At 39.4% G+C, this 269,286-nt stretch overlaps 4 protein-coding genes across 4 annotated transcripts; 2 read left to right on the top strand and 2 right to left on the bottom strand.

The window, feature by feature from the left end:
• Positions 1-8,153: 8,153 nt before the first annotated feature.
• LOC136865973 (xaa-Pro aminopeptidase 3) lies at positions 8,154-34,165 on the bottom strand. Its single transcript, XM_067142551.2, has 6 exons — positions 33,648-34,165; positions 33,236-33,393; positions 32,635-33,129; positions 27,090-27,635; positions 10,228-10,348; positions 8,154-9,693 (listed from the first exon to the last, which is right to left on the bottom strand). The coding sequence occupies exons 1-6, from the start codon at positions 33,694-33,696 to the stop codon at positions 9,533-9,535; spliced, it is 1,530 nt and encodes a 509-aa protein (XP_066998652.2). The 5' UTR covers positions 33,697-34,165; the 3' UTR covers positions 8,154-9,532.
• Positions 34,166-104,568: 70,403 nt separating this feature from the next.
• Positions 104,569-107,295, top strand: LOC136866657 (putative nuclease HARBI1). The gene is made up of 2 exons (XM_067143775.2): positions 104,569-104,993; positions 106,297-107,295. Exons 1-2 carry the CDS (start codon positions 104,635-104,637, stop codon positions 107,216-107,218), a joined length of 1,281 nt encoding a protein of 426 aa, XP_066999876.2. The 5' UTR covers positions 104,569-104,634; the 3' UTR covers positions 107,219-107,295.
• On the bottom strand, positions 105,157-107,605 carry LOC137498994 (uncharacterized). The gene is made up of 2 exons (XM_068226996.1): positions 107,353-107,605; positions 105,157-105,844 (listed from the first exon to the last, which is right to left on the bottom strand). The coding sequence occupies exons 1-2, from the start codon at positions 107,495-107,497 to the stop codon at positions 105,174-105,176; spliced, it is 816 nt and encodes a 271-aa protein (XP_068083097.1). The 5' UTR covers positions 107,498-107,605; the 3' UTR covers positions 105,157-105,173.
• Positions 107,606-117,541: 9,936 nt separating this feature from the next.
• Positions 117,542-257,724, top strand: Nup54 (nuclear pore complex protein Nup54). Its single transcript, XM_067144108.2, has 9 exons — positions 117,542-117,754; positions 141,377-141,637; positions 152,213-152,305; positions 177,762-177,932; positions 208,415-208,565; positions 239,837-239,979; positions 242,932-243,464; positions 255,640-255,750; positions 257,468-257,724. The coding sequence occupies exons 1-9, from the start codon at positions 117,661-117,663 to the stop codon at positions 257,588-257,590; spliced, it is 1,680 nt and encodes a 559-aa protein (XP_067000209.2). The 5' UTR covers positions 117,542-117,660; the 3' UTR covers positions 257,591-257,724.
• Positions 257,725-269,286: the final 11,562 nt, after the last annotated feature.

The following is a 269,286-nucleotide window of genomic DNA, read 5'->3' as shown; positions in this document are numbered from 1 at the left end:
GAGTGTGATGTCATATTATTGACTTGCAAATAATCCATTTGTTTCAGAATAATTCATATGATGAATTTTACTCATATTAAGAGGAACAGTAGGTGTTAAGACAAAGAAAGAAATTGACAATTTGTTTTCTCCACTTTAAATGTTCTGTGTTCTTGCATATATTTTAATCTCTGTATGTACAGTATATATTTTTGGATTGGAATTTTTTAATCTATGATGATGTTGTTTGAGTCTTTAGTCCATAGACTGGTTTTATGCAACTTCCACGGCACCTTATCCTGTGCCAACCTTTTCATTTCTACGTAACTACTGCATCCTACATCTGCTCTATTCTGCTCGTCATATTCATAGCTTGGTCTACCCCTACTGTTCTTACTGCCTACACTTCCCTCAAAAACCAACTGAACAAGTCCTGAGTGTCTTAAGATGTGTCCTATTCTCTTCTTCTGGTCAGATTTAGCCAAATCGATCTCCTCTCACCAATTCGATTCAGTATCACTTCATTCGTGATTCGATCTATCCATCTCACCTTGTGTTGCGTCAGACTTTGCTGTCGACACTGTCAGCCATTTGCCAGCAGTTCCATCTGCTGGACACTTAAGAAAAACAAAAACAGTTGAATGTAGTAATGGCTGCTATGTTTTGTAAAGTATGATGTGATGTAAGCTGTATAAAGAAGTGTTTTAACATTAAATTCAGTGCAGATCCATTGTAAGACTTCCTTAAAATATAATCCTGCTTTTGCGTGTAATGGTATTACACAACATTCAGCATTCTTCTGTAACACCACATTTCAAGAGCTTCTATCCCCTCTCTTTCTGAGCTCGTTACCGTCCATGTTTCTCTTCCATACAATGCCACACTCCAGACAAAAGCCTTCAAAAACATCTAATTCCTATATCATTGTTCGAAGTGAGCAAATTTCTTTTCTTAAGAAAGGCCTTCTTTGTTTGTGCTAGTCTGCATTTTATATCTTTCTTACTTCTACCATCGTTAGTTATTTTACTACCCAAGTAACAATATTCATCTGCTTCCTTCAACACTTCATTTCCTAATCTAGTATTTCCTGCATCATTTGACTTTGTTGGACTGCACTCCATTACTTTTGTTTTAGACTTATTCATTTCCACCTTGTACTCTTTACCCAAGACTATGTCCATATCATTCAGCAAATCTCAGGGTATTGATTTCCTCTCCTTGGATTGTGATTCCCTTCCCAAATTTCTTTTTGATTTCTTTTACCGCCTGCTCTATATAAACATTGAAAAGGAGGGGGGACAAACTACAACCTTGCCTCACTTCTTTCTGGATTACGGCTTCTTTTACAAAGCCCTTGAGTCATATCACTGCAGACTGATTTTTATACAGATTTTGGATAATTCTTTGTTCTCGGTACCTGATCCTGATCGTTTTCAGAATCCCAAATAGCTTGGTCCAATCAACATTATCAAATGCCTTTTCAAGATCTACAGACTTGTCCTTCTTAATTCAATCCTCTAAGATCAGACAAAGTCAGAATTGCTTCACTCGTTTCAACTTGTCTTTCCATTCTTCTGTAAATAATATGTGTTAACATTTTTCAGGCACGAGATACTAAACTAATGGTGCGGTAGTTTCCACACTTGTCAGCACTGGCTCTCTTGGGAATAGGGATAACAACATTCTGCTGAAAATCGGATGGCACTTCTCCTGTCTCATATATCTTACACACTAAATGGAATAACCTCACCATGTTGGTGTCTCCTAAGGCAGTCAGTAATTCAGAGGGAATGTCATCAATTCCAGGTGCCTTGTTCCTATTTAGGTCTCTCAAAGTTCTGTCAAATTCTGACCTCAAAATTGGGTCTCCCATTTCATCAGTATCAACTGCCTCTTCTTGTTTCAGAACCATATCACCTACTTCTTTACCTTAATACAATTGTTGGATATCTTTCTGCCTTGTCTTCTTTCCCTAGAAGTGGTTTTCCATCTGAGCTCTTAATATTCATACACCTAGTTTTCCTTTCTCCAAAAGCTTCCTTGATGTTCCTGTATGCAGCATCTACCTTTCCTAAGACCATACAACCTTCAACTCTCCTTCAGCCATTCTTCCTTAGCTGTCCTGCACTTCCTATCCACTTCATTCTTTAATTGCCTGTATTTCTTTCTGCCCTCTTCATTTTTGCATTTTTGTACTTTCATTGTTCATCAATCAGGTCTAGTATCTCCTGAGTTATCCATTGATTCTTAGTTGATCTTTCGTTTTTTTCCTAACATTTCTTCAGCAGCTCTAGAGACCTCATTCTTCATCTATTGTTTCCTTCAGCTTTTTCATTTAGACCTTGTGCAACATGTTCCTTGAAACAGTCCCTCACACTCTTTTCTTTCAATTTGTTTAGATCCCAGCTCCTATTATTCTTTCCCTTCTCCAATTTCTTCAACAGACAACATTTCATGATCAACAAGTTGTGGTCAGAGTCCACGTCTGCTCCTGGGAAAGTTATGCAATCCAGCACCTGGTTTCTGAATCTCTGCCTAATCATAATGAAGTCTATTTGATACCTACCAGTGTCTCCAGGTCTCGTCCACATATACAGCCGTTGTTTGTGGTGTTTGAACCAAGTATTAGCAAGGACTAAATTATGATCGGTGCAGAATTCAACCAGCCAACTTACTCTTTTATTCCTTTGTCCCCATTTAAATTCTCCTACTGTATTGCTTTCTCTTCCTTGGCCTACCACTGCATTCCAGTCTTCCATCACAATTAGATTCTAGTCACCTTTTACATATTGTATTAAATCTTCTATCTATTCATATATTCTTTCGATTTCTTCATCATCTGCTGTATATGTATACTAGTATAGTAACTCTAACCATATTCAGAGGCAAAATAATACTACACTTCCCACCGCAACTCAGGTCAGATTTTAAAAAGTTGCAGAATAACTGCTATAGAAATGTGTATACAATTTTTCAGACTCCTCTATCTACAAGCATGAGGACTACCTCCGTCATCTTGAGTAGTCCAACTTACTGCTGTACGGACCTTTGCTAGGTTTCTAATAAAGATCTAGGCTCTTCTTTTAATACAAGCATATGTACAATTGAGGAGCTATCTGACTGTGAGGTGGCGTCTCCAGTCTAGAAAGCCAAGAATAACGGCTGTGAGGATACGTCGTACTGACCACATGACATCTCGTAATCTGCAGGCCTTCAGGTTGAGCAGCGGTCGCTTGGTTGGTCTTGGCCCTTCGGGGCTGTTGTTCCACGGTTTTATTTTATTTTATATGTACTATTGCCAAGTCACTTGTGTTTCAATTTACCTCTTGCCTAGAAGTAAAGAGAAGTCAGCTAAATACTGAAACAGTTGTTTGATACCAAATCTAATAATATCTTTGAAGAGTTATATTGGCTCTGTCTGAGACATGACTCTAGAATAGGTATAACACTTTTCATATCTCATGAGTGTCTTGTCTGAACAATGCATCTCAGAATAGGATATGAATAACAGACGGCGCTTCCCACTTGGCATTTGGTCGACTATCCCACCATGTCTTCTGGAATAAAAACTTAATACATACCATACTCATGGTGTATAAAGCAGTCAACAGCTCATTACTCTATGGATGTGAAACCTAAACCCTGTACTACCGCAAAATAAAGAAACTTGAGCGTTTTCATCAGCATAACCTTTGTTCCATCTTAAATATCAAATGGGAGAACCATGTTCACAATCTTGCAGTTCTTGAGAAAGCATGTATGAACAGTGTACAGGGTCTTTCTTAGAAACCCAGACCACCCAGCGGCACTTCTACTTTCTGGGACTTAAGCAGCTGTACGTAAGGTGCGTGCTTGTATTCGACCTAGCATCAGTAGCCAGTCCGAATTTCAGCTGTTAACATGGTGAGACAGTTATCATTGCAACACCGTATTTTTGTATGTAAAAGTTATTTTAATTATGAGTTGGTTCGACTGGTGCACAATGCATTTGTTCAGCAATTTCCTGGTGAAGTGCCACCTTCATGAACACAGATTCACGTAATTGTAAATAAATTTGAAACTACTGGCTCAGTGCTCAATAAAAAACATGTGCGCACACGAACAGTTTTAACAAAGGAAAAGCTAGATGACACTGGTGCGAATCTTGAATGGTCACCGAATAATTCACTCACAAAATTAGCACAACAAGAAGGGGTTTTGGTTTTTTCTGCACACAGAGCTACAACGCTGTTACACATAAAATCGTACAGGTTTACATGGGTCCATTGTTTAAAACCTGCTGATCCAGGCACAAGAGTGAGATACTGAGAGTGGTATCTTACATCATTCAATGATCGTTTATTTGTCCCACAGCTTGTGTTCTTTTCAGATGAGGCCTGGTTTTGTCTTAATGGTCATGTGAACAGTCATAACTTTCGCTATTGATGTGCAGAAAATCCCAATGGTATTTATGAAGTCCCTCATTATGAAGGATGACACTTCCAGCATATTTTATAAGGTAAGATTTCATATAAGATTGTATACACACTTAAAGCAAGGCAGCTGTGCACGACAGAAGTTGGGTCGAGGCAGCTGCTGCAGCGGGGAGTACAAACACCGTGCGCTCAGTTTGGGTTTATAAGAGAGACCCTATAGAAGCCTCCATCATTGGCTATCAGCTTCAGTGGACTTGGCATTTCTCCATAGGAGCAACTCCAGGCTTCCTCACCAATTCTTGTATGGTGAACTTCCCTCAGGCCCAACACCCTGTCGTGTACCTTTGAAGACCAGCTTAAACAAAACTCTGAAGGTCACAAAAATCAACCCTCAAACGTGGCATACACTTGCAATAAAAACATGCCCTGGTGCCAACCACCTCTACTGGTGTTGAGCTGTTTATGTAAGAGCGTTTTCAGACATGAGGAGTCTAAAGAACAGAAAGGCACCTTCCATCTGAGAGAGCGAGGTTCTCTCACAGCCATAAAGTGCAGTCTCTCTAGGCCTGTGGATGCATGTTTCATGCTAGAATTGGTTTGTTCAGACATGAAGTACAAGCACAAAAAGCATTGAGTACAAATGAATGGATGAGTTGTGCACTAACATGTTTCACCTGAGATCAACATTACACTGCTTATCTAATATCTGAAAAGCACTAAGATGTAAACACAAGAGGTGTGTTGGCACCTTCTCAGACAACCTAGTAATTTGTAGCGGAGATAATCTTTTCCACAACACTGCCACATGAACGGAAAAAAAACTCAAAAGCTCCGAAAGTAAATGGACAGCAGACATCTAGTTGTTGACTCTCCCGATATCTGGAATAATATCATTAAAAAGAATGACAGTCATTGTGGTAAGGATGACGTTTGCCTGACTGATTTTTACTGCTTAATGCTGTAAGCACTGAATTTGCCAAAGTTAACGACCAATCACCTTACAGGAACAGAGTAAGAAAAAGTCACTCTCAACAGAAACTAATTGCCTGATTACGAATGGGAGATGGTTACTCTGTATGTTTCATTCAGAAATGAACTAGTTTAACTGCAACAAGTTTCTACAAATTATGACATAAGGGAATAGTACATTTTGAACAAGCATGACAAGCACGAGTCTGAGCACAAACCAGTCTCTGGATCTGACATCACAGGATGAAGGGAATGTAGTGGAGGGACTATGTACAAGAACGTCAATCTTACCCACTAGTTGTTCCAACCAATGGCCTCATACACAGTTCTTTGCAGATATGAACACCCATTGGTTAGATTTCTGCTTGCTTCTGTTGACATTCAACCTAACATGCCTATCAACTCCAAGACCTAGCTATATTGTTTTGCTGTGTATTACTGAGAGCTGGATCAAACATACAAGTCTCCACAATATCTAGGAGATTTCAATACAGAACCATAACTAGTCAAAACTCTTCATAAACAGTTCAAAACAAGCCATGCATATATGCTGCCTGGTTCTTTCTTGGATGTAGTCTTCAGTTTCTTTTCATACTGACTTATATTAATCGTACATATTACACCTATCCCTGTTATTTAAGTATCCTCATTTTTCAGCCTTTTGAAATGCAATAGCAGGTTGTCTACAGAGAGGTCACAATGGGAATCTTTACATGTGAATTTTGGGTCAACTTCTTCCTTGTGTATCCAGCACAAAACAAAATGACTGGAGTTCCCCCTCATGTGAATGCCGACTGGGTGGTCGTAGTTTGCTTCTGTTATAGGGCCTTTGCTAGTTAGTTCTAATAATGTTATGTTAAAGGTAAGGCCCTTTGACGTTCACTTCACTCGATTGTTCTGTGTTTCTCGTCGCTATGTACTTGTGAGTACTGTCCACATCACAAGACGAAATAAGCACTCAACTGAAGAGAAGTCTTGTGCTTTGACGTTGTTAGAGCAAGGCATATCTACCATTTGTAAAGCCATACATTTAAAAGTGTCAAGGCACGCTATTTAAGACCCCCCCCTCAAAAAAAAAAAAAAAAGAGGCAGCAGCATCACTGACACCTGGAGGGGGTGACACCAAAGCAAAAAGAAAACAATAATGCAGACACATAGCTTTTTAAATGTAAAGTAATTGTAAATCCATGGGGTACAGCTGAAGAAAAAAACAAAACATCAATCTCCTTTAGGAATGCATCGATCTGGAAAATTCAGCATCAGCTCCAGAAAAATTTAGAACTTCCAGTTTGGATTGCTGCCAAGAAACTGCTTCTCACTGAGGCAATGAAGGAAAACACAAGGCGATACTTCTGCACGACATATCGGTACAGATCAAATGTGGGTGTAGGTAATGTTTTCTGATGAAAGCATTTTCAGGCTGGTCAGGAAACAGGCCAGAATGGTAAGAAGGTCAAGTAGATCCAAGATATATCGTTAAGACTGTTAAATATCTTGATAGTGTGATTGTGTGGGGTACATTTAGTGGCATTTATTAAGGGAGGACTATTTCCTTCCAATGACTGTCGCCATGAATAAGGCTTAAAAATGTCAGGGAAGGCTTTGTTCTGGAAGATCATTTCCTGAATTTTTGGCATAGGCCCCTGTTTATCAATGTCGCCACTTAATGCGTGCTGATGCATCTGCTGACAGAACAAAGGTGGTTCAGAAGTGGTTAATTACAGTCATATACCTGCACTTGAATGGCCAAGTAACTTACCTGACCTAAACTCCATAGAGAATGTTTGGAATCTCATGAAGTACAGCCATCAACTTGAAGGAGCTACTAGAAGTTCTGAAGAATTTGTGGGTGCACCTGGAAGAACTGCCAGATCCAATGCCTAGAAGTATTTGTTGTTTATGTGGGATTCTTATTCATATAAATATTTCACTGCAACCTCTGTCCTTAAACTGGGCATTATTTTCCCCTCTAGTAGTATTAAAAATGGGAATGCATTTACCAATATTAAAAAATGATAGTGGGCGATATTAGGGGACATAGTTCCATACCCCTCCACTTCAGTTCTCAAACATCATACCATATATGGGTGAATAATTGCCACACCCCAATTTTGGAAGGGAAATTTTCAATAAGAAAAAACATTTTTTTTGTATTTGTATAGTTTTGTTAAATATTTGTATTGAAAACAGTATATATTACAGTAAGTTATAAAATGATAAGTAACTTGTCATATCAAAATGTTAGCGTAGTCCAGCGGGATTTCAAAATATACTAGCATCTGGTCTACATTAACAATATGCGGGAGTAAATATTAATTTCTCTGGAGCAAACCCAATTACAAATCTGTGAAAATTCACAATCTTTTCTTAATAACCGACAGGGAGGTGTTGCATAGTGCTAACTTTTTGCTACGAAAACGGGGGTTATTTTGTTCAAAAACACATGTGAGCCTTACAACCCAAAATTTTGAACACCCTTGTTAACTGCTATAGCTTTCAACGCACACACATTTCACTTGTGACCGTTCATCCAAACTGTGTCCGGCTCCATGGCTCAATGGTTAGCGTGCTGGTCTTTGGTCACAGGGGTCCCGGGTTCGATTCCTGGCAGGGTCGGGAATTTTAACCATCATTGGTTAATTTCCCTGGCACGGGGGCTGGTTGTATGTGTTGTCTTCATCATCATTTCATTCTCATCACAATGCGCAGGTCGCCTATGGATGTCAAATCGAAAGATCTGCACCTGATTGAAATTATTACATGTAAGATCTGTACCTGGCGAGCCAAACCCGTCCTGGGATCTCCCGGCAACTAAAAGCCATATGCCATTTAATTTTATCCAAACTGTCTCTTCAGTCATGTATTCGCATATCCTATTTTTGATTTCTAGAAACTTTGCCTTTTGTCTGCAAAATGCCTGGCAGATACTGTTTATCCGTTCAAAACAAGCTTTATTTTTTCTCCAGTTCTGTATTGCAACTCTTGTCCCAATTGTACTTTCTACTTGCAATGCGATTACCAAAACTGGTCTGCCTCTTCATTAATGTAAAACTTTCTTTAGCTGTGAACAACCTAAAACGAGAGCTCACACTATCCATTCTAAAGACGTCCTACTACTCCCACTTATGCTAAGCAAATGACACAATATGTACGCAACATGTTTCTCACTTGAGGCAGGAATAGAGCTGCCAACAAAGTGGGCAGAAAAACTCCAACTTCCAGATTTCTGTATGTCAGGAGCACAGTACTAACCTTCATACAAATAATACCTGCACCTCCCCAACTTTTTGCTGCCAAATTTTTGAATAATATGCAGTGATTATTTAAGTATCTATAGCATATTCTTTTGCAAGTCATTTAATGTCGCACTAATATATCGAAGGCTTTTGATGATGCAAGGACAGGAAAGGTCTAGGATAGGGAAGGCAGCAGCTGTGTCCTTAATTAAGGTACAGCTCCAGCATGTGATTGATGTAAAAATGGCGAAAACATCTTCAGGGCTGCCGACAGTGGGATTTGCACCCACCATCTCCCAAATGCAAGCTCACAGTTACACGGCCCAAACCATGCGGATGTAAATATTACACATATATTGAACAATGTCTTTGCTCACTACACACTCAATTAACATATCTGCCAATAGCTTCATAGAGCGGCAGGGCTTCTGTTGACAAGGGATACTGATACCGTGAGGCTAACAATATCTCCACCCTGCGAAAACGTGTACATAGGGGAGAAAATAAAGAATGTAATCAGAAGAGGCTGATATTTTATTATGATATCTGCACTAATATCATTGGTTGTGAAAATCAATATTAAAATTCACCCTTATATCAGCATCTGACATTGAAAACATTTGGCAGATGTATGTGGTTCTATTTTACAAATCACGGCTTATTATTATTATTATTATTATTATTATTATTATTATTATTATTATTATTATAGTAAATCTTCAAAAAATGTAATAAGGGCATGTCAGTTGGTGAGGCTCACACCCTCATATGGCATCAAAAGATAAACAAAATATATATATGGCATTCATCACTTCCATTCATACGCATTAAAAAAAAATGAATATCAAAAACCCTACTGCCAATAGCTTCAATTATCAGTTCATTTGTTTGTACTGACTGTGACACATGAGCAATAATGAGGATAATATCACATTAGGACTGACATAGGTTCTCTAAATCAGCGACCTCTTTTGGACAGCCCTCAGTAAGAACCACAGGTCCACTGGCCGTAAGAAGAACATCATCTTCTATTCTGACGCCCATCCCCCGGAACTCAGGAGCAGCCAACTTGTTCTTAGGGTTCACATAGATTCCTATAAACATAATTTAACATTAATAAAGTCATGTTCTCTGTGTTGCCAGAATACAATACACAAATAATTGGAAAGGTCAGAAAGGAAAAATAAGTTACTGCTTCAATTTGGAGACTATAAACCTCATAGTCTAGAAAACAGGAACTTTGAAAGTAACACATATTAGGATAACGATAATAACAGGTCAGTGTGACAATAGGGAGAAATATAAAGAAAACACAAAGCACAAGGACAACCTATTTAAAGACAGCAGTGTATGGAGATGTGAAGATTGTCCTAGTTCTTTTGTGTTTTCATTCTATTTCTCTCCCCCCTCCCCCCCACTATTTTAACACTGACCTGTCACTGTAATTATTTGAAAGGGAAGTTTATCCTATGATGTGCACCTACCTTTCTCTATATGGCTTGATTTGCACTTGTTTGTTCCTTTCCATCACTCATAGCCTACATTACATTACTTCTCTCAGTCCCACTATTTAAACATCCTCTTATTCATTCCCTTCTAACTTGACTCAATGTAAAGTATTAGTTTACCTGGTTCCACAGTAATAACCATCCCTGGTTCCAAATTGATGCTGCGAGGTATGAGAGCTGTGTCGTGGACATCCATTCCCAAGTAATGGCTCACGTGATGTGGACAAAAACTGTAGGCAGCCTGGAACACCATGTACATGTCAGCCACTGTCTCACTAGGACAATTTAGTTAATCATTTAACATGCGGTAGCACATAACTGTCTCTGCCTTAATATTATAACGAGAGAAAGTTTGAGAGTTTGTATATGGTGGGTAATCTTAGGAACCACTGGACCAATTTCAGTATTTTTTTACCGTTAGAAAACTTATTTCTTCCAAATTATTATAGGCTGTATGTTGATGAGCAATTGATTTAGGGATACCCAGCTAGAAGAGTGTAGCACCCACTTCCGCCTCACGATGGCAGGGGTGTGGCGTTGCACAGACTCCACAAAACCACTGAAGGTGTTGTGGAGTTATACTGATTCATGACTGTTGCATACCATCCTATAATGAACAGAGATTGGTCAGAATAAGGTCCAGGTCACACACATCGCTCATGACAGAATCCGTGATATGCTCAATCGGATTGAAGTTGGGTAATCTTTGGGGCCAGGCAAGCATCCTCAGATACTGAGCAAGTGGCTGTGTGGTTTGGATCACTTAGTTATCAACTTGCATTCGGGAGATAGTGGGTTCGAACCCCACTGTCGGCAGCCCTGAAGATGGTTTTCCATGGTTTCCCATTTTCACACAGGTAAATGCTGGGGTTGTACCTTAATTAAGGCCTAGTCATTTCCTATCCTATTGTCACCAAGATATATCTGTGTTGGTGCAACGTTTAAAAAAAAAAAAAAAAAAAAGCATCCTCATACCAGTGGAGTGTTGATCAAACCAATCAGCCACTATCTGAATGGTGCATTGTCTTGCTGTAGGTACAGATCTAGTGCAGAATAGTGGAGTCAAAAGAATGGATGGACATTACCTGGCAGCTGGTTCCTGTATTTTTTTTTTTTTTTTTCTGCTAGGGGCTTTACGTCGCACCGACACAGATAGGTCTTATGGCGACAATGGGATAGGAAAGGCCTAGGAGTTGGAAGGAAGCGGCCGTGGCCTTAATTAAGGTACAGCCCCAGCATTTGCCTGGTGTGAAAATGGGAAACCACGGAAAACCATTTTCAGGGCTGCTGATAGTGGGATTCGAACCTACTATCTCCCGGATGCAAGCTCACAGCCGCACGCCTCTACGTGCACGGCCAACTCGCCCGGTGCTTCCTGTATCATTCACTGGTGAGGGATATTGGCAAATGTTCCAGGGGTTCCATTTTATCCTACATGAATGATCCCCATTAAGAGGACACCACTGCCATTGGCCTGAAATATATCCAGCTGACAAGAGGAATCCATTGCCTCCTTTACTTAGTGATGCACCAACTTAACTCATCTGTCCAGGTGACCTTCTTCCATGCTTTGAGAAGCCAATGGTGATGATCCTTTGTACATGTCACTGTCTTGTGGCATACGGTGAGAGGAGCTACCCTACTGTGATGTTTGTTTCTATAACTCATTGTGAGAAATTGGTCCTGGATGGCATGGTTGTTCGATCATCAGCATCGAGGCCTCCATCATCCACGCTGCATACAATGCCAGAATGTGTATCCTTTATAATTATGTTATACTGCATTCTTGGCCATCTCGGATGCTAAAAGGGGATAGGTAGGCCTCGATGCTGCGTCAAAATAGACCTCAGTAGAAATGAACGCCCTAGTCACTTGTTGACACATATTTACGAAATGTAGAAGGCCCGTGGTTGGCTATTTGCATACACGGCACAACTCCATCTACCTGTAGGCCTATGACACACTGCTTGCTACACAATGCAGGAACAATGCTCTTATCAAGATCTCTCAAAATTTGTCGCGAGAAATAGCGCCTGCGCTAGTCTCGAGAAATATTGAGAAATCTTGAGACCTCATCTCAGACAACCCATCTCTACATTCAACAATGAAAGCTTCACTTAAACGTTGACGATTTGCCCTCCAGACATGAATACTTTTCGTAATTTATGAGCTTCATATCCGTATTGATGATTCACACAAATGCAAAGAGGAGAAGAATTCCATCTAATCTCTTGATATTTCTCGAGACTAGCGCAGGCACTAATTCTCGCAACAAATTTTGAGAGATCTCGAGATTAGGTGGAATCATCCTCCTCTTTGCATTTGTATGAATACTTTTGTCGTCTGGATGCAACAAAATGCGTACCCCATTTGTAAATAATGTTTGGGCCCATTGTTCCCGGCTCCAATTTTCACATCTTCTTGCCCATTCTACACGCTGATGTCTGTGGCGATATTCAAGGCCTGAATAGCCTTTGAGAATGTAGTCCTACATTGTGGCGTCGATTTTGAACAGTTTGTGTAGACACATTGACTCCTGTAGACGCTCGAAGCTCCCTTCACAAGGTGGTCGCTGTGCTCCTCAGTTGTCCTCTAGCGAAAATACGGATGTATCGGTCTTGAGCAACGGTTGCTTTGTGTGGTCGACCTGTCCTAGGCTTATCAGCTATGGATTGTGTCTGTTGGAATTTCTGCCACAGTCTGGAAACGTCACTTTGATTGCATAGCACCACTTGAGCTACTAAGGCTTGTGTCATTTGACCATACTGTATTTAAGTCTCTATTCAAACTCTATCTGCTGCTGAAATTGTTTGTCGTGGCATTGCTGTTACTGTGGTGCAGTAGATTACACAGTAAAACTGTATTTACTACTTCCTTTTCAACTGCACTCTATCAGCTCAACTTCTCAAATGATCAGAATCTCTACAAGTAGTGAATGTATGAGCACACTGTCAGGAAAACAAATGTAATGTATTTCAAAGATCATACAAAACAAAGATATGTAACATAATTTACCGGATGTGTTCAGAAATACAAAATCTTTCAATATGAAAAATCAGCTGAAATCACCAAAAGAGTTTGGAAAGAAGCCCATTTTTACCACCAACCTTCTTTGGCACACTCAAGAGCCTTTGATATCTAAGAAGACTCTGTATCAGACCTACTTTGTACCAAGCCCTAATATGCTTTTGTTTACCACTGTTAAATGTAATAATGGAATTTAGACTCTTGCGATGCTTATTACAGTTATTTCGTAATTGGGTTCATTGTATTTATATCATGATAACCTATTTGGTAATTAACCTGGTTCACATTCCACAGTAGACTGAGGTTATCACACTGTTTAAGCTTCCGTTATATTTTAAAGACTTTAAAGATTATCTACTTGATGTTTCCATGCAGTTAATAACTTTGTATTCTATTCAAGATATTTTTTAACTGTAAGCAGGTGTAAGTAGCTTAATAGGTATTTTAAACACACAATTTCTGAGAAGGTACAGTCGCTCAAGAAAAAATGAGCACACTCTTGATAACTGTTCTGGCAAAGTCCCAGCAGTGTCAGGGATTATATGAATATATCACGAGGTTACTCTATTAATTCCTTTCAGTTTTGGCTCTGGGCTCGAGAACTAAACAAGAAAGAAAGTAAAAATGAGCCCTGAGACTTAACTTCAGTTTCTACAATATAAAAACAAATGGGAATGCGCCAGAAAGAAGTGAAGTAAGTCAGACAGCCAAGTGTTAGTTGTGCAGTTAGAGGCATTGGTTTGAACCGACAGTGTGGCAATTGAGAGCTGGTGTAGGTTCAAATCCTTCTATCAAGCAGTAAAGGAAATCAAAGAGAAATTTGGAAAGGGAATCACAGTCCAAGGAGAGGAAATCAAAACCTTGAGATTTGCCGATTAAATTGTTATTTTATCTGAGACTGCAGAAGATCTCGAGAAGTTGCTGAATGGTATGGATGAAGTCTTGGGTAAGGAGTACCAGATGAAAATAAATAAGTCCAAAACAAAAGTAATGGAGTGCAGTCGAACGAAGGCAGGTGATGTAGGAAACATTAGACTAGGAAATGAAGTCTTAAAGGAAGTAGATGAATATTGTTACTTGGGTAGTAAGATAACTAACGATGGCAGAAGTAAGGAGGACATAAAATGCAGACTAGCACAAGCAAGGAAGAGCTTTCTTAAGAAAAGAAATTTGCTCACTTCAAACATTGATATCGGAATCAGAAAGATGTTTTTGAAGACTTTCGTGTGGAGCGTGGCATTGTATGAAAGTGAAACATGGACGATAACTAGCTCAGAAAGAAAGAGAATAGAAGCTTTTGAAATGTGGTGTTACAGAAGAATGCTGAAGGTGAGATGGATAGATCGAATCACGAATGAAGAGATAATCGAATTGGTGAGAGGAGATCGATTTGGCTAAATTTGACGACAAGAAGAGAGAGAATGATAGGACACATCTTAAGACACCCAGGACTTGTTCAGTTGGTTTTTGAAGGAAGTGTAGGTGGTAAGAACGGTAGGGGTAGACCAAGGTATGAATATGACAAGCAGATTAGAGCAGATGTAGGATGTAATAGTTACGTAGAAATGAAAAGGTCAGCAGAGGATAGGGTGGCATGGAGGGCTGCATCAAACCAGTCTATGGACTGATGACTCGAACAACATTATTTTAAAACTCTGCTCAACATTGTTCATACGCACTCCAATCATTTGTGACCTGGATCCTAGGACGTTCTTTATATTTTAACGTGTTTTTATGACATACAACCCATGTCAAACACTAGGTGGGTTTAAAGGCATATCTCATGTTGAATGTGTGTTAATACCCTTTTGATTTATTTATCTGCTTTAAACTGATGATGATTCCAAGGGAACAGAAACCAGTATTCATTTAATAAATGTTATATGTTATATAAAGCGTTGAATGGTGGACCATCCCTCGATTGATTCCTATTTTATAAGTCAAATGTCAACACGGAAATGAAAGTTATACATTATGACATCCTGTTGGAAACGAACATGCTGTTCTTTGGGATAAATTACATCAAAAGTCGTCCATAAATCTCAACGGTGAGAGTTCCTGAACTTTCCAACAGCATCCCAGTACTGTGTGAGGTAAACCAATCCCAGCAATGAATGCTAAAATGATCACTATATGAGAGCTGGCAATGTATTTAGCATCATACCTGGCTTTGGGTTCACGCTATATGCAGACATGTCCTGCATCTATACTGGAAAACGTGATTTCATTGCTGAAGACTATGGGTGCTATTTATAAATATCCACAAGTCATGACCCGTAGGCTAATGTTAAACTCAACTCAGGCGAGATTAACTACAGACTAAGAAAATGTTATTCATAGACCTGTATTAATATCAGTGTACTAAGATAGTCTACAGATCATCCTTGTACATTGCTGCCAAGCATTGTGGTACGCATGTCAGCACGTGCAAAAAACAGATCATAGCATGTTGGAGACATCTGCAACAACAAGTGTTTATTTCCTACTGACATGTGATTCACAAGCACTGACAATGGCTGGCCATGTAAAGATTCGGGAAGCTAACTGGATCACTAAGTTTACACAAGGAGTATTTTATTAAAATAAAATACAGTACTTCTTGTGTAAACTTAAGCCCGCCTGGTGGCCATGATCGTTAAGGCGCTGAAGTCTAAAACGGTCTAACACCGAGGTTAGCCGGTTCGAGTCCCGTTGGTCGAAAAAATTTTCACCATCAGAATGTTGGCCGGCAGGGTAGGGGAGGTGGTGGTATACAATTTCTAATCACTAGATTGCGTGCCAAAAGCCTGGATTAAATTCCAAACCTCTCCGCAGTGCTCATATGGAGTGAGGGCATATGACGCTGTTGATGGTGATTCGTCCGTCGGATGGGGACGTTAAGCCTTGAGCAGACCCCTTAGTGCTATTCGACAGGAGTAGGCTATGTGCCGGCACCGGGTTTCACCCTCTCCCTACTATCATATATCACGTCATTCATTTCATCTCTCATTAACTCCTCTGATGAGGTTGACGTCAGGAAGGGCATCCGGTCATAAAAAACCGCCACGACAAATTCATCTCACCTCATACCCGACCCCGTAGGGAAACGGGACAAGGGCTGGACAAACAAACTTCTTGTGTAAACTTAGTGATATAGCTGTTTTCAATACGGAACAATGACGAGAATAATGGTTTGTAAAGCTAACTGGAACCGATCAGTATTTATAGCGTTTTGTGAACACTTCTCCTTCAACATGCTACAATGTCTAACATTTGACAATCAGCATTACACATGACCTAGAACCCAGAATAATACTAAATTATCAGTATGAGATGCTGACACTGCATGTACAGTTTATTATGAGTAAGTTATTACTTTTGTTACCTGAATATTCAGGGAAATTATCCTTTTATGTTAATATCAATTTGTACGTCTTCCCCTCCAGGATTTTTAATGCAAATGCCTGTCCCATGTATGACTTCAATGACGTAGAATGGGTTTATAGTGGTGACTTTACGGTCACATGCCTTTCCCGTCTGTAATGTGATTTGTTGTACATACATGAAGATGTGTATTAAAACAACCACAAACACCCAGCCCCCAGGTAGGGGAATTAACCAGGTAAAACTAAAATCCCCGACCCGGCTGGGAAACAAACCGGGGGGGTCCTCTGAATCAAAGGCTAGTATACTGACCAGTCAGCCAAGGAGCTGAACTAGGTTGCACATGGTATATAGGCCATTAATACAAACAATATACTGATACGCCAGCCCCGTGGTGTAGGGGTAGCGTGCCTACCTTTTATCCAGAAGCCCCGAGTTTGATTCCTGGCCAGATCAGGGATTTTTACTTGGAGGGTGGTTCGAGGTTCGCTCAGCCTGCGTGATTACAATTGAGAAGCTATCTGCCGGTGAGATGGTGGCCCCGGTCTAGGAAGCCAATAATAATGGCCGAGAGGATATGACCACACGACACCTCATAATCTGCAGGCCTTTGAGCTGAGCAGCGGTCGCTCGGTAGGCCACACCCTTCTGGGCTGTTGCGCTATGGGAGGATGCTGATACAACTCAGAGAGTATAATGAAGCTTTCTCATTGTCAGTAATCTGCCACCTTTGAGAAAAAACATTACACATGGAGAAAATGGCAACTTGGACATTGTAAATAACTTAATTTGGCTGGCCGAGGGATGATAAATTCCGTGCAAATCTGTGTTATCATTTTGGATTTCTCCTCTTATGTAATTATGCAGGGCAGTGATATTTCTGTTCTCTAAAACAACAGGTAGCCCTCTATTAGAAGTACGCTTGTAAAGGTTAGGCATACAAGTTCTAACAGACCTCTTATATTGGTCTTGGTAAAACTATATCCATTCTCAAAATTAATACCGTTGTGCTTCAGGAAGGTAATTGGTCTTATTCTATACATCTTCTTGTCTCTTATATTTTGTGTGCTAATGTGATTTCAAGTACAATCTCCATGTTAAAAGATAGTCCTCGGCCAGGCTGAGTGGCTCAGACGGCTGAGGTGCACCCAACTTGGCAGGTTCGATCCTGGCTCAGTCCGGTGATATTTGAAGGTGCTCAAATACATCAGCCTCGTGTTGGTAGATTTACTGGCACATAAAAGAACTCCTGCGGGACTAAATTCCGGCACCTAGGCGTCTCCGAAAACCATAGAAGTAGTTAGTTGGGCGTAAAGCCAATAAGTTATTAAGATAGTCCTCAGGTCAACTACCTCTGGACCAGAAGTAAAGTTAGTCCACACTAAAGCCAGGTCATCTTCGGACTAACAGAATAGAAGTCTATGAATAAGAAAAATGTTTGTCCACGGTAGGTAACTGGCTTAGTCCGGACTAAACACAACTATGAATAGCACCCTACATCTTTCTACGCAAAGTTCTGCATTTTTGTCACATTACATCAGGCGATCAATTATTTAGTCCTCTGTGAAATGGACCTTCCTACCAGTGACTATTTTGGAAGGTCCACATCCCTAATTTGGTTACGTGCAGTCCCCAAGAAAAGAGAAAACTCTCAGTGAAACAGCTGAGAGGAAGGGGTTCTACTCTTGTGCAGTAGAGGGCCTAATCTTGTTCTCTAGTAGATGTGAGGATGGCCTGCTTCTGGAGCATGTTTCTAATAAAGCTTAGACCATTGCCTAGCAGGAGAGTTGGGAACATCTTCCCTATGGCCAATTTCTTTTGCTAAAAAATCATCTTCACCAGTGCAAAAAAGGCTGACGTAGGCTACACAAGTTCCACCATCATAGGAATGATGACTGTACATACAGTGCGGAGGCCATGTACTAACATGTAAGGATATCAGACAGAAGACAGTAAAGTATATCACGAAATTTTCTTGGACATAACATACAATGAACAAACAATGAACAATGGAATGACAGATTGAACTATAAGCAATTTAAATAGCAACAACATCTATGAGGTGAATGGCAAAATGTATCTTTAAAATGCACAAATAAAATATATGTCCCAGAAGGAAATCAAACTTGCAATGTTTGGATCTATCTATGTCTGCTAAGGTGCTCTTTATTTTTCACATACCGAATTTCTTTGCGCAAACACTCTAGTTTCTTTCCTTTGGTTTTAAGAGGAATTTTAATACCTATTTTATTGAAATCAAAGATGAGGAACCCATGCTGCAGTGGTCAGGAAGTTGCATGATGTTGGCTTATTCCTGCACGTGTGTGCTCAACTGTTGTTTACGTTCAGCTGAGCGTCAGCTTCCATTCGGTAAGGTTGTGAATGTTTATTAACATCATGGCAAGTAGTTTAAGAAGTAGTGACATGGTTATTTATTTAATTGGTGAAAAACACCACATCAATGGACATAAGTTACCATGTCATCAACAGGTTATGTCAGCCTTGTTTTATAACATACGTGAAGTGAAATTGCCTATCAGCGAAAGTGCTAATTTAGCTGCGTGTGAATGTGTAATATTCTGGAAGAAGGCCAGGATTCCCACCTCACTGTACAAAATAATTCTAGACCTATACCAGAGTGGTGCAATCTGTAAAAAAGTGCCTATAGAAGGACAAATACTCAAAGAACAAGAGTGTGTTGCAAATCTAAATAATCTCTTCAATGCTGTCCATGCTAATGCTTTGAACATTATAAAAATAGAAGAGGATAAACATTTTTATTATCTTGGAGTGGTTTGACCAGAAGTTGTCGGCAAAAGAGCAAAGGGCAAGGATTAGAGTTAAAAAGAGGAGGAAAAGAAGATGAAGATTGATAACAGTTTATAGTTTCTGGAGATTACTATGATTCATCTCACTCTGACGGTAATCCCATGTTTACAGAACCCTCCACGAGCTCAGCTTCAATTTCTGGTTGTGATGAAAGGAAGGCAAATTCAGAAAAGGAAAAGAAACATGGAAGAAAGTGTTTTAGGACATAAAACTACAACTGATCTAAAAATCTTGTAGGTTCCACCTTTTAAATACAAATACAATGTTATTAGATGGTATTACAACATATATTTTATTGCAGAACTAGTTTCAGCGCTGCAATAAAATATAAGTTGTAATACCATCTAATAACATTGTATTTGTATTTTAAAGGTGGAACCTACAAGATTTTTAGTTCAATTGTGATCTCAGTTCAATATGGGCAAATAAGATGAAGTTCCTTACGTTTAACATTAAAACTAGTAGATACATGCCAAGTTACGTCAGAGAGACACTGTGTTCGTCCTTGAAGCTACAAATGAGACCTTGGGACATAACGTTGATGAAATAGCACAATCATAGTTCAACTCAAAGATATCGAGAACAATTCTGAAAGAAAGAGGTAGAAAATATTACATATGTTGTGATGTTTTGAACATCAAATCAAAAATCAAAATCTCTTTATTTGCAAATGAGGTGTCTACCTCAGTGGCAAATGGTACACTAAAATGTATTATTGTCAAGCACTAAATTTTAAATGAACAAAAGAAGAAAATTTTTCTAGAATACAATATTATACAATAACACCATGTACAAAATTATTGAACTATGTAATTAATTGGAAAGATGTATACATTTAATTTGTGGTAGGTCATTTTAAATTATTATGTTTATATATAGGGTTTATAGTCATCCATTTCACATCATCTCATTTCTTTGGATCATGGCTATAACATTCTGAACGAAAGACTTCTTGAGTAAGGTAATACAACATCACTCGTATTAAAAGCTTGCAGTAAATTTCCAGTAGTCGAGTTCAGGTGACCGGACTCACCATGCTAATTTTAGCCCATTACCAGAAAAAGTACGTCATCAAGCTTGCAAGATTCCTTACCCCTTCCAGATTCTGAAGAGACAGTTAAAGCCTGTTAACGCCTACTTTTTAAAATTCGCTACATGATGCTTTGATTGCCCATGAAAGTTCAACCTATGTGAATGGACGTTATGGAACAAGATGATGGATCATCAACGATGGATAGGAGAAGGGATAGTACATCAGATCCTACTGGACCATGTGATATGGTTGATGGAGGGAGACTTTGGAGCCTATATACATCGACGACAAGAGCTGGAGGGCGTCTATCGATGCTGGTCTAATCTATTTTATCATTAACATCGGAGGAGGGCTGTACATCTTGACATCGGAGAAGGTCTTAACTTAGTTCATTTCGCATCTTAGTAGAGCACTACTGAAAATTACTCTCAGGAGAAATTTTGTTGTGTATTTAGTTACGCTACAATTCTGTAATAAGGAAGAATACAAGTGTATTCTCTCCATGAATATAACCCAAGGTGGTTTTGCTATTGAAATTAGGGTTCATTACAACTTTATGTACGGAGTACTGTAGGAAGTGTTAAAGTCAGGAAAGTCATTGTTCAATTAGTGGGCTATGCACGAATCAGAAATAGAACTGGTACCTACAATGAGAGATGACGACACTAGCACGAGAGGTCCATCAAACATCCGTTGCTACATAGATCATGTCCAGATAACAAAGTCTACAAATGGTGAGCTAATGGAATAAATTACTGCAAGTATCCATGCAACAGTTCAGTTTTATTGAATTTTATTTCATTCAATTTTTCTTTTGCTTCCGTAAGTTCAGAGTTCGTAAATACGCCGTCATGTTTTTCATCCTAATAAATGTCCGACTCATTGGCTGAATGGTCAGCGTACTGGCCTTCGGTTCAGAGGGTCCTGGGTTCGATTCCCGGCTGGGTCAGGAATTTTAACCTTAATTGGTTAATTCCAATGGCTCGGGGGCTGGGTGTGTGTGGCGTATTCAACATTAGAAATCATCCTAGGTAGGGCCCTCATCTTCACAGACATGCAGGTCGCCTAATAGGCCGTCTACTAGAAAAAGACCTGCACCAGGCCTCTTCGGAGGCCATACGCCATATTAATATTATTAATTATCAACTATCGTCTTCAAGCCATAAGTTTGAAGGCTGGTGCCCATGGGATATTGTTTCTGGAGAAGTAAAGGAGTGTGTATTTATTTGTATTAAAATTAAGATGACCCGGCATGTCGCACATCCGTGGTGTGAGAGTGGGTACGTCACAACGTATTTAAAGAGAAGAATCCAACTTTTGTGACTGTTCACTGGGACAGTAAACTGGTAACGGCGTTAAATGTCAGGGATTTTTATTGTTAATGTCTTTATTAATGGCGAAGATAGGGCTCCTAGCACTGTCTTGTACTTAAAAAAATATGACCGTGATATATTACAAACAAAAAAATTTAAAACTAACTACAGTGCACTCCTGATAATTCGCGTGCAGATAATTCGCTTTGCGGTTAATTTGCGGGTCGCAGAGAGTTATTTTTTAAAGTATTAATTCTTACACCCACTAATCATCATGCTGGGTAAAATTATCTCTGCCTAGTTTAAAAGAATTTTAATGTGATGCGTGGAGACGAAATCATTGATATTTGAGGAGACTGGACTTCGTTTCTCTACGATGTAGCAGTAGGCCTATATGCACACTGCTGCCAGAATGCTGCAAACTTGGAAACATTCAAGCAAGTTGCTGCGCGTGGCACAGCACAGATTACCATAATCTTGGAAGCAGAGACAATGAAAGAGGAATGCACTCAGAATTTACCCTACCTTTCCCCACAGCCCAAGGTCGCTAAACTGTAAGCCAAGTGAAGGGTAGGTGTGCCGGCAGCGAGTGTATTGTAGGCTACTGTACAGTACTTGAGAAGTGCGAGTGGAGTGCGGAAGTCTTTTTGAAGTTTCGAATAAGTCAGTAGTAAGAGTTTTCAATACGAGTGGTTGAAAAATGAAATTAAAAGGTTAACCGTCAGTGAAAAACTGAAAATTATAGAAAGACTTGAGAAAGGCGAGGCGTCATCAAAGTTAGCCTGCGAGTTTGGTGTGGGTGAAACAACAGTAAGAGACATGAAGAAGCAAAAGGAAACCCTCTCCAAATTTTCTGCTAATTGTGATCGTTCATCGTCCCGGAAATCAATGAAAACACCAGACTATGCAAATCTAGACGAAGCCATGATATGGTGGTTCAATAAAAAACAAGTGGACAGTATTCCTGTGTCCGGCCCAATGTGTGCTAAGCAAGCAAAACATTTTCATGATGCTCTTGGCTTAGAAAGGCAATTTTAAAGCATCTTCTGGCTGGCTTACACGGTTTAAGAAACGCTACGGAATACGAGAAATTGCTATTCACGGAGACCGTCTCGGAGCAGACACGGATGCTGCTGAAAAGTTCGCACAGGAATTTCAATCATTCATTGAAAAAGAACAGCTTGACCTTCGACAACTTTACAATGCAGACTAAACAGGGTTGTATTGGAAATGTTTACCGTCCCGAACATTAGTGATGCAACAAGAACAGCAAGCCCCAGGCCGCAAAACATCCAAGGGAAGAATAACCATTATGGCGTGTGCTAACGCAAGTGGTGATCATAAATTAAAATTACTAGTGATAGGGAAATCCAGAAAACTCCGTGGTTTTAAATGAGAGAATGTACCTTCGCAGTACTACCATCAAAAGGCAGCGTGGATGAACACACAGATATTTAAGGACTGGTTTACAATCATTTTGTGAAACAAGTGACGGCCTACCTAATTAAGCAGTCATTGCCAATCAAAGCAGTGCTCTTGATTGACAATGCGCCTTCTCATCCACACGAAAGTGAACTTAAGGTGATATTTACATGAAATAGCTTCCCCCTAATGTAACTTCTATTCTCCAACCTATGGACCAAGGCGTTATTGCTGCTTTAACGAAAAACTACAGGTCATCTCTGTTACAGCAATTGGTTGAGGAAGGCATCGATATTCCAACATTTTGGAAGGACTTCAGTTTGTTGGATGCTCTTCAACCAGTCAATATGTCATGGGACAAAATTATCGCTACTACACTTGCACGGTCATGGAAATCTGTTCTAGGTGAAGAGCAAGCATTTGCCGGCTTCAGTGACAATGATATTTCGAATGGGCAACGTAGTCTTGCTACAATGATATCATTACTGAAAAACCTGGATAAATGCCAAGATGTAGAAGAAAACAATATCTGAAAATGAAAATTCATCTCTATTTTCTATGTAAGAGATAAGTGTGTCTATAGAGACACTAGGAAACTTTCGGAATTTCCTTTGCATCAGTGTCGCACTCGATATCATCTGAATCTCCATCTTCCTCACCAATCGTCAAATTCCGTACAATATCCTCCTCACTTTCATGTCTGACACCATAATCGTCATTATCGACGTCTAAACATAGGGAACATGAAATATTTGTCCTGAATGACTAAATTTATAATACCAATATAATGGTCCATTATTGGACATTATAAATTTTCCAGCTAACTCATTCTTGGTTGCTTGCGTTTTGCCCTTGTGTGCTAAGTTGGGCTCATCAGTTGGTACTTAGCACACCTACCAAGACGCAAGGCTAGTGCATACCGTGGAGGCCACTGCATAGGCCAACCAACCAACTGATGATGAGCCCAACCTAGCACACAGGGGCGAAACGCTGGCAACCAGGAATGAGTCAGCTGGAAAATTTAGCCTATAATGTCCAATAACAGACCATTTATATTGGTATTATAAACTTACTCATTCGGGACAAATATTTCAGATTCCCTATGGGAATCAACATCTATATTATCTGATGGCCAAGCAGGCATCAATTTTTGATAATGAGACAAAGTCTCTCATAGTGCATTGGCACTGCCTGTGGCTACAATTAGCCTACGCAGTGGCCTCCACGGTATGCACTAGCCAGTGTCTTGGTAGGTGTGCTGGGTACCAACTGATGAGCCCAGCCTAGCACACGGGGGCAAAACACTGGCAACCAGGAATGAGTTAGCTGGAAAATTTATAATGTCCAATAACGGACCATTTATATTGGTATTATAAATTTACTCATTCGGAACAAATATTTTAGATTCCCTACGGGAATCAACATCTATATCATCATAGGTAATATGATGTCGGTAGAGGAGATTTACGTAGTGTTATGGTCATGTGGCTGCATTTTTGTGGATTGGGGATAAGTTTCCAAGTACGGCACCAGTTCGAGAGGGCATTAAGTGAGGACTGTAGCAGAGCTGCATCTGTTGGATTCCTGATCACCCTAAATATCTTGCAGTCGTCAGCAAAGAGTAGGGTATTCGCTGTTTCATTGAGTTTGGAAGGCAGATCGTCCATAAACAAAGAAAACAGCAAGGGCCCAAGAGTACTGCCTTGTAGGACACCGGAGGTGACTGGTAACCACGAGGATGAAGTGCCTGATATTACCACTCTCTGTCAACGGTTATGTAGGAAGCCAGCAAGAAGGGTCAGAAGACTGCCATGTATATTAAATCGTTCAGAGAGTTTATGGAACAGAGTACGGTCTACAGAATCGAAAGCTTTCGAAATGTCTACGTAGCAGATATCCAGCTGTCATTTAGCTGCAATGGCATGTGATGCAAAGCTATGCAGAGTGGCCAGGTTTGTTAGACACGAGCCACCTGGTAGAAAACCATGCTGCTTGGTTGAGATATATGGCAAAGTGAATGCGAGGAGACGCTGGTGTATAATTTTTTCAAAGATAAAGGATAGTGTGGGGAGAATAGAAATTGGTCGGCAAGATGAAACATTAAATTTGTTGCCTGATTTGAGAAGTGGAACAATATTTGACTGTTTCCAGGTAATAGGAAAATAGCCTGCAGCAAAACATCGGTTATATAATTTAGAGAGAGGGACGCAAAGAGTGCTGGCAGTATTTTTTAGGAACGTAACGGTACCACTTGACTGGTCGATGTCGGAGCTAACGTCGTGCATCATAGGTAACTTCCCCATCATCCATGTAGTGCTTCCTACAGAGTGCATCCTTCATTGGGCCAAACAGATGGAAGTCAGAAGGCACGAGATCCGGGCTGTAGGGTGGATGAGGAAGAACAGTCCACTGAAGTTTCGTGAGCTCCTGTTGGGTGCGCAGACTTGTGTGAGGTCTTGCATTGCCATGGAGAAGAAGTTGGTTAGCATTTTTTTTGGCTACGAACATGCTGAAATCATTTCTTCAATTTCCTTAGGGTAGCACAATACACTTTAGAGTTGATCGTTTGACCAAGACGGAGGACATCAAACAGAATAACCCCTTCAGAGACCCAGAAGAACGTAGCCACGACTTTACCAACTGAGGGCATAGATTTGAACGTTTTGTTCATGGGAGAGTTGGTGTGGTGCCACTCCATGGATTGTCATTTTGTTTCAGTTTGAAGTGATGAATTCATGTTTCATCACCTGTGACAATGTCTGACAAGAAATTGTCACCTTCAGCCTCATAACGAGCAAGCAATTCCGCACAGATGTTTCATCTTTGCTCTTCATGGTCTCCCGTTAGGTTGCAGGTTATAAATTTCATTTCTTGTCCGTATTGAAGATCTACTTGTGATACAAAATTATTATAATTTGATTATAGACCACCTATTCAATACATCATAAGCTAATATGGAATTACATTCTTATTAAATTGTTAACATGGTACATGTTTCGCTCCTTTTAGTGATCATCATCAGCCAAATAACATTTACTTAAGGTTTAATAAGATCACGAACATATTCTATTGAGTTAAAATATGCTTTACAAACATGAGTGACAAGTCTTACGATATTTTACTGATCATGTAAAAAAAAAAAAGTTATGTCTTAAGCTTAAACACAATTGTCTAAAATCTTGGAATTAACATTGTCATTAAAACTTATAGGCAAAACTCAACTATTAACCATCTAATTTAAAACCTTTTTATAAGATCTGGCTAACTGTATTGATTCAATATTCCTGAATTGTATAATTGTCCTTGAACTTTCATTGTATGTTTAATGATTTTATGAAGCTAATAATATCCTGTATTGTAGACCTTTGTCTTATTCCCAATAATTGTATGGCCCAGTATTTCAATTTCAACCTCATTTTCTAACAGACTTGCATTGGTACCAGAGTTTTCGTGCTATCATTTCATTTCCTATGAAGTTATGAAACTCTTCAAGTGGTATTTGTTATTAAAAGCTCAGTTTTGATTGGTTAATTGGAGTAATGCGAATCATAGAACAACATGATAAGATTTATCTTGATATTGGCACAAGTTTAGTGCCAAAACTAGTACCTCATGTGAACGACATGTAATTAATTCACATTATAATGTCTTTGTACTGAATAGGAGGACCCCTATTCATTTCAGTTATTGTAATCCCACTTCAATACGGATCATGGCATTTCTAAATATCAATATTTGTTTTATGTTGCACCGGCACAGACGGGTCTTAAGCCAATGTTGGGATAGGACAGGGCTAGGATTGGGAAGGAAGTGACTGTGGCCAGCAATGCCTGGTGTGAAAGTGGGAAACTATATAAAACCATCTTCAGGGCTGACAATATTGGATTTTGAACCTACCATCTTCCAAATGCAAGCTCACTGCTACTTTAACCAAACTGCATAACCAACTTGCTCGATATACCGAGATCTCAGAATACATTTAGAAGTTCACTCACCTTGGAAAGCTCATTTTCACTGATATGCATAGACAACATCCCCAGCTCCTTGAGACGTTTGCCTAGTAACTTGCACATAGAGTTGAACAAGCTGTCGAGTGTTGGGAAGGCCGAACACAAGTTGATCAGATCTTTCTGTACAGAGAGTACAGCCTCATAGAGGGCCTTCTGAGTGGAGGTGAAAGAGCCAGATATGGGCCACGTGCGGGTGATATCGCTGCAGTAGCCATGGTACTCACAACCGGCATCCATCAGCACCATGTCTCCACGATGAACCACCTGATTATTGTTGATGTAGTGAATGATGTTCGCTCTTTCTCCGCCAGCCACCACAGGAGGGTATGCCAAATATTCTGCACCTCTCATTCTGCACTCATAGTCTACTCGGGCAAACAACTGATGCTCTGTTATACCTTCATGAGCAGAACTAATGGTAGACGAAATAGCATCAGATCCAATCTTGCAAGTTGCTTGCATAAGAGCCACTTCGGCTGGAGATTTGTACAATCTAAGTTGCTGAATAAATGGTCGTGGAGATTCCCATTTCTGCAAGAAAAAAATAACACAGTAAATGACCAACAGCAACCAACATTTTTTCTTAAAAGTCCACAAAATCAAGTGACAAAGGTAATTCAAATGGAAGCCAAAAATTGTACATAATATTTAAGCTATGAAAGTGTCCAAGTTGTTGAAGTGAATTGCTAGCATTTAAAGCAGCAGGTTTCCCTGAGCTGAGCTACTAAGATGTGGTGAGAATGCAGCACATAGAAGGGTGTGTGGACCTAAATTGAAACACAGAGAAGTATCTTTAGCCTTGGAATACTAACCTACATAAATCTTACACATACTCTTCATAAATTGGCACGTAAAAGTCATATAATGGAAAGTGGAGTTCTCGTATGCTAATACATTTAGTTGGCTTCCAGACACCACCGTTGGCAGTCGACTTAGTGGCTTTCTGTGTGGCTGAAAGGAATGATTCAAGAATACAGTGAGTAAATTTCACGTATAGTTTACAATACCAGAATATTTTCAATATGTTCGGTGAATTCATATACTGTATGTTGTTTGTTGTTTGGATACATGAAGTTATTAGATATCTAAAATGGTTAAAGAAAAAAAAAAAAAAAAAACAGTTCTGATATCAAAATACAGCGAGTATCTACGAAGATGTTTGTGAATAGGCCTAACTTGAATCTAATGAAAACTGAAAACTTTCAACTCCAAAAGTAAGAAACCTGAAGATGTTCAAGAACTAACAATCAGTAATATTAGGGATACTGAATGCGAGGACGAGTCACCGGTGACAAGCAAGAGGATAAAAACTGAGCAAGCACCTAAACGGAGGTAGGAAAACAAAAGAAGAACCAGGGAAAAACTACTGCCGTAACAATCTAAATTAAAGGAAACACCTGTTTGGTTTTATGTGGAAAATGTCCTCACTGGTGCTCAGAAAAGGTTCTTGACAAATTACTTCAATAAACATTTCATGAGTACTATTTTACAACACATCAATAAAGAAATAGATACACACTGCACAAATGCAAAATACAGAGTATCTAATTTTGATTTATTGTTCAAATCTTGTTAGATTTGGCAATAAGGGAAATTATACTGGTATTTTCTAACCAATAGTCTCTCATTTCCTATTGAAGATACAAGAACATTAGTTTCTGAGATTACAGCAATGATGATAATAATATTAAGTTTAATGTTCCACTAACTATTATCCGGCATGGTTTTTGGAGACACCAATGTACCAGAAATTTTGTCCTGAAGTTTTTTTACATGACAGTTAATCTACCTACACGAGGCTGGCAGATCTGAGCACTTTCAAATACCCCTGGCTAGAGCAGGGATTGATACAGCCAACTTGCACTCAGAAAAACAGCACTCTTCCGTGTCAGCTACTCGGCCTCGCAAATTTTAGATACTAATGAATACCTGTAGAACATTCAGACCGTGTACTGCAGAGCAAGTCATGGTATTTACTGGATTGTCCTTTTCTTTTTTTGCTAGTGGCTTTACATTGCACCGACACAGATAGGTCTTATGGCGACGAAGGGATAGGAAAGGCCTAGGAGTTGGAAAGAAGCGGCCGTGGCCTTAATTAAGGTACAGCCCCAACACTTGCCTGATGTGAAAATGGGTAACCACGGAAAACCATCTTCAGGGCTGCTGACAGTGGGATTCAAACCCATTATCTCTCGAGTGCAAGCTCACAGCCGCGCGCACCTAACCGCACGGCCAACTCACCCCGTGGATTGTCCTTATAGGATGTATGTCTCATAAAAATCTGATAAAATAATAACTTACAGAATCAAGATTGTCATGATTTGTAATAAACATGTGTGAGAAAGCTTAAGTATCTTGAGTCTATGTTTGCTGATGACTGTCAAATTATTAAAGAGGTATGATAATAATAATAATAATAATAATAATAATAATAATAATAATAATAATAATAATAATAATTGTATAGCTTCAACTACTGTGGTGCAGACTTTCTGAAGTGGTACCATCTCCACAGCCTGCCTACCAATTTCAACATTCTGAGTGGTGGTGGTGGTGGTGTTTACTTTTCTTAAGAGGAAGTACAACTGGGTAACCATCCTCTAAAATTTCAACATTCTGACTGTGCTGCTAGCTAACACCAAAATTGGAATTCTACTGGAACAGATACTATGGCTGAGTTAATTTTTCACTGGGTAAAGCATCAAATCTTTAACATGCCACTGACAACATGGAGTGCCAAGATTTTTTATCTTCCTTCAAAAATTGTCTTCCTGAGTTCGGAGAGAGATATGAAAACGCTGAAATGAGTGTCTCAGATGACAGAGACTGCACCTAAATCGCTGGGTTCGATCGCAGCTCAGTCCAGTAGTATTTGCTCAAATATGTCAACCTTGAGAAGGTAAATTTACTGACACAACACCTGTGGGACAAAATCTTGGCACCTTGGCATCTCCAAAAACTGTAAGCGAAGTTGTGCAACATAAAAACAATGACATTAAGATATAAAAACAATTTGTTGTACCAATTCAGAAGAAATTGTATGGTGCCTCAATGAATTTTTAAGCCCTTCTTACTGATGAAATTGAGAACAAGAAATGAGTTTATTGGGGCTGAGAAGGAATGGATGTAGAAGAGGTGGTGATTATTGTTTTAACAGGAAGTACAATTAGGCAGCTATCCTCTATTAACACCAATCAGAAGGAAAATGGAAGACGTTTGACACTTCAAAAAATGAAGGTATTGACAAAAGAAAGGACAAGCCCTTGAAAACCTAATACTGTCAGAGTCAAAAAGGAACAAGAGTTGACCAAGGAAAATTGAATAGGAAAGATGAAGGTGAGGAGCCTGACACAAGTCGAAGGTTCGGGAACTAAGGTCACCAACCCATGCTCCCAAGTTTTGAGTTCATGATCTGGATGGATGGATGGACGGATGTTTTCAGGTCAGTCCTTATATCACCTCTCTCTCTTCCCACAATGACCTACCATATTATGTGTTCTTTTTCAGGTTGCTTTCTTTCTATACAGGCTATTGCTTGATTTGTCACTTTTTGTTCCTTTCCATTATTGTCATTTTAACATGTGTTTAAGGAGTTTAAGGGTGAAGAGCTAAGTTTAAGAGCCGTGACTTGGACTTTGGCTAGTGTGTGGTCTTCTTTTTATAAAAAGACACTAATATTTCAACAAAAGCTACGAGTATCACTAACAAACAGCCATATATCCTCACTCTGAACACACGTAGACAGATTTGTATTATACAATGTAGCCTAGTGAATTTTTTTTTTCCAATTGCTTTACGTCGCACCGACACAGATAGGTCTTATAGTGACGATGGGACAGGGAAGGCCTAGGAGTGGGAAGGAAACGGCCGTGGCCTTAATTAAGGTACAGCCCCAGCATTTGCCTGGTGTGAAAATGGGAAACCACGGAAAACCATCTTCAGGGCTGCCGACAGTGGGATTTAAACCCACTATCTCCTGGATGCAAGCTCACAGCTGCGCGACTCTAACCGCACGGCCAACTTGCCCGGTACCTAGTGTCAACCTATTCTAAACAGCACTGGTAGAGCATCTAGGCTATCATAATGTATTTACTTGACTGGTTGTCATTCCAGTGACTTTGCCGCAATGCGTTCAGTGTATAATGTACCTCAATCTGTACACAATCTATCCACTAGTATCTGAAATTGCTCAAATATACCAGCTTTGTGTTGGTAAATTTACTGCCACATAAAATACCGTACTCCTGTGGGGCAAAATCCCAGTACCTTGGGCAGAGGGCAGAGTAAACCAAATCTCTGTCGTGCAATCTATGATTGAGTTCCTAATCAATTTTGTTGGGTTAACACCAAATGTGTCACCATATCAAGGAATTTCTAAAATGGACCAACACAGATCACAGCTATTAACCTCTTGCGTCTACTCTCTCACAATTTGTTCTTTTCTTTCTGACTGATGCACAAGCCCTATTATTGGATTGACAAAATATGTTGCTATGAATAATGAAAGAGCACTGACATATATGTGTCTGAGTGAGAAATTCCAATTTCTCAATCAGAATAATACTAGTAGTAGGTGAACCCAGGGTAATTAGAACATTATCATATAAATACCATAACAATTCTGCATTCCCACACATTATAGTGTGTTACTCAATTTGTGCAAGAGTTTTTTCCTAATTACCCTATCAATTTCATATTTTATTTTCCTACGTATTGTATTTATATGATAATGTTCTAATTACCCTGGGTTCGCCTATGGCCTCAGCTAAACAAAGTGTAGGCATTTTAATCTGATGCCATCTAGTCTGCCTATGTATTAACTTTGATGTTCTGTTTTATTCTATGGCTATCTATAGCTGAGTTTTTAATTCATTTTGTCAGGTTAACACCAAATGTGTCACCAGACATGACTGGTATACAGGATACCTCTGCAAGGTATGAAGCTGCGATCTTGGCATCCGGAGGTCAACACTCCACCACTGATCCACAGAGGGAGCTTTCAATCACAAGCACACACATTACAGGTTATCTGACAAGCCACTACCCAGATCCCTAATAATCATCATACTTAAAAAAATGTCCAATTCAAAACCAAGGTTATCACATGTAAGTTTTGAGTAAAGATCAATCAAGACCAGCAGTAAGTCACAATGAAAACCCTGTCAGAAATTGAAATGTAAATCTGAGAATGATAAGTGCCCTAAGTATTATTTTAGTTATAATCATAGAAGAGACCCTTAAAAACAATAATTAACCTACAAGTAATTTTTATTGCGAAATGTCTGATGTAGAAAAGAAATACTAGAAAGCTTTTGTATAACTCTGTCATACATAACAAGACCACAAAATAACACATCACAACACAATTTACCCATGCAGCAAGTTAGTAGTTAATTGGGATAAAAACTCATCAACAGGACAAAGCTTTGAAAGAGAAGCAACCAACCTTCCTTGGCTGGGAATCAACAAAGACAGAGATTATGCACAATAACTGCCTGCACATTTTCATGCTAAACTAAAAGATAATCACCTTACTCCACGTTTCAGTTAAGAACTCTCGTAAAACTTTGTGAATATCAGGCTGTATTGCTTGCATGTAGTCATACCAAAGTAGGAAACTACGATGACTGCGAGCAAAAGAAAACAGATAGGATGGTAATTCTCCAACTGGCAGGGCTTGGTCAACACCAAACATGCTGGGAGCCTCATCCATGTCGGTGCGTGGTCCATCCCACAATTCAGAGTGAGAATCATTTTTGCGCAAAAATAAAGTAGATTTGAATGAATCTCCTTCTCCCGTCAGAATCAGTGCACTATCAGGTTCCATACAACCACTTAAGTAAAGGAAGTCAGAATTTTGACGAAACACGTAAGGAATCTTCTCTGTCATGTACACTTTAGTAGCAGAAGGAATCACTACCAACTGTTTCTCACTGTAATCATGTTTCAGGGCATATTTTTGTATTTTTGACATAAACCGATGTCGTCTTTCTTGGAACTCTTCTAGTCTTATGCCAGGCATTACCTGAAATAAGTCAAGAAAAACCAATAAATCAAAAATATTTAATTTCCTTCCTTAGACAAATACTAAAAATGATATACTCCGAATTGTTACATTAAAATATACATACTTCGCCATTCTGAAGGAGGTGAGGATGAGTGTGTGCAGTAGGTTGGCCCTGAACCTTCGCAGCTCCTGGACTTTCGTGCCATTGCTGACTTTTGGGAGCTTTAATTGTTGTCGCCTTGGTTGAACAAGCACAGCAACCAACCCATGAAGAAGACAGTCCTGGAGGGCATTAAAAAAAATTCTATCACTTCTTAAGAGAAAAAAGGTACCAGTGAGTTTCGAACTAAACAATGATGTATTTTCCTAACGCATTACACAGCCCTATTAAGCCAAACGTAAACATAATTAAAATGTCAAACGACTAACAACAAAATACACTGTACATATTAATAAGGTGGAGGACTATTACTACACATATGCAAGCAATTCTCTAACTTATACAGAAGCAGGCTTTAAGGAGTAAGAACTTGTACCTTTCCGAAAAACCGGTGAATTAACAAATTCGTGAAATACTGACATCATTTTGCCGCATTTCTTCTATATTAAGAACAGCTGATTTTCGTAAATGCTAAGTGACGTAGGAAGCCTAGTCAGGCTAAAGGTTAATGATCCATCAGCAGCCCTGTCGATTTCGCAATGATTAAAGATCATTGTAAGGCCATTATACAAAAAAACTCCCCAAAACACCCTTGCGTACAATTAGGACGAACATTTAAACGTAAACTCTTACATTCATTCCCTTCCATATCTTGCGAGAGCTAAAATATGTCACTAAATGGAGGTCCCGACCAGGGTATGGTTCAATAGACCATGCACAAACACAATCTTGATGGCTATATAAATTGAAAGGAACCATTCTTGATTCTAGCAATCTACGACTGATTTTCAAAACTACATAAATTTAAGTGACATACAATAGGATCTTGATTTGACATTATGTAAGAAAAAGTATAAAGGGAAGAAATAAATGAAAACGTAAACACCCTCGTAAGAGCAGAAAAAAAAAAAGTCAATGTTGCCAGTACGCAGTTGGTACTTACAAAGAAAGAGATCATAATGAAACAAGATAAACGATCATAAACTCCACATACTTGGCAATATGGTCGGTAGTTATACGGTTGCTATTGTATCAGGCGGCAACACGAAGTGAATTCTTTTTATCAAAAACACATTTTGGGGGGAATATTTCACAGCATTTTTCATCTTATGAAGTGCTTGGAACATTTAAACAAAGTCTATAGGTCTGTGTGTATAGCAATGTGCTGCTGCGGGTGGAAATTAATTGAACTACTCACAGACATCTTCATCAACAGATGCCCATAAGAAGCTGGAATATATTATGTAATAGAGGGTCGATAGATGCAGAGTGGGTCTCGGCCCGGCTGGTCCATGGCCCAACAGCTCTGCACTCTGACCGGTCAACCGAGCAGAGGAGGGGTGGCCACGGCTCTACCGTGGCTCTACACCTTTGCATTCGGGCGACGGAACAGGGCTGGAATTCACGGCTGGCCCCAACCGTCGGCTGTCCTGAGAATCGTTTTCCGTGGATTTCCATTCTCATGCACTAAGGCGAATGCCGGGACAGTTCCTAGTATAGGCCACGGCCGCCAACCCTCTCACTTTCTCCGAGCATCTCCTTCACAGCAACAAATCTTCCGGCCTGAGAGACGGCGTCACCGCCTAAGAGGCCCGTCTCCCCCTTCCGGGGAGGAATTAAAACATTTTACTAGTAGTAATAGAGATGGGTAAGAGTAGTTCATCGCAAGGACTAGTGTCAGTACTGCTTAGTCCCTGAAATGAGTAGTTCTTTGGGAGTAATTCTTTTAGTTTACTACTCTTCTCCCTCAGTAACTTCGCTCGCAAGAGTCCCAGGCGGCTGGACTGCCGACAATGGCCCATTACCAGCAAGTGGGTATGTTGAGTTTTTGAGCGCGAACATTATTTGTGATATATGCAGTGTTGTGGATTGTTAGGTGTATATTTTTGAGGCGTCTTGACATATTACTAATATTTCCTCCTTTCACACTAATTTCCGCTTTACAGTATCGACATTTTCCTTTATTTTCTGCATAGTTGAAATGAAGCCACACGGCACTTCTTCGTTTGGACATCTTCACCTGTGATAAGGAATAAAGATCTAAGCTTTGGAACATATGAGAAGGTTAGGCCCCTACGTATTTATTTTTCGTGATAACCAGCGAGAAAAATTGGAAATCTATTTGTAGAGTCCGCTCAACCTTAATGGTATTTTTTTCCCTATGTGGGGTTTGGAAAAGGATTTGGAAGGAATCAGCCATGGCTTTTGAAGAAGGTACTCTTCTAGAATATTTCTGGAGGGAAAATGGCAAATTACGGATAACCCTTTAAAGAACAGCTGATGGAGAGATTCGAACCCACAGCACCTCCTGAGTCCGGGTTACAAGCAAGCAGTGCTTTCCACCTGCCTTTTTAGATCCTCACAAAGACTCTCTTAGCGGTTTTTCCAACTGAAATGAACATAGGTCATTACACTGACATCAGTAGGAATGGCACTATTAAAACAATGCTTTCATATGAAATACTCGATCAAATGGAAAACCACACATTGTCTCACTTTTAACGAGAAGTACAACGCTGCCAATTTAACAGTGCAATGTTCCAGAGTTGAAATGACCAGGCCGCAGACATCGGTGATCCGTGAACACACTTCGTTTCTTATCGACGAGGGTGGGGGCTTCGAATAGTGGGAGTACCTGATGAGTCGGAAAATCTCAATTCACTACACTGGCGGGGAAATTTCTTTTCCTCCAAGCCAAGCCGCCGGTGATAAACTATGAGTTCGGTGATTCCACATTATTAATATTTTGATTATACAATTTGGGATCACGAACATCACGAACACAAAAATGTAAAAAATTTGTGTCGATACTTACATAAATTTAAGCCGATTTTTATGGTTTTTCTACTGCTGTTTCGTATTGCAGTCAGTCTAAACAAGAAAGTTCTCTCCGCACATAATACAATCGATCTACACAAGTAAATTTACATTTCACTAACCACTGGCCAACCTTTTGTTCTGATTAGTCTTACTCCTACGGTACTCTTAGTTCCACCATGTCCCGCTCATATCGCATTCAAGCGTCTCATTGGTCGGTTGGGACTTAAAGAACTACAAAAATGAAATAGCGTATGGCTTTTAGTGCCGGGTGTGTCAGAGGACATGTCCGGCTCGCCAGCTGCAGATCTTTTGATTTGACTCCCGTAGGCGACCTACGCGTCGTGATGAGGATGAAGACGACACATAACACCAAGACCCCGAGCCAGCGAAATTAATCAATGATGGTTAAAATTCCAGACCCTGCCGGGAATCGAACCCGGAGACACTGTGACCAAAGGCGAGCACACTAACCATATAGCCATGGAGCCGGACAAAGAACTACAACTCCGTAGCTAGCCCTTCCTTGAAGAGTTACTCATCCCAAGGAGCAGTCCTTTACGAGTTGGTCAGTCAGGAACGACACATCTCTAATATGTAATACTAGCTGATGTACCCGTACTTCGCTATGGAATTCCATATTGTGTACAGCATTCTAGGTTAGTGTACACGTTGTGAGCAAGATTGTATTAAATTGCATAGCTGTTAACGTTACCCAAAGAACGCGACGGGAAAGTCATCAAACGTCTTCTCTCATATGAAGACTGGGTTAGGGAATTGTCATTGTAATGGTAGGCCCACTTGCCTACCATCAGTCACAATCAGGTTGGGGAGTTTTCATTATAATGACAGACACTCACTTTCCACCTGCCTTTTTAGATCCTCACAAAGACTCTCTTAGCGGTTTTTCCAACTGAAATGAACATAGGTCATTACACTGACATCAGTAGGAATGGCACTATTAAAACAATGCTTTCATATGAAATACTCGATCAAATGGAAAACCACACATTGTCTCACTTTTAACGAGAAGTACAACGCTGCCAATTTAACAGTGCAATGTTCCAGAGTTGAAATGACCAGGCCGCAGACATCGGTGATCCGTGAACACACTTCGTTTCTTATCGACGAGGGTGGGGGCTTCGAATAGTGGGAGAGTCCCGAGGCAAAAACTATGCCCGTTTACTTATCTATTTCCTAGGAGTACCTGATGAGTCGGAAAATCTCAATTCACTACACTGGCGGGGAAATTTCTTTTCCTCCAAGCCAGAGGAGAAATCCCATCTTCGCTGCTAATTTGAAATAAAATGAATATAGACTTAAAATATAAGTGAAGAGGAAGAAGGCGTTCTTAAGAAACGGCTCTTTTCAGGGTTGAATTTTGAGTTATTTGTTGAATTGTAGTGCTATAATTTGAAATAGGCCTAAATTGTAATTCTAGACCAGTTCATACTACTACTAAGAGAGCCTCTGTCTTAAGTGAGCACATTGCTCATTCAAAACAGTGCGTCAGAGTAGCTGGAATAGCTGGAATACTACGATGAACCAGTGTGTTACGTACCAGCAGATCAGAAAATGTATGAACCAGGGGAATGACATGCTAAAGAAGAAAGTTATCTAACTCCCCAGCTATTTCCCACCAATATTCAGTCAGGCTGTTATACTCTGTACGCAGCAGTAATCCCATCTATCGGAGTTCATTGTCAGCATAAGAGACAAAGAACATCACAACAAACAACGGTCAATATAATGTTATTGCTGATGAATGTAATGGGTCGTTCACACGCTCAGGCTTTACTTCGCGCTTACTTACGCAAACCGGTTTGCTGCGGAAAGCTTGTACGCATGGACGGGAAGACGGTAGCTCGTGCAAGCGCGGCCTGCGTAATCGTTGCAGCCTCAAAGATTTTATTTGCGCAAACTAAGTTCGTGCAGTGGAGTTTGTGCGTGTTGACACGTTATTTCAGGCCGCGCCTTAAAACTCGAAATACTTTCCAGTGCGGGTAGGTGTAAACAAAATGTCAGATATAAGAAATTGTTCAAAAAAGTTTGTTGCGGAATTTTTTCGAGCTCGACAAGTCCCTGCCATGTCTTTGGAAAGTAAAATCCAAGGAGTAATCTGATTAGGAATAAAACGAATGCTGCATACGACAAAATGATGAAAAACTATAAGAGGTACCGGTAACTAGGATTCTTTTCATGTTATATCTTCAGAATGACCAGTCAAACTTGTTTTTGTAATATTGAGTTATAGAAATGGTGTACATAAAATATAAATTAACTTTAGTTTTGTTACCGGTACACATTTCCAGTTGTATCAAATGTGCGGCACATATTGAAGTAAAATACTACAAGGAAGAAATAGTTTTTATAAGATCTATCTATCTATCTGTGAATTAATTATAGAACGTTCTTCTAATCAGTTCACTTCTGTGAAATGTTTACAGTAGGCTGGCGGTCACTGCTAACATTTCTTCCCCATTTTATCTTTACAGATAGAACCAAGCGCCGACAGAAATTCAGTAACAAAGAAAGTCAATTCATTGCGTAGTTCCTACCGCAAAGAAAAGAAGAATGTCAAAGACTCACTGAAGTCAGGTAGCAGAACAGAAGACGTTCATATAGATGACCAAGAAACCCCTCGAATACCGATCTCCAATTTTGAAGAAATACTTTTTAAGGTACTTGTTGTAACAAAGTACTTTTTTGAATAAGTTGATTAATGCATTTCACATAGTTCACTCGTCGGTAAACACTGCCTTCACTCTTCAAAATATTCATCTGTTATTAACATTACACATTCTGTTCCGCCAGGGGACACTGCCTTCATTATTGAAATATGGTAAAAGTCTTCTCTAGTCTCCTTGGCATCCCTGGAACTGCTGTTGTAATGTCCTCTTTCTATATCAGCTAGATTAGAGTCACTTGTCTTAACCCTAATGACAGTGAGCCTAAATAGTGTCTTCTGAGTCCAAACTTCCGATTGGTGTGTATTTGGTAGAAAATATCTTCTTAAAAAGTTATGAAGCACATAACTACAATTTCTAGATTTTAAAGTTTCAAATTAATACTACCATGAACAATTCTAAATTTAGATACCAATATGCCAAACGCATTTTCTGCAGTGCGCCTTGCTCTTGATAAACGATAATTGAATATTCTACGCTCATTTGATTAAAAGGCCTTAGAAAAATTTAAGTCAAGGCAAATGCTTCGTCATCAGTGTCACTGCATAATCCACATAATATGCCTTCGTATACCGCGATAAACTATTCGCCAGAAATGCCGTGTCATACTCAATCTTTCAGTACAACCACCATGAACAGTAACGATTTAGAGAGTGCTCTGTGAAACAGCGTTGCCGATTTTTTGAAAATTTACAAACATGTTTAATTATTAGTCTTTCGCAAGGTTATTGTTAACTGCAATTATTGTAATAATTTTCTTTAATAAACATTGATTTAAACTTACCTTCATGAATTCTTTGCTTAAAACATTGTAAATGGGCCGAAATGTGTGCGGATTTATTATAGACAAAGCTTGATAAGAAATTGCCGTCGTAAATCTCAAGTCTCTATACGATCTTCCTGTAGCTAGGATCCTTAAAGTTCAACTCAGTGATATAGATACGCGCATCACAGTATTTTGACGTTCAATTAGAGGCGTTATTAAACGAAGCAATTCTTTCTATGCGTTTTTATACATTCTTAAATACTTACGCCAGTCATCTGGATCTTCTCTTAAGTCGTTCATTAAATTTACATGTGACTATACAGTACATCTCCTTTTTAATAGCCATCGTTTGCTCCATTTCGATCTACAGCGCTTACTTCTCTTCGTCTTCAGCAGCAAACAGTAAAAAAAAAAAAAAAAAAAAAAAAATTAACTGTAGCAAATAAATCGCTACTTGGCCACACTGCTGTGATAGCCCCTCATCCGAAGGCGACGCAAGATTTACTTCGAGCATACTTGCGCGGTATAGTTTGCGGAAAACCGATTGTCGACTGTGCAGCGTCCACACAGCACGAGCAAATTTGCGCAAACTTCGACTTCGGAGTAGGTCCTATCACAGCAATGTGGCCAAGTGACGATTTACTTTTGCTACAGTTATTTGTTTACTGTTTGCTGCTAAAGAAGAAGAGACGGAAGCGTTGTTGATCGAAATGGAGCAAAAATGGCTATTAAAAAGATATATATTCACATGTAAATTTAATGTCTGACTCGTTGGCTGAATTTTCAGCGTACTGGCCTTCGGTTCAGAGGGTCTCGGGATGGATTCCCGGCCTGGTCGGAGATTTTAACTTGCATTGGTTAATTCCAATGGCTCGGGGGCTGGGTGTTTGTGCTGTACCCAATATCCCTGCAACACACACACCACACATAACTCTCCACCACAATAACACGCGTTTACCTACACGTGGCAGATGGCGCCCACCCTCATCAGAGGGTCTGCCTTACAAGGGCTGCACCCGGCTAGAAATAGACACACGAAATTATTATTATTATTATTATTATTATTATTATTATTATTATTATTATTATTATTATTATTATTATTATTATTATTATTATTATATAAATTTAATGAAGGACTTAAGAGAAAATCCAGATGACTGGCGTAATCAGTCTATCAATCACTACTGATCTGTATTTAGGGCAGTCACCCAAGTGACAGATTGCTTATCTGTTGTTTTCCTAGCCTTTTCTTAAATGTTTGCAAAGAAATTGGAAATTTATTGGACATCTCCCTTGGTAAGTTATTCCAATCCCTAACCCCCCTTCCTATAAACGAATATTTGCCCCACTTTTATTTATTTTATTTACTTTATTAATTCCAACGAGCCAAAAGCTCATATACAGGAATTGTACAATACAACTTGTTTAGCGTCTAAATTAATAAATACATATACATTGGTTGCAGATAAAGACATACATTTGTTATAATGAACGTTACTCGAAATATTTCCTTTACGTTACCATTACACAAAGTCTTATCAAGAAAGTCGTCTACTTACTTAGGTACTGATTCCATAGCATTTTTTAAAATTTAATTTTGAAATATGGCAGATTTGAAACTGATTTTAAGTCTCTTGGAAGATGATTATATGATTGAATGGCTGAGAACGTAAAGCTACAGTTGCCATACTTATATGAGTGTATTTGAAAGAGAGCTACGCCACCTGTTTGTCGTGTGTTATAATTATGAATGTCTGAATTCAGTGTGTAGTTACTATCGTGCAGGACACTGTTTAGTTTAATTTTGTGAATTGATATTAATGATCTAAAAGCAGTGCATATAGATAAGGGCATAATTTTACTATTAGTGTATAGAACTCGAGTCGGTGTGTCAAAAGGAAGACTATAGATATTTTTGATTGCTCTACTTTGTATTATCATAAGTTCATGAAGGACTGTCTTTCTGCAACGAGAGCAAATTACGTTTAGGTATTATAAGTGACTGTGAATGAGTGAGTAATATACTGTGAATAGTACTTTCCTAAGGACAATATATCTTGATCTTCTCAATAGCCCTGATACTGAAGCTATCTTTTTTGCAATGTAATCAACATGCTCTACCAAGCTTAAATGTTTATCTATTATTAGACCACCGAGATCGATAGCTGCAGTCGCTTAACTGCGGCCAGTACCCAGTAATCGGGAGATAGTGGGTTCGAACCCCACTGTCGGCAGCCCTGAAGATGGTTTTCCGTGGTTTCCCATTTTATCACCAGGCAAATGCTGGGGCTGTACATTAATTAAGGCCACGGCCGCTTCCTTCCCATTCCTAGGCCTATCCTATCCCATCGTCGCCATAAGACCTATCTGTGTCAGTGCGACGTAAAACAAATAGCAAGAAAACCTATTATTAGACCCAGATATTTGAAGTGTTCCACCTCACCTATTTCCGTGTGGTTAACATATATCTTTGAATGATTAATATTTTTATACTCGGCTTGGTTATTATCATATATTTAGTTTTATTGACGTTCATGGTTAATTTATTGATACTGAGCCACTTGTTTATTGCGATTATGTATTCTTGCATGTTATTGATCACCGAGTCCACTTTGTCACCAATGTAGAATACATTTGTATCATCTGCGTAAAGCATAACTTTACCTTTTAAATTTAGAATATTTATATCATTTATGTATATCAGAAACAATGTAGGGTCCAAGATAGACCCTTGTGGAATCCCACAATTCACCCCTTTGTCCGTGCTCTGATAAACATTGACGGAAACAAATTTCTTTCTTCCACTAAGGTAGCTGCGGAAGCACTCTAATGCAACACCACGAATTCCAGCATCTTCTAATTTAGATAACAGATTGTCGTGATTTACCGTGTCAAAAGCTTTAGCGAGATCAATAAACAATACGGCCGCAATCTGATTACCGTCAACGGTTTCCTGAAGCATCAATACAAGATCAGTAACTGCAAGTTCTGTGCTGGAATTCTCCCTGAAACCATACTGGGATCGATAAAAATCTGTTTTTTTTTAGAAAAGCCATTAGTCTTACCTTTATAATGCTTTCTAATATTTTGGAAATGGGTAGTATGGATATAGGTCTATAGTCTCCTGCGTTACTAGTGTTCCCTCCTTTGAAAATCGGGATAATTTTAGCAATTTTTAGAGCCTGCGGTGCGACCCCAGTTCCCATGGATTCATTAATTAATATAACAAGCTTAGTTATTAGCTGTTCATCAAAAATTTTGACCATAGTAGCTGCAATCCCATCTACTCCACAACTTTTTTACTTTTTAAATTCTTAATTATACATTTGACCTCCATGTTATCTGTTGGATGTAAAAAAGGGATTCAAGCTGGCGGTTACTATTCAGATCTGTGATATGATGTGTGGTTATCTGAGATGCAAGATTATTGGCTTTGCATGTAAAATACTTATTGAATTCATTAACAATGTATTGTTTATCATTAATTACCGCATTCCCTATTAACAGAGTTTTGCAAGTTCCTGAGCTGTGCTTATTGTTATATATAATTTCATTCAAAATTTCCCACGTTTTCTTAGGATTTTTATCATACACGTTTAATTTTCCGAGTAATAATTTCTCTTTTCTTTTTAGGAATGTTACTGAATATCTACATTTAATGTACTCCTCTCTCAAGGGAATATTGTCTTTGTGTTGCCCAATCTTAAGTTTAGAGTGAAGAGTGTTCCGTCGCTTAACGAGCTTTATCAATTCAGATGTTATCCAGGGAGTTGCAACATCTGTTTTGAATGCGTTTTTCTGCTTTATGGTATGGAGATTACCTCTATTTGTGTTTTTATTTGAGTAGTAAGGGAGTTGTACATGTGGCTCATCTTAATTTCGTGAGCAGAATGTCTTGCATTCTCTGGCAGGAAATTTGTGTTAAATTCATTTTATCCATGCATTTTGAGGGTAAAGTCAAAGTTTTGTTTTGGATATAGGTTCTCTGATGTAGCCATGCAGTATCTGTGATAGGGATGTTATGATCACTTATGTCATTATCAACATTCGGAACTATGGAATATATTTTATCTGTGTTAACTGCTACATTATCCAGAAGAGTTGATGTTTTGTCAGTCGTGCGTGTTGCATAAATTTCGTTTCACAGTGTGAACCCATAGCTTGAAAGTATATTTATATACTGATTTTTTAAATGAACTTCAGTAAAAGTGTCAATATTTGTATCACCAATAAAAAACAAGTACAGTAGTATTATTAGTCTGAGAAAGGAAATTTTCCAAAGAGGTTAAAAATGACGTTGCATTGCCCCTCACAGGATTGTATCATAAAATTATATGCAAACTATCTGAATTGTAATTACCAGCTGAGATGTCTCCCCAAATCTCAACCCAGGTTAAGCTATGTTTCACTTCACATTTATTAAGTATTTTAAACATTTTATGGAAAAATATCCCTGACACACCACCCCTTCGTGTATCTCTGTGAGCAAACAAACATGAGTAGTACTTAAATTGTAATATTTGGCTTCGTTACATTTAACCCAGGTTTCGGATATAACAAAGACATCGACTGAGAAAAGAAATTTCCCAAAGAGATTAAAATGACGTTGCCATACCCCTCACAGGATTGTATCCTCCAATTATATGTAGACTATCTGAATTGTAATTACCAGCTAAGATGTCTCCCCAAATCTAATTCGTCTAGCTTACTTTTAACACTTCTGTTGTTAATATGCAGTATTCGTAGCTTATTACAATCAGGAAGAATGTTATTACTATGAATAGTAGTCATGCACACTCACAAATTGTAATTCCCTACAGTCGTAGGGATTAGTGTAGGTAGTTCTTCTTCTTCTTCTTCTTCTTCTCCTTCATGAAATTTTGTGTTGGGCTCCTTGTGATTTTCGCCCAGTCAATATTCTTACGGGATTTATAAAACACCATATAGATATCTGTATAAATATAACTAAATAAATAAACAAATGGGAGCACTGTATTATACACACGACAGAAAACACAAGGTGTTTGAAAAAAGAGTGCGCATGATAGACGTGATTAACTCATAGAGCGGTAACGGTATAGTATGGAAGGGATAAGCTTCATAGCTCCAGTAAAAAAATAGAACAAAAACTGAGAATGAAGAAAGTCACCAAAAAGCAAACGATCACGTTTTATACACAAAGGAAGCCAGGAGCATACCGACAAAAAGAAGTGAAAGAGTAATATGATATCAAGTTATCAAGTGAGGTTGGAGTCATCAAGAAAAGTAGTAATATTATTGAAATTGCAGTGGGTGTCAGATTATAGAGTAAACAAGAAATACTGGTAGGCAATGAAAATTTGTGCTAGATAAGGTGGTGTGAAAACGTTGGCGAGCTGAATGATATAAAGGACACTGGAAAAAGATATGATTAGCATCTCGTCGGGGTAACCACATTCACAAAATGGGTGAGTTGTAAGATGAAAACGATGTTTATAGAGCTGAGTAAGGACATGATTAAATCTTAGACGGATGATAGTAGTTATATGTCGTCTAGAGTACTGGCCTGTTTTGAAACACGGTTGTAGGGGAATAATAGGTTGCAGCTGTTAGTACGATCTGCCTTTGAACTTGGCTGTATCATGCCATTCTGATTGCCATTCAGAATGAGCCTTATTTTGACATGTATAAAATATTCTGTGGGGGAATAGCTATAGTAGAGGCGGGAAGCGGGAGACGTGCTGCTTGCTTTGCATAAGTATCGGCGCGTTCATTTCCAAAAATTCCAATATGCGCTGGCACCCAGACGAAAGTGAGGTAGACGTTTGAGTGATCGAGTGTAGAGAGAGAGATTTATTAAAGAAATAAATCATCCGTCCTCCAATGAGGGTGACCATTTGGATCCGGAATACAGTTTCAATTTCAATGGTTTAAAAATATCAAAAGATGAACATTTAATCGTTAATGCTGTTATCTTTTTTCCAGGGTTAGTGGGGGAGGAATGTAACTCACGTTCTCAGGTATGGGTGGACATGAATGATTTGCAGCGAATCCCTCAGTATCTGTATTACTATTTTTTCTAACTCGCAGAATGGAACTTTCAAATTTTGTAGGAAGTTATATAGGTACCAATTGTATGAGAAGGAGGTGGAGGAGAGTGATTTTAATACGCTCATAGAATAGGTGTAGATGGTTGCTTTTGCATAATTATGTTGTTTAACATAAAGGAGAGCTTGGTGTACGGCAAAACGTTCAGCAGAATAAATGGATACATGATTAGGCAATCTAAATTGTTGGGCTAACTGAGGTTAAACAACAAAAACGGCCGCTTCAACGCCGGACACTGACTTAGAGCCATCTGTGTATATATCAACAGTACTTGTAAAGGGGGAGACACGTAACTTTTTTGAAGCTGTGCCTGTGTGCACTTCTGATTTGCATCGCGGCAATAGTTAGAAGCAGTAGGGAGAATAATGTAAGGACGATAAATGAAACATTCATAAGAAAAAGAGTAATACGGCAGTGTAGGCATACGCAGAAGAGAATCTCGATATCCATGTAAATAACTATATGCATGATATAGTGCCGGCATTTTTTGAAGACGGTGACGGGGAAGAGCGTATATTTCGAACAATAGTTGTAATTTTGGTATGAGGGGAGTAGCGAAGATGGCAAATTTTTTGAAGAGGTATTTTGTTGTTAACATAAGTCGTCGTATTTTTAGAGGGGGATCGCCAGCTTCTACAAGTAATGCGTATGTAGGCGTTGTGTGAAGAGCACCGAGACAAATGCGGAGAGCACTGAATTGTTACGTATTTAGATGTGCTAAAGTAGTATTAGAAGCCATATCTAGGACATGGGCACCATAGTCCATATAGGAACGTAGAACGGCCTTATATAAAGAAAGAGCGGTGGTCGGGTCCGCTCCCCAATTTCTGCGTGTAACAGTTCGGAGGACATTTATATAAGAAGTAGCTTTGTTACGTAAATGTTTAATATGGTGAGTCCAGGTTAATTTATGGTCTAAATGTAGTCCAAGGTATTTATAAAAGTTACAGAAAGGGATAGAATACGTATCGAATAGAAGATGTTTTCCGGTCATATTTACGGCGATGGGTGAAGATCATCGTTGAGCATTTGGATATTGCAAGCTGAAGGCCATGGGAATCCAACCACGAGTTAGCCTCACTCATAAGTTGCGACATTCGCTCGTGGCATGTATCTATGTTGATGTGAGACAGGTAAAGAACGATATCGTCAGCGTACGCTATTATGCGGGCGGAGCGTGTTACTAACCTGTCAAAATCGCTCATATAAAGAGCAAAAAGTATCCAGCTGAAAATGTCCCCCTGGGTAAGCCATTTGACATCTGCCGACTAAAAATAGTATGTTGAGACGATTTGATTATAAGATTACGGTATGTAAATAATTGCTGTAAAAGGGATATAGAACCAGGTGGGAAGTTCTTAGCAGAAAGACAATCCCATAACATATGTAACGGAATAGAGTCATAGGCGCCTTGAATATCAAGAAATGTAGCTATGGTACTGTGGCGACGTGCCTCAGTCAATATTAGGTCGATTACAAAGGTGTTTATAGCATCGTGACTGCTACCGCCCTTAAGAAACGCACATTGATTTTTTGGGACCGGGTTATAATATTCGAGTACCCAAAAAATCTCTGGAGTAGTATTTTAAGAAATGATTTGCTCATACACGAACTGAGAACAATCCCACGGTAACTGTGAAAATCTTATTCGGTTTAAAGATTGGCACAAGGAAGAAGTCATTCCATTGACAAGGCACTTTAAGTGTAGAGAATAAGGTATTATAGTATTTAAGAATGACTTGCTTAGCTCATGAGACAACAAGTGCAGCATACTGTAGGTAATGTAATCAGGGCCAGGTGCTGACTGAGACGATGCAGGGATAACTGCTTCGAATTCGTATAGTGTAATAGGTTGTAATAAAACGGAAGAGTAACGACTGGAATCGGCTTTTGAAAAGGTACTGGCAGGGACGACATAGTCCGGAGTGAGAGAATGAAGAAATTGCTCAAGCACATCAGTCGGGATCATCGCACTTGTGGCATGTTGAGAAACACGAGTCAGTGTTCGAACAGCATTGCAGAGTTGCGTAACCGGTGTGGATGTTGTAAGTGATGAAATAAATTTCGTCCACGCTTCCCGGCGCTTGGCATAAAAACTCGGCGGGAATAAGCAATATGATATTTTAAAGCGAAATAGTTGTGAGGCGATAAGTTTTTTCGATAAAGACGAAATAATCTTTTACGTTTTTGTATAATGTTGTGTCACTCATCATCCCACCAACGCAGACGACAAGGTTGCCGTGATTGAGGAGTTTGAACGATTTTAAAAGGGTGATAGATATTGATGTAGCGAAAGACGATCTGCAGGAGTGAGTCATATGTCAGCATATGAGAAAGCATAACAGAAAATTGAATCGCGATAAAGTGGCAGAATGTGTTCGCGTTAAAGTTCTTAAGCGATCGTACAGTAGGAATACGTCTGCTGTCAGACAGAGACGGGTTCGGTCTACTGAGGCCGTACGTAATAATGATGGGAAAGTGATCGCTTGTAAAGGTATCCACCAAAGTATGCCAAGTTGTGAGTGGTGCCATAGAACTACGACATAGAGTAAGATCTACCGCGCTGGGTGGGGAGCCTGGGGGAGTCAGTCTTGTAGGAGAGCCATCGTTGAGTATTATGATATTATGTTGATATGACGCATCTAATAGATGGGTACCTTTTATCGAGTCAGAGTCACTACCCCACAATGTATGGTGACAATTCATATATCCTAGGATGAGAATCTTTGAGGCATGATCAAATTGAGCGAAATAGTTCGACCATTGTTCTTCTGAAAGATAAATATCCGGGGGGCAATATATATTGATAATGTATATATCACGATAAAGTATGCCGATACTGAAGGTGGAAGGAAGTTGAGTAGTAATGTGTAAGGGTTGATATGACATATTATTTTGAACGAGGAGTGCCACGCCACCAAATCCTCGCCCATCATATCGTTCAATATTATAACCTGGGACAGAAAAAAGTTACTAGGCAAAAACCATGTTTCTTGTAAAGCTACAATCTGAGGTTGTGTTTGTTGGATAAGTACTTTTAGTTCATGTTGTTTAGTTAGGATGCTCTTGACGTTCCATTGCGTGAGACTGATCAAAAAAAGAAAACATAGAGTATACACTATTCTTTAACATGTGAAGAGCAAGAGGTACTTGATGATTATCTCCCAGAAGTTCGATTAATTGTGCTAGTTTATTGGTACTATCATGTCGTAGATGTATACGTTGGCGTTGGATAACGTCTACCAGCGGTGGGTGTGGCACACCTCGGGATACAGGGTAAGCTACGAAAGCGGGGGTACAGCTGGGGCGGTTGCAGTGGATGGCAATGAAAGGGGTTGAGAAACTGGTGTCGGAGGAGCACGTATGAGATTTAAATAATCTTCTCTATATCCTGGTACAGGTACAGGCCGAGGTTGATGAGTAATAATTTGGGTGAATTTGCGTTTTTTAGTTGTTTGGTAGGCATAGGAGATGTAGCCTGAGGTAGAGGGGGAAATTGTTGCTGATTCCGATCAGGAGAATAATTTGGGGGATGTAGTTTAGACAAGGCGTCATTAAAGGATATATTTTCAGTGCTCATGATTTCCTTAATTTTGAGCTGGTGTTGTTGTTCGGGACATGAGGCAGAACCAGTCAGATGGGGGTCCTTGACAGTGAAAACATTTACAGCATGTTTCTAGAAATTCTTCAGTAGAATGGGAAATGAACAGCAACCACATCTGGTATTATTTTCCCCACAATTCTTGTCTCTATGACCATACCTTTGGCACTTGCGGCAAAGAATAGGAACAAAGATAAGCGGTTCAACCTCCATATAAACACTGTATAGGGAAACATGTTGAGGAAGCGCCTGACCACGAAAGACTACTTTAACAGAGCCCGTGGGTGGATATTCTGTACTACCTTGTTGCGTGACTCGACGGTTAAGGCGTTTAACAGATTTAACTGGGATCGTGGATTTTTTTTTATGAATCTCAGTTTCAGTAAGTGATTTTTCAACATCACGGATGATACCCACACGCATAATATTGGAACTGGGTATGAATGCTTTAACTTGGAGAGTAGTGAGAAGAATAGTTAAGACAGCATTGGCTTGCACTACATATGAAAATTCAATTTGAAGGCGATTACGTCCTTTGCGAGTAATTGATTTGGTACGTGAATTATTTTAATGAAATTTGCGCCCCAAAGCCATCGGGTGCAAATGACTGATATTCTGTGGATTGATAGATTCCACATATACAATATATGGTCCATAGTGATTATAAGGATAGGTTCAGTTACAACAGGCTGAGTAGAATCAGAGTGGGCTGGATCATTAGATCCTTCCATATTTTGAGAAGAAGAATTGGGTAATTGAGCGTAATTAAGTACTGAGTTATCATCTTCCATACGGAGTTCTATTTCCCGTTCAACCTGTAGCTGTGATGGATCAGGCGATTCGTCACCTCCACTATGCTCTGCCATATCACACACACTACACGAAGAGGTAAAAGATAGTAATACGCTATGTAGCACACACTGCGCTACACTACACTCGACCGTACACTATACAAGGCAACCGTTCAGGAAAAAGCCCGGATATGAACTAAGACACGTAATAACGCAAATTAGTGATCACGGTTTTCCTATTCCAGACACAACTTCGCTCCAAACCACCAAATCCGAACAGCTTTAATTGCACCTTGCTCCTAGTTTACGTATTTCACAACACTGAATGACACGTAGGTAAGGTTCACTTTCCGTAGTGTAGATAGTGTGGTCTGTCGATATCGTCCCTGTCGTCATCGGCGTTTTACCGCCAAGGCCGTCAAGAATGTCCACGGAGTTGTTGTTTCTAGTTGCTGCTAATACGACTTCAATTGTCTTGGTAAGATGTCTTGTTCGTTATTTCCGATTGAATTTTGCAGATGGCATCTATGCTGGTAATACGCGTAGTCCTTCCAGTGTCGTCCTTTTTAACATAAATTTTAAGTCCTTCGTCCAAACATACTTAAATCCGTCCTGTCGAAGATCCCTTGCGTTTTGGTGCAGATATTTATTCTGGGAAGTCAGGTGTTCGTTGATATATACACTCCGTAACTTTAGTTTGAATCCGGGCATCAGTGGGGTCTATCTTGTTTTTTCTCTTTGCTGTTAGTACTTCTTCTTTCTTCAAGCGACTGCAAAATTTTACCAACACAGGGGGCTGTGGCACGCGTCAATGTCATTGGTGTTTATGTCTACTCATAGACACTTGGCAACATCTTTCACCATTTGGACAGGCTTCTCATTCATAACCACAGGCAGCCAATTAATTTCGAGGTTATTTATGCGAACATATTGCTGGAGCTCATTATTTTCAGATCTGAGCCGCTGTATATCGTTGTTAGTTACATCACGCTCGTTTTGAAGTGTTTGAACATGGTTTCGCAGAACAGTGATTTCCGTCATAGCTTTGTTGAAATTATCGCTTGTTTTGATTAGTTCAGCTTTCATTTCGTCAAAACCAGCGGCACAAAACGATACAGACTTATGAATATCTTTCTGTTCACACTCGATAGATTCAATTTTAGTGAGTCTATTGTTGCATTGGTTAATCACACTAGCTAGGTCAACACACACACACTGTCGTCACAATCACAACAATACCACTTTAGAGGAAATAAGTTTTTTAAAATCTATTCTGTTAAGTTCGACACAACTTCTATGATAAGACTTACCACAGCCGTCACATTTGATAAAGTCCTCTCTAAGTTGAATATTTTCATTGCAGCTCCCACACACCGACATCTGTTTACACGCCATCACTTGAACGCCAACTTGTAAAGACACCATTCAAACTTATTCGTCTATTGATGTCCTCCCACGCCATCTCCCCACTGACAGCTCGGAACATACCACTTAGTAGAGCAGCTTGTCTCCTTTCTCCCAAGTCTTCCCAGCCCAAACTTTGCAACATTTTTGTAACGCTACTCTTTTTTCGGAAATCGCCCAGAACAAAACGAGCTGCTTCTTTTTGTGGATTTTCTTGAATCAACTAATCCTGGTGAGGTTCCCATACACTGGAACGATACTCTAGTTGGGGTCTTGCCAGAGACTTATATACCCTCTACTTTACATCCTTACTACAACCATTAAATACCCTTATATCCATGTGCAAAGATCTGTACCCTTTATTTACAAGCATGTTTATGTGATTACCCCAATGAAGATCTTTTCTTATATTAATACCTAGGTGTTTACAATGATCCCAAAGGGAACTTTGATACCATCAATGAAGTAATTAAAATTGAGAGGACTTTTCCTATTTGTTAAACTCATAACCTGATCTGTCCATCTCACAACATTATCGAGGTCATTTTGCAGTTGCTCACAATCTTGTAACTTATTTATTACTCAGTACAGAATATCATCATCTGCAATAAGCCTTATCTCTGATTCCACTTCTTTACACATATCATTGATATATATATATATATATATATATAAGAAAACATAAAGGTCCAATAATACTGCCTTGAGGCCCTCTTAGTTATTACACGGACAGATAAAGCTTCGCCTACTCTAATTCTGTGAGTTCTATTTTCTAGAAAGAGATCCACCCATTCAGTCACTCTTTTGTCAAGTCCAATTACACTCGTTCTTGCCAGTAGTCTCCCATGGTCTACCATATGAAAGGCCTTAGACAGGTCAATCGCAATACAATCCAATTGACCACCTCTATCAAGGATATCTGCTATATCTTGCTGGAATCCTACAGGTTGAGCTTCCATGGAATAAAGTTTCCTCAACTCCAAATGCCTTCAATCAAACCAGTTATTAATTTTGCAAACATATCTTATATATTACATGTTATAATTCTCATATTTTGGCCCGTATTGAAATGTTCAATGAAGTCAAATAAATAATAAAGTTTAATTATTCCACCTATTCAATACATAAAGGATGTTAATAAATAATTCAATCTGTAAGTAAAACAATAGGGACATGTTTCGCCCTTTAATTAAGGGCATCTTCAGCCTAATCTCAATCTGAAATTTAATTAATCAGGTACCTGATTGCAATTAAATTACATATGAATATGAAGATGATGTTGGAAATATGTTTCAAATGGTGAGCGAAATGGTTGACAATAGTTTTGATATTCTTAAAATGAAACCATGATAACGTTTTATATACAAATAATCGTAAATTTATGAATATCTTTGTTTAAAAATTGGTAACAAATTGTGTACCGTACTGGTAGTTTTTTATGAACGTAAATTTTGTAAAGAGATGTTTCCGTTGCTCACTTCAAGTGAGGTTTGAAATAAATTGTTACCTTGAAACAATTAAAGCGGGGCCTTTTGATGGTTGAGGGTGTTAGAGGAAATTTATCGGGTACTAAGCAGTTCAAACGTCAGCATAAAAATTGTTAGACTGTTGAAACTCTCATGTTAAGAGGTGAAACTGCCGTCTTCTAGAAGCACGAGTGAAGGAGAGTGCATGATGGTAAGTAGCTGTGTTAAATATGAAGTCTGTAACAATAGGAGAATTTACGTGTTAATGAATGAAATTGAATGAAAGGAGAGTTTAAAGGGAAATCGAAGTGTGTAAAAACACTTACCTCTTTATTAATGTTGAAATTGGTTGACGTCAACACTAATCAAATAAGTACTTCAGATATGGTACTATATTCCAACCCATTGTCTTTAGTGTATACCCCGAAACCTTATCAGTTCCAGCTCCTTTTCTAGTTTTCAACTTTTGTATCTGACTGTGAATGTCATTGTTGTCATAGGTACATTTTAATACTTCTTTAGGATTAGTCACCTCCTCTATCTGGACATTATCCTTGTAACCAACAATCTTTACATACTGCTGTCTGAATACTTCTGCCTTTTGAAGATCCTCGCATACACACTCCCCTTGTTCATTAATGATTCCTGGAATATCCTTCTAAGAACCTGTTTCTGCCTTAATGTAGCTATACATGCTCTTCCATTTTTCGCTAAAATTTGTACGGCCGCCAATTATGCTTGCCATCATGTTATCCTTAGCTGACTACTTTGATAGATTCAATTTTCTAGTAAGTTCCTTCAATTTCTCCTTACACCACAGCCATTACTAAATCTATTTCTTTCCAACCTGCACCTCCTTCTTAACCTCTTTACTTCTCTGTTATAATGTAGTGGATCTTTACCATTCCTTACCACCTTTAAAGGTACAAACCTTTTTCAAATTCCTCAACAAATTCTTTAAACCTATCCCAGAGTCCGTTTATATTTTTATTCACAATTTTCCACCGATCATAGTTACTTATTAACAACTCCCTCATGCCTGTTTTATCAGCCATATGGTACCGCCTAGAAGTTCTGATTTTAATATCTTCCTTTCCTTCACATTTATTTTTATATAACACAAAAACTGCTTCGTGATCACTAATACTAACTGTTACTTCGGTTTCTCTATGGAGCTCATCTGGTTTTACCACCACCGCGTCCAGTATATTGTTTCCTCTAGTTGGTTCCATCACTTTATGAATCAGATGCCCTTCCCATATTAACTTATTTGCCATTTGTTGGTCATGCTTCATGTCGTTCGCATTACCTTCCCAATTGACAATTGGTAAATTGAGATAAACCGCTACAATTACGTTCCTTTTCTGTCGTTTCCCACATAGCTGATTATCTTATCAAATAATTCTGAATCAGCGTCTGCGCAACCCTTTCCTGATCTGTACAATCCAAATGCATCAATTTGCCTATTATCTTTAGAGATGAGTCTTACCCCTGGAAATTCCTGTTTGTCATCTTTAACTTTTTCGTAGCTTACAAATTCTTCTTTCACCAGAATGAATACTCCCCCTCCTACCGTTCCTATCCTATCTCTACGGTACACCCTCCAGTTCCGTGTGAAAAGTTCTGCATCCATTATATCGTTTCTCAGCCATGATTCAACTCCTATTACAATATCTGGTAAGTATACAGAGTGTTAGAGGTATACGCGCAGATATTTTGCTAGTCGGCAAAGAAAAATACATCTCACAATGTATGCTATATACTTTTTACTTTGTCCTATTAGTTTTCCCATAACTGAGCCAAATATTTCAGGATCTAATGTGTTTTGAACCGCCGTAGCAGGATACGCTGGTAATGTCATTATGTTCACGTGTCATGGACACTGTTTTTTCTACATTCAGTTTGAGCTCATTTTTCTTTATCCAGCCTACTATTTGGTTGAAAAAGCATTTTAAATACTTGGGTGTAATTTTTCAAACCCAAGGTAATGTTTTCACCCTCCATCTCATAGACCGTCTAAATGCATCTATGAAAGCAATATCTGACATTAAGCACCTGAGAAACTTGTCTTTAGAAACGGCCATAAAACTCTTTCATCTAAAAATCAGCCCTATAGCAACATGTGGCTTGGAAAACATTTGGGAACATTTGAGTATGAAACAGTTAGATAAAATCGAGAAGTTGAAGGCAATCTACTTGAAACGGGCTCTGTGCCTCTCCAAATATTCTCCTTCCCGGCTCGTGTATGAGCTATCCAGGGAGGGATTTTATGTGGAAGAGCTAAGGTTACAGTTGTTACTTCCAGCAACAACACCCTATATACATCTGCTTCGAGACCTACGATCGAAAAAGGCTGACATCTGGGAAGATTTCTACTCTACCGATGCCATGCTAAATCGCGAGTGGGTTCAAGGTGGATATGAACTGCGACACCTGCTGACAAGGTTCTCCGTTCATGGGTAACATTATAAACTGTGTAATATAAAGCGTTATCATGAACCAGGTTTGAACTGTGTATGTTTAAGATGTGGTGCACACTGTACTAGGTACCATGTTTTAAATTGTAAACAGCGATCAGAATCACTGGTGAAATTTTGCAACGAAAACTAATGTTTTATATAGTAATTCTTTGCACATTGTGTGCGTTAAATAAATTATTATTGTGTCCACGTGTAGTGGAAAAACGGTAGCAGAGTATAGGGCTTGTTGAACATGTTTCTTATCGCAGGCAAACACATGTTGTTGTGCGCTTCCCCTAAAGGCTTCGCAAGTAGGAGAGGTTGACTCAAGTGCCAGCCACTTGCTGTACTCGAAAAACTGTCTAGGGTACACTGTGTGAAATGTACACAGAATCTTTACAGTGACGTCGAAAATCCGTACCAGCACTTACATGCGAATCAAGTGTTGTGTAGTTGTGTGTGATTTAAAATACGTCAATGGCATTAATCAGTGATCAAAGCTGACAAAATGAAAGGAAATAGTTAATAAGTAAACGAAAAATGCTGTTATTGTGACAGTCTAAGATGAATTTCTGACAATAGACAATGCGAGTTGTCTATGCTTATTCATAAACTTTTCAGGTGAATGAAAAGGCGATGGACACTGAAAGAAAAAGCTATAAGTATTCAGTTAAATTTCTATTAATGAGACAAAATTCAAAAACCGTAGTTGCATACATACGTGAACATTGCTCTAAGGAAAAAGACCTACTGTGGAATTGCCGCCGGGCATTTGTAATAGAAGGCATATTCTTCTTTTTCCTAATCTGTTCAACCCTCCAGCGTTTGTTTTTCCCTCGGACTCAGTGAGGGATCCCACCTCTACCGCCTCAAGGGCAGCGTCCTGGAGCGTGAGACATTGGGTCGGGGGTATAAATGGGGAGAATGACCAGTACCTCGCCCAGGCTGCCTCACCTGCTATTCTGAACAGGGGCTTGCGGGGGAATGGGAAAATTGGAAGGTATGGACAGGAAAGACGGTAGAAATCGGCCGTGGCCTTAAGTTAGGTACCATTCCGGCATTCGCCTGGAGAAGTGGAAAACCACGGGAAACCTCTTCCAGGATGGCTGGGGTGGGAATAGAACCACCGTGACTCATTTGACCTCCCGAGGCTAAGTGGACCCCGTTCCAGCCCTCGTACCACTTTTCAAATTTCGTGATGGAGCTTGGAATCGAACCCGGGCCTCCAGGGCCTGGCATCTAATCATACTAACCACTACAGCAAAGAGGCGGACAGAAGGCTTATTACTGGTCAGTAAGTGCCGATAGGTACGGTAAAATGATGTCTGTAATGGACTCGTTTAATTAGAATGTTCGTAATAATAATGTTACTACTACTACTATTACTAATAATAATAATAACTAGCAGTTTCCCGCTGGCTCCGCCCGCAATGTACAAAGCATTGTTTTGTTCGTTACTATCCTCACGGATGGGAGAAAAAAAGGATATAAGTGGGAAGGAAGCGTTCGAGGTCTTAATAAAGGTACAGTCCCAGCATTTCTCATTGAAGCAATCGTATCCTTCCTTTTAATTGAGGTACGCAGTTTGTTTTGGACTAAAAACACTCAGTGGATCAAGCTCTTTCTTTTGAGGTAATAAATACTTAAATTGATAGATTCTGAGAAAAGTTATGAGGATATTTGTCTCCAGATGTTGAGAAAAGTGCTTATAATGTAACGTTAACACAATTTAACACAAATGCTCCAATTTATTTACATAAAACAAGTTTACAATTCACTGCACTGACCAAGAGATACATTGTACGCCATGATCTACACCACAACCAAAGATTACACAAACAAGATAAACAGTGTTGTGTCACTTGTAATGTTCATAGATATGCCAGTAAGATATGACACGGCAGTCCATGGAATAAATGTGGTTCCGTAACAGATAGCTTATTTATCCTGACACGGAGTTTGTTGGAATTTACATTCTTTCAGTGAGTAATGGTTAGGGAAATAATAGGCTAGGAGCCAGATTTAACAGGCACTAGGGAGAAATGCCTTAGTCCGTAAGTCGTTACCCATGCGCAACATAGAAGAAAGATCAAATAAATGAGTTCAGATTTATAATTTGCAACGTATAATTCAAATATAATTTATAATTCAAATATAATTGAGATATATAGTTCGAAATTATAATTTAGATTTATAATTCAGAATTATTTTCAAGCTTATATCTATTTTTTGATCTTACATTCACTTCAGATTAACTGTACGTCTATTCAGATCTATTTAGCCTGGGTTTTTAATGAAACTGAGCAATCTTAACAACGTAATGATATTGGTGTCATCTCAAGGACTTGATTTCAAGGAGTACCGTAGATGTCCAATGATTAATGGTAAATATTAGTATCCGATTTTGAATTCATGACGGAACTGATGTACATAACATTATATTTATTTCCTTTTTCTATGAGCCAGCGCTGACTCTGAACTTTTACCTGTAAATAATACCAGAGTAACTACTACCCCAAATCAGATTACATTTTCATAGGGCATCTGTTTATTCAATAAATACTATTATTATGCTTTTCTATAATTTGGTGTGTTATGAATTCTTTCATCTTGACATAGTTGATAAGTCACTTGGTAAGGTAAGCGAACTAACGACTGGGTAGATGCCTGATTTGAATATATTGAGTTCTCACGTCGTTGGTACCTTAGTTAGGAGAAATAATTGATTGATATTATGTCTATATCAAACGACCGCACATAAGTTTACCGTGGACCGGCATTCTCTTCGACCTCACGTAAAGCGAAACCTGATGTAAGATCTCCAGATTTTACTCAACAATCGGATACCCTGAGAAGAAATTGAGCCGCTGGGAAAAATGTCCGGTCAACGACCGTGTCCAACTGTTATAATAATATTGGTAGTGGCTTTACGACACGCTGACACTGATAGGTCTTATGGTGACGATGGGATAGGAAAGGCCTAGGAGTTGGAAGGAACCGGCCATTGAATTAAAGTACAGTCCCACAATTTTCCTCATGTGAACACGGGAAAACACGGAAAACCATCTTCAGGGCTGCCGACAGTGGGATTCGAACCCACTATCTCCTGGATGCAAGCTCACGCCCGCGCATTCCTAATCGCACGGCCAAATCGCTCAATAATAATAATAATAATAATAATAATAATAATAATAATAATAATAATAATAATAATAATAATAATAATAATAATAATAATAATAATAATAATAATAATAATAATAATTGTACCGGCTGGTACAGCTCTACGCCGCACATTTGAATTTCTGCCTTAAAGTACTCCTCTACAGGAGAAACTCTGAACTTTAACAACTGTATCAACTCATAAGTTTTCTCAGAAGATGTCACTACCGTAAATTTTGTGATTACAAAGTTGTCAGTACTGTGTGGAGTTCAACTTGTTTTGTTTTTATTGATCAATAAGTGTGGAAATGTCTCTTATACATGTCTCTACTAAAAACCTACGACCACGCACCCTGGTGCGAAGTGGAATAACTTTATTTGAATACATTTTGTATTCATAAGTTTGTTCTTTACTAAATTTCGTTCTTTCATTTGTGGGTTGGCAATATTAAGCTTTTCTTTCCGCCAGTTTTGAATTGAGCCAATCCAGATTTTCTGTAATTAATTTTTGACCAATCATGTATTTATTCTCCGACTTTGAGTGTATTTTCAAGACGGACCAATAAAGAAAGGTGGTGTGGCTTGATTATTCATGAAAGGTCTCGAATCTTCCACGAGGGTATAAAAACTGCTGATTTTCTTGTCTCTCGGCCACTCGATCTACATCTAGCATAGTGTATGGAAGTGTAGTAGGAGGCGGGAAGAGCCTCTTTCATCCGGCAGCAGCTCTTCAACAAGGTAACGGCCGCTTAACATCTTTATTTCTTGCTAGCTCAGCAGTTTAATCCGCGGGGAAGGTCCGAAACCTTTATTATGTAACCTATCTTCAAACATGTAAATTGCCGTATCTTTTGTAAAACTTCATATATTTTTAACTCTAAATCGGTGATAGAAAGTGCTTTGCCCTCTCGAGCTCCCCTTCATTTTGAATTTGAGGTGACTACGTTTTCGTAACCGTTCTTCTACTCTTCCTTAATGTGTTAAATTTATTCTGTATACGATTCACCTCCATAGTTTGGGAATAGCCCCTGTTTCATCGGCCTATTGCCTCTTAGGTTTTAAGAAATTCCATGTAGGAGTGCAGATCCACGCCTCCATTCAGTTTTGCATTTTGGGCCATTAACTTAACCTATTATTTTTCTACTAAGGCCATTAGGTTGGGTACAAGATACCCCTGTTTCTTTGTAAGTGTGCTTTGAGGGCAGTGAATAGTAAAGTCCGTTGTGGCCTTTGATATGCTCAGAACATTGAGAGCGAGTCAGCTATTTCTTGGATATGTGCCTCTAGGAGGCTTGACATTGCTAGGTGGAAGCAAGTGCTCCATGTAATTAGGGGTTTCTTGCCCTTTGGTAATATGTGGTTGTGAGCTGAGAGCTCAGAAATTGTAAAAATTAGGGCTTGTTTCCCAGATTGTTTAATTGTCTCTAAATCTTGACTTTCCTGGTCTTGTACCTGATTTAACTTGTTGTTATTGGTTAAAATCTGAAGTTTTATGTGAAACTTGTTAAGTTTTGCTGTTGTTGAAAATATAACTTTTAATGCAGTTTTAATCAAAATCTCTGCTTTGTAATTAGACCCATTCCAGCCCGCACCTTCTTTCACTTCTGCATTCCACGGGTAACCCCGTAATAATAATAATAATAATAATAATAATAATAATAATAATAATAATAATAATAATAATAATAATAATAATAATAATAATAATAATAATGTTGTGGCGTTATTAAAATAGAAACTCTTATTGAATCATATACCTTCGACCATCTACGGATATTGGACATTTATTTAAATTGTGTCTATTTTTGACACTTGTAATTCTTATTCTCTGCTAATGACCTTGGGTTCCCAGCCTAGTAACTGAGTTGAACTATTATTTTACCACGTTCATATGAGGCTGGAGTTCGACTATATTTGAAGTATAAATTAAGAAAGACTTCGTATCTCGTGAACTTGGATTATATCTGCCCTAGCACCTTGGACGTTTGGCTACTAAGTACCTGCTCTGCCTATACGAGGAGAGATGAACTTTCCGTTGTATGGTTACTCTATGTGTGTAGTTTCTAAACGTGTAATTGCACGGTAGGCCAGTTACGGGGACTGCTACGCTATCTATCAGATTGAATGTAGTACCAAAGAGTGTGATGTGACTGTTGCTCGCCAGGGCGCGTATCGAGTCTGCCAGGTGTCACGCCTAGCGGCGAACTTGGTAGCGCGACATTTTTGCGCAGGATGTCTTGGAGGCTGGTTGTAGCAATGATGGCTGCGGAGACTGTTACCAGAACGATGTGTAATCCAACTGGTGTTGGATGATAAACAAAAAAGGCCACATCGAGTGATGGGAGTTTAAGTATTTTGTTTTGGTGTATAATATGTGTGTTAATTTGTAAATATGTAATTATATAGGTAGTTTATTTATACTTGTGGAGTGATATTGTTAGGTCGAACTACGAGGTGAGTTATCTTGGCATAAGGCTTGCTTGTAAGTATTTTAAAGTATCATTGCTATTAATATTATTTTACTGCGTGTGTGTAATATTTGAATTTGTGGTGGAATATGAACATTGTGGACATCTAAGTTTTAGTGATGCCGTGTTTTGCTTCTAGTGTACGTGATGTACATAACGGTGAGCTATCCTTGTGCTAAGATAACATTTGAAAATTTTTATCGTGTCCTTGTTCTAAATTTGTCATTCTCTTCGCTCGGGCTTTACCTTTTGGTGTTTTTGCTTGTGATTTTCCTTGTAATGCCCGTATGCGTGTGCCGCCTTCCTTTTATACTGTGGTATTTTATCGTTTTCTTACGTGTTGTATTTTTGGCGTATATTCGTGTTTCTGCTTGTCTCCTTGTGCGAATTGTGTTGGTTGTCGCATGTTTTGGCTATCCTGTGCCCGTATTTTGGCCTAACAATGCACTTACATTTCTCTCCATAATTTTCTTTAATCTTTTTTTTCATTATTATTATTATTATTATTAGTCACCTTTGGTAAGTTGAATTATGCTTAATTTTCTTGGTGAATAATTGAATGGATGAAAACCATAACGGTATAAGTGACATTTTTTTAAAAAATGAGTTAAGTGCAGGATGTAACTCCGGGAGGATGTATCCTTTCACCAGCAAAGAGATACAAGTGATAACGGTAATATTCTGCGCTCTAGTGATGGGTGGTATAACTACAAATACCATACTTTATATGAGTATTGAAGATGTTTAAACGCCTTTTTCTCTGAATGAACAAAATGCTACTTATACCGTTATGGTTTTCATCCATTCAATTGAGTTGAGTCTGTTTTAGTTATATTCCTTCCCTTTGAGGGCTTTAAATTAAATATCATTCCATTGTTGGTGTAATATCGTATAAATGTTATCAGTTTCAACAATACAAGTAACGTTTAGTAGGTCGAGGGCTGGACACCCCTGGAGAATGGGATGGTTCCTTATCTTATCCTTTTGTGTGGGTATTGTTGTTATTATCACTTCGGGCCTGACAGTTATGTAACTTTGTTAGTGTGTGATGTGTGTGTGCATTGTGTCTGCCCCGATGACTGTATCGTGTATTAAACTCCATAAATTATTCGTTGTATTGAGTTTTTTCTTCTGAATCTGTTGGTTCTATATTGTGTTCTGGGTTATGCTAAGTGATCTGTTCGTGCTTTTCTTGATGTTACTGTGGCTCATGTTTACGTTTGTTCACCTAGGTTTGGTGATTGAAAATTTATTGTAACTTGGGATATTTCTTTTAATCGGTGCCGCGTGAGCTTGTGATTGTAACATGTTCGTAATCGTGGCTTGATTTGACTGTCACGTTCCGTGGTGATGCCTTCGTATCCGGGTTTGGTGCGGGCCATTTACTTCTACCGGGTGCTGTCTCAGTCCTCGATTTGCTAACCCCCTTCTCCCCTTTCGGGCTTAAATGTTAAAATTTCATTTAATTTTAGAATACGTCAAACATGTGCGTACCATGGTACCTACGTAGTTTTCCTGATGCATCAGTATATAGGTATATAAATATGGTTGTTCTTAAAGAAATGAATGATTTTATTTATTAGCAATGAATTTCTTTCTACTTATATAATTCTGTGATTTTCGGTATATTTATTTTACCCTAAATGTTGGGTGCTAATTGTAAGCTTAATACCTTTTTCAGTTTATCTATATTTTATCCAAGGGTTTAAATTGTAGTGTAAAAGATTTATTTATTATATTTTATTTTAAATTTTTGAATTTTTCTGGTGTCATTTCTTGGTGTGTTTGCTAAGCAATTTCCGGATCCCGTCCTCTCTCATTAAGTGGGTAGGCTCCTGGTCCCTACATGCTTCCTCTTGTCTATTTCCTTGGGTATGTTTTACTGTCTTATATTATTTTTGCTCTGTTGAAAATTTATTTGTAAGCGCTCGTCCCTATGACCATCGTCATTTACTCATACTTATTAGGGGCGTTGCATGAACATCACAGGACAAGGCAATGGCCACGGACAATAGTTCAGAAATTTCTTGGCGATGGAAAGGATTAAGTTCTAAAGTAAGCAGATCCTTGATTCGATTTAAATAGTGATCTACCCTAACTTTAATTCTTTTCAGTTGTGCCTTAGAAGGCGTAACGTCAGTAAAAGAAGAACATAATTCTCTCAATTCATCAATGTTATCATGAATAAGGGTAATCGACTCACCAACCGCCTGCCGGTCCAATTCGGGTACCATGATGGGAAAGTGGGCGGATTCCCTCAGTCTTTGAACTTTGACAGCATTGGTTCCACTGGACTCGCATCCACGAATGTTCAGTTCGTAAGACAGCTCCTCGCTTCTCAGCATGCTCGGATCCATTATCGACCGTCCAGCCATCATGGGGGTGTACATGAAACAAAAGCCAAAATAATCAGTGGGGTTCACCTCAGCTTACAAAGACATACATAAATATTTACTTATTTCTTGGTGTCATTCAGGCTGCCTGCGTGGCAATTTCATAACTAGCTGTACTGCGTAGCTTCAACACAGAAAACCACGCGACAACGCTACCACAACTGCGCTCGTCCCTATGACCATCGTCATTTACTCATACTTATTAGGGGCGTTGCAATGTTTACGTGCCAATGGAGACGCGTGATGTCGGAATTTGTCCCACAGGTATTCTTTAACGTTCCTGTTAATCTACCGATCAGAAGCGGACGTATTTGAACACCTTCAAATACCACGGGACTGAGCCAGGATCGAGCATGCTAAGTTCATGAAAACAGTGCTTGAACCGTCTGAGACACTCAGGTGGTCAACGTTTATTTTGATACGTTTAATAGGCACTGCAAAAGCAGCAGTATGCTAGAATGCTTTAATTTACCTTTAAACATGTTCTTTTCGTTTGGAAGCACGAAAGGAAGGTTCGTTAAGTTTATTTATTTTTATAACATGTCCCTTATTGAATGAAGCAAAACGTTCGATGTGCTTTAACAATTCAATTCCGATATTACTCACTCGGAATTCCTATCCCGTGCATTCTTTCGTTGACGTAAGAAACTTTATTTACGTACACGTCAACACGGTGTTTTTCTGCATACGGCGAGTTGGTCTCCCAAAAATCCATAATATTGTAATCACACTGTGAGAGAATATTCAACGTAAGCAGTCCGACAAAAGCACTAAACCTCTCACGTGCTGGTTCGGTTGTCTGCTGTTCCTAGTGAGGGATGTGGTTGGACGGGTTCCCGCCCCTACATGAAACCGGTTTAGAGGTATGAGCTGCCTGTCTGACCTTCACCTGAATAACAGCTGTCAGAGAGGCGAATCATCGTCCGTACTAGTACGCGAGTTACTTCGTAGTAGTAGCATGAGTAGTAGTAGTAGTAGTAGTAGTAGTTTTTGAATAACGCCAGTGTATGATTACCACGAATACCATGATATGATGCTAGTGTATCGTGCGGCAGAACGGAACACGGGTCGCCCTCCATGAATCTATCGGGAAAGGTTTCCCAACAGACGGGTGCAGAATCCAGCAACGATACTTGCTGTACTGCAGCGTATTCGCGATACAGGTTGTGTTACATCACGCTTTGAAAAGCGAGGGCCTGAACGGCCACGTGCAATCCTAGATGCGGAAGAAGACATCCTGACAATGGTACACGATGATCCCGGGCGCCGCGCCGTACGCGTAGTATAACACGTGCCGTTGGTATACCAATCTGAACCAAACGAAGGGCACTGCATGAAGAGCGAGTGCACCCTGACCACATTCAACGTGTGCAGTGTCTTTCACCAGCTGATTACAATTTTTTTTACAAGTTGATTTACGTCCCCACGACACAGATAGGTCTAATGGCGACAGATATACCCTGACTGACAGAGAAAATGCAACACCAAGAAGGAGTGGTTCGAAAGGGATGAAAGTTGGGGAAAAAACAGAGACGGCACGGACGAATAATTGATGTTTATTTCAAACCGATATGCAGATTACACAATGCGCACGGCATCGACTCAGTAGGATGTAGGACCACCGCGAGCGGCGATGCACGCAGAAACACGTCGAGGTACAGAGTCAATAAGAGTGCGGATGGTGTCCCGAGGGATGGTTCTCCATTCTCTGTCAACCATTTGCCACAGTTGGTCGTCCGTACGAGGCTGGGGCAGAGTTTGCAAACGGCGTCCAATGAGATCCCACACGTGTTCGATTGGTGAGAGATCCGGAGAGTACGCTGGCCACGGAAGCATCTGTACACCTCGTAGAGCCTGTTGGGAGATGCGAGCAGTGTGTGGGCGGGCATTATCCTGCTGAAACAGAGCATTGGGCAGCCCCTGAAGGTACGGGGGTGCCACCGGCCGCAGCACATGCTGCACGTAGCGGTGGGCATTTAACGTGCCTTGAATACGCACTAGAGGTGACGTGGAATCTTACGCAATAGCGCCCTAAACCATGATGCCGCGTTGTCTAGCGGTAGGGCGCTCCACAGTTACTGCCGGATTTGACCTTTCTCCACGCCGACGCCACACTCGTCTGCGGTGACTATCACTGACAGAACAGAAGCGTGACTCATCGGAGAACACGACGTTCCACCATTCCCTCATCCAAGTCGCTCTAGCCCGGCACCATGCCAGGTGTGCACGTCTATGCTGTGGAGTCAATGGTAGTCTTCTGAGCGGACGCCGGGAGTGCAGGCCTCCTTCAACCAATCGACGGGAAATTGTTCTGGTCGATATTGGAACAGCCAGGGTGTCTTGCACATGCTGAAGAATGGCGGTTGACGTGGCGTGCGGGGCTGCCACCGCTTGGCGGCGGATGCGCCGATCCTCGCGTGCTGACGTCACTCGGGCTGCGTCTGGACCCCTCGCACGTGCCACATGTCCCTGCGCCAACCATCTTCGCCACAGGCGCTGCACCGTGGACACATCCCTATGGGTATCGGCTGCGATTTGACGAAGCGACCAACCTGCCCTTCTCAGCCCGATCACCATACCCCTCGTAAAGTCGTCTGTCTGCTGGAAATGCCTCCGTTGACGGCGGCCTGGCATTCTTAGCTATACACGTGTCCTGTGGCACACGACAACACGTTCTACAATGACTGTCGGCTGAGAAATTACGGTACGAAGTGGGCCATTCGCCAACGCCGTGTCCCATTTATCGTTCGCTACGTGCGCAGCACAGCGGCGCATTTCACATCATGAGCATACCTCAGTGACGTCAGTCTACCCTGCAATTGGCATAAAGTTCTGACCACTCCTTCTTGGTGTTGCATTTGCTCTGTCAGTCAGTGTAGTTGTATAACATGTCCATTTTTCATTTGAAACAAAACGTTCGATATGCTTCAGTAATTCAATTCCGATGCTACTCATTTGGACATCCTATACCATGCATGCGTTCGTTGGCGTAAGGTACTGTCTTCCTTCTTCTACCTATACACATTGCACAACGGGGATCGTACCGTATTTCACGTCCAGGCGCGCCTATCCCAAGCAATAATTATACCACACGCTCGTACAGGTCCCGCACCGACATAGGTTTTCAGGTCATTTCCATACTCATTAGACCACGGGGCTGACGACCACAGATATCCCAATCCCCTAAAAGACGTAAGAACAAATGAACCAGTATTAACGCTGACAGTTCGATACACCTCCAGAGTCCGAAACCGATGACTAGTGTTGTCTGAAGCCCCTAAGACGGAAAATAAATACTAACAACAAGAAAACCAGTCTGGCGAGAATGTAACGTAACATGTCATACAATGTTAGCAGCCTTCAGCTCTTATTATAGGTCAGTTGCTCGTAAACATAAAACCAATTTGGCAAGTACATTACATAACGTCTCGTGGCATTGCATAGGTAGCGTAAACATAAACAGAAACCAGTTTGGCAGGGATGGCGCGTGACTTGCCTTTTATCAAAGGAAAGCTATTCATTCACAAGAACAAGGCATACTACCTATTCTAGAAACATCCTATCCCATTGCTCTCAAAAGTAACTTCCGAGGATTACTAAAAGTTTTATATATAGTGGTTCGTCACATCGTTCTCTATTGCTACAAGGAATATCTGCATTTATACCCCTAACATCCTGTATATCTATTCCTTATTTTGCAATTCTTCTACAGTTGAGCACTAACATTTTTATGTCATCTCTACTTGAATTCCAGTCCCCTAGTTCCTTAACACCGCTCCCAAGGCCACCCCGTTTCCCTGAATGTACCTTCCTATAACCCTTCTTAACAAATTTGCTAACTTATGCGTACCACTGCTGTTTAAGTGGAGGCGATCTGAGCGCAGATCCCTATCTCCTACCCACCAATTTTCTAATAATCTACTCCCAATTTCCCACATAGCCACTCCATATTCTCATTTAAATCCCTAATCACCTTCCTGTCAGTAACCCTCCAAACCAGTATTACACTGATAACTCTCTCAGCTTCCTTAAACCACACCCGTGCTGCATTTAACAGGTCCCACATCCCCAACTATGTTGGTACTTACTCCTGCTTGCCTTGCGTTGTTAGTACCAACGTGAAACACTACCACGATCTCCTTTCCCTCCTCCTTCTCTTCTACTTTCCTCAACATCTGTCTTAACCGAATTCCTGGATAACACTTTGCCCTGGTTCCCTTTCTTCCACACACTTTCTCCACATGTCTAACGATGGAGTCCCCCATGACCAGAGTCTCAACCCTACCCAACTCATTTGATCCCCTTCCCTCCTGGTTAGCCCTATCTTTCCTGACAGGTGCAGAAGCTACTTCCTCCTCCCTTTCTCCATCCCATGACCCTGTTCCACCTGCCTTTTCCTATCCACTACTCCACATTTCCCTTTCCTACCTCTTCCCTTTCTCCTACTTACACACTTCTCAGCAAAAGTTCCCTGTTCCTCATCATCCTTCGGTTGTTCTACCTGCAGTGACTCGTACCGATTTCTCACAGACACCTGTCCCGAATTCTGATCCTGAATGGAGCCCTTAACCTGCAGTCTCCTTCCCCTTAAAGCATTAGTCCCCTGTCTTCTACAATTTCCCCCTCTTCTTCCCATGCCTCTCTTACACCTATGTATCCTGTACATTGTTTGAGGGAGGCCTACTTTCCTTCCTGTCCTCTGAGAGAATCCTAATTATCTCCCTCAAGCTCTCCAACTCCTCCCTCATACTCCTTAATGCCTGGCCACACCCAGAGTTCCTACACTTGCTCTCCTTAGCCATTCATTTCTGAATAATGGAGAGAAAAGGAAAAACGAGATAACTTATTATGTGCGAAATAAAAATCGAAGAAAAGAAATATTGTCTAGGATAGTTCACAAAGATCACACGACAACAAGTTAATTAATATAGGCTACTACTACACTACAATGCTTCTTAATTGTACGATTTTTTATTTGAACAACACCCTAACAGGATGAAAATTGCTGTTAATTACTGGAAACAGATAATAATACATAAGAATTACACAATTCTTAACTGCAGTTATATCTACCCTAATTACTACAACAGAATTCTAGTATGAGAGTTACTACAGATACCACATATACCGTAATATACTACACAACAATTTCACAGTAATAGAATAAACACACTATTTTCTAATATTATAATACGCTACAATGATTTTAAACTACTTTCAGACGTATTCTAACTACAACAGGTTATTACAAACCACAAACAGGAAATAAAATTACCATTAAAGTTCGAAATTCGCAAAACAACTCAAAAGTATAGACTAGGCACTCTAATTTCTAATAAGTTACTATATTACACTACAATAATGTTTAAACTACGTTTAGACGTGTCCTAGGTTATTACTAAGTACAAATAGAAGTGAAAATTCCAATTAGGCCTAAATTAGATATTCGCAAGAACTACTGGTAGATACTCAAAAATTACCAACAAATTTAAACACGTAGACAGATTAATATTAGTACTACTATATCCTATTATGCTGTAATAGAAAATATACCTACCGTTTGCATAAAAATACACACGAATATAACAGGCAAGGTACTATCTAATATATCGTATCTACACTACAATTCACAACTGAAATGTGGTTATGTGATTATTACACATGTTGGATTGCTATTATTTTCCCTACACCGCAGGACGGAGAATAAATGTGTCCTTAAATGCTGAAAAATATGAGGTTGTTTGCTATAATTTCTAAAAAGTATTTCTGTCCAAACTACGCCAGGGACTTGAATTGCAATATATTATTGAAATGTAGGAACTTGATTATTAGCTAACCGCTCATAAATATTGAAATATCGAGGGTGTGAAATATAAATTACGGATACTTTAAATGCCTGCTCAGAACTACAAATGATCAGAATACAAGAATCTGCTGATTTTTATTTATATTTTCGGGATACACAACACACTTTGTTCACGACTGTAGCCAACAATGCCAATACTTGAATAAGAAGAGCGACAATAATCAATAACAATTACGACTGTTAACTATTTCGCCAGTGAAATATTGTCTATTCTGTTGAAAACCTTTCCTTAAACAAAATTTACAACAGTATCGCGTAATTTAAAGAAGTTACTTATCACCTTCGTGACAGGTGGAACCGTTGAACTGCTACTTGAAATACCCTGTCAAATGCCTGTACTAACAGACTATAACCGCTGCCGAAGTTACGACTCCTTTTAATATCCCGTCTTTGTAAGTATTTTATCAACAAACCTACTGATATAATAATAATAATAATAATAATAATAATAATAATAATAATAATAATAATAATAATAATAATAATAATAATAATAATAATAACAAGAAAGAGGTATTTCTTTAACGCAGTCCTAATTTACCGGTTGTAATCTAGCGAACGCCTACGGAACAACTCAGTGTGAACATTGTAAATAAATACCACTAATCGCAATTACGACGAACAAACACTAAACACCAATATTTGTGGAACTAAATGTAAACAAACACACACACACAAAATTTCCTAAATTTCTACAGTTATTAACTACTTTATCACAAGATAATACAGAGCTCTTGGAACAGCCAACCACTCGCTAGCCTGTCCAACAATGAATTATTTAAGAATGGATAAAAACGCATATACCGAATTGCTCCGTTTGGTAACTCCTCTAATTGAACGTCAAAATACTGTGATGCGCGTATCTATATCTCCACACGAAAGACTGAGTCGCACTTTAAGGTTCCTAGCCACACGAAGATCGTACAGGGACTTGGGATTTACGAGGCAATTTCTTATCAATTGTCTATAGTAAATCCGCACACATGGCGGGCCATTTACAAGTTTTTAAGCAAACAATTCATTAAGGCAAGTTTAAATCAAAGTTTATTAAAGACAAAATTATTACAATTATTGCAGTTAACAATAACCTTGCGAAATATTAATAAATAAACTGGTTTGTAACTTTTCACAAAATCGGCAATGCTGTTTCGCACAGCACTATCTGAATGCATGCTTTGAAGATCGTTACTTTTGATAGTGGTTGTACTAGAAAACTGAGTATAACACGGCATTTCTGGTGAATAGTTTATCGCAGTGTACGAAGGCATATTATGTGGATTATGCAGTGACACTGGCGAGATAGATGGCAGAGAAATATTGTTATAAGCAGGCACATTTGGAGGGATCTGTCTCGTAGGTAGATGTACTGAACAATCTCTGTTTAGTTTCCCTAATAGTGCTTCAAACACAGCCTAATTAATTATTTTTCACATAAATGCTTTGATCATTCGGTACATGCCGAAGCTTATGAGCAATATTTCGGTCATAAATGTCGTGTTGATCTTAAGCTATTCTTTTCGTCGATTGTTTTCCAATACAAGTTAGTATGCTGTCTACTTCTGCTTCTCTCTTCCTCTCGAGCGGTATGGGCGGTAAGGGTGTGCTCGGGGTAGGAGATAACACGCCTAGGTCAGAAAGTGGACGATCCGGTACAGAATTGTTTGCTGATGATTGTAATGGTGGGCGAGGCTCTGGGGTAGAGTTATTCGTTATTGAATCTGTGTCACTCTCATCCTGATTTTTTTAAGGTTTCAAGGTCGCAAGAGGAATGAAGACAAATAGCACTAGAATTTGAGAATAGATGGAATTTCTTTTTCTTTGCGGTAGGAACTACGCATTGAATTGACTTTCTTCGTTTCTGAATGTTTGTCGGCGCTTGGTTCTATTTGTAAAGGTAAAATGGGGAAGAAATGTTAGTAGTAACCACCAGCCTACGTTCCACAATACGGTGCCAGGCGATCCAGGTGAACAACCATCATCTTCCTCGGGGAGGCCGTCGGACCCGGTAGACGACGTCAGTGATCCTGGTGACGATTTCGCTCATACACACTCTTACACAGTTAACGCTCTCTCTCTCTCTCTCTCTCTCTCTCTCTCTCTCTCTCTTAGTTTCTAACTTGTTCTCACGCTACACAGATTTAAATTTACACACAAGGTAAACAGTTATATCACGAACCTACACGTCACACGGCCATTCTCTCCATCCTCCACCGTCAGTCCGCACTGTAGCACGCTAGTCCGACCATCACGGCATTTCACACACTTCACAGTACTGACAGTCACTCGCTGACTAAGCTCACGACTGAACTACACCATTCGCCTAGGCATTTTTTTACGGCGGGCCCCCGTATCCCGCTCCCCCGCCGTGACCATCCACTCAATCTACATGGCCTCCGATTTGCTATTAATTACTAAGAAGAAAGAGATAGCAGGGAAGAGTGGGAAGTGATACAAGGAGTATCGGCCGGTTTCCGAGTTAGACTCGCTACCACGGCAAGGGTTTGTATTGGTCAGGTGGTGTTAAGGTGTGGTGTTGAAGGGTCACGGGAAAACACCATAGGCAGAAAGAGAAATAGCCTACATGTAAAACCTGACATCTTGTGATAGCACATGCAAGGATGTGGGCTGGAAAAAGGTCCAATGGTAGTGTTAGTTGAGAAGAGGTATCATGCACCAGCTAGCCAAAACCATAGTTTCGCCTTTCCATCTGCTAGAAGATCAGTCCGTCTGGGCACTGCCATGACTAGCGCGGGCCTTGTCGGCTGCGGAGCCATGCGTCGAGTACCACTAGGGCCGCCGCACAGCACGACCTCCTTGGGGTCCCTCGTACCCAGTCCCCGATTCCGGAGAATGAGGCCAAGCCCGCCGAGGCGGGGCATCCTGGAAGGGGGTGGGTCATGACGCCGGGCCCCCTTCCTCTCTGCACGCGCCATGGCCCGGTAGACTGGGCAACTGCGATGGGAGGCCGGGTGGCCCCCGCGCAGTTGGCGCACACCGGCTCTTCCTTAAGTGTTACACAGGCCGTGTATTGGCGATCAACCCCACAACGGTTGCACTTCACTTGGAGACCACACCTCTCCTCCCGGTGGCCCAACCTGAGACAGCGGAAACACTGCAAGGGCTGCTGAGGGGGACGTTTCAATCTCACCTGACTGCCGCTACCCGCTGAGGTCCTCTCCTGATTTGCTCCCCAGTAGACTGCTCTCATGGGAGCAGTTCTGAGTTGCGGCTGGGCGGCCCTCTCTTGGTGGGCCGGCATCTGCTTCCTCCTGGTCCTGGGGCGTCTTCTTCTTCTTCTTCTTCTTCTTCTTCTTCTTCCCGGGATCTCTTCTCATCAGTGGAAGGGGCCTCTTCCTGGTGGCCCTTCTCCCGGCCTAGCAACCCCGGGGTAGCTGGTGGCTCCCCTGTGTCGCCGTCTTCTTCCTTCCCCTGGCTGGTGGTGGTGGCATCGGTCGGTGCTAAACTCGACTGCGTTCCCTGTCCTGTGGGGCCCGCATCGAGGTCTGCAGCTCGACAGACATGCTGGCAGACTGGGCCTGGGCAGCAGCCTCAGAACGCCAGGGGGCGTCCTTCTCCACTGCTGTGCTGTCGTCCACCGTCACGGGCGCTTTCCTGGTTTGCGCCCGGGTTACCGGCCCCTCCTGGTGGGCCTGGGTCTGCGTCCACTTTGCCTTGGCCGGTTGTTGACGTTCCTGGTTGGCGGCTTTGTTGGTCTGCGTGTACTTCGTGGAGTACAGCGGTCCAGCTGCGGTCGCGCCGTCGCGGCGCTTGGGGGCGCTGTCGTCGTCCTCGGTCCTCGGCTCCGTCTGGGTGGCTGCCTCCTCGTAGCCTGAGGCGTCCAGGTGTTCCTCGAGTCCTGGTAGCCGGACAACCTGAAAAAATTTGGACGCCAGCTTCTCGTAGATCATGAAGCGGTTCGCGTCCCTAGGGCGGATGGTGACCGCCCAGCCAGGGATCACCTCGCCGATGAGCTCCATGATCGACTCCTGTCCGATGGACTCGTGATCGTAGTTAGAACATCGAGTATGTGGAGCGTTTCTCGGCAGGTCTCCTGGCCCCATAGGCAGTACACCATCAGCGCCGGGAATCTAACATCTGGGGCGGGGACGACCTTCGAGCTCAGCACCTCTTGTAGTCCCTCGATGGCTCCCTCGCAGTCGCAGTCCACCGTTCTCTCCGGCATGAATGGCTTCTCTATCTTGGTCCCCCCCTGAAATAAAATCCTGAAAGAGAAAAGCGACTACTGAGAAGTGCTCAGCTTAGACAGATGCTTCTTCGCATAAGTACTAATAAGTACAGTTGCCTGGCTTGCACTTAAGAAGTACAGTTCGCCTGGCGAGGAGAGGGACAGCGGAGCGAGTGACACGTACGTGTTCTCGCAAGCAAAATCAAGCTCGTCCTCCCCGCCCAGACATTTTTTCGGGGGCCCCCGAATCTCGCTCCCCCCGCGTGGCCATCGACTCAATCTACATGGCCTCAGACATGCTATTATTTCTAAGAAGAAGAAAGAGATAGCAGGGAGGAGTGGGAAGTTATACAAGGAGTATCTGCCGGTTTCCGAGTCAGACTCGCTACCAAGGCGAGAGTTTGTGTTAGGTAAGGTGATGTTGATGTATGGAATTGAAGGGTCAGGGAAAAACCACATAGGCAGAAAGAAGAAAGAGCCCATATATAAAACCTGACATCTTTTGATAGTACATGCAAGGATGTGGGCTGGAAAAAAGACCAGAGTTTGTGTTAGTTAGGAACAGGTAACATGCACAAGTCATACACAAGTCATAAACCTCTTCCTCGCCATTCCGTCTGCCAGGGGATCAGTCCGTCTGGGCACTGCTGTGGCTAACGCGGTCCTTGCCGGCTGCGGAGCCATACGTCGAGTACCACTAGGGCCTGCCGCACAGCTCCACCTCCTGGAAGGGGGTGGGTTATGCCGCCGGGCCTCCTTCCTCTCTCCCCGCGCCATGATCCGGTAGACTGGGCAACTGCGATGGGAGGCCGGTTGGCCCCCGCGCAATTGGCGCACACGGGCGCCCCCCTAAGTGTTGCGCAGGCCGTGTACTGGCGATCACCATCACAGGGGTTGCACCTCACTTGGAGCCCACAGCTGACCTGACGGTGGCCCCACCTCAGACAGCGGAAACACTGCAAGAGCTGCTGAGGGGGACGTTTCAATCTCACCTGACTGCCGCTACCCGCTGAGGTCCTCTGCTGGTTTGCTCCTCGGTCGGCTGCTGTCCGGGGAGCAGTCCTGGGTTGCGGCTGGGCAGCCCCATCCTGATGGGCCAGCGTCGTCTTCTGCTTCATGGTCTGACATCTTCTTCTTCTTCCTCTTCTTCTTCTTCCTCTTATTATTATTATTCCTCCCGGGGGTCACTTCCCGGCTGGGGAAGAGGCCTCGTCCTGGTGGCCCTCCTCCCGGCCTGGTAACCCCGGGGTAGCTGGTGGCTCCGCTGCCTCGCCGTCTTCTTCCTTCTCCTGGCTGGCGGCGGCGGCGGCGTCGGTCGGTGCTAACACTCGTCTGCGTTCCCTGTCCTGAAAGGCGCACATCGAGGTCTGGAGCTCGACACACATACAGGCAAGCTGGACCTGGGCAGCAGTCTCAGAACGCCAGGGGGCGTCCTTCTCCACTGCTGTGCTGCTGTCCACCGTCACGGGCGCGTTCCTGTTTTGAACCCGGGTAAAAGGCCCTTCCTGGTAGGCCTGCGTCTGCGACCACTTCGCCCTGGTAGGTGGTCGACGATCCTGGTTGGCGGTTTTTTGGTCTGCGTGTACTTCGCAAAGTACAACGGTCCAACTGGGGTCGCACCTTCGCGGCGCTCGAGAGCACCGGCGTCGTCCTCGGTCCTCGGCTCCGTCCGCGTGGCTGCCTCCTGGAAGCCTGAGACGTCCGGGTGCTCCCTGAGTCCTGGTAGCCGGGCGACATGGAAGCGCTGGGTCAACATCGTCTCGTAGTGTCGGAGGCGGCTTGCGTCCTTGGGGTAGATCACGACTGCCCAGCCGGGGATCACCTCGCCGATGAGTTGGTCGACGGGCCCCTCTCCGTCGAGCTCCGCGATCGATGTTAGGAGATCGACTATAAAAATCGTCTCCAGATACAAGTTGTACACCAACAGCGACGGGAGCCTGAAGTCGGAGGCGGGCGCCAAGCTCAGCCTAGCTTGAAGTTCTCGTGTGGCTTCCTTGCAGTCGAAGTCGGCCGGACTCGTGTGGACGGTTATCATCGCCATCCTGAGCCTCCTGAAAAGAAATCCTGAAACAGAAGAAAACAAAGAGCGATCACTGAAAAGTGCTACAGCTCAGACAATGCTCCTTCGAAGATGTACTAATAAGTATAAGTGCCTGGCTGATACTTGAAAAGTACAGAGCGCCTCCTCTGCGAACCATGTGACCTTGCCGCGGTGGGGAGGCTTGCGTGTCCCAATGATGGAGATAGACCGAGCCGCAGGTGCAACCATATCGGATGGGTATCTGTTGAGAGAATAGACTAACGAATGGTTCATCGAAAGGGGGGTAGCAGCCTTTCGGTAGTTGCAAGGGCGGCAGTCTAGATGATTGACTGATACGGCCTTGTAATAATACTCAACATGGCTTAGCTGTGTTGATACTGCTACACGGCTGAACGCAACGGGAAACTACAGCCGTAATTACCTCCCGAGGACATGCAGCTCTCTCTGTATGAATGTTGTACTGATGATGGCTTCCTCCAGGGTAAAATATTCCGGAGTTAAACTAGTCCCCCATTTTGATTTTTCGGGTGAGGACTACACGAGAGGGGGCGATCATCAGGAAGATGGATACTGACATTCTGCAAGTCGGAGCGTGGAATATTAGAAGTTTGAATCTTTGTGGTAGGTTAGAGAATCTGAAAATGGAAATGGATAGAGTAAAGTTAGATGTAGTTGGTATAAGTGAAGTACGTTGGCAGGAAGAACAGGATTTTTCGTCAGGTGACTACCGAATTATCAACACAAAATCAAACAAGGGAAATGCAGGAGTTGGTTTAATAATGAATAAGAAAATAGGGCAGCGGGTAAGCTACTACGACCAGCATAGTGAAAGAATTATTGTCGTCAAGGTAGACACCAAACCAATGCCCACCACAATAGTGGAGGTCTATATGCCTACTAGTTCAGCGGATGATGAAGAAATCGAAAGAATATATGAGGAGATAGAGGATGTAATACAATATGTAAAAGGTGACGAGAATCTAATTGTGATGGGAGACTGGAATGCAGTGGTAGGCCAAGGAAGAGAAGGTAGTACAGTAGGAGAATTTGGATTGGGACAAAGGAACAAAAGAGGAAGTCGGCTGGTTGATTTCTGCACTGATCATAATTTAGTCCTTGCCAATACTTGGTTCAAACACCACAAACGACGGCTGTATACGTGGATGAGACCTGGAGACACTGGCAGATATCAAATAGACTTCATTATGATTAGGCAGAGATTCAGAAACCAGGTGTGGGATTGCAAAACTTTCCCAGGAGCAGACGTGGACTCTGACCACAACTTGTTGGTCATGAAATGCCATCTGAAGTTGAAGAAATTGAAGAAAGGAAAGAATGGAAAAAGATGGGATCTAGACAAGTTGAAAGAAAAGAGTGTGAGGGATTGTTTCAAGGAACATGTTGCACAAGGACTAAATGAAAATGCTGAAGGAAACACTATAGAGGAAGAGTGGAGAGTCATGAAAAATGAAGTCAGTAGGGCTGCTGAAGAAATGTTAGGAAGGAAGAAAAGATCAACTAAAAATCAGTGGATAACTCAGGAGATACTAGACCTGATTGATGAACGACGAAAATACAAGAATGCTAGAAATGAAGAGGGCAGAAAAGAATACACGCGATTAAAGAATGAAGCGGATAGAAAGTGCAAGGTAGCTAAGGAAGAATGGCTGAAGGAGAAGTGCAAGGATGTCGAAGGCTGTATGGTCTTGGGAAAGGTAGATGCTGCGTACAGGAAAATCAAGGAAACCTTTGGAGAAAGGAAATCTAGGTGTATGAATATTAAGAGCTCAGATGGAAAGCCACTTCTAGCGAAAGAAGACAAAGCAGAAAGATGGCAGGAGCATATCCAACAGTTGTATCAAGGTAAAGATGTAGATAATTTGGTTCTGGAACATGAAGAGGCTGTTGATGCTGATGAAATGGGAGACCAAATTTTGAGGTCAGAGTTTGACAGAGCTGTGATTGATCTAAATAGGAACAAGGCACCTGGAATTAATGACATTCCCTCTGAATTACTGACTGCCTTAGGAGAAACCAGCATGGCAAGGTTATTTCATTTAGTGTGCAAGATGTATGAGACAGGAGAAGTCCCATCCGATTTCCGGCAGAATGTTGTTATACCTATTCCCAAGAAAGCCGGTGCTGACAGGTGTGAAAACTACCGCACCATTAGTTTAGTATCTCATGCCTGCAAAATTTTAACACGTATTATTTACAGAAGAATGGAAAAACAAATTGAAGCTGAGTTGGGAGAAGATCAATTTGGCTTCAGAAGAAATGTAGGAACACGTGAAGCAATCCTGACTTTGCGTCTGATCTTAAAGGATCGAATCAAAAAGGACAAGCCCACGTACATGGCATTCGTAGATCTAGAAAACGCATTCGATAATGTTGATTCGACCAAGCTATTTATGATTCTGAAGATGATAGGGATCAGATACCGAGAACGAAGAATTATCTACAATCTGTATAAAAACCAGTCTGCAGTGATAAGAATCGAGGGCTTTGAAAAAGAAGCAGCAATCCAGAAAGGAGTGAGGCGAGGCTGCAGTTTGTCCCCTCTCCTTTTCAATGTTTACATAGAACAGGCAGTAAAGGAAATCAAAGAGAAATTTGGAAAGGGAATCACAGTCCAAGGAGAGGAAATCAAAACTTCGAGATTTGCCGATAATATTGTTATTTTATCTGAGACTGCAGAACATCTCTAGAAATTGCTGAATGGTATGGATGAAGTCTTGGGTAAGGAGTACAAGATGAAAATAAATAAGTCCAAAACAAAAGTAATGGAGTGCAGTCGAACAAAGGCAGGTGATGTAGGAAATATTAGGTTAGGAAACGAAGTCTTAAAGGAAGTAGATGAATATTGTTACTTGGGTAGTAAAATAACTAACGATGGCAGAAGTAAGGAGGACATAAAATGCAGACTAGCACAAGCAAGGAAGAGCTTTCTTAAGAAAATAAATTTGCTCACTTCAAACATTGATATCGGAATTAGAAAGATGTTTTTGAAGAGTTTCGTGTGGAGCGTGGCATTGTATGGAAGTGAAACATGGACGATAACCAGCTCGGAAATAAAGAGAATAGAAGCTTTTGAAATGTGTTGTTACAGAAGAATGCTGAAGGTGAGATGGATAGATCGAATCACGAATGAAGAGATACTGAATCGAATTGGTGAGAGGAGATCGATTTGGCTAAATTTGACGAGAAGAAGTGATAGAATGATAGGACATATCTTAGGACACCCAGGACTTGTTCAGTTGGTTTTTGAAGGAAGTGTAGGTGGTAAGAACGGTAGGGGTAGACCAAGGTATGAATATGACAAGCAGATTAGAACAGATGTAGGATGCAATAGTTACGTAGAAATGAAAAGTTAGCACAGGATAGTGTGGCATGGAGAGCTGCATCAAACCAGTTTATGGACTGATGACTCAAAAAACAAAAATTTCCATAGTCCTCTGCCGCGCTACGGCGGACGGAAGCTTTCCATAGTCCTCTGCCGCGGTTCCGCGAACGGAAGCGAGAGGGAGCCGGCCTAGCACTGAAGTCTTTTTCGTGATTGGCGTGGTCGAAGCCTAAGGGGGTGGGCCGATACGGTGACACCCTCGGCCCGTAGAAAGTTGTCATGGCGGACGCTATAACCATTACAATACTGTATTACAGAACTTTCTTTCATGACATAACGTACTGGATTTGAAAATACATTGGAACTTCGCAGTAAATTGCAAGATATAATTCGGGGTTTATACATTTTATTTAACACAAAACAACTCTCTCTCAAACGAATCCCCTTCTCGGGATGCTTCACATTAACAATCATCCACCACTTCTTGATAATTTGCAACCACTCTTTCGTACCCTCTGTACGGCAGTAAACAACCTTGAAAATAAAGATGTTACAATTAAGGATTAAATTAGACACATCCAGGTTGTTCTTAAAGGGTTTAATGATGTTTATGAGGAAAGCGTAATAAAAGCTGCTCTGGATTTCATTAGCGAACAGCTTGCACTTTTATTTTCCAGTCAGACGAGGTATTCTTTTGATACCAGTACTTTAGTTTTTGCCTGTAGCTTTTTTTTATTCATTTCCCGCTGCTTACAGATTTCTTAGGAATTTGGAAATTCTTGTGTTGCCACATCCTTCTTACGTCAAAACATTCACTTTATCTGGCATTAGTTCTGATGTTAATGATTCACTTAAGAAATATCTGAAAGTAAAATATGATGCCCTGGAAGCGCATGAAAAACTGGTATGTCTGCTGTTAGATGAGATATGTGTTAAACCAAAAATTACATACAAAGGCAACAAAATTGTTGGCATGGCAACTACTGTTCAGAATTTTATGATTAAATCTATTTTGTCAAAACAGAAAGATGTAGTAGGTTTACTGCCAGTTAAAAATATGGATTCTGATTTTTCACTATCAGTCCGTAATGAATGTAAATCGTGGAGGGTTAAAGTATCCATCTAGTTTCTCACTTGAAATTGGAATTCATATGTATAAAATTTTTGAAGTTCTTGTTTCTGATAGTTACAAAGGCTCAACATGCAAGTAGACTTGGAATAAAGACACTTGTGCCGGCAACTTTTGGGCTCGAAAAGTAATTTTAATTGACCCAGTGGGGACATATCCAACAACATCATTGGAAACAATGCGACGGTTGAGACGTTTTACTGCTTTAACTGGCACGGTTCAAGTAAGATGTAGTCGAATGTCGTCCTCAGAAATGTTCTTATCCACTTCTCGAATAATCCCCACACGACAAATATTAGAAGACGGGATATATGCTTTAAGATATAGAGACGTGAGCAGAGGGTGGCACAGAAAAGTGTTGGCTTGCTCCGCATTATTAAAAATTATTTGTAGACGATTACGACATTCACGGGAGATAGAATGGACGGAAATATCACGTTCGTAAAAATGTCTCCCAAAGGCCATAGGATGTATTTGCCCTAAACTTTTGTTTTCCAAAGATTCAACGTATAAAGTATAAGGTCCACGGTGTGAATAAGAATACTGTTCACGTTCCACATGCGGCTGTACATTGTCACCCTTAGAATTAGAACTTTGTGATAACTGTGAGTCTGTCAAATTTGATTGAGCTGCCGTGTTTCCAGGCGATTCGTCTTGCATCCGAACTTCTTCCTCCTGAGCGACAACTAACTTACCTCCTAACAAAAGACTGTCACCTCCACTGAAGGCAGCCATCATAACACACGGCACTAGCACTAAAACAAGAAAAAAGTATCCTCACAACCAAGCACTGAAAACACGAAGCACACAACTAAGCGTACCGCACTGTGTAAGTACTAGGAAGCGACTGGAAGCACAAAGTTCTTAAAAATATGCCAGTAAATAAACTTCAAACTATTTGCCGAAGTTCAAACATCACCTCTCTATGGTTGCAAAGGAAAACAATGAGATTCGTTTCGATTACTATAAATTTAGAAATAATCCGTGCAAGTTTCATGCAAAACAATCGCGAAGCGGAAATCGCATACCATTTATTGCTAATACGCAGCCTATCGGACAATTTTTGCGTGATACATCGATATCACAGACATACAGATTTAGACTGGCAATGAACATCAGTATTCTGAAGCCGGTAGCGTGCGGCGGTGGCCATCTTCCGCCACTGCACTACCCCGATGAATTAATGTAAAATAGTACCCGGAACAGGAATACTGGACAGGAGATAATTAAAATAATCAAAAGCCCATCGAAATAATAACAACACTGATTAATTAAATCTATTAGGTCCTTCATTTTACTGTTAAAATGAAACACTGTATATCAATTTAAAGATGCTTAAAATAGCCAAGCTGTTTTAGACCTATCTATGATGAAAACTTTTTGCATTCAACTCCCCTACAGGACGATTCACACGTATTTTAAAATTTGTTTTTTGTTCAACCCATTTCCCGTTTCTGAACTGGGTCTGGTATGAAGTGAGATGAACCTGTCGTGGCGGGTTGTTTTGACCGGATGTTTTTCCTGACGTCAACCTCAACAGATGAGTTATTGTGATGAAATGAATAACGTGATATCTTCTTAATCTCCTTCTCCTTCTGGAAAGGTGTGGTTGGACTCGTGTGTTATCGTCCAGTAGTAGGAAGCGAGAGGGTGAATACGATGCCGGCATATAGCCTTGTCATGTCGAATAGCACCAAGTGGTCTGCTGAAGGCTTAACGTCTTCATCCGACGGACGAATCACTTTCAACAGCATTATATGCCCTCACTCCATATGATCACTGCGGAGAGTTTCAGAATTTAATCCAGGCTTTTGGCACGCAATCTAGTGATTAGAAATTGTAAACCACCACCTCCCCTGCCTTACCGGCCAATATTCTGATAGTGAATTTTTTCGACCTATGGGACTCGAACCGATTATCCACGGTGTCAGACTGTTTAGACTTCAACGCCAGAAGGCGGGCTCTCACACATATTTTCAAGTACAGTAATGAAACTACATTATAAGGCGATAAACATGAATGTCCTTTGAGTTTAGTTGTAAAGTATGTTTCATGATTCATATCACTGAGCTGTGACTTGATTAGGTACGTTCCCTTTCATGGCTGAGCTTAAACAATTACGTATTATATTCTCTCCGAAATACATCTCAGTAAGTTTGCACACATGAACATCATCCTTCGTAGGACATGCAGGTTACCTCCATTCTTGAAAGAGATGAATGAATAGGGATTTTACAATAGCAATGTTTAATGTTATTTATTTTACGTCCCACTAATTATTTTTACGGTTTTCGGAGACGCCGATGTGCCGTAGTTTTTACGTGCCAGTAAATCTACCGACACGATGCCTTCAAATAATACCGGACAGAACCAGGATCGAACCTGCCAAGTTGGGGTCAGAAAGCCAATACCTCAACCGTCTAAGCCACTCCGGCCAGGTAAGAATTTTCTTTTTGTACACCAGCTTCCTTGCAAGTATCACACTGTTAAATAATTGACTAACATCTTTACCACAAATCCTAAGATATATTCAATAATATTCTGTGATAATAAACCAGAAACCTATTTCGATTGATGCAAGCTTACCAATCCTTCCACACTAATTTTAACAGTAAATATGACATCCTTACAATATATCTTTAAAGAAGAGTAAGATCGAGACCACTATTATTCAATTACTAATACCACCGAAACAAAAACTTAATTTATAAACAAATGTTGTATTATTAAGTTCAGTAGCCGCACTCCATCCCACCTCCATTGCAAAATGGTAAGCCTTAAGCCTTCGGTGACTGAGGTCCCGGGTTCGATTCCCGGCAGAGTCTGGAATTTTAACCATGATTGGGTAATTTCGCTGCCACGGGGCTCGGTGTATCTGTCGTCTTCATCATTTCATCCTAATCACGACGCGCAGGTCGCGTCATATCGAAAGACCTGCATCTGGCTAACCGAACTTTTCCTCGGACACTCCTGGCACTAAAAGCCATACAACATTTCATTTTGCCGTACTTCATCATAAGGTAGCTAACGCCGACACATATACGCCGGAAGGAAGTGAATTAGGCATCTGTAATAGTAAATTTAATATCATTAATAAGTAGGCTACATGAGTACTTGTCCCCCACTTACCGATGTATTGAAACTCCTATTCCTTCCTTACTCTCTCTTCGTAAATAGGTCCACCCAAATACTACGGGTATTCACCATTCTGTCACACAGTAGTCTGCCGAAGCATTAATGTGAAATGTGCATGAAAACAACATAAAACAAAACTGCACGTAACACAGTAACATGCATGTTTACAGGGGCTCTGTAGTGACGTAGGATGGCGGCGGCCGCAAGTTTCAGGCTTCATTAGCACCAATTCTACGAGATAGGGCGCTGCCAGCCTATTTACACTATGTCTATGATCCCTATTTTATTTTGCTGCAAATGTTAGCTATGTATGAGAACTCTTCATAGCCGACTACAGTTGCAAGCCAGAGTCATGAAAGATTGGCAACGTGCAGCGCAGGCCAACGTAAAAGCGCGGGAGCTATCCGTGTATGCTGATGTCAAATGAACTTCGTCTTGTGTTTTGTTTTATTTTTCGCGGATATGTTCTATATGATTATAACAATATAAGTGACTGAAAAATATCACGTAGAGCCTATTATTGAAATAATGTGGAGGTGCAGCAGGGATGAGTAGTTTAGACGGCAGAGGCCAACTCAGTCCTGTGGTATTTGAAGGTGCTCAAATACTTCAGCCTCGTGTCGGTAGATTTAATGGCTCGTTAAAAAATTCCTACGGGACAAAATTCCAGCAACAAGGCGTCTCCCAAAATCATAAAAGTAATTAGTGGAACATTAAATCAATAAAATTATTATTTGTGAAATTTCGGACTGAATTTGGGTTTCTAATAAAACGTTTCGTGTAATTGCAAATGCCCAGAAAATGTTGTGTTCCCATGTATCGTAGCAACTATAGCATAAAAAAAAGAAGTTTGTTGCCTCTTTTAGGATTCCTTCAGACGAGGAACTAAAACAAAAAAATTGATTAGTCACTTTAAACGGGATAATTGGGAACCTGGGGAGGATTCAGTCGTGTACATAAAGCATTTCACACACGAAAGTTTTTCAAAAGGGTATAAAATTTGTGATAGTAAAGGCAACGCAATTATACTATCACCTGAACCTAATGAGCTTCTTCCTGATGTATGTCCAATTTTCTTTTCCCCAATTTTCCAAAATATTTGTCGTATCATGAAGTTATGTGACTGTAAATGAAGAGTAAGGAAAGCAAAAAGATGGATTATTTTCAAAATATAAACCATTTACTCAAAATTCACCAAATATTGATCCCATTAAGGTCCTTCGTAGGATACCAGCCTTCCTTACCAATTAGCAAATCGACATGAGAACTCTCTCTCGGGTCGTCTACGGGTTCTTCGTCACTTGCTTAGGTACGAGGCGGGTTTCAGTAATTTAAACTATCTAGTAAATGAGAGGAGTCGAGTCGTAATAAACTGATATTTATTCACTATTGACGATGAGGTCGAAGAGACTTGTGACATTATTATCATCCCTAAACAATGGACTCAGTCTTGTCCATTGAAGAAAACAATAAAAACGATGATAGGAGACACTGGCTTTTGAGACCTTAATTCAACTGCCTGAGGGGCATCCTTACTAGAAACCATGGTGTTATTTTAAGAATGAAATAAAGAAAGTCTGAAGATTCCTAAGATCTGTTTCCATGTGAGACTGCATGTACCACCATAATGATTCGTGATGATACAACCACCGTAGCACGAGCTCTGACTCTTGGTATAATTAAGGCAGTCCAATTGGTATGTGCCACAGAGTGGTTGTACGTCATGCACCATTAATTGAATCGATGTGACCTGCGACTATGTCATGGACCGATATTTAACTTTGTGATTTACGTTAAAGTCATTGTGGATGATGACCGCCAGGAAAATGAAGCTATAATGGCAGATGGCCCAAATCTTAGTCACTGAGGTTGATGACCCCATGACCATCCAAATTTCTAAGCTGAAGCCTGAACACATTTAAGTTATACTAGTTGATGAGCAAGGTATCCAAATTAATAAATCCCCAAACACATCTGATGCTCAACAAATCAAAATAAAAAATAATAACAACAACAAACGCTCACAACACTTCTGGCAGGAAAGCCCCTTTGGCATCGGACATGTCCCATTAATCGTTACGTTAATAAGTTGAAATTTCCCAGCGAATAAAACTAAGATTTTCAGAATACATTTACAAGTTAGTCTCTTGGTTTTAAGCTAATTCTCAAATACGATGTCATTGAATTCAATAAATTAATAAATGAAGTAATCTTCTAATCAAAATTAACAACAAACTTTATCTAGACCACCCCTAACGAATGGTTTCTTTAAAATCCCTAATTATTTAATTACATTTTTGTGTTACTCGGACCTGTTTATCAGAAACGAAATCTTGATCTAACATTGTTTTATGCTCATACTTATCTTCACCGCTACTGGAAACGTTATACATTGTCATGATTACCAGTGAAATGAAATGAAATGGCGTATGGCTTTTAGTGCTGGGAGTGCCCGAGGACATGTTCGGCTCTCTAGGTGCAGTTCTTTTGAGTTCACGCTTGTAGGCAACTTGCGCATAGTGATGAGGATGAAATGATGATGAGAACAACACATATACACAACCCTCGTGCCATCGAAATTAACCAATGATAATTACCAGTACTATTTATTTAAATCGTGACGTCCCTCAACAAGCTTACATTATAACACTAACAATTTTTAAGAAACTAACTTGGATAATCCTAATATTAATTTCTATAATCTGCATAAATTTACACACAACGCAAAATAAACAACCCAGGTCACATCACTTATAACGCCTACGGTTATCACCTGGACTAATTCCGGCACTTCCTTCGATATGGTTTTAGGTCGATGAGACTGAAGTGTCGTAGCACACCTCACTCAACTCCCGGGTGGATGGACTACTGCACCTCAATGTGCTCCACAAGCATGACCTAAAATCACAAGAACCTACATTTGCGCCTTGAGAATCAACAACAACATAACACAATCATCCATAACGAACTCCATGGATTGACAGCTATCGTGACATCCAAATAAAACTATGTACAACCTTCAGTAACATCAAACAACATCACTACCGATTCTCAAATTTTGACATCCCTGAAAATGATAATTTCCAAAATATCGTACCATCGTCTCATTCCCGTCGCTTCGATAATGAATTCAATTTTCCACTAAAACGAGTCTCTTCTGAAAATGAAATGTATTCGAAACATATCACTACAAGTGAGAAATCTCAGTTACAGTTTATTCCAGCAGTAAGTCCGGCTCCATGGCTAAATGGTTAGCGTGTTGGCCTTTGCTCATAGGGGCCCCGGGTTCGATTCCCGGCAGGGTCGGTAATTTTAAACCTCATTAGTTAATTTCGGTGGCACGGGGCTGGGTGTATGTGTCGTCTTCATTATCATTTCATATTCAGCACGACGTGCAGGTCGCCTAGGGAGTCAAATTAAAAGACCTGCACCTGGCGTGCTGAACATATCCTCGGTCTCTTCCGGCACTCTAAGCCATACGCCATTTCATTTCTAGCAGTAAGCTTGCTCGACCACATAACAGCTGGCTGGAATAACGGAAACACGAACTCTCCCTCGATATCTCTAAACAAAACATACATGTTACCTTAACTTGCATCAAATAAAAACCTCGCCTCGCTTGCAATTCACATGAAATATAATTCTTGACCCATATAGATTATGCGAAGGGATTTAATTTAAACGTCACTCAAATATTCTTATCCATCATGGTTCTACGGTTTCACGTGGAATCCTAACTATGTACTGACCCTATTCCCACCTCATTATATTACACAAAATAACTCCTCAGGTTTCCTATACTGAAAATCCCGTCACCAGTACTACAGGATTTCAACAACCTGGTCGATATTCCTTCCCATTTTCGCAAGACTTGAAACACTCACTATCACGAATTCTCTAGACGACAATAATATGGAATGTCTCTCTTGGGTGACGCACAATGCTGTTACATAAAACACTCTGTGACAACTAACCACCTCTCGTCGCATACCTGAGCTAATATTTCCAAACCGAAACTTACAACTTACAAAATTTTTACTATTATTTTCCTCTCATCAATTCTACACAGATTTCAACAGAGTTTAGAATAGCAATTCCCTGTAACAAATTTTACCGATCCCACCTCGTAACTTCCCTTGACAAAATTTACATCGCCAAACACAACGGCATGCCTTCTGCGCCAGCTGACACTCCACCATTACCGCGCACTCGCTCTAAATGAAAACCACGGATTACGCTTACATGAATTTCATCTTTACACTAAATAGAATTTTATGATAAATTAATGCCTTAACTTTGGCAAACCACAAATATGGAAAATAAACGTACGGAAATGATTGTAATACGGGGATACCCGTGGAGCAGAAAGAGGTGAAAGAAGGTGCCGGGGTGAATGGGTCTATCTACAATACAATAGAGTTAATTTAAAAAAATTTAAAAATTAAACAAAGGTTATATTTATTTAGAAATTCAAACTTAACAATTTTAAAAACAATATTACAGGTACAAGTAGCAATCATTAAACATGACTGGGAAGTATCCAAGTTACAGAACCTTAACACTTTGAGCTTAAATCCCCTAACTCAAGAGCACTTGCTCCCTAACTCACCATATCTAGCCTCCCCAGAGGCACACTTTACAGTTACAAAACTTGGAAAAGATCTGACAGGCTCTTAGTTTCTTCTAGCCTATCCGAGGCAATATCCGAAAATTACAATCACTCGCCCATCAAGACACAACTTACGAATTGCAAGGTAATGTTATACAGGGGTATCTAGTACCCAACCTACAGGGCCTTTGGGGGAAATAACAGGTTAATAAATGGCCCGAAACACAAACTGAATGGAAGCGTATACTTGCACTCCTAGATATGAACACGAAACCAACCTAAGGGGCTCTAGGCGATGTAACAGGGACTATTCCCAAACTACTGAGATGACTCGTATTGAAATTACTTTAACACATTACAGAAGGAAAACAGTTTTAAAACGTAGTCACATCAAACCCAGATGAAGGTGAGCTCGAGAGGGTACGTCACTCTCTATCCCCGAATTACAGTTAAAGATTTTATGCATTTTTTACATTACCTGGAAGGAAGATACATTTTGGAAGAGTTTGTTACATAACTAAATATTCGGTCCTTTCCCTCGGATTAAACTGCGGAGGTAGCAAGAAAGAATGAAGTTAAGTAGCCGTTACCTTATAGATGTTCTAGCTGCCGACGAAAGAGACCGCCCGCCTCCTGCTTAACCACGCACACTCTCAGAAAGACGACGATCAATTGGCCAAGAGGCGAGAAAAGCCGCAGTTTATAAACCCTCAGGGAAGGTTCGAGATCATTCAAGATGAATCAGGACATGCCCTCTTGATTTTATTGGTTAAACACATGGTGAAGAAGAAATACGGGATTGCTTGGAAATTAAGCACAAAAATTAGGGATTGGATGGATTCAAAACTGGCGGAAATTAAAGGAAGAATTGCCAACCCAAAAATAAATGAGCATCATTCAGTTACAAAACCTAGAAATACAAAACTTCTTTAAATCATAATATCTTTCACTTCGCACCTGGGAGCATGATCATAGTTTTTAGTGGTGTGATCTGTGGAAGAATGTTCACACTTCTTGATGAATGTCAAACAAAACAAGTAGAAATTCAATGATTAGGAAACTGCACAATAAAAAAATTACTCAATATTTAGGTGGTGACATCTTCTGATGAAAGTTCCAAGTTGGTGTAGTTTCAGTTTCACTGTTTCACCAATAGAGGAGTTCATTTAGGCGCTGAATTTGAATGCGCGGCGTTGGGGCGTACCTCGCGGTACACTTTCCTTTTGTCATTATATCCGTTTTTCAACCATCAAATCTACTACTATACAACACTTCACACGCTAGTTTCACGACTTTTCCCGATTATGCTAGAAATATAAAAAAATGACCGTTTTTCATATTCCTCTGACATTTTCAAGAATTAAAAGGGTGACCAAAATTTGTCACAGATACACACGAAAATGGTGTCATGAAATAAATAAAAGCACTTTATAAAGGTGGTAATTCGTATTCCTGGGGCCTGTTTCATAAAGCTACAGGTCTAGAAGTGAGTAGTAATTACAAGTGCATGTTCCTACACTTGCAGGAAATTTTTGTTTCATAAACAAAATTTCTACAATTGTAGGGTTGGTACTTTTCACTACAAGTCTTACAAGTCAGCTGATTTCTGTGAGATACCCAAGTGGTGTCAAAGGAGTCAGAGATTAGTAGTAAACAGCAACAAATTGCCAAAAACTTTTGATCCTCAATAAAATCAGGGATGCAAAGGAAATTTTGTTTGGAGATTTCTCTTCTTCACTCATAAAGGAAGATAAAGAGAGTGGAGGAATATCCATAATATCGCCTTATCTGTGGGGCTTATCCCTGGAACTAAAGATTTTACCTATCAGAGATGCCTTGTGGCAGAATCTAAAGAAGACCACTGTTGTATTAAAACATATATCGTCACATACGCCTATATTCTTTTCTCTTAAATTTTAAGGTTAGGTTATCATTGTATACAACTTTGTACATAATAATTGTATAATAATCTGAATTTCAGTAAAAGAGTATTCATATTTACCACACAGTCAGAATATGAATTTGTTATAAATGTAGATTTTCATGATTTCCTTTATTTCACAGGTAAAATTGGACAATGCCAAAAAACAGGTTCTGCTGGTGGCAAAACATCAAACCTGACAGGTATTGATAATATAGTAATTGATATAATTGGCAAAGAATCCCTCATTGTAACAAGTTTATGCGTAAATGAAACACGGGAGAAACCTTTAGAAGAGACTACCGCTTGTGAAAACGGTGCAGAAAGAGCATCGGTAGTACTTGGTGATAAAGCACTATGTCCAAGCAAAGGCAAGTCAATGTTTCTTATTCGTCAGTACAACTTGAGCAACCGACCGCAGTGGATGTGTGGTAAGGTGAATGCGGTATAACATGATTGGCATTGAGGAATATGGTGCGACGATCGGTAGCTGGCAGTCCAGGCAGAAGGCGACAGGGCATGAGGTGAACAAGGCAGATCTGGGGAAGACCGGCTTGGTTATCTTCGCAGCGACAGTGATAACTATGCTATTAATTATAGGGGGCGTGGAGATGAATCCACGCCCTGACATGAGCTGAGAGGACTGGGAGAGAATCAGGGGCTGATAGGAGACGCTGTAAAAACATATACGGGATATGCATTGGTAAAGGAAATGAGAAAGGAACAAGCCAAGTGATTAGAAAATATGAAGGCATGGTTCAAGGAACAGTAAGTAGTTACGGAAAAAGGAATAGAGGAGAATTGAGAGAGCAACGAGAGTGCTAAAAGAGCAGGTAAAAATCTGGAAAAAGAAGTGGCGTCTTTGAAGAATGAGATCGTTCTCGTCAACCAAGAAAGAATGCAGAAAGTTAAATATATCTGCTCGGTCTCGTTTTCGAGTTGTTTACTCATGTTGAACGAGGCCTAGCTCTTCCCACAGTCCACGAAATGCACTTCATCATTAAGTGCAAAGGGAAGGCCAACATAATGTACATTACATACTTAATTTATTAAAACTAATTACACTGTACAAAATATACATTAGGACGTTGTGGTCCATGATGTAGGGCACCTAACACAATGCCGTTACCCACGCTAGTCCAAGTCTCGGAACGCACTGACGCTGGTGAGGCGCGTGACTCTGTTCCTCTTCCACTGGGGCTGTAGCAGTCTGATTGTGCTGACCTCAGACGAAAAAACACATGGCGTTCAACATACCGCCCACCTAATTTATATATAAATTACAAACACAAATGTTATTAAGAACAATAAAAATTAGCACTCACATTGAAAAGTCAAATGAAAAAAACAAAAGGTTTGGCACATGAAAGATTACACCTTTTTACTAATTACACTTTTTCACTATATACAGTTTCAACCTCTTCTGGGAAGACACAAAGTTTTGCAATTGGGCGTTTGAAGGTCCCCTTGGGAGTGCGAATAGTGGCAACTCGCACCAAACCGTCAGCACCTGCGTGCTTATCTACCACGATCCCTGTCTGCCACACGAGAGGTGGCAAGTTGTCTTCCTTGAGAAGAACCAAAGTTCCGGATTGAAGGTTGACCCTTCCTGCTGACCACTTATTTCGCTGCTGGAGTTGACATAGATAGCCCCTTGACCACCGCTTCCAGAAGTACTGCCTGCAACGGTGATGTAGTTGCCACCTGGACAGACGAGAACCTGAAACTGTAAGTCAATCTGGCTTTGGGGTGGTTGTGAGAGGTTCTCCAATCAGGAAGTGACCGAGAGTCAGGAATGAATAGTCATCAGGATTATCAGACAATTTGGTTATTGGTCTCGAATTCAGGCATGCCTCAATCTGGACTAACAACGTGGACATTTCTTCAAATGTCAGTACAAGATTTCCTGCAACCTTCTTCAAATGAGACTTAGTAGATTTTATGCCAGCCTCCCACAGCCCACCAAAATGGGGGCATGCGGTGGAATAAAATGTCACTGTATGCCATATTGAGATGCGAAGTCATCCACCTTCCTCTGATGTACTTGAGATCTGAAGAGGGTGTGAAGCTCCCGTAGCTCGTTTCTTGCTCCCACGAATGTACTTCCATTGTCGCTGTAGATATTCTGGGTGATACCCCGACGCGATGTAAATCTACGCAGAACAGCTAAGAACGCATCAGTAGACAGGTCAGAGACAAGTTCAAGATGGATTACCTTGGTAGTCCTGCAGATGAATAGAGCAATATAACATTTTACCTTTGTTTTGCTCTTACGGGTCCCTTGCTTAATGTAAAGTGGACCCCCATTGTCAACTCCGCAGTTCAAAAATGGTGTTTTGGGTTCTACCCTGTGGTGTGGGAGCTGGCCCATGAGTTGAGTTGAGTTGAGTTGAGTTGAGTTGATGTACTTGCCTTCAACTTGTAGCAAGGGAGACACTTATGTTTTATGTGCCTAATGACAGATTTACCATTAGGTATCCAATATTGTTGTCTAATAGTTGCAAGCAAAAGTTGGGGTCCAGCATGCAGAAGTCGCATGTGCTCGCACATTACTAACAACCTGGTCACATGATGATTAGGTGGTAGGATGATGGGATGTTTCTGGCTGTACGGAGCTTGAGATTGTTCCAATCTGCCGCCCACCCTAAGCATCTGGTTTGCATCTACAAAGGGATGAAGAGACTTCAACTTGCTGTCCTTTGCGATCGGTCTTCCAAGTCGCAGATCTTGAAGCTCCTTACCATATTCTCGTTCTTGGGCAGTACGAATGATCCTGTGCGATGCGTTTTGAAGTTATACTACAGTCAGACTTCCCACCTGCCTCCTTGAAGCAGCAAGCCTGAGGTTGTTCATGTATCTCAGTATGAAGGCAATGACTCTCACAAGCCGTGACCAAGAAGAAAAGAATTGGACTAAGTCTTCAAGCAAATGACTAACAACAAGTAAGCAAACAGCTGGTTTCCGTTGCTCTGGTACATCAGTGAGTTCGGAAGTTTTCTTCATGTCACTGACAGGCCAGGTTGACGGTGACTGGTAGAGCCAGGATGGTCCCGCCCACCATAACAGATTGTCTTGAAGGAGATGTGGTTCAATCCCTCTCGAAATGATGTCAGCTGGATTATCCTGTGACGTCACATGGTTCCATTGTTCTACAGATGAAAGTTGTTGTATCTCAGACACTCGGTTACCAACAAACGTTTTCCACGATGCGGGCTCTCTTGCAAGCCAAGCTGGTACTATAGCAGAATCCGTCCAATAGTAGTTTTGTTCAATTTTTAGGTTAAGTGCAGTTCTAACCTTATCCATTAATTTTACAAGGAGTAATGCACCACACAGTTCAAGTCTAGGGAGGGAAATCTGTTTCAGTGGTGCTACTCTGGATTTTGAGCTTAACAGCACTACCGTTACATTATCCTTGACATCTATACTCCGCAGGTAAACAGATGCTCCAAAGGCCCTTTCTGAAGCATCAGAGAATCCGTGTAACTCCTATCGTTTAATTTCTCCGTCTCCCGTCACTCTTCGAGGGATGCGAATGTCATTGAGTGATGGCAAATGTGCGTGAAACTGTTCCCAAGTGGTTAATAGCTCAGGAGGCAAACTCTGATCCCAGTCCAATTTCGCCTGCCATAAGTGTTGCAAGAAAAGTTTACATTTTATTATTACTGGACCTAAGAGTCCCAAAGGATCAAAAATGGATGAAATGCAGGATAACACGCTACGTTTTGTCCAGGTTGTGGTCTTCTGGGTGTGACTGGTAACTGCAAACTGGAAGATATCCTTTAGAGGATGCCACAGTAGTCCCAAAGCCTTCATGGTACTCTCTTCCTTTTCATCCAGACTCCAAGGTAGTTGTGATTCTTGGTGCTCAAGAGGTATGTGCTCTAAAAGAGTGGGATGGTTAGCACACCATTTATGAAGAGGGAAGCCTGCGCTACTGAGTAGTTCGATCAGCTCTTGTTGCAGACTGAGTGCATCGTCAATGGTATCTGCTCCACTCAGAACATCATCAACATAGAACTCTCTTCGTAATGTCTCCGACGCTCTTGGGTATTGCAGTGCACCATCGTTGGCAAGTTGTACCAGACATCTCGTGGCTAAAAAAGGCGCTGCTGAGGTACCATAAGTTACAGTGGAAAGTCGATAAATCTGGATAGGTTCATTCGGAGATGAACGCCATACAATACGTTGCAGATCTTGCTCATCAGGATGAACTAGAATTTGCCTGTACATTTTTGTAACATCTGCAGTGAAGGCATACTTATGTGTTTTAAATCTCAAGATGATAGAATACAAGTCTTCTTGCACCGTAGGTCCAACCATCAAGATATCGTTCAGTGAGTAGTTACTAGTAGTTTTAGCAGAGGCGTTGAAGGCGACTCTGACCTTAGTGGTAGTGTGGACTGCTTAATTTCAGCATGATGCGGCAGGTAATATGTTGGCTTATTGGTTTGCGTTGTCACAAGTTCCATGTGATGAAGATCAGCATATTCTGTCATGAACTCAACATAGTCCTTCTTCAAGTCTGGTTGGCGATGTAACCGCTGTTCAATTTGACTGAGACAACGAGTCTGTTAGGTTATCAGCCCAGAGGCTGTTGGATCCTCAAATAGCACCACCAAAGGTTATGCGGTTATGAGGAAACCCCAAAAACCAATGGCAGCACCAAAATGAGGCGTACTAGGCAAGATGAGGAGTGAGGTAGTTTGCCATTGCTTTCCTCACTGGGTCAGAAAGTATTATTGCACGACTGACCCTATGAGCAGCACCTTTCATAACACTCAGATGCACTAGTCATGCTCTGAATGTCATTACTCAGCACTACCCATACCCCACCAACTTCCATATTGTCACAGCCATGGATGTTGACTGGGACTTCGGTGGAAACTACACTTTACTCTGGCCTGTGCCAAGAGATGGATGCAAAAGTGCTGTATCCATCAAGAAATGACAGCAGGCAGTGGCGTATATAAATGAATCCCCAAGTTCTTCATGGTGTGATTTAATAGGCAGTCTTACAACATATCTTTCGGTGCTATCCATAGTAGTGTTGTTCACAAAATTTTCTTCGCACTGACTTTCTTCCTTAGACCGTGGGAGAGACATCTTTACTTCCTCTTGTTGCCAAAACCATTCGACCTGTATGTGCAGTTCATTGCCGCGCACAAGACATTACTTTCTTGCTGGTAGACTTTAGAGAGTGTGGTGGTATCCTGCCTGATAAGATCCAGCCAAATTCAGTGTCCTGTAGTATAGGATGATTTTCTCTCGTGAGTTGACCACGACGCAGTATGTCAAAAAACACAGAAGCCCCCAGTAGTAAATCAACTTCGCCTGGTGTACTAAATTGAGGATCCGCCAAGGGAATGTCCTGTGGTAGCTGCCAGTCAGATGTGTCAAGCTGTACTGTAGGGAGTTGACCAGTTATGCGAGGAAGTACAGCACAAACAATAGGGGTAGTGTAGTCTGTGACCCTGGATGTAACTTGGATTTGACAAATATGTGATGATTCAGTTGCCTTAGTATCACTAATTCCCCTTATAGGCATTGAGTGCCGACTCAATTCAATCCCTAAGCTATCTGCCAAACGCCTGGACATGAAATGCATTTGAGGCGCTCTATCAAGTAGCGCTCGACACCGATGTGCATTCCCACGTTTGTCTGTAACCACCACGAGAGCTGTTGACAATAGAACTTCTACACGAGTATAGTTGCTCTTCACAGCAGAGTAGGTTTGCTGCTGAATCTGGTTGGTTTCTGATGTAGTAGAAGCATTGCAGGAAGTACTCTGCTCCTTGTGCAACAGAGTATGATGTCTATTATTGCAGATTCGACAATTTCCTGAACTACACTCCTTTAAAGTACAATTAGCACCCAGACAGTTAAAACAAAGTTTACACTTCTTGGTGAAATCTATTCTATTTCCAACGCTGGCTTCACGAAATTTAGGGCATTTTGTTCGGGTGTGAGAAGCCTTTCAAAACTAACAATGAGTTGCTGTTGTGACAAAGGACTTCTTACTGCCCTTATCACCACCATGTTTGGATACGACCTGTCGCTTGTCGCTTTGGTGTTTTTCGGGGTTGATTAGCTCCAAGAATGCTACTAAAACCTTGAAGCGAGGGAACTTCTTATCTGAGGATTTAACTTCCCACTGTTTTCTTAGAGCGAGTCTGATTCGATCTAGCAGTAAGCGAGATAACAAAATTTCATGCAGAGGCACATCTATTTCCATTACTTCAATAGCGCTCAGGTTGCTCAGCAGTTGATTTAGCAACACTCTTAAATCCTTAGCTGATTCTGTTTTAACTGACGGAAGATCTAGCAGTTGCTTAACGCGTAGGTCTACAATCAATTTGGGGTTATTATATCTCTGAAAGATTAATTTCCAAGCTACCTTGAAATTGCTTTCAGTGACAGGCAAGCTATCAATTAATTTATGAGGTTCTCCCGATAAGCATAATAGTAGGTAATAGTACCTCTGTATGTCTGTTAAGGCATATTTATTAATTACTAGGCTCTGGAAGGTATCTCGAAAATGAATAAATTCAGAAATAATTCCTGTAAATTTTAGCAGTGAAATTGTAGGGAGTCTTATTTCATGCATGCTACTGGTATTTGAAGAACTAGATGTTGCGGGGGAAGTTGCACTCGAATTTGCATTCAACAGAGTTTCCATCTTAGATTCTATTTCTAGGATGAGTTCTTCAGTGGATTCCCTATCTGCATCATGAACTTCTTCGGTATCGCTAATTTCTAACTGGGTTTGAACATCGTTGTATTCCTCCTTACTTGAACACAGCAGCCTTTGCCTAACTCGAATATCATTCAGATTTGAGCCTTCATTAAATGTACTGACAAAACTAGCTATACGCTTTATACGAGACTTAATAACTGCTCTCTTCTTTATGAGACCTTTTCGCTGGACTAGATCCATGGTGAAGGATAACAAGAAATAATGGATATATTATAAAGGACTGGGAATGCCAGACTACTTATAGATCAGGAGGATGTATCCATCCACAACAGGGCTGAAAACCAAAGAGCACTGCGCGTCTGGGCTGCAATCTTGTGGTCACTTCTGGAACTACTGCTACGAATCTGGATTACTACTCCTTGGAATCTCCACCAATTGGATTGGCAAGACTGTATTCGTCCGCGCAAGATGGCGGCAACACAAGCTTCAATCTCGAAGTTCAAAATGAATGAGAACTGTATTAGAACTCAGTTAATCACATCACAAGTCACAGTGTTTCTTGTAGAAAATGGCTGTGAATCACATACACGGCACGTTAGTTGAAGTCACTCATTTGTACCTTACTGCGCAGTACTTAGCACGTGGGTGGTTGTAAGTTTGGCGGTAAAACGAACACATTCGTACTTACACAAATGTAAACACTTTTCAATAAACTGTAATCACTAATAGGCCTAAATGCGCAGATTATGAGATGTAATATCGTCACTGAATCACATCGGGCACCGGAAGACCAAAATGTTCGGTCTCGTTTTCGAGTTGTTTACTCATGTTGAACGAGGCCTAGCTCTTCCCACAGTCCACGAAATGTACTTCATCATTAAGTGCAAAGTTAAGGCCAACATAATGTGCATTATATACTTAATTTATTAAAACTAATTACACTGTACAAAATATACATTAGGACGCTGTGGTCCATGATGTAGCGCACCTAACACAATACCGTTACTCACGCTAGTCCAAGTCTCAGAACGCACTGACGCCAGTGAGGCGCGTGACTCTGTCCCTCTTCCACTGGGGCTGTAGCAGTCTGATTGTGCTGACCTCAGCCGAAAATAAAACCACATGGCGTTCAACAATATCTATGGATTACAGGAAGAGCGGAGTGAAGATAAAGTGAAGCTTATATATAAAGTGGTGGACCTCGTCCAAAACAAGCCGAAACCTAACTTCAGTGACGTGGATATGGACGATGTCGAAAGAGTAGGAAAAGTGAAAGGTAGGAGCCCAGTGAAAGTGAAGTTGATGTCAACCATAATGGCGTATATAGTGTTAAAAAACTCAAGGAACTTACAATGTGAAAGGATTTGGATAAACAAAGACTTGGGAAGAGAAGGGATTGAGAATATGAAAATCTTACGAAAACATTTAGGTAGAGCTAGACACCAAGGCCTCAAAGCATTTATTGAGGATCAAAGGTTGGTGGTAACAAATGGTATCTGGTGGCGTGTTTGGTCTGTAACAAAACTAAAAGGTATGGAGGAAGAGCTGAAACAGGAAGAGGAACGATCGAAGCGGCCAAGAGATAGACAAGAGTACACCCAAAAGGAGGGAGGAAACGTGGTAACGATGGCTGAAGAGCCGAGACAAGAAAACAGTGCAGTGCAAGATAGTGTGAGTGAAATATCAAATGTGCAGTTTCAGGAAATGTTAACACATAGTGTTCCGAAAGAAAAAGAGGATCTGATTGCCGACCTGGGGACGGGGGGGGGGGGGAAGAAAGAGAGAGACCTTATGACCAAGGGGAGAAGCAGGAGCCTGAAAGACCATTGGGGAGAAATAAAGGTTTAGAAGATAAAGAGAGGAAGGATGACAATAAAGCGTCAAAGTATGATGGGAGGTGGGTAGAGACTGAGAACGAGAGGGCGACGAGAAGTAAGAATAAAGATGGTGATTTGGGAGGTAGGGAAACAAGCTGTAACTAGGCTGGAAGATAGGCTTTGTTAATCTTGAATGTGTATTGAGTAAGATAGGCAATATGAAAGTGGAAAATTTAATAGAAAGTTTTGCTATTGCAGCGCTTTTGGAAACATGGCTATAAGTAGGCAGGGAGATAACTCGGTTGAGATTCACGGTGAGGCACAAGTCAAGGAAGAGACTAAGTGAAATAAGCCGCGCGCCCGGAGGAATCGCGGTGCTAGTCATAGAAGAGTTGAACAAATGTATAGAGCCTATTAAGAGTGACATTGAAGGGGTTATGTTGGTAAGATTTAACATGGGGAGAGAGGCAGGGAGAGAGAAACATGTGTTCTTGGCGTTTGTCTACTGTCACCCCAAGGAATCTCCATATGCAAATGATAACTTCTTTGGGGAATTATTATTAGAAGCTAGTATCATTAAAGGGAGGTATGAGGAGGACGGAATATTGTTACTTGGAGACTGGAATGTCAGAATAGGCGAGCGACGTCCGAGGTATAGTAAAGAAGAAGAGTTGATCAAATCATTTAGGAAAAGGCTAGGAATACAACAGATAGAGAATCTGCCACCTGGGCGACTGCCCTAAATGCAGATCAGTATTTATTTATTTATTTATTTATTTATTTATTTATTAATTTATTTATTTATTTATTTATTTATTGATTGATTGATTGATTGATTGATTGATTGATTGATTGATTGATTGATTGATTGATTGATTGATTGATTGATTGATTGATTGATTGATTGATTGATTAATAGTAGGATCAGGAAGAAGTAGTAATGATAAGGTAATTAATAACTGCGATATAAAACTTTTAGAATTATGCGAAGTCGGGAATTTCTGCATTCTGAATGGCTATTGGCAGGGGGACAGAGAAGGTAAAATGACCTATATTACTGAACAAGAGGGAGAGAATTATTGATTTAGTAATGAGTTCAGAGGACTTGTTAGATAACATCAAAGGCATAGTGGTGGAGGACTGGATACAATCGCACCACGCTCCGGTATGGGTTAGTTTGGTGAGGAGAGAGGAAAGCAAAGAGGAAGAGAGAAAAAGTACGATAGTGTGGGGTAGTGGTTTCATTAAATATATATGGACAGCGAACTCACAGGGAGAGCTGGATGCACTTATGGATAAAGAAATACAATTAATTAGAATTGGCTGGGAAAGGGCGCTGAAGGAAAATATATATATATAGAGCGCTGGAGTTATTAGAATACCCTGTAAGGAGAGTGACACGGGCAGTTGAGCACACCAGAAGGAAAGAAATAGACGTGGATGGTTGGTATGACAGGGAATGTGAGATGCGCAGAAAAGCAGCGTTAGGAGCATTAAAATAGTATAGAGCAAACGGAGGCAGCAATTCCGTGAAGCACTTTTCAGGCTGAGGAAAGAGCATAAAAGTAAGATTGCGGAGAAGAAGAAGCAGTGGTTGAAGCACCAATCAGAGCTAATAAACAGGGAATGAAGAATGAATCGATCTAAAATATGTCGGAGAGAATAAATATGATCAATAAAGGAGGGAAGGGACTGAAGAAAATGAATATTGTCTATGTAAAGTGGGTGACATATTTCAGCGAGCTTTTAGGAGGAAGTGACAATTGGGAGCATAAGGATAGAAAGCAGGCCTTGTGGTCTAATATGGAAGTAAGTATACACAAACTAGATAGGTAATTCACGATAGAAGATGTACAGAGTGTGATTGGGAAACTGAAGATGAAATCAGCGGGGGGGGGGAGAGGGGGATGGTATTAGTAATGCATGCTGGAAACAAATAAGTAAATACAGCCAGATAGTAGAAGGAATTATAAAGCAATGTTTCTTGTTTGATTATTTAAGTGTTACAAATTTGAGATACATTCTAATATTTTAACCATATGTATCCATTTTAACAATATTTTAACCTTTAACCATAATATTCTAACCATTTATTAACATTTCAGGTCAGAGAATTTCCTCTGAGCCTTCACTTCACCGCTCAGATTACATGAAAATTCAGAGGAGAAAGAAGATAGGCCTTCAAAATGAACTATTAGAAATACAAATATATAAATCAAAATTGGAGGCTTTGAAACTTGAGAGAGCCGTGGGCTTACCCAAGTCGCAATACACAAAGGAAATTTCAAATTGTGATGATAATGTAGAAGAGGGTGTTTATTAATTATTAACAAATTAAGTGGCTGAAGAAGCTAATATATTATTTTGCATCTATATTTGATTATTTTTCTCATTTAAATTAAACATTAACATTAAAAGATTGTCTGTGTAAATAACTGCATTTTATCATATTATTTCACTATATATTTTAACTTTATAAGACATTATTTCACTGAATACATTAGGTAAGCCTTAATCTCAAGCAAAATGTTTAATGAGTTGTTGTAGGAGCCTATGTGCTGCTGGAAGCTGTACATAATCAAAATCTGGTTCATCATTTTTTTTACCCGGAGATATCCGCGGAGCAGAAAGAGGTGAAAGAAGGTGCGGGTGTTGATTGGTCTATCTACAATATCAGAAATTGAATTAAAATTTTAACAAATGTTATATTTCTCTTTATATCACAAACTTAACAAATCTTTCACTCAGGGAAATAATGAGGTTACAGGTACAAATAGCAATCTTGAAACAAGACTTGGTAAATCCAATATTAGTGAATTTTTACAGATTTTGGGCTTCAAGCCCTTTGTTCACAAATTTGGAGATACCGGATCCAGTTTACAAACTTGCGAAATCTCAATGTTTATACAAGGACGGAAATATCCCCTTTGAAGACCACTTGCTCCAATATTTACAATAGTTAGCATTCCAGAGGCACTCCTCAATGTAACAAAAACCCTAGAAAAGAGCTTACATGCTCTCAATTTCAAACAGACTACTCAAGGCAATATTACATCAAAAGGTTACAATCTCTGGCCTCTCATGGCACGATTTATAAGGGAAATAGTTTTACACATGGACATTTAGTTCCCAACCTACTGGGCCATCATGGAAGAAAGAACAGGTTAGATTACTGGCCCGAACACAAAATGAATGGAGGCGTATACTTGCACTCCTAAATGAAGAGTAAAATCCTAACGGGGCTCTCGATCGAGTGATACAGGGGCTAATCGCAAGCTACTGAGGTGACTCGAATGAAAGTTACTTTAAGGCATTATGGAAAAGAAGGAAAAGTAGAAATTTCCTAAAGTCACTGACATCCATTCATATAAGACAAGGCAAAAAAATAAATTACATGTTCATCAAAATTATACAACAAGGTTTGCACTAAGGGAGTGCAACACTTACTAATATCTGAATATAACAGCATTCCTGACAACATAGCAATCATCTCTAAAACCGTGCCATTTCGTAATAAGCTTAAGAAATACCTGTTAGGCACTATAATTGTGTAACAGTTACTTCTCTGATATTTATATTTCCAAATCTTAAAAGTCAAAAAGTTGTTCCTCCTGTATTGTTACTCTTATAATAATCCATTTAATAAAATCCTATCCATTAGGTAAATTGTGATACTTAAAGTATATGTAAAACCACTATAATTACTCTTTCACGTTTAGACCTTATGCGTTAATCCGCCATTGTTGTGATTATCTATGTATTGTTCCTCTTGACAGAGCTCTTGCTCTCTGGAACCCTATTTATCAATAAATCAAAAAAATCGTAGTCACTTCGAACGAAGTTGAAGGGGAACTCGAGAATGTAATGCACTCTTTATCCCCGAATTACAGTTAAAGATTTTATGAAATTTTACATTAGTTGATCGAAAATTTACATTTTAGAAAAGGCTGGTTACACAGTTAGAAATTCGGACCTTCCCCTCGGATAAGTTTGCGGAGACAGCAAGAAAGATAGTATTTATGTGACCATTACCTGGCTGATGTTCTGCCTGCCGAAGAATGAGTCGCCCCTTCTCCTACCTTAACACACACACACACACACACACACACACACACACACACACACACACACACACACACACACACACACACACACACACACACACACACACACACACACACACACACACACACACACACACACACACACACACACACACTCAGAAATACGACGGTCAATAGACAAGATAACTAAAAAGCCTCAGCTTATATACCCGAAGGGGAGGTTCGAGAGGATTATGGACTAGTCTGGACACACCCTCTCCGTTTTATTGGACAATTCAAACAGCAACAAGAAGCCTGTGATATGCTGAAAAACAATTACAGAAATTTTTAATTGGCCAGATTCAAAACTGGCGGAAAGAAAAAGAAGGGTTGCCAACCCGAAAATAAATTAACATTGATTAAGTTATGAAAACATGGAAACACAAAACTTCTTTAAATTATAAGTTCTTACACCTTGCACTAGAGTGCATGACCAGAGGTTATGAAATTACATTTATGGAGGAAAGTTTACACTTCTTGAAGTAAATAAACACAAAGCAAACAAATCCAGTCAGTTAAGGCAACTTCACAATTACACAGTTGCTTAATACTTCAGTAGTGACATCTTCTGATTAAAGTTCCAACTTCGTGTAGTAGCAGTTTCTCGTTTCGTTAGATATACAGCGTACTTTAAGGCGCATCTTTTGAATGTGCGGAGTTGAGGTGTACTACCCGGTACAGTTTTCACTTTCTTTTTCAACAGGTTGTATGTTAAGCACATTCTGACTTTGAAGTACTCTTGAAATATTACAGAGTGCAACACAACAAATAAAAATATTAGCTGCGAAAGTAGGGTTAACTGTAAGTGAGACATGGAAATTTCTCTTTTACGATAACAATAGCATTTTCAATTATCCGTCTTGTTGACTTATGAGCTTTTTTAAAACGCATAACTGAATGGTCATTTAAATTATCCAAGACAGGTGTATTGAGCCATTCCTTAAGTGGTACCCTGAATCACCAAGAATAGCATCTGGAAATGGACGGTAACCAGCATCAAAACGTTGAGAAGAGTGCTGTTTCTTAGTACGCGTGCGTCATGCACACTTCCAGGCCAGTTAGCTCTTGCATAGTAAAACTTAAGATTTGGTACACACACTGTCATGCAATTTATGGAATGGTTTCCATGCCTATAAATGAAGTCGTTCTCAAGTCCTACCGCAGGAGCATCAATGTTTATTAGTGTTCCATCAATACATTCACATACTTGAGGCATACTAGCAATAGCATGGAACTCTCGAATAATGTGGTCAGCTTCCTCTGGTCAGGTAACAACTGTGGGAAACTTGACAATATTCACTGCATTCGCAACTGAATGAACTGCTCTGCACATACTAGATTTTGATACACCGTGCATATCACCTACTGCAGGATATTGCCCTCCATTTCCTAACCAGTGTAATGCTATAAATAACTGTTGTTTAAGGGATAGGGCACAGTTTCTGTTAGTTGCATGTTGAATTTGATTACCTATATCTTGAAGGAGTTACTCCAGTTTTACTGAACTCATTCTAAATCTTTCAATTTATTCAAAAAAGGTTGTGAAAGCCAAGTTAACCCTACTTCTGAGAGTTCTTTTACGTCTTTTGCATATCTACTATTATATCTTCATCACTATCGCTACTACTATATAACAAATCCATGTTCCACACAAAAATAAAACACAAATCTTGAAAACTAAATTATTATTGAGTATTTAACGGCAAATTACACAGACTTGTAATCAACCTTAATGTCTCAAACAACTTGTAAGAAAAACTGTATTTTCTACAAGTTCTTGTACTCTACAACTATCTTTATGAAAAAAATATGAATTTTGACTTGTTGACAAATCTTGTAGCTTGTATTAATTCACTTGTACTCCAAGTGCTTTTATAAAACAGGAATTCTTTTTTCCTAGAACTTGTATGAAAAATTACTTGAAGCTTTATGAAACAAGCCCCTGTAGTCGTACGTCGTCTCCCATCATTACAGGCTCACCACCCTCTCTCATTCTTTATTTAGCCATCCCGACAAACATATTTTTCCCTTCTCCACCTTTGTTATCTTCACCTGAAAATAATGACATGAACATAAAAATGCCGTTCACACGTTCTCTTCCTCGCGAAGCGAACACGTTAATCAAAACACCGATCGGCACACGCCAACGAAGTTAAATAAATATTGTTTAATTTAATTGCAGGACTGCGGCATTACAATTACCGTTTGTTGCCTTGATATGAATTTACATTATGGTTCCATATGGGAATACCGTTAACTTGATTGACAATCTTTCCCTACTTGGAGATGCTATTATATAGCCACCCTTGGCCAAACTGCCCTTCCGGTGGGGACTAAGTGAGGCCGCACACCGGACGCGTCAACATCTGCAACGCAACATGAAAAACGACTCGCTTGTTTGTCGCACTCGTGATGCAGACTTGTAGCCGCACACCGGAGAAGCATGTGTCTGCATCAATACGCTACGCATTATCAGCTGTTAACATGGCCTCCTCGAGTGAAGATGATGTTTTGCTGTACATGTGGTTGAAATTGCGTAACAAGAGGAAAAGAAAATGGATTCATGATTTTAATATGTCGTGTGCTCAACATGGTGCTTATACCTTAGCGCATGATTTACTAAAAGATCCGGTAAAATTCCAGTCATACTACCGAATGTACCCCGAAAGCTACACAGAACTTCTTCAGAAAATTTCTCCATTATTAAGAAAACAAGACACAAACTACAGGAAGGCTATAAGTCCTGATGAAAAGCTACTTATAACACTAAGGTAAGTTCAAAGCTTAGAATAATAATTTGTTGTTAAAATAATTAAATTATTTATTAGATGATGAACACAGCTGCGAAATTGTTCATATTGACAAAATATATAAATAATATGTGTGCAATGTTTTGGTTTTTTCACTTATAACTTCATACCATACAGTGCTGTCTTTGTAACTACGTCTTATCAGTATGAGTGATCACGTTCTTCCTCGTTTTCTTCTGGTAAATTCTCTGCATACGAGAATGGTGAGATAGTATATGAGGAGCCCGTCTGACCACCGTAATGCAATACGGAAGTTGATGGATGGGAATGAGTATCACTACACTGAACATTCCTGGCTGATCCGTACAGCATGTCATTTAATTTTTGCTGCACAAACAACTTAAATGAGCTTTTAGCTGCAGGTGATAATTTAGCCACATCTGGTAGCAGGCTTTTGAAAAACAACTCATCAGGGTTATTACACTCCGCTTCAGCCGTACGCTTTGTTTTCATCTGAATATATGAAGAGAAAACTTCGTCAATATCCATTTTAATGGCGCTTCTTTTTGTATCTCTTCTACGTGTTCGAGGTAGCGGCTGCATAATTTCTTGAGCACTATTCTCCTCGTCGTTTTCTTTTGTCATGGCCACTGATGATGGTTGTTCCTCTGTAGCAGATTTCTCCTCTTCATACGGATTTTCTACGTTTCCCACTTGTCTTCTTGATTTCGTAAATGGTGTCAAAAACGCCAAGTAGTCTGCAAGAGAGTAGGGCTTTTTGGTTCCTGCTGCTGAACCACTGGTAGGAGCTTGCCTTAAATATCTGGGCCAACAGTTCCTACAGTTTCTCCATTTGTCTTTACAGGTGGCCACTGCAATGAGAAAATACACTTATTATTATTATTATTATTATTATTATTATTATTATTATTATTATTATTATTATTATTATTATTATTATTATTATTATTATTATTATTATTATTTATTTATTTATTTATTTATTTATTTATTTATTTATTTATTTATTTATTTATTTATTTATTTATTTATTTTATTTCATATAAAGGATGTCCTTGAGGCCAGAGCCCTATAGTAGGACTATACATACAATAGCTATACCAATGAATGCTTATTAACACATAAAAAATAAATTCACAACAAACAATTTATAACAAAAACAGTGCAGTTCAATGATATTAAATTTATAGAATGTGTGTATATGAGTGCAATTGTCAATAGTTTAATTTGGCTAAAATAATTTTTTACAAGCTTTTTAAAATTTAATTTAGCAGTAATAGTATTCATGGTCCTTTATTTCCAGGTACTTAGCTACTGGCAACAGCTTCAGATGCTTGAGCTTTCAGTTTAAAAGAGGAGAAACAACAATCGGCAAAATTGTGGATGAAGTGTGTTCGGCAGTATGGACAACACTTCAACCTGAGTTTATGCCTGCACCCTCAAAGGAGTTATGGGAGAATATTTCCGAAAGATATTTGGAACTCTGGAATATGCCTAACTGCATTGGTGCCATAGACGGGAAACACGTTCGTATCCAGTGTCCGAGAAACAGTGGCTCATCCTTCTATAACTACAAGGGCTATTTTTCTATTGTTCTATTAGCTTTGGTTGATGCAGATGGACTTTTCATTGTTATAGAAGCTGGTGACTATGGCAGAAACAGTGATGGTGGCGTGTTGCGAAACTCAGCTTTAGGAAGAAACCTTCAGCAGGGCACACTGAATATACCTGATCCCAAGAGGCTACCGAAAGATGATGATCACTGTTCACCATTTCCTTATTTTTTCGTTGGTGATGAAGCTTTCCCATTACAGAAGCATATCATGAGACCCTATCCGCGAAGAGAACTTACAAATGAAAGGCGGATTTTTAATTATAGGCTTAGCAGAGCTAGAAAGAGTGTAGAATGTGGTTTTGGAATGCTTGCTTCTAAATTTAGAGTTCTCGGTACAGCTATAGCCTGCAAACCTGATAAAATAGACAACATAATACGAGCAATTTGTGTTCTGCATAACTTCATTAGACTAAAAGACGGCGTTTTTAGTGAACCGAGTGTAACAGATAAGGATGAAAATACTGACAATACGATGCGTGTGTTGCAGAGATTGCAACCCTGCAACAGAAGAGCAACAGTTGAGGCTGCTGAATTAAGAAATCACTTGTGTTCTTACTTTATGAAACCAAACGTAGCCCTTTCTTGGCAGAATAAGTACGCTATAGAATAAATATAAATATAGCTGCACTATACATTATCAGTAATTCTGGTTGCGCAAGAAATGTTTATTCTTACATAATTAAACATGTAATTACTGTACATGGACCTAATTAATAAATATGTTACTGAATGTAAGTTACTTACCATTTAAATTTAATTCTTTGGACACTGCATGCCACGCTTTATCCACCTCGTTCTTATTCGAATGTCCTGGTAGCGAATAATCATATATTATTCGATATTTCTCCACGGATTGCACTAATTTAATGTTGATTTGTTCTTCATTCATGCTGGCACTTGTGTTCACTGGCACTGCTCAGAAAAAGCAGGAACAGAACTATACGAGAAGGTGTTTGCTTAAGACATGACGCATAGAAATGGAACATGCAGTGTCTTATCGCTCGTGTCTGCAGCAGGATGCTGATGATATCATCAAGACGCAGACCGGTGTGCGGCGATTTGTGTTTTTCCATTGCTTATCACTGTGCTCCTTTCTGATGCGTCATGTCTCTGTGTCGCTGACGTGACTTGACGCGTCCGGTGTGTGGCCTGCCTTAGTCTACACAACCAATTTTTACTATTCTTTTTGAGTAGCGTGCCGTAACTTCAAATTCTCTGAACACAATGCGGGATTGCAAAATGGCGCACCGTTCTTTTATAACATTTACTCCCACTCTCATGCATCTACATTTACGGCCAAAAGTTTACAGACACTTTTTCTACGCCATAAAAATGTACTTATGGCAGATCATGACGTAACACATAGTTGTTTAGTTTAGTAGCGGTGTTGATGATAAGCATTTTAGAGTTTTTCTTAACCAACTGAATTGTTAAATCACCTCATAAGCTAGGCCCTATACGTGGTCGATGTAACAGAGTTCGAACGAACAGGCGCTTCTTTCAACAAATTTCCCTCTGGAGCTATTTAATGGTCTAAAATCTTTACCATTAATGATCAAATTATTTCACTTACAATTTCCTGACGTTTACTACGACAGTTTCGTCACCAACTCTTCTTACAATGTACTTTTATCAGAAAATAGTCCCGACATATCCCTGCACATTCTACACTGCGGCTGACATGATTTCTCTAGCGTGAGAATGAGAATCACCACTTCTTTCTCCACGTGCCGTCTTCGGTCAGAGATAAAAATGTGGCTAGAAGTCATGACTTGTAATATACTGCATATGGGACCTCGTGTAATGACTTTATCACTCTGGCTCCTTCTGACTCAAAGGTCATAGGTTCAATATGAATGTCACTACGTATGTTAGTAGTTATCAGGTGTCGGTAAAAGAAATGACATGTGTAGCTGATGGTAAAATATACAATGCTCTCAACAAAACGAATATTTATTAAATTATACAGGAGCCAGTCCAAGTAGTGTTAGTGTAGTATGCGTACGAGGAAATGTATTGAAATGCTCGACGGGCTCATAGAGTTTCGTGGGGTAATCAGTGAAATGACGGACTCTCTGTCTTACCTCATATTTTTAAGGGAACACTTCGAACTTTGCGCTAAAAGGAAGACGAGTTACTCAAAAATTTTCGTTTGGAACTGTGAAAGCAAATTATTTATTGTTAGAGAAAATTCAAAGTGGTAACTTAGAAATAAGTACCGATAGCTTAGTGGTTATAACTATAATGTTACTACACTTCAAGTCCTAGAAAGTGAGATAAAAATTAGAATTAAGGGTGTTATAGGCATGCGGTGATGGTATGGAAAATTTCAGTTTGTTTGTAGTCAATTAGAAAAATCCGATTCCATCTTCACAGGTGTTGTTGGGCCCAATATGGAAGAAATAAACATGTTAGATTCACTTTTATAACGTGAAGATTTTGGTGGGCATATTGAAATGTCAGAGTCATATACAATTCATGGTTACAGTAAAAACAATATCCAGAAGGATAAGCTGTGTCACATGTTTAGCTCTCCTGCAGAGTAATGAAACAGATGACCCCTATTCTGAAAAACTTCAGATTTGTGTTAGTGGACCCATCAGATTGTGTTGTATGTGTCTGCAATACAGTGACATGAATAATTACCTTGTTGTTATCTGAATACTACCTGAATTGTGAAAATCATATAGAATTTCTCTTCTCTCTCTCTCTCCAGAGCTGCTTTAGGAAAAGATGGAAATTAATAGTTCTGGTTTGAACGCCCTCATTGTTGGCGTGACAATAACGGTCTGATAGATTGTTTATTGTCTACATTTTCCAATGTCGTGTAAATAATTATAGAAAGCAGACGAATGGCACGAGTTATGTCAGCTGTGTGGATAGAAACATTAAGTGGAGGAAGCTGTCAACGCTCCACAATAATTGAACTTGTGAGTACTGTTCATAAAGTGATTTGTTTTTACTGATGTTTACTGTGTATTTCTAACCTCAGTGAATGCATTTACTGATGTATGCGTTTCTTAGTATCATTTTACGAAGAGTGTGCATTTATTATAATCATCGTGTTGGTTTAAATGTGTTGAATATGTGGGAAGTCATTCAAAGTCGGACACGCCTCCTTTTCTCTGGGCCTCCACTTGACGGATAAGTTCAGCGTTGCCAAGCGTTCCTTCCGCCTTTAACTGTAGATGGCTCCGGAACTCGTCGATTTTCAGGTGATGATATGAATATAGATAGTGATGGGTTGCGACTGGAATTTTCTTTTTTTTTAACATTTTTATTCACAATCAATATCTTACATATACATACAGAGGTAGGAAAAGATACAGTATGAATCCTACATAAGGTAAACTTGTGTGTGGGCTTCAAAAATGCAATAGCTAGATTATGTACACCATGGCATCTAGTGAATATCATTTACTCCATTATCATTTTAGTTATATTTGACTACAGTCATTTTTTGAACTGTTTTCTGCATTTGGTGTAATAAACCGGAAGCTGGAAAGGAGGGACATGGGTTAAGGTGCTTGCTTGATGCTTGTTGTTTTAAGGGGCCTAACATCGAAGGTCATCGGCCCGAATGGGTTAAGGAGAAGGTTGGTTTCTTAGTAGAGAGGAATAGTGTGCTAGTTGATTTAAATATTATAATGGAAATTTGCAAGTTGATCTACTTTGTAATAATTGTTAATGAGGGTATTCAGATTGCCACTGATCACGTCCACAGGTAGTGCTTTGTATATCTGTGGCCCTAGACAACTTAGATTTCTTTGTCTAAGTAAAGTGTTCCAGCGTGGTATACGTCTTATTCCAGCTCTGTCTTGCAGCCCAGTGAACATTTTTGACTTGTGTTCTTTGCAGAAGAGCTGTAAATTTTTATATGTGTCGATTCCAAATGCCTGAGGAATCGGGTACCCTATTCCGGAATCGTTTCCTTGGAACTAGTAGCTTCATTTATGGTGCAGATACGTAAACATGTGCTGCACGAATGTGTTCTGTAATGTGAGTTCGTGTTGGTTTAAAACCAGGTCACTTTACAAGCCATGCCTGCTCTCATTGTAGTGTCCTGGTGTTATATACTTTAATGCGACTGTAATTTATCCGAAAATATGATTCTCTGTTTGAAACTAATCAAATTGTATGGATTGTAAACAAATCAACACGTGTACGGGGATTAAGACATAATATAACACTACTATTTCAACAAAATAAAATTGTACTAAAGATGCAATCTTAACTATATTAAGCAGTGTTGAAAAAATAGTAATTCTGACAGTTTCTCATAATAATATTTAGAAGTAGTATGAAATGTTCTTCTTCTTCTTTTTCTACTTCTTTTCCCACACCTGTGTGGTCGTGAGTGTGAAAAGTCTAACGCATGTTGATTTGGCCCTGTTTTACAATCGGATGCCCTTCCTGACTCCAACCCTATGTGGAGGGGTGTAATCACTATTATGTGTTCCTGTAGTAGTTTGTAGCGTAGTGTGTTATCTGAATATGTAGAGGAACATTTTGGGACAAGCACAAATACGCAATCCCCGGGCGAAAAGTTCTAATCAGAGGTGATTAAAATACCCCACCCGGCTGGGAATCGAATCCAGCTCCCTCTGAACCGAAGGGCTCAACGCTGACCATTAAGCCAATGAGTCTGACAGGAACACGAAATGTCCATTGCAAATTAAATAGGTATGTTACAAAACAAGTTGTGTACTTATTAAAATGTGCCTTATTTCCACAGACTTTATACGTTTATACTAGCGATATTTTTGAATACCACATTAGAAAATACAGTATAAGCATAAATAACAATGTAGTTTGCTACACTCAGTGTTGAAATGTATAATGTGATTTCGAGACAACCAGGATAAATTGTTATTTCATTATTATATGACATAATGCATTCATGGCAACCAATAAGACATTTCACTGTATACAAAGGAAATAATATATATATTTCACGTTCGAATTCGCCCCACTTATAATTATACGGATAATACAGTAGAGACAATACGCGACACATCCGGATTTTGCCTTGTTAAAATGGGAGACAAGTCGCAAGTGGCGCCCCTAGTGGCTTGACCTGAAGATTCGCGCTAAATTCAAATATCAATGGAAATATATATACGGAAATCGATAGATAATTTATGTCTAGAAAGAAAGTGTTACTAAAATGTTAACTTCCAAGTTGCTAAGGCAATTCTGGGTAAATGAATGAAGAATTATTTAACAGGTTATTATTTAAAGACTGAAATTAGACATATAATCAATACGTGAAATGGACTATCCCGGTCTAGAAAGCCAAGAATAACGGCCGAGACGATTCTTCGTGCTGACCACACGACACCTCGTAATCTGCAGGCCCTCGGGCTGAGCAGCGGTCGCTTGGTAGGCCAAGGCCCTTCAAGGGCTGTAGTGCCATGGGGTTTGGTTTGGTTTGGTTTGGTTTGGAAATGGACTGCTGTGAAAGGGCTTGATCTTTCATTTATGCATTACTTTTTTAGCTTTAGCATACCTGCCTGAACTTTCACGGCTAGATTTGTCTTTTTTTCTCATTTAAAAACATTGTACATAGGACACTTGTCAATAAAAATATCGGTACCTTTCTTACACACATGATTCAATGAATTTACATTCAAGAGCTAGCCAATTTCCCTTTTAACTTGAAGCCTACTAACAGAAAGAAAATCTATAAATTTAGCCGCAAAAACATTCAAAATTTCCCTATGAGCAGTACTTGCCATTACATTACGGTAAAGCAAATTCGCATCATCATATTGTTTCAACAAAATATGTACATTTCTTAAATCACCCATATTTTCTTCAGTGATTGACAACGCATTACGGCATTCCAAATGGGGTAACTTGGAACACAGCCAGCCACACTTATATGCATATGTATTTTCCTGAATTCAATCAAACCCAGATCACACCTACAACAACACATCGGTATTGAAGGTTAACTGCTGCACTATACAATAAAATATGCGTATTATATTTTAAGCCAGTTAAAATATGGGTCGTGCAGGTCAGAAGATTATGAAGTACTATAAATGTCTCTTTGTTACTGGAAGAATATATATGCAAACACAATATTACTTACATTTTCTTGTCACGAGTGAAATAGAAGAAAGAACACGCGTTCTTCTCTACTTCAAAGTTACTGCATCCAAACACAGCACAACCTTTCCCCGCATGTTGAGAGGAGATATCAAGGAATGACACATGCTACTATTTAATTATGTCAGCTCTTTGAAAACGCATAAATAACACCAACAACTTCACACACAAATACACGTGCTCTTATGACAGAATCGGTACTTCTCAGGCCAATCCGCTAGAGAGAGCTCTAATAGCTGTCCCTCGATTTCTCGCTGAGTATCGCGTATTGTCTGTACTGTATTTGGGAAGACTCATTCTAGTGAGTACGCCCAGCACACTCTGGTGACGTCATCGGAACCGGTTCCTTGCCGTGTCGCATGCGACATTGAGTGCGACCTCGTAGTCGTAGGAGCTGATTCTCGCGATTCCAGGCGTGATTCGCTCTGATCTCTAAACATAGGTTATTCTTTGATATAAGCGGTATGTTTGGCCATCGCCCTCTACTCTGGCTGCGCTAAAACGCCTTCCCAATACAGCGATATGAGCGATATGGGCCTAGTTCCCAGTTTTACCGCCGAGCGCTGCTTCGCTGGCATTGAAACACGATTGTTCATTACAGCACACGTGAAGTGTTTTGTAAATTTCTGTTTAAATATACAGCCAATCACTCAATAAATACATTTGAATCAAACCTTACACCTTAATAAAGAAATTCAGTGATGAACGTATCCCTCTGCAGCGGAAAAACCGTACAAAATAATGTTAACCGTAGGTTGTAAATAGGGGCTGCCTGGCCGAGGCGGTAAAGGCATGCTCGGTTCGCCGGGAAGGACGTGGGTTCGAATCCCCGTCAGAAAGTCGTCAAAATTTAAGAAACGGGATTTCCACTTCCGGAGGTGCATATGGCGCTGAGGTTCACTCAGCCAAGACCAACTACAATTACATCAGACCATAATCCAGGAAAAACATGGCGGACATCGGTGGGCGATATGAGAGGTTGAGGGCAAGGTTATGCGTGTTTATTCCGAGTCACCTAAAGAAAAGATCACAAGTCGAACGTCATGAAATGCAACTCATTAACTCGAAATATGAATAATTAAATACGATATATAGATGTCAACAAAGAACATTATTAACCTTACATGAAATACTATGACACCACTATTAACCACCGCCCATTATGTAAAACACGCAAACAAATTTCTCCAACAATATTTCAACCCTCCAAAATCCACCTGTATTGTTGAGTAGGTACAAGCGATATTTGTATGATACACTTGGCCATCTAAAGAACTCGTTACCTTATAACTCACCAGAATTGACGGCAAAAATTGTATATTACATGAAAAAGAACATAATCCTCATGTTCACTCACGGGAAAGGGGTTAGGTTTAGTTTACGCACTTTCATTGTAAAACGTTGAAAATTAATTACATCATTCTTGCACCACCGTTTAATTTCGTCTCTAAATCATAAATCTTGGTCATGATTTTCTGGATGTTTTTGGGGCTAATTTAATTTTCTTTGTAGTAAGGTACGTTGGCTGATAGGGCAAATGCTAGGATAGGCATCATTAGTTTTAACTTCGGAAGTTTGCGCGGCACTCGAATTAGATCACCACCTTCTACGGGTATATAATGTTTTCCCTAACAATACATTTGATTTCAAAAATGATAAAATGATTAATGTACACAGCATTATTAGGCCTATGATTCGGTTCGAAGTTTTCCTTACGAATGCTCTTAACCCAATTTTGCCTTAATATTAGGTCTTTTGGAAACGGGAACACTGAAACTCTTACTTACATCCAGGCACACAGCACATTAAACTATAAACATATTGCATAGGTAACTAAAAATGAAGAAAATACTTTCAGAGAACAACACGAGAATGAACGTTAACCTAATCACCGCCGATATTGTTGGAATAAATAAGCTCTTTGAGAACAAACAGCTTCTTACGGCACTGAAAGAGGATCTATAACCTTCTTAAGACCATAAATAAATATAATGTACGATTAATAATATTCAAATTTCCGTAAATATTTGGTAACAACACGACTTTCACAAATCAAAACAAACGCATGCTAACACTCCAGCTGCCGCCATTATGGACAGTTTCGATAGGTCGGTTAAGGTCTGAGATATTGTAGTTGGTCTTGACTCAGCCTAGTGATGGGAATATCGAATGTTTTAAACTATCGGTAGACTACCGATTGTGAGGCTTGACTATCGAATGAAAACATTCGATAGTTTTCATTCGGTTTGAAATCGGTAGTAATAGCAAATACAGTAGAGACAATACACGACACTGAGCGAGATATCGAGGGACAGCTATTGGAGCTCACTCTAGCGGATAGACCTGAACGGTACTGATTCTGTCATAAGAGCACGTGTATTTTTGTGTGAAGTTTTTGGTGTTATTTATGCGTTTTCAGTGAGTTGACATAATTAAATAGTAGCGTGTGTCATTCCTTGATATCTCCTCTCAACATGAGGGGAAAGGTACGTGCTGTGTTTGGCTGCAGTAATTACGAAGTAGAGAAAAATGCGCGCTCGTACTTCAGGTTCCCTCGTGACAAGAACATGTAAGTAATATTGTGTTTGCATATATATTCTTCCAGTGACAGATTTTTATAGTACTTCATAATCTTCTGACCTGCTCGACCCATGTTTTAACGGGCTTAAAATATTATACGCATATTTTATTGTATAGTGCAGCAGTTAACCTTGTTGTAGGTGTGATCTGTGGGTTTTGAAATGTCACAGAAGCGATTTGGATAAAGTGTACAAGAAAGAAGGGACGTTACGCTTGTATGAGAATTATAAGATCTGTTCAGATCGTTTCCAGGCCAGCGACTTTAAAAATCCTCGACTATACAACCAAGGGTATGTTACATTTTTACTCTAATTGTACGTAAATATTCCTCAAAGCATCACTATCGACAACATTTTCAAACTTTTCTTTCTTTTATCCCTCTTCTCAGATTAAAGCCGGGATTTTATAGATTTTCTTTCTGTTAGTAGGCTTCATGTTAAGAGGAAAATTGTCCAGCTATTAAATGTTAATTCATTGCATCATATGTGTAAGGAATGTGCCGATATTTTTGACAAATGTCTTAATGTGATGATACATTGTTTTTAAATGAGGAAAAAAGACAAATCCAACCGTAAGAATTCAGGCAGGTATGCTAAAGCTAAAAAAGTAATGCATAAATGAAAGATCAAGCCATTTCACAGCAGTCCATTTCACAACTTTTTTATATGTATAATTTCAGTCTTTGATTAATAACCTTTTAAATAATTCTTCATTCATTTATCCAGAATTGCTTTAGCAAATTCGAAGTTAATATCTCAATGCCACTGTCTTTCTAGACGTAATTTATTTATCCATTTCCGTATATACATTTCCATTGATATTTGAATTTAGCGCGATTTGTTCAGGTCAAGTCACTAGGAGCGCCACCGTCGAACTGTCTCCCATTTTAGCAGGGCGAAATCCGTAAGTGTCGTGTATTGTCTCTACTGTATTTGGTAATAGCCTATACGTTTTGTACTGCGGTAGTACTAGTAACTAGTAATAAGTCATTTGCTAGTAACTACCGAAATGTGGATTGTTGTATTATACTACCGATTTGTATAGGTGTTTGTTTTGTTAATATAAGCGGAAATATAGACACTACGACTAGTAACCAACGTTACACAATGTTCGAGTGAAGTAATTGGAAACTGAAATACGTTGTTCTATAAAATAAGATAATATGTCCCGATTAAAGTAATTGTGGCCATTATGCTTCATTTAATATAAAATGCATTTTTGTGTCCCTAACCACAAGTTAATGAATGTAAGATCGTCTGTTCATAACAAATGCTAGGTAATTTCAGACGAAGGTTATGTCCTTTTTGTAACGACACCACATATTAAAGTAATATGAATGCAGCAAACTAAGCTAAATGAAAAGACAACATATTTTCCTAGGAATAAATATAGTGGACATAATAATTTTAAAATAATTCCATTCATGTAAGGTTAATGTTCAATCATTAGAGGTTCATGGTTCGTATATGGGAAGTATTTATATAAACTATAACATGATTATCTATAGATAAAGTGCACAATATTAAAATTGCATTTATCATTATAAAACTTTGAGTCAGATTAGTGCTTCTCTTTCGTCTTCACCAACAAAGTAAATCTGCAAAAATTCAGGATCTTGATGAGCATTTGGCAATAGACTGCCTATGGAATGATAAATTTGAGCTTGTACTTTGAAAGTTGTCCGCCTCTGTGGTGTACTGGAGGCCCGGGTTCGATTCCCGGCTCTGCCACGAAATTTGAAAAGTGGTACGATTGCTGGAACGGGGTCCACTCAGCCTCGGGAGGTCAACTGAGTAGAGGTGGGTTCGATTCCCACCTCAGCCATCCTCGAAGTGGTTTTCCGAGGTTTACCACTTCTCCTCCAGGAAAATGCCGGGATGGTACCCAAGTTAAGGCCACGGCCGCTTCCTTGTCTATCCCTTCCAATCTTCCCATTCCACCACAAAGCCCCTGTTCAGCATAGCAGGTGAGGTCGCCTGGGCGAGGCACTGGTCATCCTCCCCAGTTGTATCCCCCGACCCAGAGTCTGAAGCTCAAATTACGGCAGCAGTCTTAGCAATGATCACTGAGCGCATCTCTTCCAGCGGACTAAAGCTAACTATGACGTGTTCGCTTGTTATATGTGTGGCCGGACGAATGAGAAGGCGTATTAGCGCAGTTATAGTAGAGGGCGATGGTTTGGGCATGGCCCACTTGATGCGTCTCTCTAGTAGACTAGCAAGCTCCTTACTCAGCGAGGGATCCAGTCGGCCGTGGTTTGGCGGATGGTATGCTTGAATTTGTCATGTGTTAGTTTGCGCGTTTACCGAAAAGGTCGTATTTGGAGTTAAGACTGTTACTAAGTTGACGTAAATAATTATGGCGTTTAATCTGGGAGGTACTTCGGGTTTTACTTCAACCACTACAACAACACCTTCATTTGGATTCGGAGCAAACACTAACGTGTCGAAAGGTTAGTTTTCTTGTGAAACCTGCTTGCATATATACATACTTGTGGTTAAAGACCTACAATTTAATGTTTGTTTTGAATTACCTTGAAATCTAGATCTTAGTATTTTTTCGTAATGTAAGTACGGTAGTAGCCGATTTCATTTTAATTCATGTAGGATATTTTTCCAATACGCTATTTTCGGTAGCATTCCTCCAGAAGTGATGTTCGGGAGAGATCTTTGGAAACCATCAGAAGTAAACAGGGTTATTCAGCTGAGGTTTTCACCTCAGATAACTCATAAACCATTGAAGATTTCGGCATCCAGTTTTCACTCCCATTAATGTTATCATGGGGTTCATAATCGAACTGGCAGTACTTTTCCAAAGTGTCTATATCTTCTGAGGTAACTGTACTAACTTTGTTTATTTATCTGTCAGTGGGTGGAGGGTGCCTGCGGTGGAACGTCACATTTTGAAGTTGGACTATTCATTTTCCACATTTCCTACTTCAGGGAATTTGTTGTTTCAGTTTTTCTGGGGATTCTTCCTGTACATCCTTATCTGGGAAACTGGGAGTGAGATTTCTAGTTCCTAATGGGTGGGTAGGAGGTAGGGATCTGCGCTTAGATGCCCTTCAAAACTGCGGTGGTATATATGTTAGGAAATAAGGGTTATAGGGAGGTATATTTAGGGAAATGGGGTGGCCTTGGGAGCGGTGATAAGGGAACAGGGAACTGGAAGTCAAGTAGGGATGACATAGAAATGTTAGTGCTGAACTGTAGAAGTATTGTAAAGAAAAGAATAGAATTAAGTAATTTAATATATACTTACCAGATATGGTAATAGGAGTTCAATCATGGCTGAGAAATAATATAATGGATGCAGAAATTTTCTCACGGTACTGGAGTGTGTATCGTAGAGATGGGCAGGACGGGGGAGTATTCATTCTGGTGAAAGAAGAATTTGTAAGCTACGAAAAAGTTAAAGATGACAAACATGAAATTCTAGGTGTAAGGCCACCTGTAAAGATAATAGGCAACTTGTTGTCTTTGGAGTGTACAGACCAGGAAAGGGTAGCACTGACGCTGATTCAGAATTATTTGATAAGGTAATAAGCTATGTGGGAAACGATAAAGGAAGGGAATATGATTGTAGCGGGTGATCACAATTTCCAAATGTCTGCTGGGAAGGTAATGCAAACGACAGGAATTATTACCAACAGATGGCAAATAAGTCAATATGGGAAGTGCATCTGATTCAGAAAGTGATGGAATCAACTAGAGGGAAAAATATTCTGGATGTGAATCCAAAATAATAGATGGTACTAGTGATCACGTAGCTGTTTTTGTGGTAGTTAAAAAATGTGAAAGAAAGAAAGGTATTAAAATTAGGACTATTAGGCAGTACCATATGGCTGATGAAACAGGCACGAGGGAGTTTTTAAAAAGTAACTATGATCCGTGGAAAACGGTAAATAAAAATATGAACAGACTCTGAGATGAGTTTAAAGCAATTGTTGAGGAATGTGAAAATAGGTTTGTACCTTTAAAGGTGGTAAGGAATGGTAAAGATCCACTATATTATAACAGAGAATTAAAGAGACTAAGAAGGAGGTGCAGGTTGGAAAGAAATAGTTAGAAATGGCTGTTGAAGTAAGGAGAAATTAAAGGAACTTACTAGGAAATTGAATCTAATAAAGAAGTCAGCTGGTATAATTTTTCATTCCGCAGCCCAGAGTTTATAACATTACAAGCAAGCTAAAATAATGCAAATCTTGCTTGGAATACCTTGTAGAGGAGAGATGTGTTCATTGCGATGTCTAGGAACCCACCATCCCTCTCCCAGAAGTATTGTATGTGCACTTTTTAGTGATAGATGGACACCCTAGTGCTGAATCGGTCGACCTTGGTTATCTTTGAGATTCGTATTGGCAACCTTTGAAACTCAAACTAAGAATCGCTTATGATCGCTGTGCAACATCTGGCGTACGTTTTACATACTCGTACTGTTGTTGTTTACACAGCAAACCCAAACTATAGAGTTCATGTTAGGAACAAGTTTCGCATTGAGAAATGTTATATAATATTATATAGGCTATTTTGTGTGTGACACAGTTGGTGGCGTAAGATAATAAAGGTTTAGAAAATTCATATCGATCGATCATATTATCGATTCAATTCAGATTTCATTTCCATTCAGTTGGCAGTATTACCGGAACCGGCAGTGCTCCCTCCTTACTTCTCAAGCCAGTACAAAAATCTATCACTAAAAAGTGTGCGTACAATACATTTACTTTTATAACCCAATAAGAGCAGCAGCCACCATCAGCCATGGCTAGAGTAACTACTCGCGTTCTCATTGGTCAATGTGAACGGAATTTGACGTCTTTGCCATCAATGCTGAAAGATACATTGTGTTACCAACCCTGGCTGAATAAAAGCACAAAAAAAAAAATACTATGTAAAGGAAACAATGTGAAATACACAACAGCAGTAATTTAATTTATCCTAACAGTCCAGACCAATGGTCTTGTCCACGGCAAGAATTCTAACTGTCCAGACCAATTGTCTTGTCCACGGCAAGAATCCTAACCGTGCAGACCAATTGTGTTTCCTCACGAAACTAGTTGCTTAAGGCCGCTTTGCGGCTTCTAACCGTCCAGACCAATGGTCTGTCCATGGCAAGAATCCTAACTGTGCAGACCAGTGGTCTTGTCTACAGCAAGAATCCTAAACAATAATCACCACCAGTAACTACCAACAAGTACCACTCATTAGTTCCTAAGTATAGAGGTAGGCAGCCCTGATTGCCTCTCGACAACACTCTACTCGAGTGTGTAAACAAATGACAGTCGTAGAGCGCGTAGCTGAATGTAGCGAGTGCTGGGCTGCAGAAGGAAATTTGATCCATTGTTGGCGTTATTCTTGATCCGGAGTCAGTAGAAGAAAGATGGATTGTCAGCCCTCTGCACGCGGGAGGAGAATGTGAGTAGAATTGAAAACTATTCTTATTGGCATGTTATTCATTGCAGTATTTAATATTTAAAACTTCAATAATATACATACATAATTTGGTATCTGCAAAACTTGCTTAGAATTTCCGATATTTTCAATAGAACCCAGTGTGGGTTGTTAACGACCCACTGGGCAGTTACCCGAGAACTATCACCGACTTTCACATTCGCTCGATAATGATCATATACTTAGTTTAAACCTTATGTAATTAGTCTTAGTATTACTAATTGTTCTGTAATTTATTGCAGAATACAGCAACTAACAGTTGCAGAAATTCTCGATGAGCTCGAAGTGGCCAATCCTTCAGATATCCTTGACTCAAGTGTTGATATCTTTATTGGGCTGCCTGAAGATGGAGGAGAAGAAACAGATGCTGACTCTGGCGATGAAGATTGTTCTGATCCTGACAGACTAAATCATTCTCAGCTTCAAGCTCCAGCAGAGTGAGTGATGCAGGTACCAATAAACAGGAACTTTGATTCAGAACTTCCTCCCAAATTCAGTGATGAACCTTAACCACTTCCGCAAAATGAACAGGTTGATGGTAGTGACTTGGACACAAATTGTACTAATGGGACAGCTAAATATTACTCTTACAATTGGGAAATACGTGATGAAATTCCCACCTTCTTCATCGTCCAATGTTCGTTAATGAGGTAAAAGAAATTTTACGATCCAGTCACACCCTATAGATATTTTGGATGCATTTCTCGAAGCAGATACAGTTTTTCGAATATTGAAATATACCTTTGGTTATGCCTATTACACTAATAATCCACAGTTTCATTTATCGTTGGAAGGGAAGTACTCTTTTCTCTGCAAACTTTTTCTGAGTGGATACGTACCCTTACCACGAAGAAGGATGTTTTGAGAGAATTCGGATGATTTTAGAAACAAACTTGTTCAGAACAGCATGCATAGGAATAGGTTTGAGAAAATATTCAGATTTCTTCATGTTTCAATTTGGATCTCCCGGCAGGTGACAAAGTGGGTAAATTGAGAAATTTTATAGATCATCTCAACAACTTGTTTCTTATAAATGCTCCCAATGAAGACAAAGTATCTATTGATGAGTCTATGATCCCATATTTCAGGCGCCACGGGTTTAAGCAATTCATCTGCGGCAAACCAAGTCATTTCGGCTTCAAAGTCTGGGTAGCCACTCAGTGGACAGGCTGCTGTCTCCAGGCTGACATGTACCAAAGATATGAAGGAAGAGAAAGGAGTGGGATTAGGTGAAGCAGTTGTGATGGCATTTGTGGATATTCTTTATGAAGTATTTCCATTGGGAAGCAATCAAGGCAGTTCTCTACAAATATGGGAGAGTTTGTAAGGGAAGAGATCAACTTACATTGCTTGACATTATCAAGGAACGCCAGAGGAAGGACCATCGGGGCACCTGCCGATAAGTCGACAATCTAGGCGCCGATGCAAGATTTGTCACAATAAAACAATGAAGGTCTGTGCGAGGTGTAATGTTCCCCTTCATGACAGGTGTTTTGTAAATTACGAGTGAGTCTCAGTTCCTTATGGAATCGGAAGTTATGCGTTTTGGGTACTAAATATTATTATAATTAAACAGAACAATAACAATTATTGCTTTTTGTGTCAGTTATAAAGGTAAGACCCCAACTGGAGTATGGTTTCAGTGTATGGAAACCTCACCAGGATTACTTTATTCAAGAACTGGAAAAAATCCAAAGAAAAGCAGCTCGATTTGTTCTGGCTGAATTCCGACAAAAGAGTAGAGTTACAAAAATGTTGCAAAGTTTGGGCTGGAAAGACTTGGGAGAAAGGAGACGAGCTGCTCGACTTACATGCCCTCTCCTTTACATCCTTACTACAACCCCTAAACACCCTCATAACCATGTGCAGAGATCTGTACCCTTTATTTACAATCCCATTTATGTGATTACCCCAATGAAGGTCTTTCCTTATATTAACACCTAGACACTTACAATGATACCCAACAGGAACTTTCACCCCATCAACGCAGTAATTAAAACCGAGAGGACTTTTTCTATTTGTGAAACTCACAACCTTTCACACCAGGCAAATGCTGGGGCTGTACCTTAATTAAGGCCTCGGCTGCTTCCTTCCTACTCCTAGCCCTTTCCTGTCCCATCGTCGCCTTAAGACCTATCTGTGTTGGTGCGACGTAAAACAACTAGCAAAAAAAAAAAAAAAAACTCACAAACTGACTTTTAACCCCGTTGATCAACATACCATTGCCTGCTGTCCATCTCACAACATTATCGAGGTCACGTTGCAGTTGCTCAGAATCTTGTAAATTATTTATTACTCTATATAGAATAACATCATCTGCGAAAAGCCTTACCTCCGATTCCACTCCTTTACTCATATCATTTATGTATATAAGAAAACATAAAGGTCCGATAATACTGCCTTGAGGAATTTCCCTCGTAATTATTAAAGGGCAGATAAAGCTTCACTCTAATTCTCCGAGATCTATATTCTAGAAATATAGCAACCCATTCAGTCACTCTTTTGTCTAGTCCAGTTGCACTCATTTTTGCCAGTAGTCTCCCATGATCCACCCTATCAAATGCTTTAGACAGGTCAATCGCGATACAGTCCATTTGACCTCCAGAATCCATGATAGCTGCTATATCTTGCTGGAATCCTACAAGTTGAGCTTCAGTGGAATAACCTTTCCTAAAACCGAACTGCCTTCTATCGAACCAGTTATTAATTTCACAAACATGTCTAATATAATCAGAAAGAATGCCTTCCCAAAGCTTACATACAACGCATGTCAAACTTGCTGGCCTGTCATTTTCAGCTTTATGTCTATCACCCTTTCCTTTATACACAGGGGCTACAATAGCAACTCTCCATTCCTCTGGTATAGCTCCTCCGACCAAACAATAATCAAATAAGTACCTCAGATATGGTACTATATCCCAACCCATTGTCTTTAGTATATCCCCAGAAATCTGATCAATTCCAGCCACTTTTCTAGTTTTCAACTTTTGTATCTTATTGTAAATGTCATTGTTATCATATGTAAATTTTAATACTTCATTGGCCTTAGTCTCCTCTATCTCAACATTTTCCTTGTAACCAACAATCTTTACATACTGCTGACTGAATACTTCCGCCTTTTGAAGATCCTCACATACACACTCCCCTTGTTCATTAATTATTCCTGGAATGTCCTTTTTGGAACCTGTTTCTGCCTTAAAATACCTATACATACCCTTCCATTTTTCACTAAAATTTGTATGACTGCCAATTATGCTTGCCATCATGTTATCCTTAGCTGCCTTCTTTGCTAGATTCAATTTTCTAGTAAGTTCCTTCAATTTCTCCTCACTTCTACAGCCATTTCTAACTCTATTTCTTTTCAGTCTGCACCTCCTTAGTCTCTTTATTTCTCTATTATAATAAGGTGGATCTTTACCATTCCTTACCTCCCTTAAAGGTAGAAACCTGTTTTTGCATTCCTCAACAATTTCTTTAAACCCATCCCAGAGTCTGTTTACATTTTTATTTACCGTTTTCCACCGATCATACTCACTTTTTAGAAACTGCCTCATGCCTGCTTTATCAGCCATATGATACTGCCTACTAGTCCTACTTTTAAGACCTTCCTTTCTATCACATTTATTTTTGACTACGACAAAAACAGCTTCATCATCACTAATACCATCTATTACTTCAATTTCCCTATAGAGTTCATCTGGTTTTATCAGCACGACATCCAGGATATTTTTCTCTCTGGTTGGTTCCATCACTTTCTGAATCAGCTGTCCTTCCCATATTAACTTATTTGCCATTTGTTGGTCATGCTTCCTGTCGTTCGCATTAATGAGGGCTGCTGAAATGCCATTGATTATCTTCTTCTGTTGAACAATATTCTATGTTGATGGTTAGCTTCTGTTGTAGGAGTGTTCAAATGTTGATTTACTAGTTGAAAGGGGCATTCAAAATGTGGTATAAGTTGTCCGAAGTATACAAGCTCTGAAATGGAGTAATCCATTATTTATCAGGTTGAAAAAATGAAAGAAAAGAGAGGAGGATTTATGTTTAAATTTTGAGTCACTAACGTTCTGCTCCTCTTATTGTAAGTGTGTCATCTAGGTGGAGGGCACGTGGCCGCTGCATGGGGAGGAGCTGCGTGCATTCGGAGAGGAGGGGGGGAGGGGGCGTGACATATTTGTTGGCTTAGTCGGAGTGCTTATTGACACTGTCCTAAATACTTTGAAGAATTTTTTGTCTTGAAGATTTAACTTATTGAACAAAATTATTGTTTGATCATATAGAGGGCTTTTGTTGTCTATTGGATTATTTAGGTTTTTATTTATGTTGTATTTCTGGCTTGCTTAAAATGTTCTGAGCTTGGCCACAGCACGAGTTGCAAATCGAGGATTGTGGCGACGTTTAGTAAATTCACAGAGGCTTGCAGACTGAATGCTGAAAGGCATAACAGTCTATAATGGTAATGTATGTATGTATGTATTTCTGGTCCAAGAATTTACAAATTCTCGAACTCGGTCATGAGTTTGCCTTTTTCAATTATTTTTAAAATTTGGAGATTTTCGATTGTGGTGAAACTGTGTCCTGTATCCTTCATATGATTACTCTTTGCTGGATGTTTATTATGTTTCTGGGCATTGAAATGTTCAGCATATCTGGTTGTAAAACTTCTTCCGGTTTGCCTGATATATAAACTTATTTCACTCGGCACATTTAAGTCTATAGATGCCGTAACCTGAATATCTGTTGTCAGAATTTATTGTGTTGTGGTTTGGTTGAAAAACAACTTTTGATTTGAGTTTTGAGTCTTGATAGCTATTTTAATTTTTTTTTTGAAGTCTTCGCAATTTGATGTTATGTGACCCTCTTAGACTGATTCTGATGGTTCGGTCAGCTTCTGCTTCGAACGTGAGTGCTGTGCCACGTCCGGGGAGCCATCTGGTGACGAACGTACCATTTCCACTTCTATTATAACTTCTAAATTTCAGAAGTCATTGTTTAAGAAGGTTGCATATTTTGATTTGCTTGTTTTTATTGGTGGGGAGAGGTTTGTGGCTAGTTTTAATTTCACTTTACTGATTATTTTATTTATGATTGAGGAATTGTATCCATTAAAGCTGGCTATTTCTTTTATTCTTTTATAGTATTTATTTCCTTCTTTATACCACATTTTGAATGCCCCTTTCAACTAGTAAACCAACATCTGAACACTAACAACAGAAGCACACCATCAATATAGAATATTGTTCAACAGAAGAAGATAATCAATTGCATTTCAGCAGTCCTCAATAAATTTTTAATTAACTATTCAACATAAGTTCTCAAGTTAGAATTACGACATGAAATTAATGTCTTTCTGTGCTGGCACACTATCAACACGGAATACTGCTCGAGAGATGAAGATGGTCTGATGACATTTCAACAGCCTCATTTAGTTGGTCTCTAATAAACTGTTCAACATAGGTGCTCAAGTAGAACTATGACATAAATACATCTTTCTGGGCTAGTTAAAAAAAACCTTATTCACTACTTTTGAATAAGACTATATCAAGTACACATGGCCAAGGTCTAACATTATGAAAATTGGCACAGTGTTGGAATGCATTTCCTTATTATTTTGTATATAATCATTTGCGTGTTCTAAACCCATTTTCATCAATTTGTAACAGTATCTTTATACTTTCATTTCGTATTCAACATTAGCTCTAGGTCATCAATGTTGTTAATTCTCACTTGCACCTAAATCAAGTTACTCTTATGATGATGGCTTTTTTAAGTGAAGTTTTTTAATATATTCAATTTTGTAGTAGATTTTAGATCAATTTTATACAAGGTACCTGATATGGTTTGGAAGTTTTTTTTAATGTATTCCATTTTGTAGTAGATATCAGACCAATTTTATACAAGGTACTTGATATGGTTTGGAAGTTTAAAACAAATGTATTTTAGTTCAATTTTATACAAGGAACCTGATATGGCTTAGAAGATTTTAATGTGTTCAATTTTGTAGTAGATTTTAGATCAATTTTAACCAGGTATCTGATATGGTTTGAGGTAATAAGGCTGATGATGCTCCATAGGAAAGGGCGAAACGTGTCCCAACTCTCATTTTAATGAGGATTTAACTCTTAACATTTTGAGTTGTATTGAATAGGTGGAAGAGAAATACATTTCTTACATTTATCATAAGATACTTTCTATACGGATTCGCAATGATCTTCATATAATAAGTACGGGCCGGGAAAGCATCAGTGGCAACATTTTCATTTCTTGTAAGTGGTATGTAGGATGCTAAGGGGTTTGTCACCTATTCAATACATTATAAATTTTTAAACACTTGGGAATTTATTATTAAATTCATTTGAGACATGTTTCGCCCTTCATTGAGGGCGTCATCAGTTACAGTACCTCCTCAAGGCATAAATCAGGTACCTGATTAGTAATTAAATTGTAAACATTAAGATACATTAACTTACAATGGGAAAGTTAAGAAAAAAAGAAAAACATGTTCAGTGATGATACAGTTAAACAATATAAGTTTATAGACACAGTAAGTCGGCACCAATGCGTAAAATCACTGGGTATTTTAGCAGAGTCCAGCAGTGGTGGGCTGAAGAATAATTGACGCTACTCATTAGAAAATTATAGGAAATTATAAAGTTATACATATATTTACATTTAAACAGTTAGGGGAGAAAGGGTATAAAGTATGTGGCGTCAAGGTTCATGACACTAATTACTGCCGTTGGTTGAACGATTACAGGTTGACAGGGTAACTATACAGTAAATTTACAATATCCAATTGTACAGTTGAGAAATTACAAGCTTATATACATATTTACAAGAGAGCAGCTTGGTGAGAAAGGATATAAAATGTCTGGCATCAAGTGAAAGACTCGAACCCGCAACATATTCCCAGTAAATACAATTACCAACAAATAACTGTCGTCATTGTTGCCATTCAAATGCACCGTGTACTCATTGAGACCCAATGAGTCTCCGTCCATGCCGACTAAATTCATTGTACTTATTAAGCCATATTCATGAACCCGGGACTTCAACCAGACAACTTCCATATGACTACACCTATAGAACCTCATTCGACATTCTTGAAAAAACGGTGGAATATTTTTCCTTGCCCCCTGTGGTTATGAAGTAAGGTTGGACCACTCTGCATATTACTGATGTGTTAATGCTGCAATTGACGACCAACGACTGAAACAACGGGACGCACTTGATGCCAGACATTGTATATCCTTTCTCACCAAGCTGCTCTCTTATAAATATGTATATAAGCTTGTAATTTCTCAACTGATTGGATATTGTAAATTTACTGTATAGTTACCTTGTCAACCTGTAATCGTTCAACCAACGGCAGTAATTAGTGTCATGAACATTGACGCCAGATACTTTATACCCTTTCTCCCCTAACTGTTTAAATGTAAATATATGTATAACTTTATAATTTCCTATAACTTTCTAATGAGTAGCGTCAATTATTCTTCAGACCACCACTGCTGGACTCTGCTAAAATACCCAGTGATTTTACGCATTGGTGCCGACTACTGTGTCTATAAACTTATATTGTTTAACTGTATCATCACTGAACATGTTTTTCTTTTTTTTTCTTAACTTTCCCATTGTAATGTATCTTAATGTTTACAATTTAATTACTAATCAGGTACCTGATTTATGCCTTGAGGAGGCACTATGACTGATGATGCCCTCAATGAAGGGCGAAACATGTCTCAAATGGATTTAATAAATTCCTAAGTGTTTAAAAATGTATTATGAATTGAATAGGCGACGCAATAAACCCTTTAGCATACATTCAGGTACATTCAGTATCTTCAGTATGGATTAACAATGAAATTTATCACTTGTAAGTGGTATGTTGCGAGCTGTCAGTAGAGAGATGGCGTGGAATGACATCAGTAGACGAATAGGTTTGAGTGATGTCTTTAAAAGTAGGAAAGATCAGAATATGAAGATAAAGCTGGAATTCAAGAGTACAAATTGGGGCAAATATTCGTTTATAGGAAGAGGAGTTAGGGATTGGAATAACTTACCAAGGGAGATGTTCAATAAATTTCCAATTTCTTTGCAATCATTTAAGAAAAGGTTAGGAAAACAACAGATAGGGAATCTGCCACCTGGGTTACTGCCCTAAATGCAGATCGCTATTGATTGATTGATTGATTGATTGATTGATTGATTGATTGATTGGATTATAATTTCCGCATTTTAATTTTACTCTTATCTCTTTTTTTTTTTTTTTTTCATTTTACCTACTCTCATTTTTTCTAATATGAATTCCATTGAGGGCTTCTCCTGGTAAAGCTGTTACATCCATCAATTGTCTGTGATTTGTCCTTTCCACCAGAAAGTAATGAATTACTGATTTTATTCTTTTGTCACCCCAGCCATATCTTGTAATTTTTCTGCTGTTTTTTTCCAAAACCATCCATTGCCCATAATAATTCCATTACTCTCTCAACACTCAGTTTCTCTCCTGTATTCCGTTTGCCATATCCATATGGTCCTCTTACTTCTCCCCTTTGTCTTTTGTTTCCCACCTGTGCATTTACGTTTGCCATGATAATCACTTCCACATCAGTTCCCTCCTTTTATAATTTCTCCAGAAATTCATCAGTATTCTCCTCTTTGTTCCTTTTCAATGGTGCATACACTTGTATGATGGCCTTCTCTTTGTTCCTTATTCTCAGTCTAATTTTCATTATCCTATCGCTGGTGTACTCTACTATATCCACATACTCTTCCAGCTGTTTTGAAATTATCAGGCCCACTCCATCTTTTGTCTCTCTACCATCACTCGGATAGTATAGTGTATATCCTTTCTTCATTCTCTTCTTTTCTTTCCCCTTCTATTTAACTTTGCTCACTGGGCGAGTTGCCAGTGTGGTTAGGGGCGTGCGGCTGTGAGCTTGCATCCGAGAGATAGTGGGTTTGAATCCCACTGTCGGCAGCCCAGAAGATGGTTTTCCGTAGTTTCCCATTTTCACACCAGGCAAATACTGGGGCTGTACCTTAATTAAGGCCACGGCCGGTTCCTTCCAACTCCTACGCCTTTCCTACCCCATCGTCGCCATAAGACCTATCTGTGTCGGTGCGACATAAAGCCACTAGCAAAAAAAATTAACTTTGCTCAATCCCATAATTTCTCAGGGTGTCCACCCGTATGGAAAACCTGGGAAACAGGGAAATGTCAGGGAATTCGATAAATAACGGGAAAACCTGGAAATGTCAGGGAATTGAGGAAAAATTCTGGAAATTCATTCTTCTGCCAGATAAAATTGACATACCGTATTTATCCATGTAATATAAACACATTTTTCAGTTTTTATAACATTACTCTAGGGCATGTCTTTTATGCCAGGAATAAATCGTGATGAAAAGTTAATAAGGTGTGATCTCGAATGTGAAGTAACCAATAATATCAATAGCTATATGATAGATTGATCGAATTTTCAATGTTTTGATCTGCTTACTATTGAATATTCTGTGTTGTTGAGGAATGGCGAGCTTGATGAATTTGGCCTATATTGCATTCTCAGTTTTTCTAATCGCTTAAATGCATGGCTTCCACAACAATATATGCATATAGACAAAATTCCACAACCCAACGGATGAATGTGTTTGTTTACTGTGTAATGACTTGTGCGGTATTTACTACCTCGTAAAATGTAAAAACAGACACAAAACACTGACTGAATGCAGAAAAGTGTGAAATTCTCTTAAAACTTAATACTCATTCGAGTGCTCATAATCATTATTATTATTATTATTATTATTATTATTATTAAATGCGCTGACGTAGGTAAGCCTTGTGTAAATGTGTAGTGCATCGTAACACCATTTGGGCTGCGCCACGTTGAGTATCCAACCTATCTTTTGTGTGAGGGGTTCGGAAGTTTTGAGGCACGACTAGTAGCTTGTAATATCGTGTGTAATTTTGTGAATACAGAACAAGATTTAAAATAGTGACATCACATTGTAAGATGAAGGTTACCGGGCGAGTTCGCCGTGCGGTTAGGAGCGCTCAGCTGTGAGCTCGCATTCAGGAGATAGTGGGTTCGAATCCCACTGTCGGCAGCCCTAAAGATGGTTTTCTGTGGTTTCTCATTTTCACTCCAGGCAAATGCTGGGGCTGTAACTTAATTAAGACCACAGCCGCTTCCTTCCCATTCCTAGGACTTTCCTGTCCCATTGTCGCCATAAGACCTATCTGTGTTGGTGCGACGTAAGGATGAAGGTTGTTTGTTGGTTAAGAGGTTTTGAGTTTTTGAAGTATGTTTGGATGTATTCGGTCTTGATCCAGCCAATCCCAAGCTGCCATTCATATCGATTTATATCGGTTGAGTGCAATTTCGAAACCTGGCTGACAATTGTATTGTCTACATCACCATGTGGTTAAGCTACCTCACTCCGTGTGTTGGTATAGGTTTAATAGTGTTCATTGTAGATGGAATTGTATTTACATCCGTGTGTTGGTTAGTATATAGTTAGTCTGTGTATCATACCTCAGTATAGTTCATGAAAGACAAGTGACAAGAATGTGACTCGGCAAAAATTGGCACCGTGGTCTCGATCAGCCATATAACATCCTTCCTATGCCAGTCATTAGTCACGAATAATTTATTTCTTTTATTCGTATTAATAATGTACCTATTCTTGTTTGTGTCGGATATTGTTAGGAAGTGCACGCACTATCTTAGAAGGATTTGCAAATTTGTTTTCACTTTACATGTAATAAATATCATTTTGGTCCGTATTGATGATATTTGATTGAAATAACATTAAGTTATTTATTAGACCACCTAATCAATACAAAATCGTCTTGGATGATTTACATAAATTTGTTAACTAATAGTGGTACATGTTTCGCCTTCCCTGAAGGCATCATCAGCCATAGTCTTAACCTTAAATTAAAAATAAGCGTCTAAATAACATGTAATAATGAAATGAATTTTAAAATCTTGAAGAGATTTGAAGTAAAATAACATTAAAAATAACAATGATGGTTTAAAAATACAATGTGATGAGATATAATAGTGGAAGTATTAACAAAATTAACATTAGAAGGACCGGGCGAGTTGGCCGTGCGCGTAGAGGCGCGCGGCTGTGAGCTTGCATCCGGGAAATAGTAGGTTCGAATCCCACTATCGGCAGCCCTGAAGATGGTTTTCCATGGTTTCCCATTTTCACACCAGGCAAATGCTGGGGCTGTACCTTAATTAAGGCCACGGCCGCTTCCTTCCAACTCCTAGGCCTTTCCTGTCCCATCGTCGCCATAAGACCTATCTGTGTCGGTGCGACGTAAAGCCCCTAGCAAAAAAAACAAAAAAAACATTAGAAGGTTGCTATAATAAGTGCAATGGATAAAACAACAGATTTTTATACAACAAGTAGTAAGATTGCATAAAAATAAAGTTGATAGTCTGGCGGTTATAGTTAGACGATGGCGAAAAATCGTATATAATCAAAGTAAAGAAGAGAGAATAAAAGTCAAAGTTAGTCAAGAGATCCGAAGTTAATCATGATCTTGAAGATAAAAGACGAAAGTCAGAGGCATATGGTGAAGTTGTAGAACACATTGAGGATATGAAGTTGTAGAATAGAAGTTGAAGAACAGTTTCAAATAGGATCTCTACGGACCATCTCAAAATTTGAAGTAATGCTCAAATGTTGTAAATTGTGAGTTTGTAGATATTCTAGTTGAAAAAGCATATAATAGTGGAATCATTTGACGGTGACAAAGATAGCTTGTAACGTTATGAGTTAGAAGTATCTGCAACAGTAGACTTCTTGCTACGTGTGTTATAGTTTGTTTTCACTTGTGATTCGCGTGTGATTTTTGTAGAACGGTATTAAATTCTACGAGGGCTGTGCCGAGTTATATTGCATCAGCTGTTACTGAAGCAGTAGAGTGCTGGCAGCATAGATACGGCAATGCTCACAGGTTTTACGAACTGTCAATTTAGAAGAAAGCTGTGCGAAATTTAGGACTATTTAAAAGATTTTTACAATATCCTTATCTTTCTTCTTTTTTCTGCTAACAATATCTTAATCAAAGCCAAGGAAAACTTTGTTTCATGAAAGGTGGCTGCTTGATGGTACTTTCAGAACATGGTTGAAACCCATGCCTAAAGACAAATTTTCAGCATATTGCATAATATTGTCTGTCTGTTAGGTCATCAGCCCAGAGGCTGGTTGGATCCTCAAATAGCACCACCAAAGGTTATGCGGTTATAAGGAAATCGCAAAAACCAATGGCAGCACCAAAATGAGGCGCACTAGGCAAGACGAGGAGTGAGGTAGTTTGCCATTGCTTTCCTCACTGGGTCAGAAAGTGCTATTGCAGCACGACTGACCCTATGAGCAACACCTTTCCTAACACTCAGATGCACTATTCGTGCTCTGAATGTCAGTACTCAGCACCACCCATACCCCAGCAGCTTCCATATTGTCACAGCCATGGATGAGAGTGGAACTTCGGTGGAAGCTACACTTTACTCTGGCCTGTGCCAAGAGATGGATACAAAAGTACTGTATCCATCAAGAAATGGCAGCAGGCAACATAATATTGTAATCTGCATAATATGTAAAACATCATTTACTGTTAGCAACATGGGGAAGCAGGCATTAAAAAGTTACATGGGAAGAAAGATGCATGCCAGTAGTGTCAAGTTCAGCCAGTTCTCGTCATTCCTTTCAAGTTATTTTAAAGAAGAAACATTCAAATAGTGAAGTAACAAGAGACTTAAACTCAGTAGATATTATCTCGCCGCGCACATGTTGCCCTCTGCCTGCCACAGCTACCACAACGAACTTTATCACATATGACTCCACTTCTTCTTCCATTAAAGAAGGTTCACCAGAGACGAGATGTCTACAGAATTATCTTTCAAGAGAGCAAGTAACCAAAGCTGAGATTATATGGTGCATGCATACTGTCATGCAACACCATTCTTTACGTGCCAGTGAAGCTAGTGTACGTTTATTTCCAGTAATGTTTCCAGACTCTGAAACAACTTCAAAAGTTCAACTGCACAGAGCAAAAGTTGCATATAGAATCACTCATGGTTTAGCTCTCTATTTCCATAAACAAGTTCTTGAGTAAGTGCACACATTTCACCGTTGGGTTTGACGAGTCACTGAATAAAGTTTCTCAAATGGACCAAATGGATCTTGTAGTTCATTGTTTCAATCCTGTTACTAATGAAGTATGCACTTCTTATTTTGATTCCATGTTTCTTGGTCACTCTACCTCCTCAGATTTTCTAAATGGTTTTTTGCAAGCACAGCAAGGACTCTATAAAAAAAAACTTGCAAATTTCAATGGATGGTCCAAATGTTAATAAAAAGTTCCTTCAGAATTTTGGTAATTTATTAAATGATGATCTAGATGCTTCTATTTTGTTGAACATTGGATCTTGTGGCTTTCATACTGTGCACAATTCATATAAAATGGCAGTAAAAGAAATCCTAAAAGTTTCAGTCAGATCTTTCATTTGCATCACTCTTTTATGAATCTTTTATTGATGATAAATGTCATGACAAGGTTTGTTAAGTCTGAGTTGGTGCAGTCTTCAGAAAATGTCCTAAAACGAATTTAGACAGTAAAGAAAATCTTCTGCCTGCATCTAAAATTGACATAGGTTCTGCTGCTAAAGCAGCACTTCATGGCAATCCTGGATTAAATGATAGAGATATGTTAGTGTTTCGCACAGATTGTCTAAGAGGAATGGTAGCTTTATGCAAGAAGTTACTGGAAAGGTCACCGCTGGCATATCATAGTCATCATCATCTGCAGTTTCCAGCTGTTGGCTGGGTCTGCTCACCGCTGGCATATAAACTGACTAAATTAATTTCTTGTTTTGGTCTAAGTGTAACCAAGTAGCCTCTAAGCAGCAGGCTGCTAAAGATAGCTTTAAATGCCTTTGTTGAAAACAAATGGATCTCGAGTAATGAAGGCGATCATGTACAAAGGGGGTTCACTTCTGTTTGTGAGAATGATACTTTGAAAGAAGTGAATTCTTTGACTTCTAAAGACAAGAGGTTAGATCACTTTTGGCTTCGCACTGTTTTTCCAACAGTAAATTTCAAAACAGTAAAGTTGGTTTCATTTCTCAAAATGCTACTAATATTGTTTCATGGAAATCCTTCACTTGAATGTGGTTTTCCTTTTAATAAAGAAATTATAGTCGAGAACATGCTACAAGTATCCCTTGTAGCACAAAGAATAATATATGATGCTATCCCAAACCCTGGTGGAATTGAAAAGGTCTCCATTAATAACATGCTCCATGCTGCAAGGAGTGCTCATGCTTTGTATGTTCGAAATCTAAAGGAGAAACGTGAAGCATTGGAAGTAGAAGATTCTTTGAAAAAAAAAAAGAGAAATGCCGCTTTGTTCCTGAAAGAATTAGAAGAAAAGAAGCGGAGGGTGATGGCAGAAGCTCGACAGTCGTTGGTGGCTATGAAGAAATTTCTTCACTGAAGCAGTAATGGTAGTACATTAAAAAAAAAAAACTTAAAGTGAATTTAATTAGACTAAATTAAACTTCCAAGTTTTGAAATTTAATATGCACATTAATTGCTTTTTTAAAAATGTATTTTAATATTACTGATACTTCCTTTATAATTTTGTTTTTTGTCATTTTGTGTCAGGGAAAAAACTGGTTTTTATGTCTGGAAAACAGGGAAATGTCTGTATTGGTTTCTTAATGTGAAGACTGTCTTTAGAAATGACGAACCACAGTGGGAGGGTCTAAGAAGACCACAGAGCATGACAGAAGAACAAACTTATATGGTTGTTGACCAATAGCCACTTTCAGGGACTCGGGTGTTATTGTATGAGGTCTTCCATAGTACATGAAATTGGACACAGTTTGCATTGGAGAAGATGAGGTGTTGTCTGTGGAGAATCACGGTCACATAACAGCAAGTACAGGGAAACCCCACTTCAGGTTAGATTTGCATTTTGTAACACCCGAGAGCAATCTATCGAGAGATTTCCACGTTAGCCAACCTTCTGTGTGACCGGGAGGGAGTCCTTCGATTGGAGTCAGCCATTCTTCTGAGCGTTTGAACCTCCCTCTCCATTTACAAATTTGGGCTTGGTGTGCAGTCCCTACAAGACCTCTCTTGTTATGAGGAAATTTTCCTTGAAGTCATATGTTGACAAGCTGGCTGGTGATCAGACAGAGGGTGAGATTCAGATGTATCAACATTTTTCTTCTTGCTCTTTGCCGCTATCTCCTGACAGATGTCAGGAGGTGCAATCCCAGCAAGGCAGTACAATTTTTCCAAAGGCGTAGGCAAACCGTCATGATTCGACAAGTCTCGTTAAGAGCGATGTCCACCTGTTTGGTATGACAGGATCGAAACTACAATGGGCACGCATATTTGACAGCAAGATAACACAGTGTGAGTGAAGATGTCATCAGGGTGCTTGGCTGTGCACCCCATGTATTTAGTACTTGTCAGTTTCCGTACCACGTTGTTCTGAGCTGACACTTTCTGCTTGATATTGAAGCAGTGCTGCTTAAAGGTGAAAGCACGATCCAAGCTCACTCCCTGGTATTTTGGGGTTGCACAGTGATCAAGAGCAACTGCTTCTCAGGAGATATGGAATGGTCGAGTAGCCTCTCTGTTCTTAAGATGAAAAGCGCAGGCTTGAGTCTTGTTAGGATTTGGTTTCAGCTGGTTCTCCCTGTAATCAGTCCGCCTCTGTAACAAAACGGTTAGCACTATTAGCTGCCGTCCTTGGTGGCCTGGGTTCGATTCCCGGTACTGCCAGAAATTTAAGAATGACAGGAGGGCTGGTATGTCGTTGAAATGGTACATGCAGCTTGCCTCCGTTGGGGATGTGCATGATGGACATTATAAATTTTCCAGCTAACTCAGTCTTGGTTGCCTGCGTTTCGCCCCTATATGCTAAGTTTGGCAATTGGTACTCAGGATGAGGACATGAGTTTACTTTTGTAAGGTGTTTGAGACAGAAGTGCCATCCGATTTTCAGTAGAATGTTTTGCCTATTCCCAAGAAAGGCGTTGCTGACAAACGTGAAAACTATCCCACCATTAGTTTGGTATCTCGCATTTACAAAATTTGAACACGTGTTGTTTACAGAAGAATGGAAAGACAAGTTGAAAACTGAGTTGGGAGAAGATCAGTTCGGCTTCAAATGTAGGAACATGTGAAGCAATCCTGACTTTGTCTGATCTTAGAGGATGGAATTAAGGAGGACAAGTCCACAATCAGTCTGCAGTGATAAGAATCAAGGGCTTTGAAAGAGAAGCATCATTCCAAAACGGAGTATATACAGAGTGTTCACGAAGTCCGTATACACTACTCATTTCTATTGTCAGATACCCCTTGTTATAGACTTGATTGTTGACAGCAGTTGGTGCCCAGATATTGAAAGAATGGCTGATACAAGTGATCACACAATTGAGGAAAGTTTTTTGGCTGCTGTGTGCATTCACGAGCGTAAAATTAGTGGCAAATCAATTTAAAATGTGAGGGACGATTTCATTGCGTGGTTTGTAAAAGAAACACCAACATAGAAGACGCTGTTAGGGTGGAAAAAGAAAGCTTTTTTTTTTTTTTAATGGGCAGTGTACGCGATGCACCGAGAAGTGGAAGTTCATCCACCAGACTTGAACTATCTGCCGACATGGAAAAATCTATAATACCAATTTAATGGTCTGTTAATGGACATTATAAATTTTCCAGCTAACTCAGTCTTGGTTGCCTGCGTTTCGCCCCTATATGCTAAGTTTGGCAATTGGTACTTAGCACACCCTTCAAGACGCATGGCTAGTGCATACCGTGGAGGCCACTGCATAGAATGCTTGAAGCCACCAGCAGTGCCAATGCACTATGAGAGACTTTGTCTCACTTTCAAAAATTAATGCCTGCCTGGTCATCAGATGATATATATGAGCCGAACACCCGATAACGCACTCTGGGGTTACATCAAGAAACAAGTGAGGAAGTAGCGGTATGTTGGAATTGATGATCTGAAAAATGCGGTGCGCCAAGCTTTCAAGACATTGACCCCAAGGATGTTGCGTAATATGAGCATCAGAACTTGGCGATCTATTCAGCTGTGCAGAGACTATGGAGGGGGACACATACGGATGTTTTAGATTCCTAATCAGTGCGACGTAAAGCAAAATAGCAAAAAAAAAAAAGATTCCTAAGATGTAAGATATAAGTAGAAATACATAAATGAGTATATGTACTTTTATATGAAGGGCACTAGGAAAGTTTTGCAATGTGAGTGAACATTTTAGATTTTTTCAAAATAATTTCCAGCACACTCAATACACTTCTCCATATGTCGAATCCAGTCCCTGAACTAACATTGCCACTTTTCTTTGGTTACATTTTCACACTCTTGATCCCATGCTGCCAGAAGTTCCTTGTCGGATGCAAAACACCGCCCTTTCAGCTTCATCTTCACTTCTGGGAAGATTGCGAAGTCACATGGGGTAAAATCAGGACTGTATGGAGGGTGATCAAGCACAGTCAACCCTGATCTGGCAAGAAAATCCATTGTTACATTAGCATGATGTCTGGAGCATTGTCGTGATGCAAGAGCCAAGTGTTGAGCCGTGATCTTGGACGGAGCTGCTTGAGAGCCTGGATGATCGGAGGCAGACACATCTCACTGTACCACTTCGCAGTAACTGTCCTTTGTGTTTCTAGCACAACCCGAGTCAGGATGCTCCGTTTAGTGAAGGATACTGCAATAATCCTTTTCTTCACTGACCTTGACTTTGGCACAGTCACAGGAGTACCCTCATCTTTAAACAGCCACACCTTGTTCTGGGATTTTGTTGGGACATCCTAATAATAAAGCCAAGTTTCTTCACCTGTAACGATGCTATTGACGTTACGCGAAGTCCCATTTTAAAACTGTTTTAGCATTTCTCGGCACCATTTCACTCGGTGCCGTTTGTTCCTCTGAAAGTAAATGGGGCACCCAAAGGGAACAAACCTTTCTAACATGGAGATGGTCGTGTAGAATTGAATGAATAGCTGGTGCAGAGATGTGGAGGGTCTCTTCTACCTGCCGATATGTCAACCGTCTCTCTTGCTGCAACATTTTCCTCACAGCTTCAATGTTTTCCTCAGTCACTGATTCAGACGGTCGCCCAGAACGAGGATCGTCCTCAGCCCCAAAATTTCCCCTCTGGAACTCTTTGTACCAGCAGAAAATTGTTGTCCAATGTGGACAGACTTTCCCCAGCACAGGAGTCATTTCCTCCAGGCACTGGTCAACAGTTAATCCACAAGCAAAATTGTAGCGGATAATTGCGCGATATTCACCTTTAGACCACACTGACATCTTAACTTGCTTTCAATCCCACTGCTTGGTAACAACTAGTGTGAAGGTCGCGGCTTGCTGTCTTCTAGACCGGTTTTCATCCCACACCACAACAGGGGTGTCCAGCCAACTGTTTTTGCGTATTGCAGAACTTTCCTAGTACCCTTTGTATCATGTCAGTTTGAATTTAATTGAATATACGGGTATACGGACTTTGTGTGCACCCTGTACAATGAGGTGAAAAGTTCAGTTGGAATTTATAGTTGGCATGGCTTTCTTCTTGTATTGTACACATTTTTTTGTTTTCAAAGTAATTGGTTGTGGGCAGTTGTGGTAAGTTAGTGTTCACAGTTCTTTCCTTGGATGGTACAATTATAGAGTGGAGGTGAGATTACACTAGGTGCAAATTTATGTTAGCATATACCGTCAGTCTTCATCTGCGTGATTTAATTAAAAGTACAAATGCTGTAATGGAACTAGTTACAATACGATTCAAACTCAACATTTTATAATTATATACATATGGTATATACAGTAAACAGTAGGTATCACTTTGTCAGTTAGAGAACGTACAGTGCAGGGTTTATAGGACGCCATTGAACTCAAGTGGGGAGGATGTCTACCGAGCTGGGTCTGTGGTTGTGGTATTTGGGTGGGTGGTAGTTCTCTTGGAACCAGGCGAGTTGGCCGTGTGGTGAGGGTCCCACAGCTGTGAGCTTGCATCTGGGAGATAGCGAGTTCGAATCCCACTGTTGGCAGCCGTGAAGATGGTTTTCCGTGTTTTCTCATTTTCACACCAGGCAAATGCTGGGGCTGTACCTTAATTGAGGTAATGACCACTTCCTAACCACTCGTATCCCTTCCCTATCCCATCTTCGCCATGAGACCTATCCGTGTTGGCGCGACGTAAAGCAAATAGCAATAATAAATAGTTCTCCTGGAGGAATCACCTTAGGGTGGGGAGAGGGACTGGTAGAGGTAAAAGGGGGTTTGGATAAAATGAAGGGGGTTGGGGGTCTCCACAAGAGTTTGTTTCGGGAGGGATGGTCTCAGTTGAGTGTATGGCGGACGGCACTTTGGAATTGGGATAGGACGTAGGAGTCAAGTTTGGGGAAGGGGTAAATGTCGAGTAGGTCAGCATTTGGGTAGTGGAACAGCAGCTAGAGCGCGTGACACTGCATGGTGTTCTATGGAAATGAGAGGTAGGTGGTGAGGCCATAGATTATAGGTGGTCGGACGAAGGACTTGGACTGTAGGAGGAGGGAAGATTTAAGACCCCACTGGGTCCCAACTGGGCAGCACACTAGTCTGGCATGGTTTGCAGTGTTGGTTTTGAAATGGAGAAAGTGGGGTTGGAAGGTTAGGTGTTGGTCAAAAAGGATAGAGGTGTTTCAGGGTGAGTTGGCGTGGATGGCGGTGTCTCGGATCCGTAGATGGAGGCGGTCAGGGTTACGGGTGGTACTGGACTGTGCGCATTTCCGGTGAAAGAGAACTGATTGGGTTTTGTCAGGGTTGAGTGTGAGGTGCCACTGGTCGCATCAGGAAAGGAGTCGAGGTATAGCTGGAGGGTTCAGTTGATGACCTGTACTGAGGGTAGGGGTTGCGAGGATAGCTGTATCATCAGCGAATTTTAGGAGTTGGATGGGAGAAAGGGGTTGTGGGATATCTGCAACAAAGTGATGTAGGGGAGAGGGGTTGCGACACACCACTGCAAGCCTGCTTCGTAGCACAATGCTGTGACAGTGCACTTGAGGAGATGTGTATTTCCACTTACTGTAAATGTCTACCAGTGCTATACAGTAAAAAATTGTTTCTAGTAACAAACCATAATTTGCATACACTTATTGAGAATATCAGATAATCAAAATTGATAGTTTTCAGGATTCTCAGTCTTCAAAACCAGTGTTTTGCCGTAGTGTGACGGCTAGTTCGTCAGTTGGTATGTCTTGCTACAAAGGTGGCTTGCAGTGTGCTAGCCAGGATTGTGGAAAGGTGTAACATTAGAATTGAAGAGCCTGAAAACTATCAATCTTGATTAATTGATATTCTCAATAAGTGTACACAAGAATATAATTCCCTTCAGGAAACTTAGTTTTTGAACCAACAGGTACCAATAGACAGGGGGATATGTAATTAAAGCAATTTATTGCTTAATTGTTTGTGGTGTTTATATGAAGCAGAAATACTTGAGTGACCCCATTTCCTCCATTGTGTTGTTGACTTATATGTGATCTTTTCCATTCAGTAATGTTTTGTCATTTGTTCACAGCTGGTGGCTTTGGCACTTCAACTGGCTTCGCATTTGGTTCACAACCCAGCACATTTGGAAGTGCCCCCACTGCTACCACGGCCTCGGGCTTTGGTGGTTTTGGCAGTAGTGGTGGAGGTGGAGGATTTGGTTTCCTCCCCTCCTCTTCAACCACTGCTACTACAAGTTCAACAGGAATGTCATCAGGGTTTGGGGGCTTCGGCTCCTTCGGTACTACGACCCAACCTTCTACTGGCACTTCACTTTTTCCTTCTAGTACAGGTAAAAATATAGCTTTTGTTATTGATAGGGTATATAGAACTTGTGTGGAAGGTCAGGAATTGATGTGGTATGTATCATATGAGTGATTAGATGGACCATTAATTTAACAGGAATAAGGTAAATGCTCTTGTTTTCATCACTGCACCCGTAGTGGTCACATGGTTGTTTCAACACGTATATGAAGAGTTGCTATCATCTTACTGAGGGGCTGCCTGGCTGAGGCAGTAAAGGCGTGCTCGGTTCGCCCAGAAGGACGTGGGTTTGAATCCCCATCAGTTGTAAAATTTAAGAAACGAGATTTCCACTTCCAGAGGTGCATATGGCCCTGAGGTTCACTCAGCCTACACCAAAAATGAGTACCAGGTTAATTCCTGGGGGCAAAGGCGGCCGGGCGTAGAGTTAACCACTCTACCCATCACGTGCCGAGGTTAACAATGGTGGAAGCCTTTACCTTCCACTTCTCCAACGGCCTTCATGGCCTGTGCTGAGGTGACTCTGCTTTTTTATCATCTTACCGGTAAGCTCTCTAATGTGTCATCTATAGTGAAAATCAGAGTTGCGCCACAGTATAAGTTGATATCCGTACATTTCACATATAGCGGGAGAACTCTTCTTTATTCAATCACACGTTGTTACTCATGCGCACGTTTGCTGTTCTTTCTCATCTGTAATAAGTATTTTTTTTTTTTTTTTACAAAGTGTCATTTAATACTAGCAAGATACCCGTCCTTCGCTACAGTTTTAAACTGAAAGTTATTATTCAGAGTTTTACATTTTGGAGAGCCCACAGTCATCTGAGTCTGTAAAATACACCCTCAGTTCGTATGTCAAACGGTTGAGGTAAATGATTATTTTCTGAACCAACACTCATTTGAACCTCATATGGAAGAATGTGAATGTTTTAAACCCTATAATATTTAACATCTAGGCTGTAAAAGTGACCAACATGTGAAATTTTGATTTTGTACGTCAAACAGTAATGGTGGAATGAATACTTTTTAAAGGTGTGAATGTTTTTAATTATTTATTAACACCCTTCATAAATAAAATTAATTCAAGCCTGAAACGGTTTTGAAAGAATGGATACCGTATTGTGTTTTTAAGAGTCAACCACAATCTAAACCCCTTAGGGGAAAAATATTTTGAAATATAAAATATTTTACACCTATGACATAAAAGAAGACCCCTTTTTCATTCCTTTTTAAAAGTCCCTTAATTGAGTTTTCTGAAAACAAAAGAAGATGTGTTTATTTTAAAAGGAGATTCCTGAAGAACAACTTGATAAAACTCAATCAAGGGACTACTGCAAAACCTCCAGAAAACAGCTCTAAAAATATGAACCCCTGACCCTACTGATGAAGGATGAAAATGGTAAGCTGGCTCATAATAATAAAGATAATGCAGAAATTGTGGCATAATATTTCAACAAGCTTCTAAATTGTGTGAGGAACCTACAGAACTCCTTCATTTGGACACCAATACCCCAATAAAAACACCACCGGAGAACATCAATCCCCCACAATAAAGGAAGTCTACCAAGCACTGAATAAATTAAAAATCTACAAAGCGCCAGGAGATGATCAGACCTTTGCGGAAATCTGGAAATATGCAGGAACATCAGCAAAAGTTGCCCTCCATCAGCAACTTGTCTCTATCTGGATTAAAGAACTACCAGAAGACTGGGCAATGGTCCTCATTCACCCACTGAAAAAAAAAGACAAAATCGACCCTAATAACTACAGGGGAATCTCACTCCTAGACATAACATACAAAATATTTTCAATAATCATCCTCAGTAGGATAAGTTTACAACTTGAGAAAGAACTAGGAGAATATCAAGGAGATTTCAGACCCTGGAGGAGCTGTCCTGATCAGATCATGAGTCTTAAGTTGATAATGGACTATAACAGGAGAAGGAATATGGTGATAACATTTGTAGATTTCAAGGAAGCTTATGCTTACATCCATAGAGAATCTCTGTTTAAAATTTTAAGACACCTTGGACTACACCCCACATTAATAAACGTGATAAAGTTGACTCACACACCAAATCAAAAGTGAAGTTTAGGGGTGAAATATCAGTCATTTGAAATTAAAACTGGACTACGGCAGGGAGATAGGCTCCCACCACTATTATTTAATTGTGCTCTAGAAATGGTAATGATCGAATGGTTTAGGAAATGTCCCTCAAAAATAAAGATTGGCCGAAAAATCAAAACAAATTGCCTGGGTGTCGCAGACAATTTAGCATTACTAGCAGTTGACATAAAAGAAGCAACAACCCAGATATCAGAACTTCAAAACATTGCAAATAAAATTGGCCTCAAAATATCATTTGAAAAAACTGAAATTATGTCCCAAAAACCAACACATCTAAAAGAAATTACCATAAAGGGAAATAAAATCAAAATAGTAACTCAATTTAAATATCTTGGAGAAGTAATAACACATAACCTAAATGAAAAAAACTCAATCCAAACAAGAACAAATAGATTAGCTAAAGCACAAAAATTAACATAATGTCTATCAATAAATTCAAAAATAAAACACTAGAACACAGTTATAAAACCGGAAGCTACATATGCAGCAGAAACACTTTCTCACCTGAATAAGCATTAAAAGTTAGAAACTTCATTTTGTTCCGTATTGAACTGGAATTGCAGTAAAATGAAAATGTTAAGGATCCATATTTTCAATACAATGAATATTGATATGATTGATATGAGTTTAGATCACATGTTGTTTAATGATTCGACGCTCATTGCAAGTCATCAGCCAAAACATCAATTGAGCAAAACACAACTTATCAAAAAGCAGTATAAAACACATGATAGCACCTACAAAAATAAATGTTAAATTATGACAAGTTAAAACATATGACAGCACATACAATTACAAATGTTAAATGCTAAATTTTAACAAGTTAAAACTATGAGAGTAAGGTGCGTCTGACTGTAAAGTAAAAACTATAAAATCTAGAGGGTAACCTAGTTGTTAAGTCTTGATACATGAGAAAATAGTTCAGCTTGAAGTGTATAGATCATAAGGTGTATCTTATAAAACACATGACAGCACTTACAATGACAAATGTTAAATGTAACAAGTTAATATGATCTGACCATATAAAACACATGACAGCACCTTTAATGACAATGTTAGATTGTAACAAGTTAAAATGATGAGAGTATGGTGCGTCTGGCCATAAGGTATAAAATCTGAGGAGGTAACCCAGTTGTTAAGTCCTGATACACAAGAGAATAGCCCAGCTTGAGGTGCATAGATAATAAGGTAACATGTGTTATCGAGGGAAGAATAAATCTTGTTTTCTTAACCCATTGCCATGCAAATATTTTCCTTGAGAAATGTACCGTGGAATGCGATTATTTTTTCTACATTTTATGTTATGGATGCTAAAATGGTTACAAAAGCATATTGCATCAAACTAACAACATTTTGGGTTAGAGTTTAACTTACTACAATTAACTGAAGTCTTTTAAGGTATGGTACACCTTGAAACATCCATTCACGTGGAGGGCAACTTTGCATTTGTTGCACTCGAAGAAAGATTCCTTCCGGATTCCACGCTCAAAACAGACTTTACATCTCCTTGATGTGGCTGATTTACTTGCTGTAGGGGCATTCGTTTCAGGAAAATGACCCCAGTGCCTTCCCTGTAGTCTTGTTGGTGTGCTACCTTGAGATGGATCTCCTATAGTGGCGTAATCAGGAAGGGTGACATCTTTCAGAATTTTATTTGCATATGTATTGGTTTCCTTGCAAATACCCTCCCGAAAAGTGTCAGTAAGGAACTGACTCACAGTGTCATATCGTGTAGCATTATCACCCAGACACCTTCTGACTACAGTATTTAGCTCCCGAACAAGTGCACACGCATTGCCTTTCGGAAAATTACTGGTCAAACTCCATTTTTAGTTGCTCGATGCGGTGAGGTTATGTACGAAGTTATCTTCATCCTCACTGTCACTTTCACGAGCGGAGTCACATTTCTCAGACGCACTATCACTGCTAAAACTACTATCAGATAATTCTGAGATATCTTCATCACCACTCTCAAACGGAAATTGCAGAATTCTTTGCTCTTCCTCCTCGCGAAGTGTACACGACATCTTGCTCCGTGGTAGCATTCATTTCATGAACAAGATGACCAATTTTAGAAGCAAAATAAACATTGACAAAATAGCCTTCGGATAATAACATTGGCATGTAAACATGCTAGAACTATCTAGGAACGTAATTCTAAAGTACAATGTTACCATTGAAAGAAATCGTAGTCGGGCGTATTTCCGAGTTCAGTACACGAACGGTTGTACCCGTCATTCCATGTTAATGAATGTGGAACTCTTGATGGCTGTACCCGTCATTGTAGCGGAATGGGTTAATCTGTGGTAATTAACAGGCTTAACTCAGGTGGTTCCGAAGCCAACAATGTGGTCATATGAAGATCTTAAATTGAACTAACGTTATGATTCCCAGTTCAGTATGGAAACCTGGAGACCTCGTGAAAAGATTGAAAGCCAAATTACGCGTGATACAAATGTACATAGACAAAAGAAAGACAAGGGAAAAGAGGCGAACTCACCTTGACCAGCGTGATGGTACAGTTATTGAAATGAGAGGAGCTGGGCTACTGAAGAGAGCAATGATAGAGGGTGGGTCGCGGAGGGGAAGGGCATGTGAAGGGGGGGGGGGAGGAGGAGCTAAAACAGGTGAGTAGGGCTAAGGTGGAGCGGAGGGATGCGGAAGTGGGGGTAAGTGACGGGAATGCTTGTTGCGCTTGGCTTGAAAGATCGCGCTGGTGTTTGGAATACTGATATTTAAAAAAAGTTAATTAGGAAATCGAAAAGGATTTTAGGCTTCTCAGAAATTTCATTTAAGTTGAAGTTAGGAGTAAAGTATTGATCAAAATGGATAAAACAAGTTTCAGTTATATTCATGAGCTGTGTTGCCAACTTACATTTTCAAGATCCGCTAAATACTACTTAAAATTCCGCTAAGAAATCCGATATCAAATAATGAGCAATAATAATAATAATAATAAAAAGCCGGCGAGCTAAAACTTGTAGGCGTTTTAGTGCCGGGTGCAAACTAGGTGAATCCCCTACCTCAAGGTCCACACACTGAACAGGCCAGTTCATTAAACAGTCTTCCTTCATAGCATAAATATAAATGCTATTCTCTCACAGTTCCATTATCTGTCGTCATTCGTCAGCTAAGAGACAAGTAATCTTTCCCCACGCATTACAAGTTTATGATACCATGATCTCATAACATCAAATCCAAATAACATGTTTTCCTCATGTGACTGCTAGCTCCTGACAAGAAATACGGAATAGCTCGGAGACAGAGTGGAGTACAGATTAAAAAAGAATGTAAAATGGATAAAACACTAAATTCTGCTATAATAAATCTAGAATTCCGCTAAATATTCCACTGTCCGCTAAATTATATATTTCTTCGCCGACAGTCTTCTAATTCCACCAAATTTAGCGGAAAATCTGCTAAGTTGGCAACATTATTCATGAGTGGTCCTTCATTAGCCATAAGCCTGTAATAGTTTAGTCCACCGAGCCTTCACAATACGCATGTCAAAGGAAGAGGTGGAAACAGCACTCAAAGAGTTGAAAAATTATAAGGCATGCGGAGAAGACCAAGTTTTAGCAGAAATGTGGAAATATGCCAGTGATACAGTTCAAACATCCTTACACATGGCCCTAACAAAAATCTGGATAACAGAAAAGTTCCCCGAACATTGGACCACAGCCACAATCCACTCACTCCACAAAAAAGGAGATAAAAGCAATCCAGATAATTACAGAGGTATCTCTCTCTTAGACTGCACATACAAGATTTTCTCCAGAATCCTGTACAGGAGGATCAAAGAGCAACTAGAGGAAGAATTAGATGAATACCAAGGAGGCTTCAGTCCTTGGAGAAGCTGTGCAGAACAAATCATCACTTTAAAATTAGCCATAGCATCTACAAGAAGCAAAACAAACCTCTTGCAATAACCTTCGTGGACTTTAAAAAAGCTTACAACTGTATCCATAGACCTTCAATGTTGAAAATTTTAAGAAATATCGGGCTCCATCCAAAATTAATCAAATTGATTGAACTCACCTTAACCAACACTAAATCAAGAGTTAGGTTCAGAGGGGAATTCTCTGAGCCATTCATCATAAAAACAGGCTTAAGACAAGGAGATTGCTTGTCACCACTGCTGTTCAGCTGTGCCTTGGAATATATAATGAGGGAATGGTACAAGAGTAACCCAAAGAATATCCGAATTGGAAGACCCAAAGAAAACGTAAGTTTAAATTGCCTAGGTTTTGTCGATGACCTTGCTCTCTTGTCCAACAATATTCAGGAAACCAGACAACAAGTTATATCACTACAGAAAATTGGTCTTGGAATATCTTTTGAAAAGACAGTAATCATGTTTACTGACCCACCACTCATAAACAAAATTGCCATAGGAAACCAAGAAATCAAAATTGTAGATAAATGTAAATATCTGGGAGAAATCATAACATATAACCTCAATGAAAAGCCAGCTTGGCATAACAGAATAAATAAACTGACCAGAGCACAATATGTCACCAAGAATACCTACAACAAAAAGGGCCTGTCAATAGCAACAAAATTAAAACATTACAAAACAGTCACTCAACCAGAAAAAACATACGCAAGCGAAACCATCTTCAAAACAACTAACACTGCACAAATAGACAAAATACTCAAGATAGAGAGAAGAATCATTAGAACGTGCTTCAACAAATCATACCAAAAAGATGGACACTGGAGAGTAGCTTCTAATGAAACAGTCTACAAGGAAATAGGACCAGTAATGATCACAATCAGGAAGAAACACATTTCATTTTTTGGACATCTAATCAGGACACCAGAGAACAGGATCATCAGGAGAATAGAAAAATTATGGAATAGTAAGTGCAACATTAAGTGGATTACAGAAATCAAGGAAGATATGGATGAACTACAAATTACAGTGGAAGACCTAAGAAACAAAATTGACAAAATCAAGAAACTCGCAGACAAACAAACCAGACTGCAAATCAGAATCAACAAACAGACAATAGGAAGGGTGATTTCCGATGAAGAAAGAAGGATAAGATCAGAGAGAATGAAGAAGTACTGGGCTGACAGGAAACTGAAAAATTCTTTGTATAAAGTTGGCTAGAGTGGTCCAATGAAGGCCATAAAATGTAAATAATAATAATAATAATAATAATAATAATAGCATTGTTCTGTATTGAATAGGTAGACCCATTATTTTGTTCCTGTTTTGTAATTAAGTACAAACATCAAATCTGCTTTTAAATTAGCATTAATTACACACGTTTTTTCCCTCTTTTTCTTGTTTGGTCCTTCAGCACTCCTGGAAATGATATTTTAATTTTTTATTCTTACAAAGACATTTTAGTAAATATAGACCTTTTTGTTGTCATTGATGCTTTCACGGCCCGTACTTATAGACATGATGCTGTATAGGCTTTTGGGCTTGTGCCTTGTCAAGAAAATAAGGTGAAATTCTTTACGTTTTGCATAGAACTGTGCTGTGTGTCCTCAGAAGAGATCTCGACTGTCCATGAGAAAGGCTTCTGCGAAACGTAAAGAATTTCACCTTATTTTCTTGACATGGCATAAGCCCAAAAGCGTATACAGCATCATGTCTATAGACCTCTTTTCTTACAGTACAACGTTAAAAAGGCAGATTTTGAAATATGAACCTTAAGAGGTGGAAAAGGCATAGCAGACTGTTAAAGATGCCATATCCATTAAATAGGCTGCAGGGAGATGTGGTGTTCTGAAGAGCACCCTCTCAGACAAAGTCAAGGGACACCAAGGGAATGGGGTCTTGGCTCACAGCAAAGGAGGAGATCATATTAGAATAGGCTCTTTCTCTTTGTAAACAGGTTTGATTCTGGCTCAGTCTGGTTGTATTTGAAGGTGCTAAAATACATCAGCCTCATGTTGGTAGATTTACTGGCACATAAGACTCCTGCAGGACAAAGTTCTGGTACCTCGGTGTCTCCGAAAACTGTTGAAAAGTAGTTAGTGGGACGTAAAAACAATAACATTATCACTTCGTAAAGCAATATTTCCCATTAGAATGGAAGACCTGCAAAATAGTGTTCAGTAGCTTACGAAAGAGCTGAACAGAACATTAGTCGTTAAAGATGGATGGCCGGGAAGTAAATGGTCCCAGTCTTTCTTGAAGAGAAATACTGGGCTAACACTAAGAACACACCACAAAACTTAATATCTAGTCATGTTGCAGTATCCCAAGAGAATATTAGAAACTGGTTAAGGAGATCCACAAATTCTGTGAGAGAAATAGCCTGGGAAATGTTGTTCTTGATCCATTATTAAATAGGGATGAAACAGACTTTTTCTTAAATCCCAAGGGAAACAAAGTCCTTAGCATAAAATAAAAGCATTTATCAGCAGGTTAACTGAGGTGAGAAGGAATGTCGAACTATTTTACTGATTAAAAAGCTACTGGAAACCTGTGTCCACCACTTGTTTGTTTCAAGTACGTACATAGTACTAAAGACATGTAGCCAGCATGCCCGCAGAATGGGGCGTTGGGAAATCACCGAACGGGTGGAGATGGGAAGTCTTCTACCAGTTTCTTTGTAATGTATTTTATTAATGGTTGGTGGAGAGACCATCCCTCTACCTGTAATTTTATTCATTGCTGGCCGTTCCTCACATATTGCATTACACACCAGTAAGTTTTGTGATGAACATGGTATTGTTCTCATGGCTTTCTTCTCTAATGCCACTCACGTCATCCAACCATTGGATGTTGGAGTTAATAAGCTGCTGAACACTGGGTGGAAAACAGTTGTCTGCAAATGACGCATTGGAAGAGGCACTTGTAAAGAAGACCCAACTATGAAGAAAAAAGACTTTGCCGGCTTGCTGAGAACTGCAATAGAGAAAACTGTTACCGTAGAAAATTTAGATAGATAGATAAAAGCCTTTATTTAGAGAACTCATTCAGGAAATGTGGAATTTTCCCTTGGAATCCATCAGCAGTAGACATACGGAAGTTTGTCCCCAAATCTGCCGGTTAAGGTATTCTTGTGCCTATGCATACGACTCCACAAAAACCTGAAATCTGTAGAGTTCTTGAGGAATTCCTTGGGAAAGACAAACTGGGCTTTCTTGAGGCATCAGGATATGTCTGGCACTAGGCCTGTTTGAATTTGGAAATACGCAGAAACTTCAAAACCAACTAGACAGCTCCATTGACCATCCTGAGGTGCCACAGTCTCGACAACTACAGTACAACATATGATTGACCTAACACTCATTCCTTCAACTTCTGGCCCAGAAAGTTTATTTATTTATTTATTTATTTATTTATTTATTTATTTATTTATTTTCAATAATCTCACTCAGCATGTGTAGTTGCCCTTGTACTTCCTCTCTGTTTACTCCGCACACCACAATATCATCTGCAGGCAGTTTCCTGTCCTCATATTTTACCTTTGTCTCCCTCATTATTTCATCCATAATCATTATGAATAACAGTGGTGACAGCACCCTTCCTTGTTGTGGTCCAGATTCATTCGAAACCCAATCTGTCCTCCCCACCTGTGTCTGGACACTGATGCAACAATTTTTCTACATTGCTTTCACGTATTTTATAATTTGTGTTCCAAAAGTTACTGGGTTGATACTGGCTGAGGTTGGCAGCATTTAAGAGTGACTGGGCGAGTTTGTCGTGCGGTTAGCGGTGTGCGGATGTGAGCTTGCACCCAGGAGATAGTGCGTTCGAATCTCATTGTCGGCAGCCCAGAAGATGGTTTTCTGGGGTTTCCCATTTTCACACCAGGCAAATGCTGGGACTGTACCTTAATTATGACCACAGCCGCTTCCTTCCAACTCCTAGGTCTTTCCTCTCCCACCGTCGCCATAAGACCTATCTGTGTCGGTGCGACGTAAAGCCACTAGCATTTAAGAGTGCTTAATTGAAACAGTTGCTTGTTTCCAATATCGTGAAGAATTAGGGCAGGATCTGTTAACAGTTTGAGAGCCTCCGTGGCTCAGGCAGCAGCACGCCGGCCTCTCCCTGCTGGGTTTCGTTGGTTCAAATTCCGGTCACTCCATTTGAGATTTGTGCTGGACAAAGTGGAGGCAGGACAGGTTTTTCTCCGGGTACTCCAGTTTTCCCTGTCATTTTTCATTCCAGCAACACTCTTCAATATAATTTCATTTCATCTGTCATTCATTAATCGTTGCCTCAGAAGAGTGTGACAGGCTTCGGCAGCCGGCACAGTTCCTATACTCGCCGCTAGATGGGGGCTTCATTAATTCTATTCCTGATCTGGTTGAATGACTGGAAACAGACTGTGGATTTTCATTTTCTGTTAACAGTTAGAGTTACTTGATCTAAATCTGCCCTATCACTTTTTATGTATGTAAAAAAGTGTACTGTAAAATGAAACTAAAACTTCAGCTAGGCAATTGCTTACTTTCTTGTCTATTCATTGTTGAATGAAAACTTGTCAATTTCATTTGTTTCAGGTTTTGGCAGTTTTGGAGGTTTTGGAGCAAAGCCTGCTGTAACTACTACTACGGGGACATTTGGTGGCTTCGGGAATATGTCATTTGGAACAGGTAGTGCTTTAAATATTGTGTGTCTAGTTGTGTATTTGTATAGGAGTTACAGTGAGTTGGCTGTGCGGTAAGGGTTCTGTAATCAGATCAAAAATTAGATGTAGGGTTTTTCCGGCGTTTGCTCTATTAACCAGTGTTTTGTCTTAGGTCTGACACTAGACTCGTCAGAGTGGGATGTCGGACCCTACCCACTGACTCTGCCGCAACAGTCCAACTTATAAAGCCTCTAGGTACATCCATGGCTTCCTTAACCCCTCAGCGCCGACCTCTATACGTGGTATAGACCCTCTTTTCTTCCGTAGCCGCCGACCTCTATACGTGGTATAGACCCAGGCATGGTTTCGCATTTACGGCTATAGCGCGAAGAGTTTCGGAGTTATGGATTTGCAAATTGTTTTGTTTCCAAGAAGAAATGTTGGGGTTTATCAGTACTGTAAAATAAGAATGAAGATCGTTAAAATGTAGTTGTTTTTTGTAAGGATAAATATTTGTCAAGTAAGTCTGAGCACTAGTAATCTCTGCTTTTTTAAAGTCTGTTTGCTTCATTCTTTCCCACGTAATAAAATAAATAAATGATGATCTGAGAAGTTTGTCTTTTCGTGTGATGTTCTTTGCTCTATTTATACATTGGGAGTGCGGTTTATTTATTATATTTTTCTTTATTTCTCGGCTTGTAATATTTTCGTAACTCTCCACGAGCGCTCTGTGTAGGTATCAGTTTGTGCTGCTTTCTGTCATACGATACGAGAACCAGTTGTTCATGGTATATATCTCGTTTGAAAGACGATGTATCGACCTTTTATCTGATATATGTATCGAGTTGGTTTGTTTCGTCATGAATGTTATTCCCCTCATTCAGATTCGTCCTGCTGCTTCCGGCCTCGCTGCAGCTTTATCAGTCCGTGTGACGTGCCGCGCTCAGCCGTGGTTTGACTGACAGTAATGTGCTTGAAATATTGTATAATTTAGATGAAAGTTTAGTCGGAAGTAGTAGTGACAGTATTAGCAGCAGCGATAATGAAATAGATGATGTAGCAGTGGTAAATGATGAGAGTGACGATGAGGAGGAAACAGTACTTGGAAATTTCGTGTAGGAGACTATTGATAATTATACAGGTCAAAGGGACGTTTTCAACAGTAAATTCGGATTCCTAAATTCTCTAATAACATCCAGAAAAGTCACAGGGACAAACATTGAGCAGTTATCTTATCGGGTTCAGCTGGAGGAAGGTTTGTTTACAAAATATACTCGCTCGGGCCGGGAAACGAAATATTCAAGGCCGGCGCGCATCAGATAATACAGTTCCAAGGTTGCAGGAAAGACATTTTATCATGAAATTATCACACAAGTGTGAGAAATACAAACCTCAGAGACGTTTTATCGTGTGTTCAAAACACGGAGAAAAGACGACGTCGGTGTACTGCTGCCAGGAGTGTGACTTGGGTCTCTGTCTCGAAGAGTGCTTCGAACTCTATCACATGAAACTAAATTACTAAGATAATGTGGAATTATTATGTCATTATCTGCATGTACATAGTTCTATCATAAGGAATTCAAAATTTCGTGAATATCGGGCTACTCTTATACTTGTAGTAACGCTTTAAGTGAATCAATGTATTTCAGTCGCGTGTAGTTGAAATCTCATCCGGCCGCGGGGTAGGAAGCTCCTAAAATGGTTGCGACGCTGAGGGGTTAAGAGACATTACGTGTTTAATAACAAGCAGCCCTTACGGAATTCAATAGATTTTTGTGAGATTTTTAGCAAATTTAATCTTCAACCAAATCAAGCAATATGTTCTTTCGATGTGATTAATATGTACCCAAATATTCCGACTAGTGACACAGTTAACATTATCTATGATAACATTTGTAAACATAGTGGCCTCAGTAGAAAGGAGATCGATGAATTTATGAAACTATTGAACTTTGTTCTGGACAACAATTATTTTACATTTAACAAAAAAATTTATAAACAGAACGGTTTAGCAATGGGTGACCCAATATCGGGCATCCTAGCTGACATTTACATGGACTCAATTGAACACATAAAAATAAAAACTAATATTAAAGGGGTTTGCTTATGGTTGAGATATGTGGACGATACATTCATAATAATTGATAAAGATGTTACCAATAGTAGTGAAATTTTGGAAAAATTAAACAATATCGACCCTAACCCGAGTTTTACTAAGGAAGATGAAGACAAGGGTTCCTTAAATTTTCTAGATATAACAGTTAGACGAACCAATAACACTTTTGAATTTCAAATATATAGAAAGCCTACACATTCTCTGATAGCTATAAATAATTCCTCATTACACCCTAGCTCCCAGAAACAAGATCTTTTCATAGTTTAATTTATAGAGCACTAAGAATCCCTCTTTCCCCTACTAACTTAAGGAATGAGTTGAACTACATAAGAAACCTAACCAGACTTAATGGGTTTAAGGTCGAGATGGTAAACCGCTTAATTCACAAAATCAAAAATAAGTTATCCACGAATCTCATACCCGACAAACCAAAAAGAACTAAGTACGCCACTTTCACTTATAGTAGCCCAGTGGTCCACCAAATTGCGAATTCTTTCAGTAAACATAATATGAACGTAACCTTTCGAACAATTAACACAACTCAAAACATATTTTTTAATTATAATAAGATTAATTACGACAATAATAGATATTCAGGTTCAGGAGTTTATAGATTAACATGTTCTCAGTGTGGAAAATCTTATGTTGGACAGACTGGGCGCAGCTTTTATATAAGGTACATGGAACATTTCAATGCCGAAAAACATAATAAATACTCGGCAATGAGCACCCACATGAAGGAAACTGGACACCGGTTCACTACAATAGAAAAAGATCTCACAATCAGGAATACAGGCAAAGGCAAACTTTTGAATGAATTAGAGAGTATTTACATTTTCTTGGACAGGACATATAATAAAGATCGTAATCTTAATGACGACACGGAAGTCCGCTACATATTTTAATGCCTAAGTTATTGAATACGGTCAACCCAAACCATAGTAAAGTCCCTCAGATATTTAAATCCTTAGAATTAAAGACTCCCTCTATTTCGTTAAATACTGACGCCATACTTGCTCCTTCAAGTAACGCCCCTCCTATACTGGCTACAACACGTGAGGCTCTGCCTACCAGTACCCCCTCTTCCCCTCAGCATTCCCCAACACCTGCACAGCGTCGATACTACACTAGAAGTAGGAACTTCAAACAGACTAACGCTGCAGACACATTAGGACATACATTACATTTTGGGAATAAGTAAGTACACATTATTCAACGTATAGTTTTCAGTGATATATTCTGGGCCTAATTTCCCGTCGTCAAGTTAGCTTTCCGTTTCATTCCAGACTGACAACATTGTTTACTACGGACATCCACCTCTACAGGAGGCATTTTCTGGTTGCACGAAATTGTCGTCCAGCCTACCTTCTTTTATTTGATATTTTAGCAGTGTTTTACGGCAAATTCTTAGATGATATAGATGTTGATTCCCATAGGGAATCTGAAATATTTGTTCCGAATGAGTAAATTTATAATACCAATATAAATGGTCCGTTATTGGATATTATAAATTTTCCAGCTAACTCATTCCTGGTTGCCAGCGTTTCGCCCTCGTGTGCTAGGCTGGGCTCATCAGTTGGTACCTAGCACACCTACTTAGATGTTTTTTAGCACTTCATGACATACCACGATTTTTATCCAACTTTCCAAGACTCAAGATTTTCAAATCAAATAGATTCAATTCAACTCATTATTTCCATCCTTATTTTAAATAATGGCTTCAAACATGAGCATATACTGTCTCTTTTAACCGTCTTGTTCTTATCCCGTTGACGCCTTATTTTTGATATTCTGTTTTCCTAATGTATTATATATTGTTCAAGCTTTTCATCAAAAAGATCCATTTCAGTGTCAGACATGGATTACTTTTTAAAAACAATGTGTGACTATTACTTTCAGATGAACATTTCAATTTTTCAAAGTGATTTTAGTATAGTTCTGTTTTATTCAATATTTTTGTACTGTAAACATTTTGCATCCACAGTATTAACACTTATAAATATTCATCAATACATTTTACGTAAGTTATTATTACTCCTTAGACCATGTGTGTTTTAAGATTGATTGAGGCTGATGATGCCCAATAAATAGTGCACTATAAATTGAGGATAATTATGTCCACCTTTTCAATACAAAAACAATGTGACATCATTAACACATCACATATTTATTACCTTTCAAACATTGGTGATGTGTTAATGACGTCACATTGTTTTTGTATTGAAAAGGTGGACATAATTATCCTCAATTTATAGTGTAAATCTAGATTCAATAGGACCAAAATGAAGTTCTTAACTTTAAATCAATAAATAGTGGGCGAAACATGTACCCTTCAAATTTCTGATAATTTCCATGTGTATTTAACCACACTATAGTGGAATAAATTTGTATTGAATAGGTGGTATTAAAATTACTCCTTGTATAAACTTTGTGATTAGCTATTTTTCAATACGGAATAATGAAAAAAAAAATTGTTTTTTAAAGGGTTGTGTAGCCATGAGCTTGCATTCGGAGGATGGTAGGTTCGAATCCCACCAAACCCACCATTGGCAGCCCTGAAAATAGTTGCTACAGTTTCCCATTTTCTTACCAGGTAAATGCCTTAAGGCAATGGCCACTGCCTTCCCAGTCCTAGCCCTTTCCATCCTTGTTGCTGAAAACCTGTGATGTGTTAGTGCGGCATGAAACTACTAGCAAAAAAATAAAGAAAGAAAGAAGGAAGTTGCTCCATAAGATAAAACAAACTCATTTTGTTCTAGAAAATTCAAAACATAGTTATGAAATGCTATTCTTTCAATTGATGCTCTAGTCAGACTTGGTGTAGCTATTTGTAGGAAATAGCTTCAAAATACACTGAGTGGCCAAAAGTCATGGGAAGACACTGAATGTGATGTTAATAACAAGTTGCTCCTCCACAAGCCCTCAAAACGGCAGCAGTACGACAAGGCATTGACCCTGCTACCCACAGTTGGTCTTGTGTAGTTGGTGCGGGGTTCATGGAGAGTATACCAGCATTGATTGCATCCCATAAATGCTTGACTGGATTAAGATAGGGGGATGTGGAGGGCCAATTCATGGTCATAACTTCACTGGAGCGCTCCTCCAACCACCTGCATGCCACTACAGAGCGCTGACATGGCGCAATTTCCTGTTAAAACGTGGCATCTCCATCAGGGTACTCTAGGGCCAGAAAGGGATGCAGATGGTCTGAAAGAATGTCCACATAACATAGCGTGCACTTGTCAGCGCTCCCTGTAGCCGGACAATAAGGCTTAATTGCGACCATGAGAACGCCACCCAGACCAGAACTGAGCGACCTCCTGCCTGGACACAAACTTGTTGACAAGCAGGGTCCATAGCTTCATGGGGCATACTCCACACTCTCATGCTATATATAAGAAATAAATTGACAAGAGGGTCCATCTTTTCAGTACAGTGTATCAAGTAAATGATATTACGTCAGTCTTGGTACTAGTTTGTCACTTAGTGGCCATCTTCAGCCAAATAAAAATTAAACAGATTATGTGATAACTAAAACATGTATAACAAAGACAATATTGCAGGAATAATTATAACATTAAATTACATATACAAATTCTCAAACTTGTAATTAAGAACATGTAATATGGACTTCTTTAACTCTGTAATAATGTAGTATCTTTGTAACATTTTATACAAAATCATCCTGGTTAATTAATAAGAGGTACGAGATAAAGGCTGATGATGCCCAGCTAGAGGGTGAAACAAGTCCCATTAATGATATTATGACAAGATATAAATCTTAATTATAAGAACTTTACATTGCATTGAATAGGTGGTTTTTAATAAATTCACACGACATTTGGACTTAACATACCGCTTAATTGAGCAGCTCTTCTCCTTTCTTCCAAGTCTTTCCAGCCCAAAGTTTGCAACATCTGTGCAAGTCTACTCTTTTGTTGGAATTCACCCAGAACAAATCGAGCTGCCTTTCTTTGGATTTTTTCCAGTTCTTGAATCAAGTAATCCTGGTGAGGGTCCCATATGCTGGAACCATACTCTAGTTGGGGTCTTACCAAAGACTTCTATGCTCTCTCCTTTACATTCTTACTCTAACCCCTAAATACCCTCATAACCATGTGCAGAGATCTGTACCCTTTATTTACAATCATATTTATATGATTACCGCAATGAAGATCTTTCCCTGTATTAACACCTAGGTACTTACAATGATCCCCCAAAGGAACTTTCATTCCATCAACGCAGTAATTAAAACTGAGAGGACATTTCCTATTTGTGAAACAACCCGACTTTTAACGCCGTTTATCATACCATTGCCCACTATCCATCTCGCACACAACCTTATTGAGGTCATTTTGCAGTTGCTCACTATCTTGTAACTTATTTATTACTCTGTACAGAATAACATCTGCGAAAAGCCTTATCTCTGATTCCACTTCTTTACACATATCATTGATATATATATATATAAGAAAACATAAAGGTCCACTAGTATTGCCTTGAGGAATTCTCCTCTTAATTATTACATGGTCAGATAAAGCTTCACCTACTCTAATTCTCTGAGTTCTATTTTCTAGAAATATAGCCACCCATTCAGTCACTCTTTTGTGTAGTCCAGTAGCCCTCATTTTTTGCCAGTTCGCTCCCATGATCTACCCTATCAAATTCCTTAGATAGGTCAGTAGCGATACAGTCCATTTGACTTCCTAAATCCAGGATATCTGCTATATCTAGCTGGAATCCTACAAGTTGAGCTTCAGTGGATTAACCTTTCCTAAACCCAAACTGCCTTCTATCAAACCAGTTATTAATTTTGTAAACATGTCTAATATAATCAGAAAGATGCTTTCCCAAAGCTTACATTCCATGCATGTCAAACTGACAGGTCTGTAATTTTCAGCTTTATGTCTATCACCCTTTCCTTTATACACAGGGGCTACTATGGCAACTCTCCATTCATGTAAACAATCAATTAAGTACTTCAGATATGGTACTATATCCCAACCCATTGTCTTTAGTATTTCCCCTGAAACCTTATCAATTTCAGCTGCTTTTCTAGTTTTCAACTGTTGTATCTTACTGTGAATGTCATTGCTGTCATAGGTAAATTTCAATACTTCTTTAGTATTAGTCACCTCCTCTATCTGGACATTATCTTTGTAACCAACAATCTTTACATACTGCTGACTGAATACTTCTGCTTTTTGAAGATCCTCACATACACACTCCCATTGTTCATTAATGATTCCTGGAATGTCCTCCTTGGAACCTGTTTCTGCCTTAAGGTACCTATATATACTCATCCATTTTTCACTAAAATTTGTATGACCGCCCATTATGCTTGCCATCATATTATCCTTAGCTGACTTCTCTGCTAGATTCAATTTCCTAGTAAGTTCCTTCAATTTCTCCTAACTTCCACAGCCATTTCTAACTCTATCTATCCAACCTGCTCCTCCTTCTTAGTCTCCTTACTTCTGTTATAATATGGTGGATCTTTACCATTCCTTACCACCTTTAAAGGTACAAATCTATATTCACATTCCTCAACAATTGCTTTAAACCCATCCCAGAGTCTGTTTACATTTTTATTTACCGTTTTTCACCGATCATAGTTACTTTTTAAAAACTCCCTCATGCCTGTTTTATCAGCAATATGGTACTGCCTAATAGTCCTAATTTTAATAGCTTTCTTTCACACCCCGTGTGGGTGGGGGTCGCAGACGAAGAATTCATCCACGGTATTCCCTGCCTGTCGTAAGAGGCGACTAAAAGGGGCAACCAAGGGATGATCAAATTAGAACCATCAAACTACTTGTGATTAGTATCACCACGTGGGGAACACCCTGGGTTGCTTTTACTTGCGCATAGTACCACGATGTTAGGTACCCAATAAGTTTGTGATTAGTAGCAATAGAGTCCTCCTCTATGAACCATGTGACCTTGCCGCGGTGGGGAGGCTTGCGTGTCCCAATGACGCAGATAGCCGAGCCGCAGGTGCAACCATATCGGATGGGTATCTGTTGAGAGACCAAACTAACGAATTGTTCATCAAAAGGGGGGTAGCAGCCTTTCGAAGTTGCAAGGGCGGCAGTCTGGATGATTGACTGATATGGCCTTGTAATAACACTCAACATGGCTTAGCTGTGTTGATACTGCTACACGGCTGAAAGCAACGGGAAACTACAGCCGTAACTAACTCCTGAGGACATGCAGCTCTCTCTGTATGAATGTTGTACTGATGATGGCTTCCTCCAGGGTAAAATATTCCGGAGTTAAACTAGTCCCCCATTTTGATTTTTCGGGTGAGGACTACACGAGAGGGGGCGATCATCAGGAAGATGGATACTGACATTCTGCGAGTCGGAGCGTGGAATGTTAGAAGTTGTGGTAGGTTAGAGAATCTGAAAATGGAAATGGATAGAGTAAAGTTAGATGTAGTTGGTATAAGTGAAGTACGTTGGCAGGAAGAACGGGATTTTTCGTCAGGTGACTACCGAATTATCAACACAAAATCAAACAAGGGAAATGCAGGAGTTGGTTTAATAATGAATAAGAAAATAGGGCAGCGGGTAAGCTACTACGACCAGCATAGTGAAAGAATTATTGTTGTCAAGATAGACACCAAACCAATGCCCACCACAATAGTGCAGGTCTACATGCCTACTAGTTCAGTGGATGACGAGGAAATCGAAAGAATATATGAAGAGATAGAAGATTTAAAACAATATGTAAAAGGTGACGAGAATCTAATTGTGATGGGAGACTGGAATGTAGTGGTAGGCCAAGGAGGAGAAGGTAATACAGTAGGAGAATTCGGATTGGGACAAAGGAACGAAAGAGGAAGTCGGCTGGATGAATTCTGCACTGATCATAGTTTAGTCCTTGCCAATACTTGGTTCAAACACCACAAACGACGGCTGTATACGTGGATGAGACCTGGAGACACTGGCAGATATCAAATAGACTTCTTTATGATTAGGCAGAGATTCAGAAATCAGGTGTTGGATTGCAAAACTTTTCCAGGAGTAGACGTGGACTCTGACCACAACTTGCTGGTCATGAAATGCCATCTGAAGTTGAAGAAAGGAAAGGATGCCAAAAGATGGGGTCTAGACAATTTGAAAGAAAAGAGCGTGAGGGATTGTTTCAGGGAACATGTGGCACAAGGGCTAAATGAAAAGGCTGAAGGAAATACAATAGAGGAAGAGTGGATAGTCATGAAAAATGAAGTCAGTAGGGCTGCTGAAGAGATGTTAGGAAGGAAGAAAAAATCAACTAAGAATCAGTGGATAACTCTAGAGTTACTAGACCTGATTGATGAACGACGGAAATACAAGAATGCTAGAAATGAAGAGGGCAGAAAAGAATACAGGCGATTAAAGAATCAAGTGGATCGAAAGTGCAAGGTAGCTTTCTAAGGAAGAATGGCTGAAGGAGAAGTGCAAGGATGTCGAAGGTTGTATGATCCTGGGAAAGGTAGATGTTGCATACAGGAAAATCAAGGAAACCTTTGGAGAAAGGAAATCTAGGTGTATGAATATTAAGAGCTCAGATGGAAAGCCACTTCTAGGAAAAGACGACAAAGCAGAAAGATGGCAAGAACATATCCAACAGTTGTATCAAGGTAAAGATGTAGATGTTGTAAACAAGATAAGGTTTACAAGAACACAACTTATTTGCTTCACACAGAATTCTACAGTATGTACAGGAATAAAACATAAAATTGTCTTGAAGCAAAGTAGATGATTAATCTTGAGAGAGTTTCTGTTTTTATACACTATGTACACTCTGAATGTATTTACACTCACTGCTATCTTGAAAAGATAGTTCTTGGGAAAGATATAGTTCATGATAGTTGAAAACTAGCATAGATTAGCTAAGAGAGTTCCTTCTAACTTGAAGTGTCTGAGTTCATAAGCTTGTACTAAATGAAAGCTATGTTCACAATTAGAGAATCTAATGTGTGTGTCGGAGCTTGAGTGAGCTTGGGGATGTGTGGCATACAACATCGGGGCTCGACATGGATGAAGGAACGGGAAAGTGGAGTAGTGACCTGAGGTGAAACCTCATACTACCAGAATTCCGTCCACCTGGTCAAGACATATTTTTAAGAGGAGTAGCCTCCGTGTTCGATGTTCAGTGTATTCTGGAGCAGGACACTGGGGAGAATCCTCATGAGTGACAGACAGGGAGCTCCTTATATACTGCACACGACGTAACAGACACGCGCACTGAAGACTGCGCGTTGAGTCTCGAATAATCCACGCTTGCGTGCGTGCGGATGGCTGGCGTTGAGCGAAGAGAGCGGAGGACATACAACAGTAGATAATTTGGTTCTGGAACAAGAAGAGGCTGTTGATGCTGATGAAATTGGAGACCCAATTTTGAGGTCAGAGTTTGACAGAGCTGTGAGAGACCTAAATAGGAACAAGGCACCTGGAATTGATGACATTCCTTCTGAATTACTGACTGCCTTAGGAGAAAGCAGCATGGCAAGGTTATTCCATTTAGTGTGTAAGATGTATGAAACGGGAGAAGTCCCATCTGATTTTCGGCAGAATGTTGTTATACCTATACCCAAGAAAGCCAGTGCTGACCAGTGTGAAAACTACCTCACCATTAGTTTAGTATCTCAAGAAAGTAGTGCTGCGTATTGTGGTGGAAAGCATTCTGAAAAATAGTTTGGAGTGATGGACACTGAGCAAGAGACAAAGGGGTAAGATTGGTGGTGTGGAAATCGATGTGTTATGGCGGAGCATGGAAATTGGCTGAGGAATAAATACCATATTTCCTCCCATATTAGACCCCCCCACTTTTTTTGTCGTAAACGACAGCTGGCGGACATTCTTATCTACAAAACAGACATATTGCATGACTGATGCGTACTTGCAGTGCACGGGTCGGACATATGAAACTACCTGTTTGTGAGACATCATTGGAGCTGCAGTACACTTCGGAGGCGGACATTTCTTAACTATGAGATGCGTGCTCTCATTGCATGGGTCGGACGGACAAAACTATTCACAAATTTAAGTGATGTCATCAGAGTTTCATTGCAGCCTGTACCTGCTTCAAAGCAGAATCGTTGTTGTTCTCTGAATTACGTTTGGGGGGGGGGGGTCTTATATGCAAGCTTTATTTATTTATTTTTTTCATTTTCTTTGTCTCCAAAAGCTAGGGGGATCTAATGTCCGAGGATGTACAGTATGTAAGAACAGTAGCGGCAATGAGGGGGGGGGGGGGGTTGCCCGCCACTTTGTGCGGGGGAAAAAACATTACATTTATATTCCATTTTACCTGGCTGAAACAAGGAATTATAGGAATTATTAAAACAAGCACTTTGTACAAGCCCTGCTGTCTTATCAGCTAATTATTTCCTTTATAATCTTTCATTATTAACAAAACTATTAGCTAGCGGTAATACGCATAAAATGTCGTTCGTCGTTTTTAACCTATTTGTATAGCGCCACAGCAAGTAGTGGAGACTTTGCATGTTCTATGAGGAAGGTTTGCAGGGGATATTGTTTGCCAAGGTCATGGACACCGAGATACAATTCTCCTGCTTGCCGCGCACATTCGTCAGTCTGGCAGTCTCTTTAGTGTCTGTTAGTTTCTTTTAGTTTATTAGTGTGTGGTCAAATACTAAATAATTTATAATTGTATAATCACGCCGTACTTCTATTTAATTGTAATACATGTGTAATTGTTGTTCCTTTGGTGAAAGTTTTATCGTCTAGTATTGAATAAAAATCTCAAGGAAAAAAGCTAATGTTAGACAGTTAAGTTGGTAGGCTGTCAACTGTACCTTCCGTCGAAATTCGCTCAGAGAGCATAAAAGTTTATAAATATGTAGCTTTCCTTTCAGTTTTGATATTTTAACCCCTCCCCGGCCGCTATTCCACAAACCCGGGTACTCTGTTGTCTAATGTTTTTGCCTCCCTACTTTTAATTCCCAATCGCCGCTACTGTGTAAGAATAGAGATAGATCTGGAAGAACCATTTACGGATAGGATTGATGCACGACCACTTACATAGTTTCGACATTCCTGGCAGATGGAGGAACAGCGGTGGTCACTGCGTTTGCTCAACTGATCTCCACCATAGAGATGGTGTCGTGGGAGGCAAAGGGCAACCTGGAGAGGAACAATAACCAAAGCCATGGAAAGGAGAGGTCTATCCGAAGAAGACTGGCAGGATAGGAATATGTGGTATCTGAGAACAGGCAACTGCTGAAAAGTGGAAATGCTTGCAAAAGTAAGTACACGGATGAGCCGTTGCATTATCACTACCCCGATCCGGAAACATTATAACATGTCTGGAGCAGGGAAAGTAATACACGTCATGCTGGGAGTAACAGTAAGGCATGGCCGGACTTTCAGTACTCATTCCTCACACAAAGAAGGAAATGTTATATGACATGGATCTGGAAACACTTTACTTCCATGTTAGAACTCATTTTCTACAACTCTACATAGTACATTGATCATAGGAAACACACTGGAAAAGAACATACCACACGAAAAACTCTATTTTACATGAAATGTTCAAAATATCCTCCGTTAACATTGATAAACGCATCAACCTGTCATTGCTGGTTGAGACCTAGCCAGTGATTTGGGTAGAAATTTATGAAATGTATGTTACAGGCAGCACAGAGAGATTGAATGTGAAATGAATATACAGTCGAAACTGGTTAAGACGTCCCTCTCTAGCATGTTTCCCTCGTTATTACACCATTATTTCAAAGTCCCAGGCCATGCTCTATTAAATACATGCTAAAAAATCATGGATAGCACTTATATGTCACTCTTTAGTACATTCTTAACTCCCACCGTAAGAAATTTAAATTAGCATTCTCGGCCATGTTGTGCACACGACGGGTCAGCGACAACTGGCCTGGATAAGGATTTGGTAGAGAACTTAATTTCACAGCCCTGGAGCGCGATTGCCTGTCAGCCTACAGCTGCAGGGAGCATCAGTTCCAAATCAGTCTTTGCGATAGTGGTTTGGATTGCGCAGCAGTAGCTTGTCTGACATGTTGGTGCATAATTTTACATTCGTAAGTGAATTGTGTAACAACATACATAAATTAGGCCCATTGTACTTGGACATAGTGGTTTGCAGGACATTCATGGAGAAGAAGAAAGCTAGACATATGATGAAAAATAAGTTTATTGAGAAAGTGGATACTAATCCACACATGAAATGTGTGCAAATCACCTAGATGTTGGATATTTCTATGACAACTTTAAACATAATTGTGAGCAACATGTATAGTTGGCGTTTCTAAGAACTTTTTTCCTTGATGCTTTACGATGTTGGTTTTCTTAAAATGTGTAATTTATTTCATTAATTATAATTGTAAACACTTGTTTCTTTATCATCATAATTATTTTTACATTCAAACCTGGAATGGAATGCTTTACCCCCTGAAATCAGTAATTGTTCAATTACTTCCATGTTGGTGTTTTCATCGGTATCCGTGTCATCAGCCAAGTTGATAACAAACCGTTCAAGGACTTCCTCCACAATGCCATCCAGCTTCCACATATTAGCTTCCTCCTCATTGATAACATGTTGAATACATAATTTCCAGCATTCAACAGTGACAGTGTCAAGTCCTTTAATCGATAGTTCTCATACTTTTTTCATGGTAAAATTGACATTATTTCGAGCCACATATCCCTTAACCTGGCTCCATACAAGCTCTATCGGCTTTAAGGAGCAATGATACGGAGGAAATCTTCATACGTGCCGTCCCGACTCCGCTGCAGCCTTGTCAAGTCAGTACTCGTTACAAGCATCATGAATGTGCTGTGGTATTAGTGCCAGTAGTTCAACTTAAATACACTGCAGATCATAGAAAATTCCTTTCATGTCTAGCCAGATCTGTATACTCACCTTTCTCCAAGACTTGTCCGGAATTCTCCCTAGTTTAACAGAATGATAGGGAGCATTGTTAATCACAGCATTGCTTTCTAGGCATGGAAGAATTTCAACAAACCATTTCTCAAATATGTTTCCATCTACTTCCACATGATAATCCTTTGTAGACTTAGACTCGAACAGTAACAATCCCCCTTCCACAAAACAATTATTTCCTGTGTGGAGAACAATAAGCAGTTTACCCATGCCAGAGGGAGATTTCAACCCACTCAATAATCCCCTAAGAAATCCATCTTTGCTGGATTTTATAGTTTAATCTTTCCAAATGTTTGTAGTAGTGTGCCCAGCATTTACCCACGTTTCATCAAGGAAATAAATAGGTCTACCTTCTTCACATCTGATGTAAATACTTTCTTCTCCACAACTCTATTTCATCTTTTTCGATAAGCGCCCACTGGCGATTTCGAGACATGTAAGAAAAGTTCATAGTTTTTAAAAGTCTTTTAAGAGTTGCATGCCTCTGATCCCTTTGTCCCAATAAAACCTGAACAGGGCGCTTATTGTCCATTTTTATACACTTTGATCCTGTTTTGCCCTTTTTCATTTTCTTAAATTCATAGTATGACTTCATTATTGTATGTTCAGACACAATTTGTTATATTTGGAAGTTGAAAACATCCATACCATGACTGTTATCCACATTTGTGAAAGCACTCCCTTTGCGATGTCAAAATTCTGAAACAATTGTTAGAACTGCTATATTAATCCATTCCGCTACAGTGACGGGTACAACTGTCAAGACTTCCAAATTCATTAACATGCGTGTACTCAAGTCGGAAATACGTCTACCGATTTTTTTTCCATTGTGATGATGTATTTTAGAATTATGTTCCTAGGTAGTGCTAGCGTGTTCACATGCCATTGTTATTATCCGAAGACCATTTCGTGAATATATATTTTGCTTCTAAAGTTGGTCATCTTGTTCATGAAATGAATGCTACTGTGCAAGAAATCATGTAAACACTTCAAGGAGGAAGAGGAAAGAATTCTGCAATTTCTCTTGATAGTGGTGATGAAGATAACTCAGAATTACCTGATAGTATTTTTAGCAGTGATATGCATCTGAGAACTGTGACTGCACTCATGAAAGTGATGGTGAGGTTGAAGATAACTCCGTACATAACCTCCCCACGTCAAACAATTGGAACGGAAATTTGGCCAGTAATCTTCCAAATGGCAATGCATGTGCAGTTTTTGGGGAGCTGAATACTATAATCAGGAGGCGTCTGGGTGATAATGTTACAGAATATGAAGTTGTGAGTCACTTCCTTACAGACGCTTTTTGGGAGGTAGTTTGCAAGGAAACCAATGTCTATGCAAATAAAATAATTGATTCTGTTGAAAACAACCCAATGAAAAATAAGTTGTATGACGCTTACTGGTTCCCAGTCAGTCCAGATGAGCTAAAAGCACACTTAGCATTTTCTATATTGATATCACACTCAAAGAAATCAACACAGTAAAGTATTGGACTAAACAAATGGTTGTGAAGTCCCCTATATTTGGAGAAACAATGCCCTCCAGAAGATTTGCAGCAATATCAAGATATCCTCATCTTGCCACAGATTCACAAAAATCAGAAAGGGATAAATTGAGAAAAGTAAGTTCAATACGGACAAAAATGAAATTCTTAGATTTAAATGAATAACTTGGTGTTTGGAGAACAGTATACATGGACAACTGGTATAGTTCTCCTACATTATTCAGGCTATTGTTGGAGAGGGATACTAATGCAAGTAGAACAGTGTGACCAAACAGAAAGTTCATCCCACCTACCATCAAGTCCGCAAGTTTGAAGAAAGGCGAACTCTCATTCACCTCTTCCACTGGTATTTTAGCTATAAAATAGATCGACAAGAAATCTGTGCATATGATGTCAACAGTACATGCTACACCACACTTCGTAGAGGTTGTAAATAAGTGTGGTCAAGATAAGAAGGAACTAAAGCCAAATGTTGTAGTGGAGTACAATTCAGGAAAGGTTAGCATGGATTTGCATGACCAGCGCATAGCATCTTGCCCTCTCATGCGCCGGTATGTAAAAGGGTACAAGAAATTGTACTTCTACTTGCTGGTTGTGACACTGCAGAATTCTAACTACATACATGACATTCTGAGCACGAGGAAAAAGAGAATGAGCTTCTCATCATTCAGAGTCAACATTGCAGTGCAAATTCTGGAAGATGTTTCCCTTTCTGATTATGCCACTAGAGGACATCCCTCTCAAGATAGCAGACCAGTGAGACTACAGGGAAAGCACTGGTGTCTTTTTCGTGAAAATATTGCTCTTACAGCTAGTAAATCAGCCCCATCAAGGAGATGTAAAGTCTGTTTTGAGCATGGAATCTGGAAGGAATCTTGCTTGAGTGCAGCAGATGCAAAATTGCCCTCCGCATGGATGGATGTTTCAAGGTGTACCATGCCTTGACCTCTTAACCGGGGAGTTTCAACTAAGAAACGAACATTCGTGGCAGGGAATATATTTTGACTGAAAACAAGTTAATTCGTCATGCCCATTATCATGATGTGGGTGACGAGTTACCTCGTCACTCCCATTATGCTTCTGCAAATGTGCTTCCGCGAAAGACAAAGGAACTCGTCCCGCCCATTATGCGTGCATGCCTTCTCAGAAGATGAGTTATCTAGCCTGCCCGTTTTGACATAAGTATGTCTTACGACTGGTGGTCATCTGAAAATTTGTGTTACGGAAGTTAGCGTCGCAAAAGGCGTGACGGAAGTGTAACTCCTGCTGGCTGTGATGCAAGGTATGGATCAATGATCATACAGTGTTACCTAGCAACCATGCCGGCTATGTCTTACGGCTGGTGGTCATCTGAAATTAGGGGCCGTTGATGGATGGCCATGACCAAGAGACATATTTATGATCATTTGATTTTTGCGAAGGAAAAAGTGGTTCTTTTGATTTGCATTTGTTAATTCAAGCCATAATTCAGTATTTGATTCAACTTTAGGCAAGATAATATCTTCTCCCTCTACTTCTGACATCTATAAAGCATGCCACGACCGTGTGTCATACAAGTTTTACTTGAAGCAAGCTGGTGCAACACAAAGTGAATGCATGTGAAATATTGTGCAATAGTCAGTTACACGATGTCAGTGTAAAACAGAAAACTCAAATGAAAGTTCTGTAAGTGTTTCTAGAAGCGAATAGAAACAAATATCGCGTAGATTGTTGACACAGTAAGAAGCAAATTGTTCAAGTGAATTCCATGACTCTCCCCCATCAGTTAGTGGGAGGAACTCGTGAACCAATCAGACTTAAAAATGTCGTACTTTTGGAGAAGTAGAGGGGAAAAGCTTTGAGAAACGTTGAACGTAAGATATAGGGAATGATACTTCGACAGATCAGTGAGAATCTGTCCAACTACCGTGCGAACAATATGTGTGTGGCTGTGAGCCAGAATAGTTCAGAATTTTCAGGTTATGTACGTAGCAGTGAGCCGCAGAATCAGTTAAATGTGGCTAGGCAAGACGGTCTAGAAATTGTAAATGATTACGCGAGGCAGTGAAGGAATCACTGTGTACAGCATAGTTAGCAGACTGCTAGTACAAAGATTTAGAGCTGCAACGACTAAGTCACTTTGTCGTAGTTGTGAGCCTAAAGACTGGGAACGAAGTCAGGAAGGCCGAGTGTCAGCGAGCCTATCCTATCAGTAAACATAACCTTGTAGTCAGAACTGTTGGGAGATAGATTGTTCTGATCTACGACGGAGTTTGAGGGTGTTGTGTTCGAGTCCCGGAGTTTCGCATCCACTTGAACTAAACATTGCTTCACTCATTTTGACTACAGAATTGTGGGCGCAGAGAAGAAGTCAAGAAAAAAGACGACTCAGTTGGAAGAAATTTTCAATCAACAGCTAAGTAATTACCAAGTTTTGTAGGGTTTGATCTTACTGTATCACAGAGTGTAAATGAACTGGATAGTCAAGGACTTTGAGAGAGACTACCTAACCCAGAGCTGTAAGTGTATCTGTAAAAAGATTTTCAGGTTTCTTAATTTACAATTTGTAAACGTATAATGTGTGCCTATCTAATCAATATAGGTGAAGGGAAGAGAGAGAGAGAGAGAGAGAGTGTGTGTGTGCGCGTGTGTGTGTGTGTGTGTGTGTGTGCGTGTGTGTGTGTGTGTGTGTGTGTGATATCTTGTTATTGCTAAGATTAAGCTCACAAAAAATTCGAACCCAAGTCCCCAGCCTGCTGGAACCTTAAGATCACGACAAGCAGTCGTAGAACCACACTCGACAACAATAAGAGACGAGATAACAATTTTCAAAGGCTTTAGAAGAGTTAACTCATCAGTACCCGATTAACATCTACTGGTAGACGAATTAACTCGTCAAACCCGATTGACACAGATATTTTCATTTAAGAAATATTTTCATTTTATATTTAAGAAATTGTGTTACGAGAAACTTCTATTACGCTCTCTCACAAGACTCTAACAGACACTTGAAGTGCGCCTGCGCTGTGAGTGAGTTTCTACATTGGTTGTTCCCCCTCCTGTCCCTTCCCTTCTCAAACGTAGTCTTGGTGGCTGGTTGCATCCAGCGTTAGATTCTCACTAATTATTTGTCGCTCTCTTGAGCAACTACTGGGAGGTTCCTTTCGAACCCAAGGCTTCTGGGCTGCGAACATCGGAGCGTAAGTCGTGAGCGAATATTGTATGTGTGTGTATTGAGTGAAAGGTTAATGCTTGTGGCCGCGAATGGGTGTGTGTAAGTGGATTTGAGTTGTGCTTCTGTGTGTGCTGTGCTGTTTGGATGGGCCGGGTTCGTAGTCCAGGGGCCTATGGCCAGTTGAAGGCCGTTTCTTTTCTTTAATGTTAACTACTTGTCTCTATTATATTTTCTGGGGATAATAGATCTCCTGTTCTGTCTTATACGTAAGAGGCCAATAGAAGTTTATTGGTTAACCTTTAAAGAGTGTTTCAGCAATAATGTTATACATAATGTTGTACATATGTTGTTGTCAGTGAATTAAAGACAAATGGATTTACGGATGGAAAGCTCCCTAACCTCGGTCCACCTAGCTTCCTCTCTGGGCATGTTCCTATTTTCCTAGGCCCTAATGCTAGCACCTTCTCAGTATCAACTACTGGTAGACTAACTCGTCACGCCTGGTTAAGAGGTTCAAGGACTTCATTTAATTGTAGTAAGTTAAACTGTAACTCAAAATGTTTTTAGTTGGATGCAGTATGCTTTTGTAACCATTTTAGCATCTATAACATAATTGTAAAAAAATAATCTCATTCCAAGCTACATTTTTCAAGGAAAATAATTGCATGTCAGTGGGTTAAGCGTGTGTGTGGATGCCAGCCTGTGTAAAGTACCAATAATAATAATAATAATAATAATAATAATAATAATAATAATAATAGTGAAGTTATTAAAGATATGTATGTTGCGAGTGGTGATATTTCATCCTCGGTTTATAATCATGCCGTAAAGGAAGTGTAGTTTTGGGATAAAAGAAGAATATCCCTTCTTGAGAGAAGACACAACAACAAATGAGATAGGTACAGTGCATAGTTATCTTTTTTCTTTTCAATTTAACACTGAGTCCGTTCTGATATAAAACACTTGAGCAAGCAGAAACATAAACTGCCAGCCGCTGCTTCCAGAACCAATTCAAGTCAAGATGTTAAATAATTTTTCATGAAAAATACAATGAGGAAGTTAATTTATGAAAGTATATGTCTTGCACCGCAAGAAAGGTTGTTTGCGTTCCATGCAGAAAAACTAACCTCTCTTTTTGAGATCGATGGACTGCGCTTCTGCATTAGTGAGAAATTTGTCTCAAAAGAAATTCACTTGTGGACGAACAAAGTGCAAATCAATTTTAGCGAATGTCCTTTCAACTTTATGCAATGCGAGAAATAGCAGCTGAACTGAAAGAAGCGGAATATATTAGTTATGGTGGACACATCAAACCATAGAGATCTGAAGTTGGTGCCCGACCTTATTAGGTACTTCATCCCGAGTGAAGGTGTACAGGTCAAAGTTGAGTTTCAGAACATAACAGGAGAAACAGCAGAACTACTTGCAAATCATATCATAGATGTGTTGCAAAAGTACCAGATAACTGAGAAAATTATTGTGATTTCTGCAGATAAATGCAATACCAATTTTGGTGGATACAAACAAGGTGGTACCAACAATATATTTTCAAGACTGAGAAAAGAGTTAAAAATGAATATTCTTGGTATTGGGTGTGTTGCTCATGTTCATAATGGTGTCCACGCATGCCCATGCAACTGCTGATATTTTGCCTGTTGACGTCGAAAAGGTTATAAATAAAATATTTCAGTATTCTCATATTTATACTTTTTAAGGGTACAGTCAAAGGTTCCACCTTTACAATACTGAAAAATTATGTTTAATTAGGGTGACATTAACAAGGGTCGGGATATGTTTCGTCCTTTTTGGACATCATCAGCCAAAAATACTTGTAAGATGAGTAAAATAGACAAGGTCACAATAGTACACATTAAAATACACTGACTGACAGAGCAAATGCAACACCAAGAAGGAGTGGTTCGAAAGGGATGAAAGTTGGGGAAAAAACAGAGACGGCACGGACGAATAATTGATGTTTATTTCAAACCGATATGCAGGTTACACAATGCGCACGGCATCGACTTAGTAGGATGTAGGACCACCGCGAGCGGCGATGCACGCAGAAACACGTCGAGGTACAGAGTCAATAAGAGTGCGGATGGTGTCCTGAGGGATGGTTCTCCATTCTCTGTCAACCATTTGCCACAGTTGGTCGTCCGTACGAGGCTGGGGCAGAGTTTGCAAACGGCGTCCAATGAGATCCCACACGTGTTCGATTGGTGAGAGATCCGGAGAATACGCTGGCCACGGAAGCATCTGTACACCTCGTAGAGCCTGTTGGGAGATGCGAGCAGTGTGTGGGCGGGCATTATCCTGCTGAAACAGAGCATTGGGCAGCCCCTGAAGGTACGAGAGTGCCACCGGCCGCAGCACATGCTGCACGTAGTGGTGGGCATTGAACGTGCCTTGAATACGCACTAGAGGTGACATGGAATCATACGCAATAGCGCCCCAAACCATGATGCCGCGTTGCCTAGCGGTAGGGCGCTCCACAGTTACTGCCGGATTTGACCTTTCTCCACGCCGACGCCACACTCGTCTGCGGTGACTATCACTGACAGAACAGAAGCGTGACTCATCGGAGAACACGACGTTCCGCCATTCCCTCATCCAAGTCGCTCTAGCCCGGCACCATGCCAGGCGTGCACGTCTGTGCTGTGGAGTCAATGGTAGTCTTCTGAGCGGACGCCGGGAGTGCAGGCCTCCTTCAACCAATCGACGGGAAATTGTTCTGGTCGATATTGGAACAGCCAGGGTGTCTTGCACATGCTGAAGAATGGCGGTTGACGTGGCGTGCGGGGCTGCCACCGCTTGGCGGCGGATGCGCCGATCCTCGCGTGCTGATGTCACTCGGGCTGCGCCTGGAGCCCTCGCACGTGCCACATGTCACTGCGCCAACCATCTTCGCCACAGACGCTGCACCGTGGACACATCCCTATGGGTATTGGCTGCGATTTGACGAAGCGACCAACCTGCCCTTCTCAGCCCGATCACCATACCCCTCGTAAAGTCGTCTGTCTGCTGGAAATGCCTCCGTTGACGGCGGCCTGGCATTCTTGGCTATACACGTGTCCTGTGGCACACGACAACACGTTCTACAATGACTGTCGGCTGAGAAATCACGGTACGAAGTGGGCCATTCGCCAACGCCGTGTCCCATTTATCGTTCGCTACGTGCGCAGCACAGCGGCGCATTTCACATCATGAGCATACCTCAGTGACGTCAGTCTACCCTGCAATTGGCATAAAGTTCTGACCACTCCTTCTTGGTGTTGCATTTGCTCTGTCAGTCAGTGTACGATTCAGCTTACCCAATACGTCAAGTTAAAATACATGATAAAATTTGAAGAATGTTCTTAATTCCTTTTTGTTCTTTTGAAATGAAGAATAAAATTGTTGAACACACACGTAATAGTTTCATAAAAAGTTTGATGATCAAGTTCTTATGTTGGCATGATGATGTATTGTTAATCATTCTTAGTTAAGAGGTTATGAGGCAGGTGGAATGTTTAACTGTATCGCACACAGAGAGAAGGGTTGTACCGTAGTTCAGTATTCCTAAAATGAAAACGACAGCTATTAGCAACGTTAGAAGTGGGCAATATTGAAGCATATATTGACAGGTGAAATTGAACTAACAGAAGACACATCTGACTACTTAGATTCTCATGTACCCCAGAGAGGTGAGGCTCGATGCTTGTGTTACAGCTGACTGAAGGTGGAATGTGAAATTCATTTTATGCAACAATTTCTATATTTACACCATAAGAGTAGAAGAATTGGAAAAAATCTGTGAATTCGTAGTAATTGAATACGAGCGTGTTCTAGGTATCGTTGAAACAAGATGGTTATCATTACTACCGGCTGTGATGAGTTGCTGACATGTACGATAGACTTATGGCCGGTTTCTGGTATACCACAGTTACCTGTGAGTTACCTAAAAGCGCTTGTAACTTTAACTGTGCTGTTAACTTTGAGTTTCCAGAAACTTAAATCCAGATTTATAAGCCCTGGTAATAAACAGTACAGTTATCGTCATGTTTAGTACCTCTCGTCCTCCGATAGATGTCTCTACGCAAATGTTTTTAGGGTTATTTTGGTAATATCTAGTAACTTTTACTAGCAGAAGTTTTCTACAATGAAAAATGGTTGGCAAATATATACACACCATGTCAATCAGTCTGATTTAGCATGTAATACTCTCTCATAATATGAAAATACGTACGATCTAATGATGCAAAAATTAGGTATATATTACTTCCTCTTCTTTCTTATTGACAGTATGCAGACATCGTCTTAAATTTCACCTTGAACGTTGTCGTCAATCAGATCACTTTTCATTGATCCAGAACAGAACAAGCGTAAAATAAAATAATTATATAAATGAAAACGTGCCGCACAGTTTGGAACCTATTATTCCGTCACTGAAGTTCTGCACTGATGGTGCAATATCCATATGTTCTCTCTGCAAATGTTGCCTTTTTTTTTTACACTGACCACGCAACATGCATTGACAAAAATACTCTCGTAACTGCTGACGTGAAGTCCACTTGAGAACTTCAATCGAACGTAGCGAGCTAACCCTGACTCAGGATGTGAAGTGTGTTGAAACAGATAAGATGGTGACACACTACATCTCCCTGCAAGACTTTTAATTAAAGAAGTCCAGATGTTTTATGTTTATTAGGAGTCTATTAGACCTCACGTCACCGGTTAAAATATAATAGCATTAAAAAAGCAATGAAAAATCTGTATTTATTATTCAGCAGGTTAATATTAAGTGCATACAGGTACCTAAGATATTTATTATTTGGTACAAATGTAAATATTAATGGTGAATCCTCCATAATTTCAGATTGTGTTCACTACGGTAACTGTTGGTGGGACTCATGATTCAAAGCATGAGGAAAGAGATCTTAACATTATAGCTGCACTGAAAGATCAATTAGAGCCTGATGAAAATCCGTTCGACTCGAGTTCTATTTTATTTGACGATTCATTTCCCGTATTGGAAGATATATCTACAGTAGAGGCGTCATGCTCCGAGGAGATTGTAACCTCTAAACAGCTGGGACAAATTACACCATACAAGTGTAATCAGTGACTAAAGCCAGTGATAACATGGAAGTAAACGTACTAACCGAAATATTGTCGAGTCCAACACACCCAAGCACGTTAGAACTACAATGAATGACTGTAAATATATTATAACCACTTCATTATCACTTTCTAATGTTTACGAAACTTATATAAGACCTTGTACGAAACGGTATGGAGTGGCGCCTCAAAGCGGTATTTGTTGGAATCAGCTCTAACATAGAGGTAACTACAGCACTAGCTGCAGTTACCAGTCGTTGCGCAGGTAACTGTGAAGAAGCCGATAACTGTTGTTTCGGAAACTCATTTTAAACATATCGCCATCTTAAGTCACTGGTAACTACCCATCTACAGATAACTGTCATTTCAGAAACCGGCCATTAGAAGTTGTTTTTTGCAAGACAAATGTTCTACATTGTTGAATAATTTTTTGAAGATTAACTATCACTCCTTGGCTCCATTTCATTCAGTGCCTTCTGAAAATATTCTCAGCAACAATAATGGAAATAGAAAAAGAAAATATTTTGGCCACTGAAGTGGTAGAAGAACTGGAATTGCCCAGAAAGAAAATTACAAGTTGGAAAGCTGCAAACTTTCAAAGCTTTAAAATGTTGTTGATTATTTCAGAATTGAAAGATGAGGGCATCTTGGGAGAAAAAGATGTTTTAACCATCACAAACCACTATAAGCATTTCATTGGATTGGATTTCATTGGATTAAGTTGCAAACTCCAGTTCAAAGCAGCCTAAAAACTCCAATGGAAGAGCACAAATGCTTAAGTGGACATAACGTGGTGTGACATATTTATGGTGCTCCAAGAAAAAGAAATTCACCAAAAAACCTCACTGTTAGTTGTTGAATTTGTTCTGGTAGTCCCAAAACAAATGCAGTTGTGGAGAGAATTCTCTCTCACAAGTTCTCTGTGGTCAGATAAAAAGAACCATTTAAACATCAAGACTGTGAAAGTAACGATTGTGTCAATAATGAGTTTGATATTGTATGTATTGACTTTTATGAGAATAAAAGCTTATGGAGGACATAATGACTTCACATAAATATAATGATAAGTCCAATAATATGTAACTGTAATCATAAACACTTTAGTCCTGTATTTAACTTATGTTCAAAATAATTATGCAATATAATCAAGTGTTATTCAATTTTTATGTAGATCATACCAGATGTGTCCCGGTTTTGTTCCTTTAAGTGTTGAAATATTCAAACTGTCGTTTTGCTTTTGTTTTGGTATTCTGGTCACCCTCTAGTACATCACACTACCCAGTGGGTCTGGAAGGAGAAAAAGTAACGTTAAATGCTTTATCCTATAAATCACTATTCATTTTGTTTTAGTTTTGTGGTAAGATTATGATTTTTGAGATGGTACAGCACCAAATACTCACAAGAACAACTGGTCAAGTTATAAAATACTAACTCCTGTTGCTAGATAAATAACGGATCTTCTTGAATAGCTTTTTTCAATAGAACTTTGCTGTTGTGAAATGTTACATGTCTTCTCCGAAAGCATCCTTTTGTGAAACAAACAATTGGGTGTATGAGCTAGGTCTGTTTTTTGTTACAGACTCCCTAATCTGTGTAGTTTGGTTAGTTTTCTTCTCTTGAAGTTGTACTTTCCTGTATTGGGGCTATTAACTGTGCGGTTAAATTGATTGTTATGTTATTAGGTTTTGGACAGCAGCAGCAACAACAGCTGCCTCAGACCATGCCAGAATCAGCACCTAGTCCTTTAGAAGCCTTATATAATGCTGTCTTCAAGTGCCAGGTGTATGGAGATGAGAGGGACACAATTCTTGCTCGATGGAACCTGCTGCAGGCACTGTGGGGAACAGGCAAGGGTAAGTGTCAGTTTGTGGTACAAACTTCACAATCTAGTGAACAGGGCGTACAGATCTACTGTTCCGCTAATGAGACATTCACGATTTTTATATACCAGGTGAAGTTGCCCCCTAAAATTTTGGACGAAATGTAATCCAATAAGAGACGTTAGTCATGACGGTCAATAGTCTTCTGCTTACCTCCCATGTCGTAACAACTGCAAGCATACCAGACTGTCAACCTCTTGCATCGTGGTGAGAACAAGATCATCAAATCATTCCAAACCGTTCCAAAAAGTGACATTTCTTCAATCAGTTGTACATTAATCTAACAAATAAAGGTGTTTAGGCCATACCAAATGATTACTTGATTAGAAATAGTTACAGCTCTGCATGGATGTGGATATTCACGTATTTATCCGGGAATATCCACAAAGTTAGTGTCTTGGCAGATGTAAACTGTATGGCATTGCAATTAATTTTGCTGATAATTTCTAAATAATATTATGTTATTGATTTTCACTCAGGTATACTCTAGAAATCTTGGCAAGTGAGTCTTTCATACACTTCATGCAGTTATTTTTTGCTTGTGGTGAGGTGACCCTTGACAGTGGTATGGAAAAATGGTGATATGCGAGGGCCATCCGGAACGTAGTACCCGTTAGCGCCGCATGAAGCGTTGATGACTCGGGTAGCCACTGGGCAAGGTCAGACCGCGTCAGTGGCTTGTCTGCCTGCTCTGTGCAAGGTTGCGTGACGCTAGCATTGCCTGTGTTGTGTCTGTGATCGTTTAAAATGTTTAAACAAATTGAGAACCCCGCCAGTTGTGAAGTGAGGGTCGTGATTAAATTTCTTAATGCACGAAACATTCGACCTTGTGATATTCATCGCCAATTAACGGAGGTGTATAGAGACAATGTGATGAACGAGTCATCTCTTCGGCGTTGGTGTCGCAACTTCAGCCTGGGGAGGGGGAATACACACGACGAGGAGCGTTCAGGGAGACCATCTGTCATTACAGACCAGCTGTTGAGCGCAGTAGACGAATGCGTGAGGAACGATCGGCGCGTCAATATTGATGAACTGTGTGAACATTTTCCTAATGTGTCTCGAACAATTGTTCATGAAATTGTCAAAGACCATCTGCATTATTAAAAAATCTGTGCAAGGTGGGTCCCTCGCATGCTTACAGAGGAGTATAAAACCAAGCTATGGCTGCAGCACTGACGTTTCTGGGACGTTATTACGATGAAGGAGACTCTTTCCTGACTAGCATCATTACTGGGGATGAAACATGGGTTTGTTATGCATCACCTGAGAGTAAACGACAGTCAATGGAGTGGCATCATGCTCATTCACCTACCAAACCAAAAAAATTCAAGAGAGTTCTCTCCACCAGGAAACTCATGGCAACCGTTTTTTGGGATCGCCGAGGTGTACTGCTCATTGCTTTTATGGCCCGTGGTGACACAATTAATGCTAATGCGTATTGTGAAACATTAAAGAAATTACGGCGGGCAATACAAAATCGACGGAGAGGTCTATTGTCTACAGGCGTCATTCTCCTTCATGACAATGCCAGGCCTCATGCAGCTGTGATAACACAACAACTTTTGCAGCAATTCAAGTGGGAAACCTTCGACCATCTCCCGTATAGCCCGGACTTGGCCCCTTCGGATTTTCATCTCTTTGCGAAGGTTAAAGACTTTCTGGCGGGAAAAAGATTTGACAGCGATGAAGAACTTAAACGAGCCGTGACTACGTATCTCAATACGCTAGTGGCGGAAGACTATGACGCTGGAATACAAAAACTCTTCCCACGTTATGACAAATGCCTAAATTTGCTTGGAGATTATGTGAAGAAGTAGTGTAAAGTATGCTCTTTCCAATAAAAATGTGTATATTTGTTAATATTTACGCCTGTGTCTTTATTGCGGGGTACCACGGGTACCACTTTCCGGATGGCCTTTGTACTAAGAGCCTTGAGTCCATAAAGGCATAAATCTGACCTAAGCCTAATTGGCTCCTGCGCGCAATTAGTGCAGGGAAGGAACAAAGGCACCGAAATAGAAATGTTTGATACACGGTATGCACTAGCCATGCGTGTTGGTAGGTGTGATATTTACCAACTGATGTGCCCACTTTAGCACTCTGGGGTAAAACGCTGGTAACCAGGAATGAGTTAGCTGGAAAATTTATAATGTCCAATAACGGACCAACTATATTGGTAATATGTCGGTAGTTGTCGCACAAGGAAATCCCTCATAAACGTGTCACTGTAGGGAGCTGTTGTCAGTTATCAGGCCTATTGTACTTATATTAACAGATCTGTCTGTTTCATTTCTTTGGGTACAATATAGTCAAATAGTTGCAATATTCGTGGATAACCATTTGGAGATGTGGATGAAGGAAGTGCGGATGTGGAGCAGATAATATTTTGTTTATCCGCGCAGGGCTCTAGATCTAGTCAAATGTGCTATTAGTACTGAAACCACAATACACAATATATTGATGAAACAGCAAAATAAGGGAGAATTGCATGCTAGATGTCCTTGGTACAAGCCCTTACACATCTGTTCTGTAGCTGAGTGGGATAAGCATCGGAGTGCTAGTCAGGTGGTTTGAGTCCCACACTGCATAAATATATTGTTACTTGTACATGGAGCTTCAGTTGACAAACACAGGGCAGTTCTTGTTGCATGTCACTTTAGTTCACTATAGGGTATAGGAAATATCTATACAGGCTGATATAATTTAACTGCTCTTGACAAACCACAGCCTACAAGTATGTCGTTTATCAGCTTTGTGGTTCATTGTTATCCTCACTACTTATGAATGCTATGTTGGCATGTTTGGTTTTAGTTCCGAGGACAAATAGACAGAAATTAGACATATCACTAAATCCCTGGCTAAGTATATTTCTTTTCTCTTTCAGGTAGTCTATAAAGAGCAGGTGACATGAAACTGCATAATAAGGGTCAGCTGGTTCACCTGGTATATGCATGTACGTACCGTATTTGCTCATGTACCATGCACTTTTGCGCAAAATGCACACCCAAGTTGTACGAGACATAAACATTTTGATGACATTGTCATGAAACATATGTATTTATTATACAAGTACGTAGCCATAAAAGTCTATAGGCCTATTTAAGAAGTATGGTAAAAGGAAACATTGCCCACAGTTGCATTTGTTGTACTGGTATACAGGAAGTCCACTGGAAATTGACCTAAAACAAAAGAAAAGTAGAATATTACTTGCCCTTTAAAGATAGGCTTACAGGTTCTTTATCACAAACAATTACATACAGCCCCTGTTCACTTTAAAATCATGTGCCACACCAAGCTCTCGTGCTATGTTCATGACATTGCATTGAACATTTTAACATAATTCTTCCTTTCTTAAGTCCAGTTGAAGCTCCAATCGAATTTTATTGTACATATTTTATGTGGAACACCATTTGACTAAATGTTTGTTTACCTTTTTAATCTGTCAAACATGGCTATATGACTTCAACGAATCGACTGGTCAAAAAGTTAAAATATTACAGATTTAAGCCTACAATCAAATTTCACTATAACTGTATGTTACATAAAACAGAATTTCTCTTAACAAGTTATCCTTTCAATTAGAAATATTAAGGTGTACACCTCATAGAAATATGACTATTCTCATTTTACTGACCTTCAATCTATATATGTATATACTATTTTAATCATACAATGTATATTTTTAATTCACCATTGTTATCACACCACAAGAGTCATGATTTATACTTGTCTTTGTACAATTATCCTTGGCTGATGATGACAGAGAATCTGTCGAAACTGGTACCGAATGTACAAAAGTTGTGATGTTTTAACTATAATATAAAACTTTCACACAATATATAGTATTGAAAAGGTGGAACTTATTGTCCTTTCTTTGATGTAAATCTTGTTTCAATACGGAACCTAAGTATGAAATTCTTAACGTTAAACTATGTTCATAGCTTGCAGTTGACATCTCTGTAGTATCCAAAGTGGCACCTGGTGATAATAAATACCAGAACTACTTCCTCTAATTGAGGGAACTTAGCCGATGATCCATGAATGCACGCCTATTGCTGTTGCTTGAAAGTAATTTGCCCTTCTTTCTCCAATTTCCAACACACAATTTAGAAATGTCATATTTCCTTTCCACTGCAGAATTCCCCCTCTCTCTTGCCACATTAATAATTTTTTCTGCAAACATTGAAGGAATGCAGTCTTTTACCACATACAGTAGAAGTCCGCTATAGCGAGTACGGCACATAACGAGAACCCCGTTATAACGATAACTTTTGTCCGTCCCTTCAAAATTCCTATATTAAACTGTGTATTATCCCACCAGCGAGCTCTCTCGTTGATATTCGAAGGCAATGTCGGAGTCAATTAGTAATACCCGTCGACTGCTCTTCCGCGAGGAAAATGAAAAAGGAGAACATGTTTTCGTAATAAATGCGTAAATAACGTGTCCGATAGCCGTTTTTAACTCGTTAAAGATAAACGCTGAATAAACGATCGCTTAATTTTAATGCTAAATGCCGCAATTAAGTAAGAATGAGATAGGCCTACACCTTAAGATATGGCAGAGTTCGTCATTGATTGCGAGGATCGTTTATATTTTCTCGCGTCCGTTAAATTACAGAAAGGATATAATCATGTGAATTTATGGCGAGAAGATTATAAATTCTCTACTCCCGCTTGAAGTGTGTTTTCATCATACATGTAGTACAGATATGTTAGGATATGTGACACTATTTGAATAACAAAACTGAAACGTTTGCCACAAAATGCGATCGATCATCTTCGGTACAGTGTAGTTTTCGCACTATGTGCATTTGCGAGCTCTCTCGTCAACATTCAAAGGCAATATTGGAGTCGATTAGTAATACCTGTTGACTGCTATTCTCAAAAGAAAATTCGAAATGGAAGAGGATAAGGCGTTTTCGTAATAAATGTGTAAATAACATGGCCGATAGCAGTTGTTAACTCGTTAAAAATATAGGCTGAAGTAAACAATCTCTTAATTTTAATGGTATACCGTATACTGAAATTAAGTAAGAAAGTGATACACCTCAAGATATAGCAGTGTACTATCACTGATTTCAGAGGATAGTTTATATTTTCTCGCATCTAGTTAAATTTCGGAAAGCTATTCCCATGTCAATTTTTAGCGAGGAGGTTATCATTTCTCTACATGCGTTTCAAATAGGTTTCCATGATACATATACAGTTAGGTTAGGTGATGCAGTTTGAAAAAGAAAACTGAAATGTTTGCCACAGAAGCCTCTGGAGTGATACCGTATTTCTTCGAATCCAAGACTTTTTTTTTTTCTCTGAATATCGTGTGAAAAATCAAGGGTCGTTTTGCATTCGCTGCCTGATAGTAATGAACACCACTGGCAACTACCCCAGTAACCAAACCACTCTGTTTCTTTTCACCCACCAACCGCGCGCGCCTGACGCTTAGTAAAATTAAGTTTTATAGACAGCCGAAGTATTTTCGTGATGGATCGTCGTATTGTAAAGATACGTGCAACAGGTATTGCCGGAAAAGTTTCAACGGGTTCTCGTGGATGTTATGACACCAATTTTAAGTTCATGGCTATTAAACACTTGGAAATGTATAATAATTGTGCAGCAGCAAGAAAATACGGCATAGGCCTAATTAAAGCCCATATGTGGCGTTACCGTGAAGACAAAGATAGCTTAAAAATGCGTACTGCACAAAAAATGCATTCAGTGGCCCACAACAAAGACGCTTTAAAGAAGTTGAAGATGAAATTGTGAGGCATGTTCACAAAAATGCATGGGCGGAATTGCCTTACCACGGCGCAATAAACTCGCTCGTTGACTTTCAAAGTCCGCGATTAAGACCTATACCTACATCGCTAGCCGCTGAAGTTGGCCGAATCTGGCAAGCAAGACGTGCGTGTAGCAGCAGCCAGTTATATCTGACGCTGAGTGAAAGTACCAGTAACAGTTTTATAGTAAGCTAGAATATTTTCCTAGTGGATCGTCGTATTGTAGAGACGCGTGGAATGTGTATTGCTGGCAAATTTTCAACGAGTTCCCTTCGATATTATGATGCCAATTTTAAATGGTTATTAAACCCACTGAAATAAAGCAAAATTGTACAGCCGCAAAAAATACGGCATGCCAGTATTCGGCATCTACAGTCTAAAAATTCGTACTGTATAAGAAAAGACATTCATATGATTTTACAAAGCACTTTTTAAGCCTGATTAATTTTTTTGAAGGAAAAAGTGGGAGTCGTCTTGGATTCGGAGAAATACGGTAATATATATTTTTCAGAATGAAATTAAACACACACTTTCACGTAGTATCGGATTTCGAAAAACAACAAACAAGTAAGCCGCAGTCTGGATATTATCTGCGAAAACTCAAATTGTGAGCAAACTGATTGCAATTTCATACTGAATTTAATGTGTATGGGTTTTTTTCCCGACTTTTACAAAAAAAAATCTGATATAACGACAATCCGCTATAGCGAGTAAAATTTTCGCCATTATGAACTCTTGCTATAACGGACTTCTTCTGTATTTATACATGTTTTTCCAAACTGTACACTACCATGGTTACAAACTTGATACCACTCCAGTCAAATATTGTAATATCGGTTGGAACATGGCTGATATTGAAGTCTTGAGGACAGGAATTTGCTGGAAGTACTATCACCCTCCTTCTTAGAACCTGTCTTATTTACCTTGTTGTCCACCTCCTTATTCAAACTGATTATTGCATTTCTTTTAAGTGCCAGCTGTTGTTTTATGTTAGGGATACATCCCATGATCTTATCTTCAAGTTCAGGCCACTCATTCAGTTGGAATATCCTGTTTTTATTTTTCTCCAGAAAGTCACAGTACCAGGTAGATGTGATGGTAGTTACAGATTTGGATGTTCTAGTAGAGATTTCTGCAGTTATCATCATCTTGGGTGTCAAGTTTGGTAATGGCCGCTTGACCTTCGGCCAGTCAGTCGCAGGTTTACTGTCACGTATGGTAGGATGATCCTGACCTTACCTGGCTTCTACAGTTCTAATGTTGATATATGACTTCCGAGATTTTGTAAATGGAGAGTAGCATCCTTGGACTATTTACCTATTTCTTCTGATAACTATATCAACAGTCACTTGAGTTGCTTGAATGTTTACATAAGTTATGACCGAGATCGATAGCTGCAGTCGCTTAAGTGCTCCCAGTATCCAGTATTCGGCAGATAGTGGGTTCGAGCCCCACTGTCAGCAGCCCTGAAGATGGTTTTCCATGGTTTCCCATTTTCACACTAGGCAAATGCTGGGGCTGTACCTTAAATAAGGCCACGGCCGCTTCCTTCCCACTTCTAGCCTTCTCCTGTCCCATCGCCGCCACAAGACCTAACTGTGTCGGTGCGACGTAAAGCAACTTGCAGAAAAAAAGGGAAAAAATCAGTTATGTGGATAATAAATTGTCAACTAGAATGAGCCTTTAAACATTTTTGTCATTTCTTAGTAAGAAGTAATCATCATAAATTTCCTTTTTTCAGCTCCAACCAGGTTAGTTGCTAATGGCACCTTTCTGTCTTCTATCCAACCACGATTGCTGCTCATCTCAAATGTGTTCAAGTCCATGTTCCTCCTTATGATTCTATTCCTGATGGAATCGAAATATTTTCTTGTTCTCTTTCCTTGAATTTTAGCCTCCATCATCTATTTCAGTATTCTTCCTTCTTCGATCCTCTTAGCATATCCAAACCATCTCAGTTTATTTCTCCCCATTCTGTCTGAAAGCTTTTCTACTCTTATTTCCTTCCCAACATTCTCATTTCTTACCCTGTCTCTCCTTGTCTTTTCTATCTTAAAAAATTCATCTCATTGGTCTAGATTTGACTCTCCTGTCTTTTGATCAATATCCATATCTCTACTGCATATATCAGTATGGGCAGTACAGTAATATATCTTATACATCACCTCTGTAAACCCTCTTAGTGTCCAGCTCCATAGTTGGTTGGTCATCATCTTGGCTTGTAGTCTTAGGGGGTCCGGGTTTGATTCCCGAATGTGTCAAAGGATTTTAATCATAAACAGTAAATTCCTTTGGCCTGAACTGGGTGTTCGTGTTGTTCCCTACATTCCTGCAGCTCATACACACCCACACCACTATCCTTCCCCACACAAACACGCAGTTTCCTATAAACAGCACACGCTGTCCACCCTCATCGAAGGGTCTACATTACAATGGCTGCACCAAGCTAGCAATAGCCATACAAAACCACTACTGTTACTACTACCACTATTGCTGGAAAATGGAAATGGCATATGGCTTGTAGTCTCTGGAGTGTCCGAGAACAAGTTCGGCTTGCCAGCTGCAGGTCTTTTGATTTGACGCCTGTAGGCGACCTATGCGTCGTGATGAGGATGAAATGCTGATGAAGATGACACATACACCCAGCCCCCGTGCCATCGAAATTAACCAATGATGGCTAAAATTCCCGACCCTGCCGGGAATCGAACCCAAGACCCCTGTGACCAAAGGCCAGCACGCTAACCATTTAGCCACAGAGTCGGACTCTACTACCACTACTACTACTACTACTACTACTACTACTACTACTACACCGAGTTCGATAGCTGCTGTCGCTTAAGTCCGGCCAGTATCCGGTATTTGGGAGATAGTAAGTTCGAACCGTACTGTCGGCAGCCCTGAAGATGGTTTTCCGTGGTTTCCCATTTTCACACCAGGCGAATGCTGGGGCTTTACCTTAATTAAGGCCACGGCCACTTTCTTCCCACTCCTAGACCTTTCCTGTCCCATCGTCGCCATAAGACCTATCTGTGTCGGTGCAACGTAAAGCAACTAGCAAATTACTACTGCTTCCTGGGTACTTCCTTGTCCAGACCAATTTCTTCACACTGTGGTAAAATGTATCCTTTACTGATTTCCATGTCTAATCTTGCATTAGTTAATTTCCCAAGTACCTGTAGCTTTCCACAATTTCAAGGTACTGTGGCCCAATTTTTTACAATACCTTTCCCTTCTCATTCTCGTGTAGGTAGCAGAGATGCCAGCTATTATGATTCAGTCTTAATAATTACGAATTACCCATCGTAATTACGCCTTTACGAATGACACACCACAAATTACGATGTTTTGTTGATTTGTATATGTAAGTATATGGAGTGTTCAAAAGGATACACAAGGAATGCCATTACAGCTTGAATTCTCAGAACGTTCGGATTTCTCAGTAATCATTTATACCTCCGCCTTTTCCTCTTCCTCGTTTAAGAATATTTAGAGTTTTCACGCGTCGAACACAGTGTGTGCTTCCAGTACCGGAAAAATAGCCACCTGTGAAGTGGTATATCTTGCGGAGTTGTCTTTGTTTGTCACATGATCAGACTTCCATGCAAGTATGCGAGTTCTCTGTCTTCGTTTTGGTGGCAAAGTGGTGACAAACTCAGTTTTTTTTTTAATATGTGTGCGTGATTGTTGAAGTATTTATTGCAATATTGGTTGCCAAATTTAGGACATATGCTAATCGTGTGTTATGAAATGCAAAAAATTTGAAATAATGAAGAGATTTCTTTTGCAGGAAAATACGTGTGGTGATGTTACCATGACGCTAGTAAGAAACCAAAAATAGTTCAAAAAATTTAGGGAGGAATACTCGAAAGAATGGCCCTGTTTACTGCGTTCCTCATGATTCAAGTGCGATAAACAGATATAACTTGAAAACAATATTCACTCACCCATGGGTAAATAATGCATTGAGCTCGAATTATTATTATTATTATTATTATTATTATTATTATTATTATTATTATTATTATTATTATACATACATACATACATACATACATACATACATTATCATTATAGACTGTTATGCCTTTCAGTGTTCAGTCTGCAAGCCTCTGAGAATTTACTAAACGTCGCCACAATTATTATTATTATTATTATTATTATTATTATTATTATTATTATTTACGTAGTCGAATGATCGTATTGTGTGTGAGGTTATATCATGAAACAGTGCTATACATAAATATTTATGAGTTCAGTTAATGTAAATACCTGTAAATTAATATTATATAATTTATTCTTACCTGAATATATAGTTTGTAATCCACCATGCTATTTTGAAACACACTGTAACTTCCAGAAAGGCACTAGATGATGGTAGAATATTCTCTACATTATAATCTATGTATTCGGTACTCTTGAATTTTCGAGAAGGTATTTTTTTGTAATGTAGCTTTCTAGAAGCCCGACCAGGCACATATATAAGGAGATGGCCTTGATAATAATAAAGAGTTATTGTTTAGTAGAGTTATGGTGTAGCAAGAATATACTTGTGACCTCGTGTTGATATGCAGTAGTTGCAGTCTCCATGTTGAAGTGATCGACAATTGTCAAAATAGTGGCTTTGTTGATGTTCTCAGAGCGAAGTGTTTTGTTATGATGCGTAAGTTACTGAGATCTCGAAAAAAATTCTACGGTTGCCGCTGCTTCTTCCCCCCCCCCCCGCTGGTTGCCTTAACGGCTGCATTACTAATTGCCTTTCTTGAAAGTTGGCATCTCTGAGGTAGCAGATAGAGCTCCTCTTTATAGAATTAGCCCTATCCTTAGAGAGTGGCAACCCTGCCTAGGCAAGTTCCTAGGCACACTGACCTGGTGAGTACTACCTGGCATGGTGTAATAAGTGAAGACAAAGGCATAGAAAGTGGGCTCCAGTACAGCAGAGATGGTGGAGGTGGCAACCCAGCAGTTGTAGACTCTGTCCTCCAATGAAGTGGCTACATGAAGTGTTTCTTCTCTATGTTAGGAATGGCCTGAAGAATCGCTGGCACTAGCTCTTTCTTTGGGAGCAGTGACCATATACTTATGGTGGGAAAGGTTTTGGTATACAGTGAAACATCGTTAATGCGTTCCTCATTAACACATTTTCCGCTTAGCAGGTCATAAATTCGAAGTCCCGATTCTCACCATATTAAATCCATATAAAAATACCTCGCTTACTGCATCATGAATTTTCGCTATTACCGCTTAGTACGATCACATTTTTCCTAGCACTGAAAATGTTTTTTATCACCCGTTGTGAAAGGAACATAATTTCCAACTCAGGTAAGAAAGAGCCCTTGTCACAGTTGTGTGATTATGGGAAAAGGCTTTGAATTGATGAACATCACAGGATAATTTGCACCTTTGGGAGCAAGCCATTAGCCTCAGAAATGTTGAGTTTTGCTTACCAGATACCAGCAAGAATGCTGATTAACACATTGAGCATGTTTGTGCTTGTATTTCGCATTCCATTTAGAAATTACAAATGTATTTTGTGTTGAGTGGTACAGTGAAGGGTAGCGAATATTTGTCGCCTGATAGCCTACATCTGGATTAGGAACATAACTGTGTGAAGTTGATTAGCGTGGCGCATGTTTCTTTTGTGCCAGCCTAGTTTTGGATTCAGAAAAAGTCTTGAAATTCCTTACTAATGAAGACAAAATTAAAATCTATCAATAAATGGACTGGCACCCGCATCTTTAAGCATGCAGAATTAGCGCGAATGTTGAAACTTGCACCTTCAAGTTTCGACTTGATCATTCTAGTTGGTCGAATCAAAGTTTTGTCACGTTTAAAATGAGAGCCAAAGTCGTAGTCGCACATAGTTGAGTATAACCTCCAATTCATTGTCTAAGAGTGTGACCAGAAAATAATGCTTAATAACCCACTGGTCTGAAATAAAAGGCTTGTACTACCATTTGTATTAGAAAGAGTGTGATCTGCAATAATACTTGATATTTTTATGGCCTCCCATGCAAATGTTTTCATATTTGTTGTCTGATGTTTTTTATTACCTTTCTGTGCACTGTTGTTATTTTATAATCCCCAGCGGAAAAAGTTTTCATATTTGCTCTTGTGTTTTTCAGACGTTTTAATATTCTCCTCTCACCTTTAGAAGTGGTAGTTATAGTTTCACTGTATCCATGGATACACGATGTAAAATGCAGTCAGGTCGGAAAAAGTTCTTTCTAATGTTTCCATATCCCTGTTGGATAAATTTAATTTGTGTATTCAGTAGTAAGTTTTCTCGCTTAACACACTCTTTTTCCGTGTCCCCTACAGAAATATCTCAACAAGGTTTTACTGTACCCTGCAAGTGACACGCAGTTCTTGGGCTGCTGGGGGGACTGTGTAAAGTGTCGACCATTTACCAACACCATGAAGGTGGGGATTATCAGTGTGATGACTCTGACGGGGAAAGCTAAAGAGATCATTGAGAAAGGGGTTGTAGCAGTGATAGGACTGAGCAAAGTAAAGTGGAAGGAAAAACAAGAAACTGTGAAAGGGATACATACTATGTTAGGCCAGTGGACAAGAGGCAAGAAACTGAGTAGGGGTGATAATTAAAGGAACCCTTTGAACAATATGTGAAAATCGTCACATAAGCGATGGTATAATCAAATTTCGGATGGGAATGCAAAATGGAATGAAGGACTTTATGCAAGTGTATGCACCCCATACTGGAAACAAGAGGAGGATATTGAGAAATTCCTGGAGAAACTGGAAACCTTGTGAAAGTGGATGGGTGACTTTAATGCACAAGTGGGAATTGAAAGTCTAAGGAAGGAAGGAAGGAAGGAAGGAAGGAAGGAAGGAAGGAAGGAAGGAAGGAAGAAGTACAGTACCGTTCCAAAGTTTAGGACCACATAGGGAAATCGTGTCACCTAAAACCTAAACTTGTGGCACTAGATCTCTGCAATTTTTTTGCTGAGCTCTTATATCTGATAGAATAGATATTCCTGATTTTGTTCAATTGGGCGAAGTATTGTAGAAGTTATGATTTTTTTAACTGTTGGGAGGTCACACCAAAAAATCAGTTTACAGAGATATAATTTCTTGTATATTCCAACTGGTTGCAAGTATTGCCACAAATTTTCTTTTTTGTAGACTTAGCAATAGTTGGGGATCATTTTGGTATAAATGTAGAATTTCCAAAAATGTGCAGGACATTGTTTTTTTTTTTTTTCGTTTATACTTTTTCAAGCCACTGCCAAAAACCTAAATTTTTCCTTGTTCTTGTCATACTTGTCGCATACCTGTCAACTTTCCCGATTTAGGCGGGAGACTCCCGATTTTCAACAGTTTTTCCCGCCTCCCGATTATTCTATTATTTCTCCTGATTTTAGCATATTTTTTGGTGAACATACATTTGTTTTCAAATTCCGCCATTGCAGCTTGTTAACGCGAGTGGTCGGAAGTCCTTTGCTCATTGGCCGCTTTCAAACGAAATGTCTACGTTTATTAATGCGAGAAATATGCGTGAATGTGCGATGTATATTGAAACCTGTATATCGCGACTCGTATATTGGTCGTCAAACTCTCGTTCTTGCGTGCTATGCTTGTGTTCGTTCACATCAGTCTAGTCAATTGTAGAGACTAGTCGCTAGATATGGGGTCATTTTTAGTAATTTAGAGATAGAATTTCAATGATAACGACTAGTGACTTTTCTAGAGATTTTAGAAGCCATTTGGAGACAATTCTGACTAATTTTAATTTATCACAATATAAATAAAATAAGTGTGTCTGTACATTGCTCAGAATTTATAAAGAATGATATTTCTGTACCGGTCGTGACCACAGTAACAAGGAGAAATGCACGTTTTAATTTTCCGTAATGTCTGTCTGTATATATGTATGTACCCGCATCACGAGGGAACAGCTGAAGAGAATTTAATGAAAATCGGTATATAAAGTCGGGAAACAAGTCGCTACAATCTAGGCCATAAATAATAGTGTTCACGCTGAGTGAAATGGTAGTTTAGGGGAAAGCCTAAAATTTAATTCTCACATATTTGTTATTATTGGACCAATCGATAAATACTACATAATTAAAGTTATATATTATTAAATTGCCTATCATTTATGTCTTATACATTTTTACCGTACCAGCTATAATAACAGAGATATTCATGAATTTGGATTTTTGTTGCTAAGTCCATATCAGCGCCGAGGTGCGAGAAAATGGGTGAACAGAATTTAATGAAAATCGGTATGTAATGCCGGAGAATAAGGAACTACAGTCTACGCTATAAATAATTTTATTCACCCTGTTCAAAATGGTAGTTTAGGGAAAGGTGCCAAAAATACCAACAATTAGGCACTGTGAATGATGACGGCCTGCAGTGGATGGCTGAGAGCTACAACTCTGCGCCAGGATCAGACCATTAGCATGATTTCTAAGGCAAATCGCAGTGCTAGTGTTCCTGCTATTTTGAGTGAATTAACGGGCGTTCATGGTCATCATATGTCACGTAAAATTGTATCAAGACATCTGCAAGAACATTGAATAAACCTCTCCTAACTGTGATTCTGAGGCAGACTAGAAGAAACTGGTGTCGTTCTAAGAAAAACTGGGATATGAATCGCAGGGGTAAAGTGCTGTTCAGCAATGAATCTTGCTTCCAGCTATTTTCATCAAACAGTTCCACCTCCAACTCAAACATACAGCTATAACACTCGTAGTAAGAAGCCGACAGTCGACAATAACGTTCAGTTAATAACGTAACAAATTACCCTCACTATCGTCTAATGATTCAACTGTCACACTTCTGTTTCGACTAGAATGTCAATCAACCCACATTCTTAACAACATTGTAGCATTGCATCAAATTGAGATGGTCCATAAAGGTCCAATTTAAACATCTTTCTTCAACCTTCAACTACATCTTCGTATTTTTTGATCAAAGTGAACCACATCACCATATGCCATTGATTTTCGACTCATCTCTTGTATTACAAGTTGTCCATTTCATGACCGTATCAATGTTTAATCAAGAAGTAAGTATAAATAACCACCTAATCGATACTTTATTAATGCCTCAGGCAAAATTGAATAAAATTAAAACTTACAGGACATGTTTCGACCACTTAGTGGTCCTCTTCAGCTGTATAAATAAAGAACTGAAAAGAAAAACATTGACAATAAGCACAAATAAACGTTCTTTGGAGACTCCTTTGATAAAAATGGAGGTCATCAGAATAGGTCATCTTGCCTCTCGTTCTTGTTTGGAAAAGATGTTTATTCTGCGCTGTCTAGAGGGTCTGTCTTTGAGCACGACCTGGTGAAGTAACGATGTGATACAGTTTGACAATTCATGGAAAGCTCTGGAGACAAGGGAAGTAGAGTTTTATCGCCATCTAAAATAACATGTGAGGGAGGAGGGAGATTGGGCTGTGCTTCTGCGATGTCGTGTTTGATTAAATCTCTTGTTCGTCTGGTCTGTTTCATGTCTACCCATTCTAAGTATTTGCTAATATTCTCATATAAGATGTTTTTATGCTCGTTGTTTTCGTTGAGATTCTCTTCACCGTTTTCCAATTTATCAAGAACGATGTGGATGTTTTCCAGGTTGTTCATAAGATTACCTTTATTAATCATACAGATAATTTGAAGGTCCTGTTTTATATTGGTGAATTTGTGGTTGGACTCTTTCATATGGGATCCCATGGCAGAGAATCTTTTGTATCTTTCAGCATTGACGTGTTCTTGATATCTAATTGAGAAGTTCTTTCCAGATTGTCCCACGTAAGTTTTTTTACATTGAGCACAAGTCAGCTTATAAATACCCGATGACGAATTCCAGGAATCGGGTATTTATAAGCTGACTTGTGCTCAATGTAAAAAAACTTACGTGGGACAATCTGGAAGGAACTTCTCAATTAGATATCAAGAACACGTCAATGCTGAAAGATACAAAAGATTCTCTGCCATGGGATCCCATATGAAAGAGTCCAACCACAAATTCACCAATATAAAACAGGACCTTCAAATTATCTGTATGATTAATAAAGATAATCTTATGAACAACCTGGAAAACATCCACATCGTTCTTGATAAATTGGAAAACGGTGAAGAGAATCTCAACGAAAACAACGAGCATAAAAACATCTTATATGAGAATATTAGCAAATACTTAGAATGGGTAGACATGAAACAGACCAGACGAACAAGAGATTTAATCAAACACGACATCGCAGAAGCACAGCCCAATCTCCCTCCTCCCTCACATGTTATTTTAGATGGCGATAAAACTCTACTTCCCTTGTCTCCAGAGCTTTCCATGAATTGTCAAACTGTATCACATCGTTACTTCACCAGGTCGCGCTCAAAGACAGACCCTCTAGACAGCGCAGAATAAACATCTTTTCCAAACAAGAACGAGGGGCAAGATGACCTATTCTGATGACCTCCATTTTTATCAAAGGAGTCTCCAAAGAACGTTTATTTGTGCTTATTGTCAATGTTTTTCTTTTCAGTTCTTTATTTATACAGCTGAAGAGGACCACTAAGTGGTCGAAACATGTCCTGTAAGTTTTAATTTTATTCAATTTTGCCTGAGGCATTAATAAAGTATCGATTAGGTGGTTATTTATACTTACTTCTTCATCTCTTGTAAACAAATAATTGCTGGTCACTTGACCATCTTTCATTATTATTTTATTCTACATTATTTTTTATTAAATACGATTTTTATCGTCATTTTTGTTGTAACCGCTGGTCGGCCAACATAATTTTTTAGCAGTCCTATCACTCGTTCATAACAGACTGTTGCTTTGTTCATTTTAATTATAATAGAAGCCTTCTATTGTCAGTATCACTACTACTTCTACCAATTGTATATTTCCTCACGCATTGTAATATCTTTAAAACCAACTTCATTACAAGTCTTTTACTATATGTTAATTTTAATTCAAGTCTCTCCGAGGTTTTTAAAAATTTGTTTTATTTCATGTATATGTAAATCAGGTGCCTGATACTATTTTAAGGTTAAGATAATGGCTGATGATGCCTAAATTCAAGGCGAAACATGTACCGTTTTAGTTAACATGCCAAAGTAAATCGACTAAGACAAGACTTATTGTATTGATTAGGTGGTGAAATTAATAAATTAACTTATTGTTATTATTCCAAATCAGGGTTCGTCGCACATGAACTGAAAAATTCGTACCGGAATGTATAGCTCCAGCAGAAGGGGCGGGTGCTGTCATAGTATGGGGCTGCATGTCAGCTGTGGGTATTCTCCGTTACATTGATGGGACCATGGATTCCATGGAGTATATTTCTACACTCGCAAGATAATATGCTGCCCTCTGCTAAAGAGATCCATGGTGATTATTATGTGTACCAGCAGGACAATGCACCATGCCACAAATCTTGCTTAACACTTGCGGGGCTAGTGGAAAAGGAAATTCCTGTTCTGCCTTGGCCATTTCAAAGCCCGGAACATACTGAACATTATTGGACTTCATCTTGCTGCCTCCCAACCTAAGAATGTGGCAGAGTTCTATCAGTTAATCTCCATGATCTGGAACGAGATAATGAGGGAAGAATGGCAGAAGTTAGCAGCATGCCAGGCTGTGTTTGTGAGTGTCTCAAACAGGCTGGAGGTCCTGCTAATTACTAGGTACCATGAAAAAGTACTTTCTTATATATTGAAGGTGTCTTATAATGAAATTATAATGTTATGTATGGTGAAAATAAAATTTGTCATTTTATAGGGTGGTCTTAAACTTTTGACTGGTACTGTAATTGGACCAGACGGATGTAGGGAGAGAAAGGATGAAAGAGGAAAATGTATTTTTTATGAAACATAGTTTGATTGTAAGCAATACATGGTTTTGATTGTATATTTTTATGAAAGACATGGTATGATTGTAAGCAATATGTGGTTTAAAAAGAAAGACAAAAAGTAGGAAAATTACAAGATATGTTTGGGATGAAAGAACACAGATCATAACTGGTATTTTTTAGTCAAAACAGTGAATTGTGGACATTTATTGGACATACCAGCTCTTCCAGCTGAAACTTTTGATGGAAATCATTGAGTAGTTGGAGGGATTGAAGTGGGAAAAATGGAAAGAATAATGAATGAGAGAAAAAAATAAAAGTATAATCGTTAAGATAAGAAAGTACTGGAGCATTTTTCAGGAAATCCTGAAACTTACGTGTTAGACACAGAAGTGGGAAGTGTGCAAGAGGAATGGTCCAAGTAAAGGGGCATATGTAAGTTGTGCAGAGAACATCTGTTGCAAAATATCTGCAAGAGTGAAAGTAAAGGAGACTCCTTGGTTGATTGAGAAGGTGAAGGAACCGTGGGTGAAAAGAAGGAAACTGGGCAAGAATGGAACAGAGACAAGAAAAAAACTATCGGAAATATCAGAAAAATTAAAGGAAATGTAAGAAAAAATAGCAGCTGTAGAAATATTGGGATGGACTTGACTTGAGGAATGCAACAGGATGTTAAAATGGATTTATGAAAAGTAAGAGTATACACCAAACTGGTGAAAGATGAGGCTGCAGAGTAATTAATATTGCCAGAGGAGGTACAGAAAAGATGGAAGGAGTATTTTTACAAACTATTAAGTGTGGAAAATGGTGCAGAAGTGACAGATATAACAATGTTGGAGATGGAACTAGCAGTCGGAAGAATGAATTTGGGAAAAGCGACTGGTGGAGATGATGAAGGCAGCTAGACCTGTTGATCTACAATGGCTGTATAGATTGGTAACATGTATATGCATTCAGAAATGTGTGCCAGAAGAAATGGGAAAAGGATTAATAATATTGTTCAAGAATGGAGACAAGAAAGTATGTTACAACTAATGAGGAATCACACTCATATCATAAATTGCAAAAATAATAGAAAAGAGATTGAGAGGAAGGATGGAAGGACAGTTAGAGGAGCAATCTGGGTTTAAAAAGCGAGATCGATGGTGGACCCTATCTGTAATATGAGACAGTTAATGGATAATACATTGGGAGTATGGCAAAGATCTAGGAATGACTTTTCAATATACTAAAGTGATAAAATGATGGTATATCCAATAAAAAAATAAAAATAAAAAAGAGAGAATAGAAAAGAAGATTAACAAAGGGAGTCAGCAAACACACTATGGAAATTCTACATGCAATTTAAGGCAAATATTTTAATAGCTTCATCCTGACTGTAGTTGGGAGGAAATGTTTCTGGGCTAAGACAGGGAATCATAATCTCACTACTATTATTTAAAATGGTAATTGATGAAATTGTAAGGAGTCAAAAGGAAGAATTTGGTGAAAGATAGGTGAAGGTAATTTGCTGCTGATATGTGGTGTGTGCAGAATGGACACTATGGAAGTACAAGAACTAGACATACTGAATGAGAAAATTGCAAAATAAGGTATGAAATTCAGTGTAAGAACAAGATGTGCTAATAAGGGGTGACGGAGTAGGAAAAGCAATCGTAAATATTGGAGGTCAGACCCTTCAAATTGTGGACAGCTTCAAAATAACCTATAAAGCAAACTGATGCAAGATGCTAGACTGAATATAGAGATTAGCAATAGGATGCAACGTGCAAATGCATTCTACTAGAATATAAGAAACATAGTTTCAAAAAAGGGGGTACCAAGGAAGTGTAAGGAAGTGATGTACAAGATGTACTATATACCCATATTTTCATCTGTAGCAGAGACCTGGGCAGTGACAAGAAGGGAGGAGAGTAAAATTCAAGCCAGTGAAATAAAATCCTAAGAAGTGTGATAGGAGGGATGAGGAAAGACAGAGTGAGAAATGAAGATGTTGGGATGAAAACTGGAGTAGGAATGACATACTTGGGAATGTGTGGAATCTGGTTAATGCAGTAAGGGGGCAGTTGAAGGGAGCAGAGATTTGCAGTGGTTCTGTGTAGAATGGATACTGACCAGAAGGTGATTGGGGATCTAGGAGAGGCAATGGACTGGGGATGTGAGAAGCTGGGAGTGAGATTTTTAGACCCTTATGGGTGGATTAGAGGTAGGAATCTGCACTCCAGTGTCCTTTACTTGAACTGCAGAACTGTAGAAGTATTGTAAAGAAAGGGATAGAATTAAGTACTGTAATTTAATATACACTGCCTTACAAAAGAAGTTAAGCACCCAGAAGGAGTGGTCCAATATTATACCATTTCAGTGTACATGCATTCCATTGATGTGTGAGTAAATCATTAGGTTTACAAGGATTTGTAATGTGTAGAATGCACCGTCCTGTTTTTAAGTTGTTACCAGTCAACTTGTGTGTGTCAGACAGTTAAGCAAGACATGCAGAGAGGACTACGTACGGTATGAAGCACTTGCGATGCCTCGCAGACGCGTTAGACAGCCTATCCACCAATTGACAGCATTTGACAAAGGCTACATTATGGGACTGCAAGAGGCTGTTTGGTGGTATCATGCAATTGCCAGGCATGTGGGCCATTCTGATGTCACAGTGGCCCGATGTTGGACTCAATGGGTACATGAAGGAAACCAGTCGCTTCGTGCAGGTTCAAGTCGACCAAGAAACACCCCCCTGAGGAAGGACTGTCAAATGGTGCGCCAAGCATTGCAGGATCCCATAACTTCGGCACCCACCATCCACGAACATGTACTGGAGACTCTACAACATCCCGTGAGTATCCTCACAGTGTCTTGATGACTCGCATCCGCCGGATTGGGGTCCTATCGCCCCATGCATCAGTTGTTGCTGACACCAGAAGACCAACACCTGCATTTGGAGTGGTGCCTTGCCTGGCAGGCATAGAGGATGACTGGCATTACATCACGTTCAGTGATGAGTGCCACTTCTCCATAACCTCCGATGACCATCGTATGCGGGTTTGGTGGCGTCGAGGGCAGAGGACAGATCCTGCCCATATAGTGAAAAGACACACAAGCGTAATCCCTGGCATCATGGTGTGAGGAACCATAGGATATGCTTTCAGGTCACCTCTAATAGGGCTCCGGCAGACTTTGACAGCACAGCAATATATCACAAACATTCTGCGTCCGCACATACTTTCCTTTATGGCACAGCACCCTGGGATGGTATTCCAACAAAATAATGCACACACACACACACACACACACACACACACACACACACACACACACACCATGTGTGTCTATGGACTGCCTAGAGCACGTTGAGGTCCTCCCGTGGCCAACAAGATCTCCGGACCTCTCCATCTTTGAACACATGTGGGATGACATTGGAAGGGGACTCCGTCCCAGTACCAACCTGCGGGACCTGAAGCGACAGTTACAACTGTGGATGTGTGGATGAACTTACCTCAGGAGAGGATCCAAAGGCTGTTTGACACCATTACGAAACGCATAAGGGCATGCATTGCGGCGGGGGTGGGGGGTGCGCGCGTGCGACACCCTACTCACCTGGCGCCAACATTCCACCTGTATCTGCCAACGGCCTTGTCTCTTTCATCCCATATTGTAATCAGTTCAGTAAGGGCACATAGTCTTTCAGCATATGTAGTTTCATTCACTTTCAACCACTCCTTATTCGTGCTTGACTTTTTTTGTCAGGCAGTGTACATTTATTTACCAGGTATTGTAATAGGAGTTGATTCATGGCTGTGAAGTGATATTACGGATGTGGAAATTTTCTCGAACTGCAGTGTTTATCGTAGACACACAATAGGAATGGTAGGAGGTAGAGTATTCATACTGGTGAATGAAGAATTTGTGATCTATGAAAAATTTAAGGTTGAGAAACATGAAATTGTAGGTGTAAGGCGTATCTCTAAAGATAATAGCCAACTTGATGTTTTTTTGCGTGTACAGAGCTGGAAAGGGTGGTGCTGACGCTGATGTGGAATTATCGGTAAGATATATGGTAAGCTATATGGAAAATAGTGTTGAAAAGAACATGATTGTGGTGAGTGATCTGAACTTCTATCCTGATGTGTCCGTGGTGCCTCACATAATCAGAATAAATGTCTACATACTTGCATATGGAGGAAGTATCCAAAAGAAACTTTTGTATGAAGAAAGAGACTTGAAGTTTGTGTATGTAACATATGAAGTGAAGCGCAGTGCAACAATACACTTGAAGTCTGACATCAAAAGAACTTCAGTTCCTCATGTGACAGAACAAGCAGTCCTTAGACGTGATGCTCGCGGGAGTATGAACGTCAGTGATTTTCCTCTGAGAAGAAAAAAGTAACTCTGTAGAAGAAGGTGATGTTCACAAACATGGAGGAGGCTGCAAAACAGAAGGAGGGTGTGACTTATGTTGCAGGACAGTTCTGAAGAGTAAGTGAAGTTGCAGTGTTAACAAATATGCCTGTTGTAAGAAAAATGTAATTTTCTCAGTTTCACATTTTCAAATGTATAAAATCTACATGTTACAGATGTGATGCTATTATCTTCTAAATTCACATGCATGTTCCTTAGTACTATATCCATAAACATGTGCGTTACTTTTAATGTTGCAGTTCTGTTTTGCCTGTAAAAAATTTTCAAACCTTAACATTTCAAGAATTTTACAAATTGTAAACTTGGATGGGAGAAGCATTCTGTCTACACAGTAAATAATACAATCTCAAAGCACAGTTTCATTTAAATAAGGATAAGGTACTAGATAATTATTTTAAAAAATTGTGCTGGCTGGATTGGTTTGATGCTCTTGACATTTGGATATTTGAATAATTTGCATATAAATATTGCATTTATTATGATATTTATAATTTCTGTAAATATTAAGATACCATTTTCATATTTTGTTGGCTCAAATTATGTGGTAGTATGGATATCTGTACTGAATTTGATCATTGTTGCTTTACTAGTTTCATAGATATTATTTTTTAATGTTTATGTGTTTTCTAGATAAGTTGAAAGAAAAGTTAGTGAGGTATTGTTTCAACGAATATGTTGCACAAGAACTAAATGAAAAGGCTGAAGAAAGAATAGATGAGTTGTGAAAAATGAATTCAGTAGGGCTGCTGAAGAAAGGTTAGGGATAAAGGTAAGATCAAGTAAGAATCAGTGGATAACTTGGAAGATATTAGACCTGATTAATGAACGGTGGAAATACAAGAAGGCAAAAAATGAAGAGGGCAAAGAAGAAAACATACGATTAAAGAATTAAATAGATGGAAAGTGCAGGACAGCTAAGGAAAAATGGTTGAAAAAGAAGTGCAAGAATGTTGAAAGTTGTATGGTTGTAGGAAAAGTAGATGCTGCATACAGGAAAATCAAGGAAATCTTTGGATAAAGAAAAACTTAGTGTATGAATATTAAGAGCTCAAATGGAGAACCATCTCTAGGGAAACAAAGATGGGAGGAACATATCCAACTATTATATCAAAAGAAAGAAGTAGATAATACGGTTCTGTAACAGAAAGAGGCTGTTGATGCTGATGAAATGGGAGACCGAATTTTGGAGTCATCTGGCATCAGACAGCCTCCTTAACCCGGTCCATGAAATGTCAGAGATCATCTGTGTTTACATGGATAAATCCTGTCAGGCATGTCCAAACCATGGGGGTGGACAACGGTACTGTAGTCTAAGCTACGGTAGCGGCCAAGTTCTGGTGGGGACCCAGTCCTATGGGGTATAACATGGTTGCCGTGCACAGGGATACGTGTGAAGACCTTAAGAGCAGTAAAGGCATAAAATGAAAGTTTTCAATACAGCTGAACTGGCGGAGGAGGCAACCCATCCATTTGGGGATAGTACAGAAGGGACCCACTGCCTTGTAGGAAGAGGGGGGGGATCGTCAAAGACTATGGGAGTAAACCCTGAGAGAAAATCCTCTGATGCGTGGGGCTTAGCAGGTCAGCAGAAGAGTGTTATTATGTGTTGCTTTCAATCTAAGAACGAGCCTCGGATGTAAGAATAAACCAAATTTAGGCCAAACTCCACCCCTAGAATGAATGACAATTCTCCAGAGTTTGAAGACAATCCTAGGAATACAGGAAGTAATATCGTTGAAAGACAAAATACTTGGACCAGAAAAAAAACACAGACTGAGAGTAGGAACTCTAAACGTGATTGCTCTGACAGACAAGAGTGAAGATATTGTACATATGATTGAAAGAAGGAAGATTCATATACTGGGATTGAACGAGACAAAATGGAAAGGGGCAAATTCAGAATTAAGAAGAGGTTACAAACTGTACTGGCATGGTAATAGAAAGGAAGCACGAAATGGAGTAGGTTTGGTACTCCACAAAGGTATCACGTCACAGATGTTACCTTTGTAAATGATAGATAATGAAAGCCAGATTAAACTTAGGGAAGAATATTTTTACAACAGTCCAAGTGTATGTCCCTCAGCAAGGATGATCGTCGCCATAAGACGTATCTGTGTCGGTGCGTCGTAAAGCAAATAGGAAAAAAAAAAAATCAGCAAGGATGCAGTGATCATGAGAAAGCAAGAGTTCCTGGATGGTTTGGAAGATCAAATACGAGAAGACAGTGTTATGATAATTGGGATCTGAATGCCCAAGTTGGGCCAATAGATCTGGGTACAAGTTGGTGATGGGCCCTTTTTGATATGGAACAAGGAATGTAGAAGGTGAGCATATTCTAAATTTGTGTGTAAGAAACAATCTTTTAATAAAAAATACATTCTTCAAAAAATGGGATAGTCATAAGATGACCAGATATGGCTGGTATGGGAAATCAAAGACAGCCCTTGATTATGTGATGACTGAGAAATTAATTGAAGAAAAAGTGAGGGATAGGAAAGTTATCCCAAGTGAAAGGTTGGATAATGACCACAGACTTCTAGTAGTGGATCTAAATTGCATACTTAAAGCTACACATGCAGTAAAGAGATTGCCAAAGATTAAAGAATGGAATCTGAAAAATGAAGAAATGAAGGATTTTCAAAATTTGATAGCAAATAAGTTGCAAAACTACGAGACAGGTAATGTTGATAAAGAGTGGAATGAATTTAGAACAACAGTAATTAATTGTACTATAGAGCAATGTTTTAAAACGAAATGTAAAGTCAAGGAGTAAGAAACAAGTTGGTGGAATGAAAGAGTAAAGCATACAATTGAAGAAAGAAACATGTCAAGGAAAAGCAAAGATATTGAGAAACATGATCACAGGGAATTGTACCAAAGGACAATGAAAAGAAATAGGAAGACTGGAACAGGAATACAGGAATGTGAAACTCAAATTATAAAGAGTAGTGAAAGAAAAAGAGAAGAGCAGGGAACTGTTCACCCAAAGAATTGAGGAAGATACCGAAGGAAATCAGAAAATGTTATACAGGTTAATGAAAATTAAAACATCAAATAGGGAAGAAATTATAGCTATTGAAACTGAGGATTGGATCATCAGAGACATGGTAAGAATCAGTGAACTGATGAAGAGTTATTGAAAAATTAATGAATGGGGTGTGTGATCAAGAACAAGTTACCAAAGTTACTAATGAATTACAGAGGGAACAACCTTCATTTACTTGGAGAGACAGAAAATGCCCTGAAGAAAATAAAAAGTAGAAAGTCAGCAGGAGCAGATGAACTAACGGACATGATTATGGCAGCTGGAATCCCGGGAATACAGTGACTGTATTGAACACAAGGAGTTGCATGGAAAGAGAACAAGTTGCCAAGATGACTGGAAAAGAGAAAGTAGAAGGAAGTGCACCAATTATAGTGGCATCACCTTTTTGTAAAATTGCCTGAAGATAATGGAGAGGATTATAGAACAGAGACTGAGAGAAATAATGGAAGATAAATTTGAAGAGGGACAACATTGATTTAGAGCCGGTTCTACCATCTCCTGGAAAAGTGGCTAGCAGCTACCCAGGAATTAAACTACCTGGGGTTGTAAATCAGCTTTTACTTTGCCTTGCGTACCTCCGTGCAAGTGCTGGGTAGCTACCCAGAGCTAGACACCGATATACGGAGTTGGCTAGACTGATTTTCAGAGACTTCTCGCTTTCGAGTGTGGTGCTGTCTATCGTCCGATGTATGAAGCTCATTTAGATTGTCTTATTTTCCTGTGCTTGCATCTGCTGATTATCACTGAAAAACCTAACAAGGGGAGTCTTAAGAGTTATGGACAACGATTTACGTCAAGCTTTCGTGATTTTAATCTATGAGCTTCAAAATCAATACCTAATTGGAATTAAAATCTCGAGATTACATTTTCTTACGCCAGTTATAACTTGTCATTTAAGACAGCGTTTTTGGAAAGTATTCTCGTGGTAGATTGGTCAAGTCGCTCGCTCCATGATTGAAGGTCTGCAGGTTTTCATCGTCTTTCTAATTTACATTTAAAACGTTAGTTTCATTTCCTGCCGTTGTTCTTCGAGCATTATATCTGCAGGCTTCTGTGAATTAAGTATCTCCACGATGCTCTATTTGCAACTAGCTCTGTGACCTCGTTTAGTTCCACATGCTTCCATTTATTGATAATGCATTTCATTTATGAACATAAAGTTGGAAGGTACTGTTAAAGAACTAATCAGGGTAAATATCCATTCATAGGAAGAGGAATTTGGGAATGGAATAGTTTCCAATTTCCTTGAAATCATTTACAAGAAGACTATGTAAACAACTGATAGGGAATATGCTACCTGGGCAACAGTCCTATATGCTATATTAATCATAACATCACTTTCTATAAGTAGCACAGATATAAAGCATTTTCCTAGTAGACATAATAATGTAATTAAACATTTCAATAAAATATATTATTAACAAAAGAACGTATGAAAGGAGGTATACAGATTAACGCTAATAATGAAAATAAAAAAGATTCGTCACTATGAAAACTCGAACCTGCATATCTCGTATTATGTAGTAAGCGTGTTAGCCATTACGCTGCGAGACAGCTTGGGGTGATTGGGATACATACACTAACTTATACCTGGTGTCTGAAAACTGAAAAAGTAGAAAATTAAAGCCCATTTGAAATGATTTCCAAATAGGTTTTGATTTTATATCCTTTTAGAGTTTCTTTGCGAAAGCTTGACGTATAAAATGTGTTTCCTGCGCTATCAATGCGAGAGGCTGGTGTGACCGTTGCAACTCGAGGGAAGCATTGATGCTTAAAATCCTGCAATACAATATCGATCACTGTTACAGTATCATGCTTTTTTCAGTATACTAAGCTAATTTAAGTTGTATGTCACCAGAAATACAGCTAATAATGTTCACCTCTCAAAACTTGCCCGGCAGGTAAAGTCTTATCAGCCCTTGAAGTGTCTGATAAATTACGTGCTGGGTAACTACGATTTATGCTGCCGATAGCGCTACCTGGGAGTGGTCGAACGGAAACATCCTTTTACGCGGAGGGCAAGTTATGCGCTATTTTACCATTAGGTGGTACAACTGGCCTTTAGAAGAAATAGAGGAACCACAGGCCTAATTTTTCACTCAGGCACCTAATAGAAAAATTTTGGGAAAATGGGAAGGACTTGATAATATTGATTTTGAATGTGTAGAAAGCATATGACAGGGTGTAGTGAGGAAAAATATGGGAATGTTTAGTAAAACATACCATCTCAGAAGCACTAATTTAAGAAGTTTAGATGTTGTATGATGGTTGTGAAAGTAGTGTGCAAGTAGGAGATGGAAGATCTCAGTGGTTTAAATCAAGAAGAGGTGTCGAACAAGGGAGTTCTCTTTCCCCATTGCTCTTCATTTCACTCATGGATAGTATTATAAAGGAACTCAAATAGATAAGGAAGATCTTCATACATTTGTTTTTGCTGATGTTGCCATTCTGGAAGAAACTGAGATGTTCAGAGGAGACTGGATCCTTGGAACACCAAGTTTAAAGAATATTAGTTAAATGTGAGCAAGAGCAAAACAGTGGTAATGAAAGTTAGCAAGACAAATACATGTAACCTCACCCTCGAAAGAGAGAAGATTGAATGTGTGAATACCCTTAAATATTGGGAATACAGTATCAAATGACAGAAGTGCCAAGAACGAAGTGTGAACCGGGTGCAAAAGGGATCCGATTTCTTCCATCAAGTGCGGAACATGGTATGGGACAAGGAAGTTCCTCCGAGTGCTAAACGGACCCTGTTCAAGAATTATCTCCTGCTCATCATGACGTACAGTCTGGAGAGTTGTGTCATACATAAGAGAAGTAAGTAGACTGCAAGCTGTTGAAATGAAGTTCCTTAGATCATCTGTACAAAAAACAAGGAAGGACAGAATTAGGAATGATCAGATAGAGACACCTGCAGGTCAGCCTGACCATGAAAGAAAGGCTGAGTGTTGCAAGGCTGAAGTGGCTAGGAGACGTTAAGCAGATGCAGGTGACTCGAACACCAAGGAAGTATTTTAAAGATCGTTCTGGGACGAAGACCAATTGGATGCCCTGGAAAAAGGTGGTTAGATCAGATAAGAGAAGACCTAGTGAAGAGAGGAGAAACATAGGATGCCCTAGAGAGAAAAGCAGCATACCAGGACCATAATAAATGGAGGCACATCATTCCCGGCTCGCTGGAAGGAATTCATGATGAATTGGACAGAGTTGTGAGAGACCTAAATGGGAACAACACGCATGGAATTGGTGGCATACAGTCGGAACTACTGACTGCCTTAGGAGAAACCAGCATGATGGGGTTATTGCATTTATTGTGTAAGATTTTTGATACAGGAGAAGTGCTGTCTGTTTTTAGACAGAATATTATGCCTATTCCCAAGAAAGCAGATACTGACAAGTGTGAGAACTACTGCACCATTAGTTTAGTATGTCATGCTTGTAGAATTTTAACACATTTGATTTACAGAAAACTGGAAAGAGAAGTTAAGGCAGAGTTGGGAGTAGATCAGTTTGGATTCAGAAGAAATGTAGGAACACGTGAAGCAATCCTGACTCTACATCTGATCTTAGAGGATGGAATTAATATCTCAGCCCCAGTAAATATACACAGGCAATTCTCTAGCCTCACATATAAATAAACCTTGGTTCGACGATCGGTACATATCCATGAATTTGCCTGCCACCCCACTTAAAGACCCTACTCGCAGCTGAAATTCATGAATCATGTAACAAAACATCCTAGAATACACTGGCTGTAGTCCAATCCACCCTCCCAGCTCGACATTGGTAGCATACAGTCAACTAGATTTTTCGCAAAGAATCTACCCTTACAACTCTATCTTGACTCAACATAAACTGGAATAAAATACAAATTACAGTAACACACACCTATATCTAACATTTTTTCCCTTGTTTCCCATCTAAATATTTACAGTACACAGCTCGAGGACTTAGCATGCAAGAAGCCCTAAATGCATTTAAATTTACTGAAATGAACAATATAGATGCCACTCTGGCTTACATTTAAGAGTTAATTTACTTACTTAAAATGGTCTTTCCTAGTGAATCTAGCTATCACTTCACATGCTTAAAGAACAAAAGGACTTAACTTGGCGGCAACCTCTCCATCAGCGGCATATCACATGCCACTATATTATGCGGGCTCAGCTCATGACTACAACACACAGCACAGGGATGAAGGTCCTATTGTCGACTCCTGGGTAGTTCATGGCTGCTGTCTCCGTGATGTTGGATTATATCTGGAACTGTTGAATTAAATTAGCACCATCTACTTCTCTGCTTAGTGTGCTCGATTGCATGATCGCAACCTTAGTATTGGCTAACAATTTACTATAGCTGCCGCTTAGATATAACTCCGATCTCTGCAGCACTAAATTAAGGGAACTGGGCCCGGTTGCTATCTGTCCTTGTCAGCAGTTTTATATTAATGAATCGCACACGTTAATCTCACACTTCGCGTACGCGCCGTGTATTATTTATATATGCCGACTATCACTAGCTCTTGTGAGCTAAATCACAATGATTTTAGTTCAAGTCTAACATAACTTCACAAAGTTATTGTCTTATCTGCTCGCGGTCACCATACTTCACTGTTGCCGTACAAAATGCAATAGGAGGATGCTTCCCTTATCTACCCAGCTTTTATAGTTCCACAAGGTCTCGGGCTTCAAGGGAAAGTACTATCAAACAAACTCTCTTCCTTTGTGAGAGCTCGCCAAAGCCTAACAGCTGCTCACGTTAATACACATATATGTCTGCATGGCACAAGTAAATTGTTTTATCAGCTCCTGTGACTATAATTATCTTCACTACGTGTGGTGTTAGATCTGTAGAATTCAGCTTAGTGGCGGATTAATTGATTAGAATTCAGGTGATTCCAGCCCTGGAAAAGAGAAGTTTGTCAACTTGTGACAAATGTTTTGTGCATCCCCGCGTTCAAATCTCACCCCCACCAAAGTTTGCTGTTCATTTGGGGACGTGGCTATGGGGTCTTCATGATTGAAATCACGATTTGTGGCTCAGGTCCAGCTAGAGGAATTCGTTCCTACCGGAGCGCTACGGGTTTCTCACAGCTTATGGCACGTCATCCAGGGTTCCTTCATTCCCATTGACTGTGTTGAGCACTTGAATAAAATTATGCCACAGTGTTGTAATAAATAAACTGAAGCATATATGATATGTTTCAGTACCATAATTAATGAATTATTTCTTCCCTTATTATATTTTTTTGCAACACTTCAACTTTGATTTTGGTGTTAGAAAGTATGATTGTGTTCTGACATAAGAGTGTCTCTTTTCATGTACAGTATAGCAATGGCGTGTGTACTTCTCAGTAATAATTGTGATCCTTTATTCCAGGTTATTATTCACAGAATGCTCCTCCTGTGGAATTTACATTGCAAAATCCTCTGTGCAGATTTAAGGCCATTGGCTATAGCTGCATTCCATCTGCAGAAAACAAAGATGGATTAGTGGCTGTTATATTCAACAGAAAGGATAGTGAGATAAGGTAAGCAGCATGTAGGATCATGTTCTGTAGTATGAACAGTTATCTTCATAGATACTGTGTTGTCTTTTCCTTTTCACTCTGGACATGCTGATATGGTATTTTCTGAGGATGCTTCAGTCTTGGATAATCTTCACCTGGCGGATGTGGCCTGCTTGAATGTATGACGCATGTCATAGAATCATTACCATAGAATTAGAAATAGAAGAAACCTGGATTGAAACACGGTTAAGGAGGAACAATGGTGATTGGATAGAGGAAGATCGAAAGGTGCTATTAAACATCCAGCCCGATGGAAGCTGGAGAAGGAAAATGGGTGATGATACATCTACATTTCTTCCTTTCACAGGAGTGTTGGTTGGTGAAGCACTGAAAATCGGAAAATTATGCGCCAACTACTGTTATTACATATTGCCTCCATTTACCTAGTCTAACTCAGCGAGCACGCAAGAGATCCCAAGGTGCACTGTTCGTTTGCTAGCTGTCCCAATTCTAGAGGCATTTAAAGGACAAGGATTGACAACACAAAAGAAATTATAACAAGCTTGACATTTATTTTAAAATATGCACAAAACAGAAACCATGATTTAACAAAAATCATCTCTTGCTAGATGTTGCTTGAATAACTCAGAAATTTACTAGTTCAAACTTTTTAATTTTATATTTTTACAAAATTAAATGACCGTATTTTTTATGACGATATATCTGGAATATTCTACAAGAAAATGTAAAATATTGTAAAAGTTAGCCATATATTGTGGTTGTGAAAAAAATAAATAATTGGAAGAACATCCCTCCTGTCCTTGGATAATTGATCTATCCTTATAAAATATCCCATAAATAGTCATTTCAACATCTTTAAACATAATACCAGCTGCATTACTTTGCAAAAGAATTAACTGTCACACTTTGTACACATGGTCGATGACTGTCCTATCCATAAACCTATTTTGTACACTATATTACAGTAGAAACACATGTATATGTGGTCGATTTTCTAGGCATATTTGACATCATCTAAGCGTCATAATAAATCTTCTTTAAATGAATATAGTCTCTCAGCTAACTCAGGTTTCTGACTAACAAACTCGAATTAATATTTGAGTCATATCTGAATATTTGGGTCAACTATGGCTTTAAGCCTTACAAGATGTTAATGAAAATTTACATTACTGTATAATAATTTCCTTTGCTGGTAGTTGCTCATTTTTAGAATTTTTTTCGATCTTATTCACTTCAAACTATTTCACTTAATAAATTGATTAATCCTGTCACTAATCTTTGCCTTAAGAAATAAATAAACCATCCTAAGAAAAAGAAAAAACCACGGACAATGCCAGAATAATCTGGTACTCAATTTAGGAACCACATTTCAAATAAATGACACTGAAAAATATTTCTAACTGCAACCACATTCATTCCATGCATTCAGGATACTTGAAATTAATTTACAAGGTTTAATTCGAATCCTAGGCTTTATTTTTAGTCCTGAATTTTATGGGAAAAAGAAGGCTGGATTGCATCGACTGATGATCTATTAAATTTCTATACTTCCAACAACTAACTTTTGACTTGTGATTAAACATGAATTATCACTTAATTGAATCTTCTTCTGACATTACGATGATGATATATTCCAAAATCATTTTATCATTCAGAAGAATGGGTAGAAACTCATCATTTCCCAACTCCAGTTTTCCGGGTGTGGTGTACAAGCGCTTGCCATCTTCTTTTGTCATACATTTTTTGTTCCAGTACATCTTCCATTTGTGTCCTCTCTCTTCCACATCTGATCTTACAGTTTATCCAGCATTTTCTTGGTCTTCCCTGTAGTCTTCTTCCTATGATATTAAGGTCAAAATATTTTCTGGCAGGTCTCTCCCTGTTCATTCTCATTATGTCCCCATACCATTGAAGTCTGCATTTCTTTATGACACTGGTACTAGGAACCTCGATACCAGCTACTTACCTATTCACTTCATTTCTGATATTGATATTGGTTCATGGTTCTAATGAATTTCATTTCAGTTGCTTGGATGCTGCTGAAGTCTTTGTTGAGTAGGGTACATGTCTCTAAACCGTACATGAGGATTGGTACAAAGTAAGTGTGGTACATGATTGTTTTCACTTTTTGTGGTATTTTTAAAATTTTCTCTACCACGTGGTCATTGAGTGTCAAATATTTATTATTCTTCAAACGCTGCGATGCATGCTCCACTTTCATCAGAACGCATTGTATCACATTACTAACGCTTACAAAAATTATACATTTACCCGCAGGCATACCATTTTCCAGGTAAATATTTCTACGGCTGAGCACAACTTCATTTTATTCCACATGAGCAAATCTACTTTCATTTATCAGTCACAGCCTTTGTCTCATTTTAACCTGATCTCCAATTATTTTTATTATTCTTGGCCGTGATCGTTAAGGCACTGAAGTCTAAACGGTCTGATACTGTGGTTAGCCGGTTCGAGTCCCGTTGGTCGAAAAATTTTCACCATCAGAATGTTGGCCAGTAGGGTTGGGAAGGCAATGGTATACAATTTCTAATCATTAGATTGTGTGCCAAAAGCCTGGATTAAATTCCAAACCTCTCCGCAGTGCTCATATATAGTGAGGGCGTATGACGCTATTGATGGTGATTCGTCTCTCGGATGGAGACGTTAAGCCTTGAGCAGACCCCTTGGTGCTATTCGACAGGAGTAGGCTATGTGCTGGCACCAGGTTTCACCCTCTCCCTTCTAACATATATCATGTCATTCATTTCATCTCATTAACTCCTCTGATGAGATTGACGCCAGGAAGGGCATACGGTCATAAAAACCTGCCATGACAAATTCATCTCCTCTCATACCCGACCCAGTAGCGAAATGGGACAATAGTTGGACAAAATTTTCTTGATGTTTAAATCTACCATAGACATCTGAAATATACATCGCTCATTAAATACAACAACATTACAAGTTATAAATCTCATTCTGTATTGACGGTTATCACTTTACAATAAAAAGTATTTATAAAATCCTCCTTGTCAATACAAATCAAATCATCTGTTAGATGGCCTTGAGAATAAGCTGAAACATGTATAGACTCTGTTCCATCTAACAGGTGACATGATTTGATTTGTATTGACAAGGAGGATTTTATAAATACTTTTTATTGTAAAGTGAAATACGTCATAACTCAAACAGTTTTCAAGGAGGAGCGTTTGAAAGATTTAAAGGGCTGCCGTTTCAAGACAAATATATTTACAAACATCATGTTTGAGTACGTGACAAAGTAAATGATTGCAGTAATTATGAGTATATCAGATTTATTTGAGCTGTTACCACAAAGATAATATGAGCCTCAGAGTAGACCCCATGCACATTTATGTCATTGTTGCTACAAACATTAAGCTTAAAGTACGACATAAATCAAAATGTGAAATTCTTGACAGAAATTGGAATCATATTAGCGATAGTTATGTCACCGGTGTCCACGTCTCCTAACATACTGAAATAGTATCATGCAGTACAACAAAACATAGGCATCTGCTGAGGGTCATCAGAAGTGAACTAAAGATGATGTCGGTGCTTTTGTATTATCACTCAGATTACAAAGACACATAAAAGTGTGTGTAAGCCTTTGGGATGAAGTTCTTTGTCAATAAATCTTGAAGGTCTTCTTTCTTCTTAGGAGTTAGGCCTGGCTTGCAAAGAAATGCTGGTTTTAGGGGAAATCTGCAATTATCTTCCTTTTCTTAATTAAACGTACTTCTTGCAAATCCTCGCTGTAGGACTTCTTCACAAATATAGAATATGGAGAATCACTCTTAACTTTGACAACTTTCACATCTATCAGTTTCATTGCGGTCAGATTCAGAGGACCGACCATAGAAGCAATGTGTTTCACATCCTCATAGCATAATTTGTGAACATGAAAAGGTTCACCATGTTTCTGTGCAGCTCGAATAGCAGCTATAAACCCTTCACTGGTATGTATAGGTCCACCACTCAATTGGCGTTTGATCTCTCTCTCAATCAGGGAATGAGCCGAGTCTCCTTCATTCTGAGTGTGTCCTTTTATGAGATATTTTTGGGTTATGGACTTTATTCCAAGAGAACGAACAGCATAAAAATAACAGTAAATATGTTGGAAGATAGTCCGCCTAGTCAATACTATTCATTTATTTACCTTTCACCTTAACATCTAGTACATGTTTCGAGAATATTATGCATTCTCTTCCTCAGCTAGTGGATTAAAATTCAGTATACAATAAGACCTGACTAAAATACGGGGGCCCCCATTAAAATTCAAAACAATGAGTATGACAATGTGACACTCAAAAATTTTGGATAGCACAAACATAGAATTAAAATCCCATTTTGTCAAGTTGCCATACAACATCAGGTGCCTCAACATCTATCTAACACATGCATGCCACACGTAATATTTACATCATCACACTGACCATTTTAACCTATTTTCAACCTGGCTGCATAATACATCTATCAACCGAAGATAATGGCAGGACTCCAAGTTTTAACGCAACTTCATTTATTCTTGTACAAATCCAATTGAACTACGCAAGATAGTATTATAATTCCTAGGACACCGTAAATTCACATCATTATACGACGCTGTGTTCAATATTTTAATGTAAATAGACATCATTTTAACACCCATTAACGGTGGATATCGGCAGGACTTCAAGTTTTAATGCAATTTCATTCATTCTTAACTCAACATTTTTGAACTACGCAAGGCAACTTCAAGGACACTGTGAATTCATATCATCACAAGATGTTGTATTTAATTAGATATTACTATATTGTGTTTTTAATTTGTACTTGACAAAATGGGATTTTAATTCTGTTTGTGCTATCCAAAATTTTTGAGTGTCACATTGTCATACTCATTGTTTTGAATTTTAATGGGGGCCCCCATATTTTAGTCAGGTCTTATTGTATACTGAATTTTAATCCACTAGCTGAGGAAGAGAATGCATAATATTCTCGAAACATGTACTAGATGTTAAGGTGAAAGGTAAATAAATGAATAGTATTGACTAGGCGGTCTATCTTCCAACATATTTACTGTTACTAAGTCAATACGGATCCAATCCCGACCATCATGGTCAAGATTATTAATAACAGCATAAAAATATTCGCCCAACATAAATTTACTATTTTGTTGGCCGGCACAGTTATCAGAGTAGAAGATAACTTCACCATCAGTTGAGTTAGCTTTCTGCTTTAAATACATTAACTCGCATGAACCTAATTCACTCTCTGCCCGATTACCATTTGGCTCATTCCACACATAGCAATCACATGAATTTGTCTTTAGGTAAAAAATAGTAAAGTTTAAGACATTCAGTTTTGATTTATAATTAAAACGAGAAAACATCACCCTTTGGCAACTGCACAACAGCCTGAAGGTCATATATTGTTACTATACCATCGACATTGTCTTTGTCATATTTCTTTTCTGCTCTGGACAATTGTTTCTCAACCAAATGTTCATCATATTTTGCTTTCAGATGTTCCTTTTCTTGAACATCAGAGTTTTCGTAGGCAACGCATGATGCACATAAATCCTTTTTAGGCACAAAAAAAGATAAATTGTACTCTTGCATGAACATACGATGAAACACTGCATAGCTCCCATGAGGTTCCTTTTTTGCTTCACAGACGGCAACATAAACTCTGTGAATATCAGCAAGTGACCTGCTTCCATCTATAAATTGCCTTGAAGTTTTAGCCCAGGTGTAATGGCTTTCAATTTTAGGTATACCTTCAATATACTGCCGAATACCTGCACGTATACGTGGATCCATTGTTTTCCGTTTACCATGTTTTCCTCTTTTTATCTGCCTCAAGTAGAGTCTCCGCAACTTTATTGCCTTTCTCCAGAACTGTTCTGATTGGCCAATCATTACTATCTAGGGTGTTCTTAAAATGTTTTACAAACACGAACTTAATAATTCAGGCAAAAATAAAATGCATTATTATGTTGCCGTGGAGGTCTGCTGCCTCCCAATACGAGTATAGCGATACCTAGGAACAACAGGCTTCATTGAACTGGCAATGAATTGCCATTGGAGATCTATAGCACCTAATGACCAGTAAGATGAAAATGGTTGCGGTCGACTGTTAACTGAACTTTAATGAGCGTTGAAGCTTGCAGTGGTCCTTACATCTTGCCTTCATCTTAGGGATCATACCTTTTTGCTTTTTGTATGGGTTTCATATGCCTGTACAGTATTTCTTGCTTTCTTCAAAAGGTTCCTCTTTGCAACATTTCTCTGCCGTTTCACACCTTTTTTTTGAAGGACTCACTAATATGGTGGTCGATGTGTCCTGCGTGCCGGCTATTGGACCATTGTTTGTCGGTGGAAGAGGACGTACTGTTTGTTACTGGAGATATTTCAGCTGGAGTACTGGTTCTTCCAGGGGTTTCAGGAACACCAGGAATAGCAGTATCAGAACTGTCCTCACTATCATGTCCACTATCATCCTTGGGAGAATACGTTTTGTCATTAAACACATCATTGCAGTCTTCAAAAGATGTGCTACTTGATGATGTATTTGATGACGAACTACAGGAAGATGAAGATCTGGTAGGAGAAACACTAGAGGTACCGGAACTTAATACCTTAAGGAAATTCTAAATTCCCATGGAGGGAATTGGATATTTTTCCACCAATAGAGCATTGTCGAAGCTTCAGATGCAGGAAAGAGGCAACTCGAAGTTCCTGGATCAAAACAGAGAAAGGAATAACTGAACTACTAATTACTTTTAAAAGTTTACTAATTAATAACTGTACATTGTGAACGCTGCACTATAACTACAAAGATGATTGCTTATTAAGAGCAATGTATACCTGGTTCCTCTAAGGACGTCGAAACGACAGGCTCGTTTTCCAGTAAACGCTGCTTTGTCCCGTCCGGTCCCTTTGCAACTGCCTCCTTTGTTTCAATCTTTTCCATATCAGCGAGGGCTAGCTGAACAAACACTTTACCACGAGAAATCATGGTCTACAGAGGCGGAAAAAAGAAGTGTTTCAGTGGAGAAAATAAAAATTAACCTTGACCTCTCAGAACTGGGTACAACTTATTCTAACAATAACGGCTTAACTGAAAATAATTGGATGTCATTTCTTAAAAAGAGACATTCTCTGTAACAAGAACGACGTAATAGTATTTAGTACCTTTATTTCTACCTGTTTGATTTATAGTAGTAATGTCAAAATATGAAATAGTACAAATAAAATAACTTACTTCTCGGAGCAAGAATGTCATATTTCCTTATAATACACACAACTTGGGTTGATTTGCAGTGCATACTGTGTTAAGTCTAAATAATACGTTATGCATAGGAGATTATATAACGTAATATACTAACCTTCCTCACAGCAAGGGTGTCACAACTCCAAATATGTCACTCTTGCACAACCACAAGTGCATGCCTTCCACACAGTGCCAAAGTCAAAACTCACATGGTACGGTGTTGCTGCGCACTCAAAGACCAAAGCAAGAAGAGAAAGAACAACATGTCTGCTCTCTCTGGTCGCATCATTGAACTTCAGATTATAACGTTCTGCTAGTTAAAAGTGCATGGGATAACACCTACACTGGTATGCATAACTCAAAACAAGCTGTTTTTGAGTTATGACGTTGTTGTATTTAATGAGCGACATTACTAGAAGATGACACAATTTGCAATTTCACGTGACATTGCAATGAATGAAACACAATTACTCCGTCCTAGAATTTATCCCACAATGTTTCATGAAATTCATAAATGATCCTTTAAATTCTCATTTATCCATGAGGGCAATAAATGATTAAACTCTTATTTTTAGAGATTACACTGGGATGGTAACATTTCAGAAGACAAACTACCGTACTTGTAGTCTAATAGAACCCAATACACATATGCTGACTTTCAAATCTACCTGTACCTGAGTAAGATGAAGTAAGAAAGTATTTCAAAACTACTATAACCAATTGAACTACAATTCTACTGAAAGATTGTTGAATTTTCTAAATAGATGGACAGATAATATTCATAAAAGTGTACTCATATTTAATTATGAAACTCTATTCCCATTTGCAGTCTGCTAAGTTCCTTGCATCTTCATGTTCTTCCCTTTGATGCGGGCAGCGCTTACATGTTTAGTGAAACATGTTTGCAGTTGGAGATGAATCCCACACTATTTGAAGTGGTCGTCTTGGAATTCAAGACGGCATTATTAAGGCTGGTACAGTCATTCAATGCTTGGTCTGTCGTCCTCTTCCAGATGATTTCAGTGTAAACTGAAACTGACAAACGAGAATTAGGACAAGTTCGTGCCAGATCAGAATAAATATTTCACGTCTCAAGCGAAACTTAACTTGGCTCTCTCTTCGATGAATAATTGAAGAATATCTGGAATATAGGGATGGTGGGATGGTTTTGCTAGGGTTAAATATCATTTGGTCTGAAGGCGTGGCTCTTAGACACATTAAGATTGATGTTTTCACTACATACTTGCTTCATGTAATTGGTTCACTTTGCTTCAGAAAATGCTCCAACATCGCTCAGTAGATGCAAATTTAGCCTTGAACAGTGACGTAGGGTGGGAAGAAAAATAAAGCATGATGACGACGACTTGAGTTCGCCACAAAAAGTGACTGAATGAAATTCAGAATCTGTTCCCACCAATATCTTCAAAATAACACATAACGTAGGAATGGCACCAGTTGTTAGAAAACACACATACACGGAAAACACAATTTTGACAGGGACAATATCTTGTATCTTTAAAATGGACTTCACTGTTAATCTTACATTTTGGAAACTAGATTGTTGTTCTTTGTAGGTGCATAATCACCTTTTTGTTGATTTTTCCTTCTGGTATTCTTTCCAATTTTGGCTACGTTGAATGAAATTGTAGGCATAATTCCTTTGATAATTCCCTTTTCCACAGTGTCTTGGGTAGTCTGTCTTTCCACAGCAATACCTTCCTCAGTCTTTCTGTGCCTTCATCTCTTCGTACAGCATTCTTCTCCTCTCATAGCATTGTCTGATGGATAACTTCCTTTGTTTTACTGCATGATTTTTCATTACCAAATTATGTTCTTATCTGTACTGCTATATTTTTGTCCTATCGTTCTTCCCCGTACTTCCCATTCTCTTTTTTTAATTTTCTTTTTGGTAGTGGTTTAACATCACACTTACGTTTTGGCAGTGATGGGATAGGAAAGGGCTAGGACAGGATAGGAAGCAGCCCTGGCCTTAATTAAGGTACAACCCCAGCAAATGCCTGGTGTGAAAATTGGAAATCACAGAAGACCATCTTCAGGGTTTGAAATCTCAACTCTCAAATGCAAGGTAACAGCTGCACAACCCATACCATGCAGCCAACTTACTTGATCTTGCTTAAAACTTGTTTATTTTATTATTCGTTTAACCCATTCCCCATTATGGGTAATAAATTGTCGTCAAGCAGAAAATGCTCGCCGCACATGACGGGCGTTGATTTATCACAAATTATTTTGATCAAACGTGCATTGTATTTTAGTGAATGTTTTGGAAAACAATTCTTTCCTTGAAATACTAAAAATGTATTTGTATCTTACCGTTGCATGTTGAGTTTAGTATAGTAGGCCTTGAAACAGTTGTTGAAGCACAAAGGCACATTTCCGCAGTTAATGCACGTTCTTACATTTACCTAACACCTGTTTTCTGACACAACATAAATTGCAAGAGACTATCCTCATTGAATGAAACGTGTCCTATTTTTTAATAAATAAGCAATAAAATAAGGATGAGATCCTAAATGTTATAATTGCTTTTAATGTATTGAATAGGTGGAAATCAAAGTTTTATTGTTCTCCTACAACCCAATTTGCTGGTAGCTGAAATCAATATTAAAAATATTAAAAAAAGTTCCTAGAAGGAAACCATAATTTAATTTCATCTATTGCAAATGTTCGGGCGAGTGGGCCGTGCGGTTAGGGGCGCACAGCTGTGAGCTCGCATCTGGGAGATAGTGGGTTCGAATCCCACTGTCGGCAGCCCTAAAGATGGTTTTCCATGGTTTCCCATTTTCACACCAAGCAAATACTGGGGCTGTACTTTAATTAAGGCCACAGCCGCTTTCTTCCCATTCCTAGGCCTTTCCTGTTCCATCGTCGCCATAAGACCTTTCTGTGTCGGTGCGACATTAAAGCAAATAGGAAAGAAAAAAAACATCTAAGCTCTGTAAGTCTTTAGGCTTTTTCAATCATGAAATTACCAGCGTTTTGTCCCAGTGTAGCAGTGGGCTCATCAGTCGGAATGCTACACCTTTCCCAAGATGCTGACTCTAGTGTGCTGTTGAGACACCACTGCAAGCCTCCTATGTAGGACAATACAGTGACGATACAGTAGGGGAAGCATGTGCTTCCACTTGTATAAATGCCTGCCTTTGGTCTATTATATCAAAATATAAGGTTCCAAGAAGGAACAGTGGTTTGCCTCAGTGTAGCAGTGGGCTCATCAGTTGGAATGCTACACCAGGTTTTCTTAATATGAAAATGAGGCCATCATATGTACAGTATAACAATGAAAGTAATCAATGGTTTGATGGTAGTTCTACGTAGTATATACAAATGTTGGCAAAATAAAATACAATTTATAATTACTGTACACTTATTTATAATTGTTAAAATTGATGAGGTAAAACATTCCAATTTGTCTATTTGTAATTTGGCTCCAACCAAAATAATTCGCCCTAGGATTCATGAGGTAGTCATCTCCGTTGGTCACTCTCTATGTGAATGGAGTGCACAGTGCAAGAGAACAGCTTTTGTTGATTATAAAATGAGGCCGTGCTAAGACAGAGTTAAAACAACACCAGCTTCAAATGAAGATAGTTAAAAACATCATTAGATTCTTCCTAGTTGACTAGAGGTTTGTGTATATTTTGTTGTTGAAGTGTGGGAAAGTCAGTTGTTGGTTGAATGGGCAACGGTCGAAAATGTTGTGCAGTGCAATCGGTGTTTGAGCTGTCCTACATGTGCGGGAATCTAAAAATGGAGGATTTGTCTTAATTAGTTAAGTGAAATAATGGAAAAAGAGAAAAAAGGGGGGAGATCATTGAGAAATGAAGGATGTGAAAGTTAAAACTCACCTTGAAAGCTGTTGAGCTGTTACCTAATTGCTAGGAGGTTTGTGGAGCACTGGCTGTCGCTAATGTCAGATAGTAGGTCACGTTAAAGGACTCGATCTCTGGCTTCGATATGTTGATGATACCTATGCCATAATTAACAAGGAAATAAATGATAGTCACAGTATCCTTAACACTTTGAATAATTTAGACCCAAACATAAAATTTACAGCTGAAGAAGAAGAGAAAGGCATACTCAATTTTCTGGATATCCAAACAATTCGTAAAGACAACCATTTCCAATTTAAAATATACAGGAAACCCACTTTTACCCCGACTACAATCAAAAGTGATTCTTTACATCCCATCTCGCAAAAGAAATCGGCTTATTATAGTTTCGTCAACAGAGCCTTTGAAATTCCGCTAACAGAAACAGACAGAAAAAAGGAACTTTCTTTCATTCGTCAACAGGCTCTACATAATGGTTTCAGTTTGAAATTCATCAATAAAATCATCACTAAATGCAAATACCAACAACAAATTAAACTTAAACAGCATTCAGAAAAAGAAAAAGGATATGTAAAATTCACCTTTAATAACCCGAAGATTTACGAAATCACCAACTTATTGAAGAAACACAATACCAAGGTAGCCTTCTCTACAAACAACAACACGAAACATAGATTCTTTAGTCATAATAAAGCTAATAAACTTAAAGATAACGAATTCCAGGAATCGGGTATTTATAAGCTGACTTGTGCTCAATGTAAAAAAACTTACGTGGGACACTCTGGAAGGAACTTCTCAATTAGATATCAAGAACACGTCAATGCTGAAAGATACAAAAGATTCTCTGCCATGGGATCCCATATGAAAGAGTCCAACCACAAATTCACCAATATAAAACAGGACCTTCAAATTATCTGTATGATTAATAAAGGTAATCTTATGAACAACCTGGAAAACATCCACATCGTTCTTGATAAATTGGAAAACGGTGAAGAGAATCTCAACGAAAACGAGCATAAAAACATCTTATATGAGAATATTAGCAAATACTTAGAATGGGTAGACATGAAACAGACTAGACGAACAAGAAATATAATCAAACACGACATTGCAGAAGCACAGCCCAGTCTCCCTCCTCCCTCACATGTTATTTTAGATGACGATAAAACACTTCCCTTCTCTCCAGAGCTTTCCATGAACTGTCAAACTCTACCACTTACAGATAAAAATTTCATTGTTCCGTATTGAAATTATTAACATTAAAAATTAAATAATTGAAGTTCGACCAATTCAATACATAAAAGAAAGAAATGTAGTAATTACATTCTTATTTAAATGGGACCGGTTTCGACCCTAGTCCAGGTCATCGTCAGCCGTAAAAACAAGTAGGCGAAATCACACAATGTTTATGAATATTGGAGAAATGGGTCAGTTTCACACTCTGTCAGGCACAAAGTCACAACACTATCAAATAATATATGAAGATTATAAATAAACTTGAAGTCGCAGACGAATAGATTTGTAGAAGCAAACCGCCAGTTCCCGGTGATCAGCGCGGCACATTCAAGGTCATGCGCTGCGGTCTCGAACGCCAAAGTAGAGTGGAGAATGTCTTGAAGGTCCAATATTTGTCTCGGTTGCGGGAAGTTAAGTACGTATATAAAAAATATACGACGCAAATCAGTATAATTGAATGAGAACTTGTGCTCCTGCTAAGTTCTTGGAAAACAGTTGACTTGAAAAAACAATGTTTTTGGACCTTCAAGACATTCTCCACTCTACTTTGGCGTTCGAGACCGCAGCGCATGACCTTGAATGTGCCGCGCTGATCACCGGGAACTGGCGGTTTGCTTCTACAAATATATTCGTCTGCGACTTCAAGTTTATTTATAATCTTCATATATTATTTGATAGTGTTGTGACTTTGTGCCTGACAGAGTGTGAAACTGACCCATTTCTCCAATATTCATAAACATTGTGTGATTTTGCCTACTTGTTTTTACGGCTGACGATGACCTGGACTAGGGTCGAAACCGGTCCCATTTAAATAAGAATGTAATTACTACATTTCTTTTTTTTAAATGTTTAAACTGTACCACATCGTTACTTCACCAGGTCGCGCTCAAAAACAGACCCTCTAGACAGCGCAGAATAAACATCTTTTCCAAACAAGAACGAGAGGCAAGATGACCTATTCTGATGACCTCCATTTTTATCAAAGGAGTCTCCAAAGAACTTTTATTTGTGCTTATTGTCATAATGTTTTTCTTTTCAGTTCTTTATTTATACAGCTGAAGAGGACCACTAAGTGGTCGAAACATGTCCTGTAAGTTTTAATTTTATTCAATTTTGCCTGAGGCATTAATAAAGTATCGATTAGGTGGTTATTAATACTTACTTCTTAATGTCCTGCTCCTCGTGTTGTACATGTGACGTCTTAGAGGAGGGGAGTGGATTTGAGAAGGCGGAGCTGTGGGCATGTGATTGGCGCTTGGGGAGGAGTTGTGTGTATTGGAGGGAGAATAGGGGCGCGATGAGTTGAGTGGCTTAGTGGGGGTGCTTGGAGAGCTTGTTTTGAGGACGTTAACAAGTCTTTTGTCTTTCAGATTTAAACTATTGAGCGAAAATATTAATTGTTCGTAAAGAGGACTTCGGTTGTCTATTGGATCATTTAAATTTTTATTCTTATTATATTTTTGGTGCAAAAAAATGTATAAGTTTTCGAACTCGGTCATGAGCCTGCCTTTATCTAGTCTTTTTAAAATTTTGAGATCCTGTTTGATTGTGGTAAAACTATGTCCAGTGTCTTTCATATGGATGCTCATGGCTGAGTGTTTATTGCGCTTTTGGGCATTGAAATGTTCTGCATATCTAATTGCAAAACTTCTACCAGTTTGACCGATATATGAACTGTTACATTCAGAACATTTCAGTCTATAAATGCCAGAGCCCGAAAATTTATTGTTGTCCAAGTTTATCTTATTGTGGTTGAAAAACAGCTTTTGATTAGAATTATGGGTCTTATAGGCTACCTTAATATCATGTTTTTTTAAAAGGGTAGTGATTTGATGTATAATGGGGTTAATGTAGGTGAAAGATGCATATTTAGGCTTATTAATTATTATTGGGGAGAGGTTCATGACCAATTTCAATTTCACTTTATTGATTATTTTCTGTACGATTGAGGGATTGTATCCATTGAAAACAGCTATTTCTTTTATGGTATTTATTTCTTTTTTAAAATTGACGGTTGACATGGGAATTTTTAATGCTCTGTATACTAAACTGTAAAACGAGGCTTGTTTGTGTGATTGTGGGTGAAGAGAATTTTGTTTTATGGTTGTGGGAGTGAATGAAGGTTTTCAGTGAATCTGGAAATCGAAATTGTTTAAAGTCCTGGTGATTGTAATGTCTAAAAAATTGATGAAATTATTGTCCTCATCTTCTTAACGCTTCTCCATCACAAATGGATGAAAATTACATGAAATCATACTGTATTTTTTGGCATATTGTAGTTCTTCATCGAAGATAAAGTCCACATCTCTTCATAAAATGAATAATCCAATCTCGACTAACCTTCAAATCCGAGACACTGTTTCCATGTGCAGCAGCTGTTTCTCATCCTTTAAAATACAGCATTTCGTGAGAAACGGCATGTCCAACTTTGCGTAACAAAATCATGTATTTAAGTATATCCTCCTCAATTTTCAGAAACTTTTTGGTCCGTGAATTGCTTTGTGAGACTTGTTGGTCGCTTGAAGTGCACTTCTCTATCACCACGGTAATGCACATTGCATTCGGACACAGAATACTTGCGGCCCACTGCCCTATTCCCGTATATTTCAGCGTAGCTGATCACTGTGAGTTTATGATGCAGTATTACTCGAATATGAAGGTAATCCCAAAAATAACAATAACAGTTTTAAGGCGAGAAATGGAAAAGATATGGGAAATGGAGGTAATCCCTGAAGATTGGAAAAATGCTATCATTCATCCTCTACACAAAAAAGGTGATAGAGCAGATCCTAACAACTACCGCGGCATTTCCATCACACCTGTAACTTATAAGTAGACCTGGGATTTTAAGGCAAATGCCTATTTCGTTCCTTACAAAATAACATGATTTTTTTAAAAATATCTTGACGTTTCATGATAAATCCCTTACATTAATAGAGTTTTATAGTGCCCTAAAATGCCTATTTGGACCTTTAGAGCCTATTTTACTATTTTAGTGCCTAAAAATGCCTATTTTCTACATTTAAAATAAAATTCAACTTCTGTATTTTTTACAATCACACAATGGACATCCCTGGAACGAGCAGAACAGCAGAGGGTGGGTTTTTCACAGAAATGTGCTCTTCCCAGACAACTGTCACCAAAGGAATGCTCAGTGAAGGGTGGAGGGAACAGGTAGTAAAGGACGTACTGTGTCGAGTGACAGGTTGAGAGGGAGGATTATCTAGGAAGAACAAGGAGCAGGTAGTAAAGGACGTACTGTGTCGAGTGACGGGGTGAGGGGGAGGATTATCTAGGAAGAACAAGGAGCAGGTAGTAAAGGACGTACTGTGACGGGGTGAGGGGGAGGATTATCTAGGAAGAACAAGGAGCAGGTAGTAAAGGACGTACTGTGTTGAGTGATGGGGTGAGGGGGAGGATTATCTAGGAAGAACAAGGAGCAGGTAGTAAGAAGAGACATACTGTGTCAAGTCGCCAGCGAAAGAACATCTGTTTAAGTGAATATAGTTCATCACGGCTCAAACAAAATCATCTAAGAGTGTGCATATACAACAATGGCTTGTACAATTTCCAGGGATGACTTTTGATGGCAAGGTTATTTTCTACCAGTACTGCAATAAACAGGTATGTGCATATATCGTAAATTTCATATTAATCTAAAACTAAGGTTTTGATATTGGCTCCTCTAATTAATTGTAGAGACCTAGTCCAGGCGACCTGGGTTTGATTTCCAGTATCGGCAGTAATTTAGAAATCTATGAGGTCTGGAACGGTGTTGACCCAGCATCGTGAGGACAATTGAGAAGCTACAGCGGGCAGGGGTCACGGAGGCAAGGCAATACGGCTGAGGGATGTATTGTGCTGACCACATGCCATCCAATATCTGCAGGCCATGAGCTGGGCAGCAACCGTTATTGAAAGCCAAGGCCCTTCGGGGACTATAGTCTCCTTGTTCTCAATTAACTTTAGAGTAATAATGGCTTAATTTAAATAGTTCAAAATTACAAATTTTATTCAATAGCTCACCTTTTCTATTCCTCATCTTAGTCTCTAATTGACATCACTTTATTGTGTTTTAGATTTCATATGAGAAAAGATGCCATCTTCAGCATGCAGATACTGCCAGTCACAAAGCGAAAGCAGCCATGAAAAGTAACATTAGACAGACTCTGCTCACACAAACTATGTCTCCTACAACCCATAATAGTTTCTATGCTGATATGTGTAAAGCCCTAGTTGCAGCGAATATCCCCTGGAATGCTGTGCATAATCCGGTTTTCAGAGGATTTTTTTTTTTTTTTTTTTTTACAGAAATACACCAAGCAGCACATTTGTTACAATGAGGTCATTTTGTCAATCAGGGAGGATATTGGGGAGTCTTGCATATGGTTGTGCGTGGATGAAACCACCGACTCTGTGGGCAGGTACATTGCTAACCTTATAGTAGGAAAACTGGAACCCAATCAGGCATCTACCGCTTACCTTCTTTGCTCTAAACAGCTTGAGAAAGTCAATAGTCAAAGCATTGCATACTTCATCAACAAGGGGTTGCAACTGTTGTATCCTGGGAGTGTTGATGATTCTAAAGTCCTGCTCCTTGTCTCCGATGCTGCTTCCTACATGATTGCCACTGCACCTCTCCTCAAAATTTTCTATCCTTCTTTAATTCATGTTACTTGCATGGCCCATGCCTTGCACAGACTCGCAGAAACATTTATGGCCGAGTTTCCTGCAGTAAATACTCTCATTTCAGCAATGAAGAAAGTGTTCTGTAAGGCTCCATCAAGAATAGCCATCTTTCGAGAGGAACTCCCCTCTATTCCCCTTCCACCACAGCCAATCATCACCCATTTTGGGGTTCCTGGATGGAAGCTGCCCTGTATTATGCACAACATCTTGAAAAAATCATGACTGTGATAGACAATTTGCCTTTAACGGACAACTCTGCATGTGTGTTGTCTGTCAAAGAGCTGTTAAATGATTGTTCCAGTGTTCAGAGAGACATTGCGTATATTCAGCCAAATTTTTCATTTCTTCCAGTCACCATTACAAAAATGGAGGAAAAAGTAAACAGTCTCGAACAGCAATTTTCTGTATTTGAGGAAGCTGAGAATAATATACAAAATGCTAGGGGTAATGTAGGGGATAAAATGAGAAATAAGTGGTCTAGTGTACTGCAGAAGAACCCAGGTTATTCAGTGCTGAAAAGGGTACATCAGGTAATGGATGGGGAAAGGTAGACTTGCCAAGTGAAATTGAATTGAAAAATGTAGGTAAATTTTCCTATGCCCCTCTAACATCTGTGAGTGTGCAGTGCTCTTTTCCTGCTTTCAAAATGATTTTAACAGACAAAAGACACAGCCTGACTGTGGAAAATTTGGAGAAGACTATTGTTATGTATTCTAAAGCAAACTACGAATGAAATTACAGTAGGAATGTTCCTCATATACTCCATTCGCGTTTACACCGTTATTGGATGCCTACAGTGCTGTAATTGTGTTCAGTGGTTTTAGTATTAAGATTTTAGATCAGTACTGATAATGATATATCCTATAATCCATAACTTTTTTGACACATGACTTTTTATATTGTTTTTGATAAATTTTTTTATTCTGTCTTAATTTTGTAGTTATTTTGGTTAAGAACAGGGATACCACGTTTGTTAAAGTAAAAAAGTATCACGTTACAGTTTAAGTGTATATTGTAACATTTTAAAGTCTATTTCCTGCCTATCCACATATTTTTAAAACATATTTTAAGTGCCTATTTTCTCTTTTAAAAGCCTATTTACTTGTTTTAAAAGCCTATTTTAGGCGCCTAATTTTTTTAGAGCCTAAAATCCCAGGTCTACTTATAAGACACTCTCTAAAGCACTACAGAGGAGACTTGTGGAACAAGTGGATCACCAACTAGGTGAGTATCAAGCAGGATTTAGGACGGGAAGATCATGCGTTGATCAAATCTGGAGTCTGAAACGTGTACTAGAGAATCATCTCTCAAAGGATCTGGTAGTCATTTTTGTAGACTTTAAAAAGGCGTATGATTCAGTCGACAGGGAAGTGCTATTCAATATATTAGTGGAATTTGGAATTGACGCCAAAACAACAGCAATTATTAAGCAGACTTTAACTGGGACACATTCGAAAGTTAAGTTCATGGGAGAGAACTCCAAGCAGTTCGAAATTAAAACAGGAGTCAGGCAGGGTGATGGATTGTCACCAATTCTTTTCAACTGTGTGTTGGAGAAGATTATCCGGGAGTGGGAAAAAGAACTGGACAGAAAAGGATTACTTAACCAAGTATACATTGGAGGGTCAAAAAGTGGTGTCATGATTAATTGCCTTGCCTTTGCTGATGACGTTGCGCTACTATCTAGGAATACTGACACAGCAATAGAACAGCTGAATGTACTAAAACTACAAGCAGAAAAAGCAGGACTACAGATTTCTTTCGAGAAAACTAAATATATAACAAACATCAAAACAGCCCCTCGGTACCTGAAGACAGAACACGGTAAAATAGAAAGAGTTGATAGCTTTAAGTATTTGGGTGAAATAGTGTAATTGAAAACAAATGAAAGAGAAGCAAACAACACCAGACAGGAGAAAATGGCTGCGGCTTTTCGTAGGACATATCCTATATACAAGAAGAAAACCATCTCCAGACGAGCTAAACTAAGGCACTACAATACAGTGATTAAAACGGAATGTCTGTATGCTAGTGAATGCCTCCAAATGACAGGAAAAGCGGGACTGAGAGAAGCTGAGAAATTTGAAAGAAAGAGCCTTCGCAAAATAATGGGTCCAAAGATTGTGGATGGACAGTATAGGCTGCGAGGAAGGGAAGAACTTTACCGAACAATGAAAGGCTAACTGAGTCCATGAGAAAACGGAGACTTAAATTCTATGGGCATTTATTTAGAATGGATGAGAAGAGACTAACGAAAAGGATTTTCACAATACTAGACAGCAGACCTAAAGTGTCGGACAAATGGTTCAGGGAGGTGAGAAAGGATCTCAGACAGGTGGGACTAAATTCGGAAGACATCTCAAACCGAACAAAGTTTAGGTCAGTGATCGACAGATTTCAGGGATTCCATGATGAACCAAAACTTAACCGTGGGTGGACGGACGAAAGAAGACAGGCTGCCAGAGAGAGGATGCTGAAGTTCTGGGCTGTAAGGAAGGCTTCCAGAAACATGTAATTGTTATCTAACGTGGTCTCTAATGGCCGTAAATGAATATATATAAATATATATATATATATATATATATAGACCTGTTTATTTCTGCAATGGTGTACATCATTTTACAGCTTGAACATTTCGCTATTTTTCTACATAATCATCATTTTGGTTGATGCATTTTTGTAGACGCTGTGACAGTTCTTGTATGCCCATGTCATACCAGCTCGCTGCCATGCTATTCAGGAAGTTTGAACCTCATCTTTCACCTCGTCAGTGCTGAATCGCTTTCCAGCCAAATGCTCTTTCAACTTAGAGAACAAGTGATAGTCACTGGGTGCCAAGTCGGGACTATAGGGTGGGTGGGTGATGTTCCACTGAAACTGTTGCAGGAGAGCAATGGTTTGCCAGGCGACGTGCAGGCGAGCGTTGTCACGGAGAATGCGCCCTTGCTCAACATTCCTCTTCTCCGGTTCTGAATTGCCCGGCTGAGTTTTTTCAGGGTCTCAGAGTACCTGTCAGCGTTAATTGTGGTCCCAGCAGGCATAAAGTCGACCAACAATAGTCTTTTTGGATCCCAAAACACAGTTGTCATGACTTTTCTGGCAAACTGTGTTTGCTTGAATTTCTGCAGCTTTGGCAAAGAGGGGTGCCGCCACTGGCGTGATTGTTGCTTGGTCTCAGGTGTAAAGTGCAACGCCCATGTTTCGTCACCCGTGACAGTCAAGTCCGAAACGTTGTCCTGTTCGGCTGCAAAGCGTTGAAGAAATGCATGGGAAGAATCAACTCATTGCCACATGTGGTCTTCAGTGAGCATGCGTGGCACCCATCTTGCGCACACCTTCCGACATTTCAACTTCTCCGTTAAAATTCTGTGAGCGGCGCTTCGGGAAACCTCAGGAACCACAGTGCAGAGATCATCCAGGGTGATCCACCGATTTTCACGCATTATTTGCTCAACCTTCTCGACTGTCTCGACAGAAATTCACGGTCTCCCGCTCCTTCGTTCATTCTGAATTTCAGTCCAACAGGCTGCAAACACTCTACACCACTTACGAACATTTTTGACATCCATGTACAACTCGCCCTACACTTCCGTCAATTGGCGATGTATTTCAATCGGTTCAGTACCTTTTGTGTTAAAAAGCCGAATAACTGCGTGCACTTCGCACTTGGGGGTAACATCCAACGGGAGCTCCATTCTCAACGGCTACCAAGCCAAGACAGTGCCTCAGCGAGGCGTGCGCATATTCATATGCGAGTGTGAGAAACACTCTTCACAATATTGTGACCAACAGCCACACGAATAGAGTTCTTTATTTATAAAAAAAAAAATAGGAGACCTTATTTTTGGGATTACCCTCGTAATTGCTCACTTTGTAGTAACAAACAACTTTGAGATCACAGAAAATGCATATCCTCTACCAAATACAGTAGAGACAATACGCGACACTTCCGGATTTAGCCTTGTTAAAATGGGAGACAATTCGCAAGTGGCGCTCCTAGTGGCGTGACCTGGAAATTCGCGCTAAATTCAAATATCAATGGAAATGTATATACGGAAATGGATAGAAAAATTATGTCGAGAAAAGAAAGTGTTACTAAAATATTAACTTCAAAGTTGCTAAAGCAGTTCTGGATAAATGAATGAAGAATTATTTAACAGGTTATTATTTTAAGACTGAAATTAGACATATAATCAAGATGTGAAATGGACTGCTGTGAAAGGGCTTGATCTTTCATTTATGCATTACTTTTTTAGCTGTAGCATGTATGTATGTTTAGTCATCAGCCCCAAGGCTGGTTGGATCCTCAACAGTTCCGCCATGAGCTGTCATAGATGGCCTAGGCATCACTGAAGAGGCGTACTAGGGAAATGAGGAGTGAGGTAGTTTCCCGTTGCTTACCTGCTTGAACTTCCACGGCTAGATTTGTCTTTTTTCTCATTTAAAAGCATTGTATCATCACATTAGGACACTTGTCAATAAAAATATCGGCACATTTCTTACACACATGATTCAATGAATTTACATTTAAGATCTGGACAATTTCCCTTTTAACTTGAAGCCTACTAACAGCAAGTAAATCTTTAAATTTAGCCGCAAAAACATTCAAAATTTCCCTATGAGCAGTACTTGCCATTACATTAGGGTAAAGCAAATTTGCATCATCATATTGTTTCAACAAAATATGTACATTTCTTAAATCACCCATATTTTCTTCAGTGCTTGACAACGCATTACGGCATTCCAAATGGGGTAACTTGGATCACAACCAGCCACACACATATGCATGTGCATTTTCCTGAATTAAATCAAAACCCAGAGATCACACCTACAACACATCGGTATTGAAGGTTAACTGCTGCACTAATACAATAAAATATGCTTATTGTATTTTAAGAGAGGAGAGAGATGAAAACTGACACCAACACTGATAGGATAAGAGTACACCGAGCTATGTAAGTCATTGAGGAAAAACATGAAAGCAGATGTAAAGAAGCATAGTGAAGAGATACTAAGATCCAGCCTTGAGAATAAAGGGAGTTTAAGGTCAGCTAAATGATTGCTAATCATAGGCAAGGCACAAATAATAGCAATGGATGGTGAAAATGGCAGAATAACTGATAAAGATGAACTGCTAAAATTCATTAGAAACTTCTATAGTTCATTATACAGCAAAACTGAAGAAACTATGCCCGTCCTTGGTTCAACTTCACGTGTTCCAGATGTCCTACCTTCCAAAGTCAAAAGCGCTATAGATAATATGAAAAAGGATACAGCTGCAGGAGATGACGGACTAACAGTTAGTGTTCTGAAACTTGCTGGGGAGGCGACCGGAAATTATTTGGCTGAAATGTTTACTTCTTTTCTCCAACGAGGATCGATTCCCAAATCTTGGAACAAAGCAAAGATCATCCTGAAAAAAAAAAAAAAAAAAGGTAGAATCCTATCAGCCTATTGGCCATCCTGTACAAAGTCTACCAAGGTCCTGACTAACAGAATCAGCTCAACTCTTGACGCAGCCTAACCCATCGAACAGGCGGGTTTCCGCAGTTTTTAACTTTAAATAAGTGGTTTTAGCACCATTGACCACATACTTGCTCTATGGGAAGTAATCAGCCGAATGAATGAATACCAACTGCCCCTCTGCTTAGCATTTGTTGATTTCGAAAAGGCATTTGATTCTGTTAACCACTCACATGTCCTTTTGGCATTAGCTGAACAGGGAGTAGAAACAGCCTACATCAACATACTCAAGGACATATACGAATCATCTTTTGCCTTTGTTAGTGTCAGTGAAACAACTGAAGATTTTCCCATTCAACGTGGTGTAAAACAAGGTGGCCCCATCTCACCAAAGCTCTTCTCTGCTGTTTTAGAAATGGCAATGTCCAAAATTCAATGGAAAGATCGAGGCATCAAAATCAATGGGAGGAGGCTGAATCACTTGAGATTTGCGGACAATATAGTATTGTTGGCTAACGATGTGGAAGAACTGCAATCACAAGTACGCGATCTTATACTAGTTTGTCAGCAAGTAGCCTCAAGATTAATCTGTCCAAGACAAAGGTCATGCATAACAAGTGGGCAACTTCAGAAAATGTAGTGATAGAGGGAATAACTATTGAAAATGTTGGTGAATACATCTACCTTGGCTAACAAATCAACATGAAAGGAGATATAAGTCAAGAAATTTTCCAGAGAATCAAATTAGGATGGCAGGCATTTGGACGATATTCAACCGTCTTCAAGTCCAACATGTCAGTAAACTTAAAGAAGCAAGTTCATGACCAATACATTCTCCCTGTCATGACCTATGCCTGTGAGACCTGGACAATGAATGAGTTCACTAAACGGAAACTAAGAACTGCTGAGAGAGGAATGGAGAGGTCTATGCTTGGGTTTACCAGAAGAGATAGAAAGAGGGCCCATGACATAAGAGCAGTCACAAATGTCGTTGACATCATAACGAGAATTTCAACCTTGAAGTGGCAATGGGCAAGACGTGGCCCGAAGAAGGGATGACAGATGGACCAAGGTTGTTCTCGAATGGAGTCCAAGAAATAAACTGAGACCCCGAGGAAGGCCACTGGATCGCTGGGACAAGGACATCCGTAAAATCGCCGGAGTTAATTGGCAAAACATCGCTCAAGATCGCTGGAAGTAGAGGCAACTCCTAAATACTTACCTAAGTTTCAGACTTCGAGGCCACATCAGATTGATAAAACAGGCTGATTGTGATTGATTGTGATAAAAATCCCTTTGTAACTGGAAGAATATATGCAAACACAGTATTTACTTTCATTTTCTTGTCACGCGGGAAACGGAAGAAAGACCGCGAATCCTACTGTATTTCTTAGTTATTGCAGCCAAACTCAGCACCTATCTTTCCACTCATATTGACATGAGCTATAAATCTAAGAATTTCATTTTTGTCCGTATTGAACTGAGAATGGAAGATAGGAAACTTAAAGGGGTCCACCTTTTCAATGCAAAAATGTTAGTTTATTGTTGTAAATATATTGTTTATTGTTGTAAATATATGTTGTAAATAAACTATATTTGTATTGAAAAGGTGGACCCTTTTAAGTTTCCTATCTTCCATGAGCTATAAAGGAATGACACACGCTACTATTTACTTATATCAACTTAATGCAAACGCATAAATAACGCCAAAAACTTCAGAAACTAATACACGTGCTCTTATGACAGAATCAGTCACTCCAGGTCACTCCGCTAGACAGAGCTGTAATCGCTGTCCCTCGATACTCGCTGAGTGTCGCGTATTGTCTCTACTGTATTTGCCCCTACCCAAAACACTTGTGAAATATGTTTGTACCAGACTGGAATAGAGCGTCACTAGTCGCTTCTGTGCTGATTCTGTCAGTAAACTAGTGCAGTGGTATTTCCTACCGGCTGATAACAGTACGTTGCCCAGTATTTGGAATGACCGGTTTTACAATGGAAAGTAACTGACATCTTTATTTCAAAACGTATCCGATGCTCGTGATGGATGTTCCAAGAAGTGGATGCTTCAAACACGTGAACATTTCTTTTTCTCCACTTTGGTCCTGACTGGGATGCGTAAAATATGTAAGGGCGTTAATTATGTGAGAAAATATGGTATCGTCTTTTACTTGTCAGCTGTCACACACTGCTATAATGGTGCTATGACAGACACTACAGCTCGCCATTAGCTTACTTCTGCTCTATCCTCCCACACTCCTGATACCACTGATTTACGAGGGGTAGATATCTGGCATGATGTTTACTGTTTTTATTGCAGTTTTTCATGCTGATTTCATATCCAAAAACAGTTTTGCTTTATCACGTCAGTTTTTGAAAATATTAGTTTTATTTTTTCATGTAACAGTGTTCATCAAAAATTGTTTTCATTGTTTTTCGTTATTTTTCATACAAAGCTGAACATTTTCATTTGCTTCTTTTTATTGTTGGTGATAGTGGATATTATGGCTTTCAGAGGTTGCACAAATTCACCAGATTTGTTTTGCTATGTGTGCAGTTATTTAAGAGACAAATCCAATAAGTGCCATGTAATGCATTTGTTCTGTTTGCTAAATCCATATTCTTCACTACTCCTTGTAGCAATCAATGTTCTACAATAATTGAAATTAAGAGGGTTCCTCCTATTCAATAGAAAGATATTTATTAATGTGAATGAGTCACATATCGTTCACATGAGGTACTAGTTTCGGCACTAAACGTGTGCCATCAGCCAATAAGGCAAATTGGGCAAATACAATATAACTTTAAAACACACTATAACACCTGCACAGATGAATATGAAATAAAATATGGTACATGATGATGGTGCATTTCAGTTTAAAATCCATTAAAATGACGATGCCTCCATTGTTGTATACACATGATGGTTTGTCCAGCTTGTATATGTCTTTAGTTTTTTTAAATCTGTTAAAATTATGCTGCGGATTTTAATGTCATATGAAGTTAACACTATGTGTGTTCTGTAGTTTGGTTCCGAGAAATAAACATGCATATGATGAACTTGGGGAAGAAATGAAAAGTTGAATTAGGCAAAAGATAGGAAGGAAAGTTAAAAAGAAAAGTCTAGAAGAGACGAGAGACGACTAGAAACGAACTCACCTTGAGCACCCTGAGTGATCGGCGGACGAAGCTGGACTGATGGATGCGATCATGAGGTTAAGGGGCAAGGCGGAAGGGAGGAGAGGGAAGGGGTAGAAGCGGACCAACTGTCACGGAGCTGAGGTGGAGCGGAAGGATGTGGTAGTGGGGGTAAATGACGTGGATATATACTGCGTATGCTTTGAAAGATCGAATCGTTTTTAGGCGGTCTAATATTTCTTAACCATTAATTAAGAGATCGTAAAGAATATTATATTTTTCGGAAATTTCATTTAAGTTATAGTTAGGGTTGAAATATTGATCGCAATGAATGAATTAATTTTCAACAATGTTCGTGATTGGCCCTTTGTTTGCTATTTGAAGTATTTCAAAATCATGTTCTATATCAGTGAACTTACGATTAGTCGTGAATGTGTTGGCCTATAGCAGAAACTTGTTATATCTTACTGCGTTGACATGCTCTGAATATCGGGTTGTGAAGCTGCGTCCTGTTTGTCCCACGTAAGAGGCGCTGCAGTCGATGCACTTGAATCTATAGATTCTGGATTTAGAAATTCTGTTAGAGGTGTTGACTGATATTGAATTGTGTATAATTTCTGAAGTCCTATTATTAGTTCTGAAGAAAATTTTTACATTATGTTTTCGAAAGAGATAGGTGATTTGATGGACACTGTCATGAATGTAAAAGTAGATGAAACGGTAGTTTTAGGTTTTTCTTTTGTGAGAATAGTCTTAGGCCAGTGTTTAAATTTATTGATTATCTGTTCTATAAATGATCTGTTGTAACCGTTAAATTTGGCAATAGCTCTTATAGTGTTGAGTTTGCTATTGAGGTCTTTTTTTGGACATAGGTATCGTGAATGCACGATGAACCTTGCTATTATACACTGCATGTTTGTGTGTTTGGGAGTGTATGGAATCTTGACGAATAGTATTGGCAGTTTGTGTCTGTTTTCTGAAGATTCTATATGAAAGAGCAGATGGATATCTGAGAATAGTTAAATCCAGAAAATTAATTACTTTATTATTTTCGGACTCAAGCGTAAATTTGATGTGAGGGGGGTCAATGTTGTTTAGTTCTTGCAGGGTAGAGGTTGCATTCTTGATTTCTTTATCCATTATAACAAATGTGTCTTCTACATATCTGGCCCACATTAGGATGTTTGGAAAAGGGTTACTATTTATTTTTTTATATTCCATAAAGTCTAAATAAATGTCCGCTTGAATTCCCGATGCGAGTGATCCCATGGCCAGTCCATTTTGTTGTTAGATGGTTTCATCAAATTTAAAGAAATTATTGTTGATGACCAATTTCAGAAGAGAAATAAAATCTTGTATTTCTAATTTTCTGAGAGAGCTCTGTTTGTTTAAGTTATTTTCAATAATGGAGAAAAGTTTGGTTGTGGGTATGCTTGGATACATATTTACTATGTCGAAAGAATGAAGGGTATGGTTGGGTTGTACATTAAATGACTTCATTTTTTCAATTAGTTCGGTGGTGTTTTTGATGGATTTTTTTAGAGAGAAATTGATAGTTCTTAGTTAAATATCGTTGAACTTATTGTGCAATTTATATAGAGGGCTGGGTTTATAGTTAATAATGGGCCGGATAGGAATGTCAATTTTATGTATTTTAGGGAGGGCTTTAACTGTGCGTAAACCTGGATTCATATTTAATAGTTTAGATTTTCCTTGATCTGTAAAAAGAAAAGATATATTCTTTGATGTTTGTTTTAATTGTCGCTGTATTTTCTGTGTAGGATCTTGATTGATTGTTGTAAACATGCTATTGTTAAAAAATTGTTTGGTTTTAGAAATGTAATTAGTTTTGTCCATGATAACTGTAGTATTTCCTTTATCCGCTTTTGTGACAATTAGATCGTTATTTTTAATTTTATTTTTAAGTTCCGCGATTTGTTTATGTTCGAAGGTAAAACTATTGACATTAGAATTGTTAGGGGGATTTCTTTTATTTACGTTATTAGAACTGAACATCTTATCTAGTTTTCTTTTTACTTTAAATCTAATTTCATCTTGATCTTCTAGCGGCATTTTATTGATTGTAGCTTCCGACTCAATAATCAAGTTAGTGGCTGTGTTTATTTTGTTCGTATTGGGCCAATTATGCTTTGGGCCTTTCGTTAAAATGGTGGTTTCTTCCATGGTTAAAATTACGTTCGAAAGATTGACTACAGGAGGATGGAAATTCTTGATTAAGTTTCTTTGCAAACTGGTCTCTTTGGGCTGAGTTTTTGATGTAGTTCTGTTCATTTTTAATGCAGCTAATTTCTTCTCGTAACGTAAACTGTTTTTGTGAGAGTATGTTAAACAGTTTATTATTAATCTGATTTAGAAATAAATTCCATTGAATGTCAGGAAGCAGATTGGCTGCTTCAAGGTGAGTCTCGTAAAGTTTATTGTTTAAAAACGATTTTTTCTATATAAAAAACAAAGTTCATTTTTCAACCAAATTTTGTTCGTTTTTTGTTGGGCTCGGGCGGAATGTGGTGCGGAACGATGTTTTTTGATAGTTCTTTTGAGAAAGTTCAGTGTTAAATTGTGTATAATGCATTGTTTCAAGAAGCTAATATCTTTGCCCAATTTGGCAACTTTAATTTTTAAACCCATATATTGATAGGCTTTTTTCTTTGCCTGGTAGGCATTTTCATTGATTTTTTTTGCTAGTTGCTTTACGTCGCACCGACACAGATAGGTCTTATGGCGACGATGGGAGAGGAAAGGGGTAGGAGTGGGAAGGAAGCGGCCGTGGCCTTAATTAAGGTACAGCCCCAGCATTTGCCTGGTGTGAAAATGGGAAACCACGGAAAACCATTTTCAGGGCTGCCGACAGTGGGGTTCGAACCTACTATCTCCCGAATACTGGACACTGTCCATTGATATTTAGAAATTTCATGATCCGTATTGAAGTGGGATTACAATAATTGAAATTAAGAGGGTTCCTCCTACTCAATACAAGTTATTTCTTAACGTTAATGGATCGCATATCGTTCACATGAGGTACTAGTTTCGACACTAAACTTGTGCCATCATCAGCCAATAAGGCAAATCGGGCAAACACAATATAACTTTAAAACAACTTTAAAACACACTATAACACCTGGACAGATGAGTATGAAATAAATATGGTACATGATGATGTTGCATTTCAGTTTAAAATCCATTAAAATTACGATGCCTCTGTTGTTGTATACACATGGTGGTTTGTCCAGCTTGTATATGCCTTTAGATTTTTTTAAATCTGTTAAACTAATAATAGGACTTCAGAAATTATACACAATTCAACATCAGTCAACACCTCTAACAGAATTTCTAAATCCGGAATTTATAGATTCAAATGCATCGACTGCAGCGCCTCTTACGTGGGACAAACAGGACGCAGCTTCACAACCCGATATTCAGAGCATGTCAACGCAGTAAGATATAACAAGTTTTCTGCTATAGGCCAACACATTCACGACTCTAATCATAAGTTCACTGATATAGAACATGATTTTGAGATACTTCAAATAGCGAACAAAGGGCCAATCATGGAAATTGTCGAAAATTGTTTCATTCATTGCTATCAATATTTCAACCCTAACTATAACTTAAATGAAATTTCCGAAAAATGTAATATTCTTTACGATCTCTTAATTAATGGTTAAGAAATATTAGACCGCCTAAAAACGATTCGATCTTTCAAAGCATACGCAGTATATATCCACGTCATTTACCCCCACCACCACATCCTTCTGCTCCACCTTAGCTCTGTGACAGTTGCTCCGCCTTTACCCCTTCCCTCTCCTCCCCTCTGCCTCTCCCCTTAATCTCATGATCGCATCCATTAGTCCAGCTCCGTCCGCCGATCACTCAGGCTGCTCAAGGTGAGTTCGTTTCTAGTCGTCTCTCGTCTTTTCTAGACTTTTCTTTTTAACTTTCCTTCCTATCTTTTACCTAATTCAACTTTTCATTTCTTCCCCAGGTTCCAAAACCCATATTAAAGTGGGAATTAATTCTGTAGATCTAACCAAGTTCATCATATGCATGTTTATTTCTCGGAACCAAACTACAGAACGCACAGTGTTAACTTCATATGATATTAAACGCCGTAGCATAATTGTAACAGATTTAATAAAACTAAAGACATATACAAGCTGGACAAACCACCATGTGTATACAACAACGGAGGCATCATCATTTTAATGGATTTTAAACTGAAATGCAACATGATCATGTACCATATTTTATTTCATATTCATCTGTGCAGGTGTTATAGTGTGTTTTAAAGTTGTTTTAAAGTTATATTGTGTTTGTCCGATTTGCCTTATTGGCTGATGATGGCACAAGTTTAGTGCCGAAATCAGTACCTCATGTGAACGATATGTGACGCATTCACGTTAATAAATATCTTTGTATTGAATAGTAGGAACCCTCTTAATTTTAATTATTGTAATCCCACTTCAATACGGATCATGAAATTTCTAAATATCAAATCAATGTTCTGGTGAAACTTCTATTTGTGAGTTGTTTTTCTTGATACAACGTTAAACATATAAATGGTTCATTATCTATAATCTTTACCATAATGGCCACCAATAGTCCATATTGACCTACATCACTGTTATTAGTTATTTAAAGGCCTGCCTTGTCAATACAATTCAAAATCTAATACATCAAATACATAAATATCTCTAAGTACATGTTTCGAGAATTCATTAATGTTCTCTTCTTCAGTTTACCGATTAAAATCACATGCATGTAATAGACCTTATTTAAAAAAAATTGCCCTAACATAAAACTGGTTAAAAACAATACAATAAAACATATTAAAAGTTCAAACTTGAATATCGTTCATGTTATGTCCAGTTTGTCCTGTAAAGAGTTCATTTATGGTATTAATATTAAGCTGATTAACAATTATCAAGTATTGTTGTGTGGCATGTATGCGACTTTCATAAACCAAACGCCCTTCATGGGTCTTAAGTTGTTGTTCTTGATAAAATTGAAACGGTATGTGTCTGCTTATACCATAAACAATTGTTACGACGCATCCAACAGAAATTAATATATTCGTGTTTGAAGATCAAGCCTGCCAGGTTAAATTGAACTTTCTTTGTTAGTAAGAAAAGGGAAAAACTACCCTGTAATGGTTCTGTTGCAACATGACGAAATAAGAACCCAATGCATAAAATAAAAAGTGATTTACGTTGGATGCGAAGGCATGGATGGAGTAAAGGGGAAAAACTGATCATTTCCAGCATTTTAGAAGTATTTAAACTGGAGATAGGAAAATCTCTACCAAAATCACCACCAGGATTCAATAGGAAGACGGGAATCTTTTCTGAAACAACCAAATCCCTGTAAGATCCAAGAGCTTAATCATACATACTTCTTGCCAGAAATTTGTCTGCATGTTTCCTTCTCTCATAGTAGTTTTAACTACTCGGATCCAGATTGTGGTCAGCCTCCCTCTCTTCCCCATGGTGTCAGTCCAAGATTTGATTTAGAAGCTTTTTTTTAAAAAAAATTTTAAATGTTGCAAGTATTGTAAACATTTTTATTCTTGAACTTACTTCAGTATTATTTAATTTTCAGAACACAGCAGGCACAGCTCATCTCAAGCTTAAATACTATCCTTGGCAATAAGCCAAATCTTACAATTACTGTGGAGGTGATTAAACCTATGTCAGAGAACAAAACTCAAGTTATCATCTATGTTCAAGAAAAGGGGCCCACAGGTAAGTACATACTTTTATTAGCAGTTAGGTCTGTTTCATAGTGATGGTTCTATATTGGCAGAAATGGAATGGAAGAAATAACAAAATGAAATAAATCAGATTGTTGCCATTTGATATTTCAGACAAGGTGTGACTATTCTATTGAGTCCTTGGTAGACATTGACTCAAGTTTTCAGATATCTTTTTCAAATATCTCTCATGTTCCTTTAGAAATGGCAATTTCTTCTGGTATACTGTAAGAGAATAATTATCTCTTGCCCTTATGTTCCGAAGGTTGAAAAGGAAACCACATTCTTCCAGTAGAGATTTAAACAAGCATCGTCAAGCAACAAAACTGATTTGAACCACATATTCAATCTTGTTACAATTTGAATTGGAAACAATTTTGCTATTCTGAATTATCTCCAGGCTGAAGTTAGATGTAGTTGGTATAAATGAAGTACGTTGGCAGGATAAGCAGGATATTTGGACAGACGACTACAGAGTTATCAACACAAAATCAAACCGGGGAAATGCTGGAGTTGGTTTAATAATGAATAAGAAAATAGGGCAACGGGTAAGCTACTATGACCAACATATTGAACAGATTATTGTTGTTGAGATAGACACCAGGTCAATGTCCATCACAGTAGTGCAGGTCTATATGCCTGCTAGTTCAACAGATGATGAAGAAATCGAAAGAATATATTGTACCAGGAAAATCATGTGAGCTAGCTTGAACATGAAATACGGATCTGTATGGAGTGTGCAGTCTATTATTGGATCTAGGTACAGAGAGAGGTTTTTTTTTTTAATTATGAGCGACTATTTTCAGATTTGTATTTATTGTGAATAAATAGTGAAGTTTGGAAGAGTGATTTTATGTTGTGTATTACAGCTGATCTTGAGCAGACTTCTGCTCCAACCTGGGGTTAGAACTCTGTAATATTCAAACACAAGTCTCAATGAAGCTCCAATTACCAAAAAATACCACAGACCATTCGCCATGAAGCTCCAGCTAACATACTAGAAGTTCTAGTCCAATTTATGAAGTTCCAAACACCATTCTAGAAGTATCAGTTGATGCTAGAAGTCCCAGTCCATGAGAAGCCATGATAGTGGCCTGGGTCCCGGCCCCTCAGATGGAGGTCTGTTCTTGTCGATCATTTGAGTCATGTTCGCATTCATTTAAATTATGACACCAAGGTACTAAGTTTTGTCTGTGGTTGAGAAATAACTTTGACTTTAATCTCTATCATATTTTCTTGCATAATTAACCCTTTTTTTTTTTTACAAAAAAGACTGGAAAAAAAATTCAGGTAGGCCTATGTAAATTATTCACGGAATTTTCACATTTAAAAATTTTATTTACATTTACAATATGCATCAAATATACACAAAATTGGTTCAGTTTATTTGCAGTTATCGTCATTTCCATTATTAATTATGTCAAGGTCCACTTTGTCAATACAATTCAAAATTTAGTATGATCGGAAGATTTGTCACTCAAAGAAAGTCATAGTAGTCTTTTTGATTTTATCACATTTCATGATTGTGATGTCTTACATTCATAGAATGAATCAGATGTTCTGTCAATGTTAAATGTATGTATGTATGTATGTTTGTTTGTTTGTTTGTTTGTTTGTTTGTTTGTTTGTTTGTTTGTTTGTTTGTTTGTTTTGTTTTGTTTTATGAAGCTGTACGGTAAAATGGCTTCAGTGTTGGGGCCGTGTGAGGCAAATGGAGGAGGTTAAATTACCTACAAGTCATGGAGGGTAACAGAAGTAGAGGGGAGCCAAGACAACAATGGTTAGACTCGGTTTGTAATAATCTGAGAGCTACCGTATGGAACTAAACGAGAACACATAGTTAGTTACAAATAGAGGATTGTGCTTGCGTTTAATGTATTCACAGAGGCTGACAGACTGAATGCTGAAAGGCATGACAATCTATAATAAAGATGTATTTAATTAGTCATTCATTCATTCATTCATTCATTCATTCATTCATTCTGTTCCACCGATCACAACAAAATTTTGCATACTTAAGATTTTAGGACCCATCCCTAGATGCCCTGTGATATTTTGGCAATTTTGGGCATGTGTACCAAAATTGTCATAGACAAACCTTAAAAAATATTTAAATTCTTGTTATGTAAACAATAAAACTGGTAGGGGTTGCTCAGAGACTCAGAAAACCATGTTTCAAAGTCCTATAATGCACATTTCCAAGAAAATAGTCTCTAAATGCACTGCTAAGCTATTACCTATCACTCCATGAGCTCTAGGATTCTTCTCTCATCCCCTCCAGGACTAGATTAGCCCATGACTGATAAGTTCCTGACACAAGTCATATCCTTTCAGTTGTTTCACTCTGCCTGTGAATGACAACTACAGAATAGAAAGACTCTTCTTGAAGACAGAATATTTTTTTAAAAGGTGAAATGAAAAGTAATGTGCAACAACAAAATATTCATTGCTGTTGAGTATTTCAGCTTGTTGTTTATAGGAAGTTTGTTGATCTTAGTTGTTCAGCATAACTGTGTACCATTTCTGCTATTAATATTAGTCAGTAACAGGCATTCTCATAGCTTTCAGCATAGCATAAAGCTTTTTCTGCATGACAGCCATTAACATTAAGATCAGACCTTCACTCATAGTCATGTTTTGAACTATGGTAATTCTAGACCAAGCAAGTGGCTGTGCAGTTTGGATCACTTAGCTATCAGCTTGCATTAGGGAGATAGTGGGTTTGAATCCCACTGTTGGTAGCCCTGAATATGGTTTTGCATGGTTTCTCATTTTCAAACCAGGCAAATTCTGTGGCTGTACCTTAATTAAGGCCACAGCCACTTCTTTCCCACTCCTAGCCCTTTCCTATCCCATTGTCGCTGAAAACCTTCGATGTGTTAGTGCGATGTTAAACTACTAGCCAAAGAAAAAGAAAGACCTAATTCTAGCTCTTTGTTTTTAGGTCAGTCGAAGCGTATAGCTGCTACGGACTTGGCTACATACTTACTTCAGCCAACACAGAAACAGCAACTGACATCGCTGGGTGTTGAGAATGTGTACCCACAGATTAAACCTGACAAGGATCAGCTGGATGAGTACCTGGACAAACCACCTGCTGGAATTGACCCACGTCTGTGGAAACAGGCTCGCCTGGACAACCCGAACCCTAAGAAATACATTCCTGTTCCAATGGTAGGGTTTGAAGAAGTGCGGTGGCGTATGAAGTGTCAGGAACACGAGACTCAACTGCATCAAGCGTTCCTAGACCAAGTATCAGAAGACATTGCCAATTTGCAGCGCCAGCATTCCAACACGGCTGCCAAGATCGCCGAATATCGACGTCGGTTTGTGGAGTTGGAACATCGGGTGTTGCAGGTGCTGGTGAAGCAAGAGATTTCCCGCAAGGTGGGCTTGGCCCTGCAGCCAGAGGAGGAGTCTCTGCGGAGCCAGCTTGAGACACTTCAAATGCAAATTAATGCTCCGAATCAGTTTAAGGTGAGTGTTGTGGAATTCTTTTTGTAGTATGTTTCCCTTCCTCCAGAGACGGTTGACTACTATACAGCTCAGAACTAAATGTAGCCACCAGGGAGCATAGTGTGTCAATCTTGGATTTGTAAGTCCTAGGGAGTCTTTTATTTTGCCACACCTCTTACGGCCCTCCCTTATTTAAAAAAAATGATATATATATATATATATATATATATATATTGTATTCAATACCTTCATTCTTCAAAGGGTTGGACTTCTTTTAAGAGTGGCAAATAATCCAGTTATAAAACAGCAACCACCAGTTCAGTGTTGCCTAGCTCCTCTTCATCTTCCTTGTGTAATTTTTGTGATAGTAGTGGTATTCATAATAATGTAGTCCCAGTGAGCCCTTCAGTTTCAGTTCTTTAAATTTCTTCATCCAACGTCCCCATTCTTTATGTAGTCGGAACATATCTATTAAAATACTAGACCTAATGCCGTAGATGTTTGACATCTTACACTGAAGCATCATTCTGTCAACAATTGTTTTAATTGTGTAATAGGTTACTAGGCCATTAATTTATTTTTATTTTTAGCAAACCCTTATGATAAATGTATTTTGCCCTACATCTGAAAATGATAATACAGTAAACTCTCAATTCAACAGACTTCAGATTTAACAGTTGTATGGCCGGTTTCTGGTACACCACAGTTACCTGTGAGTTACCTAAATACGCTTGCAACTTAACTGCGCTGTTAACTTTAATGAGTTTCCGGAAACTTAAATCCAGATTTATAAGCCCCGGTAACAAACAGTACAGATATTGTCATGTTTAGTATCTCCCGTCCTCCCAATAGTAGTCTCTCTGCAAATGTTTACTTTTACTGGCAGAAGTTTTCTATAATGAAAACTGGTTGGCAAACGTGTACGCGGTCATCTCAATCTGATTCACCGAACTCGATAGTTGCAGTCGCTTAAGTGCGGCCGGTATACAGTATTCGGGAGATAGTAGGTTCGAACCCCTCTGTCGGCAGCCCTGAAGATGGTTTTCCGTGGTTTCCCATTTTCACACCAGGCAAATGCTGGGGCTGTACCTTAATTGAAGCCACGGCTGCTTCCTTCCCACTTCTAGCCCTTCCCTGTCCCATCGTCGCCATAAGACCTATCTGTGTCTGTGCGACGTAAAGCAAATACAGTCTGATTCAGCCTGTACTAATCTCTCATAATATGAATATACGAACGATCTAATATTTCAAAAATGACATATATTTCCCCTTCTTTCTTATTCACAGTATGTAGACATCGTCTTAAATTTCACGTTGATCATTGTCGTGAAGAAAATTATACAAGTACACTGCAATTACAAGTATGTTTTACCTACACTGACCATGCAACATGCACTGTCAAAAATACTCTCGTAACTACTGACATGAAGTCCACTTGAGAATTTCAGTCGAACATAGCGAGCTAACCCTGACCCAGGGTGTGATGTGTGTTGTTGACACAGATAAGAAGGTAACATAAACTATAGCTCTCTGCAAGATTTTTAATTAAAGAAGTCCAGATGTTTTATGTTTATTGGGAGTCTATGAGACCTCACGTCACCGGTTAAAGGATATAATAACATTTAAAAAAGCAATGCAAAATCGGTATTTATTATTCAGCGTGCTTATATTACATGCATACCGGTACCTAAGATATTTATAATTTAATACAAATGTAAATATTAATGGTAAATACTCCATAATTTCAGGTGGGGTGTTCACTAACTGTTGGCGGGACTCATCATTCAAAGCCTGATGAAAGATTTGAGCCTCATGAAAATCCATATGATTCAAGTTCTATTTTATTTTATGATTAATTTCCCATATTGAAAGATATATCTACGGTAGAGGTGTCATGCTCCGAGGAGATTGTAACCGAAACAGCTAGGACAAATGACACCATACGAGAGGAATCAGTAACTAAAGCCGGTGATAACTTGGAAGTAAACGTACTGACCGAAATATTGTCGACTCTAGCACATCCAAGCATGTTAACACTTCAATGAATGACTGTGAATATATTGTAACCTGTTCATTATCACTTACTAATGTTTACGAAACTAATATAAGACCTTGTACGAAACAGTGAGTGGCGCCTCATATCGGTATTTGTTGGAATCGGTTCTAACATAGAGGTAACTACAGCACTAGCTGCAATTACTAGTCATTGCGCAGATAACTGTGAAGAAGCCGATAACTGTTGTTTCAGAAACTGATTTTAAATGTATCATCAAGTCACTGATAACTACACATCTACAGATAACTGTCATTCCAGAAACTGGCCAGTAATTCGACAAATAAATGTGGATAAAATAAAATTCAGGACAATGGAATTACATTGTTTTAAGAAAGATAGATAGATAAAGAATGGGTGAGCCCTGCCTTCGCAGGGCTCCACACGTAGGTCTGTGAAGACCCTTTGTGTCCCTTAAACGGGTTTGCCTAGTCCAGCCCTAGTGCTCCTATAAAGGATACCAGTGTCCGGATGTTGGCATTCCTGATGTCTTCCAGGCTCACGAAATGTGAGCCAAGGTATCGATTTCTAGTGCTTGCAAGAGCCTCGCACTGACATAACACATGCGCGGAGGTCTCTTCCTCCCTACCGCATCTTCTACACATCAGATCCTGACTGATTTTCATGATGTGTAGGTGTCTCTGTAAGGTATTGTGGCCTGTCAACAGTCCAACTACCATTTGCATTCTGGTCCTATTCAAATTTATCAGGACCTTTTTATAACTTTGGCTAGGCCCTTTGACAAGTTCACGTGCCTGCCTTGCTATGGTTAACCTCTTCCAAATGTCTGAGTGAAACTGGTTTGTCCACTGGGATATTACCAGTTTCACGCTTCGGAGTGACACTCCCAGGAAGAGCTCTGGTCCTATGAAAGGAACTTTTGAGCCTTGTTATCAGCTTCTTCATTTCCACTGATACCTATGTGCCCCGGGACCCATAATAGAGTAACTGAGGTTCACGCAGCTCATCTAACATCCTTTGGCATTCCCATACCATTTTTGATGTTGTTTTAACTGCGCATAGTGCTTTTAACGCTACCTGGCTATCGCTGCAAATAGTGATGCATCTTCTATGTCCAGGCATGTTCCATATATATACAGCACAGGCCAGTATTGCGTATACTTCGGCCTGGAAAACAGTGGCATATTTACCCATGGGAAGGGAGAGCCTTGTCTTAGGCCCCCAGACTGCAGAGATGCCAACTATTACGATTCAATCGTAATAATTACGAATTACCCATCATAATTACGCCTTTACGAATCACACACCACAAATTACGATTTTTTGTTGATTTTTAAATCTAAGTGTATGAAGTGTTCAAAAGGATACACAAGGCGGCGTGAATTCTCAGAATATTATCTTCGGATTTCTCAGAAATAATTTATCCCCCTTTCCTGTCCCTCGTTTAAGAATATTTCGAGTTTTCACGCGCCGAACGCAGTGTGTGCTTCCAGTACCGGAAATTTAGGCACCTGTGAAGTGGCATATCTTGCGGAGTTGTTGTCCTTGTTCGTCACATGATCAGACTTCCATGCAAGTATGAGAGTTCTTTTGTCTTTGTTTTGGCGGTAAAGTGGTGACAAACTCCATTTAATTGTGAATACTGTTTGGGTGACTGTTGAAGAAGTATTTATTGCGAGTTTGGTTGCCAAATTTACATATATTGCTCTTCTAGGATATATGCTAATCGTGTGTTACGATATGCGAAAGGTTTTGTAATAATGAAGGGATTTCTTGTGCAGGAAAATACGTGTGATTACGTTACCGTGACTAGTGACGCTAGTAATAAATACAGTTGAAAATTTAGGGAGGTATACTCGGAAGAATGGCCCAAGTTTAATGCGCTCCTCAAAATCTCATTCACACGTGTTTTGTAGTGTGTGGAGCCGCGATGTTTCGGATGCGCATGATGAAGATGAACAAGACTGAATTTCGTGCTAATATGAACTCCGAAATGTTAAGTGCTCTGTTAGTGCAGAGGATGCACATGATATGAAAAGAAAAAGCATGTTACCAGTGTACGTTTACCAAACAGTAACTACAAGCTTTAAATGATATGTAAGTTAGTAAGATCACGATTTAAAAATATATATATATATATATATCTACGACCGCCCCCCCCCCCCCCCCCCCCCCCCGTGCCCTAACGGCTGCATTACGAATTACCTTTTTTGAAAGTTGGCATCTCTGAGACTGCAGCGCCTGTGCCCGTCTCTGTCTGCGAGCCATCTGTGTACCATGTACAGCCCCCAGACCTAAGACGGGCCCCAGCATCCGCGGCCCACTCCTCCCTTGTGGGTATCACCACTGTGAACTTATAATTCAAATTAAAACTAGGCTTCATCAGGTCCCCGATCATTGTCGTAGGGCAGGTCTGGTGAAGCCTTATAAGAATAGAGGCATGACCTCTATTCGGATTCTTGAAGGACCATCCTCCGAGTGACCAGAGGCGGTAAGCACTCATTCCCGCTATTTCCTTAACATATAAATGTAAGGGGGGAAGACCTAGGATGGCCTCCATTGCGCATAATGGTGTAGTATCCAGTGCCCCTGTTATTCCTAGACACGCAAGTCTTTGGACACTGTTTAACTTGGTGGTCACAGTTTTACTCTCCGAACCTGGCCACCAGACTAAAGATGCGAAGGTGATCGTGGGCTGTACAATAGAAATATAGAGCCACAGGACCACCTTAGGTCCTAGGCCCCAAGTCTTTCCGACGGCCCTGCGACAGGCCCACATAATCTTGCCAGCCTTATCCACCTTATGGTCTATATGTTTCTTCCAACTCAGTCTTGCCTCAAGGATTACCCCTAGGTACTTAACTGAGGTTGTCTTAACTCATTTTTTCCCAAATAGGAAAGGCTCTGACAGTCCGTCTAGCCTCCTCCTTCTGGTAAATACCACGAGCTCCGTCTTGTCGGGATTAACCGACAAGTCCGTGCCGTGGCACCATCTTTCCACCCTACATAGGGAGCTCTGTACGAGCTCTGAAACCGTACTAGGGAAATTTCCCACCGCCATTAGGCTAATGTCATCTGCATAGCCTTGGGCATAAATTCCTCCAACATTTAATCTGGTAAGTAATTCATCCACCACCAGAAACCATAATGTTGGTGATAATACTCCTCCCTGTGGACACCCCCTGTCTATATTGGCTCTCAACATTACTGCGTTGAGGGTAAACAGAACTTGACGGCCCTGCAGTGAGGCCATAATCCATTTTATGAGCATCCTGCTCACTCCTCTTCTCTCTAGACTAAGTTCTATGGAGCCCAAAGATGTTTAGTTAAAGGCCCCTTCTATATCTAGGAATACAACCATAGCAAGCTGTTGCTGATCCAAGGCACTCTCCAGCCTAGAAACTAGCTGGTGTAGTGCCGTCTCAACCGACTTTCCTGGTTGATATGCATGTTGATGAGGATGCAGGGGACAGTCTCTTAATACTTTCTCCCTGATATATCTATCCACCAGTCTTTCCAAGGTCTTAAGAAGAAAAGACGTTACACTAATGGGTCTATAATCCTTAGGTCTAGTATATGAAGACCTTCCGGGATTGGGTATATATACTACCTTCGCCTGACGCCACAAGGAGTACATGTACCCCATAGTGAGACAGGCTCTAAAAATTCTGACCAGGTATGGTATAAGGACCGCGCCCACTTCCTGAAGAAGTGCTGGGAAGATCCCATCCATTCCTGGAGATTCAGTCTCTCCTGGGAAATATGCAGAACAGACAACCAGGTCTCTTGGCTGTTCGCCCTCTTCATATCTCACTAGAACTACTACAAGGTCTCTAGTAATGAAGCCTGGTATAGCCCAAGCGTTATGATCCTTAACTAGTATACATGCTCTAGGCTTCTCCTCTGCTACTCCACTGAATAGAGTGAAGCCGGCACATTTTAGTCCCATGATATGCCCCTGTCTAAGCCAGGGTTCTTGTATCAGGGCGACCGAAAGCCTGCCTTTCTGGATACTTCTAATAAGTACCCTAGAGGCCGCTATACAATGTTGTATGTTTGCTTGTATGAAAGTAATCATTTCTTACTTTCATGCAATACTTTACCTTATGCGGTCTCCGGAACGTGCAGCTCCGTCTCCCGCGATTAATCCTGAGGCTTGGCTGGCTCCGGTTCCTGTCCAGGCTCCCGCTCTTCGCCCCTGCTGGTCTCAGTGTTGTCTGTGGTGGGGTTGGTCCTCTGCTTGTTGCGTTTGCCCTCCACCAAGGTGAAGGTAGCAACATGCACCCCGCAGAAGATCATCTTCCCCACCACCTTTTCCACATCTCTGGAGTCCATGCTGACCACAAGTCGGACACCTCTCTTCTACTCCTTGCGGTCGTAGACCCTCCAGCTGTTGGGATTTAAGTCATGGTTCTGGCGTGCCATTCTTCCCAAAAGGACATTATTGTCCTTTGGTTGTCCTGGTATCCAGACCATGACTCTCTTATAGGAAAGGAGTTTATCCATGCCCACAATTGTGAGCCTGGCTCCTTCCCACAGTAGTATACCTGTAACAAGACTAGAAAGCCATGCTACAGTCTCATCATTCTCTGCGATAATGATGGCCGCACCTCTCGACAGATAGTAGTCCAGGAACTGAGGCTTAATAGGCCCCTGCTCCAGAAGCTCGTCTATCAGATTGGTGATAGCCTCCTCCACAGATTCCACCTGTTTCTCAGTTAGCTACTGGTCAGGATATCCTACAGGCACTATGTCCATCCTGATCCCAGCTTTAGCTATCCTGGCATACTCCACCTTGGGTTTTTTGTGGGCCTGTCAATCTTCTTCTGGGGTTGCCCCCGACAGAAGTTGTTTCCCCACTGGCGTCTTGGTGGGTGGAGTCCTCTGTGCCCTAGAAGCAGAGCCCTTTTCAGGGTCCCGCCTCTTGTGCCCATTGGATCCCCCCACAATCGTCGCTGTCGTGGCAGTAGAAGGCCTCTCAGCTCCAGGAGTTAGGCCCACTATGGCCTGCTCCCGGGCCTTTAAAGCCTTGTTATACCTCCTCTTCTCAGCGCCGGAGCGCTGTTTCTTCTTCTTCTTCTCTTCTTCTTCTTCTTCTGGACTAGTAGATTGCCCACCTCTAGAGTGAGCTCTCTTACTCTCGAGGTCGTACTATCCGAAGGTATCTCCGAAGAGTCCCCATCAGTTGTTGCTGAACTGGTGTTTCTCTCGGAGGCCCCAGAGGAGCTCTCCGGTTTATGGGTAGCTACGGTACTCATTTAGGTCCCACGAGTAGCTAGGGAAATATAATGTCCTCCCAGGCAGAGTCTCGCATACCCGGGTAAGGCTACTTACTTCGAGAGGGCGCCAAGTATCTCGAAGGCTCCGTTCAAGACGCATCTCCCATGTGCCATGCACCCCATCGGCACAGGTCGCGTTACACCTTAGGGTTGGGTGGTGCTCTGGCTTCCTCCTCCTTTTATACCGAATGGTTACCCAATAGGGCTCCATTCGACATCGCAAGAAAGGAGCTACTAGTCCCCCTCACCACGCAGAGGATCTTCAATTGAAGAGAGTAACCAAGGTTAACTCCCTACAATTATTGTAGAAGCACACACGAGAGTTTTTTTAAGAAAGACAAAGGACAGAGTAAGAAATTAGGACATTGGGAAGGAAATTGGAATGGAAAAGCTTTATGACAGAATGGAGAAAAATGAACTTAGTTGGTTTGGACGTGTTAAGAGTATGGAAGAAGGAAGGATACCGAAGCATAAGATTGAGACCTAGAAGGAAGGAACGAAGGAGTACAAGAGCAAGACCCAGACTAAGGTGTTTGAAAACGTTCAGGAATAGTATAATTAGAAGACACCTGGATTGGAACACAGTTAAGGAGGAACTACATTGGTTGGATAGAGGAAGATGGAAAGGTTCCATAAACACCCGAACCTGGCGGGATTTGGACAAGGGAAGTTGTTGTTGTTGATGATGATCAAATATGGATAAGAAAAACTACTAAAAGTAAATAAATATTAAAGTAGATAACAATTGGTAACGATGAGCAGTGTTTTATAATTTACAACCCATAAACATTTGTGCTATTTCATGCACACTCATAATCGTTCACATGGGTCAGCTAGCTAGGTATTTGATCCGAATAGCAATGCACTTCGCATAATCGCGCAGATGCTTGATGTAATATATTAATCTGTGCATTTGCTAAGTAATGGCATAATAGCAACAGTCGGGCTTTGAGACAATAAGTGTTATAAATATATCACAGTACTGTATTGTGCGAGACATGTAGAATAAGCAGTTTTGACCAATTGTATCTCCTGATTTTTCATGATTTTCATATCAAAATCTGCTGATTTTTGGTTTTGTAAAGTTGGCAGGTATGCACAATGATTCCACCCACTGTTTTGCCAAGGAATAGTTTGATTAGCATCTCGACGTGATGCATGCGTACCTGGTCCATATGGAATGACTCTCCCAAGCCATTCTGTCAGCAGCTTCTTCTTGATGACTTATACGGGATCTAGCAGCTTGAGATTACCCTCTTCCAATGTTTTTAGATGAAAACCTCTAATATGCATTGCAAGACCACAACCTCATCTGCATCGATGAATAGGATCTGTGACAATAGGTGTTTTGGTATTCGAAACCACTGATTGTATTTCACTATTTTCAATTGCAAATGACTCTATGCTGCTGTTGTTTCAGTATGTAATCCTCTTCTTCTCCCTCATAAGCATCTCCACCACTGCTATCAACTTCTCACTAGGAAGATTGATATGCTTGTAATGGCTTCTTCGGTAGTCCTGAAATATTCTTTTTTTTACATCGCTTTTGCATGGTATCAAAATAAAATGTACGCTTTTTATATGAAGTGGTGAACACTCAATGCAGACAACTGAAATGCATTAAAATCCACAATATGTGAACTAGCAAGCTCAATTGCAACAGGGAACAATGTATATTACAAAATAGTGCAATACAATTATAAAAGGCACAGTGAAGCAATATGGAATGCCGATTACCTCTACAGTTACTGTGACAACAATGAATTATTCACTGTCTGTTCTTGTAGACCCATCTTGCTCATATTACATCAACAAGATTTCTAAACAACTAAAAACAAACAAAATATGCTTCTGCACTGCTACATGGACTGGGACAACAATGAATTATTGGATATTGCTGTAGAATAATCTTGCTCATTATTAGATCAAGTCCGACTCGTTGGCTGAACGGTCAGCATACTGGCCTTTGGTTCAGAGGTTCCCGGGTTCGATTCCCGGCCGGGTCGGGGATTTTAACCTTAATAGGTTAATTCCAACGGCACGGGGGCTGGGTGTATGTGTTGTCTTCATCATCATTTCATCCTCATCACGACGCGCAGGTCGCCTACGGGTGTCAAATAGAAAGACCTGCACCTGGCGAGCCGAACCCGTCCTGGGATATCCCGGCACTAAAAGCCATACGACATTTCACATTTCATTAGATCAAGGAGATGAAAGTTGACTTATAAAAGAAGTAAAAACAAGTAAAACAGTGGTGCTATACTGCTACAATCATTTGGGTCTAATTGATACAGCCGTCCTTAAAGGTAAAAGGATAAAAATCATTGATGTTTTTGTTTGTATGTTAATGAAAAATTGTATGTAATTAGATTTCTATTAGTTATAAAGTCATTAAATACTTTTTAAATCGTTTGTAGGAAAGAGAGAAAAAAATTGCTTTGGGTCAAAATGATATGTTAGTCCTTCTGGTGTTAAATCTAGAGTATTAAATCTAGAGTTATGTTCATACAGTTGCGTATTGGCCTCAGTTTTTACTCCTCAAATCTATACGTAACGTTGACCATGCAGTAGACTCCCAATGATGCAGTATTTATGAAAAGGTATTTAATAATTCCAAAAGTAAAATGGTAATTGCAAATGAAGCATATATGCAATAAATTGTGCTGAACAAGAAAACGATACAGGGGAAATGGTCAAGTGCTTTCACTTTCTTGCCTAAGTAAGTCTTTTTTCCTATTGTGCTTCATTACTCAACATAACATACCGTATAATCCCGAATACCACCCGCACTCTTCCCCCCAAAATATTGGTTCTAAATCTTGGGTGCGGGTCATATTCAAGCTGTTCATTCTCGTAAATATTTACTACATTTACATGAAGTATTGAAATAGATTTGAATACGGTTACCATACTCTATACCAGATGTAAACGTGCATTTAGGTCTTATTGTGTTTTAGTTGCGTTCTACAAAACAAGAACGATTTTTTTCTCAATATGGTTACAGTGGCATGTAAACATGAAAATGTAAGGTAATGAAATACAGTAAATCAAAGAATATGGGTAAATGTGCAGTAAATATGAAAGCCGCTGCTGCGGATGCTCGATCGTCATTTGTTTCACAATTGCTGGCATGCTGGGTGCGCAAATAGCTGATCTGGCAGGATATTGTACTTTGCGAGTCGTGACTATTGGTTACGGAAGTCTACCTCGCTCACATTTGAGTTCTTTATCTGTCCCGTGAAAGTGCTGACTTGATAGTAAGCGATGGATGCAAAATGGCCTCTGCGGTCATTTACTGTGCGTGAGAAACTAAAAGTTGTAAGCGATGCTGAAATATACAGAAAACATGCTGTTGGCAGAAAGTACGATATTGATGAATCGTGTATTCTTAATTGCTGGAAAAAGAAGGAAAAACTTTCTAAAAAGTAACGGCGATCGCAGAGCGTTCCGTGAGCGGAGTGCAGTGTTTCCAGAAATTGAAGAGTGACTCAACAAATTTGTGATAGAAAAACGTGAGTTAGTGAAATGTGTCAATTGAAAGCACTAGAGATCTCAAGAACTCAAAACACAGGGTTTTACTGCAAGCCGTGGATGGATCCAAAACTTGTATCGGAGAAAGGGATTGTGCATTCAGAGACTACGTCTATTTCACGTCATCTCCCTGGGGCAAATGAAGAAAAATTAATGACCTTTCAGCATCACATTATTCATTTGAGGAAGCAAAATTCTTATTTGCTGTCGCAAATTGGGAATGCTGACCAGACACCTGTCTATTTTGAAATGCTGTTGGAAAATACAGTAGATAGGAAGGGTTCTAAAAGTATAACTATCAGAACAGGTGGTAACGAAAAGCAACAATGCACGGTAATGTTGTGCGTATTAGCGGATGGAACCAAACTCCCTCCATATGTGGTTCTGAAAAGGAAAATACTTCCGAAAGGAAACTTGCTGTCCGGTGTTATTGTTAGAACACGTGAGTCCGGCTGGATGGACAGTGCGTTAATTGAAGATTGGGTGAAGTACGTTTAGCAACGTCGCCCGGGTGTTTTGTTACAAAAACGGAACATGCTTGTGTTGGACAGTTACCGAGGACATACAACTGACACCGTAAAAGATATGATGAGGAAAGGAAAAACTGATTTTGCGATAATTCCCAAAGGACTAACTTCTGTTCTACAGCCGTTGGATGTGTGCATGAACCGACCTTTCAAAACTGCAGTGAAACAGTTGTACACCGAATGGATGTCCGATTGTGATCACACGTTAACACCAACAGGACGAGTGAAGAGGCCTGACGTGGGACTAATATGCAGCTGGATCAAGACTGCACGGGTGCGCATTCCAACGATCTAGTGTCCAAAAGCTTTAAGAAATGTGGAATTTCTAATTCAGTGGACAGTAGTGAGGGCGACTATTTGTGGAAAGATGCCAGCGACGAAAGTTCCTATGGTGAAACTTCAGATGATGATGATGATGATGATGATGAATTGTGAATGATCTGAGTATTGAGTATTCATGATTTTTGTGATTTTATTAATTGTAAGCTGTTTGAATTTACATTTGTGGTATATTTGAAGAAAATTAAATAGGTATGTAAGTTATTTGTGTTTTATTTTTTTGCCGTATTTTGCCATCTCAAATTTAGGGTGCAGGTCTCATTTGGTAGCGGGTGGTATTCGGGATTATACAGTATATACTGTGTTTATACACATTCATACCCATTCAGGTTGAGACTATCATAATAACTAAAAACTGAGAAATGGGTGTGAAAGCTAGTGGAACAAGTGAGGCACTGTTTATTAGCTGTTAGAGCTGGTTCACAGCTGTTTGGTCCAAATCTGTGAGAACCTACAGTCCTATCCCATATGCAAGAGAATTTTTAATGACTTTGGTGTGTATGCAGGGACGGCTTGGCGAGTTGCTGGCTTTGATGCGTTGCCGGAGTCAAGAATCTACCGAGAAGGATGTCGAGCGCTACAGCATGGATCCTGCTGTGCAGGATGACATTAAACAGGTATAGTATAGTTACATCAGCTCTGACTGCGAGGATAAATATACTTCTTTGAATTTCACTATGGTCACAACACAAAAGAGTAGTTTTTTTTATAGATTTTATTGGGATTCAGGCATTTAGTAATTGTAGGTGGTGGTTTCTTTTTTCTTTTGTTTAAGGTTTCTATTTGTAGTTGATATTAGTAAATGACATCCTACCCAGCTCGCTGGAAGGAATTTGTGTTGATGATTAGTGAATGAATATCTTTTTTTTTTTGTGTGTGTTGTGTTTGGCTAAAGCTGGAACATCATTTCATTTTATTTTATTTTATTTTATTGTATTGATATGTCCTGAAGATTGAAAGAGAAGATTTTTACCAGTTTGGTTTATATAGATGGCTTTTCAGTGGTTGTACTGAAATGCACACACAACTGTCATTTTCAATTTTTCATCCCTACTAAGATTCTATTTTCTTAGTGGAGGCCATTGCATTCATGGAGTCAGCCTGGAATGTACCCACGCTACAGTATATCTAACTGTATGTTTCACTCAACTTCTTAGAGAATTCAACAATAATTGACTGGAGAAGTTCACTGGCTGGTTGTGACAGGATCGTTTTATTTTTCAACGTCTTCGAAAACCATCAAAAGTAGTTAATGGGACTTAAAAGTCAATAACCTTATTTTATTTTCCATTCATGAAACAGGTTGGGATTATATTAAGCAAACAAGTGACTAGCTCCCTTGTTGGTTGGAAGCCAGTGAATGATAAAATTATCACTGCACATTTCTCAAATGTTCACTCCCGGGTTGCAGTCCTATGTCTGTGTATCGATGGGTAGCACTGATGACACTGAGGATGACTTCTGTGGTCAACGCTGACTTTAACGTGCAGCTGGGTAGTGACTGACATGGAATAGAAAGAACTGTATATACATTTGCTTCATTCAACCTTGCGAGTGGAAATGGGCAGTGGCTAGTCTGCTGCAATCATAATGACCCTTGCTTTGGACAGTTTCCTCCAGTGAAAAGTAACAAAGATGTAGAGACCATTGAGGTTTTCTTCACCTTACATTTAAATTTATTCAGTTTGATTCATTGATTCTTTATCTTTTTTTCTTTACGTCGCACCGTCACAGATATGTCTTATGGTGACGATGGGATAGGAAAGGCCTAGGAACTGGAAGGAAGCGGCCATGGCCATAATTAAGGTACAATGGGAAACCACGGAAAACCATCTTCAGGGCTGCTGACAGTGGGACTCGAACTCACTAACTCCCGATTACTGGATACTGGCCGCACTTAAGCGACTGCAGCTATCGAGCTCGGTGATTCTTTATCCTAACCTGAACTTACTTCAAAACTTGGTCTCCTATTAAACCCTTCAGGGACTGAGCGAATTGGCTGTGTGGTTAGGATTACATAGCTGTGAGTTTGCATTCAGGAGATGGTGGGCTCTAATCCAACTGCTGGGAGCCCTTAAGATACTTTTCCATGGTTCCTCATTTTCACACTACTGTAGGCAAATGCTGGGGCTGAACTTTAATTAAGGCTGCGGCCATTATTGTACCTTCCCAATCCGAGCCATTTCCTGCCAAAAACCTTCCATGTGTCTGGAGGCTCCTTCCCCTTCAGAGATTTTCATGAATGTCCAATTATTCCTGTATGATGTTCCTCTTTAATAGGTTGTATGCAAAGAAGCCAGAATTAAGTCAAACAATTTTGTTTTTTCTTTTAAGTTCTTGATAATGGAGCAGAACGGAATGGCCCACTTGATCGATACAATACAGAGTGATCTGGCGAGCTTGAAGATTATGAAGGATGGAATGACAAGCTTACTCCAAGGACATCAGAATGTGTAGCAATGTTTACAGTATTTATTTTCTTTTTATTTATCAAGTGAAATATCTAAGTATTGAAAACTCAGTCAGATATTTTGTATTCATCAATGTAAGCCATAATAAATACCAGCTTTTATTCAGCTCCAGAAAGAAAACTCTTGCCTCTTTATTTCTTTTGGCATGTAGCAGTCTTGTCTAAAGATGATGAGGTTGCTGCAATCAAGACCAGACTTGAGCCTTTCAGTTGCTCAGTTTACGATAAACTTCCAAATTAATATTGTTCTATTTGAACAATCTAAAATAACCCATTTTTGGATAAAAATAAAACTGCAAAATTAAAAATGATGGTTATTTAGGGCCAATTGTATAAACCGTTTGATCTTAGATCAGAGGCGAAATTGATCTCGGTTCACGCAAAACTCGTACATTTGTATTGTATAAACGTTATTCTGAGATCAATTCGCACTGAACTACGATCAACTTTGACTGGAGAAATTTCTCCGATCAAACTCTTCGATCTTAGTTCAAGGAGTTGTTTCGTACTTGAGATACAAGAACAACTGATTGTTAATAAAATATCACCTGTGTTTTTACGATAAATGGTTAAAAAAATACACTGTAGTCTAACCTCATACATTGCTAGCTATAGTTGTCCATATATAGGCAATATTACGCTTCTTTCTTTTACTGCAGTGTAATGTAATAATTCTATAACATAACCTCGATAAATTGCTTGCGTTATTGTCTTATCTCGTTCGTATTTTACGGATGTCTGATTACTCTGATTTCTCGGATATATCGTCTGATGATGAAAATTATTAATTTCGTCGGGCTCCTTGCGTGTTCTGTGAAAGACGAAATCCAATGAGAGAATTGAGTGATAAGAAGTTAAAACTGAAGGATCACTTGGGAAAAGATACTGTGGAACAGCTAGAACTCAGGTTGCATGATATTCTACCTAAAACCTAACTCCAGTGCACATGTTGTTACTAACTTTGAGATTCTTTGCCACCGAAAGTTTTCAGTTAGTCGTTGGTGATTTACTGCACGTAGACGCAGCAACAGTCTACAGAGCCATTCATTGCGTATCTAATCTTATTGCTGCACTGAAACACGAGTTTATCAAAATCCCTTCCGAACAAAATGACGTTAATAAAAATCATGCGTGATTTTTTTTATGTAAAACACTTCCCTGATGTTATAGGCGCTATAGATTGCACCCACATACCTTATTTGAGTAACCGTCAACAGCGTGTAACAGTAAACGACAAGGTCTCTAAATGGAAAATGAAACTTAGTGGTGCCCCCTAGGGCCCTTAATTTTCTGTTTTTATATCAATGACATATCATCTGTGACAGGAAATAACACACACCACCTCTATGCTGACGATCTTCAGATTTATCGACACTGCAAGACTTCAGACTTAGATGAAACAATACAAGATATTAACAATGACCTCCGACGACTCAGTATATATGCACAACGAAATTCTCTTACCCACAAAATCTCAGGCAGTCATAATTGGAACACGAAAATTACTGAACTGCTCAAACAATATTGCAATCCCACCTATCCTACTGAATGGTAACATTATTCCCTACAATAAAACAGTTCAAAATCTCGGCATAATTATGAATGAAACACTTGATTGGTCTGATTACACGAAAATCATCTGTAAAAGGATTTTTTGGAGCGCTTCACCCTCTTAAACGGCAAAGGGATGTATTTCCATTTGAGCTTAAGGCCAAACTAATACATACACTGGTTCTCCCTATTCTTGATTATTGTGACGTTCTAGTTGATATGACAAGAGAAAAAACACTTAAAATTCAACGAGCACTGAATTCCTGCCTGCGATTTATTTACAATATTGGGTACGATGTTCACATTACCCCATACTATAAGGCTCTCTCATGGCTGAAGCCTGATAAACGTCGGCAGCTACACATTTTAACGATGGTGTTTAGAGTACTAGCGGAAAGTCAGCCACTGTATATTTCTTCTAAATTCACCTTTTTATCATCATTTCACAACTTAAATACACGTTCCAGATCCATTCTTTCTATTCCAGTGCACCGCACAAATAAAATTAATAGATCGTTTGTAGTGACCGGCGCCAGATTATGGAATTCCCTGCCAGCTCAGGTCAGAGAAACAAGCTCTTTACAAAGATTTAAGGTCACCTGCCGAGACTACCTGTTGAGGACAGCTAACTGAATGGCTGAAGTATGAATGTGTGCGCGCCTGAGGATTAGTCATTATTAAGAGTTCTTACTATTAATTAGTTTTATTATTAACTTAGTAATGTATTTAAATTTGTTCTCAATTCTATTAATTTTTTGTTTGGTTTTAACTATTTTAAATATCTCATAATTTTATTTATGATTTTGATTAGTATGTGGTTAAGTGGAAGAGAGGACCTTGAGCCCTAACTTCGCCACTGAAAAAAGCCATTAATAATAATAATAATAATAATAATAATATCTCCTGGGGGCAATAACGCAGAAGTTTATAGGAATCGTCATGGGTGGTTTTCGTTAACGGTTCAAGTTATTTGTGATGCTGTCCGCCTCTGTAGCGTAACGGTTAGTGTTATTAGCTGCCGTCCTCGGAGGCCCGGGTTCGATTCCCAGTACTGCCAGAAATTTAAGAATGGCAGGAGGGCTGGTATGTGGTTGAAATGGTACATGCAGCTCACCTCCAATGGGGGTGTGCCTGAAAAGAGCTGCCCCACGTCCGGATGAGGACACGAGTTTGCATTTGTGATGCTAGACTCAGGTCCCTAAATATCGTAGCTTATAATCGAGCCCATAAAGCAACCAGGTCAGCAATAGAAAGAACATATGGGGTTGTGAAAAGACGGTTCCCTTGTCTCAGTATGGGGCTAAGAGTGAAGTTAGCTTGTGTTCCAGTAATCTTAGTTGCAGCATTCGTCTTGCACAATATTGCTGTAAATGCAGTAGATGAGGTCCCTGAAAGAGATGAGGCTGTGTTCGCTGCAAGAAGAGCATTTAAACATAAGAGTTTCATTTTTGGTCCGTATTGAACTGAGAATGGAAGATAGGAAAAACTAGAAAGGGTCCACCTTTTCAGTACAAAAATGTTATAGAATATTTATAACATGTATTTGCACTTGGGACTAGTTTCGACGCTGTGTTGGCGTCATCATCAGCCATCATCAGCCATCGCACTGCAAGATGTGTGGTTAAGGTTATTTTTTAACATGTATAACTTTTGCTTTCTCAACGATTCATTTGTTTCTATATTCATCCATGTTTTTATCTCCTTGCAAGATTTGTATTGTTTAATGTAACACCTTGTGTAATATGAATGCCTACACACTGGCCTATTTTCCCATTTTTTGGCTGATGCTGACGCCAACACAGCGTCGAAACTAGTCCCAAGTGCAAATACATATTATAAATATTCTATAGCAAGAAGAGCATTCGAAGAAATTCCAGTACCTGCTGCAAATGACGTTCATGGAAGAGAAAACACTGCTATAAGGGCAGCAATTATTAATAATGTATTTAGGTAACAATATTTACAAAAAATTTACAGTTGGCTATTACAAAAAGTGGTTCAAACTAAATTATACGAACAGTTTATCTGCAACAAAAATAGCCAAAAACATAATGTACTTTACAACTATATGCGTCTAATAACGCCACTGTACTATGCAATTAAACCCAGTTCTCCTTATTGTCCAGGCCTAATTTTCTCCTTTTCATTACAATTTCCATTTTTTAAATTTCATTATCAAGTTTTAAATCTCAGTTTCATTTTATGCTAGGCGACTGTGACTTCGTGAGCACATCATCTGTTTTCGAGGTCGAGGTGTGGAGATCAGCTGATTTGAGAGCAGGAGCCTGAAATAGAAGAAATAAAGAAGTGTAGGCCTATTGCTTGCCGACAAATTTAACTTACATAATACAGGATTAATGTATGATTTCTCTACTAACTTGTTCAATACAAATATTTCAGTCATTTTTTCTTTATTTCTTTCGCTCAGCACACAGAATACGAATACGAACAAAAACATTCATACTGCTCAACTGCGACTCGCTACACTCGACTGTTTTTGCGCTGTTGCTAAGCGCTCACATATGAACTGGGATCAAAATTGAACTTCGATTAGTTGATCTTAGATCAGTGCTATACAACACGACACCGGTCTGATCTCAGATCATTTTCTGAACTTAGAATAAAACTGATCTCCAGTCAGTGATGTTTATACAATTGGCCTTTAGACAACTGACAAGAGAGGAAAATTTATTAGGTGACGTATTCTGTAATGTTAAGAGTAAAAAAGAAGAGGTGTACTTGTCTTAAGACCCAGAAAAAATAATTTTAATGTTGAGTCATAGATAGAATGATAAGAACACATAATAGAATAAACATAATCATAGGTCAGCATCAGGGGAGAGAAAAGAAGACAAAGGAAAATGTCACAAAACAAGGACAAGAACAATCTTGACATCTTTATAAACTGCAACCTTCAAATAGATGGGCTTTCTCCTCATTAATCCAATTCTTCTCAGCCCCACAGAGCTCATTTCTCCTTCCCATCTCTTCACGAGGGCAGGTATTAACATTCATTGAGAGCCATCTTGAGGTGTGTGTGTTTTTTTTTTTTTTAACATTTCTTTTCAGTTTTCACTCATTTAATTTATAACTGTTACATTAATTTGTAATTAAGTAGTTTTTCTAAGGTATAATTCTATTATATGTTTCTTTTTTGGATAAGAATGAAGGCAAAAACTAACTGGACAAAAAAATGAATGAAGTTTTGCAAGAAGTAAAGAAATAAAAAAGCCTCAGTTAATTTCCGGAGGAATAAACTTATTGGCCACTTATTCATATGCAATAAGTTTGTAACAAACACGTTTAAAGGGAAAGTAATAAAGGAAAATGGAGCCTATGTAAAAAGATGATAGGTGGTTACCAGGTGTCAGATTTATGTAGAAATAAAGAGGACAGCAGGGGAAAAAAACAATGAATTTTTGTAGCGACAAAACAGAGCCTTTAGAAAACAATATGATTGTATTAAGCATACATATATCATTATAGACCATTATGCCTTTCAGTGTTCAGTCTGCAAGCCTCTGTGAATTTACTAAACGTCGCCACAATCCTCTATTTGCAACTAGTGCTGTGGCTTCATTTACTTCTATAACTCTTATCTTTAAATTGTTAGAAACTGAGTCTAACCATAGTCGTCTTGGTCTCCCTCTACTTTTACCCTCCATAACAGAGTCCGTTATTCTCATAGGTAACCTATCCTCCTCCATTCGCCTCACATGACCCCACCACCGAAGCCGGTTTATGCGTACAGCTTCCTCCATAGAGTTCATTTCTAATTTAGCCTTTATCTCCTCATTCCAAGTACCCTCATGCCATTGTTCCCACCTGTTTGTACCAGCAATCATTTCAAATCTCAATAATCAATTCCAGCAATCATTCTCGCTACTTTCATGTCTGTTATTTCTAACTTATCCTGAGTCCACCCAGCTTATGCTCGCATAAAGCAAAGTTGTTCTGAAAACAGACCGTTGTAAAGATCCGGGAGCTGACTTCCTTCTTACAGAATACTGTTGATCATAACTGGAGCTCACTGCATTAGCTTTACTGCACCTTGATTCAATCTCACTTACTGTATGACATCCCGGGAGAACACACATCCTAAATATTTGAAATTATCTACCTCTTCCAGCTTTGTATCACCAATCTGACATTCAGTTCTCATGGATTTCTTACCTACTGACATCAGTTTAGTCTTCGAAAGGCTAATTTTCATACCATACTCATTGCACCTATTTTCAAGTTCCAAGATATTAGACTGTAGGCTTTCGGCGCAATCTGCCATTAAGACCAAGTCATCAGCATAGGCCAGACTGCTTACTTCATTTCCACCTAATTGAATCTCTCCCTGCCACTTTGTACCTTTCGGCAGATGATCCATGTAAACTACGAACAACAAAGGTGAAATATTACAGCCTTGTCTAACCCCTGTAAACACCCTGAACCAAGAACTCATTCTACTGTCAATTCTCACTGCAGCCCAATTGTCAACATAAATGCCTTTGATTGATTTTAATAATCTACCCTTAATCCCATAGCCCCCTAGTATGGCAAACATCTTTTCCTTCGGTACCGTGTCATATGCTTTCCACCCACAGTATCCCCTGTCTGTTGTAAGAGGTGACTAAAAGGGGCAACCAAGGGATGATCAAATTAGAACCATGAAACTACTTGTGATTAGTACCACCGTGCGGGTTGGGTACCAAATAGGTTTGTGATTAGTAGCAAACGAGAGCGCGACGGCTTTTACAGTACCGTACCTGTGATTAGTAGCACTATATGAGCGACACTATGGGATGAGGGACCCCGTGGTTCTGGCTTGCCTATGATAAGTACCCACTATATGAGGAACACCACAGGATAGTAAGAGTCCCTGTGGTCAGTACCCTTATGTGATGAACACCATAGATTTGCATTGCCTGCAAATGGTGCCGCAATGTGCGAAACAGCGTAGGTCTGTAATACATGTGCGAATTCATCACCTGTGAGTAGTACCATAATGTATGGAATACCGCGAGTCTACGCTACTCTTGATTAGTACCGCAACATGACAAATACCATAGTTCTACTTTCTTAGCGATAAGTACCATTGTGAGGGGCCGCTGACTTGGTTTTTGAACCCCTTCCGACTACAAGTATCATCGATTCAGTATTGTGCTATAGAAGCAGTCCCTTGGTCAGTAATACTATTGTTCTACGGCAGCTTCTGTGCATGTGAAGCACTGTGGGTCGGTTCCACTGATAGTTTTAAATTCATATCCCTCCATTCTTCGTCCTCACGTTTTGAATTGTGGTCAGTGGATGTTTTTGGGCTTTTAATTTGTCATTTCATTTCGTACCATTAGGGGCCGATGACCTAGATGTTAGGCCCCTTTAAACAACAAGCATCATCATCATCATCGTATGCTTTTTCTAGATCTACGAAACATAAACACAACTGTCTATTCCTCTCGTAGCATTTTTCAGTTACCTGGCGCATACTGAAAATCTGATCCTGACAGCCCCTCTGTGGTCTGAAAACCACACCAGTCCACGGGAGATGTTCAATAAATTTACAATTTCTTTGCAATCATTTAAGGAAAGGCTAGGAAAACAACAGATAGGGAATCTGCCACCTGGGCGACTGCCTTAAATGCAGATCAGTAGTGATTTGATTGATTGGTTGGTTTATTGGTTGATTGTTTGATTGATTGATTGATTGATTGATTGATTGATTGATTGATTGATTGATTGATTGATTGATTGATTGATTGATTGATCCAATTTCCTCTCAACAACTGATCGTACACTCCCTTCCAAGATGCCAGTGAATATTATGCCTGGTATACTAATCAGTGAGACACGTTGATAGTTGTTGCAATCCTTCCTGTTCCCTTGCTTATAGATAGGTGCTAGTAAACAGGCCAACGGAACCAACGTACATCTGTCACAACGGACACAGTATCATAGATCTTGTCTTCGTAAATCATAAAATTACTGTGAAATCTCTCCAAGTTATAGATGATTCACCAACGAACCCTATCAGAAAACATCTACCTATCAAGATAACTGTAACAGTGAAACACTTTGAACCGAAGAACCCACAGGTGAAGACTAAATACAAAAGAATAACCAATCTAACAGTCTACCAGGGAATCGCTCCAACTTCAGAAATTATTCAAAATGACATAACCAAAGGCAACATAAATGAGGGAACGCAGGAGATAGAAAAGGTAATATGAATGGGAATGGTAAAGATTGAGGACAGGACGAGGAAAGCAAAATCATGGTTTGATCGAGAATGCTATATTCTTCGGAAAGATACTCTTATAGCCCTCCACAAAGCAAGGCGCTCACACAAAGAAAGTGAATTACATATCTACGCAATGAAGAGAAGAATATATAAGTCTTTATTAAAAGAAAAAAGAGAAAAACATATAGATGAAGGAGAAAATCTCGTCGAAGAGGCAAAAGTAAATCCGTTTATAGTTATAAAACCAAGAAAGCCGCACTTCCCTCATGATATTGCCATAGAAGACTGGGAAGAACATTTTAGGAAAGTGCTGAACACGGACAACTTATCTGTAACTACAGTAGATAATATCGTACATGGAGAACAAAAACTTTTTCAGGACTTCACCGAAGAGGAAGTTAAAAATTCCATAAGGGACTTGAAGGCTAAGAAAGCTGCAGGAATTGATGGCATTTTCAACGAACATATACAAACTACAGAAAATATACTACTAACAACGTGGACATCGCTCTTCAATAAGTGCGTGGAAATGAACGAAATTCCCGACACCTGGCGACACAATGATGAAGATCTTATATAAAGGAAAGGGAAACACGAGTTGCCTAGATTCATACCGTGGAATTGCCTTAGAAAGCAATATCTTTAAACTCTTTACCAGGTTACTAACAACGAGACTGATAGAAGAGGTAGACCACGCCTTACCGGAAGAGCAATTCGGCTTTCGACGAGGGAGATCTACAATGAATGCGATAAAGAATCTGATTGACGACACATTGGATACCCTCAGACATCCAAAAGGGAAACTTTACGCGATCTTCGTAGACTACAACAAAGTGTTCGACCTAGTTGACAGGGAAAAGCTACTGAAGAAACTGGGAAACATAATAGGATATATGAATCTTTTAACGAACATCATTAGGACCATTCTTGCTTATAATTACATCTCTGTAAACAATAACGTCTATCTCGAATCCCATAACGCAGATGAACGGTGTACTACAGGGTGATCCAATGAGCCCAATACTCTTCAATATAGCGGTCTCGGACCTAATACCCACTACAAAGGTCGAAGGCGACGAGGTACATATATACATGTATGCAGATGACATGGTACTCGTATCAAAAACACACGAAAACTACAGGCTGCTTTCAACAAGCTGAACATTTGGGCAGAGGACAATAAATTCAGAATTAATCGACAAAAGACGGTACAGATGATCTTCCGCAAGGGAGGCAGAACAGCGTTAAAAGAGAAAATTCAGTATGAAAATGGAGGAGAAACTATGCCAATAGTAAACAACTTTAAATATTTGGGCATTACATTACAGACGTCACAAACTACTTATACCAGACACATCAAGGATAGAGTGGCTGCGGCCGTAATAGCAATGAATGACATCTTGATCTTACGCAAACTTTCGGTTGAAGTCGCTATGAAATTGTTCCATGCAAAAATATCTCCAATAATGATGTATGCACTAGAATTGATATGGGAACATCTCACTAAAGGAAATATTCGTGACATTGAAAGTGTAAAAGCAATCTACATGCATCTACACTCCTTCAAGACTATGTTACGAGCTGACAAGAGAACTCTTCTATACAGAAGAACTACGTCACAAACTAATATTGCTGTCTACAGATGCATTCAACCAGTTACAAACAGAGCTGCAAACCAAGAAGGGAGATATATGGGAAACATTTTACACCACAGAGGCTATGACCAGTACGGATTGGATGAAGGCAAACTATGAACTCAGGCACATAGTGACTAGATTAGCAACACACGGTTTTCATCATCGTGTGTGTGCGCTAACAAAACTCTCCACACCCCGAGAAAGGAATGTATATGTGTTCTGTGCGAGAAAACTTGCGACTTATATCATGTGATGACGTGTACTAAAAGACAGATGGGACTAACCAAATTCTGTTTGATGTAATTAGTCATGTAAACATATTTTAATGGCCAGTGGCTGCAGTAAAATCTTTATTTTTTATAGGTGCACTTACTGCTTTTGTCCAATCGGAAGGGACCTTACCAATAGTCATGCTAATTTTATTATTCTGTGAAGCCATTTCTTCCGTGGCTTCCCACTATACCATTTCAGGTCTAATTTCAGCGATTCCTGCTGCTTTATGACTGGAGTTTATTTACCACCTTTTCCACTTCCTCAAGCATAAATTCATCATCATTTTCCTCCTCCCCATTAGTTCGGTTGTTTGTGACGCCACCAGCAAGATTGACAGGAATTTTCCTTCCACCTGTCCAGTGATTCCCTGGGATCTGTTATAAGTTCACCTGAATTACCCAAAACACTGTTCATTTCCTTTTTCCCTCCCTTCCTAAGATTCTTTATTACTGTCCAGAAAGGTTTCCCTGCTGCATGACCTAGTCTTTCCAGGTTATTACAAAAATCTTTCCATGACTTCTTTTTGGATTTAACAACTATTTGTTTAGCTCTTTTTCTTTCATCGATGTACAGTTCCCTGTCTGCATCAGCCCATATGTGGAGCCATTTGTGATAAGCCTTCTTTTTTACATTTACAAGCTGCTCTTACTTCATCATTTCACCAAGATGTTCACTTTTTTTCCCATCTTTACACATACCGTATAATCTCGAATACCACCCACCACCGAATAAGACCTGCACCCTTATTTTAAAGAAGAATTTTTTTTTTTTTAAAGTGAAGTCAAAATTATTTACAATCTTTACTAACACACATCAAATGATTAGAAAATACAAATAAAAGTAAACAAACATTTCCAGAACAATATCCAACGAGTTCATTCATCATCATCTTCAGTACCAACTTCAGAACTTTCATCACCATCACCTTCCCCCAAAATGTCGTCATCGCTGCAATCCATAATATTAGAAATGCTACATTTCTTGAAGCTCTTCCATATGAGATCTCCAGGGATACAATTCCATGCCGTCAAAACCCACAAACACAGCAGTTGAACTTCCGAGCACTGAATGCGACCAGTTGGCGTCAGTGTGTGATTATCAGCCGCCATCCGTTCTGTATAGAGCTGTTTCAAGGCTGCTTTAAATGGGCGGTTCACGCAGACATCCAGTGACTGTAGCATAGACGTCATCCCGCCTGGAATGACTGCTAGGTCGGTTTTCCCATCCTTGATATGTTCCTTCACAGCGTCTGTTGTGTGGCCGCAGTAACTGTCGAGAACAAGCAAGCTCTTTTGTCCCAATAATGCACCAGGGCGACGTTGCCAGACACACTTTACCCAGTCTTCCACAAGTGAACTGTCCATCCAGCCAGAGTTCTGAGATCATATGATAACACCAGCTGGTAGATTTTTATGAAGCGTCTCGCTTGAGAACAATGTAAGGTGGCAATTTGGTTCCGTCGGCGAGAATACACAACATTACCGTACACCGTTGTTTATCATTACCACCTGTTCTAATGTTAACACTTTTTGCACCCTAACATTCACTGGCATTTCAAAGTAGACTGACGTCTGATCTGCATTGCCAATTTGGGGAAGCAAATATGCATTTTCCTTCCACAACCGAATTATGTGACGCTGAAACGACAATAACTTCTCATCGTAGGCACCAGGAAGACTCTGTGAAATTGAGATATGCCTTCATACGCTCAACCCATTTCTTTTATAAAAATTACAAACCCATCCTCGGCTTGCTGTAAACCCTTCCAATGAAAGTTCCATTGCGATCTCTAATGCCTTTAGCTGATACATATCAGTTGACACACCATTCCCGTCTTTCTGCCACATATTTATAAAGTTTTTTTTCAATTTCTGGAAACTGTACACTCAGTCCACGAAAAGCTCTACGATCACCACTACATGTTAATAGCACATTTTTCTTCTTTCTCCAATCGCGAATACACGACTTATCAATATCGTATTTCCTACTGGCG

Source organism: Anabrus simplex, chromosome 3 (assembly GCF_040414725.1).
Source record: "Anabrus simplex isolate iqAnaSimp1 chromosome 3, ASM4041472v1, whole genome shotgun sequence".
Taxonomy (NCBI): Eukaryota; Metazoa; Arthropoda; class Insecta; order Orthoptera; family Tettigoniidae; genus Anabrus; species Anabrus simplex.
The sequence above is the reverse complement of the archived record's forward strand: the minus strand, read 5'-3'. Positions and strand labels throughout refer to the sequence as shown.

Excerpts from the sequence above, each read along its gene's own strand:
- Nup54 (XM_067144108.2), top strand. The coding sequence starts at position 117,661 with ATGGCGTTTAATCTGGGAGGTACTTCGGGTTTTACTTCAACCACTACA. Across the intron at positions 208,566-239,836 it reads AGAAAGGATAGTGAGATAAG|AACACAGCAGGCACAGCTCA; the intron begins GTAAGCAGCATG and ends TTTAATTTTCAG. Across the intron at positions 255,751-257,467 it reads TGCAGGATGACATTAAACAG|TTCTTGATAATGGAGCAGAA; the intron begins GTATAGTATAGT and ends TTTTCTTTTAAG.
- LOC137498994 (XM_068226996.1), bottom strand. The coding sequence starts at position 107,497 with ATGAATGAAGAACAAATCAACATTAAATTAGTGCAATCCGTGGAGAAA. Across the intron at positions 105,845-107,352 it reads CAAAGAATTAAATTTAAATG|TGGCCACCTGTAAAGACAAA; the intron begins GTAAGTAACTTA and ends TTCTCATTGCAG.
- LOC136866657 (XM_067143775.2), top strand. The coding sequence starts at position 104,635 with ATGCAGACTTGTAGCCGCACACCGGAGAAGCATGTGTCTGCATCAATA. Across the intron at positions 104,994-106,296 it reads AAGCTACTTATAACACTAAG|GTACTTAGCTACTGGCAACA; the intron begins GTAAGTTCAAAG and ends CTTTATTTCCAG.
- LOC136865973 (XM_067142551.2), bottom strand. The coding sequence starts at position 33,696 with ATGATGTCAGTATTTCACGAATTTGTTAATTCACCGGTTTTTCGGAAA. Across the intron at positions 33,394-33,647 it reads TTCACCGGTTTTTCGGAAAG|GACTGTCTTCTTCATGGGTT; the intron begins GTACAAGTTCTT and ends AATGCCCTCCAG. Across the intron at positions 10,349-27,089 it reads GTGAAAATGAGCTTTCCAAG|GCTGCCTACAGTTTTTGTCC; the intron begins GTGAGTGAACTT and ends ATGGTGTTCCAG.